This window comes from Antennarius striatus, chromosome 14 (genome assembly GCF_040054535.1).
Source record: "Antennarius striatus isolate MH-2024 chromosome 14, ASM4005453v1, whole genome shotgun sequence".
NCBI classification, from domain to species: Eukaryota; Metazoa; Chordata; class Actinopteri; order Lophiiformes; family Antennariidae; genus Antennarius; species Antennarius striatus.
Window position 1 is genome coordinate 9,221,179 of NC_090789.1, and position 266,754 is coordinate 9,487,932.

Here is a 266,754-nt window from a genome sequence, read left to right on the forward strand (position 1 = left end):
AGGCCTTCTCCGTTGGCCTAACATAACCAGAAATCCTTATATTTATGATAAAAATTCATTATATTTTAATGCATTTTCCTTGATATATATACAGCATACAGCATCAAAGCTCGCGACTAACCTCATAGCGGATTTTTGGTAGGCGGTCAAGTGAAACCGTACGCGCATTCTATTGGCTGACGGCATCCGGAAGTGCACTATGTTCTGTGAGTCTCGGACTTACGTGAGACACAAAAGTACTTTAAACAGTCGATAAAGAGAGTGGGAAAAGGTAATACAGGTAGAAGGTGATTTAATATTAGTATGGGGAGGGTTCATGAACGTTTAAATTAGCGTAAATAATAAGATAATAGTTCATCGCTCTGTCGCGGAATTCGTTAATTGGATGTGGTTCCTGTAACGAATTAACTGCGAGGAACAACGGCGCGTTGTATACCTTTTGCGGTATAATCACAAAACAAAAAGCAACATTTTCAGGAAGCCAGAGCCACAAAAATGTGTAGATCAGGGTAAAATGTTGAATTCAGGGGTGTCGCGGGATGTTAGTCTGCCTTGTTTGTTGCTGGAATTAAAACACACACATGTACAACCAATTGTACAACCAAGTCATCAAAGTGTTCTTGAGGAAAGAAAGGAGAATGTATTTTGTGTTTAAATAAGCCATTTGAACAGCTGTTTTGGTGAGTATAGTACAAGCATTTTATTTAAGTTTTCATATTTAAAAGAGACTTGTAACGCTGTCACTGCTGGAAAATAGCCCATTTTATACACGACAGAGGTGATGCAACATCTGTGTTAGTGTATTTCTGTATTTTGTTTCTCTAGCTGTGGTGTCATAAATGATGGTCCTTTCAGACGGTTTTGTTCTGTGACGTAGTTGTGTGACGTCAATAAAAGGTGTGGCAGCAGGGTTCTTCTATGCTAGTGACAGTAAAGAGTAGGGCTGACGCCTCTTCAGAAGCGATAGTTTTTGTCCTGTCTGAGAGACGTTATAAACAACTCAGTCCTGAATGATATATTGCTGGCAGCGGTGGGAGCCGCTTACAGTATTATGAAATGGATTTATGCAAGTTTGACTAAGTAGAACATCACTGAAGGCATAAGTGTGAATGCACAGCCCGCCACTGAAATGTACTGAATGAAACACAAGAGCTGGGGACACTCCTTCCACAACATGGAAAACGTATGCACATTTGACACTTAGCAAATTTAGTTTTGTCTGCTGTGTACATTAGTGAAATTAAGGGAATAATTTATTCCCAGCAAAAGAGAAGCCAAAAGTTGTTGGTGCTGAACTGGTGCAGTGATTTGACTTTAACTTGTGGAAAATTGTATAATTTGTGATTAAAGTCTGACTGAAGCACAAGTCATGTGACACACGTCCACACCTCTGTAATATAGAATTAGTTTTAGAATATTTTGCTGCCTGATAGAAAAACATGTCAATCTTGAGCATTTGCAACAGCTCAGATTGACATTGCCAATTACCTGTATCCTCTCCAAGCCAATCAGACTGGATTTCCATAATAGAGGATCCTGCAAATCCTAAACTTTCATCCATTCGACCATCTCCTGTGCTGCTACCTAGTCCTTGATTAAAGCGCTGCCCCACTCTCTCCCCCAGTGGACTGGGGCCTTCACTTCTAGCCAACATCTCCATCAGCTGCCTGGCATTAAAAGAAGAGCTGTACCCCAACGGAGAGCGTTCATTAGAGGGGGAAGAACTCGGAAGAAGTAGTCTGTTATGAGAAGGGTTGTGGAGAGAGGACCCAGCATACAAGGTCAGCTCTTTAGTATCAGGGGATTCCAGAAGTTCTTCATCTGGGTCATACTCTATCTTGGGGTTGACTAATTCTGGTGTCAAAGCAGATGACGACGATGATGAAAGGTTGGTTGGATCCACGTGTGCCTTCTGTCCTTCATTGTGAGATTCAAATGTTTCTCTGGAATGAAAATTGCTGTTCATGTCCCTGTTGGTGCCTGGAGTCGTGGTGACAGCAGTAGACGAGGGAGTTCTAGCCAAGGCCACGGTCTCTGTGCACGATGACCCTCTATCTGCTTCTGCAACCTGCGAATGAGGTTCCAGGGATGCAGCCTCTGTATCACTGGAGATAGTCGCAACAGAAGTGCCGCTGTCTGCAGGACCCATCCCTCCATCCTGGATCTTGCTATTCTCTGCTGTGCTTCTCTCCTTCTCCTTGTTGCATATTTCCAAAGATGAACGGATGTATCCCTTACAGAAGTTTACCAGATCAGTCATCTGCAGGTAGCTGCCTGCCGACATCACCTCAATGACATTGCTTCTGTTCAGGGCCAAGCGACCAGAATACAGGAAGTCCAGGATAATCGAGAAGGCGTCAGCTGTCACAATGTCCAGTGATGCTGTGCTGTAGCGCTGTCCACTATCCTGAAAAAATGAATAGAATCTGAATATAATTCATGTAATACATTTGACTGCTTCTGAATAATATTATTATTGCCTGTGTTTAACTATTTCACCTGAAACCCCAAAGGAGTCACTCATAAAATAAAGGTAAAATGATTTAAGAGAAGTGTCATTCATATTTTACATGGAAACAGGTGCTGTATTTTTGTCAATTTCTGGTCTAGGGTTTCATTATAACCACACAAAGGTTTTGCCAAAAAAAAAAAAAAAACGTGTTTCCCTCTAGACAGAACAATTCCAAATCTAAATCCAAGCATTAGGCTTGGGAACGTCTAGTAATGATGTCTTTACAGAAAATGCATTTTAGAATTTGTTTTAATGAGATAGGGTTAGCCTGCTTTAGAGGTTATGTGTGCCCTAAAAATGACCTAGAGCTACCTCTCAAATCACAAACCCTGCTTCATCAAGCAGACCTAAAATCTCGAAACCAGTTTATTTCCCTATTCATTACTCTCATAGAAAGTTAATTGCTTGGTTCCATTCCTTTATCGTTATATTTTATATATCACCCCATCAAAAATATGGTATTAACTGCCCAAATCTGGATTATGATCAAGGTCTGAATCTGACAGCCAGTACTGGTGTAACATTCTAATGTTTTTGACTGGTCTTTTAAAAAGTTTCATGATATTATTGCTGAAAGGAGTTATCCTACAATTAAGGAGAGTGTAAAGCCATACCTGGATCAACTTTTAAGTTTAATTACTTACTCCTTGAACGAAGATCCATCACAAGTATACTTTAATCAAAATCATTCACGATTGTTCGAGACATCATGCAAACAAACAAACAAACAAACAAACAAACAAACAAACAAACATGTCAGCTGCTCTCACCTGCAGATAGTGAACGAGAAGAGCTCGGAAATAGCCGCTACCCGCAAACAACACGTTCCGATGTGCTTTGAAAACACGGCCCTCAACAAGGATGCTGCAGTCGCAGAAGAAATCCCGTTTACGCTGCTCATTTAGTTCAAACAAGAGTTTTGGCAGGTAGCAGGGAACTTCCATGTCTGCACTTCAGTGACACCTGCCAGACAAAGGAACAAAGACCTTATTTAATAATGGGTCGATATTTTTTTTTACCGTAGTGTCTGCTTTGGAATTGTTCTTTACAGATGGATGGGTAGAGTGTTGAGTACATAAAATGAGATAGCTTAGGTAATTCAAATGATGTTTGTGCTGTTTTGTTCATGAAGGTCACGGTTTGAACCCCAAACACATGAAGGTATAAATGTAATGCTAAACCAACCATTCAAACATTGGGAAAATTAAGTAAAGCAAATACTAATTGAATATATCTATTAGCATTTAGCTACTTGTGATTTCCAATACCAAATCGCTAATTAGTGAAGAAAACAGCACATGAACATGGCTGACCGCAGTCTACTAAACAATCCGACACACACTGACACACACAATAAGACTGTCTCACCGGTATAATCACACAGGTCGGGACAGGTCCCTGATGCACAAAAATCTACAATACCCCAACACTTCCGGATTTTCTTCTTCTATTCCTTTTTTAGAGTGTAATCTCAACATTCATGTGCATACTACCACCTACCGGATGGAGGCCGTAAACACGTCAATCGGAGTCGGTTTTCATTTTATCCAACTATTAGCTGTTTTATGGGTTTAGGGACCTCCTATTTATAAAATCCGGGAGCTATTAGGATAATTTATAACCACAGAAATCCATGAAAACATTCAACAATCATTTGCTTTTCAATCAGACAGAGATATTTATCAGACTAAATATAATTTGGTTTGCAGATGTTGTTTGGCAAAGGTTCCTTGGCAATAACTGAAGGGGCATAATCACAAAAAAGGATTATTGGTTTTGCTACTAACAGCTTTACATTCCTTGTGCTACTAAGAGAGATGCAGGTTTACATAAAAAGGTAAGATTAAGATAGACCAGACAGTTTTGGGGGGAGATTTTTTTGTTTCATCTGAATTTATGTTAAAATTACACTGTTAGAGTGAAATATTAATTTCTTTAAAAAGGTAATGGTTGAATAAACATACTTTAACATTAAAACACACTGTGCCATATTTCTTTTCATGCAGAACTGCACACTGAATATGTGGAGAAGAACTGTGGCATAGATTATCACTTTGATGCATGACATTACGGAAACAGGTTTATTAAGTAACCTACCAGGATTGCATCACTTTATTAATGGGAGGTTGTTGTTTTTTTAATTCTCTTCAGAGTAACAAAGTTACACTTTTGCAGTTAAATGTTTACAGTTGAAATTTTAAAGGTGAACCTCCTGGATCTCTGAGAGTATCTAACACTTAATTTCTTTGATTGTACTGAATTTTATGCTCCCTGTTTCTGCATTCTGAGCTTCAATTTATGTAACCACTCAAAATATATTAATGGTGGTTTGTCAAATATCATCTGCCACTCTAATGCTTCGATTGATTGATCCAAGTTTTAAAGACCTAAGTGGACATGTCCGACGTATGTCTCAGACCCCAAAAACCCATGCCTATACAAGTTTAATTCCACAAGACCCATGTTTAAAATAGTAATGTTTTCTTCACTGTAACTTCTAGAAATCTGACTTAATTCTGCCATTATCCACTGTAGGAATCTTAGTGATGGTTGCCATGATGTTGACAGTAATATTGATGGCAATAACCTGACAATGTCACCTTCTTTTTCACATCTAATCCAACACGCTGCGGTACAACCGCAGGCAGCCTGCTCCTTCCCACTTTGTCTGAAAGTCAACTTTGTCATTTGTCTTTGATTTAAGAGAGAATATAGTTCCTTTTTTATTCTTGGACATGGCAAGAATAAACAAGTATTTTGTTCAGCACTGCTCCACGCCCTCTCAGCACAAGCCTTTGCTCTCAGAAGTATTTTTACTCTGAAGCAACTTATTTGTTTCAGATATTTTCCCATGGCAAACAGGGCAAACACAAAGGCTTCGTGGTGGCCTAGGGAAACCACAGGGTAGGCATACATGAACCTCCATACTCACTCTCTTTTGAAAATAAAATTTATAGCACCTCATAAAAACTCTATTCATGCTTATAAGCACTAAATATAAACTAGTATAAACCATCAGGGTTTGACTCAGTCCTTGTAAACTTGACCTGATGGTGCGTTGTGTCCAGCCGGCGGCAGGCCAACCGTCCGCTGACCCAGCTGGCCACCAGGAATAAACTAAAGTAACGTTGGGACTGGTTGAACTCTGAGGTCGCTCTGCCTGCTGACCTTTTTCTAAACAGATTCACGGAAACACAAGGCCTTTGTTTTGGTCTTTTGTTGTCAAATTGACAGGAAACTCCTTCTCTTCAGACTTTTTATTTGATTTTGTGCAACACTGCTGCCTGTTTGGTGGTTCAATCCCAGTCCACACCAGCTTCCACATGATATTTTTGATTTTTCAGTAGAGTTTGGCTAATGTGAGTAGGATGTGGTCTGATTTACTGATGAAAGCCCAGTCTAAAAAGAAAATAGATGCTGCAGTGACTTTTATTGGCTGCATCCAGCTTAAGACCTCACTCATTGTGTGTGTTAGCCGCTGTGAGACCAACGACTGGCACAGAGGTCTCTAGCAGCACCCCTCTGGGTCCCTGTGGTCTGTGCCTCTGCACAAAACAGCCACTTAGGTCGGCATTTTCCCAGGCTGAGACAACACACCACGGTGGCAACACGAGCCACAGAGAAGGTCTGATTAAAGAGTAGGGACAATGGAGGGAGAGAGACCGTGGTGGCATTTTCCATCCCCGCCGCTGTCTCCTGAGGGGACCAAGTATGTGCCGTGAAACGTTTGAATTATCGCAGAATCTCTGGAATTCAGACAGAGGCACCACGGAGAGGACCCTCGACCGGGGATCAAAGAACTTTGAGAGGAGTGCGGTGGACTGGTGGTGAAGTCGAGTGCATAGAGTGTGAGTGTGTGTGTGTGTGTGTGTGTGTGTGTGTGTGTGTGCATGCTTGAGCAACTTGAAACAGATAAAGCTGGGATTTGAATTTTAATCATATTTTCTTTTATGGCACATGATTAAAAATAGTTTTAAAAAGCCGTGTTTGACTTTTTCAATGAATAATGAAATGTGTGTGTGTGTGTGTGTGTGTGTGTGTGTGTGTGTGTGTGCGTGCGTGCGTGCGTGCGTGCGTGCGTGCTTGCGTGTGTGTCACTGTCCTTTTTATCTTTTATGGGGTCAGTTAATGCAATCATAGCCAATCAATGGCAGTCTAATAGAGCAGGCGCCCGTCTTTAATTTGGAGACAACACTCGATGGTGACAAAGGAAAAGAAAAAGAAAAGCCAGAATGGGAAACCTCATCCCTCTCTTTCCCTCTATCTCACTCTGTAATTATCACTTAATGCGCCTCAATAATCTGGCGACGTCTGTCTCTTGCTATCCTTTCTTCCCTTGCTGGAAAGGAAATGTAACACAGTCTGAAATAAAGCTGCCAGCCTTTTTATTATTGTATATTTAGCACCAGAACTGAGTAGTGAATGGAGCCTTCCCAGACCACAAACTTCCGGTAGTGCAGGGCCTCAGCGCTGGCTGGCTGTCTTGCCACAGCCACGTCCAAAGATCAAAGTGTCCTGTACTATAAACAGTTAACTAGTCATCCTCAAGCAGCTTCATGTCTGAGAAGGACAGCATGTGTTTGTGCATGAGCCGCATGCACAGTGTATAGAATTAGTTCACATAAATATGCCTTTTAGCAAGACAGCTTTGCATGAATTTCAGTTGGGCGTTGCTAGACCGGTTTTACTAGAGCACATGACCCAGTACTGATGTGCTGAGCCCCCGTAAAAACTCACATTGAATTTTAACAAGGCCGTATATTTGGCTGTGGATTCGTTTAGATTGATAACTGGAAAAGAATGTTTTCTCTTTTAGATCCACAATGACAGAGCAGTTTAATGCTCGCAAAATGAACGCACATTGGAAGTGTGTTATACATGAGAAGCCCAGCCACAGATTACCTCATTTTATATATTACATTTTATATATGAAATGTTTGTTTATTTGAAATGTTCTTTGGTTTTATTGGACACTTCGGGTAGCAGGTTCAAGAGGAGGTTATGTCTTTAGTGCTGTTTGCGTGTGCGTGTATCTGTGCGTGATACAGTAATCAGGACAATGAAAATTCTTTGTAGGGATGTATTTAACTCTGCCAAAACTGACAGGACTGAATGTATACTGAAATTAAATAACAAAATAAGTATATTTAGTCCCACACTGCAGGTTTTGTACCTAAATTTTTCTAACTTGTTAACAAGGTAGACAGAAAGCACTGATAGATCAACATTTGAAACAGCTCAAAATTATTTCCATTTTATCTTAAAATAAATGTGGTGCAACAGATCCACTTTGCAGCAAAATAATTCCTTAAATCTTGTAAGAATGTAAGAACTGATACTGTTAAATAGAATCTAGTTTATTCATTAGCGAAAAAGGTTGACCATCACCAGTGTGGTGTGTGTTCATCTAATGAGGAAGTGGGTTCACATACTGTAGGACCAAGAGGAGGAGAGATCTTTTCAAGATGCTGTTTTTAGTACACAGTGCAGAATATGGACATTTATAAACTCGCTGACCTCATGCGACCTATTAGTGTTTATGGGTGACACAGAAAGAGTTTGGCGGTACTAAAAAACAAAATAGAGCAAACAGATCCTTGTTCAGTGATCCAGGCATCTGTTGTCTGTGTAGGCTCTCAGTTATCCAGGTCATGGTCATCCAAAGCTGTTTAAATCAATCCACTGGACTTTAGGAAAGTTTCTTGAAAATATTTCGCCTCTCATCCAAAGTCCAGTGGATTGATTTAAACAGCTTTGGAAAAGGCATCCGTTATTAATATGAGTAATTTTTGGTTATTAAAGCATCTGTCAAGACATTATAAGCATATACATGTAAAATATAGAGACATCTTTTCTCCTTCAGTATCTTCCCTGTCTTTCCCTGCACACTCACTCTAATCCCCCATCACTGGCAGCAAGTTTTTGTGCTGGTTTTATGGGCTTATGGCTGCTCCTCTGAGCTGCCGTTGGAACGAGGTGTCCCCTGGATGTCTCTATGATAAGGCTGCAATCTGAGGTGTAAAGTTATAAGAGGGATTTAGCAAAGCGAGAGGCTTTAAGAGGGCGGCAGCCCAGGATGTGTGGGGTGGGGAAGCATAAAACATGGAGCCTCATCTTGGAATTATGAGGCCTGCTAAATCAACACAGGCCTTCGTAATGTCGTAATTTGACTGAAACGGATGCAGTTTTCTCGCTGCACACTGAAGTGGAAAGTTGATATAGAGGTCTGAAGCATTGCATGACCCCATGTAATAATAATTACCGTCAGCTTACCAGTTGAAACTTGTTAACATTAACGCTGGCTAATATTAACTTGATCTAGCACCGCCACCCCACCACCCCCGCCAAGTCTTCAAGTCATGCTCAGTCACACGCATGGTTGGGGGGAACAAAGCGGGTGAGTCCTGAAGTCTTTCATTTTCACTTTCCTCTTTTTCTCCTCTTCTTTCAATGTGGCTATAAAAGGTTTTGTCCTGCTTGTGATGTGGCGGACGAGCTCAGTCAGAATGAACTGATTACGGATGAGGGCCGGCGTGCCTTTGAGTCATGGCATTGAACGACATTCTTCAAGCGCTTAAAAATAGTAACAGTTGTCTTTTTTTAAGGATTGTTTCTTTCTTTCTTCACTGAAGGCCTTTGGGGCATCTTCTTTTTTTTACGAGATTGGAATCATAACCAGACCCCTCCTCCCCCCTTCTCTTTCTCTTTCATTTTGTGATTAGGAGTTTGTTTAATCTCTGGAAGAAAATTGTCTTAGTGTGTGAAAGGCAAAATTCTTTTGGGAATATGTCTTGTTGTTTTAGGGGTGTGCGCTTTGTTTGTTTGTATTTTCAGAGCTGGACAAAAAAAGTGTCAGTTTGTGCCAAAACCTCATGAAGTATAGATAAAAAGGAGCTGAGTGAGAGGGAGGCCACAACATCCTTACAAAGATATGGTCTGCACAAGCAAAGAGCTTTACAAATGATGATCTCCAGGGGGAAGAGGGGGTGACAAAACAGGGGAGGAAGGAGTCAAAGAGGAGGAGGGACGAAAAGAGGAGAAACAAATGTGGATGGATCTGTGGGAGGAGGAGGAAGGTGGGTATCGGGGGGGAAATAACGCAGAGCGGTGGGGAGGGAGGGGAGGAGATGAGAGGGGAAACATTCCCCTTTGCCCACATTAAAGACATAAAAAAGAAAACAAACAGAAAAACATGTCTGACATAAAGAGGCTGGTTTCCGCGGCGACAGCACAATGGCTGCCTGTGGCTCGCGGGGCCCTCGCCGTCCTGTCTGGGGCCCGGCACCAGCGAAAGTCACCGCAGTCACAGGGCCCATCAGTATGTGTGTATGTGTGTGAAACATGGAGAATGTCATCAAGAACCTAGTACTGTGGGAACCGCCATGAAAGGGACCCCACTCAGAAGCCACAAGAGTTCCTTTCTGCTCCTTCTCTTCAGTTTTTAGCCTCTTTATTTATTTGTTTGTTGGGGAGCCAGAGGAGGAGGAAGGACCCCCACTCGCTCTCTCTCCTCTCTCTATGTCTCTCGTTCTCTGACAGACAGCATGACCCATCACTGCAGCCCTCCTGCCCTCCTGACATCTCACATCACAGTGCTGACTACATAAAAACATACATATTGACTGCGTCTGACTCCATCTCTGTGGAGCTTTCTTCACACCTCATATCGACCCAATCAGTCTTTGGAAGCAGAAACAAACCTGGCGTTCCTAGGAATGATAAATCGTACATTAAGCTTATGCCGAGTGAATCATGGCGATGGTCAGACAGCCAATGCCACGGGTTCCAGACATTCCTTGTGTGTCTGAAGGGCAGATTATTCCCTCATGGGCACACTCCAGACCTTGCCAAGTTAGTACAGCGCCAATTCCCATGCCAATCGAATCCTGACCCAAGTGACTGAATGATGAATATAAAGGCCTTGTTCCATTGGGACATCAACTGATTTTGGGGAATGCCGATGAGACAAACATGTACCAGGGATGCATGCAGAGCTCTCCTCAAGAGCTCTTAACAATGTGTATGACGCTGTCTGAAATCATCTGAACAGTTGTTTTTGAGTGCCTAACCTTAATTTTTTTTTTAATCATTTAATACTCACAGTTACAAACATAAATATTTAAAATTTATTGCCATTGATTTCAGCTGTAGTTTTTTTCCTTTCTTAAAAAAAATAATGTAAAAGTTCTAAAATACTAATTAACTATTTTCTCCCTGGCCTTTCAAAAAAATTGTGGTGAACTGATATATTATTTTGTACTTTTTGTGTTTCAACACATCAGTAAATGCAAAACCCCAGCCAAACTTAAAATCAAACTAAATGTTCTTGTATGTAAAGAAACTCTTTCAATTAAGTGATAAGGTGTATAATTAAATAAACTTCAAATTAGTGCTAATAAAATTAAAAGGAACAATTTTGCATCATGGTCCTATTGGTCTACTTGTGTAAATTGTCAAAGAATGAACATATAGCATGTGTCCCTAAATCCATTGTCATTCATTTTAAAAATACAAAAACTATTAAACAAAATGTGAAGTTTCTAAACAACAAAACTCACCACTGCAGCATTTGATTTGATTTTCCACATATTAAAATAAAATTAAACAGGTACATGTGCCCTTCACCTGGAGAGTGAAAGTAAAAACTTTTTTTTAATATCATGTATTTTTTATAAAATGTTCATGAAAAAATTGCTATGAATTTCATCCTTTACAAACACTGAATGAGGAAGGTAATGCTCAATCCTTGATATAATCATGATGAATATACGTACATGGAATGTTTGTTTACAAAATAATTCCACAAAGTTCCTTTAATCCTCAATATGGTGACAATTAAAAAGCTTTTGTCTCAGCTCAGCTTCTTTCTGACTAGCCTCTTGCATGTGGCACATTTTATTTGTTTTCACATTGATTTTTATGTCTAGAAGAAGGATTACACAGGGGCATTGCTAATTACCAATATATTTGTATTTACAGGTGTATCCTTACATGTAAAACTTTAAAAATAACTGCTTGATCTATTTTCTATATTTACTGATTTTGTATTTGTACAACTCCAGCGGAAAATGTAAAAAAAAAAAAAAAAAACATTACAAGAGATTATTTAGATGGAAAAATTTTATTCTGTTTTCATTCAAATCACAATTAAGCCCCTGAATAACTAAATTGTTACATATTAAGTCTGATGTATTTTATTGCCTGTAGACATAAACGTTACATTTCAGTTGTTTTTCCCTGCTTGCCTCTGCGTCACATATAAATTACCCTTACTAGAAAGAAAACACCATCGGTGAATTCACAAATCTGGTGGTGATATTGATGCCACAACTGTTAGCAATTCAGAAATGTGAGACGTATGAATGTTTTCTTGTTTTTGACTGTTTCTACTTCTTTTTCAAGTGTCGAGTGCATTTTTACACTGCGGTATCTACACGAGAAGAAAAAAATGTTGCTTGAATTTGGTTTTCTGCTGCTTTAAAACACAGTAGAAATAATCAAAGTCAGCCATCCAGTGAGATCTGATCAGTTATTCAATCTGACATGAATGCAGAGGAAAAAAAGTCAGTAACCAAATATCCAGCTGAGCTGGTACTATTTCACAAAGTTTCAAACAATAGTAATAGTCATGCATTAGAAAAAAAATAATTGCAACGGAGTGTTTATGCATTATAAATTGTGGGTCTGTATTGTCCACATTCGTGTGAAGGACTGGCATACGTCTGTGCGCTTGCATGAATCACTTCATGACACAAGTGTGTAAAAGCACACAAATTGTAAAAGCATGCGCTTCTTAATTTCAATAAGGGACATTGTCTTGTTGTGGTTTGGGGAGATGGGAGGGAGACAACTTCAAGTGGCCAAACCAGATCGGTAGAAATCTCCCAGAATTCCTTCTCACCATTTGGTGCCAGCTCACTCTCTTTTTGTACACCTCCTCCGTGCTCCCTCACTCAGTCACCATGAAGCCATTCACATAAAAAATGTATTTATTTATTCATGAATCTCTTCAATTACTTTACAATTTCTGCACATATTTGGCTTTGTTAGGTTAAAACTGATGATTGAATACAGAATTGATTTTTTTTTAAAATTGTGCTACAAAGAAGAAAGCCATAATATGAAAGACAAGGGTTGGTGATAAAAACGACAACAGAGGGGTACAAACCCTGACTTCATGGATCTATCATTTCTTTCAGACTCTTTCTTCCCCATTTTTGATGTCAAAATTACATCCAGATCTGAATTAAGGAATGATTGGTAATGAAAAGGAGGGTGGTGGGTGAGGGGTGGGGGAACGGAGAGGGATTTCTCTTCTCTATTAGTCCTAACTCATACTCACCACAACAAAATCCCTCTTGTGATGGTCACACTGATTACTGACTTGGGTATTACAAACACACTCCCATGCACATGTTTTAAGTTACTTTACACAATATGATATGATAAATTGAGGCGAGCAGGCCTTTTTTTTTTTTTTTACATCTAATGCAAGTGAGACAAACAGAAAAGCAAGCCTATTTGAGAAGATTGCTTGTTTAATAAACTTCAACTATTTAAACGAAATAATCTGGGCGAAGAGACTTAAATTCAATAAATTACATAACGTCCATTTTTCTTTAGAATTTGAATATTGCAACCTAGAGAACAAAACTAAGTAGCCAGTGGGAAAAAATAGACACTTGCTCAAACACAGTGATCTTACACTATTGCACAGAATGATGTTGAATCACCCCCCCCCACCCTCGCCCATTCTATCAGGCAGGAAGAGATACACTCATCTGGGCATTGTGTGGAAGCGGGGCATGTGTCTTGGCCCCTCTCCATCTTTCACACACATCTAACAAGGGATGCATAGGCTTTGTGTTTCCATGGCAATCTGTAATAGCAAACTTCCCACGGTGGCAGCGGAATAGGACTCTAAGTTCTGCAAGGACCTATGTGCATAAACATGTGATCATAGAGTAGCTATCAAGTCCAGTGAAGAGCCCAGACGTTCAGATTCATTGGGCCCATTCCTCTCTTGACCCCTCAGTACCTGCCCTTGTTTATGCACACACATTCTGAAATTTTCAGATGGTTAATTTGTTGCGCTCTGATCTCAATTTTCTCAGATTTTCTTCCCTTTTTTTGGCCACAATTCCAATGATGAAGCACATTTTCTAAAAACAGTTCATCAGCTGCATATTTAGTAAATCCACATTATTAATTCTGCTAATAACAACCACATGTACTTTTAAGTAACAGCAATTAAATTAGCTTAACGTTGTTGATGCACTTTAATCTAGCTTGAAGTAGTTAATGCATTTGTATGTATAACAGTTGAAATTTGTTAAAAGTGAGGGATGAATAGTGTAACGTACTATAAAATCTTGTAGCTAATGTCAAACATTATATTTTTAGGAGTTTTAGTGTATTACATAGTCGTTAAAGGGTTTCACTAAAGCAGGTTTCACAAACAGAAAATATTTAAAAACATGCACACACACACGCACACACACACACACACACACACACACACACACACACACACACACACACACACACATCTCTTTTCCATTTATGACTCACTGACTGTAAATCACTGATATAAAAATATTTAATTTTAAAGATATTAAGTGGTCCACTGTATGTGAATGAAAGGAAAGAATATAGGAAATAATATAGTTAATTCACTTCATAACTGATTTGTTTCTGTACCTCTCTCGCATTGTCACCCAAATATACTGTATATATTCCATCCTCCCAGTCACCAGTTTGATGGTGGAAGAGTCAAGTTATATGCACCGTCACAAAAACCCCTGCTGATGACGCAATGTTTTCACAGATGATCATCTGAATACTCCTTATGTTGATCCTCGCTTCCCTTCAGCTGCCACTTTTTTCCACAAAGCAATGTAATTAAAGGAGCCTCAAGAGAGTGAAATATAGATAGAAAGAAGGAAGGAAGGAGAGCAGGATGAGATTGGAGACTAATTGACAGAGGATGACTGAGCAAAGGGGTGGAAAGATCGGGCGGGGTGAGAGGGGAGGAGGGTGACAAGATGGGGAAGGCCAGATTAAGGGGAGGGAGGAGGGACAGAGAGAAGAGGCGGGGGAGGCAAAACTGGCAACCCCACTGCCAAAGTCGTATTTTGTCACTGGGAGTCTGTGACAGAGAGGGAGCCAAGAGAGAAATAACAGAGAGAGACAGAAAGTGTGAGACTGTGATTGGATACCAGTAATAAAGTAGAGGACTTGAGCAGCTTGTGAATTTTCTTAGTTGCCATGGACTCTAGGGGGTCGATCGATTGGCACTGCTGACTCACAGAGGACAGGACAGAAGACACATGAAGAATCAACAAAAACAAACACAAGTGACAAGAAGCAAGGACCAGAAGGTTTTATAAGAAACAGCGCAAGAGAGACTGGGTGAGTGCTTCGTTTAGTGGGAAGATCACCTTCAGAGCATTGCCTACACATAGGCCAGAGACTGACCAACTGGATCACACAAATCCAAATCAGCCCACCGTCCATCCACATATCCATCAACTTAGTCACCACAGGGCAGAGACATGAAGAGACCCCACGACTACAGCTCCCCAGACTCGGACACGGACGAGTTTATAGACGTGGGACAAGAAGACGGCTTCTGGTGAGCATCTGCTAACTACACCTGAGGTTGCCCTCCGGTCACGCTTTATCAGGACAGTCAACTATCGTCAGGATGTTTCTGTATTTACGTTTCAGAAGACGATCAAAAAAATATTGAAAATCAGTGATTCATACTGAGTTTATGTCTTTCAAATGCAATTAAACAATTTTTTGACATTAATAGAAAGCAATATTAGAGAGAGGTAATCATAATTGTAAAAAGTTTGAACAATCCTGAAATAGACTCATCAGTTAGAATCAAATTTAACTTTAACCATCTGGCAGCAACTTTCCTGTATATTAAAACTGTTTTATTTTAATATCTTATAAATCATAGAAATTACAGTTTTAATAGCCAGATTATGCATGACAATCATATAGGAAAGGGTTGAATTACAGAGCAGTTTTCTTTTAGTATATTTTTTCAGTGCATTTAATAAAAATTATAATGAATACATTTTTAAAAATCTTGTCGTTATTTATAATGTAATGAGAAACTTTGTCTGATGTCTGATTACACAAAAAGGATTGTGATGTACGAACATAAGGTTTATAATCCTTTCCAGACCAGGACATCAAAAAGTTTCAAATTTACAGTAAGGGGACTTACAGGAAAAATAATAAAGCAAGCATCCTGAGGACAGAACACTGCTTTAAAGATTTCGCTGTCTGTGAGTGATGACAGTACAGTGCATACAATAAATTATTACAATACATTTATTTGAGCACGTTTCAGTTTTTAACTTCACTATTTTTGCTTCATTGTGGATATTTAATTCATTGGATTAATTTACTTTCTAAAGCACTTACTATTAATCTGTTTGTTTTTATAATAAAACAAAGTGTTGGTTTATAAAAGTTAAGTCATATTATGCTCTTGATTCTGACATAGATTAAAAAACTATGCACCCAAAGAAGGAAAGAGTTGTCAAAAGCAAACTAGCAAGCTGCAAATTAACATTCTTTTTACTTTAAGTATACTTTTGCATCTAAGATAAATTGGAGGAAAAAAACCTCGGCTGGTATCACTGTAAAGTAGATTAAAGGGAATATTTATTACATTTGTCTTGCATGCATCATTCAAAAACACATTCACAGCAACACTGGTTACATCACCAGCAAAGAGCAAACCAGGCACACTAAGAACGGCTTGGATGAATCAAATTGCCATGTGACATGCAAACAGAAGACAGTGCTGCTTTCTTTTCTTCAGCCCCATCAAACATAAAACTAAACAAAAACACACAGCTAAATTGGCAGCCTTCATGTTAAAATCTAATAGAAAAGTCTCTGGTGGGGAATATTGAAGGGAACTCCAAGCTGTCGGTCTCTTTCAGTCCAGTAAGATGAGAGTTGGCATACAAACACAATCCATATTGAGTGACTGTACTTGGAGTGAGCTGAGATCCTATGTTGCATGCTGGAGCCCCATGCGAGTGAAAGCATAGCCCTGAGGCTGTATAATCATCTTTATAAAAAAATGCTTTCGTTCAGATGGAAAGGAGAACAGCATGTCATTTCGCTGAAGCTAATGTCCAGAAAGAAATTAAACTAAAAACAATCTCACTTTCCCTCCTCTGCCGGGCACTCCCCTGCCATTCTGTGCCCAACAAACAAATTAGATTGAATGGAGCTGATGTGCCATCCCTCCTCTGTGTCATATTAAGGAGGGTAATAACAACAATATGCTGTAGAATCAAAGTCACCATGTCTCTATGCTCCAATGCCACCCCCATCCCCCATCTTCTGTCTTACTCTGTCTCTGTGTTTCAGCCCAGTCACAGGGTCCATGTCTCCTGGCAGCACCTCTCAGATTCTGGCCCGAAAGAAGAGAAGAGGGGTGAGAGGATTCTGGCCTTGGGTCTTAAGCTTTTTCATCCTGTCCTTGTTTTGGTTGGCTCAGACTGACTGTCCTATCATTTTGCCATGTAGATCATAGAGAAGAGGCGCAGAGACCGGATAAATCACAGCTTGTCGGAGCTCAGGAGGCTGGTGCCCAGCGCATTTGAAAAGCAGGTAATGTCCCATTACTTTTATTTTTAATATTAGATAGAATACACTTTTACTGACAGAAGTAACAAAAAAGGAATCACTAGATGTGTATTTCTGCCAATGGCCAACGGTTACGACACGCTTCTTACAATTTAGAAATGTTTGTGTGTCTGTTTAGGGGGGGGGGGGGGGGGCATGGACCCCTTTATCTGGATTTACCCACTAAAATTCAGCCATTCTTTTTTTCTTTTTTGAGAAAATGCTCTCTCTTCCAGCCAGTGTCATGGTGATCCATCAATCAGTTTAATTGCTATTGACAAAAACCAACAAAAAAAATCTTCCCTTGCAATGTTCCTGAGAATGGAAAAATTCCTGAATATACCACTTTATTCAAATTTACTCCAAAATATAATAGGTTCTTGCTTGCAATATGCCAAACCCTTCAACCGACTTTCATGAAAATATGTCCAGTAGTTCAATCCTGCTCACAGTCAGACAACAAAACAAATACACTGACAAACAAACAAACAAACAAGCAAACAAACAGCAAATTGAAAAGATCGCTTAAGCTCTTGGGTGAAGTTAATAAACTATGCTCATAAAATCTGATGCAGCTGAGTCAGACGTTGCTCATTTTCCCTGCAGGGTTCATCTAAGCTGGAGAAAGCAGAGATCTTGCAGATGACTGTCGACCACCTCAAACTTCTGCATGCCATGGGAGGAAAGGGTGAGATGTCTGAGTTTGTTACTGAACATCGACACAGTTCATGAAAAGAAGGGAAATGCAATAATTTATTTACTGTCTTTTATGTATTTTTCTTACATTTAACCTACTTTTTTCTGTTTCTCTCAGGTTACTTTGATGTGAGGGCCCTAGCAGTTGACTACAGGACCTTGGGCTTTAGGGAGTGTGTTGGGGAGGTGGTGCGGTACCTCAGCTCCCATGATGGGGAGTCCCCAGACCCTTTAGGAGCGCGCCTGGTGTCGCACCTTTCACACTGTGCAAGTGAGCTAGACCCTCTTCTCTTACAGTCTCCTCCAGCCTCTGCCCTGCCGTTTCCTCCATGGCCATGGTCATCTTTCCCTCAGATATCTCCCACCTCACAGGCCTCCTCTTCACCTCCCTTTCCCAGTGGACGAAGGGATTTGGCGCTTCTGGGAAGCTACCCATCCCCTTCCTCCCTCAGCCTTGCCCCCCTAGCGGGATGCCAGCAGGGTGCACCGCCACTCCTCTCGCCTACTGCCTTGGCCACCGTCCACAGGGTTCCCTCCCTTCCAGCCTCTCCAGCCATCGTCCCCTCCAGACCAACAATGCCGTCCCCTCACAGCGCCACCAGGGCCTCGCCTCTCCCTCTGCTCACCTCCTCCTCACCTTCTGCCTCCTCCTCCTCTTCCACTTTATCATCTTGTGTCCCACTGCAAATCTCTTTTCGGCCTTTTGCTCCTCTGGGGTCTCCCACAGCCCAGCACAGGGGCATGAGCGGATCAGCCAAGTCGGCCCAGGAATGGGGAACTGAGATCGGAGCTTTCTAAGGGTCGACTGGTTTTGTTTTCCAAATGAGTTCTGTGCAGTGGACATGAAGCTCCCATTGTAGCAAACATGATAACTTTGGAAAATGCAGTATTGAACCCGTCATTGTCTATTTTTGTAGGACCTTAAAAGCCATACCAGAGAGTGGAGGTTTCAGATTATCAAAAGCAATCATATAATTGAATAATGAAGGAATGTGAATGTATAGGAGATATGAATAAAGTCATGATCTTGCTTTCTTGGTGAATAAACACATTCTCCATGTCCAACAGAGCCATATTTGAAAAAAAAAACTTGACGGAGTACGTTGGATTTTACTGACTTTTTACTGTGATTCCTTTTGTTGTTAAACATACAGTTTTACAATTTTTATGAATGTTTGACGAACACCTCCATAAAGACTAAGTGCCTTTACCTTCTCCTTGTTTGTGTGCATTATTTCTGACTATATGACCAAATGAAAATGTGTGGTTAGAACACTACATTACCTTCTGGCAAAGGAGTCACTCAAAGTGACATGTTAGTCCCTGATCCTCATTAGCCATGTCTGCAAGTACCACTTGCATGCTCTCCAACTATAACCCCCTCAGTCTGTAAGCTGTCTCCGGTGGTGGCTGATGGGAACTGTGGTCTAGTGGTTGCAGAGGATAAACATGGCGAGAGCTGGTGATGTTTTTGGGATGCCGCGGCGATGCAAACAGTCCCGTCACTTTGCCTTCTAATCGGCAGTTCCCTATAATTATCGTTGCCCTCGTATCAATCTATGTATCTTTCTCTCCTCTGCTGTCTCTCTGCCATTCTTTCTCTACAATCTTGCGGTACACCAGCGGATATCTTCTCTCCCCGTTTGTCTGCACCACTGTCTCCTCAACAATGGATAGACAGTACAGAAGAGGGCAAGAGGGAGAATAAAGAGGCAGAGAGAGGGGAAAACAAAGAAAAAGATCTGAAGCGCTGTGGTTGAATGACTGATTTGGCATAGACTTTCAATAACAGAGTGGGAGCAGGGCAGGCAATGGGGTCAAGAGAAGATGAGAAGAACTGCAAAGGTTTAAACAGACATGAAGAGAAGTAGTGTGAACCAACGAGCCTCATCCAGCACGTACAGGGTGCACAAGAAAGCCCCCACAGAATGATGAATGACAGTTGCAACGAGTTGTTTCTCAAGAACATGAGCTGAACTGTGCCGTGTTTCACCCAAATGGCGCTGTGGGGATGAGAGAGCAGAGAAGAGCGTTTGTGTGTGTTTACTGCTGGAGAATGCTTTGATTGACTTCAGGATGCAATGTCTGTGGTCTGTGGCCCAAAAGTGTGTGTGTTCTGCAGAGTGCATATTGTTTATTTGAGTGAGTATGCTAGTGTGTGTTTAAGCCTGTCTCATGTGCTTTCCACCCTGTGTGTGTTTGTGCCTCACTGAGTGTTTTTGTTTTTGGGGTGTTGTGAGCCCACATCTTTTGTGTGTGTGTGTGTGTGTGTGTGTGTGTGTGTGTGTGTGTGTGTGTGTGTGTGTGTGTGTGTGTGTGTGTGTGTGTGTGTGTGTGTAATGCGAGTCTTCTGGGCTGGCGTCAGGACTGAACCGCGGTGGCGGCGTGGCTCTCGTGCGAGGCCGGACAGCAGTCGGACGGACGGTATGGTGGTGGAATGTTTGTGGAGGGTGCATGCATACACACACAGGCACTCAACCAACATACATACACACACACACACACACACACACACACACACACACACACACACACACACACACACACATACACACACGAACGCACACAGAAACTGGCTGGCACTATTCTAGCCTCTGAGTGGAGCAACCAGAGTCACTACTGTAGCTCCAAGGAAGGACGACCACAGTCACACTGCACTGGGTTTCCCACGGGGGAGGGGAGGCTGGGGAGCCAAGAGAGAGAAAGGAGAGAAGGAAATGATGGAGAAAGAAGGAAAGCGCGTGCATGCACGTGTTTGAGAGTGTGTATGTGGGACAAGTGTGGATGGAATAGTCCACTGTTGTGGTTCTAGCTGAATGAGGAGTAAAGGAGGGTTCAATTAAATAAGGAGGAGGCAGAAACAAGAGGGAAGGAGGTTGGAAATCGAGTTGTGAGAGTTCTTTTCTGACGTGTAAATGAAGTCATCCATGTATTAGTGAAATATGATCTTTTTGTTCGTTTTGGGGTTTTTTTCGTATAAAATGAACTCCCCTTAAGTATACAGAGTACAGGTAGACCCAAAATGACTAGTCAATTTGTCATTCAGCCAACTGAAATACAAATAATTGTTGACTATTTTAACTAGTTAGACACGTTTTCCTGCAGAGAACTTTTAAACTTGTTTTTCAACCACTGCATACAGTTAGATAAAAGATTTTAAGCAAAACATTTTGCAGTAAGTCTGTGTCTCAGACAGCCTTCATTAAAGTAAGAAACATTGCTAAAATTAGATATTTCTTATCCTTTAAAGAAACAAAAAAATCATTCATATCTGGTATTTCTAGATTAGACTACTGTAATTCCTAACTATCAGGGTGTTTCAAGCTCCTCCATTAGAAATGTATAATAAGCTCAAAATGCAGCTGTACTAACTCAAACTGGGAGAAGTGAGCACATTTCTCTCAGGTTGGCTTCCAATAAAATCTAGAATAAAATTCAAAATCCTCATGATTACACACAAAGCTCTTGACTGTGAGGCTCCGTCTTACATTGAAGATGTCTTACAACTACATCACCCTCCCAGGGTTCTTCGGTCTGAGGATGCAGGACTCAGAGCAAAGACCTGTCAGGTCTGTAAGAGTAGAACAGCAGGCAGATGTTTCAGCTCTCTGGTTCCTTTACTCTGGAATGATTTCCCAGCCTCAGTCTGGGGGGCAGACACCCTGACCTTATTTAAGGGTGACCTTCCTCTTGTCAAATCCTATAATTAGGAGCAACATAGATTCTTTTAGATAAGCTGCTAAAGCCTTAGTAGCTTCTGCAATTTCTTTGTCTTACTCATAACATTGAACCTTCACATACTTTCAAGATACTTCTATGTGCTTCTCCTGGACAAGCGGGAAACAAGTAAACAAATGTACAAAAGTGTTCATGTTTGCGTGCATCATTGCGTGTTTGTCGCACGCTGTCTGACCATCGTGCTTCCCTGGGACACAAGCTTGTAATGCACTTCCATTCAACATTCACAATTTTTCCATCCCTCCACTTAAATTTCGAACCTGGAAATCGCCGTTATGTTTGGTTACCATTGCAAGTCTCTTGTCACGAGACTCCCCTGCATGATTCTACCTTTGTCACAATGAGCAGGGTTTGGACCCAAATGCAGAACACTGGTACAGAAGTCTTTAATCATATTTTAATCAATAACACAAAAATCCGGGGAACACAAGAAAACTCACAAATTGAGGAAAAAAAACTGGAGCTGGGATTCCAGTGTAAGCCGAAATCCATGCCATGGCAGCTATCCCCTGCTGCCTCCTCTCAGCAGCCAGTTCTGGAACCCAGAGCTGGCTGCTGGTTAAGGCAGCAAAACCAAGGAGAAAACCGAGGTCCACTGGGTCCAGTGTTGGCCAGATTGTTCTGTCACGGCAGGCAGGGTTAGGACCCAAATGCAGGACACTCATTGAGAAGTTTTCATTCATATTTTAATCAATAATGCAAAAATCCAGGAAACACAAGAAAACTCACAAAGTGCAGCAAACTAAGCATGCAGGCAAGGGTACAAAAGCAAGCTGGCAAAGAACCAAGAGCGCTTTAAAATGTCTGCTGATGTGATTAAGTGCTATACAAACAAAGGTTGATGGATTGATTGATGGGCGGCACGGTGGCACAGTGTGTAGCGCTGTTGCCACAAAGCAAGGCGGTTCCGGGTTCGAGTCCCGCCCTGTGCAGAGTTTACATGTTCTCCCCGTGTCTATGTGGGTTCTCTATGGGTTCTCCGGCTTTCTCCCACCTCCAAAAACATGCACTTCAGGTTAATAGGCCATTCCAAATTGCCTGTAGTGTGTGAGTGTGTGCGTGCATTTTTGTCTGTCTTTGTGTGGCTCCACGCACACTGGTGTCACGCACGGCATTTGCCCCGTATCATGTCCTAGGACGGCTGGGATAGATTCCAGTTCCCCGTTTCCCGCTACGGCGGATAAAGCAGTTCGGAAGATGAATGAATGATTGATTGATTATCACCATGCCTCCAAAAAAGATGCAAAAGTTGGAGGAAAAGCAAGTGACAATGAGTGCTTTCTTGCATAAAAAATAACCAAAAGTTAATGAAGAAAAAGAGACAGATATTACTGACAGATATTATTGAGATTTGTGTGGAGAAGGTTCTTTGAGCTTGGTGTGATGTCCACAGGAGAATTAAGTACAGTAGATGAATCAAAGGCAAAGAAAACTATTGCGTGAAGATCAAAAGTGAAAAAAACAACAACTGTATTACATCTTTCTTTATTTCTAAAACTGTTTGTATGACTACCAGGCTTTAACAATTTGATAAAACTAATATATAATTTTACTATCCAAAGCTGTTTAAATCAATCCACTGGACTTTAGGAAAGTTTCTTGGAAACATTTCGCCTCTCATCCAAGACGCTGTAATGTAAGCAAATGATGTGCGTTCTTAATTTCCCTTCGTGGATTATAGCAGTGTATTAAAATAAATTACATTAATTATCTCCTATATTGATATATACGAAGTCAAACCAATGCAATGCAGATGGGTTCTATGTGTTGGACGGATGTGAATTCTGTTCATTGTCTCATTCTGCCATCTTCTGGTATAACTACAGCTCTGCAAAGTGCAGCTCAACCTCAGATGTGTGCATGTGTCTGTAGTTTTCTGTTAAGAGTCATCATGCTTTTAAAATGCATTTGCTCATCAATGCAACTGTATTTTCTACACTATAAGGCGCACTGGATTATAAGGCGCACCTTTAACGAATTGTTTATTTTAGCATTTATTTCCTATATGAGGCACACCGGATTATAAAGCGCATATAATAAAAAATATTAAAATAGATTTAAAAAACTAGTGGCTGTAGTTGCGCTATCCATCCACTAGCTAGAGCATTCATGACTGTGAGTACCTTTAGTCAGCTGTGAATGGCCCTATTGTTATTTTAGTGAAGCCATTCTGAGCCTCATCAAGGAAACCTGATCACTTGATCACTTTGCCATCTTAGAAAGAAGTCAACACGCAAGTTCAGCTTTGAGGGTCTTTCATTCACCTTTATGCCAGTTTCTCCGTGTGTTTCGACAGACTAATAGAATGGACCGTCACGAGATTCCAGATGACAGCACAATGGCATTTTTTAGACCAATTAAGTTTAAAGTGGGTTATTTCCAGCGTCACAGTGGTTGGGAAATACTGAGATCAGTCAGTCAGTCAAACTTTATTAACAGAGTTTGAACAAAATTCCCTATGTTTTGCTACTTATTGTAGCCAGGCACCAGGGGGAAGTCCATGTATAGTTGTTTATTCTCCTAACATAGCAGATGCCTTACGCCATATTGTTCATGTGATTCCTTCTGGCACATTCGCCGTGATTGGTTGGACGCTTGATTGGTTGGGCACTTGATTGACAGGTAGTGGGTGACAGAGTGACAGCATGAGACTTTTCAAGTGAGCTTATTCAAATATATAGGTGGGGATGTATATACACCCCTCTCACCTCACATATTTGTATATCTCTATCTATATATATATCTTATCATTCACTGTCGTCAAATAACATCTAATAAAGGTTATCTAGTATTTTACCATGAATATGAATATTCACATTTGACTCATGATTGCACTCCACAATCTGTGGGGATCTTGATGATGCTGAGTGACAAATAGAGATGTTCACCTGAGAAAAGTGTGTGTTGTTCCTGTCCGACATCAACTGAACTAAAGTGAACCCAGAAATACATTACAAAAAAGGTTTTTTTCCCCCTTTGTTCTGATGAAATGAATCATATGTGTGGGTTTTAGGATTCTAACAGTTTACAAATAACTATATAGAAATGAATTAAGTTTGTTGAACTGATTCAAATTTGATATCAGAACTAAAGGACAAAATAATGCTAGCTTTAAATCTTTCATCATCATGACATTCATCTGGACAGATCCTCTCCACGTGCAAAACAGGACAAATATCTCACTATCATACACAGAAGGGCAACAGGGTAATAAGCAAACACTCAGTCTCTTATCTTAATGGGTTTTAGCTCCTTCCTTTAAGCTCAATCTCCTTCTTCTGACTGTACATGAATCAAATGACCTAACCAGCTCAAGGCACCCCACATTACAGTACATTAGAGGTAGGTGGTAGTGATGAAGAACTCCTAAGGCAGAACAAAACTTTAGGCATAAATTAGAGGAAGAGCCACTGAGTAGAAAGAAGGTAAAATAGAAGTGGTAATGTGTTAGAGAGCCACAACAGGGAAGGTGAACCTGTGTTGTTGTTAGATTCCTGCATGTACTGTAAATGTGTATGCTTAGCTGTCAGGTATCATAACAGGTGTAAACACACATTGGTGAGGCAAAACCACTTAGAGCCCACAACATTCAAAGGTGTTTTTCTTTTCTGTTTTCTCCAGGAACCCCTTGTTTCTCATTTAGCAGCCAGGTGATCCATAAAATGATGTCATACAATGAAAACAGATTTGGTCACTTTTCTTTTATTAGTCCCAGATGGCAAAATTTATGATTACAGTACTTCACTTCACTGCTGTTGGTGAGCCAAGCCGGAGCCAACATGCCCTACAGCATCAGAACAATATTTCTCCTCCTTTGTTTGTTTGGGTGTTGGAACATATTCAAATATATGCACATGTGTTCATGAATGTCTAAAAGGAATTCCTCATCTGTTATCTTTCATCCGAAACCCAATTCTAAACTTACTAATGCATAATGAATCACTAGACAAATACATTGGATCACTGATTACACCAATGAATGATGCATGCTTTTGACCACACTGTTAGCGAGTGATTGTGCACAATCGTAAGTTAACTGTGTTCAAACATATTAACATAGATAGAAGATTAATTTCATTGAGAAGAACTCGAGGCACTGAATCAGGAAGATTAATCACGACATGACATATGAGGCTGCAGTTAAGCTTCACAGCTCATACTAAACTATGCTCTCAGGTCAAAGTCTTCAGCAGTTGCACACCAAAAATGAATCCCAGATTTCACATGGAATGTTATCAGGAAATGTGATTTAAATCCACTGCACGCATTTGTAAATCTTATTTCTTTTTTGGATTCTTGTGAGCATTCTATTCTCATACAAAATTAGAAAAAAAGGTGTGCCACTATCGTGTCCTTGGTGCATGAGAACACGTTGGCCTCAGTGTCAGCACCCAGCAGATAACAGAACATCATCATGAGCAGGAAAAACATTGTATCAGTTGGAACAAAAATTTATTTAGCAAAAAAAGTGTCAATTTCACTTTGGATTTCAATTTCGCCAGACCTGCTTCACTTTTATCTCTTACTCTCAAGAGTTTCCTTAAACCTCTATGTACCTAATTTCTGTTGACTGTATATACTGTATTTTGCTTTTGAAGCAGCATCTTAATTCACACATACCTCATTCCTCTTTTGGTCTCTGGCTCTCATAAAATGAAAGACTGCAACAGCGTTGCCCAGGTGTTGTCATCATTGTAGGCCAACAAAAGGCACTGTAGAGATGGTCTTTTCTAAATGATCTCTATGTAACTATGGCTGGGAAAAGCAGATGGTGGACGGGCGGGCGGGCAGGCAGGTGCAAAACTAGTTAGGTGTTCAACTATCTTTTTCAAATGTGAAATATTGTAACTTTTCCCAAGGGGATCCTATCATTAGGTAAAGGGATACTTTGTTATTCCCAGGAAACCCAATACACCATTTTGCTCCCACAGAGGGAGGGACAACCCCATCAATAATTTAAAACAATATCATGTAATGCGAACGTTTGCAAACTTCCACACTGAACAGTCTGTGTTTTGTCGCTGTTAAGGGGCCAGACGTGTTTGCTCCCTGCTCAGAAGTTCACAGAGATGTGGATAAAATTCCAACAGTAAAACTAAAAGGCCACAAGAAGTCCGAGAGTGACAGTAGTGCTTTTAAGTCTATATGTAATGTGTCATTATCTGTAACAGAAGACATTTGAGAAGCACTGCATTAGCTTAAAAAAAAAAAAGAGAAAAAAATTAGGCCTGTTGATTGCTTAGTTTTTTTCATGATAAAAAAAATCCCCTCCTTCATCTCCCTTCATATACATATACAGTATATGCACAGTGTTTGTGTGTGTGTGTGTGTGTGTGTGTGTGTGTGTGTGTGTGTGTGTGTGTGTGTGTGTGTGTGTGTGTGTGTGTGTGTGTGTGTGTGGTTTCTGTTTTTTTATTTTGTTCCTTTTTTGTGGGGGGGGGGTGAAGTCTCAGGGTTAATGTTACTGCAACACTTACAGGAGGTTTATGATCTTTAAGCGGTGGCATAGCCTGGTTCTCATTGTGACATCTGAAAAGTTCCACCAGACCATATCAGATGCTGGGGTTAATATTCTATTCCAATTGGCAAAAATCCATCTATTTCACTGTGATCTGTAATGGAGGTCGGGAGAAGAGAGGCAATATCAGGAGTATCTGCTTTTGGCGGTGGAAGGTCTGGGTTTAGAAAAAAGGATTTAATTTAATGTCATTGCTCTCATGATAAATAAATATGCACTTTATATTATAAAGTGTTTCAGTATGAAATCTGACATTGGAAGAGTGAGACAAACCCCTAAATGTTTTTATTAGAGACAGAAATTTATGAAATCTGCAGTTAAAACCAACAAGTATTAAAGATACACCTCCAGGTGGAAAGAATGTATATAAAGTGTAAATCAAGAAATTAAATACAGTTCTTCACACAGATCGCTCTTTGTTGATTCTTAGGAATTTTTCAGCACAGTGTTCAAATTTAGAGCTCTTTACACACAGTTCCTCTGGGAGAAGCCAGACACGACGTTGACCAGTTTGGCGACTTTTGGAGGAGCAGGTATGATGATGCTGCTCTTGAGGAAACAGCGGCGCCTACAACACACAAAAATAACATCTTTGATTTTGTACCATAATGAAAGCTTACATTAAAAAAAAACATTCTGCTACAATTAATGGCAACTGTGTTTCCTGAATTACTCCTGCGGCTTCATTACTATAACTGAGTAGATAATGCATATTGTACCAGTAATCTTGTTTAAAGAAGTTTTCATTGACATAGGTGTAGAACTGGCAGGTAGCATCCTGAGTGCAGGTCCTCTGACAGGTTTCTGGATCATCCAGCAGCACATAGCGAATGTCTGAACCTCTAAAATCCACTCCTTCTTTAGCCTCTGTAACCCAGTCTGTAGGCAGAAAGCATCAAGGTTAGACTTTTTCTACAGAAAAGCAAATAAACTGGTTGAATAAATATTTGCAAATTCACACTTCCTCAGTTCTACTTTTTATAATACTAAATTACATAACATGAAATTGTAAAACCATCCATTGAGTAATATAAAATTGAGTTTTGGAGAGAATAAGTTTTTAATCATTAATTTTACTATTTCGTTGAACTGCAGAGCTAGAAAACTGAAACACATAGGGTCCACCAACAGGGTGCAAACTACTCTTGACTGTAATGGAATTATACTTGTTATTAAGTTTTTTATGCTCTGGTGAAGACTTATTAATTGAAATTTGCTTTAGAAGTAATTTTGTGAAAATCAATTTAGTCCTAAACTGACCATTTTAATACACATTTTAATGCACATTGAAGTGAAGTAAAGTAAATAGCAGGATTTTTTCCACAGAAGGCCTGGAATATAGGACGGATAATAGTCAGTTGCAATGACTAAACACTAACAGTAACGAGCTCTAGCCTGCTGTTGTCAGTACGTGATGGCAGTAATGTAGTCATTTCTACATAGGTTGCATGACTAAAAATATTGAGTACCTGAAAGCCTGAATAGTTCTGATAGTCACCAAAGTAATAAAAAATATGACCTTTCAGACTTTTTAGTGTTGCCTTGTAATACGTACTAGTATCCAGTTGACAGAAGTGTGCTGCTAGGCCAGATATGACTCCGTCTTGAGCATTCATCACCAATTTATCTGGATTATTCTTCAGTTGGCAACTGAAGCCATTGCTGCAAATTCAAAAATAAAATCAAACCAACAGTGAAAGTGTGTTTGGATAACAACTTAATGGCAGATTATTACAAGACTTGATATGAAACTCTCATAGTCGTTGCTGCAAAAAGCAGGATAATATAACCAAGCTTTTTCAAATCACTCAGTGTATTGTCTTATGGACAGTCTTTTCCAACGACAACAGCAAAGTCTTTCAATGCACTTGCCTTTTGATGTTTGTAGAGGTTGTACTCAACATACAAAAACAATTGGTTCTGAGAGGTTGCTCGTAAGTTGAATTGTTTGTAAGTCGTTATTATTAATTACAGGGCAAAAAAAAAGACACATAATAAAATATAATAAAGGTACTTGCTGTTTTGAGTCCAGTCATTTTACATTACATGTCAGTTTTGAAACAAATACACATAAAAATAAAAATCAGGTCTATGTCATTTCACTCGAATTTGTGTCTGTCCACCATAAATATTTGAATCATAAAATAACTATTTCCTGTTTGATGAGAAGTAAGACCACATTTTCATTTCAGTTTTCAAAGTCATGTTTTAGAAAGTTTTGTCAAACAATACCTGTTAAAAGAGAAGTAGGTACATTTAGGATGATTAGAGCACAATGCCTGACAGTGCTGAGGAGAAGAGCTGGGAAGTTCCTCAATGTTATTTCCTGGGATATTAGTACCTGGAAACAGCTTACCCTCACAGGCTGCATAAAACATGGATGAAAAAAAGTTTTAAAAAATCTACAAAACCCAACCTTAATTCGGACTTGACTTTATTTGTTGACTATGAATGTTTGTGTACCTGTGTTAAAACTTTGAGTCATTTGTGCTTTGTGGGAAAATCCAGATACAACCCCAACCTTTGCCTCCACAACAGAAGTTCTTGGTATTGTCCAGCTGAACTTGAGGTGACATTTGTACCTTAAACAGAACATGAACTTAGGAAATTATAGACTCTACTGTGCCACTACCTTACTAAAAACAATTTTGTGTAATTCAGTTTTACCTGATATATACTGGTGTGAAGACATCATTTACAAAAGTAAAGAACTGGCAGTGAGGGTCCTGTGTACAGACTCTCTGACAATCCTCATAAGTTGCTGTGAACAAAGTTCGATAGTCTGCCCCATAGAAGTCCACATTGTAGTATACCTGAGACAGACAAGGTTCTAAAAGAAAGGCAGAGAGCAAAGGAAAACGTCACCATGCATCACTAGTTAGATAATGATTTCATAAAGCTTCAAATGTTTATACACCTACGTGATTCTCGGTTACAGGGCTTCAAAGAGTATCCAGAGGTGACGCCCAGAAGAGGAGTCTGAACATTGGGCTTCCCAGAAGCAGTTTTCTTAAGGTAACAGTAAAAATGTCTGCAAAGAGAATTTTTAATGTTTAGATTTATGTTTTTATAGATATAAGCAGATTACCATAAGTACAAAAACAGAACAAATTACAGTGATTTTCAGACAAATAGTAAGCACTTGCAACAAAATACAAAAACAATCTAAAGGGTTTAAATAATGGCGAAAGGTATGTTGGGACTTTCTTTTATTGCATGTATCACTTTTCTTGGCTTCTGACAGCTCTGGAGTGATGCAAATTATATTTATTTTTCTTGCTTTCAGAAAAAAGTATAACTTCAATTTTTCTTTGTTTTTTGTTTTAGTATACAGACGCTCCTCAACTTCCATTTTAGTGACGTTCCGAACGGCCGAACATCATGTGAAAATGAAGGTAAGTTGTTACTGTACATTCCAGTAATGAGTGACCGTTCATACTGTATGTACATCCATAAATTTTATTACCATATCTTATAAAACACCCCTAACATAACATTGTAAAATGGTAACATTAATTTCAAATTAATACGACGTTTTAACATAAGGGTAACACGCGATGAACTGGGAAGAAGCAAGTCACATTCAGTCTGTCGTTTGCGCCATGTAAATAATGAAGGCAGTGTCAAACGTAAGATTGTTTGAACGTCTGATACTACGGGGAGTGCGCTAAACTCAAAAATTCACTCACAATTTTTTTTTCAATATTATTTTACGAACGTAAAATCGAAAAAACGTAAAACGAATGAATGTAAGTAGAGGAGCATCTGTACTTTAGAAATCCCCGTAGGGAAATTAAGAGCACACTCTAGTTTGAACAAACACATGCATATTAATGTTAGTATGTACAGGCCCCTGTAACGCACACAAATACACACAAGGGGGCCTGTAGGCATGCAGGGGGAGGTAGAGTGGTGGGAAGCTCATACATGGTGTGCCCCAAATGAGCAACTTTGTAAAGTGGGACGGCACCTTGCTCAAGGCCACCTCGGCAGTGCTCCGGTGGTGAGCTGACACCTCCCACTGTCAGCTCATGCTCCAGGCGGCTGGGCAGGAGCGGACATTGAACCGCTGATCTTTGGAACATTAAACGACCCGCTCTAGCACTCTGTCGCTTTACCAGCTAGCCACTGCTGCCCCTGGTTCCATCCATCCTTCCATCTTCAACCGCCTGTCCGGGCCCGGGTCGTGGGGGCAACAGTCTCAGGAGGAATGCCCATACTTCCCTCTCCCCAGACACCTCTTCCAGCTCCTCCGGGGGGATCCCGAGGCATTCCCAGGCCAACCAAGAGACATAGTCCCTCCTGTGTGTCCTAGGTCTTTCCCAAGGTCTCCTCCCGGTAGGACATGCCCGGAACACTTAACCAGGAAAGCCTCCAGGAGGCATCCACAACAGATGCCCAAGCCTCCACAGCTGGCTCCGCTCAAGGTGGAGGAGCAGTGGCTCTACTCCAAGCTCCTCGCTGGTGACTAAGCTCCTCACCTTAAAGGTAAAGGTGCGCCCAGCCACTCTACAGAGGAAACTCATTACAGCTGCTTGTATCCGGGATCTTGTCCTTTCGGTCATGACCCAAAGCTCATGACTATAGGTAAGAGTAGGAATGTAGATTGACCAGTACATAGAAAGCTTCGTCTGAAGACTGTAATGGAAATTTGTATTGTGTGTGTGTCCTTATTTGACTTTCATCATGTCACTACTGAGAACATGCTTCAAAACCTCTCCATGCAACTGCTGGGCTACGTCACATCTTAGTTTGTTCGGACACAGAGAGGTCGCAGCAGGTCACAGCCCATTAAACCATATAGGGAGCTGAGATACTGCAGACCCAGTACCCCTCTCTAAGGTGAGGAGATGGAGAGGAGATGGAGACCTATTTGCAGCCAACCCGCTGTTTTAGTGCATTCCAATGTGTAGTAAAGATATTTTAGTTTTGGTGCATTCCAATGTGTAAGGTCGCCTAATAAAGATGTTTTACGGGTGCGTGAAAGCCTCCTACACTACATTCCCAGGGGTAACGAAAAGATAGTGATGTTTTTCCTCAGCTGGGGGTACCACCGAAGGGAGGGTTGCCTGCAAGCTGGAACTGGCCATTCCTGCTCGCATGCAGGCCTTGCTTCTTCAAAGGCATAAAAGGTGAGGAGTTTCAAACTCCAGTCAGAGTCAGCTGCGGGTCACGTACGGACGCCCAGCCTGGTTGATGCTACTCTGCCTGGGTTGTGGGCTCTCCTTCCCATTGTGTCAAGGTAAGAGGAGAAACATATTTGGAATGCCACCATACAGTATATTGCCTTAGCTCAACCAAATATTTGTTTGTTTATTTGTTTATTGCTATGCTCTGTGGGGAATGAAACTATAAGTTTATTCAAGCATCATAGAATTGTTTGTTTGCATTGCTATGCGCTGTGGGGACTAAATGACACATTTAGTCTAGCATCATAGAGGTATTTTGACTTATTGTTTGTTTATTTGTATTGCTATGCTCTGCGTGGAATAAATCGCACATTATATTCTAGCATCATAGGAGTCTCGTTGATTAATGATGTGGTTTTCTGTGTACCCACCTCCGCGGACCTGTATGAAAATGTTTCACAAAACAACGACCCAGATCTTTCTTCAACACGACAGACCTATACGACTGCATCACTGCAGACAGTGCACCGATCTGTCTGTCAATCTCACGTTCCATCCTTCCTTCACTTGTGAACAAGACCCGAAGATACTTAAACTCCTCCACTTGGGACAAAGACTCTCCATCAAACTGAGGAGGGCATGCCAACCCTTTTCCTATCGAGAACCATGGCCGCGGATTTAGAGGTGCTGATCCCCATCCCACTCGCGTCACACTCTGCTGCAAACCGTCCCAGTGCACACTGAAGGTCCAGATTTGGTGAGGCCAACAGGACAACATCGTCCGCAAACTACTCGCGCTGCATGGTTGATGATACAACAATGAAGTCGATCATTAACCTCCGGCCTAGGGTGTCCTGGTACCATGTGCACTTATGGGTATCCCTGTGGTTGAACAAGGTGTTCATTATGGACATGGTTCATTAGCACAGAAGTCCAATAACAGAAATCCACTCCTGTTCAGATCGGGAAGGCCATTCATCCCAATCACCCCTTTCCAGGTCTCACTGTCATTGTCCACATGAGCATTAAAGTCCCCAAGAAGAACAAGGGAGTCCTCAGTTTGCAGCACTATTTAGTACCCCTCCCAGGGACTCCACGAAGGCACTATTCCGCACTGCTGTTGGCCTGTAGGCCAAAACAGCAGTGAGACACCTTTCCCCAACCTGAAGGCGCAGGGACACAACCCTCTCATTCACCAGGGTGAACTCCAACATATGATGGCTGAACTATGGGGCTATAAGCAAACCCACACCAACTCGCCACCTCTCAACAACACCAGAAAAGAGGAGAGTCCAGAGCCTCTCAAGGTTATGGATTTCAGAGCCCAAGCTTTGGGTGGAGGTTAGCCCAACTATAGTTGGTACCTCTCAACTTCCTCCAAAAGATGTGGCTCCCTTCCCCCCAGCGGGGTGACATTCCATGGACATGGAATGTCTCTAGCTCTAGAGACATTCCATGTCTTGGTCTGGGGATTGAGTCGTCGAGCCCCATGCTGACTGCCACCCAATCCACACTGTACCCGTCCCCTATGGTTTCCTCGACCGTTGGTGAGTCCACCACGGGTTGGGCCCTGAGCTGAGTCCTGAGGTGAGCTACATTGACAAAAAGTATAACTTATTTTCAAATAAAAATCTGTCGCCTGTTTTATACCTGTCATCTTTGGTCCAGTCAGCCCGAATAAAGGTAAAGAAAAGACATCCATGGTACTGAGTACAAAGCATCTGGCAGTGCTGAGCATCAGGGGAGTAAACTCTGGTTATATCTGTCCCTGGAAAATCGATATTCTCCAAAAGTTCCTGTATACATTCTGCAGAAAAAAAGGAAACACATTTACATGTGCAAATACTTTTGGTCATAGTATATCCAGTAATTCCATTTTGGCTGTTCATGCGTTACCTTCACCAAAGGAGAGGCTGCAGATGGACATCAGACCAACCAAAATCAAAAATCCTCCCATCTTTTCCGTGTTGAGGATTCTCTGCAGAGGCCAGTACATTTGCAATAATAGGTGCTTCTGCAACTGCAAATTGGACTGGTTTGAGTATCTCATCTCCCCTTTTTGTACATCTGATCTGTTTGCACAGCTTATTATTGACAAACTAAATGATTGGCTCCCCATACCCACTTGCCAAATACCCTGAAGTGCAGTAACCCTGTCCAGTTTTAAGGTTCAGACAAACTATGAACCATCAAATTGATGGGCTGTTTCAAAGTCCAGATTAAAATCAGTAAGTTAAGCTCTAGCACAAACAAATTGGAAAAAGTATTTGGAACTGTTTATTTTTTGTAGCTGTCAGCATAAGCCCCAGTTGTTTTATTCATCAGAGTTCATGAGAGGATAACAAATGTAATGCCGGACCACAGATCACTTTAGGTAAAAATATTTGGAATACAGTCTAGTTGGACATCTGGCAGCTGAATGACATTAAGTTAAAAATACATAATATGGGACCTTTATTAGGAAACCGGTTGCTTTGTTAGGTAATTTAAGGTCAGTGTTGTACTTTAATCAGTTTGTCCTGATGTCCTTTATGTAATAGATCATTGGAGTTCATGTAATGTTTGTTCAGAGTTTTGGATCCAAACCACGTAGCTGGCCAAACAAGAAATGATAAGAAAACAGCAGACTCATTCAGCTGCCAGATGTCTAACTACACTGTATTCCAAATATTTTGACCTAAAGTAATCTGTGGTCCTAAATATCAGCTTTTCAAAATCGCTCATCTGAGCTACTCACAAAGTACTTTGTTTCAGGCCTCCGGCTGTAGTATGTTAATGAGCTCCGATGGTCAACGCCTCCTTCACCTGGGTCACGACCCTCTGAAGGAGAGCGTTAGGCTAACGGGACACCGACCGGCATTACATTTGTTATCACTATGGCGTTTGGAGGACCCATCGTGTTGCCGTACATTTATGACCCTGAGTCGGACCCAGAAGCGGGGGCTCCTGAAGAAACACCGACTGTGTGGCTGCAGCAGGACGTCTCTGAATGGTTAGTACGTGTGAACGTTACTTAGTTGGTTCTGTGTTTTGTTTTGTTGTGTAACCTATGTCATCACAGGACCGGAGCATCGTCTGGTAGCTTTTTTTTCTACTCCCGCCTCTTATCGCACAGTAATAATGTCCTATCTGTCTTATGTATTTTGTACATATAAGGACTTGTTGACTGCTAAAATGTTCCTGTACTTCTATAAGTGACAGTCAATTTTGATGGTGGTTCTGATAGTTATTACCATGTGGCTAATGCTAGCTTTTGCTCACGACTAAGTTACTTTATTTTTATATCACATTGATTAAACCCCTTACTAAGCTGCAAAATATTTGAGGCAGTCCTCTGTGACAAGACACACGGAGATAACACCTGCCACCATCACACCAGGTTAATGGTGAAATGATATTGCAGTGATGTCTTTATGTACTCTATTTTGAGATGTCTTCACCTTCTGTTTAATGTAGAAATGTTCCTGTGGACACTGAACTGATGCCAACAGAAGCAAAAAACATCTGCTGTTTGGAGATACCACAAGTAGCAAGCTCACAGCTAAACCACATTGTGTCTATTTGGCTACTTTTACAATTATAATTTCAAATGACCTTTACCATGTTTTTCACTGAAGGTTAGGAGCCGTCTGCAGGAGGTTGATGAGGTTCCGTGCATGACTCAACATCCTGGGTTCCAGCCTGTGTGCCTAAACGTGTACACCCTACAAATGGCCGGTCATGTACTGAGGGCTGAGTATGGCCCTTCAAGTCTGAGACGAATACATCGGTAAGTCGTCAACCAATCCATATTGTCCAATATTCTGTCCAATAGCACAAATTGTCCAGTCTGATGTCAAGAATGGCTATTCTAGCGCAATATGATCGATTTGAGTTGTTCAGAGCCATGACTTCCTAAAACTCCAAATATCTATTGATGCAGGGAGCGTTTGTTTACCAGATTCTAGGAGTTGGTCAGGTTAGGGAGGACCACTATGTACAGTACATGTAGAGACCTGAAAAAGTGTGATTTTCATAATAGGGCCCCTTTAAAGCAGCAGAGCTCAACTTGCTCTCAAAAAATTCTAATCTAAAAATACAATTTTTGATGCCAAGAGACATTGGCTGTAGAAACACGCAGCAAAATCTATTCCATTAAAACCCGGTTTAAAGAGGGCTCTGTGGATACTCAACTGAAAATGAATGAAGTATTCAAAGCTCAAAGTGTTTTTATTGTTTTTGTTTAGAACACAAAATACAAAGTCAATTTGAAGTTGTACAAGAAAGTGAACCACTAATGTAAATCTAATTGACAGCTCTTGTAAAGGTCGCAAACAAGAACATAGTGCAATGCAAGGAGTGGTTAAACAACAGGAATAATTCTGATGAGCCAGGATCTCAGATGTCTTTCAATGCATCTCCTCCCTGAGGGTTCTCCAACCAGTTACGAGGCCAGGTGGCCTTGATACTGGGTCTGTCCTTATGGCTTTTATAGTAATTTGCCAGTTTGGGATATTTCTTCTCACACAACCTAGAAAATGAAAAGATGAACAGTGAAATTAAAAATACAAATGTACCACTCCCTTGCATTTGTTTTTTCAGGCTTCCTAGTCATTTATCTACATACCCCAAACGGAAGAGATAGCAGATGCTTGGATAAACGATCACATCAGCCAGTGAGAATTTTTTTCCTGCCAGGAAACAACCTTGCGCCTTAAAGATAGAACAAAATATTAAGCTACCGTATTATGCTGGTGAGTTACCATTTTCATGTTAGCTAATGAAAAGAACATTGTTGGCTTTTTATCTGTAAAGCGCTTTGAAATGTCTTCAGATGTGATTAAGCGCTATATAAATAAAAGTTGGACAAGTTGATGATCTATTTGTTACTTTCCCAATAACATCTACAATTGGCTTGAATATTATCCATTATGGATGGTAGTAGTATTGTTCCTTAAAAAAATGTCTCTTCAAAACTCAACTCACATTCTTCCTGATAATTTAAAGGGAATATGAAACCATTTAAATGTATCTATCTGTTAAATATGAACTAAAACACAGCAAATAGTTAACCTATAAACTGGGAGCCTGACTCATTTTAACATTTTGTCTCTTTTGTCTTGTCAATCTCGGAATATAGAATTTCAATATCTTTACCTTCTCCAGGTACCCTTCCCACAGTTTGACCTCAGCAGTCAGATTTTCTTTGTTTCTCTTCAAAGCGGAGTCGTGTCTTTCCTCCTTTGGGACTTTCCATTCATAGTAGATCACATCCCCTGAAAATGTTACAGTTGTTACAGAAATCTTCCCGCATGTTGTAAAGTACTGGCTTTCACATCGTGCTGACTAGCTGCTTTCATTTCCACCACAGTCAGGAACATATTGCGTAACATCTGTTAAGAACATAAAAATGGCTCAAAGTGTATAAAATATGCTATGTAAAAACAATTCATACACTGTTAGGGATAATAGCAAATGCACTTCATTTGTGTTTGCAGCTTTCCTCAAATGCTGACGCCTCCAGTCTCAAGAGCTGAGCTTTGCAAGAAACATGTGACCTTGTGGGATTAATATATGAACAAAGACAGGGGCCATGTCTTAATTATGTGAAGGTACAGCTCAGTGGGGAATGGAATTTGTTGTGAACAACCAGGGTCTCCTGGACAAGAGGGGGTGGTGTATGCATATGCAGTTCCCCCTTAGGAGATGTACTGAAGACATCACGTCTCAAAGGTGTGACAGTGGCAGCGTGGTGTTGCCAAGAGCATTGCTGTTCAACAGCCAAACAATGTCAGCAAAGTCATGATAGTGTCAGGGAGCAAATAAACACATCCACCCATCCATAACACAAACTGTTGGTTTTGCTTTATCAGTATACACTGCCCAGCCAAAAAAAAGTCACACACTCTAATATTTCGTGGGACTGCCTGTAGCTTTGATTGTGGTGCGCATTTGCCACGGCATTGTTTCGACAACCTCGTACAACGTCACAGAATTTACTTCTGTCCAGAATTGGATTAACCTTTGGCCGAGTTCTTGTATTGACGACAGGAGTCAAACCACTCTGCAAGGTCTTCTCCAGCACATCCCATAGACTTGGAATCGGGCTAAGCTCAGAACTGTGGGGGCCAATTGATGTGTCAAAATGATTCCTCACGCTCCCTGGGCCACTCTTTCACAATTAGAGTCTGATAAATTTCGGCATTGTTGTCCTGGAATATGATTGTGCCATCCGGGAGAAAAAATCCATTGCCTGGTCATTCAGTACATTCAGATACTCAGCTGACTTAATTTTTTTGCTGAATAATATTGCTGAGCCTAGACTTGACCAACCAAAGCAACCCCTGATCATAACACTGCAATTTGCTTATTGAAACCCAAATGGTCACTTTTTTTTTGGCCGGTCAGTCTATAATCCATTAAATTACTAAATGTCTGGCCTTTCTGTGGACCATTTTTTTTCCCCTTGCAGGGCAAAAGAATAATCCTATTTACTTATGTTCTCTGATTAGTTTCAGGTTCAAAGAGTAAGGGTTACACTTGTCCGTCCGTCCGCCGGAACATATCACCTGAAAGGTTCATTTCTGCCGCTGCATCCGTCGTAGCGAGTCACGGGAAGCTGGAACCTATCTCAGCTGGCATAGGGCGTGAGGCGGGAGACACTCCGGGCACGACGCTAGTGCACCGCAGAGCCACACACAAAGACATACAACCACGCACACACACTCACTCACTCACTCCTACGGGCAATTTGGGACCTGTCAATCAACCTGAAGCGCATGCTTTTGGAGGTGAGAGGAGAACCTGGAGAGAACCCACGCAGAGAGCATGCACTCCGCACAGAGTGCGACTCGAACCCAGAACTGCCGTGTTGTGAGGCAACAGCGCTACCCACTGCGCCACCGTGCATCAAATTTTAGTCACATTTAATTATCATGTTATGTCCACATTCTATTGTCCTGGTCATTCCACATCAGCACAAACTGTGTTTGACATATGTGTGCTTGAACACAAATTTTCTCCCCATATTAAGTAAGAATATTCCAGGACATGAATCAGTGGCAGTCCTAGGCTGTCCTAAGAAAATAATTCACACACACATTTCCAAAGTGGGATGAGCCTGTCCACTATTATCTGGTGGAAAGATGAATCTAGGCTTATTGTGGACTTGCTTTTCTATTATGTGTTATACAGTCATTTAAATGTAGCCTTAACATCCATCTATTCAATGTGTTCGATAATTATATACGCATCTTTAATCTGTTATAGTTTTTCCTCACAATGTGGTGCAATGGGTAATGTCGCAGCAAGAAGGTTCCACGTTTGGATTCTTTTCTGTGTGAAGTTTCTATGTTCTCCCCGTTTCTGTGTGGGTTCTCTCTGGGTCCTTCGGCTTCCTTCCACCTCCAAAAAACATGTAGCATAGGTGAAAGTGATCACTTCAAATTGTCCATAGGTGTGAGTGTGTGCGACCCATCTTGGGTGTACCCCACCTCTCGCCCAAAGCAAGCTGGAATAGTTTCCAGCATAGGCGGATCAGCGACTGAAGACAAAAGGTCTATGGTCGTCTTGACTACAAGAACATGGATGGATGGAAAAAATGTATGCAGTGAAATCCATTTCTTTGCACATGAGGGCTGACGTACCGCTTTTCTGGTTGAGACTGATGCCCTCCATCATGCGTTGGTACATCATTGCCAGCTCACTGTCATCATCCGGGGTCAGGTTGGTTCCCTGGTTCTTGAACTGGTTCTGTTGTTGGAGACAGTGGAAATCAGCTGATGAGAAAAAGCCTGTAAAGAGCTCTAGTTTATGATCCTCTGCAACAAAGGGTGTCTGTTCAGCAATGGTCAAAGATCGATCTTACTTATTACCTCACTTGCTTAATAAATTTTTAACCAAGGCTGACTTTTTACCTCCAGATACATGCAGGCAGCAAAGGACTCGTTCAGGATCCTGTCGCCATGTTTGAAAGTAGGCAGCTTTGAGACAGGACAAAAAGTTTCATTAGCAGAATAAATATACTTCACATTTATTTGTGCAGAAAAAGTTATACACCGAAGGTAAAAGATGTTTTATATCAATGAGCGGATTGATAACTTACCTGTCCTCTGGGATTCGAAGCCATGACTTCGGCCGATTTGTGCTCCATCTTTTCAAAAGAGAGCAGCTTCTGGTTGTAGCCCTGCAGCCCTTTCTCCTCCAGAGCGATCATCACCCTCCAGCAGGGTGGGGAGCCAGCCCCCCACAGAAGAGTCATATCCTTGGCCATGATTCCACGGGGAACAGTTACACGACAAATGACAGCGTTTCCCTTCGAACGGAACCAGAGTGTGACCGAGGACCTTTGTTTAATAACAGGTGTCCGCCTCCTGTAACCGGATTGGTTGAATTTAGCCTCGTCCCATTTTTCCGTCAGCATCCAAGATTTGTGACTCAGGAGAGTTGAGATAGTTCACACCAGTACCACATGTCATTCGGTTCTAGGCTGAATCGTGTTGAAAACCTGTGTACGCTCACAACCTAGAGATTATAATCGCATCATTGATTTACAAAACAAATTTGCTTTTTGTTGGATTTTTTAAAATTCTTGTTCCTTTTTACTTTTCATTGGGCTTTAAGTGACATCATTCTCCGGTTCTATCATCTGGTCTCTGTTGCTTCTCGGGTGCAGTAGGCACACATGCTGCTCCACTATGTAATTCTTTTTCACCTTCTTTTATCCGCAACCGTCTGTGTTTTTATTTGTTAGGATGTGAAACTTGAACAATAAATAGAAAAGAATCAATCAGTCAAGACCAATCCTTGTACAGCTGACAAAACCTGCCAGACTGCATCTAAACAGGATTTCTTGTGCCTACAAGCATGTGTGACATTAGTAAGTTATTTATCTTGCTTTGAGTCAGTAGTCTTTGGTTGATCCCAGATGAAATGTGAGCTAAGAAAAGTTTGTGACCCACAATTATGCGCTGTCACATTTAACAAGGACTAACAAATAAAGTTTTAAGGTGAAAACTATGATAAAAGCAACACGAGGCAAAGATAATCTCATGAAAACAGTTGCCACCTGTTGTGCTCCTGCAAGCTGAATTTATTTTGTGCTCCAACAATACATAGTAATTTTAAAAAACACGGTGTCTTAGGCCCTTAGGGGACATGGAGAGAAAAAAAAAATAAAGGTCCAGCTTTGCAGGATCTCGCTAAACTTTTGCGAGATCCTGCTAAACTTTTGCGAGATCCTGCTAAACTTTTGCGAGATCATGCAATACTTTTGCAAGTTTTCTTGTAGATGGACCTTTATTTTATTTTTTTCTCTCCATGTCCCCTACGTGGCTCCGTATGAATCTGTTGTCTGTTGTGTTGTTTTAGTTCTATTCCCTGCAGGCAGCACTCATTGAGCTGAACCTGATCAACTGAAGACTCACAGTGACTAAGCATTTTCCACCACCCCCCCCACACACACACCTATCCACCCAGACATAAAAGCTATCCTATCTACTAATCAAATCTCTACTAAATGTAAAATACACATACACCACCACCATTGCAACAGCAAAACCAGTTCTCATTCTTAGTCTGCAGCTACACCAAAAAGACACCTGACTGAAATAAAGTAGCAGAAGTCACATGACAAGCATGTTTGGTGGAAAATCCTATTCCCTCCAGCAAAACGGCTTGTTGACAAAGATCCGTTGTAGTTAGAGGCAAATATTTTTAGTGGTACGATATTTAGTTCCTCCGGAGTGTCATATATTTTTCACCAATATTCTTCGTGCTGAGGATGGCAATCAGGTTGCTGTGTGAAATCATTCATTTTAATCAGGCACTTGACCTCAGACACCATACCACCAGAGGCGACCCCAGATCAGAACACTGCCACCACAGGTCGGTACAGCAGGCACTGGGCATGATGAGTTCACTTTACCAGCTGTTTTATTTTTATGGTGCACCCACCGCTCTGGAAGGTGGTAAATATGGTCTTATCAGTCCACATTAACTTTTTACATTACTCCATTATTTTCGTAATCTTTATGTTTCTTACCAAATTGTCTTTTTCCCCTCAATGTAGAACAATTTAGTCCCAGTTCCTTGAATTCTCTTTCTTGTAGAAATGTTGTCAGATCCTTACTTATCCCTATCCTTCCCTGTAGCAGCTTTGGTTTGGTTAGAAACCCATTCCCAATATTTTCCAAACCAGGTTAATACATGACGTTCTGGATACTTAGCACAAAATAAATGAAGCATCAACGCTCAAAGTGTTTTTATTGCTTTTGTTTAGATCACAAAATATAAAGTCAATTTGAAGTTGAACAAGAAAGTGAACCACCGATGAAAATCTAATTGACAACTCTTGTAACAGCAGCAAGCAAGAATATAGTGCAATACAAGGAGTGGTTAAACAACAGGAACCATTCCATTGAGCTAGGATCTCAGATGTCCTTCAAAATGTCTCCTCCCTTTGAGTTCTCCAACCAGTTAGGAGGCCAGGTGGCCTTGATACTGGGTCTCTCTCTTAGTCTATTATAGTAACACGCCAGTTTGGGGTATTTCTTCTCACATAACCTGAACAATGAAGAAAAGTTAAACAGTGAATTTTAAAATACAAATACACCACTCCCTTGTAAACCTTTGCATTCATTTTTTCAGGCATCTTAGTTATTTATCTACATACCCAAAATAGAAGAGATAGCAGATGCTTGGATAAACGATCACATCAGCCAGTGAGAAGGTTTTTCCTGCCAGGTAACCACCTTGTACCTTAAAGATAGAACAAAATATTAATCGACCATATTATGCTGGTTTATTACCAAGCTTTAATTTTCATGTTAGCTAATGAAAAGAGCTGCATCTATTTATTACTTCCCCAATAACATCTACAGTTGACTTAAATATTATCCATAATGAAACTGGGAGCCTTACTTCTTTTAACATTTTGTCTCTTTTGTCTAGTCTATCTCAGGGTAAAGCATTTCAATATCTTTCCCAATAACATCTACACCTGACTCAAATGTTATCCATTATGGATGCTTGTAGCATCGTAAATTCAATACAGATGCATTTTCCTTAAAGAACTAATTCAATATATTTACCTTCTTCAGGTACCCTTCCCATAGCTTGACCTCAGTAGTCAGATTTTCTTTGTTTCTCTTTACAGCGGAGTCGTGTCTCTCCCCTTCTGGGACTTTCCAGTCATAGTAGATCACGTCCCCTGAAAATATCAGTATTTCAATCATGATGTGATTTTATGTTCTCATTTTTTTATTGTGCTAAATTTTGTTTTCATCATACTTTTTTGCTTCTCAATGGTGTTCATCAAAATATGTTTTAACTTTTGCATTATCACTCATTAAATTCTTTCTTTCATTTTGAATTCAAAAGTTGCTGTTTGTTGAGCTTTCTAGGCTACCATTCCATCAAGCTATTACTTTAATGATCCGGAAATAGTTTGTACATTCTATTTTTTCAAACAATGGTGGAATTCATTAGCTTTGCACTTGAGGGCTGACATACCACTTTTCTGGGTGAGATTGATACCCTCCATCATGCGTTGGTACATCAGTGCAACCTCATTCTCATCATCCGGGATCAGTTTGTTTCCCTGGGACTTGAAATGGTTCTGTTGTTGGAGACAATGGAAATCAGCTGATGTGAAAGACTGTAAGGAGCTCTTGTTTATTTCTCCTCTGCAACAAAGGGTGTCAGAGATATCTCATCATTATTATCTCATTGGCAGAATTGTGATTACATAAAATAAAACTTTTTACCTCCAGGTACATGCAGGCAGCATAGGACTCATTCAGGCATTTATCACCAAATTTAAAAGTAGGCAACTTTAAGATAGAAAGAATAAATATCATATATCATATAATGTATACTGAAGATAAAACATGCTTATTATAATTATTATCATTATTATTATTATTATCTATGTACAGAGTGATAATTTACCTGTCCTCTTGGATTCCAATCCAGTACTTTTTGAGACTTTTGCTCCATTTTTTCAAAGTAGAGACGTTCTTCCTTGTAGCCCTGCAGCCCTTTCTCCTCCAAAACGATCATCACCCTCCAGCAGGGTGGGGAGCCAGCGCCCCACAGAAGAGTCATGTCCTTGGCCATGATTTGACAGTGAACTGTTGCACCTGACTGACAGTGTTAAAAATGGAGTGAGGCAATGCAAAAATGGGCTTGCTTTATAACAGGCTCCAACCCTTCGCAAACATTGGTGGAATTTAGTCCCATCCCCTTTTTTTTGTGTTATCATCCAAGATTTGTGACTCAAGATATGTGAGATAGTTCACACCGAAGTGCGCTTCTTGCTGTCATTGTACCATCAGGTTATGTTCCTCCTCCCATAGCATTTTTGCAGCTGTTATTTTACCCTTCATTGTCTATCTTTATTGTTTGGAAGGGTGTGTTATATTACAAACGACATGGCCAGCCCCACAATAAGATTGCATCTTATCCGGGGTGTCTTCCGCCTTTTTCGCCCGTAGCCAGCTGGATAGGCTCCAGCAAATCCTTGTCCCACAAGTCGGACAAGTGTCTCTACAATTGCATTATTCTCATCTACAAAAAATGGATAGATGAAGCAGCTACTTGAGATTAGTTGGGTAAAGGTCAAGATTTCTCACATCAATCAGTCAAGCCTGACCAATTGTACAGTATGTAGAGAACTGGCAAACCAATCCCACATTTAGACATACAGCAATTTCAAACCATCAATTTTACTAAATTACACCAACATATTAGTGAGTTGTTTTTGAAACAATTAAGTGCATTCATCACTCTTCTATGAATGCACGTTTGACACCCCCAAAGTGAGACGTGAGTAAGAGTGACTTCTCTTGCTTTACCTCATTACTCTTTGATCTCAGATACAAAAAGAGGAAATACTGGAATCCTAAGTTAATATACAAAGATCAAAATTTAAAACACTGTAATAGAAGCTGAGAAAAAAATGAACCCAAAAAAACCCCACCATGTTTCAAACTAACACAGGACAATATCTGCTAATGAAAATTTTAACTGCATGTTCATGCATTGACTAACAACTGACTTTACCAACTCTTTCGTGGCCTAATTCTAGAATTGCATGTTAACATCACTTGGATGATATGTATCTGTTTAAATCTATTATCTTACCCCATTTCCCTGCAGGAACTGACTGTTTTAGGTTACAATTTCCTGAACACCAATGACAGAAACCACATGATGACTCAGCAGTTTTCACTCACCCTTGCACACAGAAACCAGTTCCACCTTACAAGATAGACAAGAACCAATGCAGTCAGAGACTGCGACATCGCACGACACCCCTGAAATCAAAATTTTACCCTGACCTACTTGCATAGGTCAAGGATCAAACCTAGTGCTTTGATCTATGGTCTAACTCACACTCCTCTTCTCCATCTTTCTATCTTATCTAATTCCTGAGTGCACAAAAGTTAAAATTTGACCTTGATCTAGTTTTCTCAAGGTCAAGGTCATAATCTCATTTTTATCCCCTTTGCTGCCTGAGTAATCTGCTTTTTGTTTTATCTTTCTATCTGCAACTGTTGCAAAGATATTTGGTAGACTAACGCACGTCCGGACGAATGAACACAAAAACGCTAACAGTTACAATATATCACCGCTTTGAAGCGGGTTGTAATATCTCAAACTGAATATAGAAGACACCAACGACATTGCCAGAATAATCTACTGGAAACACTCCATAATTATCTTGTGTATGTGGTAGTTTTCCGTCACAGTGTATAATGGGATATTCTGCAGCTACATTGAGAAAACAACTTCTGGTTTGGTTTGCTGGGTTTTGCTGCACCTTGCACCATTGCACACTTACACTATTCCACTCATGCACTCACATTTATACATTCATTCGCTTGTTCGTTCATTTATCCGTATAGTAAGGTTTAGCAACCCTCCATAGTCAGCGGATCTCAGCATTCAGAGCCGCTGTCTTTCCTAGAGCATTTTCCAACCTCAAGCTCTGAAGCAACCCGTGTCATGACAAGAACTTTGCACACCAGAGATCATGTGATTGTTCGTGGGATCATCATATGAACTAAGGGATATTCAATTATGGGGGGAAAAAAAGCTTGTTGGTTCATGATGTTTTGAGCGATTCTTGGGAAGGAAGGGCAGTTAGAGCTTGTCTCCAGTAAATGCCAGTTAAGAGGCATGGTACTGGGCTACAAGAAAATACTGGGTTCCCATAACACCCTTATGGAGTCTGTTGCCAATAGTTTGGGCAGAAAAACATGCAAACATGTAGCTTGCTGGAGGTCTTTTTTTTTCCTGGCATTGTTTCGGTAAATATCAGTCATGCTGTTGGGTTGATGCCCTTCTACAGACCTGTCCAACTCACCTCATGTAAAAGCTGTTCTGGCATCTTCTTTATACTCATAAGACTGTGCTGAGAGACAGCAAACCGTCTTGCTGTTACATGTATTGACTTGCCATTCTAGAAGAACTGCACTACCCGTGAAACCTCACCTTGATACTGGTACTATGTCATGCTACCAGTAGTGAAGTGCACCAAAGCAAAACACAAACAGAGAGAAGAATCAGTCAGCAGCCACAGGGTCATGACCTTAAAGACATCATGCGCTTTATTCAGTGTGACTGAACCAGCGTGAGACTCAAATGTCTTTCAGCGTATTCTGTCCTTTGGGGTTCTCCAGCCAGTGAGGAGGCCAGGTTGCTTTGATGCTGGGGCGCTCCGTCAGCATAGCATAATATTTTCCCAGGTTGGGGTAACGCTCAGCAGACAACCTACGCAAAAGTGAGCAGGAAACATGAGAACTGCAAAGGAATGTTAGTTATCTACAAATCAATCTTATCCTCTGTGCAACTTTCAAGATAAAGGACACAGCCTCCTCCCACTGACCCGAATCTGAAGAGAGTTGCGACGGTTGGAAACACAGTCACATCTGCCAATGAAAAGGAAGGTCCTGCCAGGTGAGAGTTTGTACCAAGCTAAAAGAAATGGGTGGAAAATACAGAGTATTTGAACATTTGGTAAAATGTAGACATTGATTGTGTGTATTTGTTGTGAATAAGATACCTTCTGTAGGTAACCCTCCCACAACTTCAATTCAGTGACCAACACTTCCCTGTTTCTCTTTAGAGCTGAGTCATGCCTCTCTTCTTCAGGGACAAACCAGTTGTAGTAGATGAATGCATCTGGAATAAGAGAACAAACACACACAATTATACAGCAAGCATGTGGTAGTAGTTTTATTAGGTGTCATGTTTTATTTACTTTGGATGTGTGAGGCAGATTTAAGTATCAGTATTCTCTTCTTAAGGAAAAAGCTGTAAAATTCTAGATATTTTATGATGGTCCTGTTTTTATCATATGAAACGTGGGTAAGAAATATAGAGTTTTTGCTCCATATATGTAGAACCTAGTTAGGTAATTATTTCCTATATCATAATCATCTACCTTAACTCCAGCAATGACGTAATGAAACCTACTAATGGAATAACTACTTGTGACAAAATGTCTTTTTAAAAACGTATCTTTTTTCCCTACGGTTAGGCCTATAATCCACACCACAACGACTATATCCAGGACAAAAAAGGTTTTTGAAAACACCGGGTCTGCGTTTTTGTGTGGATGGCCGTAACCGAAGCTTTTTCGGTTTGGATATGTCTTGCCTGCGATGAAAACTGCTGTGATGTCATGTGAGTGTGACCCGTGTCTACGTGTACAAACAGAACAGATGTAGTTAAAACTGTAAAAATTATACTGCAGGCATTTTTAGCCATTTTGTTGTTGAAACTCAAGTGCTGCTTCACATTGAATACAGACGGAGGTCAGCTATTTTCTGACGTGCAACCGTTTCACGTTGGAGACATGTCAACAAACACATTTAACACTTGAATATTTGTCTGTTTTTTCTTAATGAGTCATAAATTTTATATATTTATTAATTGCCCTGTATCTTTTGTGTTAGTTGTTTTCTTTAGCTACAAAATGCTCATCATGTTGTTGTCCATGGAACCCAGTTTTTATGTACAATGACACTATAAAATGTATTAGTTCATTCACGTTCCTCGCCTTAAAGACGCCAACGCCAGTTCTGGGTCAGACCGGGACGTGTTGCCAGCTGATAAGAGGACTTTGAGATGGAAGTCGTCCTCCAGGACATGTCCCGGTCCTCTCTCCTGTCGTTGTCGGAGTTGCTCTACTTATAAACGTGTTGATCAACGCACTTACGTTGGGACAGAGAGTTTTTTGAAAACGATGGTGTGTGGACGTGAAAATGCGCTTTCAAAAAGACCCAGCTACATTTGGACATGGCGTGATAAATTATTCCAGCAGTGAGAAGTTTTCAGGAGGGAGCATGTTAGTTGTACTCAAAACAATTATGTAGGTCACCTTAGGCCTTCCTCTACAGAGAACAAACAATGACTGATTAAACAAGAGTCCATCTACAGTATGTCACTCTCTCTTTTGTTATCAGTGTGTCTTTGTTGACACTGGACACACCACTCCTGACATGAAAACACTGGTTCGGTTTGTAAGTGGACAGAACGAGTCTGTCCTGTCTTACTGAGTTTGTCGTAGAAGCTCGTCCCCTCAAACATGCGCTGGTACATCAGTGCTTGATCTGCAGGATCATCTGGAGTCAGTTTGCTGCCCTGGACCTTAAATTTACTCTATAATTAAGAATAAAATTGTGTCATGGTTCATGTTAACGTTCACAATGCAGGTTTTTTTTCTTTTTTTTTTGTCAGCTAAAGTAAAGTGATTAGCCTCACTCACCTCCAGGTAGAAGCAGGCAGCGTAGGACTCATTCACTACGACGTGTCCATGTTTGAAAGATGGAAGCTTAAAAATCAATCAGGTTATCAATGATGTGACCGTTCAAAGGTGAACACGTCCGTCTGAATGCTAACAAGCTTCTCAGGTCAACCGACTTCGCTGAATTACGGACACACAGAATATACTTTTTTTTTAAATTTTGACACTTAAGTGGTCATGACGTGTTATTAAATAAATAAACTTTCTATTTGGGGTTGTTGTTTTTTTGTTTTTTTTAATGGCAGCTATTGATATAAAGTTACCTGCCCTCTTGGATTTATATCTAACACTTCTTCGGACTTGTGCTCCTTTTTATCAAAGGAGAGCAGCTTCTGGTTGTAGCCCTGCAGCCCTTTCTCCTCCAGAGCGATCATCACCCTCCAGCAGGGACAGGAGCCGGAGCCCCAGAGCAGAGTCATGTCCTGGGCCATGGTTCCTCCGTGAGCGTTGATGGAAAGGCTGCTTGTGAAACAGTCGAGCTGCGCTGAGTTTCTGAGACTCATGCTACAACCACAGACCACACTGCCCCCTGCTGGAGGCCACACTGCCCCCTGCTGGTGAGGAGGAAGTACCACAGCCAGTGTCTCTTAGGACGCATTCAAGAACGTTTCCATTTTCAAATTTAATTTTTTTCACCAGTTTGGGAGATCATACCTTTCTACTCTTCCATTTATCTATATACAAGACATTTTTTTCAAATGAGTCATTAATTCTAGTTTAATCCTGATAGAAAATCCTGAGGATGGTGTGCAAAAATATGAACATCCCACACAGTTTTGGGTCAGCATCCCAAAGGATGACAGAATCTGGAGGCACACGATTTTTCCATGAGGAGTTTGCATATTATCTGTACTGCTGAAAATGAGATAGTTATTCACACAGTAAACCAAACCCACAGATTTTCAGAGGGGTTTTGGTCAGAGCTAATAATTCTAAACTCAAGAATTATGATTATGAATTACAATGTAATTTTCCTGAAGAAACCAAACACACACACACTCTCTGTGTGAATTGCACAAGTATTGTGTCCAGCAATTGTGTAGGTCATGGCACAACAATGATTCACCGGTTGTGCTTTCAAAATATGTAATGTATGTTTATATGCAGAAGTATAAGCAGTGACAAAGAAAGAAATGCACAGGCTTGCACTTTTCTGACTCAAAGTTTTTTTAATTGCAGAGTGTGTAAACACAGCATTTCAAGTGACCATGGCTTCATAAATCACATGGCGTTTATGCAGTGGCATTTCCCAGTTAACGTTGTACTGGGAGAGGAGCAGGCATTTCAACTGGGACTTTAAAATATGTACAATATCACCTCAGATTTTGAAGCAAATATCCAAATACTATTCTCCTCTCTTAAAACTTTATAAACAAAACAGATATTATTGGTTCATTTCCTTTATCTTTTAATATTTTAAAATTCAAAGACAAGGATCTTTGTGTCCTCTATCTCAGAGTATATTACAAGTCTACAGAAATTACAAAATAATACACAACAAGAACCGCACCAACTTGTAGCATTACAGTATTTAGTACCTGGCAGCTGAAAAGGGCAATTACACATTTTGTGCAGAATTTTCTCTATGTCCTTCAAAATAGATTATTAAAATAAAAAAAGAATGATTTATCCTTTTTTGTCTTTGTACACTTTACAAAATGTTTCTCTGAAATGAAAACTTTTTCCTGTTCTGTATCATTTGTTCATTTCATAATAAGAAATATTAATGTTGAGTAAGGTGCGAGATGTCAGAGTTTTGCATGTAAATACTAAGAACAAGTTTTACTATTCAAGTGAAGAAAAACAATCCATTGTAATTGACACACGTACTCAATGCAGTTATGCCTGAGGATGTGACTCGTGAATATCTGTGAAGGTAAATAAAAAAGAAAAGATGGTGTGATAGTAAAATGTCTCTTTAAAATGAAAGGCACACAGACTGAAAACCTTTCACGTTCCTACAACACTATACGTAACTGGTAACAGTAACTATTAAAACACGTAGCTGCAGAAGCAAACCTTCAACTTTAGTGAGCCTCCTTGTTATGAGTCTATCCAATTGATCAATCATAACAACTGAAATTCACAGCTTAAATAAATAAAATAATAGCGAGGCTTCCTTTGCAGAACCTCACAAGCAAAAATAAACCATTTGGACTAAAGCAATATTTCTACTAGATAAACAACAGCTCAGAAGCTGAATTGAATTATTGCTTTCTTTGACAGGGGTCCTGAATTTCACACAATCTCTTTCATCAACGTCACTTTTTTTTCTTTGTCGCATTTAATAAGAAATATCATGGTGTCATCACTCAGACACTTCAGGCAAGAACAGTAAAGTAAGTGGTTTTTGAGAGATGGAAAAGAACTCTGTAAGGTGCGGTGAAGGCAGGGGACCAACAGTGTTATCTAAAACCATATTTATGTATCTGGTGAATCGGTTAGTCCTAAAGCAAGAGCTTCTTCTGGGGTCAGCCCGCTCTTCAGAGTCCGCCTCACTGTCAGAAAAGAAGGGGAAAATGTCGAGTTACCTTCTTATCCAAGAAACAATAGAACATTACACATCACGTCTTGTTAAGTTATTGGCATTCGTTGAAATGCAATTCTAAATGTTATTGCCAGATATAATTTCTCCATACACCTGAGTGGCTGATAACGCTATGTTCGAGTTTCACACCTTCAATATCAGTTATTTCAGTGTGTCTTTTCCTGCCAAAACCTGACAGGAACTTGTATTGGCTTTTAATATTATGTATGACACTTTTTGAGGACTTGCGGTTGACAATAAAACAAAAACATGAAACTCAATGAGTTGACTCTACAAGTAAAACTGCAAACATGTTAGCTACTACATTCCCTGAAATCCAACTGTTTTTATGTTTCATTGGGCCTTTTTGTTTACCTTAAAGATGCCAAGACGCATTTAAGATCATCCTGATGACATCATCAGGATTGTTTGAAAGGCATGTAAGCATCTTCTCCATTTATGGGAAGAATATTACATTATTTATAGAAAATATTCAATACATTCAGCCAGGATAAGTTAATTGAAACAATTCCCCAAAACTAAACTTTTGTTGTAGTTGTGCAGAATCCCTTTAACAACATTACTATCAGCAGCCTATAAAACAATAAGGGGTTAACACTAAGAAATGCATAATGACAATTTGAAATCACTTCATCTTTTCCAGTGTGAACAAACAGCATAAAAACATTATTGTCTGTCCATTAATATGGAAGGAGTAGCTGATTATTCAGGTCATACATGACTTGCGGTTGGCCCTGGACCTCCTCCTTTCTCTGGGCTGAGCTCTTGTCCCTGGACCTTGAGTGGCCGACCTCACTATGCGCTCCATGATCTCATCTGCAGCATCATCTCCACAGATTTGAGCATCCTCCACGGCTGGCGTCCATGCCTGCATACTGCGACCTGAACAAATAAGGATTTATACATCAACAATGTAATATTTAAGTGTTGTCCGTATAACCATTTGCTTTTCTGAGTGACTCTGAAAGACACGTCTTGCAGCCCTCACCTCCCCGTCCGGGCCGGGACCTTGTTCGCGTCCGAAGTCCTGGTACTCCACCGGCTTCTCGATCACCACCAGTGAGACTGGTTCTCAGAACAGCCTTCATATGCTCATGCTCTGCAGCATCCTCAGAGTGGCCCAGACCCGGAGGCTGCTCACTGTCCTGGACGCCACTAGGGGCGCTGCAGTTGCTCCTGGATCCATAGCGACCAGACTGAAGACAAGTGACAGAATAAAGAGAATAAGAGTATGATAGCTTGTATTTCAAAATGCATTTGTGTTTATCAAATGAGCCACTCAAATTTTAAAGTCAGTGAAAAAGAAATTGTTAGTGGTAAAGGGATGCAGCCAGGATGAATTGCCTCATGCACACAAACACACACACATGCAGACATTCTGCACACATTTCAATACCTCACTCTCCTCTTCATCATCAGACTATAGGGTACAAAGAGTTTGAATGTTAAGGACCATCAGAAAGAAAAGAAAAAGAAAAAATAGATTTGGATAGAGAAGAACAAGAAAACAGACGTTCAAGTCTGAGATTTTGTTTTTCAGATTCTCACAGCAGCGTTGACGTCCATGATCATCTTTCCTCGGGTCTTGTTGCGTTCGCGGTGGTCAGCTCGTTTCTGTTTCTGCTGCAGCACACGGTCTCGGGTGGTTCTGTACTCCAGAGCAAACTCACTGATGATTTTGCTGAATCTGTGGACGCTGATCTCTCTTACACTGTAGGCAGGATGACCGAGGAACAACAGGAACGAATGGAACCTGGGAAACAAATAGGAATAAATTGTTTACCTACAATCTCTTGTAGGATGGTAATTTCTCCGACATACAGACTAAACATGCTGATGAGACAATCTTTCAGTAACTAATGCTCAGGTGTGTAGAACAGTTTTTCTGTCACATGGTCAAGAATAGATTGTTGTGAGGTGAAGCTACCTGTTGATGATCCTGCGGTGAACAATCTTGAGGATGATAATCCTCTCAGCGCAATCTTTGAGGAAGTCAGACATCTTCTGCTTCAGCTGAGCCTTCATCTCATGCTTGGCAATCACTTTCAGGTGGTCCCATGAGGCCTTGCAGCGGCGCTCCATCTGGCACAGGTTCTCCTGCAGCTGGTCAAAATCCACCTGATTGAATAGAAGTTGGTATAAATGAAAGGCATGTGAAGTCCCGCTCACTGCAAAAAACCAAACCTCCCTGCAGACACTATTAAAGAACTAAGTGGGAATCAAACCGCAGATCTCTGATCATAGGACTTCCGCTCTACCGCTGAGCCACTGCCACCCCATGTTAGCTGGGTGAGTTAAAAATGACAAACAGAATAGCAATGCAAAATAGTACGTAAGTGAGTTTGCCTTGACAGAGTGTGACACCCACTTTTGCAGACCGGGTGATGGCTCCAATCTCAGAATACAGGTCGGTGCTCTGGGGGAAGTTCTCCACCACCACAGAACAAGCGTGATGCAGTAAGGACTGCTTATGAACTGTGTCCTTGACCTCTGGAACCTTCTCCAAATACATCATCTCAAAGCCTTTAGCCTGGACGTGTGCACAAACAGATGAGACAGAAAAATGCTTTTACTTATGTGAAATTTTTTTAAGTAAAGTTGATAACAAAGTTTGTAAGGAAGAGTTCTGTATGGTATATCTAATGTGTGACAGAATTTTTATACATAGAAAGAATCTACACCGAAGATGTCTACTGTGTCTCCAAAGAAAATAAGCAATTGTTGAAATATGAGGCTTTACTGGCCCTGACTTACATTGGTGTTGTTCAGGAAGTTTCCAATAGAGAGCAGCGTAGACAGGATGTAGCGAAGAGTTTTGTTCTTCTCTAGCTGCTCCATGCCTTCTTTCAGATCCTGCAATGGTTCTGCTACTTCCTAGGAGTAGGAAAATATGCACAGAAGCTCAAATCATTAGCTAAGGCAATTAGCACTCCAAACAAATATGGGAGACAGCAGTTACATATGTGGACAAGAGGTGCAAAGCAACTCCCAACGTAAGCCGTGTGCACTCTGCAGAGATCATAAGAAGTTGTATGGTGATCACTGCCACTGCTTGCTGTCGGTCTGTGCTATCAAAAGTGCACCTGATTACATGAAGGTGTTGTTTTTGTGCAGCAGGTTTCTCCGGTGCACATCTGTTTGTGTGCTTCCACGGTATGCCGCCCTCCATTAAGTCTCCCATCAACAAACCGTCAAGCAGAGCCGAATTGGAAACACCACTCTGGTGAATGTGTGGTCAGGAATCGTACTTTTTGTGGAGAATTTAAAGACCAAAGCATCCTGTGTAAAAGTTACAGGGCAAGTGAGGAGGATGTCGTGTGTCTCATTCTGCTTGTTTTGTCTTTGAACTTCTCTTCCTGCATGCATTCTTTACTCGAGTAAAACATGGCGTGCCAGAAGAATACCTGACCGGCTAATAAGGGTAGATATTTGGTTATGATGTTACCGAGTAGCTATGTTGATGTTTTGGGAGTATGTTTGTAATAGGAGGATGTTGATACTTACTGACACACACAAGACACACACACATGCTGTGCACATTTGCTCAGACCTTTATGGACTTCCTTTGGTTGTTTTTTGTCTGAGAATGTCATTAGCTGTCTGTTTCTGCTTTACTAAAATCACATTCACTCATAAAGCATAGGTTTAAACCTGAATTTGATGATCAAATTGATTTATCCATCCATTCTATAAATTTTCAACATTTGTAACTGTAATCCAATCACAAGGGAACTGCCTCAACCTTTTCTGTGGCCTCGTAATCCATCTTGAAGGCCCAGAGCTGGAGTCTGGCAGAGAGCTCACTGATGGAAGACAGGGTGAGGAGAAACTGCTCTGCTGACCCCAACGGGACATCAGGGTTGGCTAGCTGGGCCTCCTGGATCTTCTGTTTCTCCTCCTCAGTCGGGATCATTGTCAGAATTTTCTGCAGGTGAGAACAAGCCAGGGGTCATCGTCACGCTGAAGGATTGAGGAATGGCTGTCAGTCATGATATGACCTGTATGTCTCACCTCTATGCCCTCTTTGTTAAGGGCATATTCATCAAAGTTGACAATGGCCGTCTTGATTGTGCGAGGTGGAGGTAACACTGTCAGACCGATGTTGATGGCATTACTCCTCTTGGAATCTAAAACGATGATCTCCTGACGCTTACCATCTGCTGCTGTTTTCTGGGACACAAAAATACAAAGAGGGTCAGTGCTGGGTCGCTCTACGTCTCCCTCTCCTTCTGTTTCTTGTTTCTCTGTGTGGTCTGCTTCATGGGCTTCTAACGCTTAGAGAGATCATCACTCAGGCTACGTTGAATGCAGCTGTGAGAACTATATGGTTGGTGGTAGCAGGAAATACCATCACTTTATAAGTCTGAAACTTTTGTGTGTTTATACGGATTCTTGCATACTTTCTGAATATTTGATGTAATTGGTGCTAGAAGCTATAAAAGGAGGGACATCTTCATATTTCGCCACATAAAAGGTGTAACAGACAATGTACTAAGACCTGGCTACTGCTGAGGTTATGTACATACCATCGATATGTATTCTGGAAGACACAGTTCTTCCAATGTAATGCCAGCAACATGTCTGGACTGAAGAAGTAGAAGGCTAAAAAACACCTGACTGGACAGTTTAACAAGCCAAAGAGGTGCATTTCTCAATAAAATATTAGAAGGAATTTGAGGACGTTACCATCACCATAATAATGTTTGAAACTAAAACTCATACTTTACATTCTGTTGAATATGGTAAGAAAACTATACAATCTAAGGATTGGAACAAAGGAGAGTGTGCTAAAGCAAAATCAAACCAATACCAGTTAAGTACACTCTCATCTTTGAAAGATTAATTTTCTGGTGGTCTTTTAAAGTTTGGATTTTCTTGTTAAGTGGAAGCTTTGCACAAGCTGTTTTGATACTGCAGCAGCAGCAGACCACCATCATACTGTCATATTATGTGTGGACAAGAATCCCAGGTGACTTTGAAGCAGTGGCTCAGGAGGTCAAAGTATGAGAGGCCCCATCGTGGGAGACCAAACATCTCTTATTTAGAGACTTTTATACAAATTTCGAACGTCTCAAAAAGCTCTACTGTTATCAGTTTCAGACCAAAGATTACCTCGATTACCCTTTAAAAAATTTCCAGTGAGGAAATGGATGCATTTACCGTCAAGCCGTATAGTTAGCACAGGAAAGATGGATGAAACTAAGCCATCACATAACATCTACGCAGTAAGTAGACCAGTCCTATCAAAACACAAGGAACTGAGTGCCTCACAGGCAAAAAAAAAAAAAAAGTTTAAAAAAGTAGCAGTAGTTGTGTCACTATTCCAAACCAAGAATTTCCAAGATTGTATGAACCACATTCAGACATTTACCTTTGTAACCGGTATTTCCTTTGATTTTGACTCAAACAGGTGTTCCAGTTTGGCTGTATCCAACTTCACTGGTTCCAGTTTGGACCAGAATGATTCCCCGCTAAGCTTGTAGTCCCTGTACTGAGACTCTGTTGGACGTACCTGAAAACAAACAGAACAGAAATGAACAGGTTGAAGATTTATTATACTTGGTCAACGTTAGAACCTGAAATCGACATAAATCCTCTAGAGACAAAGAGAAACTGATTCACTCTGGCCGACGCAACACTGTCTCACAGTTGACAATGTAGGACTACTGTAGTTATTATAATCAAAAAATGTAATCATGGCAAATAGAAGTTTTCCTTAAAGTTTTCATCATCTCAACTGTTAGTCTAACACAGTTTAAAACAATAGTGTAACTATTTATTTTGTCCCAACAGGATGGATCTTAGCTTGGCTAATTGCTGGAAGTGCTTTCTTGGCTCACCTCGCTCCAGAAGAGCCTGATTGTCTTCTTCTTCTTGTTGAAGAGCAGCAGCTCAGGAGGAGGAGGCACTGGAATTGGAGCACTAAAGCAAGGAGGAGGAGGAGGTCTCATGATGCCAATCAAAGGAGGAGGAGGTGGACAGCTGCCAAGCATGGGAGGGGGTGGAGGGAAACGTGGGATGAAGAATGGAGGAGGTGGTGGGGGTGGGAGGTCACCACATCCTCCCATCAAAACAGCATCCAGAATGTCCTTGTCATCTTCCTCAGTCAGGTCTGTGAAGTTGATGTCCCTGATTCGCAGCTCTCGAGGGTTTGCTAAAAGCTGGTCCCAAATTGTGTCTGATTCTTTTTTTGGTGGGGGAGGAGGGGGCTCACTGACTGGACATTCCTGATGAGGGTGGGGTGAAACAAGGTCCTTGATCAAGTCTCCGAACCGCTCGGCTAATGGTCGGATGGTCCCACGGTGCTCTGATTTGTCAGCCTTGTTGTCACTCTCTAGGTCACTGCCCAGTTGCCCTTCAGTAACCTCTTGGGTGTCTTTGTCCTCTCCTTGTTCTTGTTCTTTCTCCCTCTCCTTCTCTACATCATCTTCTTCCTCCTCCTCCTCCTCATCACCGGGTTTCTTGTTCTGAGAGTATAGCATGTCTAACATGAACCGCTTGCTGTTGAGGAGTTCGTTACACTGCTCGCTCATCTCTTCCTCCTTAAAGGCTGAGAAAAGAAACAGACATGCCGTTAGCCATCATCATATGGTCACATGAGAGTAGCAACTGAATTAAAATCCAATGAGTTGGTGGGAATTTAGTTAATTGACCATTGTGGCTCGATAGTATTAAATCACACTGGTTCATAAACCCTTCTGTTCGGTCCATTAAACTCAAAAGGGTTTGGTTGAAAATTTGTGCCGAGCTAATTGAAGATTGAGGTGGATCCTGGTAAGGATTCTGAACCAATTATCACTTTGTTCATCATTTTGAGACAGTGCTCTAGTGTGACATCTAGTGGCAATTAATGTCATTTCTCCAGAAGTATTCAGGAAAATAAAGTGCAGCAACAACAACACTAGATCTTTCATTTAACTTTATTGGGCTCACAGAAATGTCACTTGTGTGAAATAAGAATGAGAATATGGACTGAACCCAAATCAAACAGGAGGAATCACGTTATTTTTTTGTGTCTTCAAAGGTTAGTGAGCTAGATCCTGAATAGAAACCTCTATTACTGACGTAATGATGAATTAAGAGAACAATGTGATTCCACCCAGTGACATAACAGCGAACCTGAGGGTCATTGAACCATTTTGGTTTTCTCTAGCATTAAATTATAGTGAACCTCGAAACGACCCACCATTGTCACTCCTCCCCTTCTCCTCTCTCTCCAAAGTGCTGCTGGCAGAGGAGATGCTGGAGGCTGAGCAGTTGTCCTTCTCATTCACCTCCTCATTCTGACGTTCCTTATCGCTCAATATGCCACTGTCTTCCTCTGCTTCTTCTTTGTCCTTCTCCGATTCCTGCTCACACTCCTCACCTTCGTCCTCTTTTTCTGCTGCCACTTCAACCTGTCCTTCCTCTCCTTCCTCCTCTTCTTCTTCTTCCTCCTCTTTATCTTCTTTCTCTTCTTCACCAGTGGTGTCCTTTTCCTCTGTCTCTACACTGGTACTGGAGTCATCAGCTTCTCCTGTCATGAAAAAATATGTTTCTTTTAAAATTGCCACCATACTTTCTCATGACTTGATTAGAGTTCCTCACAGAGAAACATAGAAGGTTTGTGATGTGAGATGAAAAACCATTTGAAATGTGACACAGCTGCCTTTGATTTTAAAGATATCTATGTTTAGACTGCTGGAGGGACGGCCTCGCTCTCACTAACAAGAAAAACAAAAACACGGGTCCATAAACTAATGTACACAATGTGGCAGGTACAGAAAACTGGGTGACTGCAGGACTGGGCAAGGAACAGGAAATGAAGAATTAAGTTCCTGTTTACGTCAAAGCATACTCATGTACGCGGTGCAAACATGTACCTCAACAGTACAGTCCATGCAGTGAGGCAGGCAGAGTTAGAATAACACGCCGCTGTGAGGCCTCATACACTCGCCTATTTGAGATGAAAGAGCTCAGCTCACGTCAGGGCAGCATTCAGCTCCAAAAAAAGGCTGGTGTTTCTTATGCAAGATGTTTGGGCATCATGCTTTCAAAAAAGGTCTTTGAAAAACCTATATGACCCTTTCACCTATATCCTCTCTCTGTTTCCTTTTCTTTTTCCACACCCCTCCAATGGCATCCGCCTCCCATCCCTCCATGTTTTCCACAACCTGCCTCACTCCATTTATTTTTATTTTTTTTCCTGCATGGTAATTTCACAGCAATCTGACAATTTAAAACAGTTTAAGTTTCGGAATGATTGCTCCACGGTGCTTGTTGATCAGTTGCTAAAACACCGAATACAAATACTAAAGCAGGCGTCAGACCCCAGCTCTTCAGAAAGGTGTACGGTGCCGTTTCACTGCCCGTCCCTAAACATATTTAAGATGACCTTCTTTGTACACAACAATAACTTTTTTTTGCCATTGCAATAAACAGATGCATCGTTCAGTCTTACCATGGAAACCACAGGAGTCATTGTATTAGTCAGGATTAACATCATAAGATTACAGTATTACTTACTTGCTAAACTGTGTTAAAAGAAATCTTTTTTCCCCATTTTTATTAATATAACAGTGCGTTTCCTCTTTGCTACAGCAATAGTTAGTAGTTTTAGTTGTTTTTATAGTATTGGTGTAGCAACAGTACTAACAAGGGAAACAGTAATAATACTACAAAGGGCAAAAATCATACCCCTGGGTGCTGTTACAAGTCCTGGTAAGTAAAATGTAAATCCTATGACAGACAGGCGAGATGTAAAAATGTTTAATTTACAATAGTCTTATATTTCAGTCTTACGTGCTGACATCTATACAGCCGAACTGCCCTACCAGTCTCAGAGGGTGTGCAGGGGGTGGTGGGGGTCGTGGCTTCGATGTCAGCCTCTGTCTCTTCCTGGGAGGCGAAGGACGACGGCGTGCTGCTGCGTGAGGACGAAGGCCAGGCCTCCGTGGGTTCCAAGGTCAGGTTGAGGTCAGGGCGAGTCCTTGACACTCGAACACGGTCTCTCTCAAACTCCTCCGCTGCCAGACGCTCCACGTTCTTATACCTGAGGGAGAGGAGGTGAGAGGGAGCAGTCCTGCAAGTTAACTAAATTAAATACCACTCTTTACCTGTTTACTGACATTTATTGAAAATTTTGTCCCTATTTCTACCTTAAAAAATTAACACCATTATGGAATTATTTTCTCCTTTCCAGCCACCATCCCAACTCTTCAGACAAACATCTACACACCCCGCTTCACTCATTTGTATCACCAACTTTTTAAAGCCCGCAAAACCTTCAGTACACACACAACATTGCTTTCCTCTGTCCAAATGCTCACCTATTCTCAGTAATCCAAATATGAAACCAGAAAAGGATTAGTAAATGTTTCTTTGGCCGCTGAAAGGTCAAACAAAAAGTTTGACATAGGTCAAACAAAAAGTGGATCAGAGTAAATCTGTTGCTGCCATCAGCTCTCGTCCCTCGCCCCTGTTCTGGTTCTCGTCCTCACTTTCTCCCACTACTAAACTTTACAACTCAACCCACTGCATAGAACAGAGAATTGGGCACTGAATCAACCCTCTTTGCCTCTCTTTCTTCCTCAAACCCCTCCTCTTCTTTCCCACGTACCATGAATAAGTGTAGCTTCTGTTCAGAGTTCTTCAACATTAGGCCAGGGGTCTAAAGAAACTGAAAACCAATATGTGTGTGTGTTTGTCTGTGTGTTTGTGTGTACTGTATATGCATGTGATTAAGACTGAAAGAGAGTGGGTGAGCCAACTTGAAACAAACCCACGTGAAATATACTGAAATATACACTTAGAAATTAATGGCATTGGTTTGTCTCCATAAATCACTCTTTGATAAGCTACACTCAACCATTGTGTTAATATAGCAGAGATGTGCAGTCAGGGGAGGCAATCATGATGTGCGGTCATGATGGCAGGTGAGGCACTGGAAATATTGGAAATATGCTTTAAATACAGCGTGAGAGTTCAGAAGAATAGTTCAGAGGCTACCAACAGAAGAAAAAGAAGAAAGAGCTTTGTAATGATCAGTAGTCTGAATTTCAGTTGTCAGGTGTCATAAATACAACATAAAATGAGGTTATATCAAGGATGATCAGACCTAAATGTGTCCTCATATATTCTTAAGAGTAAACCTCTTGCTTCCTGTGATGGCTTGTTTGCACACAGACATTCATCTATCATGAAAACCCTTGTTGAGTGTGGTTTTAAATGTGCATGTGCTGGAGTACAAAGTGTCACATTCAAATCCTACGACCTGATTTTCCTCCACCATCCATCTAAAACAGTCCAGCCCTTGGCAGAGTCATAATTCTGCTACACAAAGGGTAAGAAAACAGACAGATAGAGCAAAGCAAATTGTTTCAGCATCCCCCCGATCTTTGGCAGCTAAGGCCAGCTTTTTAACCTGAAAACAATTACACCATTACTGAGCTTTCCTAACCACAGGCTGTAAATATTCCCTACAGGCTCAGCTGGGTTGTGTGCTGTTTTGATTTAGTACACACACTTACCTCTCCTCTCGTGCGAGCCTGGCCTCTTCCATTTTATCCACATAGTCACGACTGTGAGGGACACACAAACAAAATCGTCAAACCTGACCACCAACAAACCATGCAGACAAACAAATATTGGTCTGAACCTAAATTCCATACCATTACTGATCTGTTTTCTGCTTACTTACTTTACATCTTCATCTACAAAAGTAAGCTTAGTCCTTCTTTGATTTGCATTAATGTTGCTTGTGTGCTGTTTATCTGCCTTGTGGGTCAGGGGTCTGCTGGAGACTATCCCAGCCAGCTATGGGCGAAAGGTGGGGTACACCTCGGATAAGAAAACAGCTCATCGTGGGGCCACGCAAAAAACATACACACACCCACACTCATACCTAAGGATAATTTAGTGTGACCAATTCACCTAAGCTGCGTGTTTTCTAAAGGTGGGAGGAAGCCGTACCACCCACATCACAGTATCTGAAGTATTATTCTTTTTATTTATCATAATTTTTTTACTGTATTATCACCAATATGTATTTTACAGCTTAATCCCTTGTAGAAATAGTTAGATGTATTGAATAGTTAAATGTGTATCTGCACTTTCTTGAGTATAAGACCATTCCTAGTGTTTGGTATGGACAATAGCCAGTTAGCCTAGCTTGGCTTAAAGCCCAGAAGCAAAGGAAAATAGTACCTTTGCTGGTTCTCTACAAGCATAAAAGTAAAACAGCCAGTCAGAACTTGTAATAATTTAAATCAAACAATCTTTGAAATCTGTGCCAAATCAAAATCTAAAACTGTTTTTTTGCTCAAATCTCTTTGCTGGGAGTGGTGACCTCCACAAGTCTTTTGCTAGTTGCCCTGAAACATTTAGTGATTAAAAAAAAAAAGTCCAGGAAACAAACTGTTGCCAGCGTTAACTTTAAAATTGATGACTTGGTTAAAAGCTTATTTAACAAACATTATTGTTCACATGAAGGACTTGAGCTGTGGTTTGTTCAATGTCTGTATCATGTTAGTTCTCCGTCTTTATGGAAGTTAACTACCGCATTGTTGGAACTTTTTTATTTTTATATGATCTTTTCTCTAGTTTCAATCTGCTTTAATAGTCTGATGAATGCTATAACCTGTGCTTGTTTCTCTCCTCTCTCTCTATCTTCTGCAGCCTTTCCTCTCTCTCTACACGACGACGCTCTCGCTCGGCGGCCAGAGACTCCTGGTGTTGTCGGTACGAGGAGGACAGAAGTCCTCCTAAAGCTGGCCTGGACAAACGAAAAGATTTGATGACATAAAGTCAGTGAGATGCTGTGAAGTATGACAAACATTCAAGTCAGATGTGAGTACATATTTCTTCCAAGGCATTTCTCTTCTTTATTAATTATTGATTACCATACGATGTAAAGATTTATGAATTAATATATCAGTATTGGCTTTCCTAGCTCATGTTAATGCTGACCCCTCTCACCTGGAATTGGTGGGCGTACTTGGACTGCCAAGAGGGGAGCAGGACATGACACCTCCATTCCTAGTGGTGAGGAAATAAGACAGTGAGTGACCTGCACAGTTACACGACACCCTATTGACTAACTGATTGGTGCGAAACTGCTGGCAAGAAACAAATTTGACACCTTGTTATATAACAGGAATGCTGTTAGAACAACATTAGAGTTACCCTGGTTAGCAAGTTTAGTCACATGTTTGTGGAAAATCCCAGGCAGGATGTTCCTACTTACTTTATGGCCATTGTAAAATTGCAAAGTTAATTTACCTTAATGGGCTTATTATAAGCATATTCTTATTAATTATGATCACATGGTGATCCAGGTCTGTTCTACTCTAATCAACTATTCAAATAAATGGTTTTAAATTGTAGCTTCCTGAAATTACTCAGCAAGAGTAACAGTGGTCATTAAATACTACATTAATATATATATATATATATATATATATATATATATATATATATATATATATATATATATATATATATATATATATATATATATATATATATATATATATATATATATATATATATAAAATAGTGTAAACAGTGAGAGGTGATGATGCTAAGAAGCACGAGGTGATGCTACAGGTGTGCAAGAGAAGAGCCATGAAAAGTAACCTGTAGAACAAGGTGAGGATTGCAAAGAAATGTAGTCTATTCATTTACTGACAGAACTACAGAACTAAGAAGAGACATGAAGGAACAACAAGTGATTATAACAGTGGTGACAGGCTTAAGACTAGGCCTAAACCAAAGAGGCAAAGATGTGACAGAAGTGGTGAAAGGGGACAAAAGTGATGCAGAGATCCGAGTGTTTGGGAGGGGCACAAGCAGAAATTGAAGTGAAAACTGAAAGGTAAGATGTGCATAATCGGAAAGATACAAGGGAAGGATCCTGCGATTAGTTTCTGCTGTCCATCTGACCTGGGACACTCGTCACTGGGTTTCTCTTGAGCTGAGGGCGATGGTTCCTCATCGAAGTCATAGGAGAAGAGGTGGAAGGGTGAATGGGGTAGGTAGGGTAGGCGATCAGGGGAGAGATTGGAGGTGCCACGCAATGGCGGGCTGACCTCCTTTGTCGCTGGCACAGTGACAATGGACTTCTTTCTAGCCAGCAAGGAGGCCAGGAGAGAGGGCTGGGCTGGGGGGCTGAGGGGGGAGGATATGGGTAAAGAGGATGTGAAGGTGGAGGTAGAAGAAGAATGGAGGGTAGGTGCTGGAGGTGGTTCTGTCCGATTCTTCTGCTCTTCCTGTTTTATATTCTCCTTTCTGGAAGTGATGGTGATGGACTGGAGGGTTGTTTGATGAACTATGGATGGAGGAGGTCTGGCAGGGCTAAAACAAATGAATTCATTGAGAGAAATAAATGGAAGAAAACAAGACTGTGTACATACGAAAAGGATCAAACCAAACAGATAAGCTACAGTAAACAGTGACAGACGAGACATTTACTAGCACTGTGGCTCTAAGTATGTGTATCTACAAAATACACCCTTGACGTCCATTTCCTACAATACCTGGGGGTGGTCTTTTCAGACACTGTATCATCCCCCTCTTGCTCATCCGATTCAGACTCAGTCAATGGAGTCTCCTCTTCCTCCTCTTCCTTTATCACATCCTCACATTCCTCCTCTTTGCTGTTTTTTTTTTTTTGGGGGGGGGGTATAGTTTGGACATTCATGGGAGGGTTTGAGGAAGACATGATGCAACAGCATGCAAATGGAAATCATCACAACAAAAACGAATAGATAGAACAGAGGAAGGGGACAGATGTAGAGTTTACAGCTGCACAACCACACAACATTTATGATGCTACACAAAAACAAACAGGGATGTGACATTTATTCTTCTTCTTCTCCCTTCAGGGGTCACCACAGTGAATCAGTTGCCTCCATCTAACCCTGTCTTCTGCATCCTCTTCTCTCACACCAACTACCTTCATGTCCTCTTTCACTACATCCATAAACCTCCTCTTTGGTCTTCCTCTAAACCTCCTGTGTGGAAGTTCAAAACTCAACATCCTTCTACCAATATACCACTGTCTCTCCTCTGGACATGTCCAAACCATCTCAGTCTGGCCTCTCTAACTTTATCTCCAAAACCTCTAACATGTGCTGTCCCTCTGATGTACTCATTCCTGATCCTATCCTTCCTGGTCACTCCCAGAGAGAACCTCAGCATCTTCATCTCTGCTACCTCCAGCTCTGTCTCCTGTACTTTCCTCAGTGACACTGTCTCTAGACCAAACAACATCGCTGGTCTCACTACGGTTTTGTACACCTTTCCCTTCATTTTAGCTGAAACTCTTCTATTACACATCACGCCTGGCACTTTCCTCCACCCGTTCCATCCTGCCTGGACACGCTTCTTCACCTCTTTTCCACACTCTCCATTGCTCTGGACTGTTGACCCTACGTACTTAAAATCCTCCACCTTCTTGATCTCTTCTCCCTCTAACCTCACTCTTCCACTTGGGTTCCTCTCATTCACACACATATACTTTGTCTTACTGCGGCTAACCTTCATTCCTCTCCTTTCCAGGACAAACCTCCACCTCTCTAGCTTCTCCTCCACCTGTTCCCTGCTCTCACTGCAGATCACAATGTCATCTGCAAACATCATAGTCCATGGTGATTCCTGTCTAACCTCATCTGTCAGCCTGTCCATCACCATAGCGAACAAGAAGGGGCTCAGAGCTGATCCCTGATGCAGTCCCACCTCCACCTTGAACTCCTCTGTCACACCTACAGCACACCTCACCACTGTCTTACAGTCCTCATACATGTCCTGCAACGCTCTAACATTCTTCTCTGCCACTCCAGATTTCCTCATACAATACCACAGTTCCTCTCTGGGCACCCTGTCATAAGCTTTCTCCAGATCTACAAAAACACAATGCAGCTCCCTCTGACGTTTATCCAATAGTGATAAAATAATAGAAGAATGAAAAGTAAGAGTAGGACAAGAGAAAACATTCTGAGATGGTGGGAGTGACTGTTCTTAATTAATAATGCCCTAAAGATGTGTTTACATGCACATGAAGGCAAAATATGATGAACAGGAAAAGGGAATGGATAAACCTGGTGAAGGGAGGAGGCAGGTAAAGGAAGGACTACAGTAGATGAGGAGACACACAGGGGACATATTTACCTCGGGTGGCTTCAAATTCCCTTTCTTTTCTTTTGTACATACACAAACAGCACTGAAAAAGCTGGTGCTGGTTTAACAATGTATTAGAAATGCAAGCAAACCTTGAAGGCTTGAGCTGGTGTTGAGAACTTTTCTATTTCTTTGAGTGGAGCACAAGTCTGCACTTGTATTTCATTGGAAAGATTAACAACTCAGGAGTGATTTATTTAACAAGAGACACACTAGTAGCTGTTAAAGCATGTAGGTGAAGAGCAGGGCAAACAACAGATGACCTTTACTTGGGGAAGTTTTGAACTTACATGGTTGGAAGGTAACCTGACAAAGCACTAGAGCAGAAAGTGTTGGTACAAGACAGTCAAAACTTCCCTTTTAAGCTATTTTTTTACACATCTCAAGTATGATGTCTGTTAAGTTCCATCATCTGTCTTTATAACCACTGAAACTCCTCTGCTAAGTTATGACATTTATTAAATAACCCCGTCTCTCACCTCTCACTAACATCCTCGGCTCTTTGGCCACTGAATGGCTGGAAGCCAGCTCTCTGAGGAGATGCAAGGCTGCAGGGGGAGGCATGGCCAGTCCGCCCAAGTGAGGCCCTGCGGCTCCGCCTCCTCTCCAGACCATGCTTTTTGTCCCCGCCTCCGAGGCTGGCTCGCCGTCGGTCCCGGCGTCCCGTCGCTGGGGCCCGGGTGTCATCGTCACCGTCCTCATGCCGTAGAGTTGTCTGTGGAGTACAGTGATAGTGGGAGTGGATACAGGTGTTGATTGTTTTAAGCACAAGTGTTATAAATGGTGCATTAAAATGAACAGCATCTATCAACTGAAATCTGACTTCACATCAACTGTGAATGAAATATCAGTTTTCATTTGTGATTTTATGAATATCCATGTCTCAAACCTCATAGATGTTGAGCTGCTCGACTAAGTCCAGATCAGTTCCTTTCCGCCCCAGATGTCTTTGGGACACTGTCTCCATGCCCTGCTCCTCCAAACCATCCACCAAATCATAGAATGTATCCTGGTCAGGCAGTGCTGCAAGCATCTGCATGAAGAGAAGGAGACAGTTCATTCTGTCATTTCATTTTGGTTTGTTCCAGTCCCCGCGCCCATACTGGAACAGGCTGTGGTTATATCAGAGTTGTATCCAGTCCCCAATAAATACGAATTAAAAAAAGAAGGTACATATGCATTCAGGACACAAACCTTGTTGATGAGTGTCATGGCGTAAACCAGCAGCTCGGTGTCGACTCCGTCCTTCTCGTGTAAGATCTCCATAATATTGGACCATGGTTTGCTGCCTGCAAATCATACAAACAAAACATAGATATGTTTTAAACCTTCCACCCAGCCACTTCTCTTAACACATTAACCTGAGCAAGAAACAAATGCAGAAAAAGCACAGGCTACAACAGTATGAATGAACACGTGGTGATGTGTTAAGTCATTCTTACCTCTCTTAGCGTCCACAGAGGCGACAGATTCTATCAACAGTGGGGTGTTGGTTTCGGAGTACTCCACAAACACCAGCAAGAGCTTCAGAGCCGTTTTCACCACCAGACGGAACTGAAGGGTGGGTAAGGTGTTAGGGTTAAACAAGAAGGTTAATGTAGAATATCAATGTGCAATTTGGATATGCAACAGTATCAATACTTATATGAAAATTTCCCCACTGTTGTGCGAATAAAGGATTATCTTAGAAGAAGACAAGAAGATCCACCTTATTAATCCCCTAACAGGGAAATTACTTTTTACACTCTTAGGGGGCGGCAGTGGCTCAATGGTAGAGCAGGCAGTAGAGCAGGTCGTCCAATGTTCTTAAGATCGGTGGTTCGATTCCCACTTCCGTCCAAAAAACACCGGAGTGTGCTCGTTTGGAGCACTCCACAAAGGAGCTGCCCGCCACTCTTCCTCCCCCTGCATGCCTACAGGCCCCCTTGTGTGTGTGTGTGTGTGTGTGTGTGTGTGTTTGTGCTACAGGGGCCTGTACAAACTAACATGTATAGTCAACTCTTGGTTTTCGAATAATCTGTTCCAGAAGGCTGTTCGAAAAGCGAGTTGTTCGTAATCCGAAACTATTTTCCCATTATAATTAATGTAAATAATTTTAATCCGTCTAAAAGTCAAAAAAACAACTTTTTCTACGTTTTTTTTTTTTTTTTTACTATTTTACACAATAAACTGCACTGTATACTGTTTACCATGAATAAAAAGGGGTAGAAATAGACACTGTTTTTTATTTTAATAAAATATATCCTATCAAACTTTGAACACGAATGCGCTACGGAGGAAGCATCCTGGGCATTCGGGTTCGCTCGGCTCCCAAGTGAGTCATGTTCAGGTACGCTCAGCTTCTTTCGGTTTGGTCGAGAGCCGAATTTTGGTCGAGTTCAGAGACGTAAAATTCTCGAATTTTCTGGTCGAAAACTGATTTGGTCGAGAACAGTAGCGTTCGAAAACCGAGATTTGACTGTAAGCATGTGTTTGATGTATTACTAACTACAGTGTGCTCTTAATTTCCCTTCAGGGATTAGACCAGTATATAAAATATAAATTAAAATACATGTCTTGTGTTAGATACAGACATGTTGTTATTTTCTTTATTCTTATTTAGAATTAAGAAAATAACAACCAACAATAAACCAAGTAAAGGTCCCAGTAGAACAAATGTGATTAAAATGAACACTGCGAGTATTGAAACAACTGATATTAAAGACATTTCAAATCTAAAACCAACAATAAGAAACAGTGCAATATTGGATTTAACAGAATGGTATGAAGACTGTTGGCACACAGCTGAGCTATACAGTGTGTTTGGAACAAAATCAGGATGCTACAAAACCATTGAAGGTGTTACATATAAAAATACAGTAATCCTCAACAAATGATGACTGATTACCTCAGGGCTCATGATAACCTTCCATGTTGCATTTGTGTGTGTGTGTGTGTGTGTGTGTGTGTGTGTGTGTGTGTGTGTGTGTGTGTGTGTGTGTGTGTGTGTGTGTGTGTGTGTGTGTGTGTGTGTGTGTGTGTGTGTGTGTGTGTGTGTGTGTGTGTGTGTGTGTGTGTGTGTGTGTGTGTGTGTGTGTGTGTGTGTGTGTGTGAGTGTGTGTGTGTGTGTGTGTGCGTGTGTGTGTCTGTTGTACCTTTGAGCCGACCAATGTGTACAACCACTGAATTGCCTCAGAGTGTCTGATGACACCGTTCATCCCATCCACGTACAGCATGATCTGCCCCAGAGCTGAGAGAGGGTATAACAACTAAATGTCAGAAACGGAGACATTACATAGAAACATTTCAACTCTTACAGTACACAAACCATAACCCAACACAAGACAGCTGTTTGTCGCACAGGGTTCATCTGCAGTAGCTATAAATAACTGGGAAAGCCTGAAGGATTAAGGGTTTCCTTCCTTATGCTCTGGGATTTTATGACAGATGGAACCACTAAAGACATGCCTACCAGAAAATAGAAATGGCTGTAGGCTTAGTGTTATTGTTTTTGAAGCACTTCCCATCCTAGAAAGAGGCATGTAATTACTTTTATATGTAGAGTAGTTGAAATGTGTTGTTGCTTTACCAATTTACACGACACAAGATCACAAAACGCTTTAAAAACTTACACATTATACACATTCACACATTATATTTTCATAGTAGCATGCAGAAGTACAGTTTCTTAGGATAAATTACATGGGAAATTCCTAATCTTCAATTATCTTTTTGAATATTTTTAACTGTTTCAAAGAATAAATGTTTATTCCACGTCTGCTTGTCGGTTTTCAGCAGCATCTTCGCAAAAAACACTAGATAAAATTTAACTTAACAGTTAGCTGATGGATGGGTCTCAGGGGCAGATCAGACCCAATTAAATGTATAGGAGGAGATCCAAAGTTTTATTTTAAAAAGGTTTTCCGATACTTTATTTAAGTTCACAGGGAATGGCACATGGATCTTAATGCAAAAATTGGCCACAAAAATACACTATATTGAAATGGTCTGCTGTTATAAATGTAGAAACCTTAAGTTATGGCTGTGGGGTTACAAGTTGCACTATGTCAAAGAAAGAAAAAAATAAAATAAATTCTGGAATATTTTGTGTAAACCCAAAGATGAACCAGAAATATGATTGGGATACTGACACAAGTATTTGAGTTAAATGTTTGTATATCTGCATCTGATTTATTTGATGATGTACTAATCCATAAAGAACTACTTTCTCACACTTTTGCGTGTTGTGCTTTTTAAGTTATATTTAGACCAAAGGCAGTAAAGCAACACAGCAGTAGTCACCTGTTGCTGTACATCAAAGTATGGATTGTATTACAAGCAAACCATGAGTCTTGGTGATAGTATATTCCCATATCTGATTTCAGCACATGTTAAATCCATGTTTCTGTGACAGCATTAAAATAAGAAGATAATCTTTGCTCCCATCCTCCTCAAAGTTACTTCTGGACACAAATGTGAAACACATACATTTGACACAGTGGACTGAGGAGATTCTACACCTGATGTAAAAGTTACTGATATGGAAACAAACAAATAGAAATGATTGAATGTCAATGTAGAAGATTCCACCACGGTATCACTGACATCAATTCATTTAATAATCTCTGTTTTAAACACCTTTCATAAAAAAACACTTTCTGTTGGTTAAATGCTTAGGAACTTTCATAAGCTGTCTGTGGTAAACTGATATTTCAGGTGGTAAACTGATATTTAATGGCATATTCCATTTAGAACAGAATTATAGTATGATAATAATAATGTGCACCACACAGCAAATTTGAGGTTTGAAGTTATATCTTTGCTTCTTGGACAAAATATTAAACTTAATATGCTGACATTGCGTTGCTGATGTCAGTAGTGATGATGATGATGATGATGATGATGATGATGCTGATGATGATGATGATGATGATGATGATGATGGACGCACCAGTAATGATGACAATCAAAATAACGACTATGGCAGCATAAATCGCAACAATTTTGATAGCAGCTGTGATGACGTTGTCAATAACGACGATGACTTCGGCTGAAGTACAACAACTCTGAAGTAGGAGTCTGAAGATAGACACAATTCAAGAGCCGATGATGGTACTATCACTGACATTTACAATGATGATGATGGCAATGCCAGCGTCACAGGCAGGCTGTGACAGTTTTCTTACAGGTAGCCTATAGTCTGCATTGCTGACACAGTCACACCCTGTGTGTAGGATTACTCAGAGGTAATTAACTTTAGTTACGTTATTGTATGCGTTTTGTGTCATATATTTTAATCTGTTGTCTGTCTTAACCTCCTCAATATTCTAAATATGTAGAGCATTAATGTGAGATTTTCTGCTTGAGCTACTATGTGAGTATAGAGTGACTGTACCTCTTAATATATAGTTCTGGTAGTTCTGGTCTGCTTCTTCTCCCACCTTGATGAGACATGTCAGACCTTCAGCCATCACAAACTCGTGAACCAGATCTTTGTCATCCTGAAGTAACCCAGAGAGAATAAAAATATATATTTTGACATTCATTGGCTGCACAACCACAAAAAATTCCTCCGACAGCTCGACTTTATTCAAGTTGCACTCTTTTTATTACCATATGGTGTCAGTAATGTGCTGAAAAAGCATTAAAGCTGAGAGGATATAAAGTTTGAACCCCCACCATCAACAACACACGCACGCACGCACGCACACACACACACACGCACGCACGCACGCACGCACGCGCACACACACACACACACACGCACACACAGGATTACACCATCTGTTACATACCACATTTCAGCAAACACAATTTCACAATTTGTTGCTGGACATATCATCTCTTATTACATAAACAAACTGAAAGGAAGATGAAAACACTTCCATCTTGCCAAACGCTGTGGAGCCCTTCACGAATGCTACCTTCACATACACAGAAGGCTCTGACATCTTACATTCGTCTGAGTGGTTTCTATCCAAAATAAGCATAAGAACAGAATTGAAGTCATGTAATCAGCAGGAGTTGTATTTTATCCAGACGTCATGCAGCACAAGACTTCTGCAGGATCAACCACATGATGAGGAGACATGGAATGAATCCGATTTGCTGCTGCTTACTCGGATTCTGGTACAACATACATGTTTACATGTGTGTGGAAATTACACAGTACGTCTTACATGAGAAAGTTGTTTAAAGTTCTCACCATACTGTTGTACATCCTGAAACATGTGTTATCATGTCTGTATATTCTTGTGTGTGTGCTTGTTATTTTATTTTAGACTCCTGTCATCTTAAAATAAAGTTTCACGCAAACAAAGAACCCACAAAAGACCTACACAGACACACACACACAGGGTGATAAATGCCACGTTCATGGTGATCCCTGTAATTGAAGAATAAACAGGATGACCACAATAACCAGTAGTGTTCTGCAAAAACAAACTGGCAGTAATTGCTTGCAAAATATGTGTGTTACCTGAAAAATCTGCTTCAGAGAGAACAGAGACCTCCTCAAGTCACGTCCATTGGAGTTATACAGTCTTTCTGGAGAAAGAAAAACAGAAGGAAATAAATTATTTTTCTTTTTTTTCAGTGACATCAATGCACCGATTGTTTCCACCTGACTTGAGATGAACTTTTACATTGTTTATTCCCCTGTGCGCCTTTTACCTCTAACCAATCTTAATTTCTTCCATGACCGAGTCAATAAAATTTGAGAAAAAGGAGCCTCAGTTGGGCCAAACCTACACAATACTTTTATGAGCGAGAGGAACTCAATGGAACAAATCACACCACTCGGCTCTGATCACATGTGGCAGGCACTCCATCACAAACTTTCACCGCGTCCTCAGTCGCAGAGCAACACGTGCATGGTCTCTATTTCTCTCTCTCTCTCTGTCTCTCTCTCTCTCTTCACACACACACACACACACATACACACACACACACACACACACACACACACGCACGCACACACACACGAATACTCATGTTGCAGTGGTGATTAGAGCTGTATTGGAATGTTAATGAGCTGCTGGCAGGGCTTCATCTGTGAGGTATTCAGGTCACGACACAAAAAGCGCTCACAACAAATGACCACAAACTTCAAATTTGAAGATGATATTTAGACATTTTATTTCTGTCCATTGATACAAAGAGATCAATAATTAATTTTATTCTTAAGGCCTTACAGTAGTCATGGTGAACCTGTAAAATACTCTCTTTTTTATTGCTGATCATTGTTTTATTTTTTTGTAGTGATATTTTAAACATTTGATTCACAAATTACAAGCCCTTCTACCTTCAATATACAGAGTGCAGTAGCAAATCTGCGTTTTAGGGTTTTTTTCCCATTATCTTTCTTGTATTGTCTATTTCTGTGTATATAAATTACAATTAGCAGGCACATATAATTGTGGCGGTAAGAAAATAGAAATATTGTTCTTAAACACTCTGGCTAAGCTCAAAGTCTATTTACAGTAGCTGACTGTCCTGCTGTTCATTTGCGAACAATTGTGCATTCCACTGTGTCAGCAGGGGGTTCTGGAAGCTGTGAGTGTATATCCCAAGTTTGCATTATGATGACAAATCCTTCGGTCCATCAGAGGAGGGGTGTTGTAAAGAAGGATGTGAAGGTAAGGGGTCTGCTATCTGGAGGCCATTGATTACCATCGCTAATCTAGACAAGGCTAACCCGAGGCCAGATTCCAAATCATTATCATTCTGCACACAAAGAATTTGAACAGTATACAGTGCGAACTCGCACATTCATGCATTAACTCTCACGACTTCACCTCATCACGGATATTTGGTAGGCAGTCACGTGATACGGTACGCGCATTCTATTGGCTGACAGCATCTGGAAGTGCACACGGTTCCGTGAGTCTCGGACTAACGTGTGAGACAAAGGTGCTTTAAACAGTCGATAAGAGTGTGGGAAAATGTAATACATATAGAAGGTGGTTTAATATCAGTATGAGGAGGGTCATGAACGTTTAAATTACCGTAAATAATAAGATAAATAGTTCGTCGTTCGATCGCGGAATTCATTAATCGTGTGTGATTCCTGGAACGCATCAATATACAGTCCAATTACCACTTTCGTCCAATTACTGTGTCCAATTACCACTTTAAATATTTCTTGCTGCATCTATTTAATTGAGATTATTTTATTATTAATATTGGTCTCATCAGGATAATTTTTATGATTTCTTGTAAAGTTATTTTCAAATTTGTCTACAAAATTCTGTTTAATTACAAAAGATAGCAAAGAAAACAGGCTCTTAGTTGGAGATCATCATGGCACATACACAGTCTTCACATCTTAGTTTATCTGAACAGCGGTGAGACAGGTGCTCTTCAGCGGCCTTCCTTTTAAATAGCCTATCCAACTTCCTGGTTCCCATTTCTCTAGGTTTCCCTGGAAATCAAGTGGCCACTTATTGTTGCAGAGAACACTTCATTTGGCCCTCGAGGGTCGATGGTTCATTCAGGCGGTCATGTGTAATCTTCATGGTCTTCATCAGGCTGTGAGTGGGAATGTCACGGGTAACCTTTACTAAAACATCTGCTGTCCGTCTGGAGCATGTCAGCAGCAGTGATAAGCAATTAGACATGGTCTGATTCATTAAGCCAGGTCTGAAGAAGAAGTCCACAAGAAGAAATACAGCCATGATAATAAGTTTCTACAATTAACTCAGACATAAATTCAAAATTATTATGTTTACATTTCTCTTCATACATCTCTCATCATACTCTTTATGTCACAAGCAAGGTAAACTTATCAACATGTGAGAAAACATTTCTTGACTTGTTTGCCCCTCCCTTGAAAACATAACCATTAACTATGTAACAAAATCTCTATTTTAATTATACTAAATATAACAGATGAATACAGGAGATTGCATCAGATCAAACAGGCTGCCTTTCAACATGCTGATGTTCCAATCCACCAGCACTCAGTCAATATTAATACCTGAGGACTCATAATCATAAGACAGGAATACCTTGGCTGGTTTCTCAGCTACATACTTTTACAATTTCCCAAGGGCATCCTGCACAAATGAAACCAGTTTCTCCAACACAGACAGACTCACATGGTGGAAAAGCTATCAGAGGAGTGTGACAAAACAAAAGAATTTTGGACACAGCAATCTATGTCACAAAAAATGCGGGAGACAGCTGTGGCTGCTTGTTGATTCAGTCACAGTACGTGTTTAATGAAGTCATTGGTCATCTCGCTGTCATCTTTGTCTAAGTCTTGGATGTCCATAAACCATAAACATTTTTTAGCACTGCTTTCCCTTGAGGTAACATTGCTAATGTGTAAATATAATGTTAAGATGAGATTGCCAGGTAAAATAATCAATGTGACGCTTTTCCTTTGGCACACACGGAGCCAGCTGTCACAACATTGCATGCCTATAGTGATGGTATATTTATGCTAGAAATGATCCAAACAAATCACTCTCATCTCCAACCTCCCGGCCAAACATTTTAACTTTACGACGCTACCTCAGCACCTGTATCTCTTGAGAGGGAGACAGAAATCCCAGCAACATATAAAAAAGGGTGATAGAGTAGAATAAATTTGGTAGTTTCAAAGATAGCAGTACACATGTGGTTAAGTTGAAATGAAGGAACAAAAAAAATGATGGTTTGCGATGGAGGATTTACCAATCCACACATCTTTGCTGGTCTTTCTCTTTTGTTCTTAACCCTTAGCTTTATTACTGTCTCAAGAACAGTTGAAAAACTCTTTGGGATGTGTCTTTGTGGCTTGTCTTGTGTTAAGTGTGTGTGTGTGTGTGTGTGTGTGTGTGTGCGTGCGTGCGTGCGTGCGTTCGTGCGTGTGTGTGTGCGTGTGTGTGTGTGTCTTTAATTGTAGGCTTCTGCTTGTGTTTGTTGAGTGCAGACAGATGAAGTAAAGACACAGAGGCACATTTCATTTATAGCTTTGCTCACAGTTTAACTGTTTTGTTTTGGTCGACTTTTGCCATGACCTCACGTGTAGTCTCAATCGTAACAAGTCCCACAATCCATCTTAAGGTTTGAATTTTCTTAAGCAAGGGAAGAAAATCAACCAGGGGAGTGTTTTCTTTTAATGTTACATGATTAAAGGAACACAGTAATCGTACACCATAACTTAAGAGCTTTACCCGACGTGAATGGCTAGTTCTATAATTAGAATTTATCAAAGCAGTGGCATGGACACTGGAGTTGGGTTACCCTTGCAAGTTATTTTACACTCATATGGGGTTTATCACATCCTCAACACCAGACGTGCAAACCCAGCAGAGCTGAGAACATATTGTCATCTCTGCTATGTGTCCATATAGATATAAATCCTTTAATGTCTGTTGAATTAAACTCTTCACTTTACACAGCTTCAGTTAGAAAGCTAACACCTGTATGTGCATTAACACATGTGCATGGGGACTGAGTGTTCTCTGCAGTCAAACAGGGATCCTTCCAATGCTGAGTCCATCTGACAGGTCGCTGCGGAGCACCTTCACCTCCTACTATAATAAGATTACTGCTTTGACCAGTCAGCTTTGACTAATCCCCCAACATTTACAGCAATATCTACACATGACATCAAACAGAAAATTTGGCAAAATCCACAATAATTATAATCGAGCCGCTGCAATGGATCAGATGTAAAGACAGACAGTTCCCAGTTGATTGAAATCTAATTTGGTCGGCAGTAGATCAACCTGGTCGTGTCATGCATGATATTCAATAATTAGTTTCTCTAAGTGTCTTTTCAAGGCAATTAAAAAATAAAGTAGTTTGTGAATATATGGTGCATTTAGCATCTTAAGAGCCATATTCGTCTCAGGGGTTAGTGAAGACTTTTGAATGATGGCATCATATGAATAACTTCTCTAAATCACCTTCTCCTAATCACCAAGGCCAATCCTAAAAATGTGCTTATGCGGTTGAAAGAACGTTGGTGCCTACAAAAAAATAAGTCTATTAATTTTAGGAAGGGCGAATTAAAAACAGACTTTTTAATCATATGACATGCTTACTGTTTCTGCAGAAAACTTAAAATTCAATGTAAAAATCCACACAAAGTTTGGATCTTGGCAGTAAGGCACTTTGTGGAGCACAGATATTATTTTCCCCTTGAGAAGATTTATGACGACTTGATTGGGAATGCTGCTTGCTTTACCAATGACAGTTAAATCTATCCTAAACCTTCTAGACAAAACACTGACATAGCACTGGTCAATGGTAAACCAACTGTTTACATAAATCTATGTCTTATACACTCTTTTTAGAACTTTAAGGACAGCAGATGCTTTGCCTTAAATACTGATCATACTTGTAAAAACACAAGTCTGAAAAAAACAAGTCTGAAAACATACAGCCTTCCACACAGCTTATGGATCGTCAATAGATGTATGTCTCCCCTGTTCTTTTGGAGAGACAAATGATGAATGTACTGTTTTGTTGTGGAGAAGTCTCAAAATAAAATAAAAAATCTTTCAAAGAAATTAAAAGAAAAGAGGTTATTTTTGTAAATAAATTATTTATTATTGGGTGGCTGAGAGATCAGGTGAGGAGCTTGGGGGTTGACCCAGAAGTTGCTGGAAGGATTATATATCTCTTCAGGACATAGGAATAACTTTGGACCCTCTCCCCCCCCAGGATGAGTGCTGTAAATTGGAATATCCCGCTCAGTCTGATAGACGGGCTTATGTATGGATGGGCAAACCCCAAGTCAATCACCACACGTAATGTGTAAAGTATGTAAACCTGTTCTATGTTCTAGATAGCATTATTTGGTGGGACATATCTCTATGAGGACACAAGATATTTATAGATAAGCAGACACTGAGGTCAACCAAGGTCAATATTTCTCATGATTTTGCAACTGTCTAAGGTTTAGGCGAGGCAGAGGTGGGTCACAGTTGGTGGTCCCACATTTAAACCCAGTTTGAAATGCTGACTCTTGTTTCTGGAGGCTTTCGTTGCACCCCTCAGATAAAGCCCCCACACGGCTGTCTGGGCCAGTCAGTTAGTTGGCTCTCAAAACAGACCCTGGGATCTAAAATAAAGAAGCAAGAGGAGCATGAAGTTTAATGTCACGCTGGAGAGCCTGATTTAATCCCAGGAAGTCGTTCCCTCTCTGTGCGAGTGTCACGCTAAATATAGGTGGGTTGGGTGTCTGTAAAAAATACAATAACATGCCCAGATAGCAGGTTTTGTCCAGATCATGCAGCAGACTGTGATTGCTGCCCTGTGGCTCTTAAGCAAAGGAAAATGAAGTCAGCTGAATGAGACAACTCCAGTTATTTCCAATGCAGTTTCACATGTGTCAGGAATTTCTTTTATTTCCAGCTGATCACTAAAGAGAAAGACTTTGAAACCACTAGCGGATTTGTTTTTTTTATCTTTTAAAAGGGACAGTTATGTTATATTAATTCTATGTTTTTATTCTAAACTAAATCTCATTTATGATCATTATATGAGGAAGTGGGGCTGTACCACTAGGGGCAGTGTAGCTGTAATTCAAGAAGGAAACTGCAAAAGTCACATTGTATTTATTGGCCTCAAAAGAGCAGTGATGAGTACAAATGCCTCCACTTTCGCTGCTTTTCATATAGTAGGAGTGTTATCACAACACCCGCTGACCAGATTATAAATCTGCTTTATAGTTAACACATACTACCACAACAGTTAGCTTTGTAAAGCAAAACTATACTGTCATCGGCAGCTCTGAAAATACACTCCTTACAAACATTTAGGTAAAGTATATAGGGAGTGTTGCATCCCTGTACTGTATCTGCATGCTATACAGTAACAGACAAACAGATGATGATTAGCTGACAACAAAATTTTTGATGAAGTACAACTACACACATAAAATGTAAGTAATAAGACATGGAAACATTTGATTCATGACAAAAAAAAGAAATATATCAGTTTCCCTTCAAGAAAACCCAATTAAATTTAAATGTAACCTAAATAAGACCATTTCTGAGCTTGTGTCAGTGCCCACGTACCCATGGGAAGACAAAAGTAACATTTCAATATCTGCATGCAAGGGCACAGCTTGGTGGTCATTACTCTCTTGAGCACATATGGCAGGGTCATCCACTAATGTCCATTAATCTGTAGTTAAAAGACTAAATACGCCGTCAATCTGTCATAATGGAATATAGTTTGGACGATAATGCATGATTTCAGTCTAGTGTCGAGTGAAGTAAAAGGGAAAAGTTGGCGAGCAGCAGAGGCCAGACTCCAGAGGACAACTCAGTTATTTTGTGACGGTCTATTTTATTTTGTCTGTTGCTCTTGGCCTGGACTACGTGCACTGGAGGCTGCTGATGGCACAGATGACGAAGGAAGCCTCAGGAGCTCAGTTTGTGTGTATGTGTGCATTTGTGTGCGTGCATGGGTTTTAGTGTGTGTGTGTGTGTGTGTGTGTGTGTGTGTGTGTGTGTGTGTGTGTGTGTGTGTGTGCGTGTGTGTGTGTGTGTGTGTGTGTGTGTGTGTGTGTGAGAGTGAGAAAGGAAAAAGAGAGAGTGAGACCTCCAAGGTTTTAGTGTGGGATTTATGAAATTTAAAGAATGGATGTGGCAATGACATAGACAGACATTGCAGTCAGCCAGCAATGGCACATACCCACACAAGCATGTACACATTTGTTCAGGCAGAGACTGTACAACAACAAAGATGTCTAAATGCAAAGCATACTGTGAATGGAAACACTTGAAGGTAAATGAAAACACTCTTTTATATGAATGCAATAAATCCACACCTGTGGAAACAAATGGCTGCTGTATTTCAGTTTATACACTGATTTACAGGAGAACGTCACATCTATGGACGGAAGCCTTGACCTAGTCATGGAGGACATCAGCTGTGAACGAAACTCAAAGCAGATGTCCTCAGGAAGGAAACTCACCCCGATACAAACATGTAAAAAGTCCTAAAAATACACCCTAACACACACATTTAAAAATACAGTATGTCCAAACACATTCCATACGCAAAGGGTTCTTTGTGCCCTTCAAATGACCCCTGTGAATCACTGAATTAGCCTCTTAAACCACACACACACACACACAGGAATACACCGGAATAGCTACCTACAACACAAACACAAATGTACCCTGGCATCCTGTGTTACCACTGTGATGACAGGCGTGAGCTCAACAGACAGACGCACACGGTAAGATTTAGAGTTAAATCTCAACTGTATTCTGCTCTATTAATACAACACAGGGTCATACCGTGAATTATAAAGCAATCGGGGAGAAATAATTATGGCAGCACTTTAAGAACAATGTGAACTTATGTGTAAACAGCAGGGCATCATGGGAAAGTGAAAGGAAACATGTGGGAACTAAAAAAATTGTAAATGACTCATCGTTAGTGTATTGGTTTTCAAAGGTGCTGTGGCTCAGGAAGGAGAATGAGCCTCCACCTGTTGTACAGTCAGTGGTGTTCTCCATATCAGCAACATGTGAGTACTTGTTGGTCCTTGTTGCAGGTAGGTAACATCTGTGAACAGATCGTCCTGAAATTCAGGAATGATGGATCAACCAACAACTGACCAACTTTCGCGTCCAGTTCTGAGCGATGACATTGCGACACGCTGCTATCTCACCGCTTCACCTCGAGGTTGAACGCCCCCGAGAGTGAAGTGTTCTCAATCAAATGGGGGCCAGGCTATGCAAATCACTCCTTTCGTTACGTCACAAAAAAAGATGATTCTGATCGGTGTGTTTGAACACACTGTGAGTTGTGCAGTCAATGCAGGACCGTTTGTTTTCCACATTCTAGGAGCTGGAAGGCTCAGGTACTAACTATATGTAGAGACCAGGAAAAAAATGTTTTCCATAATATGACCCCTTAATCATTATTAAATGTTAGAGCACATACTGTATCAAGTTAGTCACAATACTGTAACCAGTAGTGTGTTATAAAAACATTAATCTACAACAGCAATACCAATATACTAGCAATATACTGTACCTAAGGTACAATATGAAACTACAAAAAAAACTTTCAGTTAAAAATTTGGAGTGAAAACTTTTAGAGTGCATTTACCACACTGTTTTCAAAGGGAGCAAGAAATAAAAAAAATATGGCTGTTGCTGTCTAAGAGTTAAATAAGAGACTGGATATCCGTCTGTCAGAGCGCATGTGAAGCAGTCAGCAACTGGTTTTGTCAGCTTTGATCAGGACTATATGAGCTTGCTTGAGATAAATTGAATGAATGTCTTGTCTTGCATGCAAAAGTTTGAGTGGGGTTGATGTTCTCATCTAATTTCTTCATGAACTATGTAGGTCTACATTTTTTGAGGTCCCTATATTTTCTTGACATATTATCCCTGTTACCTGATTTTTTCTGTGTTACCTGTTTTTCTGCAGTCTTAATCAAGATACAAAAGCTGATTGTGGGAAGTGTTCTGGTGTTTGATCTCACATACATGTGTGTTTGTGTGAAACAAAAGTCCAGTGTTTTCCTTCACTCACCCTTTGTCACCCAACCTCACTCAGTTGTCCCTCTCTGTTCCTCTGTGATTTCACACCCTTGTATCATGCCATCATTAGCTGACTGGATTCACAGAAAGTGTTTAAGCCTTTTTTCTGTCAAACACTGAATGATCACGTTAAGCAATGTAACGACACGGCGAAGCAAAATTATCATTTGTCTAGACTGTCCTTTATCGGCTTTGAAACTGCCATTTAACAATGTGTTTGACAAACAGTTTATCAGATAATTTTGTGGATATTTTGAGAGTTTGACAAAGAGTAAAAGAATGAAAATGCTGGCGTTGGGAGACTGAGAAAGGCAAACACGGTATCAACACCAAAACCAGAGCAGCAGCAGCCTTAGTGGGTAAACACAAAGGATTCTGGAGGATACGAGCTGCTTGTTGAGTGGATTAGCTGAGGGAAACTTTGCTCTGACTCATATCACACCTGCCTGTTAAATTACACTCCTTGCTCCTGCTGTACTGTGTGTGTGACCCACATACAGAGAGCATGATGACATACGACATATGAGTGCTGCATAAAAGAGGAACCATATACATTTTCTTAAGACTGGGAAATACTTATGATCAGCTATCATCCAATAATGAATTTATACCTCAAGCTATATTCTGTGTTTTTTGGCTCTCAGCATATATGGTAAAAATGATGTTCAGTATTTGTGCATGTGTGGGAACACAAAACAGTACGCACCCCTGCAAATAAACTAAACGGAGTCAAGATATTTTATGTAACGCAGCAGAAAGTGTTTTCTTTGGTTATGTATGGAATGAGTTTAAAGTCTGTCCAGCCAAATTGTTCCCAAAATGAAGCTGCCAAAGCAATATTCCCTAGCATTTTAAGTTTGGGAACACCAAAATAGAAGCTCATTATAGTAAACACAAACCACAGAGTGTGCTAAACTTGACTGTGAACTTAACTTTGTCACTTTGGTAAAAATGTATGTCTTTCTCTTTCTCTCTTCTCACCTGGAAGACAGCAAGTCACAAGTCCATGACATAACTCATGAAGCTGCTGGCCAATGGCTGAGGCTCTGTTTGGCAGGTGCATTTCCTCCTTGCTTAGTTTTCCCCTTGTGATTCCTTTCCTAAGTGATTTACCAATTCCTGGAAGTCGTCCCTCTCCCTGTCTTTTTCCACACATCCCCTAAAACTATCATCTCTGGCTGAATGTGGCAGATGTGTTCTGGTTGCTTAGCTTGTGGTAACTGTAATGTTTTATTACATTATGTAATAGTTTCAAAATGATCAAAACAGACTGGCCAAAGGATATGTGCAGACACACTCGGATGCATACAGCATATGAACAAGCTCAGCCATTGCCTAACACTCAGATGCACACACACACACACACACACACACACACACACACACACACACACACACACACACACACACACACACACATGGTGATGTATTTCTGACTTTCTTCCCTTAGGTGCATAGAGCAAACCTGACACAGTAGCGTGTTGTGCTGCAGCACAGCAGAAGGGCTGTTCATGTTTGACAGCATTACTGGAGCCCAGGGAAAACCCCACCACATCCACAGAAAACACAACACTCAGACCAATGTAGAGGTCTCACCACCATAACAACCAAACAACTCTATATAGTACACATCTGCATTACAGTATACAGCTGGATCACACAACAAAACAATTAAATTCATGGGTGATCACATTATATTTGTAGCGATGAAACACAAATTAGAACATGACTGTTTATCCTGGGGGGGGGCATTCTCCAATGCAATTTAGAGAATGCGTTATTTACAGTGTTAATCTGAACAATAATGATGTTGTCCTGGGATTGCAAAACAGCTGCCAGACAGATGCGTATTACAGGCGTTTCAGCAGCAGCTACTACTGTTAAACTAGTCGACTACTTCCACTACTCCATACTTCCATCCCTAACGCCCCATCAGCCCTTCTCTGTGTTTCCTACAGCAGCAACGAAGGCATGACTCATATAGGGGCAATGTTCTCAGTTTCTCCTCATGGTCTCAGCTGCTGGTGAGGCAAGAGGGGAAACTATTTGAGCGATTTCTCATTCCTTCTTTGTAAAACAATATGCTTCACAACGAATCTGAAGTAATGGTGAGAAAGTGAAAAAATAATATGGACACAAAGATAAACACACTTTCATAGAAGATATGGAAGCACACAGATAAAGAAAAGGCTGAGTGACAGGATTTAACTTGTCATACCCGCTATTGGTAAGCATAGCAAAATATCTTTGTTGACTCATACATGCACAGAGATCATGAGGCACAACTCTCTCAGATTAAAAGTCACAGGTGTCTTTCAGAACAAAGAGCCACAGGCAGTGTCTGAAGTCAAGAAGAGTAAATATACTGTAGTTTAAAGGAACAAAGCAGGCTGGGAAGAGAAAGAAGTGCATTCATTTAACAACAGCAGTGAGATGATTGAACGAAACCGGTCAGGTGATGTTGACAATGCAGCAAAAAGTTGATAAGAAATGAAAGAAAATTTATGCCAGACTGAAAAGTAAAAGTAATGTTGGCTCAGGTTAGCACATATATTAGAACACAGCATGTTGGGAAAACCATAAAACCTGTCTGGAGTTTTATTACGGCACAGCCGCAGATGTCTTACACCATCGCCCCTTCTCAGCTCACCCATTACCAAGCATTATCTCCCTGCCACACCACACGCTATTACCAAGCCTTATCTCCAACAGCGAAGGGACACCGGCACAGTAAATTACTGTTTAAACCCGCTGCAGTCATCTCTTAACATCCCGAGGCCAGGCGCCTGTCACCCCCCCGTCAGTGAAGCTATTGACTGTTTCATCTATCAACCAACAATGACCACATATTTTCTGTACATATATGCACATACTGAAATATTGATATATGCAACTCAATGATGTCATCCAGGCATCAGATCCACTCATTAAATGGTACAAATGCAGGCACAAAGCATATATTTGTTCATTATGGTTAATTATTGGGGAAGGCTAATATTTTGAGGGAAATAGAGAATTTTGCTCTGAAAAGGGAAAATAATGATAGCACAATGTTCCACATTAAAAAAGCTACAAATTATGTAACAGCCCAACCAAACAAAGTCAAAGCGTGTCAACCTTCACTCCATCTCTAACTTCAGCCTACTGGCTCTGCTTCACAATACTGCAAGGGGTGATTAGAGACAGATAATTGGAGTGCAGAAATCCAGAAGCTAGATTTTTTAAAAAAGGGGCAAAATTCCAGACTTGAGTGCCAAGAGATTGAAAAGGCTCCAAAACACATGCTATGTCTTTTGTTCTGCACCCAGTTCTTTTGTTTGACCTCCAGCAAAACCCATTACAGGGAGTTCTACCTGTCAGATAACATACAATCTCTATGTTTGATCACATAAACTGTACTCAATTACTGCATCCATTTTCTTCAGGAGGAGCTGGGAAATGAGGCCACATGGGAAATAAAGTTTTGGAATTCTGACAACCTTCTGGGAAGTAATGTGGAGATTAACGTACAGTATAACAATAAATACAGTTTATACCCAGCTTGTTTATATGGCATTGATATGTAAGTTTATCATTAAGATTTCATGTTTTTCTAATTGTGCCTTGCTTTTACTAATTTTATGTCATTGTCAAAAAACAAACCAACAACTACAACAATAAAACATATATAATATTATTCCTTAACCAGCTTTATTCTGTATTTCTATTTTACCAAATACTTGTGCAATAACAGAACTGAGCAAGTAAACAGAAAGAAACCCCTCATACTTTACAACAATATTAATTCATTCATTTTCTCAAAGATGAGACAATCAGTAATCGTCTCGTCTTCAGCCGCTTATCTGAATTCAGGTCATGGGTTTTAAGTCGGGGCCTATCCAAGCTGACTACGAGTGGAGGTGGGGTGCAACCTGGACAAGTTGCCAGTTTGTCGCAGGGCAACATCGAAAGACGGACACCCACTTACGTTCACAGCCAAACTTACAGTCAATTTACATTTATCACTTCACCTAAATTTGTATGTTTTTGGTGGTGGGATGAAGTCAAAGAACCTGGAGAGAACCCCCGCAGACACCAAACACCTCACCGAGAGGCACCAAGTGGAATTGAACCTAGGACCTTTTTGCAGTGAGGCAACAGCACTACCCACTGCACCACTAAGCTGCCCTCACAGCAGCATGGTGGTTCATCTTGGAAAACTTTGAATAGCATTGTAGAGTACTGTGTCAGTACAGATGGAGTGAAAGATTAATGCAGGCACAGGTTTTTAAATCACAGTAATTGATTTTGGTGGATGTTAATGATTTAAACATGACAGCATAGATTGATGAACTCATAGTCAATCAGCATAAATGAAAACCCATATGCTCAAGACAAGGAGCATATTCACATTTGAAATGTGGAATGTTATGAACATGGTAATCTTTTGGGATGTGATGGTTGTCTTGTTTCCACAGATCTTGCTTCATGTAATTTTTAGGGGGAAAAAAAGTTACGCCTGTATCACTTATTGCACAACCTCAACATTATTGCTTACAGTTCTAATGTACTTTGCCATTTATTCACCCTTCTGCCTTTCCTTAAGTTTAAAATTTCAGGAGTACATGCTCACTGTGAGGCTTTCCTTGCATTTTTCTGCGCTGTACACACTGTCTAAAGATAACACCTCCACTTCACCCCCAGCCCTGAGCCACCTCTATCTACCCAACGGCTCTACTGCAATAGAGAGAGCTAAAATTAACATCTAAACAAGGGTTGTGATGAAAGGGCAAACCACAAGATCACGAGAGAAAAGAAATGGAGGAAGTACAGGAGAAAGGACAGACAAGTACGAATTGACAAACAAAAGAACAAATAAAGATATAAAAGTAGATTATGAAGGTTTATAGGGTTTAGGCCAAAATAAATCAAATTCGCAGGCACTCAGGTTACTGCCCTCAAAACAAAACAAAAAAATCCTCTAAAATACGCCTTTATTGCACAATGGGAATCATACAGTGATTGCAACAAAGAGCTGGACCATCAACGTGCCACGACGGCCTCTTGATTGCAGACACATTGACTGCAGAGTAGATCTTGCACCAACAGTAAGACCAGAGGCTTAGCTGATCATGTCGATGTGCCTCATCTCATGCACAAAAGAAAAACTCATTAACTCGCACACATGCATCACACAGCATCCTTAATCCCAAACTGACAAGTCTGAATGTAACTTGATCTTTCCTTGCACAGGGGTGCCCAGAAATGCCAAGGAGAGCCTTATCTCTTAGACTCACTTTGACAATCTTATTAGCTTTGAAAGATTGAAAAACAAATGAAGGAGTTGCAAATTTTTAAATCTCCTCAAAATTTCACCTTAATACAATCAAATTATGATCCCTGACAATGGAAGGATTACTACACTGTCTAGGAAACCAGTGTTTTCCTAAACCAAGTAATTATCAGCATTGTGCTCAGTCAGCAGTCTTGAGTGAATTTGAGTCATAGATATTTGATTCCACAAGCGATTTGTATCCTTGACCATTACAGACTTTTCATTTAGTGGATAGAGTAGAACACTACTCAGCTGATTTGAAGGTCAAGGCCCTGGAGGATTAGAAAGCGTTTAACGGGCAGATGAGTAGAAAGCCGATGCAACACTGAGAGGGGGTAGATGTCTAAAGTGAATGGATCACTCTAACTTACTCAAGCAATGTGATTAAATGTGGGTTTAATGCAGCAACAATTCAAAGTGCTACAGTCTGGCTGCCAATCATACAGTATGTGTCCCTGTAAAACTGAAACACAGAATGAACATCAACCCAAGTTGATGGGTAAAATGTATTTACACCATTCAAAAGGTAATCCAGAAAGGTTCTGTTATAGTTTGATGTTGTTTTCCAAATCAAAATGGGCCTCAAAAGCCAGATATTGCTTTTCCCTTCCCTTTCTCACACAGGGTATCAATAAAAACTCATCTTATTTTGGAGGTAAATTTTGGAACTCATTTGTAACAGGCAGCATGTCTAGGCTGAGTTACTATTATGGTTGACTTGGCTAAGACATTTTTATTCAAAGTGAATATGTGAGCAGATTAAACTTTGTGCTTCATATCTCAGAATTAGCAATGTCCTATCATCGGTCGATGATGTTCATGTTACTATATTGCCAAAATAGCCCTTTTGGTCTTGGCAGATTGTTTTTTCTAGATCAGAAACATTACATGATAAATCAATCTGCATATTTAGCATATCAACATGCTAATATATATTAACTGGAACTCATAAATGATGTATTTTGAAAACTGAAAGGACAAAAACAACAACAAATCATTAGTTTTCAAGACAATTTACACAAAATGACAAATATTAACGTCATGATGGTACTGGAGGAAAGGTCATGGGGACAACGTCACTGAGATGCATTATCTGGAGATCAAGAAAAATTATGTGTATGTAATGGCAATCTACCCAGTACTTCCTTCTCCTTTAGAACCTTCCCTTTCTTAGATCATATACTGTATGTCCTTTTTAATTCAGCCTTGTTTTTCTTTGATGCTATAAATCCACTTCTTTCGCAGTGCCTCTTCCCCCTCATATTTCATCACTATTGACTGACAAAATTCGCTGGCAGCACACTGTGAAGACCTGCAATCACTGAAAAGAAAAACTATTCCATGATGTGCTGTATACAGGTCAAGTGTTTATTATAATCACTGATATGATCACAGTACCATGAGATTTAAATACCATACCAACTCTGAGTCTGAGTGTAATGCATTCTTCTACATGTCATCCAACACTCACCAATGCAGGAGTGTACGCGGACGGTTAACTGGGTCCGTAGGATAATACTGTGTTTCTTTCCTCTGGCCCTAACAAAAAAAGAAGAAGAAGAGAAGCAAATTGAATGATTATCGTTTTAAACAATCCTTTTCACACAGAGGTATCACCTTAAGCAAACAATGAATAGTTCCATTCTATTTATTGTCATTTTCCTGGTACAAACAGAGTGCTCTTCTATTATGATTATTCCTACCAATATTAAAGAATATCTTGCAAGATCATTGGAAAAGGAAAGATATTTATCTCGCCGCTCATTCCAGTTCTTCCTGGGAAATAATTTTTATACATGTTTAATTTAAAAAAACAGTTTTTAAATAGATTTTCAAACAGGGACTTGTTTTTATAATCCAGAAGACATTGGTATGATGGGAATGGTGCATACTAACAGCAGCCAGCATCGGATTTCAGCCCATATACTGATACACATCTGAGCCTTGAGGACAGACAGCAGAAATGCAGGAGCAGACACAACACAATAACACCTCCACAAATAATTGTGCCATCAGGGGCGTCCATTCATATACTGCATTTTTCCTGAGGGAAAGCAAAATAAGCACGCACAAACATAGCAGTAAATTATGGTGGTATTTTGAGAAATCTCTCTATTAAACGTAGTTGTTATTTTCCAATTTGTGGGAGCTAATCGTCAACTTCTATCAATAACATGATGATACCATCAATCCATGTAGGGAAAGCGCTGCTCTGATAACACACACCACTGCAATACGCCCTTAATACATAACATGGCACTAAGGATAACAAACACCAAAAAAAGAGACCAGCTGGCCTCTTATCAATCTGTTAAGCAGAGTTATCAGCTTTGCTCCGAAATAGAGCAAAATGTTAGAGTGATGAGTTGAGATGTTTATAAGCCATTCTTGATAATGTATTTATTGTACTTCATTATACTCAGGGAGAGGCAAGCCATCCAAAATGTGAGAAGCAGGCTCTTTCTAATTTAAGTTATGAGAATAAAACTGGTTTTTACATTCAACAATACTAAACAGGCTGATGCTGGTTTCAGATGTCTTGTTTAAACAAACCTGTTCCTGTGCACCTATTAACACAAGGGAATAACTTACATCTGTTCACTCTGAATACTATATCCTTTTATGATGAAATCGTAACCATGGGAACATATCGCAAAGAAATCCTCATAAATCATTTACCTTATGCATTAAAACATTTTTCCACAGGGAACCTGTGTGGCGAAGCTGCATTACCTAATGAATTTCAGCACAAGAAAATTAATGTGGTGTGAGACTAAAATATTGAGTCTAAGTAGTTTACTCTTTTTTGACACTATATAAACAATGGGGGATAGGACAGATCTATTCAGAAATATCCATCCTTAACCTTTGTGAGGTTTTGTCAGCCCAATGCGTATGACCTTGGTAAAAGCCAAAAGACGAATAGAATGACAGAGATACATCTGCTACAAGTACTTCCACAAGATCCTAACCTATGCAAAAAGCATGTACTGTACTGTACTTGTTTTTATTCAACTGTCCATCTTCATGCACACAGAGACACGCAGACACACACACGCACACACACACACACACACATACGCACAGTGCGTCTGGCCATGTCAGTCTATTTCTTGTCCTTCGTGTATTTTTATATGACAGCACATGACAACAAGTTATGTGAGCAAATTTATAAGCACATTTCTGAAGTTGTGCCACAGTACAATGTATTTAATGTTAGGAATTCACTTATTCACTTTTTCATAATAATGTTGCTGTATATCAGCGTTTCTCAAATAGTGGGGCGCACCCCCAGAAGCGCGGTGCGATGCCAGGGGGTGAGCAAGTGACCATGGGGAACATGCTCTTTTTTGCCGTACTAGAATAAAGTGTGATTGTACGTCCACTACAGTAGTTGGCAGTGGTGCTCTCATTGTCAGGTTTTTGACATTATTGAATATACCAAGACTTGAATTTATACAGAGTTGATGTCAGACAGCTGGCCACGCTGAGGTAATTTCACAATAAGAAATACCAAATACTTCACATGTGCCTATGAAGCCAAGACCTACTCACTAAACTGATCACAATATAAAGTGTATCAGGATCTTGGTCTCGATTTTCCACTATTCTCAAAAGGAGACTGAAAAACCAAAGCTGAAAGATTTGACATACTGTCAATACTTTATGACAGCGCTGTTACATAGTGATCATGCTATTTCCTGTGGGGCTTACAGGTTTGCAAAATGTCAAATTTATGTCTCAAATAGAAAGGAGAAATAGCTCTGGAAGGGAGGGCAAATTTATCCTGCTTTCCAGAGAACTTCTTACTTTCCATGAACTTTTGCTTCCAAGAAATCTACATCCAGCGAACGAGACATCTAAAAAGAAAGTTATGTGTACATATCTTACAAAAACGGAAAAAAGATATAAAGGACAGGGGAGGCTCATTACTCTGTCTCAAAGGATCAGAGAAGTTTTGACAGTAGAGGTTGAGAGAGAATATGTATGTTAATCAGTCTCACCCTGTGTCATCCTGCTGGAAGCCCTCCAGCTCATCCCTTTGCTCAGCCAGAGACGACTCCAGATCCAGGTAGGTGCCATTGTGCGAGAGCTGTAGCGTACAGTCATCAAGCTATGGAAGAGAATGACAGAAAACCTTTAATATTTTTAATAACAAATTTTAAGGACAAGTTCTAAGATAAAAGTGGTTAACAATTTTAAATTTATGTTATATTCTAATAAACCCCTATTAATAAAAGTAAATCAAGAACTGTGACGTCCTTCATTTACTTTGCACTTGTGGTACAACTGGGGCTCTGGAGCCTCAAGTCATATCATTTGTATGTCCTGCAGCATATCCTCAATGTATATCCTCAATGACAACTAACCTACTACACTGTGTACAGGTAAATCTTGCACAGCAATGTATCTGCACATCCCTGTCATTGACGTTCAACAGTCTAGTCACTGGCAGGTTCAAGCAGCCACAACTCATGGAAAGTAACATGCATAATTTCATTATTGTTCCATGGTGACGTATAAGCTTTGAGATAATTATTGAAGCTGCTGAGGTTAACAATAGGTAACTGAGATCAGAGTCATGGGTCTCACTTAGCTTTGCGTGATCGTATTGATAGGCCTAACCTAGCTTGGCCGCTGGTGCGCCGCCAAACTAGCCATCTAGTTGGGCCACATGACGACGCACTCTGACCGACAAGGAGGGCAGATCACAAGGCCTGCTGCTGCCCTCCGTCTGTCCCTCCCTCCCACTCGGAAACAGAGAGACGGACTGTCGGATGGACTCACAGCATAAATATATCCTTGCTAAATTTAATCTGCTCTGAGGCACCATGCACAAAGGAGCTCGAGGGTGGGTGTGTCCAGTGAAGGCGGGGAGTGAGAAAAGTGGGGGCACAATCAAAGTCAAAGTGTTTCAAAGGGGTTGATAGCTGCCTTCTATGTTGGATGGCATTTTACAGGACAAGACTAATGAATGGTTAAGTCACAAGGCAAAGGAAATGAAGCATTGTGTGAAAATTGGGTGACCCTGGGTTCAACTTATGCTATCCCTAACAACAACATGCATCCAATCAAACAGCAAACCTGTGAGAGAAAAGAGAAATGTGGGACACTCCAAATTCACATGGAGATCCAATAATATTAACAATGAGATTCCTAATTTCTCTATGATGAGTGGTTTGACAGGAAAAATTCAAGATTTTGTTAGCTTGGCTGTTTAGGCCCTGTAGTTTTACCATTATTTTTGGCAGTGCATCAAAAAATTTCACTCATACCCAAAGACATCAACCTTGTGATGATCGCAAAAGTCGAGGAGATTCATCACATTGGAATCTTGAATGTCAATGTGAAATTGTTGTGCCAATTCACCCAAGCGGTGAGATATTTCAGTTGAGATTAAACGGGTGAGCGAAGAGTCAAGGGGTAAACCAGCATTGCCATTCCTTAAAAATAAAATACAGTAATAAATAAATGTGATGGGAATATTTTATAGCCTGACACGAATTTCAGTGGTGATTGTTCCACATGGTTCACGCCAATGCAACATGTGAGATTTAGTGAATCTCAGACTGGGATTGAACAAAGGGGGGTGGGGGATTAATCACGCCTTGTCCCACTGCCCTGAATTTTAGGTAGTATTAATACAAGCATTTGTTCTGCCCAGTCTGTTCATCTTTTTTTTTTATCTACATTCCATTTATACCATGCATGTCATCCTTGCCTGTCTTTATATTAAAATTCCCCCTGCCAATCCAACACAAGTTCCAAGACAGACCATGCTGCATTACCACCTTTGCTTCTAGCTCCTGCTTTCTTTTGCTTCTCCATTTTATCTGCAGTCATTAGTCAATTATCAAAATACCGCCAAAACAGTGAAAAGTGAGTCCATGGACATCTCCGTAACACCACATGTTAACAAATCACCCCCCTAAAACACTCCTTTTGGACAATATTAGCAAAAACATAACAAATTACATCATACTGACGGAGCCGGCAGAGAAGTGGCTCCAAAAAGAACCGCAAGGTCTTCACACTCAAAGCTCTGGGATAGGCCAAGGAAACACTTAGTGGCTAGTATACTTTACACTCATTTAATCAAATTCTCCCAGAAGAGTGAAGCTGAGGGGGGAAATTGGGGGTAGGGGAGTAATTACTTCCATGTTAAAACAACACCAAGCCTGCTGGCGATCACACCGGGTTGACAGTTAACAATGCCCTTACGTAAGTTAGTTGACGAGTTTTAAAGAACTTTTTTGTGTTAAAGTCAGCCGCAGAGGAGAGGGCTCTTTGAGGAGGGTGGAGGAGGGAATTTTCTTCAAGGCTATTAAATCTCCCAGCATTGCTCTAATGGGAACCCTTTGGTAAGGAAATAAAAGTTGAGCTGTGAACTATTGTCGTCGTTGTTTTGGGGGTAAAGGTGGTTTTTCTCCTGCAAAACTGCGGCTTTTTGATGGATGTTGAGGCCTCTGCATTGAGTTGCGTGTCTATGTTGTTGTTTTTTTTGTGTACAGTAATTTAATGGGACTCGCTGGTCTTTCTTTTGCCATTAGAAAGAAGAGCTTCATTTATTGTTTTTGGTAAAATTTCTTAAACCTAAAAGAAGAGAGAAACGTCTTTACTGCACCTCACATTCATTAGGATCATATTGACTTCCATGTAACAAAAAGGAAATTTATCATTTTTGATTTATTGTGTTGTTTACAATGCAAATATGGTATACATATACAGTACATCATACCCATTGTGTTTGCAGAACACCTGTATCACACTGGAGTGATGATAAGTCAACACAGGTTGTTTCACCGTAAAACAGTGAAGTTGAAGAGAAGAGTCTTTGGTTTGGCTTTTTTTGTACAATCTCAATATAAAATGGCTAAAAAGAAGGAAAAGAAAACTTAATTTTAAGCAGATTTAATTTAAAAAATGTGCATTTCTTGAACATTAACTAGTGACACGCTGATCTAGCCCCAATAAGTTAGGCTGTGTGCGTTTGTGTTTGAGCATATGGTCAGTGAAGTAGTGCAGCAGCTTGAGGAAGAGGTCAGGAAAACCACAGCAGTCAAAGTGTCACAGGGATCCAGCTCTGGGCCACAGGAATTCTGGGACAAGTGACCTATACTTTACATATAGGTCCAGCCAGACATGCATGGAAATCTGCCATCACACTGTAATAACACAGTCGGCTTTTTTTCAAGTAGAAAACAGAAAGTTAAGAAAAAAAAGTGACTAACAAAGAAATTCAGAAAAAAAATGTCTCTCTAATATTTTCCAATAACATAATTACATTTAAGCCTTAAAAAAACCAATGTTTATATCTGGACAGTCTGACGGACAAATTTGCAACAGTTCAGTTTCATCCCTATAATCTAAGTCCAATATCCAGTTGCCATTGCTCACCGTCTTCTTCCTGATGTGAACAAAATTGCAAACACCAATGCAGGCTATGCCATCTGTCCATGTGTAGGTTGTAATCATAAGCTTTTCTGTGCTGTGGGCCATTTTTCATTTGTTTTGTGGCTTTTAAAGATGGGGCAGCAAAAGATCTATTTGGTCTGGAAAACCACACTGCTGCTGAACGCCAGTCTGCTATCAGGGTTCAGCGCCAACAGCAGAAGTCTCCCTTTCTCACTGTATTTCATTTTTATTTTCATCCATATCTACTAGAACTCCACTGCACTTGCATTACCTTGTGTGTTTGGTGACTGAACATTGTCAGGATGTACTGTATAGCTGTGCGTTTTTCTGGTTCACTTTAAGAGGGGGCACTTTCTCTTGTTCACCGCTGTAATCTGAGTCTTGACATCTGACCCGCGATCCAGGCTCTTTGCCAGGCACCAGAGGTTCATGACTTATAGATGCATGAGGCAACTCCCAGACATGTCAAGTTGCACTTATTGCCTGTGAGTACACCGGTTGATGTGAGTTGTGAAACAGATGGCAAAATATATTCAGTAGGAAGAAATTACGATTGCTTTTGAGAAGTGGGTGCAAGGCTTATCCTTACTCATCAGTCCTTTCAGTAGAGAGGTCAAAGGTTAGAATCCCATTCAATATCCTACAGAAGGTTCTCAGTGACAATTCACACAGTATGCCATCACGGGATTGAAACAAATTATCCAGTCGGACATGAACGTAGCCTGTGTTTAATGTGGGCTTTTGAGGCAAGCTTCTTTACAACCCTGTGTCACTCCATGCTGGGAAGCCAATCAGTTTTGTGTGCATGTGTGCTCTAAATAGCCTCTGAATGGTGGGTATGTACATGTATTTGCAGTAGACTTAAAGTGAAAACAAGCAGGTCGCAAAACAGCCTCGACACTCCTGATTTAAAGCTGTTTTTTTGTTTTTTTAAACAATAATGAGTTTTATTTTTAATATAAATAATATTAATAACATTCGCAATTTAGGGATCTTACATTGATAAATGCTAGAATTTAAATCCATTTATGAATCCAAAAAGCAGCAAACAGGTGTTGGCCCCTACCTTGTGGGGAGCCTTGAGGAGCCGGTGGATGCCTGCGAGCTGGTTGATGAGGGGGAGATCCTCCCTGAAGGTGTACAGCGGTGGCCTCGTCGGCTCTGGGAAGTTGGTGCTGTTGAAAGGATCGGTATCATCTAAAAACTGAACCCTGCAGATAAAGGTGGCCATGGTGCATCCATACAAGTGGCTACCCTATGTGAACAGCCCGGTTTGATGAGAGCCGTAGCCGCTGAGGCTCTGGTCGCTGAGCTCTCCTAAGCCGGTAACGACAACAAACCCGGGTCGCCAAGTGCGCCCTGCGCGCAGCCTGTCCTCCCGCAGGACAGGGGCAGACAGAGCAGGGGAGGGTTTCTGGAAAAGTTAGCAAACAAGAGGCGGATAACTCTTCCTAAGTTCGGATGTGCTCCCTCTGAGATGCCGCTGTGTTATTCTCGGAGAGGCAGGTGGCCAGAGTTAAAGGGGAGGCGGCAGGCGGACTCCAGTTCGCTGCTGGAGGGGATCAGCGCAGCTTGGGACAGCGGCTCTGCTGTCTGTCTGCGTCCCAGTAAATCCAACCCCCTCCCACCCCGTCTCCGCTCCGTGTCTATTTTCCTCTCTGTCATCGCTGCCACCCGTCAGGACACTGTCCCCATTGGCTACCGAAAGAATAATAATAATAATAATAATAATAATAATAATAATAATAATAATAATAATAATAATAATAATAATTTATTAAAGCTATGTAAAAAGTATACGTTTAGTATAAGATCCTTACAGAGTAAAGTACAGGTACTCCAAACAGTAGAACAATTGTAAAGAATTTTACTGCGAGTAAAGTGTAACTCGCAGTAAACCAACTAATGGCGATATCTAGTGGTCAGAAGGTGCCCAAGTATATATGTCAGTTCTACCAATCCCATTTTGAACCGCCCGCTGTGTGCACTCGGGGGCTGTAAAAAACTGGAATTTACTGAGTTTCGAACAGGTCCTACAATCAGTAATCAGTGTCCCCCATCACAGCGGTAATCCTCCTCCTCGTGGACCGTTACAACCTTTATCATCCTGTGGACGACATTTATTTGTTACCACTGGAGGGCAGAAAAGTAGTTCTTATAACGTTGTCTGGGTTCTCTCTGGGTTCCACAACTTCCTCCCACCAAGAAAAAATGTGCAGTTCAGGTGGATTGGTCGCTGTATAATTGTAGATAGTAAGCACATACTGTGCTGGCTACGTGTGTGGTTTGAATGTAAAAATAGACAAACAAAATCACAGCATACTGTAAATGACCTCTCCAACAAAAGATCTAGATATGGATAAACCATATTTATAAAGAAGATTGTAAATAAATACATATTTATTTATAATATTTCTGTACATATACTATTATGATGTATAATACTATAATATATAATATTATATATTACCATAATATTAATATTCTTGTCCTTTTGGCTTTTCCCTTCAGGGGTCGCCACAGTGAATCAATTGCCTCCATCTAACCCTGTCTTGTGCATCCTCTTCTCTCACACCAACTACCTTCATGTCCTCTTTCACTACATCCATGAACCTCCTCTTTGGTCTTCCTCTAGGCCTCCTGCCTGGCAGTTCAAAACTCAGCATCCTTCTACCAATATATTATATATATAATATATTCACTATCTCTCATCTGGGCATGTCCAAACATCTCAGTCTGGCCTCTCTGACTTTATCTCCAAGACCTCTAACATGTGCTGTCCCTCTGATGTATTCATTCCTGATCCTATCCATCCTGGTCACTCCCAGAGAGAACCTCAGCATCTTCATCTCTGCTACCTCCAGCTCTGTCTCCTGTCTTTTCCTCAGTGACACTGTCTCTAGACCAAACAACATCGCTGGTCTCACCACAGTTTTGTACACCTTTCCTTTCATTTTAGCTGAAACTCTTCTATCACACATCACACCTGACAATTTCCTCCACCCGTTCCATCCTGCCTGGACACGCTTCTTCACCTCTTTTCCACACTCTCCATTGCTCTGGACTGTTGACCCTAAGTACTTAAAATCCTCCACCTTCTTGATCTCTTCTCCCTGTAACCTCACTCTTCCACTTGGGTCCCTCTCATTCACACACATGTACTCTGTCTTACTGCGGCTAACCTTCATTCCTCTCCTTTCCAGGACAAACCTCCACCTCTCTAGCTTCTCCTCCACCTGTTCCCTGCTCTCACTACAGATCACAATGTCATCTGAAAACATCATAGTCCATGGAGATTCCTGTCTAACCTCGTCTGTCAAGCTGTCCATCACCATAGCAAAATATCACCACAGTATACAGTAGACTTCAAGGTATTACCCACATCTGTGGACAGATGTTTTCTTGTTGAAGTTCAGGTAAAGCAAATAAAACTTTCAAATATAATTGACTACAAATTATAATTGAATACTATTTACACTTGAAGTATCAGTTTTTATGTTTTTCAAAAAAGTCCAACAGAACTACAAATACTGTTATTGAGAATGAATATGGCTAAAACTGATGATGCAGCTAATGTACAGTGTAGATTGTACAGATATATTGGGTCTGTTACCTTGAACTTACTGCAGACTTTCAATAAATTACTAGATAAGCTGAAAACCTTTCAGTGGTGGAATTTCAATTTCCTAACTACTGAGCTGCTGTTGACCAGAGTCTCCAAATAGGTCCTTAGTGGTTAACATTTAACTCATGTCAGTCCTGCACTGCTAGAAAACTAATGGTGACTTGATCATTAACTGTTCTACCGTACAGAAAATAAAATTCAAAAATTGGATTCCGAATTCAAAATGTTTTCAAGTGATTGTCCACAATGGTCAAAATCTGATGATTGTTTGTTTGTTGTATTTTTTACATTGTTTCAAGCCTCTTGTATGAAAAAAGTGTGTCACACATGCAGCAAATATTAATGAACTTCTTTCCATACTCACCTGCCTTACCTCCCAAGTTTTTCTTTAATCAAACTTTTGGCTTCATGTTTGATCCTCAACCCTCTAAAACTAACATTGGGGATCACCGAGTTTTCACAATTGTGTAATTATAAATTCTGTTTCTGTAAATTGAAATAATTCAATGCAGAAGAGAGAGAGAGAGAGAGAGAGAGAGAGAGAGAGAGAGAGAGAGAGAGAGGGAGAGAGAGAGAGAGAGAGAGAGAGTCCTTTAAAATGGCTGGCATAATATAATGCAATGCAGACAGCAATGATTCACTGATAACATACAGTTTAAGTGCCACAGGTTAGAGAAAATATCTCATTGTCTCCTTCAAGGACGTGTAAGGGGAGTAAAGGAGAGAGAGTGACAGAGTCCACGGAGGAGATTCAAAGACCACAGTCCAGTAAATGCTAGCAGAAGAGTAGCAAAACCCATATCTGGTGACCGAAGGGAGACTCAACAGCAACAGTTTCCAGTTTCTGTGACCAGTGAAGTTCACAAGAAGCCGCCATGAAGTTAAAGTTACCAAACCCAGGACTGGACAACCGAATCCCGTCTCATGCAGACTTGGAGAGGATGGAGAAGGAGGAGGCCGGGGAGAGGCCCCAATGGGACAACAAAGCCCAGTACCTGCTCACTTGTGTGGGCTTTTGTGTAGGACTTGGTAACGTGTGGAGGTTCCCTTACCTGTGTCAGAGCCATGGAGGAGGTAGGCTAGGATGCTGCTGCTTTTTGTGATGTTTGACATGAGTTTCTAAAAAAAAAGACACGTGTCTCAATTATTAAGACGATACTTTACCATTTTCTAGACGGGTTTCCTAAAAATCAGGATAACTCAAACTAAATTCTTGAGTACAGCATCCTGAGTATTTTACTGTGACTCATAGACCGAAAAATGTTAATGGACTTAAATCAAAACAGATATTCATGAAGTTTTAAGTTTTTTTAACACCAGTCGTTAAGCAGATGTTTAAATGTACTGTAAGATACACCACTGCAGTATTTACAGTGTAATATATATATATATATATATATATATATATATATATATATATATATATATGTGTGTGTGTGTGTGTGTGTGTGTGTGTGTGTGTGTGTGTGTGTGTGTGTGTGTGTGTGTGTGTGTGTGTGTGTGTGTGTGTGTGTGTGTATATATATATATATATATATATATATATATATATATATATATATATATAAGACTTTATATCCTGTGTAAAAGTAAATGTGAGAGTCTTGCAACAGTATCTGTTGAGCAAAATCTGGGCAATAAAGCATTTACACAATTTTTATAGCTCTTGGGGGCATTTATGTGAAGTGTTTTGTGAATAAAGTACACTGCTGGAGATTAACTCTTCAATAAATTGCTGATTAAAGCAAATCACTCCCTACATTGTTAACTACCTGATAATGTGAATGCTGCACCTCTAGGAGCATTTATGATACCATTCCTAATCCTACTGGTGCTGGAGGGAATACCGTTGCTACACCTGGAGTTCGCCATTGGTCAACGCCTGAGGAAAGGCAGTGTGGGAGTGTGGAGATCCATCAATCCATACCTGACAGGAGTTGGTAGGTTCCAAAGAAAATGCACTGGTCCTTTTTAGGCCATGCTTATTGCATTCAGGTTCATAATGTTGGCCTTAACATCAAATTTCCTTCAAGATATCAGAAGATGAATTTTACTGAATGTGAGATGTTTCAAAAACTGTTGCATTCATTGACCTGAAACCAACATTCCTTCCCGTTCTTTTGAAAAATAAAGTTTTGGGTTTTTTTAGGTGTTGCATCCTTGCTTGTCTCTCTTTTGGTGGGCATGTACTACAACACCATTATGGCCTGGATCATGTGGTATCTCTTCAACTCCTTTCAGAGTCCTCTGCCTTGGAGCCAGTGTCCACTAAATGCAAACAGGACAAGTATGCCATTAAGTTTGACATAGAGATACCTTCCTTTATAGCATCCATTACAATTTCTTTCTGTGTTGTCTGTTGCCACCTCTTTGCAGGTGTTGTGGAGGAGTGTGCTCGGAGCAGTACCGTTGACTACTTCTGGTACAGGGAGACTCTGAACACTTCAGCCGCAATTGATGATGCTGGTGGTCTCCAGTGGTGGATGGTGCTCTCCCTGATAGCTGCCTGGACCCTGCTCTACGTTTGCTGCATCAGGGGCATCGAGACGACCGGAAAGGTCTGAAAGTCCTTCATCGACTGATGTGCCTAACCAGAGCGTTACTCTTTGCTCAAATCTATTTATCATTCTGTTGTTAGGCTGTGTACATCACCTCCACCCTGCCGTACCTGGTCCTCACTATCTTCCTCATCAGAGGCTTGACACTGAAGGGATCTGTGGAGGGAATCAAATATCTCTTCACACCAGATGTCAGTATGGACACATCAGCCATCATGCACCAGTGCCATTAATGATTGTAGAGGCTTTTCAAAACAGCACACACACCTTGGCCCAGTAAGGGCCCAAACATACAACACAATAGCAAATCAAACATGAGCAATATTACAACAATTTAAGACTTTAAAACAGTTTGGAGGATGCATAATGGATGGATAATCACCTTATGTTTTTTTCATTCGTAACGTCCATGTTTTGTTGTGTGATCAGCACCTAAAAAAAATGAAAAACAAACAATAACCTAAATACATGTCATAATTTGGCACTCTTTTAGGTGGATGAGTTACTTAACCCAGAGACATGGTTAGATGCAGGGGCTCAAGTGTTCTATTCCTTTTCCTTGGCTTTTGGAGGTCTCATCTCCTTCTCCAGTTACAACTCTGTTCAGTGAGTAGCTGCCTAAGCTTTAACAGTACACACCAAACCTTCCTCTGAAACGTTCTCATCACACGAGCATCTTTTTCTCACAGCAATAACTGTGAGCTGGATGCTGTTCTTATCTCCATCATAAATGGTTGCACGTCAGTGTACTCCGCAACGGTCATCTACTCCATCATTGGATTCAGAGCGACAGAAAAATTTGATGACTGCATAGAAAAGTGAGTTTCCTTTTGCGCAAAAGTTGTAAAAACAGTTTTACTCAATTACGCCAGACTAAGCACACATTTTATGTCTAACAGCAACATCTTGAAGCTGATGAATGCCTTCAACTATCCTGAAACCGCAATCACACCGAGCAACTACGATGAAGCTCTGGCCTTTCTTAGCCAGACAAACCCAGAAACCATTCAAGGACTGCAGCTACAGAACTGTGACATGCAGTTTTTCCTCAGTCAGGTAAATATTTCATTTCTGTGTATTTCACTAGTACTGTTAATTGATTGGTTATTAACATTCGGGGTTCATAGTGTAGTCATGTATTTGTGCCATCAGGGTGTGGAGGGAACGGGTCTGGCCTTCATCGTGTTCACGGAGGCCATCATCAAGATGCCTGTTTCTCCTCTTTGGGCGGTCCTGTTCTTCATCATGCTCTTCTGCCTCGGTCTTTCGACTATGTTTGGCAACATCGAGGGAGTGGTGGTGCCTTTGCAAGATCTCAAAGTGTTGCCTCGAACTTGGCCCAAAGAAATTTTCACTGGTATTTTCCAGAATTTCTTACAAAATACCTTTTTTTATGAGGAAATTATAGAATTTGTTTCAAAAACTTTTAACCAATGTGTTTTAATGAGTGCAAATAATCATTTGCTTTTTTTCAGGTGTGACTTGCGTTGTTTCTTGTGCATTTGGACTCATATTCGCATTGCGGTCTGGAAACTACTGGCTAGCTCTTTTTGACAACTTTGCTGGATCTATCCCTCTTTTGATCATTGGATTTTGTGAAATGTTTGCCGTTATCTACATCTATGGAATAGATAGGTGCGTACAAGTTTGTGTGTTTTGTGTGTTTCATATTTAAGTTTTCAGAAATGCTAACAAAATTGCATGGCAATCAGCATGTCAACTTCAGCATTTTAGGTAATGACAGTAGCATTTAGCTCAAAGAACAGATGCTAACTTACCTCTGGACTGTGATATATGGCTAAGGCAGTGACAGCAGAGGATATTTGAAATATTTTGACCCTAGAACAGAGATAACATGTCAGGTGTCAGAGCACTAACAACAAGGTTCCGAGTATCTTGTTGAGTCAAGTGGAAGATATTTATTCTCAGTTTCAAATAAAAAGAACCACAACATTTTGAAGCTGATAAATGCCTTCCTACTCTTAATATGTAAAAGAACAAGGTATTCAAGGATAAGTAACAAGATAAGGGTTTTATGCAGAAACATGCTGAACACACACAGAGTACACCTTATTTACTGTACCTAATAAATGCTCACAGTCATGTTTTATGAATGCTTGTACACTCTGCTGACCTTCAACTTCTTATTGCTTCTGGACAGGTTTAACAAAGATATCGAGTTTATGGTCGGCCACAAGCCCAATATTTTCTGGCAGGTGACATGGAGGGTGGTTAGTCCACTCATTATGGTCTTCATTTTAGTTTTCTACTTTATGACCCAAGTCACCAAGAGTCTTACCTATCTGGTCTGGGACCAAGAGTCGGTAAGTGCTCTCATTACAATAAATTTAATGCCTACTAAAACTGCCAATGCTTCTAAAGAGAAATCCTTCACTGAATGACATGTTTCTCACTAAAGGTTGACATTCTGTATATTGTACATTGGTGTCAGTTGTAAAATCTTACTTTATTCTGGCCGCAGGAGGGCTTTCCCACCCTTGACCCGCGCCCATATCCTTCCTGGATCTATGTCATCATCTTCATCCTGGCTGGATTTCCCAGTTTGGCCATCCCAGTATTCGCCCTTTTCAAACTCATTCAGAATAAATGCTTCAAAAAGGAAATCAGGGCGAACACAGTGAACACTGTCTCTGCCAAGATACAAATGAATGACAAAATTAAGTTTTAGTTTATGTAACTTTGAGTATTTAATAACTAAAATGCAGAGAACATCCTAGTGACTACTACTAAACTGAGTAAAGTTAACTAACTCCTAGCCAGACTGAGGTGAGAGCAGTTTCACAGTCATGTCTTTTTGTGAAATATGAAGTTTCAGCATGCAGTTTATTACCTTAGTTTATCATGGAGATGGCAGATGAAGTAATACAACTATAAACTAGTTAAATCCACCTACTAGCACCTCCTAAACCTCACTTTGTAACAGCTCATTTATTTCATCCTGTATGCCTAAATCTGTGTGCAGTTGCCCCATTTCCCCTTTTCCCTAAGTTATAAACTAACCATCTGTGTTATATGAGTTCTATTCATTAAAACACAAACATGAGAGTTGTAACAGCCTCCTCTCTGTTCTTTGAATATTCTACGATTAGTATATTTACATGTGTCAAATATACAAACAATATTTTATTTGAATATTTTGTGGACAATCTTCAGTAGAGGACAAAATTACTTTTGAAGTGCTTCACATACTGTAAGACTAGCTATTTCTGTGCAAAATATGAAGATATTCATGTTTTCAGTGTTTTTTTTTCTTTTTGCCCATGTTTTGTTGTTTTAATTATTTTTAGTATTTTGTGGAGGAGTACTGTAAAGCTCAGTTAATAAATAATGTGAAATACTTTGTTATCATATTAATTAAATTTTATTGTGTTTAGTAACAGCTGCTGCAAGACGCACTTTTTTTTTTTTTTTAACTAAATCGCTGAAATGTCAGCTTTGATATCCGGTCTTTAAAAACAGCCCTTCAAAATAAACTACATTCATAAAAACATTTGATGTTTAATAATTAACTTCAATGGACTAAATGCGCAACAAAGAAAAGTACAGTCCGTGATTCCTAATCTATAGAGTACTACAGATAAAGTTTAGGCTCATAAACACGTTTCATAGCTGAAAAAGGCACTTTTCCAGCTCAGACGCACACACGTTTCTCAGGTTCAGTCACAGGCGGAAAACCATGAAACTTGTATTTCCGAACCCGGGACTTGATCTCCGAATCCCAAACCATGCAGATCTGGATAGGATGGAGAAAGAGCAGGTTGAGGGCAGGTCCCAGTGGGACAACAAGGCCCAGTACATCCTAACCTGCGTGGGCTTCTGCATTGGGCTTGGTAACGTGTGGCGATTTCCTTACCTGTGTCAAAGTCATGGAGGAGGTAAGCTCTAATAAAAAGAGGTCCCAGGCTTCTGGGGCCAATTCTTGTGTGGAGAAGGTATTTTTAAAAAATGGCTTTATTTATTTATTGTTTGGTTTACTTACATTTTACTCATCATTTTGTGTATGGTATTCTATTTTTCAGTGACATGACAAACTTAACCAAATAACTTTTAAATGTATCACTCTGTCATCGTTTAGTGGAATCACCCGGTCATAGCAATCATTACCCTGGTGATGTCATTAGACCTAATGGATCATCTGTGGCATGACACATGAGCTACAGACGTGGATCTCATTGGATTAACTGTATATTGGATAAGTGGAAATAAATGATAAGAATGCTAGTAGTCATTGTTTTCATATTAAGTGTGTTTTTTTGTTCCAAATTAGCAAGTAGGTGAGTGATGTTATTTTGGAATGCTTCTGATTAAACACAAACTGATAAAGTGGATTTCAAGAAGAGGCATATTCTAATTTTTTTTTTTTTAATTTCTGTAACTTTTGAACAGGTGTTTTTTAGACCTATGCAGTTCAAACACTGCACATGTCATCAGCCACCGTGGTCTAACTCACTTGTGTAAACAAAGCCCTCAGGTCATTGTACAAGGAATCAATATTTAAGCTACGTATAAGTAAATACAGTATAAGTAAATACATTTGGTACCAAACAGACTGGCAATGATCTTTTTTTTGTTTCTGCCCATGTTCATCTTCTTTTTGGAGTGCCAATTTGCAACATCATAGTAATTCAACATTATTATTCCCAAAATGTACTCGGTGCTTTATAAAACATTTATGTCGGAATTTTTGGGGCTTGGAACGGATTACGGCATTTCCATGGAAAACGCGTTTCTACTTACGTAATTTTCTACTTACTTAATTTCTTCCGGAACCAATTAATTACATAAGTAGAGGTACCACTGTACTTCTAAAATGCTGAACTACATGAAGAGATTTTCAGTACTACTATGCCAAATGGACTTGGACATATCCTTACACTGAGGAATGACCAAAGAGGAACAGGGTATATGATTAACTCATTTATCTGTATAGGGTCTATATTAGGATAATCCTAAACTGCCACTGAAACTGGAGATTGGTAAAATTCATATCTATCACATAATCAACGCTGATATTTATCATAAAACTGTAGTAGGGCAATTGATTGGAAGAGCTGACATTGGTGTGTGTTTCTGCTATTCTTCATACATTTCCCAGGTGCCTTCTTGATTCCCTACTTGATCCTGCTGGTGCTGGAAGGACTTCCCCTCCTGCTTCTGGAGTTTGCCATTGGCCAACGTCTCAGGAAAGGCAGTATAGGGGTGTGGACCACAATTAGCCCTTATCTGACTGGTGTCGGTATGTGACCTGAGCACGAGCAAGTATAATAAAAAAATTAAAGACTCCCGGTAACAAAATATGCTGTAGTTTGCTGATTGCAATGTCACCTTTCCTGACAACTCAGGTATAGCTTCCATGCTGGTTTCCTTATTGATTGGACTGTACTACAACACTTTAATAGCCTGGATCATTTGGTATCTCTTTAATTCCTTTCAAAGCCCTCTGCCTTGGACCCAATGTCCTCTCAATGACAACGGAACAGGTATCCGAGCACACACATCTTCAACCCCTGTTTACACTTGAACACCAAACTGCTCTAATTACATCACTGCTGTGTTACACCTTCAGGGTTTGTACCAGAGTGTCAGGAGAGCTCCACTGTGGATTACTTCTTTTACAGGGTGACCCTGAATAGTTCAGCCTCTATTGCTGACTCAGGAGGAATCCACTGGCCCGTAGTTGCCTGTCTGTTTGCTGCCTGGACCACCATTGCTGTTTGCTGTATGAGAGGCATTAGCACCTCAGGCAAGGTTTGTTGGACCGTTACTCAACTGACATTCACGTGTTCAGTATTAGTACCAACAAGAATCAGAAGGGGCTATAGGGTCACTCATTTGTGTTTGTTTATCTGGAAGAAGTCTCAAAAATTGGTCAACAAAGTTTGATGATGTTTTGGGGGATCCAAATACAGATATACAGTGGTACCTCTACTTACAAATGTCTGTACATACAAAATTCTCTACTTCTTAAACGCCTCAACAGGAAAATATTGCCTCTAGTTACGAAAGAAATTTCGAGTTACGAAAGGTAAAAATACAGTATGGGCTGATACTTGCAGCTCCCACAGGTTCCTGAACGCAACATTCTTATAGCTGCTCTGCCATTGACTATTATCTAGCATCCTGGCATCCCATTGGCTAAGAGGGACCTCTGTGTGTAACTACATAGGTGTCCTCGTCATTCGGCCCTCAACCCATGACATGTTCTGATAGTTTTACGCAAGCATATTAACTTTTTGAGTATTCACCCCAAGAAAGTGACGGAGAAAAGAGGAAAGAAAAGACAAAAAAAAGTTGGGTTTTTTGTCCGTACAAACAAAGCAAGAGATAATAGAAAAGCATGACAAAGGGATGCGTTTGGTTGATCTCGTCAAAGAATATGGCTGTAGTGCATCTACAATCACCACGTTATTAAAACAAAAGGAAGTTTAAGGAGTTTAAGGCATTGCGTGGGTGGTTGGAGAATTTCAAAAGGAGGACTGGAATTCATTCTGTTGTTTGGCACGGTGAGGCAGGAGCGCATGAACCAAAGAGGGCAAAAAACAATGAGGACAACAGTTAAAAGGTAAATGATCATCATTTTTATTCTTTACTCTGTTCTTTGTTTTTTTACGTCATGCACAACTCTCATTTATTGTGTAATAATGAATGAATAAATGAAAGAAGTTTATTTTGGTTGATCATATTTCATATTTAAAAAGCAAACAAAAATAAAACATATTTCAAAAAACAAAACATATGTCAATTGTATCAATAGTAATCAAAAAAGGACTGGGCTGAAGCAAAATGCTTATATAAGCCCACCCAGGTTAACACATCTTACTGTAATCACAACAGCAAAATCAACATTCTTTTGGTTTTTAACAACATTGCATAAATTGAATTATTCACCACTAAACATTGACTTCACCTCAGAAAATTTACATTTGTAACTATCAATTAAGTCATATTTAATTTTTTTCTTGAATTTAGATTTAGAATTTTTATCAATTTAATTTCAACTTCCAAATTATTCCAGAGTTTCACTCCTTGTACAGATACGCATCTTTGCCTGACATTTGTTCTTGCTTTAACAGATTCAAATTGTAATAGACCTTGGAGGTTATATGTGCTTTTCCCTAGTTTGTAAAAGAATTGAATGGTGATAGGAATGTCTTTATTTACAATACGAAATACAATTTTTAACATATTTAACTTTATAATATCTACAAATTTCAGCAGATTTGATTTTATGAAAAGTTCTTTTGTGTGATCATGAAACCCTACTTTATTAATTAGTCTTATTGACCTTTTTTGCAATTTAATGAGAGGATCTATATGTGTTTTATATGGGTTTTCCCAGATTTCACAGTAGTATGAAAGAAATGGAAGCAAAAGTGACAAGTACAATGTGTGTAGACATTGCTTATTCAATATGTGTTTAGTTTTATACAATATACTGTACCTATTGTCTTTGATAATTTTTTCCTGATATAGTGTATATTTGTTATTTGTTTTAAGGGATGTTTCGGGTTGTGTTGATCAATCACTTCCTTAATGACTGACCAAGTTGTCTTAATATTTGTTTTAAACCTTTGGAGTTGCAGACTGTAGTAATTCTGTCTCTGTTCTCTGATAATTGATGTCAGTTTGTTTCTATATTATTTGTACTTTCTTTCATTTTCTGCTGTTGGAAAATGAATTAATTTTTATATAGCTTTTTTTTTTCTTTCTGCATGATTTTTCCAGTCCACTTGTCATCCATTTATTCTGTCTGCTTTTGTGTTTCACTTTAATTTTCTTAATTTGAATTTAATATTTATAAATTGACATAAATGTATCAAGACATACTGTATGTTATATGAGTCATTTGGGGCTTCCACATAAACCTCACTCCAGTCATGGTCACTGAGTGCTGCTTTAAAAACGTCCATTGCATTGGGATGTCTTATTCTCTGTAATTTATAAACTTCTTAAACTCTTTAAATTAAATTCAAACATGACAAAAACCTGCAAATTATCACTTATATCTGTCAGCAATAATCCACTCTTAAATCTTTGGTCAGTTAGATTAACAAAGATGTTATCAATCAAAGTTGCACTGCTGCTTGTTATTCTACTTGGTTTCGATATTAAAGGGTAAATTTCCATACTGAATATATTATTAAGAAAATCTGTTGTTTTTACATGTTCAGAGGATAAGCAAATCAATGTTAAAATCTCCACATACCAGAAGATTTCTGTTTTTTTATTTTAGAATACAACTCTAAATTTTTTTGTTGAATCCATCAATGCATGATCCAGGAGTCGTATAAATACAACTAATCAATATAATTTTTTTTACCTTTTCATCTCTTATTTCAACTGTTACACATTCCATTAGGTCATCAACCAAAAAAGTCCTTGTTTCCATGACTTTACACTGTATACCCTGTTTCACAAATAGAGCAACTCCTTCCCCAATTTTGTTACTGTATTCCTATTTTGCTTAAATAATTCATAATCTTCTATACTATCATTCAAATCTTTACTTTCACAAAGCCAAGTCTCTGATACGGCTACAACACTGAATTTAAACTCAAAATTATTTAGGTAATCCTTCCTTTTGTCCATATTTTTATAGAGGCTCCAGCTGTTGAAGTGAATCAAAGAAAATTGCTCAGTCAGTGTATTAACTTCATCTTCGGAGTAATATTTGCAATTAATATTTAAGTTATTTGACAGAAGAGTCAGGATCAATGTCAGTTTCCAGATCATAGGATTTGTAGTCTTGGAATGAAAATGGTTTAAAGTCTGTTTGGTCCTCCATTTTATTAGACTAGGTACTTCTTTTTTGCAAGGCTACCAGGTTTTTTCCTTAAACAAGCAGGTCAATTTTACTTTCTATATTGGTTTTACTTGAATTTCTCCAAGTCTTCCATATATTTTATAGTCAGGATTTTTGCCTGCTCCGGGGTTCCATTTAGTTTGATCATTACTTTACAGTTTCTTGTCCACGTGTCCTGGATCTTCTTTTGTTTCTTCAGCATTATTGCCTGCCATGCCAGCTCTTTATTTTTCCTTGTTAGATGTTTGTTCACATATACTCCAGAGCCTTTGAGATTTTTAGTTAACTTTAGCACTTCAACTTTATGTATTCGGTTAACAAATCTCACTATTATCTTAGGGCTGTTTCCCTGCTTCTGAGGAAGAGTGTGGCATGCAGAGATGTTCTTACTTTCAAGAGGGATGTCTTTACTCTGGAAGAAGTGTATGACCTGTTGTTCAAGAGTGTGTAGTTCACCTGTTGGAGCATTCTCACCATCTTTTTCTTGCTGTAGTCCTGGCATAGCTGTGATTTCTTGTCACCAAACCAGTTATCAGCAAGTCGTCCATCCGTGTATACTGCTCCATGTCATCCACTCTTTTTTGTTGTTCATCAATCTTCTTATCCTTCTCCTTGATTGTATTCCTCAGTTGTCAGCACTTCCTCAATTAACTTCACCAAGTCTTTTTGCTTCACCAAAGAACTCAACTCCTGTGACATAAACTTATTTTTTTCACTTCCTCCATATCCTCTGCCATCTTCTTTGCCATCTTTAACTTAGATCAGGCTTTTTTGTTGAGATATTGTTGATTAGTCTCACTTTTGATCGTCTTGACTCGCGTCTGAATGTCTTAGCATCGGAGTTGCGGAAACCATTCGGTGTTCCCGTCCCGTCGGTACCAGGATGGGAACACTGATTGTAACATGTATTTGTTACGTTTTGATGCATTTTTATTCTTTATAAAACATTTATGTCTGAATTTTGGGGGGCTTGGAACGGATTAGGACATTTGCATGGAAAACGCCTCTCTACCAACAAAATATTCTACTTACAAAATTTCTTCCAGAACCAATTAATTTTGTAAGTATAGGTACCACTGTAGATTATTTTTTTGACAATGCAAGATTGAATTTTTAAAAAACACTTCGAAAATACCACTAAAAAACAAGGCAACACCCAAAGCAAACAAAAAGACAAACAACAAAACAGAAAAACCACCAAAAACATGCAACATAGGTGAATTGTAGTTTCTAAATTGTCCGTAGGTGTAAATTCATGTTAGTGGTTGTACCTCCCCCAGGCCATCATTGCAAATGAGAATTGGTTCTCAACTGACTTGCCTGGTTAAATAAAGGTTAAATTTAAAAAAAATTTAAAAATTCCCACAAAAAAAGGCATGGACAACACAAGTATGTGCAAGTGGATCGTGATACTGTCATAATCCAGATTTGGGCAATTTAAATATGCCATATACTTGTTATTGACAAAATAAATATGTTGTGAGTCACGATTCAGTCATAGAGAAGGGTCCAGATATGGCACAGTAGCTGAGATAATACCAATTGAAAGTCATTCAATTGGATTTCATGTATCTTTTTTTTTCAAGATCTTGTTGAAAAAATCTTGTTGAAATTAAAACCACGGTAGATAATCAAAGCCTCATCAGCTGTTTTGAAATGTCCAACTAACGTTTGATGCTTTTTCATACATTTTATTTGTCACACAATTTATTTGTCATTCTTAATGATACAAGAGATACAGATTATAGGGTGAGCATCAACTTACATGTTTGATTCACACAATGCAACACTGATTGATGATTTTGGGTTGGGTGTCTGGAGTCTATAGTAAATCTAATGGAGTCTAGACAGCTGCACTAATATCGTAACCACAAATAGAATCCACACAACAGGAATAATCCATGCGTATTCAGCAGATCTCTGTTACAGTGTAGAATACTAGTCAGCCCTATGTGCTCATGTTTTTGCTTTGTGTTAGAGCTGGTAGGTTGAGGGTAATTTTTGGTGTTGGAGATAGTAAAAACAACACCTTTCAAACTCTGAAGATATAGAGTATCAACCACTGATTCTTCAACACTGATCGGACTGTTACTTAGAAAATGTTCGATTACTATACTTTACACAAAAGCTTTTAATCTTATTGCTATTATAAATAATTTCATTTTTGTTCTTTTAATGACCTCAGGCAGTGTATGTCACAGCCATTCTGCCTTACATCGTGCTTGCCATCTTCCTGATCAGAGGACTGACTCTTAAAGGCGCGTTAAGTGGAATTACATTTCTCTTCACACCAGATGTATGTTTACATCACTATCAGAAAAATAAAAACCTCTTACTACACATGTACCTCAAAACCACCTCACAGTGAAAGTCTCACTCTTCCAGGTCAACGAGTTGATTAAACCAAATACGTGGCTGGATGCAGGCGCTCAGGTCTTCTATGCTTTTGGTTTGGCATGGGGGGGGCTCATCTCCTTCTCTAGCTACAACCCTGTTCAGTGAGAGACAACTACACACACAATTCTTTTTTTTTTTAAATTCAAATTCACTAATCCAGTGTCAATGTATGTTCTTTCCCTAGTAACAACTGCATGCAGGATGCTGTGATCCTGACTGTTGTAACTGGCCTCACCTCAGTCTATGGCGCTGCGGTTACCTACACCATCATTGGCTTCAGGGCCACAGAGAAATACGACAACTGTATCAGCAAGTGCGTAAAACGAGAGGATGAAATCCTCCTCCTCATTGCCATGGTTCTCAGTGACCTATAGGATACCAACGTACCCATGTGTTACTGTCCTGTATGTCTATTCTTTCCTTGCTACCATACAGCCTCACTTTATGCTGCATGATGTTTAACAGATATACGATACATAAACTTCCACATACAAGAAAATTGTGATACTGATGCAAATATTGCATTGCAAGTATTGACAAAGTAGAGAGTTACTAATATTTGGATGCTTTTCTCAACCACAAACTTTTTAGCCTAATATTGATTATACTCCCGAAAAGGTTCAGAAAAGACTTTTTAAAAAATAATTAAAACTTTTAATGTATCATGATATGATGTGACTTTTTTTCAAATGTTTTCTTAAATCCATTTTCAACCTTTCCTATCCTGCTTGGTTTGGCAATACAGTATTAATTCAGTGAAAAAGAAGAAATCTGTTTTTAAAAAAAACTAGCTGCTATATTTTAGTCTTAGAGTCTATAATGGATTGCTCCAGTCAATCACTTCAGAGTGAATAAAACCTTCTGACCTCAGGCCACTATGGCCTGGAGCCCTATGGGGAAGAACAAGAGATTTCAGCTCTCCATTTTTCGCTCTGCCATCCATTTCCTAAACAGCAGTTAAGCTTAATTCACTTTGATTCACTTGTGATTTTTGATTTTCATTCAGCTCTCTTTATTGTGCTGTTGTCTTATGTTTTGTCGTTGTCCATTCTCTGCAAATGAATTTCAAGTAAAAAGTGAAAGTAAAATATTTTACTAGACGTGAAAATTTTGAAATCTTTTCAAATAAACACCAACAGTCCTGGGTTATTAACATGTGACACATTCCCTCCCTAGGAACATTGTGGCATTATTAAATGAATTTGAGCTTCCTGAAGACAGCATCACTGTGGACAACTATGACATGGTATTAAGTCACCTCAACAGATCCCATGCTGATGCTGTTCTTGGATTAGACATCCAAACCTGTGACATGCACGCACTTCTTAGTGAGGTAACTGTAAGGATGAACTTGGATCAGGTACCTGTTGTTATTGCTGTTTTTAGTCTCGTCCTCACTGTGGGTAATGTTTGTGTAGGGTGTGGAGGGAACAGGTCTGGCCTTTATTGTGTTCACAGAAGCCATCACCAAAATGCCTGGTTCTCCAGCTTGGTCCGTCCTCTTTTTTGTCATGCTTCTCTGTTTGGGACTATCTACGCTGTTCGGAAACATTGAGGGTGTGGTAGTTCCACTGAAAGATCTAAATGTATTCCCCAAAAAATGGCCCCACGAAGCACAAACTGGTAACTTAGTCATTATGTTCCGCAGCTTTTTACTCCCAAAAGAAAAGTCTCTGGGTTTTGTCTCTGTTCTACTATAAGGTCCCGTTTCTCATGTTTCAGGTGTGACATGTCTTGTTGGTTTTATCATCACGCTCCTGTTTGCACAGCATTCAGGTATTTATTGGGTAACTCTCTTTGATAACTTTGCTGGTTCCATTCCTCTTCTGATCATTGGATTGATTGAGATGATAGCAGTGGTTTACATCTATGGGATAGACAGGTTAGTAATTACTCAAACTCTATGTCTACACTTTAATATTTACTTGGGATGGTGGAGCCATTTTAGCCATGTGTGTAACAGGATTGTCTATATGACACAGTTTATAAATTTTCAAAAATGATCATAACAGTTTTATTGCAGGTTCAATGAAGACTTGGAGTTCATGGTTGGACATAAGCCATCCATCTTCTGGCAGGTTTCATGGAGGTTCACCAGTCCTTTAATTGTTCTGGTTATTTTGTTTTTCTACCTGGTTACACAAGCCCAAGAAGAGCTCACCTATTTAGTCTGGGATCAAGACTCTGTAAGTACTCAGACTGTCTATAATTCCGAGCATGTCTACTTTATACATAGCCCTTTATGTATGGCCCTTTTCCCTCATGTTCTTTTTTTGTCTTGGTAAATGATAGTTATCTGTACGCCCCCATAAGAGCTACTCATTATTCTACTGAATCATACCAGAGTACAATTTGGGCAACCGTGCTAATGAGTTATGGAGTGGCTGATGAACATATGCAGTTTCGACAAATGTCTGAATAGATGAAGTATCACCTCTTCTGACATTTCTATGGTTAATTTTTGTTCATTTTGTATTAATATATCACTGTACCTTAATCCAAAGTAATATATTGTACATGCATGTAAGAAATAAGTTATCCAAACAAGCACAACACACAAAGTTTGACCATAAAATATGATAGAGCTTCCATCCTTTTCCAATTCTCCAAAAACAAATACACTTTCAAAACCAGGCAGTATAGAATTATAGCCTTAACCATAGCGTGCGATCATTGCTCTCAGTTTTTATATTTGTCACTTGTCCATTATTGAACAGAGGGTCCCATCTTTATGGAAGCAGTCAATTGTGGTACATGTTGCCAAGGCACCTCATCTTAAGGTCCTCAATGACTTCAGGTTTGTGGCCTTACCCCTTTGGTTATGAAGTCATTTGAGAAACTTGTTAAGGAAGAGCTCTTAGCCAAGAAAGGGGTGTCTGATGCTACCAAATATTCTTTAGAAACATTTTGAGGTCAGCAAAAAACATGCTAGGCTGCTACTCATTGACTTCTCATCATTCATTGACTTCTTATCATTGACGCTATTCAGCCTCACACACTAGTTGAAAATCTAATTAACAACTTTGGTTTAGATTCAACTATTATTGCTTGGGTTCTTGATTTTCTCACAAAAAAGGACGCAGAAGGTCGGGGTAAACGGGAAATTCTCTGGAGAAATAACATCATCCACAGGGTCATTCCAAGACTGTGTCCATTCTCCACTATTGTACATCCTGTACGCCAATGACTGCAGAAACCGACATGCCCACCGACACATTATCAAATTTGCTGATGGTTGTGTTATTGTACGTCTTCTCAGTGACGGTAAGGTCAGCCATGGACCAGTATTAGATGACTTTGTTTGTGAAGAAGCGTTTCTACAACTTAATGTCATACAGACCAAAGACGTTTGCATTGATTTCGAGTGATTTCCACCTCTTCCTCAGAGTAGTCTCATAAATGGTCAGACAGTAGAATTGGCTACCATGTATAAATATCTTGGTACCATTATTGACAGTAGACTGAAATTTGATAGTAATACTGAAACGTTGTGTAAGAAAGGCCAGCAGCGCTAGCTAAATTTCAGAAGGATAAATCTGATGATGATTTTTTTGTACAAGGCTTTCATAGAGTTTGTCAATTCCTTTGCTGTCATCTGTTGGTATGTCGTTAACATTGGGGGGCAGCAATGGCACAGCAGTAGAGCAGACGGTACAGGAGGTCGTCCATTGTTCCCAAGATCAGTGGTTCAGTTTCCGCTCCCACCCAGCCACCTCTGATTGTGAGCTGAAAGTGGGAGGCATCAGCTCACCTTCGGAGCACTGCCAAGCCACCCTTGAGCAAGGCGCCATTCCCTTTTCCAACTTGCTCATTTGGGGCACACCAGGAAGGAGTTGCTCACCACCCTACTTCCCATTGCATCCCTACAGGCCTCTGTGTGTGTGTGCTACAGGGGCCTGTACACACTAATATTTATGCATGAAAAATGACTAAATAGAGGGTGCTCTTAATTTCCCAGTGGGGATCAGACTAGAATACAAAACAAAAACAAAACATAAACAACGGTATTGTGAAGGGGGCAAGAAGGCAGCAAGATTGTGGGGAAAAAAAATAGATGTCTGACTGATATACAGTATATGATGAGCAGGTGCTCAAGAAGTCAACCTCCATTATAGTAGACAGCTACCACCCCCTAAATTTGGAATAAGAACTCTTGCCCTCCGGCCAGAGGTTCTGGGCCCCTGGAGCTAAAAAAAACAACAGCTGTAAATTTTAGGTTTGTTTTAGGTTCAGAGGACAGCTGTTAGTGACATGTTTGTGTGGGGGTGGGGGATTGTGCTGCCCTTTATTTTTTATTCTATTTAAATACTGTATTTTTTTACCTGCTATGTTAAGAATTGCCCAGTTTGGGACATCTAAATAAATAATCTTGAACTTGAACTATAAGGATAACTACGGTGTTATCAATTATTAGTTAGAGAGCATAGGTTCCGTATATATATATATCTATATATATAAATAACAGGATAACTACAATATATGTTTTCTCACTAAGGCATTGAAATTAAAAGAAATCTCACATGGTGCCTCAAAATGAATAAAAATCTTTTGTCCAGCACATCACCAGCCCAGGCCCCACATTTGGGCATGCCCTGGATATCAAATGCCCTAACATTACTGTTTTTGCTTACAGGTGAAGTTTCCATCGCTAACATCACAGCCATACCCTTCATGGATCAACGTGATCATCTTTATTATAGCAGGAATTCCCAGTCTTACAGTGCCACTATATGCTTTATATAGACTGGTCTCTGTCCTTTGCAAGAAAAAAAAAATATCCAAGCAAACAACTGTTTAACAGTGTATACATATACAAAATTATGGTTTGAATAAAGAGTTTTTTGTCACTGATGTATTAAGTTTTTACATATCATACTAAGTACCATATCAATATAGTTTGTTGTTGTAACAAACCTCTAAATTTAGAGAGTAGTTTGTCATTTGTCCAGATTTTATAGCCGGTTATCCTTAAAAACAAATACTGTAATTTGTGTTTGAATTTTGAAAAAAAAAAGCAGCATCTTTGTTTTTTTGGTGGGGTTTAAATGTACTTTGCGTTCAAAATATTGCATTATATACACCATTTTATTTAAAATCCCTTTAATGTACGGGCGGCACGGTGGCGCAGTGGTTAGCGCTGCTGCCTCACAACACGGCGGACCCGGGTCCGAGTTCGCATGCTCTCCCCGTGTCTGCGTGGGTTCTCTCTTGGTTCTCCGGCTTCCTCCCACCTCCAAAAGCATGCGCTTCAGGTTGATTGGCCGGTCCCAAATTGACCGTAGGAGTGAGTGTGTGTGTGAATGATTGTTTCTATGTGGCTCCGCGGTACACTGGCGTCGTGCCCGGAGTGTCCCCCGCCTCACGCCCTGAGACTGCCAGCATAGGCACCGGCTCCCCGTGACCCGCGTTAGTGGATTAAGTGGGTTACAAGATGACTAATTACTAATTGTGTACTGTATTGTACAATGAGATGAAATGAGGATCAAAAAAAAGATCAACACATCTTCCCCAATCACTAAATTTGAACATGTTGAGACTGATACACAAATTTAGTGACTACTATAAAGCCTACAACTCTTTCAATAATACTGTCTTGATTTGTGTCTGTGACACACATCCAGTAATTATTAACCACTCCTTTCCACACACCCCTGCCTGACCTCCCAAGTCTTACTTTAATTAAAGTTGTTCATTCATGTTTGATCGTCAGTCCTCTTAAACTAACAGTGGGGATGACCCAGCTTTCGGTTATGTAACAGTACAAAACAGGTGCACTAGAAATTAAGAAGATTCAATGGAAGAACAACCTCCCTTTAGACAGCCTCGCATTGAACCAAGGATTAATTTTTGATTATTGACTACAGCTATTTTATTTCCTGGAGAAAACATCTATGAGAAGAACACAACACATATCGCTGTTTATACATCCTTTAGTGCACAGCACATCAGGAATATTATGCACCTGATAGAAAGACCATTCTCTCAAACTGGAAAGAGAGAAATAAATAATACTCATCAAACACTGGAAAAATAATTTAATACATCACATATCCATGGAGAAAACCACCTCCTCACCTAATAGTACACACAGTGACTTCAATAAAACGTGGTTAACAAGTAATTTCCAAATTAACCTCTGTAGTTGCCTGACCTTTTTTTTCATGTGCTCATATTAACTGTTCCTTTCTTCTAAGTATTTCTGTTTGTTTTTACACGGGAAGGGAAAGATGAGACGCTTAAATACTGATTGTATCTCAATCAGCATAAAAATATTTCAATAGTAAAATTATGAATGTACAGTATGTATTCATACAGTTTATCCAGCATATAAAGTACATAGCATGTATACATTGAGTATACTGAGTGTGTTATTTGCATTATTACAGTATAGTGTATACAGCATTCATAAATTATTGACAACAGATAGAGCTTGGCTCTAACACGAAACTTGTCACGTAATATATTATTAGCGTAACAGCTAATAACAAAGGACAGAACTATATCTCCCCACCTATATATTTCAATAAGCTCACTTGAAAACCACACTGTCACGCTTTTTAACTCCACCCACTACCTGTGAATCAAGCACTCAACCAATCACAACGCCCAGTCAGTTAAAGCGCATCTGCCCGAAGGAATCACATGAACAAGAGCTCCTGAGAGTGACGTGGAATTAAATAAACAGCTGTCACCATTTTATATTTCATATCCATTGACTTATAATGAAAACACACTGTACACAAGAAAACGTTTTCTTCTGTACAGTTGGCCGACGTTTGGCTGACGTCTACTTGGAAGTTCGGGCCACTAGCCGAGTTAGCTACTGTCTTCACATTTGTCCATATCTTTCACGGACCCGTTTGGGCTTCGTCAAACATAGCAGTTTACATTCTTTGATTGTGACGGACCTCACGTTGTCGTGTGGGGAACCCCATTGCTCTTTTCACCGGGACCGAACTCAAGAAGTCGGTGTCTACCCGGATGGCCGCACCGTAACGCTGAAGCGGCTTTCGTCTTCTAGTTCATCTGTCCCACACGCACGAAGCCCTTTACAGCTTTGTCTGACACAGCGGTTTGTTTCCCTGTGACGGCAAAGAAAAAAGAAGACAAAAAACAAAAGTCTTATATTATTCTCTTATCGTGGAATTTCCACAGGTTCCCGCTGTCGTTGTTTATATTTTAATAGTAAAGAACAACTTATAATAAAGAATATATGCTCTTACAAGAATTAGGCCATATTAAATAATATAAACCTTGCGCAGTGTATTAAAATCAGGGAAAGGCAGACCGTAAATCGGTCTGGAAAGTGGCATAAGAGTGACGGAAGTTATTCCTTAAAATAGCATACAATACTCTCAGATATCAAATCATCTTTCAAACAATGACACATTTCTGCTACTCTGCCTTTTAACCTGCTCCTTCATGCTGTCAGACTTTTATTAATACAAGTGTAACTGATTTGATTGATATGAGTTGTAAATGCTGAAATATCTTGTCATATTCTTATATGTATTGCTAACATTCTGCATAGCATATGAATTGTCTGACACGCAGCTTTGATACCCTTGGCAATCATGTACAGGTCTTATAATGAACCTATGCCTGTTACTCACGTTTACACCTATTTCTTCACCATTACTTCAGTTGTGAAGGTGGATGGCTTTATATATCCTGTCACAGGAAACAATATAAATCCTTACCACAGAATAGGGAAATCCAACCCAAACTAGCCATCAAATCTGAAAAAAATTGAAAAATACTAATGCATAGCTACACTATATAAATTTGAATTAGACCTTCTGTTACACATTTCAATAGATTCATCAAAAAGTGTAACAACTATTTTAGTATGTGAACACCCCTACAGTAATTACGCTATGGTATCTTCCAGAGGCTTTTAATTGGTGCTCTGTCACCTCAGGGTATCTTTCTGACCAAAGCAGTTGGAAGGAGCCTAGCCAAGGTGAGTTACCTGAACACTAATACTACACTTCGTCATTTCAATTGAACAATCTGTTAAGTTTTATTGAACCTTCAAGTTTGTGTCTTACTTTTTAAAAATACTGTAAATAATGTGCTAAAATGATAGAAATGTAAAAGCCTGTCACTGATTATGGTGAGGTTAACATGTTAAATGTCCGTATAAAAGATTAAAAAGTGGATGCACAACATCACACAACATACTGTAAGAAAAGATATGTACAAGAAGAGATAGCCAGAAATGTTCAGCACCTCAACAGCTAAATTTTTAACTAGTCACCTTTACTGGGAAAATAAATCCCTCATTCAAGCATTTATTCATCAATGGTGTGATCATCTGTATCACAGTTAATTCAACTTAATTATAGTATTTTTAACTGTTATAGAAATAAAAGCACAACAAGCCATGCTGTGAATGCAGTATGCAAAAATTATGATAATCAAGTTACAAGTAACTTGTCTAATAATTACAAAGTGTAGCTGACGTCAGTTAAACTGGACTTTGACTCTTGATCATCAGTGGTGCATTTGATTAACTACCAGTTTAATTTATGACTGACAAAAAATAATTATTGAAGAGGAGTGTCTTGTGTAATCACTTTTTTCCTGGAAACTTCATAACGTATGATCATTTTAGACTTTCTATGGTGGTTTCACAAGCGGAGGATAAAAATGAGTCAGGCTGTCAAATGTATGAAAAGTTGGAGGTTTCACTCTAACAAAAAAAACACCAGAATAAAACATATGTTGACTATGTGAAATGTAAGAAGTAACAACTGGCCTGAAAGGTTTCAGATAGTTTCAGTGCAATAACATGAACAATGCTTGTCCAATTCTGAACTGAATTAATAAAATGTATAATTGTTCTTTTTCGCTCTTGAATAAAATATCTGACCTCATGTTTCCCTGCTTGTCATTCACTCAATGCGTGATGAGAGAGGAGAGAAGACATAGTATCAGAAGTCAAGGGACTCTCGATCATACTGTATTCATAACAGGGAAACTCTGCAGTCTGTCAATCTTAAAAAATTTTGATTTAGACATTAACTCATTGTCTGCCAGCTATTTTCAGAGTTAAGTTACCTGTACTGCCAGCACTTTGTGACAATTAATCTCTTTTGATGGACTTCCTGCAACGCTGCGGACATTTATCTGTGTTCTCTTTCTGTTCTCAACTGATTAGAAGATGCTTCGTTCAGAGCGACACTGTGTTCGCTCCCCGGTGAACTCGGACATAGGCAAATCTTGTGGCATCATAAGCTGCTGCAACTTCTCTGTCTTCATCTGATTCCACATCCTCTGCTTCATAACTGATCAGTGCTGTTGTCCTGTTTACTGTAGGGACATATTTACAGTATATAAACGAATTTCCAATTTAAAAGTCTTAAAGCTACCTACCTATTTATATTTACAAGAAACGTTATTGACCGGTTCAGGAACATCAATTTTTGGGTGGAACGTAAAACCGGAAAAATTATAATAGTGTTTCTGTTCGGAAGGAATCAATTGGCAAAAAATTCTGTTTCAAAGCCCAGCTTTTTGGACTCATGGCCCCCACATGTTGAAAAATAGAAATTGATTATTCAATAATAAGGTAACTGGTATAATGGTTATGTTAATAGACTATCACCAAAATGAACCAAGCTTGGAGTGTTTTTGCTTTGAACCTAAGCATTTTTCCATGTACAGTGCGCCCTTGCGCATTTGCGCATCAAAGCTCGCAACTTCACGTCGTTGCATATTTTTGGTAGGCATTCTATTCACGTGCATTCTATTAGCTAACGGCATCCAAAAGTGCGCTCCGTTCCGTGAGTCTCGGACTTGCGTGAGACACAAGTGCTTTACACAGTTTGTCAGAGTGTGGGATAAGGTAACACAGATAGAAGTTAGTTTAATATCAGTATGGTGAGGGTTCATAAAACGTTTAAATTACCGTAAATAATATGATAAATATATCGTCAACCTATCACGGAATTCATGAATTGCGTGTGGTTCCTGGAACGCATTAACCATGATGAACGAGGGCGTGCTGTATGACGAAATTGCTACCAATATTGAATAGTGTTAATTACATTTCAAATATGGCATTTTTATCATCAGTAAATACTGTATTTCATATGTAAATATTCAAGTTATTTGAAATTGTATGACAGTGTACCAGACTGACTAATTGGCTAACAAACTAACCCTTTTCCCTGTTGTGTGGCTTCTTGTAATTCAAAGCATATGAGCTCAATAGCTGTCATCAAATTTGTCCAAGGACACTTTTGTACACACACTGCTAAAAAAAATGTGGTTGTATGCAAACCAGACTACCTCTGAATCTGGTCTGATTGATCAGATATCTAATGGTTCCACAATCTATTGTTCCTGTTCCAGGCTTTGCATGAGTTAGGCTTCAGAGAAATGTGCCAACAACATTCCGGCACATAAAGTGTAACTCACTGCACTATTTAATCATGCTCATTTGTTAAAAGAAAGCCAGGGCCAATCTCTGGGTTCATAAAAAGTTCTACTTAAAAAGACTAGGCAAAAATCATAAACCAATGGGTAGAAAAGAAGTTCTGGTGTGTTTATTTAATTAATTTGGAAGTAGACACAGACAAAATAGCACAATATTAAAACTCAATAAAGCTACAAATTGTTTAGATTTTATATAGTTTTATTTGTATTTCAAATTTATAAGCTGTTTTAGGATCCTTTGTTTCTTAGTAGTCTTTTTTCTTATTAGGTCTTTTTAAATTTATATCTGTTCTCTCTTTCAGTTTGAAGGACTAAAGTACTCATCAGATACTGTAGAAATATACCATTAGCAAAACTAAACATACACAATCACACTGGCATATAATCGTCAAGTGCAATGGCAGATCCGTAAGTCAACTTCTATATGTAAAAATAAATAAATTGAAAAAAAGTAATCAGTCCTGTATCAGATTTTCTCTGGGCAATGAGTTCCAATGCATGTTGCATTCAAACTGAAAGGGATTTAGTCTTACTGAGATCCTGGTGCTTGCATCTTGTATGCTTTTGGTTCAAAGGCTTATTTCATTGAACAATTCGGATCTTGTGGATACTGACAAGCTTGAGGACCAGTGTCTTTCTTCCCAAAACCAGAAGAAGCATCTTCAGTGGTCGACTTTGTTGCTCTGGTTTGTTGGCCTGAATGCTGCTCTCTTTCTCTGTCTCTTCTTCATCTATCTCACTGCTCTCTCATATATTGCAGACTTTTCTGTCTCTCCTTGTATTGTGGAAAGAAATTAATAATATATAGTATTTCAATTTTAGAGACAAATAGCATATTGTGTTTTTATGTCATCTTAAGAAACATAGCCAAATAGCCGGAATGTTCATCCCCAGGCCAGCATATCCTCGGACTTCAGTACACGCTGAAGGTCCAGGTTTGATGAGGCCAACAGGACAACATCATCTGCAAAAAATAGGCGGGTGCTGGTTTGTGGTTCCCAAAACAGACCCTCTGCAGCCCACAGCTGCACCCCAAAAATTCTGTCTGTAATGATTATGAACATAACCGATGGTAAAGGACGGCCCTCCTTAAGTCCAACATGCACCTGGAACAGGTCTGACTTACTGCAGACAATGTGAACAAAGCCCCTGCTTCAGTTATACAGGGACCGGACAGCCCTTAGCAAAGGTCCCCTGACCCCATACTCCCGAAGCACTCCCCACAAGATACCACAATCAAGGGATGAGGTCAAACACCTTCTACAGATCCACAAAACACATGCGGACTGTTTGGACAACCTTCCATGAACCCTCAAGCACTCGATGGAGAGTGTAGAGCTGGTCCAGTGTCCGACAACCAGGTGAAAAACAACATTGTTCCTCTTGAATCTGAGGTTTTGGTCTTTAGACTTTTGGTCTAATCTTGGGATAAACTTTCCCCAGAAGGAGTGTGATCCCCCTGTAGTTGGAGCACACCCTCCGATCCCCTTTCTCGCAAAGGGGGACCACAACCCTTGTCTGCAAATCCAGAGCCACCATCCCCGAAGGCCATGCAATGTTGCAGAGATGCATCACCCAAAACAATCCATACACATCCAGAGCCTTAAGGCACTCAAGACAAATTTTATCCAGCCCTGGTGCCCTGCCCCTGAGGAGTCAAAGACCACTTCTGTGATTTCAGGTTGGGCGATGGACCTCAGTCTCTGCTTCCTCCATGGAATCTTTTGATCTGCTCTTATTCTGGCCCGACACCCAAGACCTGTCATGGGAGACCCTACCAGTTGTATACAGCCTCTGATAACATAGCTCTTAGGATCATTTGGACACTCAAACTCCCCCACACAGTAAGGTGGCAGCACAAGGAGGAGTCAACTAGTCATTCCTACAAAATTTAAATTTTCAACTGGAGCAGACTAAGGTAACGGGTTTGTGTAGGTCTTAATTTTGAGCATCAGCGGCAGATGATACTTTTATGTTTAGAGCCAAAAGCTATCACATACCAGTGAACACTTTCATAACTAAATACACCAGGAGTCTCAGTCATTGTGACTACTTTAATAATAATACTTATCACTGCACCAGCCACACAAAACGAGAAACCAATGCATCACACTTGAAACATTAACACAAAATCACTAATTTGATAGTTTTTAACTTTTACATTAAAAGTCTGCTTTGCACTCCTTGCTCAGAACTGTCCCCAATGAGAACCATTCACACACACACTTATGAAATGTTTTGCCTGCACCCGTGTTTGCAATCCAAACAAGAGCCAGTATTTTATGTCACTGTAGGCTGATGTGTGGGCCAGTTTGTTTTGTCTGTTTGAGTAGCGCTGCACATTTTTACTGCATCTTAGAAAATATCTCTGTTTTGAGACCCCCAAAAAAGGGTCTAAAACTATCTATTACCTGTTTTTAGAGCTGACCCGATCATTTAGAGTGGCCGTACATAATAGGTTTGAACAAGGCCTTCATTAAAATTACACTGTACCTTTCATTATGGCAATTTTTATTAGACTTCAAAAAATTTGATTTTATCTCAATGAACTACATGACAGTTATCTACTCCATTATCAGCCTCAGTGTCACATGATAATATGATTATCTCAGGTCTTCAAAGGGCAAGGTGGGTTTTCAAACAGTTTCAGGCGAGGTTCTGGAAAAGAAAGGAGAAAAAGAAACCGAATTAGATAACTAATGTTTATGTTTCGATTTTGTGTGTGAAACAACGCTGCACACGTTCAAAGCTTCTGACGTATGTCTTATTGTATATGTATATCCTTGACTATTGGAGTTTAACTGAAAAAGGTCATGAAACCGATGATCAAAATATGACCTTGTAAATCTGAACTGTAGCAGTAAAATAGAGCATCATAAACTTGTTTCACAATCACTGATTACAAACACTAAAGCCTCATTTTATGATCCAAGAACGACAGTGTGACACTTCAGTGGGGTCGCCATGAGACTGCTACTTCCTAACCCAGGACTGGAGGACAGGATCCCTTCTTATGAGGATCTGGAGAGGATGGAGATGGAGAAAGCAGAAAGCAGGCCTAAATGGGACAACAAATCCCAGTACATCCTGACTTGTGTGGGCTTCTGCATCGGAATTGGAGCTGTATGGAGATTTCCTTACTTGTGTCAATCTCATGGAGGAGGTAAGCTCAGATGAAAATGATAACCTATTGATACTTTCATCTTGTGAACCTGCACATGAATTCCCAATTCTTGACTGCAAAGAAAAAGGTTAAGGCAAAGGCATGGAGTTATATGAAGGAGAGAGGGATGTAGGACGGTTAGCTAGACAAATGGACATGGTTGAGAGTGGATTGAGAAGGAGGAAAGTACTATAAGTACTATATAACTGATGAAAGGGGAAAATGACAGAGAAGAGCAGAGGATGTCAGAGTTGTAGATCAGAGAGTGAAGTAGATTAGTAAGTATGAAGTGAGACTGGAACTGAAGAAGATGACGAGTGGAACAGCTGTTGGACCAGAAGACATACCTGTGGACTTAGGGGAATGTTTAAACGAGATGGCAGTCAAGTTTTTGACTTGGTTGTCCTGGAAAGTGAGAAGTTTCCAGGGGAGTGGAGGAGAATCAGGAGAAGTAAGTTTGACTGAGAAGAGAGGAATGACAGTGAGCAGGAGTCAAACATGGGAACGAGGACAGTGAACAAGTGAGGAAGCAAGGAGTGGAGATAACAAAGAGGCAGGAGTTCAAGTACTTGGGTTTAACTGTCAAAAGAAGGAGAGAATGTGAAAGGGAAGTAAAGAAGAGTGGACATGCATGGAAAAGTTTGGTTATCATAAAACAAGAGCAGGGCTATCAATAGGAAGAGCTGACATCAGTGTGTAACTGTGCTACTCTTCATTCATTTCCCAGGTGCCTTCTTGATTCCCTACTTAATCCTGTTGGTGCTGGAAGGACTTCCCCTCCTGCTTCTGGAGTTTGCCATTGGCCAGCGTCTCAGGAAAGGCAGTGTAGGGGTTTGGACAGCAATTAGCCCTTATCTGACTGGTGTCGGTACGTAAAACACTTTAAAAGAACTTGACCAAAGCAGAGGCTGAAATAAACCTTGACATCTGGAGACAGCCACCACATAAAGATGTTAATGGGTACCAGTTAATAATTCTGTTCTTCTCAGGCATAGCCTCCATGCTGGTTTCCTTAATGATTGGACTGTACTACAACACCTTAATAGCCTGGATCATTTGGTATCTCTTCAATTCCTTTGAAAGCCCTCTGCCTTGGACCCAATGTCCTCTTAATGACAATAGGACAGGTATTTGAATAAATGGAAAAATCCTCAAACACATTTGTACAAACTCTGATAAAGCACTTGCAAACCTCTATATTTTTTGCCAACCAGGGTTTGTAGCAGAGTGTCAGGAGAGCTCCACTGTGGATTACTTCTTTTACAGAGTCACTCTGAATAGTTCAGCCTCTATTGCCAACTCTGGAGGAATCCACTGGCCCATAGTTGCCTGTCTGTTTGCTGCCTGGTTTGTAATCGGCCTCTGTTACATACGGGGAATCAGCACATCAGGAAAGGTTTGTTGAACTTTTTTCTTAAAATTTATGGATAACTTGCATAACATATTAAAAAAGAGCCTTTAGCATTTTCTCTATGTAACTTATAGCGACAACTGGAAACATGCCAGGGGAAATGCCAAGACAGAACTTTTATTTAACAAAACCTTTCTTTAAAAAAGAAGGTTAAATTTTTTTCGCACAATTTTTGTTTCTTCATTAGAAAAGAAAAAACTGTTAAATACTATTTATTAGCTAATATGCATTTGTGAATCATCAAATATATGTTGTTTTCCTCGTCTTGATGTCAGGCCGTGTACGTCACGGCTATTCTACCTTACATTGTGTTGGCCATCTTCCTGGTTAGAGGACTGACTCTTAAAGGCTCCCTTGATGGAATAAAGTATCTCTTCACACCACAGGTACACTTTGTTGTCATTAAACTATATGATACGATTTATGACACGTATAACAATTCGTCTTGCTCTTGCAGGTGAGTGAGCTAATTGAACCAACTACTTGGCTGGATGCAGGTGCCCATGTCTTTTATGCCTTTAGCATAGCATGGGGAGGCCTCATTTCCTTCTCAAGCTACAACCCTATTCAGTAAGAAACAGATTTATTGATGATCTATATGTTTGTATAGGCTCTCAGTTTTCCAGGAAATTGTTATCCAAAGCTGTTTAAATCAATCCACTGGATTTTAAGAAAGTTTCTTGAAGACGTTTTGCCTCTCATCCTAGAGCTTTCTTCAGTTCTCGAGAATTGAAGAAGCGAAATGAGAGGCGAAACGTCTTCAAGAAACTTTCTTAAAGTCCAATGTATTGATTAAAACAGCTTTGGATATTGAAAATCTATTGTAGGTTTCTCTCATAAGACAATAGCCTGACTTCCCATGGCTTGTATGTCTGAAACATCCATTTCTTTTTAAAGCAACAACTGCATGCAAGATGCTGTGTTCCTGACGATTGTAACTGGCCTCACTTCAATCTACACTGCGACAGTCACCTACTCCATCATTGGCTTCAGGGCCACAGAGAAATATGACAACTGTAACAGTATGTGAGTAGGAACAAGTTTTACACGTCAAACATTAGCTTCAAAGAAAAGTGCAACCTCAATCACAAAAGTTATGCAAGAAAAATCAATCATGCTTTCAAGAAGGAAACTGTGTTTTCAAATATTTCTAATTCTAATGACTTAAAATAGATAATGTTGGTTTTCAGTGTAGTACTCAAATTCTTGAACTACGTGGATCAAATTTCAATCTTAAGCCCTATTGTGATTCACAATATTTACTAAATTGTGCCACATTTCCCCCCAGGAACATCATGGCATTGTCAAATGCATTTGAGCTTCCAGAAGGCAGCATCACTATAAGCAACTATGACGAAGCCCTTCAACATTTCAACAGCTCATATCCAGATATTGTTCTTCAGTTAGGCATCAAAACATGTGACGTACAAACATTTCTCAGTGAGGTGATTGCATGGATTATTTTTTTATTTCTCAAGTATTCAATGTGTTTTACCTGAGTTGTATTGTAATGGATGTGTTTTTTCAGGGTGTGGAGGGAACAGGTCTGGCCTTCATTGTGTTCACTGAAGCCATCACTAAACTGCCTGGTTCTATAGCTTGGTCTATCCTTTTCTTCGTCATGCTTCTCTGCTTGGGAATCTCAACTTTGTTTGGCAATATTGAAGGAGTGGTGGTTCCACTAAAAGACCTGAAAATATTACCAAATCATTGGCCCCAGGAAGCACTAACTGGTAATATGTTGTAAATGTCAAACTGTTTACACATATTTAGAATTAAACATTAAATGCTTGTCTGATTTGTTTTTGTGCATGTGTTTCAGGTGTGACATGTCTTGTTGCTTTTATCATCTCCCTCCTGTTTGCACAGCATTCAGGAATTTATTGGGTAACTCTCTTTGACAACTTTGGCGGATCAGTTCCACTTCTTACCATCGGATTGATGGAGATGATTGCTGTTGTTTACATTTATGGCATAGACAGGTTAGTGCATGAAGGTAAAAGGAATGAAATAAAAGCTGTACTTATTGAGCTAAAACTATGTGTACATGGTTTGGATTTCATTTACAATGAATCAAAAATCCGCTCAATAACCATTTCATCTGTTACAGTTAGAATGTTTTTAGAATGGCAACTCGAGCAGCAATAAATAATGTTTCCATCAACATTCTTCTGTGCTTTTCAAAGCATCACTACAGAAAATTACAGGAAATGGCAAAATTTAAATAAACTCCTAGTTTTCTTTTTTCACACATTTTATGGGAAATGAGAACATCCTAATAACTTATCCTAATAATCCTAATAACTTGTAACATAGCCAACATTTAACTCTCATAACTGTTTCTACCTAAAGTTGTTTTGCGCTTGTTGACACCCATTAACAACTATGCCATTTGTAGTTTCTTTGTTGTCAAACTGGTGATGTTCGCAATTAACTTTTATTTGTGGAACATTTAAATATTCCAATTCACTTAAAAATTGAAAAACATCAGTTTAAAGTTGATATTCAATAAAGGTGTGATGGCAAACGTGTTCCTTCTCGAGACAACTCCACAGGTAACTGTCAGACTTTGCAGTTCTCCCTCTAATTTATGGACTATTTACTGACATTCAGCTCATTGTCTTGGTTTTGATAAAGTCTTTCACTGTCAAATACAACTGTATTTACAGAAGGCTTGATAGCAAAAGGCTGCACCAAATATTATTACAGTATGAGTTCTGAACTGCAGGTTTAAATACATGCACACAGTCTATGAAAATCTAATGGAATTATTTTGTATGGTAGGTTCAATAAGGACATAGAATTCATGATTGGACACAAGCCCTCCATCTTGTGGCAGATTTCGTGGAGGTTCCTCAGTCCTTTCCTTGTTCTGATTATATTGATTTTCTACCTGGTGACACAAACCCAAATAGAGCTCACCTATTTAGTCTGGGATCCCGAATCTGTAAGTTCATAAGCTTGTTTCATTTTTTCTAAAAATACATCAATGCAAATTAGGCAAATAAATGATGTGGTGTAAACTTGTATTCTAAATATTGCTATTGTTACATGATGTTGAACTAACAAATCAGTGTTTTGTGGTTTCCAGGAGCATTTCCCATCCATGGCATCAGTGCCGTACCCTTCCTGGGTCTATGTGGTCATCTTTCTTTTGGCAGGGGTACCCACTCTCATAATACCTCTATATGCCTTATGCAGGCTGATCTATGTTTCCTACAAGAAGAAAATGTTATCCAGACAAAAAGATAGCCTTTTGTCCTAACTATTATAAAGGTTATTAAGTTCATAATAAACCAATATCAAGTTGTTGTTAAATATATAAAAATTGCAGTATTTAAATTACTACTGAAGAGAGTATTTATATTCATGTATATCTAGTTCTTCAGCTGTATTAACTTAAAGAAAAATACTTGTTTTCATAGAAGAGTATGCTTGAAACAAGTCTGTTTATAATAACATTGCGTAAATTTAATTTTACAGCATGTTTTTTACCAAATGACATGACAGTGACCTCTTGTGTCAGCAAGAAACAGATGCTTTGAAAAATGTATCACTCATGTTTTTCAATGTGCCATGCAAGAATGTACAGTATAACTGTTTTGCATAAATCTCCATACAAACAATTTCACCAATCTGTGAATTTTCCAGTTTGGGATTATTAATGTATGATTAAAGTATGTATATCTACCTATCTGTCTCTCTGTCTCTCTGTTAAAACTTTTCGGCTCCTCTATGCAACTACACCTGTCCCTTGAAAGAAGATGTTTTCAGTGACCTCATAGCATATTTTAAATATACAAAATCACTAGGTTTGCTATTCATACACTCTAGATTAAGATGTTCACAAAGCATCTTTGTTGCTATGATTCATATCAATGAGGTACATTTTGTGTTACGCAACATAATGTCAATGGCCAGCCTTAATAAAACACTTAAAAACTTAATTGAGAAGACTTTTGTGATGTGTAGACACTTTCAATGTTGGGATGATTTTTTTCTCACTTTAAAATATTTTCAGCATTGTCTTGTAAAGTTAAAAAAAGATACTTGTTTCTGGGAAATCACACTTGATATAGAGAATGTTATCAAGCGCTGTATAAATCATTAAGACAGGACTACGTCCAGGCCTTTTTTCCTTTCCATGTTTAAAACTGTCTTCCTCCAGGTGGAGCAGTCAGGGGGAGAGTAATGTGTGTGTTGAGATTCTTTGAATATTTATTTTATGAAACATGCATCAGAACAAAAACCACGTCACACGTTGCTTTGACTTTTGCAATCAGTACTAAAACTTACAATGAGATTTCATGTACGCTCCGGAAGCAGAGGAAGAAAGGAAGCAGAGAAAAGCTGCTGACTCATCTGGAGCATCATCTGTAAGAAACACAAGCACAAGTCATGTACAGATATTCAGGAGAAGAAATAGCTGCTCTTCTGACTATGTAAACCTAGACTCAGGAAGACCTGAATTTTTCTATGCACATCACCGATAACGTTTTTGTAGAAAATGTTTAATAAAGATACTTTCATTGATTTCGTGTTGTTTCAGGGCTACAATTTAAGGGATTAGACTAAGCTGGAGATTGTGATGATGTAATACTACCAGTAGGTGGCAGAAGCGGCTAATTGAAACTCATTGTTCTTAAAACAAGTATTATTTTGTCAAATGTATAGATTTAGGGGAAAATTTAATTGCGTTTTCAATTTATATCACAATCATTACTCACTGATTATTTTGGTCTTACTTTCAGATTGTACATCCAGTAATTATGTACTGATAATAACTTATTGATCATAGCATGATCATCTCGTTTATGTAATCTCCAGTGGGGAAATTCTTTTTACCCTCAATAGCGTCTTAACTGGCCTGAAACCCTCCCCAAAGGCACCACCCTTCATCACATTTTGTATGCGAGGGTGTGTGTGTGTGTGTGTGTGTGTGTGTGTGTGTGTGTGTGTGTGTGTGTGTATGTACAAATAATGGAGATAGGTGTGTTGAAGTAAATGTTTTTAGGTTTTAGCATCTTGCTAAAACACATTGACAGTTTTCAGGAGGTGAACTGGCAACCCTCCAGCTCCAGATCACACTCGACTTTGGTTCACACTGGACTTGATCCGGCCTCACTCTGTTCTCCAGACCAGGTCTGTGTGGACTGAACTGCTGATCACAAAGGTGTGGACACAAGATTTTGATTTTGTTTTGGTAACAAGGGACAAAATCCACAGTCACACAGTTGTTCAACACCATAAAACTTTATTATCCTCGGCCACAAACAGCGGGGAGGGAAATGTAGGAAAGTTCCATTTTTCACTGTCTGTCATTTTTCTTTTAACAAATATACTGTTTAATATGTTTCAAGATGAGTTTCTGTTCAGATAAGTTAATATTGTTGTATATTGTTTGGGATTAGTCTTGGCCAAGGGTTTCCAAACCATTACCAAATGTTTCACAAAACTTGATATACACATGGGTGCATGGTGGTGCAGCAGATGGTGTTGTTGTCTCATATCAAAGAGTTTCTGGATTCGATTTTTCTTTGCAGTTTGTTTGTGTGGGTTCTCTCAGTGTTCTCCAGGTTCTCTCACCTCCAAAAGCATGCAGCTTCTGTGAATTGGTAAAACACCAAATGGTCTGTATATGTGAGCTTAACAATGACATGGCATCTCATCTATTCCGCCTTTTGCCCAGGTGGGATAGGCTCCAAGGGAAAAGTGATAAGCAACTGTAGATGTTTCATAATGGGAAATTCATGGTTAAGTGCTTCTTTCAGAGCATCTCTGGCTCATTCAACACCAATAAAGGAGCTGAGTTACATTATCATCCTACTAGATTAAACAGTACTGTCACAATGTAGGATTTGTATGGTTGATGTACCTGTCAAAGTCATATTATGTATGGATGCTTTTTGTTAAGCAGCCATATCATTAATGCAAGAAAAGAAAATCTAAATCTGTTGTAATGTGTACAGTACTTAATTTAAGGTTGGAATTCATTCAGAAAGAAATGTACTGCCTCACTAGTAGTCATCTTACCAGGTTGAACACGTGGTGAAATAATGTCTTTTTTAGGGCTCTGATATTAGATATTCAACATATACTGTTCTGTACATCCGTGCATCCTAACCCTAAGTCTAACCCTAACCTAACCCTAACCCTATGAAATAAGTTGGTTGGCAAAAAAATAAGTTGGAAAAATGACATCACATTTTTAGCACAATGTGCTGTGATCCATGGCAGGGCTCAGCTTGAATAATCACCCTTCATCTCACCCAAATGAGCTTTTTTTTGTCTTTTGTACACATGCTTAACTTTCACTAAGATTCATCAAAAAGCTCTGTACAAGATGGTGTAACCTTGCTAAAATTTAAGTATTTCTGATCTCTTAAAATCAATAAAGATACTATATTACCTGGTCATATCAGTAGCCAGTCATGGTTATGAAAATATACTTCCATATACGTACATATAAATATAAATATAAATATATATATATATGTATGTATATATATGTGTGTGTGTATGTGTGTGTATGTATATATACACATACACACACACACACACACACACACACACACACACACACACACACACACACACACACACACACACACACACACACACACACAGTTATTAAGTTATTAAGGCAAGTGAGAAAACTCATCTGAATCATTCTTGAAAGGTCCCTTCATCCCTGCCAACATGCAAAAGTCATTAGCCTAGTTTCTATCTTATCCAGCAGACCAGCAACAAACCAATGAACAAACACATTACATTTTAACAGAGATAGCTACTGATAGTAACTGCGTAAGACATAAAACCTCACTCAAAGAAAACATGCTTACGCATGGGTTTGTTTTTGGAGGAAAATGAAGCCATTCTGAGCCAACTAGCAGAAATGCAAACTTATCTCCTTTTTTTTCTACTCATTGATCGTTTGAAGCTGCAGATAAGAAGTACAGCAAAAGTCATTTTCTGCCACAGCACCACAAGTTCAGCTTTGTTCTTCCTCCCCTTCAGAAAAGCAATGTGCATGCATCTGAAAACAATGCAGACTTGAGTAATGAAACATGCTGAGCCTAAGTGTGCCCAAAAACTTAATTAAAAAAACAGAACAACATGTACTTGTACTTGATAAACGATGCCAGAGGACACTCAGCGATACTTTTGAGTATTTGTGTAGAGATGATGCCAGAATGTGACCGCATTATAACACCCTGATTTTCTGAAGCTCTACTTTTACCAAAGGTGCCATGTTTATTTTGCATGTAATTATATTTCTAGTTTGTCCAAACTTTTCCTAAAACTTTCCATACCATTGTTTTGTATGTTCCTTTTTCCACTCCTGTTGAAACGCCCAAATGTGAGTTCAGTGTTCAAACCTTGGTATATGAACAAAATGCGGAAAAACTGAATAAAAAGTGTCTTAATCATTTGTCACCATCTTTTTTATAGCCATTGAAAGGTATGCTTCAGGTCATTGTAACATTGAAAAAAATCACCAGGTTACTCATTATACAAGGCATCGCACACTCCCATTGCAAACGAGGAAGGAGGACCACTAAACCCTAATAGCTGATGCTCTCACTCCGTTCCTGGTAGCCTGATGCCTTATAAAAAAAAGAAAAACCAATAGAAACCAATGTCCCCTACGCTATGCTGCACCTGATAGGGTATTAAAAGACAGCCTACTGAAGAGAGTCAGACAGAGAAGAGCACTGGGCATCACTTTAATCTGACCTACACTGAGGCCAAATCAGTGGGAGAACTCTGGATTTACTAAGAAGAAATATTTAAAGTGTATACTAAAACTTTGAGCCTTGTAACATATCTGGAATTGTGATAACATTTTTTGTGAACTGATCATGGAAAAAAAGTCTTCTGAGGTGGAGGAGCGACCCAAATGGGATAACAAAGTCCAGTACCTATTAACATGTATTGGCTTTGCAGTGGGACTCGGAAACGTCTGGCGTTTTCCTTACCTATGCCAAACTTATGGAGGAGGTGAGATACCATTATATAAATCTTTTTAATTCATTGCATATTCCCCTGATAATTCTCATCATCAGACAAAATTAAGACTTTTGTTGAAGATTTAAGTATTTTAGGTCACATTTCATAGACTTTTCCAAATGTATGGATTGAATTGTCTGGTTGTAACTAGTCATTAATTAAAGAGCAGTGAGTCATTGTCACAGCATTCCAGGAATGAAACTTTATCTTTGTTGGATCAATTTTGGTGAACATCAGGGATGGTTTCTGCTCAGCTGCCCCATTTCTCATGTCCTCTTTGTCTATAAGCTTCACAAATTACCTCTGAGTCCTGATTCCTATCATCTGTGCTACAGTGTTCATCTGAGCCTGTTTTATCTCGCGTAGATTTAGCTTTAAATCTCAGTCGATCTGCGCTTTTGCCTACTTGAAAAATGTAAAAAAAACTCAGTTCTTTTTATTTTCGAAGAGGTCATATAGTCTTGTAGCACACATATTAGAGCTTATAGAGCTTATTTTGACTTGATTAACAAAAAGTGAGTTAGGTATCTAATTTTAAAAGCCACAGTCTTATTTGAATAATCTTTGGGCACTTCAGGTGACTAAAGCATCCTCACCTGTCTAATATGATCTGTTTGTAAGGTCAATGTGTCCTTCGTGTCTTTAGGAGCATTCCTCATCCCCTACCTGATAGCACTGGTGTTTGAAGGCCTCCCTCTGCTCTACCTGGAGCTGGCTATAGGACAGAGGCTTCGCATGGGCAGCATCGGTGTCTGGAACTCCATCTCACCACTCCTGGGTGGAGTCGGTGTGTGACCTAGCATGATTATTAAAATTTTTCTGGAATTTGTCATTATGTCAGCAGGTGAAATCTGTTTTGAGGAATGAAAAATGTTTAATTTTTTTTCCACCTGAATATAGGAATTGCTTCCATGTTTGTCTCATTCCTGGTGAGCCTTTTCTACAATACCATCCTGGCCTGGGTTCTCTGGTACTTCTTTCATTCGTTTCAAAACCCACTGCCTTGGAGTGAGTGTCCACTCACTGAAAACCAGACAGGTAACAACCCACCAGCCATTAACAAAAATATTTAGTTTAATAAGTAGCTCAATGAAATGGAAAAATCCTACTCTTTTATTTAAGAATTCATATGCTTGCAAAACAGACTTCAGACTATAAACGGGAGAAGTTAACTACCACAAAATGAGTCATCGTGGTGTGGTTTTATTTCAAAGTTTTATTTCACAATAGTACTCAGGGACAGATAGCGGAATTCCGAGATGTTGAAATACCTTTCATGGTGATTGTTGTTTTGAAATACAAGCTTCCATTTCTTTGTGGAATGTAGAAAAGCATATTCAAATGGTTTACGCCTTTTATTCTTTATTTGTTAATACACACATGTGGTTTGACCATTTTGATAGGTTTGTGTGTACGCTAAGCCCGAATATGCAAATTTTGCAGTCATGATGCTTTCATCTACCTAATCTCAAATAACCACTCCCTTCTTAAACCAATCCACTCTTGTAAAAATTCATGAGTTAGAAGAAAATGTCACGTACAGGAATGCCACGGCTAGGGCAACATGACCGGTATTGTGCCATTGGCAAGTTGGAGGCAGGAGACTCCACCAGATTCTCACCGTTACACACAAGTGGAATAATGTAGAAAGATGAACCAGTGACTGCCATATTCAATGTGTGGGCAAATGTCACAGCATGAACAGCTTCAAAATTAATTCCCATGACATCATCCAGAGCTTGTTTCAGTCCATGAGGAGGAATCACGGCTGGTACCACTGCCAATGGAAGACAGACTGATTTATGGAAGCTTTTGTCACCATTTTGGTCAATGATTATTTTATGGTCCTTGTATTCCTACGGTTACTTGTGTTAAGTCTTAGGTAGTGAAAGTTAATCAGGAACGAAATAAAGGTTGTGTTCGTACTCACAAACTACAGCACAAAACAAATTTGAAAGTAAACACTGTGTTGCGTTTCAAATCCCTTGAGTGTACAAGAGTTAAAACTCATCCTATAAAATATGGAATAAAGACTGAGTCCTTCCAGGTTTAAATACCAGTGAGAAAATGTTTGTATGGGAGACAGTGTGTCTATAGAAAATGATAAGGCATTTACAACCTGTGCTAGAAGGTTATTCATACAATGTCAGGTCTCTGACCCTAAAAGGGCTATTTCCAGGAGATGCTCACGATTGATAACTCAAGGAAGCCAGGTGGTGGAACATTTGAGTGTTGTAAAATGTAATCTGTTGTTGGGTTTCACTTGGATTCATGGAGTCACATGATCAAAGTGCTGTCTCCCTGTCAATGTTTGTAAGAGATCTGATTAATGACATGTAGTTTGGTGAATTCTTCAGAGAATTAGTAACTCATGAACCAGAAGAATTTCCCTGACTATGCAGCACCTGCATGTTGACATTAATATTCTGATTCAAATGCATCCACATAGGCTACAATGTGGAGTGTGAGAAGAGCACTCCAGTAAATTATTTTTGGTACCGTACGACCCTGAACATCTCAGAAGACATCGACACAAGTGGCTCCTTGCAGTGGTGGATGGTCACCTGCATCGCCAGCGCCTGGTGCGTGGTCTACATCTGCTTCATCAAAGGCATCGACTCCATGGGAAAGGTGTGTTTACCTGCTGAAAAACAGTCCTGTTTCAAACCTTAGTCTCTGAATTCATCCCACTTTTATACATTGGTATGTTGCAGGCTGTGTATGTAACAGCCACATTTCCTTACCTGGTGCTTACCATTTTCCTCGTCCGTGGCATCACCTTGCCTGGAGCTACTGATGGACTGATGTACCTGTTCACTCCTGATGTAAGCTTGATTGTTTGTTGCCCTCACAGTTTGATCATATCTTATGTCTCGGATAACATGCTCTCATGTGTTGTTTTTACGACTGCTGTAGTGGACCAAACTGCAGAACCCTCAGGTGTGGCTGGATGCTGCCACCCAGATCTTCTTCTCTCTGTCTGTGGCCTTTGGAGGTCTCATAGCTTTCTCCAGCTACAACTCAGAGAAGTAGGGGCCAGACCGCCTGAACATACCACCAATTAAACCGAGATGATTTGCTTGATGATTTACAAAGCTGGCTTTTGTTTTCTTAGAAACAACTGTGAAAGGGATGCAGTTTTAGTAGGAGTAATAAATAGTGCCACATCTCTCTACGCCTCCATTCCCATTTTCTCCATCCTGGGATTTAAAGCTACCAATGCCTACAACGCCTGCCGAGAACGGTATGTCTGCTCATATTCTTTGTAATTTCAAATCTTCTCACTAGTACCACTGAGTATTTTTTCTCTCATCTGCAGTAACATTGTGGCTCTGATCAACCACTTTGAAATATCAGACCGGAACCTGACACTGGACACTTATGAAGAATGGTTTGACCATCTAAATAATTCCTATCCAGACATTGTGGGTAACCTAACGACAATCTGTAACCTCCAAGATTTCCTTGACCAGGTAATATTGACACTCATCTTTTTTCCCCCCTCCTCTCAAAAATATGGGTTACTACTTTGCTCTTTTTTTCCTGCATGCAGCACATTATGTTCCGGTCAAGGATGTACAGGGATTAATCCTTCATCATCACTGTCTTCTCTTTCTTCCTCCCCCAGAGTGCATCAGGTACCGGTCTGGCATTTATAGCATTCACTGAAGCAGTGATAGCAATGCCAGGGTCGCAGATTTGGGCCATACTGTTCTTCATCATGCTCTTCAGTTTGGGCCTCTCTTCTATGTTCGGCAACATCGAAGGAATCATCACACCCATCAATGATCTCAAAATACTCCCTAAGTGGATTCCCCACGAGGTTGTAACAGGTACCTGAAAATACTCTTACTCTGCAAAGAAAATGACTGATGTTACTTTGGAACCCCTGAATGAAAAACCTTTTGGTTACTTCCTTAGCGATGATCTGCCTGGTGTCCTTCTTGTTTGCGCTCATCTTCACTATGAGATCAGGAAACTACTGGGTGGAAGTCTTTAATGGTTACGTGGGATCTGTTCCTCTGCTCATCATTGCTGTGTTTGAGATTATTGCAGTCATTTATGTCTACGGAATGAAAAAGTAACTATCCTCCTCTCCATCAGTAGACCATAACCATTTAAAATTTGATCTGTGCCCTTTAGCATCTTCTGTATTCCTCTTTTCTTAACAGTTTCAGCGATGACATATTTTTTATGACTGGGTCAAGACCAAATATTTACTGGAAGACATGTTGGATGGTCATCAGTCCATTAATGCTTATGGTAGTGCTTGTTGCCTATGTGGTCATCCAAGCACAGAAACAACCCATGTATCCTGCATGGAACCCAGCATTTGTAAGCAAATCTCTATCATTTATTTATAGTTTCTATTTTAGTGGTGCAATTAACAGCTAGAGACAGAAAAAGGAATTATTGGATTTTCTATGTGATCTAAAACACAAGACTAAATGTGGTACAATGTGCAAAAACACATATATCGTATTTTGCCCAACCCCACATGAAGATGCTCCATGTCTATAATATTCATATATATAATATTCATAAATAAACATTATAAAGTTGTATCAGTGTGTCTGAATATTCATGCAGTTCTGAGTGTTAAATATTTTTAATACTCTCATATCTGCACATCACACAACTGGGGAAGTGGGGAGGATGTAGCGGCTTGACATGGACTAAAGAGAAAATACTGTATATTCTGGGTCGCTAATCTTTCTCTTGTAACTCCGTTGTTTAATCAAAATACAAAAAGTAAAAACTTCTCTTAACAGAGAATGAAAAAAGATGTCAAAAAACATTTATATTTTCACTCTAACTTCAATTTTAATGTTTAATGCACATAACGTTTCACATCTGTCTTTTCCTTAGGACTCCTTCCCCAAATATGACGTACAGCCATACCCTGACTGGGTGTTTGCCATCATCATCCTCCTCTGTGTACTGCCTGTGATCTCCATCCCCCTGGTGGGGATCTACAAATATATCCACATCAGGAAAAAGAAGGCTATCCGCAATAATCCTAGTATGTACTGCAATGACGGATTTGAAATTGAAATATATGGAGAGTACAAGCACAAAGCTTGAGACATACTGGAACTCCTTAAAACTCACAAATCATAAAACACAGGACAGTGATTGCACGTTTACAAATTCTTACATTTGACCTTTTTTGGTTTTACATTCCTAAGTATACAACCACAATTGCTTCAAATTTCTTTTGAACAAATTCCAAGGGTTTTGTCAAAGTTCTTCTTCAAACATGGAAGAACGTGATGTACAAAAACCACTTCACCTGTTCATGTTAGGATGAAGTATAAAGTCTATATCTATATTTTCACGTGATGCTGTGATCCATATCCATTTATTGACAATTTTATCTCCGAGTAGGATTATGCATAAATGACTAAACTGATTTTAATGAATCCTAGTGAATGGGCTGAGAAAGTGTTTAGCGGAGGAATGAGCTTCAACAACTGTCATTCCATTTTATATATACTGTAAATTGTTTTTCAACAGTCATCATTTCTTTGTTGTGGATAACCACAAATGTAAATCAAGGTCCAAAGAGACAACCAGCTGTAGAATAAGATGGTAACAGATGGTTATACAGCTTTATAGATCTGATTTTCATTGTTTTGCAATTGATGTTTATCACTGAAGTGTTTTATATCTGATGACTACAGACTGTTTCCTGCAGTCTCTGCAGCTAACTTATCCAACACACTCTGACTGCATATATAAAATGTTTTGGGGTTTTTTGCACATTGACAGATCAATCCAAATCTTGTATGTCACCTCACTCCTCAAAGCCTGAGGAAGAAACAAGAAAAACAAAAAGCCATTTCACATCTTGATTTTAAAGTCAGACAAAAATGTGATTAATTTTGTCATTGGAGTGTGGAAATGCATATCTTAAATACAGTGGTACCTCTACTTACGAAATTAATTGGTTCCGGAAGAAATTACGTAAGTAGAAAATTTCGTAAGTAGAGACGCGTTTTCCATGCCCTAATCCGTTCCAAGCCCCCCAAAATTCAGACATAAATGTTTTATAAAGCATAAAAATGCATCAAAACATGTAACAAAAACATGTTACGATTAGATTAATACACAATAAATGAGAGTTGTGCATAACGTAAAAAACAAAGAATAGAGTCAATAAAAATGACGGTCATTCACCTTTTAACAGCTGTCCCCATTGTTTTTTGCCCTGTTTGGTTCATGCGCTCCTATCTCACGATGCCAAAAAACAGAGTGAATTCCAGTCCTCCTTTTGAACTTCTCCAACCACCCACGCAACGCCTTAAACTCCTTAAACTTCCTTTTGTTTTAATAACGTGGCGATTGTAGATGCATTACGGACATATTCTTTGGCGAGATCAACCAAACGCATCCTTTTTTCACGCTTTTCTATTATCTCTTGCTTTGTTTGTATGGACAAAAAAACTTTTCTTCGTCTTTTCTTTTCCTCTTTTCTCTGTCACTTTCTTGGGGTCCATAACAAATACTCAAAAAGTTTATACATTATATTTGCGCAAAACTATCAGAACACCCCACGGGTCGAGAGCCGAATGACAAGGGCCCTGCATAAACACCAATCTAGCTCCACACAGATGTCCCTCTTAGCCAATGGGATGCCAGGAAGATACTAGGTAATAGCCAATGGCAGAGCAGCTATGAGAATGGTGCGTTCAGGAACCTGTGGGAGCTGCGAATATCAGCCAATACTGTATTTTTACCGTACGTAAGTCAAAATTTATTTTTTAACTAGAGGCAATATTTTTCTGCTGAGAAATTTTGTGAGTAGAAAATTTCGTAAGTAGAGGTACCACTGTATATATCTGCCTCGAGAATGTGTCAGGAGTTGTAACTGGGCCTACCTGGTGCTTTACTTCAACTTGGCCAAGAACTCAACAGCTTTCCTGGGGTTAGTGGCCTTTCGGACCATAGTGAGCCTCAGATCCCCCAGACACCACTCTAACCGGCGCTTGCCTGTAAGGAGGATGACAGGAGTAGACAGAAAGTTGTTAGTTCCTTTAGCAACTTTTTCTAATAGTTTGACTAAATTCAAAACAATGTGGTAATTAATTTAGTTATGTACAGGAAGGACATTTCTTTAGTTGGATGAAGCGTTAATTTGAAAAGAACCTTCAAAACCAGATGCAGAGGGTGCTTTGTTATTTATTATTAATTTTACTGCTTATTTTGACATTAAATTGTACTTCCATCTTTGTTGCCTGCTCATAACCTCTTATTGCAACAGTAAGGTCTTGAAAACTTTCTGTTGCTTTTGGATTGGCAAAAAGTTTCATATCTGGTGCAGATTCATTTCTGCAATAAAGACCAGACTCAGCAACTGGTAGAAGAGTCAAATGAATAACATCATACATGTGCTAATGTGAGTAATCCAGCTATCTATCATTCTGCAGTGACACCATTTGGTTTGTTTGGGAGTTGAACACTGTTGGAAGTTTTCCAAGCAGGCGGTTTGTGGCAATCACACAGCAGGAAGAGCTGCATTTAGAGCGGTTCACCTGTTAAATGCACAAAGGGCACAGTCTCTTTCGATTACAGATAGGCTCTCTTTTAACATCATGGAACACCAGACTTTTTTTATGACTAAGCATGCTGAAGACAGCAGTCAAGTCTCGTGATCTTGTGCATCCATGGGACAGTTAATGCATATGAGTGTTTGCTGGGGATACATACGCTTCTGCAGGCTTTGGAGCAGATCTTTATAGAAAAGACGGTGCTTTGACAACACTAGCCAGAAGGCAAGACAGAACAGCAGCTCCACTGCTTCGTACTGCATAATCCCCGTCACAGGTTTATTTCCTAAAATGTGTCCTGAACAAAAGGAAGAGATTTTAAATTTAATTAAATTGATGTAATACATTTGTTTATATAATGGTTCTTTCCTTTCTAGATGTGGCAAAAGGGAAATTTTTTGCCTTTATTGCTGATCCTGAGAAGATGATTGGTGTACCCAGCCATTTGCCAAATTATTTGCAGGAAGTACACAGGGTTCTTAGCAACCGTCTGACCAAAGGGCAAACTCTGAGCACACACGTGGAACCTAAACAGGAATGCAAAAAACAAAACTAAAGATGCAGAACAGAATTCAGTAATGAGCTCTGCCTGTTCTGACATTTAGCATGAGATTAAAAAAAGGCAATTAAACCTTCCCGTAGACATATTTATCAAGTTAGGACTACCTAACACATAGGAAAAGGAAGAGGAATGGGCTGAAGTTCCTGGTATGTTTTCGACCAAACATTATTGCAATACTACAGCTACATAAAGGAAAAAATATCTGCAGCACCCAGTGTACAGTGTGTGACAGCATCTGCAATTTTCGTGCTAGGATTGCTTTGGGAACAAAAGGAAATCATGGTGATTGTCTTTACCTGTGTGCATGAAGCAGCAGCAGCTCGTAGATGTTCTTGTAGACCGCTTCGGGAGAATTGGTCTGAGAAGGAATTGGTATAGATGATTAAAAACATAAAGCCAATCTGAATAAGGAGACTTTACACAATATGTGTAACGTACTTGATTAATCTTGAGTCTAAAAACTGTCTTTAATATTTATACATGATATATGACCAAAAGCGATATTTAGCTATCATATCATTTGTTTCTTGGCTTGTTTACTGCTTATATTATTATCTGCTCCACTGTTTCCTTATAATTTCTAAATTGTCGTGTCATAATTGATTAACTAATGATGTTATCATGGGACCTGACACATTTACAACGGTTATTTACCAATTTGCTCCTTCTTGACGGAAACATCTGTTTGAAGTGTTTGAATTCACATTACATTTCTAGGCTGTCCTTCAAAGGCGGCTGCCTCTTAACTTGGACACAGTTTACGTGTGTTTGTTTAGCAGTTAACCTGAAAACAATGGAAGAGTCACATCTTCATTTTGCTTATGAAGTTACTGCATGTTTAAGATAGCAAGGTAATGAGTTTATAGGTGCACTGTGACACTAAAGATCACCATGGCAACATGCTTGCTACTAAATATAGTGAAGTTTATCAGGTATTATCTTTAAAAAGTTCATGACTCTTTTAGCATGCTAATTTTTGCTATTGGAACTAAGCAGAGTTATAACTAAGCCTGAAAAAACTTTAGTTATTAGTTCTTCAGACATTTGTTATAATGACATCAAATAAATCTACTACTCAGCCTCGGCCAAAGTGGTGAACAGAAAGACTGACAGCAAACTGATTTCTCGAGCCACACCATTCCAACATCTGGACGTTTAGTGTGTTTACAGATGAACTACATTGCTTGATGTCACTCCCTTTCAAAAAAGATGTGCAAAATCAAATGGATTGCTGTATTAAACCAACCAAAATTTCTCATTATTATTATTATTTAAAAAAAACAACAACAACAACAAAAAAACTCTTGACACTCTTACATGTACGTAAGTCAGCAGACCTCATTGTCTTGGTCACATTCACTGTAGTTTGGGATTTTTCAGAATTAAAAAAATCTGCAAATTCAGATCATGATTTTCTTACTTTGCTTCTTGATAAGTAAAATTTTATATCTACATCATGATTTTCTGAAGTATTTACCGTTTATATTGGTCTTCCCTAAGGAAAAGGTTAACTGCTTTTGATGACCATTCACAATTTTTTCAAATCACCATTTCCCTGACCTTCATATTCATGAATAAGGCATGGCATTTCAATCTGAGGATAGCCATCAGTTTCCTCTTCATTTGTTGTCCGGCTGAGAGGGAAGAGCACAAAGTAAGGCTGTAGCGCAAAGACAGGCCAGCATAGCTGCAAAAGATGATGTAGAGGTAAGAGGTAAACAAAATAAAACAGTAACAAGAAAATTTGCTGTGAAAACAAGAAATGTCTTGAAAACTTTAAATGCATTCTTTATAACATTACACTTTATTGCTATGGGGAAGGGAAGTCGTCTATGAGAAGTTTTATGAGTGAGTGCAAAGTTCAGGGAGGGGTAATGTTCAATCAGTCCAAAAAGAACTCGTAAAATGTCCAGACGCCCAATAACTTCAGTCAATAACTCTGCAGTCCAGGACTTTCTGTATAATTCTGTATAGGACTTTCACCTGGAATAGTCTTTGTAGACGTTGAGTGAGTAGGTGTCCAGCAGCAGCCCACACCAAGGGAAGAGACAGCAAGAAGGTAGCACCTGAATGCTGGGACAAAACCTGGAACGACTCAATACAGGAAAGTTGACTGCCATCTTCTGTGGGTTGACTGCAAGACCATACTCTGGTACTCCGTCCAGCAGGGTGCTAGGAAACACACGCAAGAAAAAACATTTAAAATCACCATCATTTTAGATTAAACTTGCTGCTGATCTCTAGAGATAATGTTCCAGAAGATCAATTTCAAAAGATTCAACACGTCAGGAATTGAATGTTCATCAACTTACTATTTCATGGTCAATGCATTTCCATACTGCTACAAGAAATCTAGAGCAGTGGTTCTTAACCTGGGTTCAATCGAACCCTAGGGGTTCGGTGAGTCGGTTTCAGGGGTTCGGTGGAGACGGAGGTCAAGACAAAACACCCGACACATCGTGTTGGGTGTTTTTGCCGAACATACACAAATCACTGTGTATGTTTGACATTTTGCGTCCATTCGTGATGACACGCCCCCCCCTTAGCCATCACTGGCAGCAGGTGATCACGCTACATCCATTAGCCTACCTGTGCTACATGGGATTTTCTGCACTCAGTAGTCAATTTTATTCCTGTCATAATGGTACATCATCTGATTGCTTTCTTAATATTTTAATTCATAGTAACTATATTGAGTAAAAAAAGAAAGTGGTCGGACAAATATGTGCAACATGAATTTACATGTACTGTATAACGGAACATGATGGGAGTCAGCGTTCTACATGATTTACAATGTCAAGTTGAGCAACTCTAGTCTCGCACTGGCAAAAATAAAGGAACACTTCCTTAAGCTGCATGGAAAACAACAGAAACAGACTTTGCTGTGAAAATAACATAAGAGTAGCACTTGCCAAGGTAAAGCCACACATATCTGAACTGGTCTCTCAATAACAACAGCAGAAGTCACACCGATTTGCAGGTAGGTCATTTCATGTGAGTTCATGCACTTTCTTGGTTTTGTTCTTTGAAAAAGGTGACATTAATGCACAATTCATTAAATACACCAACAAAACATATACTTATGTCTTAAATTTGAAAAAAATATTTATTTTTTTTACTAAAGAAGGGTTCGGTGACAGAGTATATGAAACTGGCAGGGTTCGGTACCTCCAATAAGGTTAAGAACTACTGATCTAGATTAGTGGTTCTTAGATATTCAATAATTTATTATTTATTAGATATTCAATAATTAAAAACAAATTTAGTTGATACGTTTATATTTAAGCTTTCAGCAGAATGTCATATATTTGCTCCTTTTTTTGGCACACTGACAAATTGCTGGAAAAAGGTTTGGTTAAAACTTGACTTTGATTTAAGTTGCTTAAATATTTGAAATGATTAACTTAGATTAGAATAGTACTTTAAAATTAAATACTGTATGGCTATTGTTATTTACTTTAATCTTGCAGACATTTAAACACAATTTATATATCTGACAATAATTTAAATATTTTTAAGTGAACCTTATCAAGTAGTGCATGAGTACTGGCAACGGCAGGAACTGTCACAGTAATGACGATGTTTGAAAAATGCAGAACAAAAATTTCATTTATGACAAACTTATGTGACGGTTGAGAGCCCTCGTTGCATGTCAGCAGTGATACAAGTGTAAAATTCATGTGCGTCTTACTCGAGAAACCATTCTGCTTCATGTAAGTCTGGGGTGATCAGAAGGAAGTCGTCCACCAGTCTCATCAGACATCTATGGACACAAAGAGTAGAAACCCCAAGGTTGGACAGAGACATACTGTATGCTGCAACAGAGGAAGCCTGGCCCCTGCTGCTGGAAATTAGTTATTACATCTGTGGAAGTCAACCAAAATACCCTCTCTTTCCCATCATGTCTTTGAACAGAACGTTCTCCATGTGACCATAACAAAGACAGCAGAGAAGACTGGAAATGACTGATCCCTGAGGGATCCCTCTGCACTGACGGTATGTTCTGCAACAGAAAAATAAGACTGTAGGCCTGTCACCAAATGAAAAATGAAGAACAGTTATAACTGTATAAAAATATATGAATCATTTTCAAAAACCACATGGACAATAAGTCCTTAAAGAACACAGCAGAAATAAAAACAGAGACGTGTGAGTACAATAAAAGCATAAAAGTAATAATAAGGGGATGAAAACCAATTTAAAACAAACCTTCCTCTTGTGATATTAAGTACAGAATTGATTTTAGTGTAAAGTTGGATGCTTACTTCTTTCCAAACTGGATGACACTACCAGTTAGCATTTGGATAAAGAACTGCTTTGACTCTTTGCCACGAAGTTCTGAACAGAAACGCTAAGAGGAAGAAAATAAATAATCAATTTGAAAAATAAAGTATGAAATATCCTTATCTAAATAAATATCCAAGGATGTGATTCTCACCTGCTCAACCAGTACAGCGTCATGACACTGTCCGCTCCTCTGCAAAGACATCACAAACCCCTTCATGCCACAGGGCTCCAGTAGATACGCCTGCATGAACAGAAATAAAAAACTCAAACTTGGGTCAAATATTCTGTGTTTACATCTACATAGACACATAAACATTAGGTGCACGGTTTGTGTATGTAAGACAGTACCTGTCTGACAAACGTCTTTTTCAGCCCTTCATAGGAATCAGCCCATATCTTGGCGTAACAGCGAATGGTAAAGCATTTATCTTCAACTAGTGATAGAGCCTGGTCAATCACTTCAATGAGTTTTTTATGAGGCAGACTTTCATACGCTCCACTCACATCCGCCTGCAATGAATAAAAACAAAAACAAAGAATAGATCAAAAAAAAGGGCAACAATTAAAGAAGGATAATTCAGTTTTATAGTTTTAAGTTTACGTAAGTTACATTTAAATACTATTTGAAGAGGTACTATCCCAACACACATAGAGCATATCACTAATATTACGTCAGTCAGGGCCTTTAAAACAGGATATTGACCAACTTTAACAAAGTAGAGGGGTTGTGGCATCTCTTTCTGGTTTGGAGCGATGGATTGAAGCATTTTGTGGATATCTGCCATCCCCCATACTGTAGAGCCCAGGAGCGTTGGGTTGGTGTTCACGCAGGCCCGCAGCACACAAAACAAGTCCCTGACACGGCTTGGATTCTGGTTCAAGAGAAAAGATGGATCCTAAAGATGTGCACACACATTCAAAACATGCCGACACACACAGGCCATGGGCGTGAATAATGGATGTACCCTTGTTTTAGCATCTGCTCCTATGACTCGTGTGATAGGCCTCATGCTGTCAGTCTTGGGAATGAAGCGGAGCCGGGAGATGATGGTAGATTTAGGAAGGGAAGCCACCTGGGCTGGAGTCAACTCCTCTAGCTGACCCTTGGAGAGGTGGTCTCTACGTTACAAAAAGAGATCGCAAGCTTTGTGAACTTGTGTCCTTAACTGTATGAGTAAGATCCCTGCAGGGATTTACGCAAATCTACCTGAAGGCCAGATCCTGCAGTTTTTCCCAAACATCATGTTTGTAAAACCTGAGGGCATTCTTCTGGCCCAGACTCTCAGTGGCATAGAAACACGCTCGAACCAGGCCCGCAACATAGCCATCAAGAAGCCAAGCCAGGAACTGACCCAGGATCTGCGTCCGGTAGGAGAGCTCACTCGGTGGGACCCGGCCTGTGAGATGAAAGTGGTTTGCAGAATTCAGCCAAAATACTGTACATGTTGAAGGGAAAAAGAAAATTCACCACCTATGACAAACTTACCTGTCTTGCTGATCTTCAACCAATCACAGTCATTGACCTTCATCTTCCACATCAGTTCAGCCACAGAGAGCCTCTCAAACTTCCCACTGTGTAAGAAGACCCTGACCCTCACAAAGAAATTAAGCCGATTTTGTTCGGAACCCCACAGCTCCTCAGGAATCACAGTGGACAGGCATTCTTTGATGAAAAGGTAGACCCGGTGAGGTGCAGAGTGCTGAGACAAAAGGGAGCTTAATTCCCCTTCACCTGGACCATTCCTACTCAACAGTGGGCACATCCTCTGGAGGATTTTAGTGTAAGGACATCTCCGGTGTTGACGCAACAGTCGACTGAACAAAGTGACCATGCTAAAAAAGCGTCGGGGGAGTTTTTTTGACTTCTTTTGAAGCCCATTTAGATAAGGCAGTCCCTCAAAGAAGACTATTCGTATCAGATCTTGCCCTTGTAGCCTCCTGCACCCATCTGCACACTTTATCTTCCGATTTAGAAGGAAGCCACGCATGCCCTTTCCCCCATACAGGAATCCAAGGGTACGGACAAATGATTGTGAGGGAGGCAGAGGGGGGAACATCCCCGACCTCCAACTGGCTGCCCCCTCCCGGGCTTGCAATTCAACGGGGTGTTTAGACGCAGGAGCGTCACCTTTCAAAAGTTTTATGGATTGTGTAGGTTCCACAGACATGCTTTGTCCTCCCTCCACTGGTTCACAGAAAACCTGTCGGATTTCTTCTGTCGCTTCCTGTAGACCTACCCGTCTCCTCTTTGTTGAGTGAGTTACAGTCTCCCCTTCATCCGTCTGAGCAGCATCTTTCATTCTTTTCCTCTTCTTCACTTTTACATCTGTTTTGCTCTTCTTCTTTCTGGCAATATGATGCTCAATCCCCCACTTTCGTTTCACAGTTCCTGCATGTCGATAACTTGTACAAGGGGCACCGTTACGAGTTCTGGATTGATGCTGGAGATAAAAACCAGGAGAGGCAGAAGTCACAGATACCCTGTCATAGACTGGAACACCACACACCTGGAAAACACATGATGGAGGCACCGCCACAAACATAGAGCAGCTCTCCAACAGGTAACGTGTGATATCTGTACCAAGTCTCGTTGCGGCTTTCCTCCATAAATCACTGCCATGGATATAACAAGCACTTTGAGTTACACTTCCTTGGTATTGGAATTGGTCTGCATTCCGCATCTCCTGAGGCAGAGCCTGGACATTATAGCCATTTACCAAGATGTTTCTTTTTTTCCTTCTCTTCATACTGTTTAGAATAAAGGCCATCAGTTCAGGCAGAGTGCAGATCTGTGTAAAAAAAAAAAAATACATCACACATCAGTATAAGAAATACAATAACTCGGATTTGAGTCAACTCAAGAGAATTTACCCGCTTTAATTTTTCTTTTTGAGGAATTACCTGGTTGCAGCTTGGCACTTGCTTGAGCTCCTTGTCTCGACATACGTAAATTCCCCGAACGAAGGTTTTGAAGAGGTCTGTGTCGGATTCCTCAATGACCACTGCTCTCTGCCCTTCCCTGAATACAATACCGTCCGCAAACTTATCCAGTGTCTCGACGTGCTGATATAGAGACCGGAGAACACCGGCTGCCCGGGACATGTCAGCGGCAGACATCACCACAGCATCAGCTCGCTGTGAAGTTTGCGGTAAACAGTCACTGTCCTGCTAAACCTGCGTTATTTGTAGTTTAATGGCCCGCGATATCAACAGCCAATGAAATACGATATCCGCTTTGCACAATTGCCCAATCAAATAACCTCATACTGCAACCAACCATAGACAACTGGCTTGTGTCCTCTTGTGGCTACATTAAGCAACCATAGACAACCGATTAACAAAAAGAACAGGATGTTGTCCTTTATTGTGAATAAATGAGCGGTTTTAGGTTAGTATTTAAGAAAATGTTATCCGTAGTATTTACTTTTTTTTTTCTAATATGAAAAAGTTATAATTATCAAGCAATTTAAAAAAAAAACATTGAAAAAATACAAGAAAAAATATTTTAAAAAAAATAATTTTATAAGAGACGTATTATCTTGGACTAGTGACTTCGCGTCTGAAGGCTGTGCCACGACCCTCCCTCTGCTCCTCAGCGCGACTTCCGCTGTGATTGGTCGAAGTGTGCCCCCCTCCTTTGTTCTGAGCGCGCGAATGCAGCTACCTCTCTCCGCTCGGCTACTCCGTTAGCTGTTAGCTTAACGTGGTTCGCTGGTTGCTGTCCGTAATAGAGCATACAGGAGGGCCTCAGTGAAGGACCTTTGTCTACGTATCTCCGTTAATCTGAACTCTTTGCGGTCTGCACCTACCATGGCGGACAAGGAAGGTAACAGGAATGCTTTAATTGCTGCCAGCAAAGAAATAATGCGGTTATCCGACATGTCTTTTGCTCGTTTAGGTAGCAGCTAACTTAGCTGCTGTGGCTCCGGAGGTGGCCTCTTTAAACAAAAGCCGGGAAAACTTTCGTTGTCCTGGTTCTAAATCCGTAGCTAGTTTTGTGTTTCCAGTTGGTGCTTACTCATGATTGATGTTTGCTGCTATATACCATAGTTATAAGCGATGCAGCAGCAATGTCATTCTATTCAGTTGTATTTAGTGTTGGTGAAATGCAGCCTGTTAAACATGAGCCAGGCCGGGACTTCATTTACGAGATATTGTGGTATTCATAAAACAAACGCTGAAAACTGTAATGGGTTGTATTGTAAAGTTTACCCGTAATTGAAGCTTCGAGCAAAACATAGACGGTGGCAGTGTGCACATAATATGTTAGTGAACTCAATGCATGTAAATTAATTGCGTCTTACACATGTTTGACATGCATTCAGTTGTTGTGGAGCGGCTTTCATTGCTCTGTGTTCTCTTAGCAGGCGCATTTGATGATGCTGTTGAGGAGAGGGTAATAAATGAGGAATACAAGATCTGGAAGAAGAACACCCCCTTCCTTTATGACCTGGTTATGACCCATGCTTTGGAGTGGCCCAGCCTTACCGCGCAGTGGCTGCCTGATGTTTCCAGGTACACTTTTACACACTGCACTAGTAGTAATTCAACATACTAACATGCACTCTATCAATGAATGTGATTGGCACTGATGTTGTGTTTATAATCCTTACCAGACCAGAAGGAAAGGATTACAGTGTCCATCGGCTGGTGCTGGGCACCCACACGTCTGATGAGCAGAATCACCTGGTTATTGCGAGTGTCCAGTTACCCAACGATGATGCCCAGTTTGATGCCTCACATTATGACAGTGAAAAAGGAGGTTGGACAATAACTAATGTGTAGCCAAAGCAGATGTATAGCACGTATTATATGAAGTCCATGACAGTTATAGAGGTCATGCACAATATGAATTTATTTCATAGCAAAAGATCTTTACATTAATCAGGATTGATTTTTGTGTTCATTTGCCAAATAGAAGTTAGGCTACTGCATATTGTGTCTGAGTGAAATGACTTTATTTCCCTTTATTTCTCTGCAGAGTTTGGAGGCTTCGGTTCAGTCAGTGGCAAGATTGAGATTGAAATTAAGATCAGCCATGAAGGAGAGGTAAACCGTGCCCGCTACATGCCACAAAACCCTTGCATCATTGCAACCAAGACTCCAACTTCAGATGTACTAGTGTTTGACTACACTAAGCACCCTTCTAAACCAGGTACATAGATCATGTAGATCACAAAAAACTATACTCTGACCTTTTTATTTCTTACAACAATAATGTATCCAGATTATTTAATCTGTTATTCATGTATGCTGTGAAAGAAATACAAATAATTGTGCATTGATATTTTTGTCCGTAGATGCTTCAGGCGAGTGTCGCCCTGATTTGCGCCTCAGAGGCCATCAGAAAGAAGGTTATGGTCTCTCCTGGAACCCAAATCTGTCTGGTTCACTGCTCAGTGCATCAGATGACCATGTAAGAGGAATGTCAGGGATCAACACAGCTTCATAATCAAACATATTTCCATATTTAGGAAGTTTTACTATGCCATCACTCTAGACATACTCACCAAAATGAAGTCATGCTGCATTTCCTGAGATTATGTGAATATGTTTGGTGTTTTCAATAATATCCTTCCTTATCATAGACCGTTTGTCTTTGGGACATAAGTGCTGTGCCAAAGGAAGGGAAAATTGTAGATGCGAAGACCATCTTCACTGGTCACACTGCTGTGGTTGAGGATGTCTCTTGGCATTTGCTTCACGAGTCACTCTTTGGATCTGTTGCAGATGACCAGAAGCTCATGATGTAAGAAGCTTGACAATAAATAACTGTCCAGCAGCTGAAACATTTTACCTGAAATGTTATTTGGCTTTTTTAATGTCCATTGAATGTTGTATAATTTTATACCTCAGTTGGGACACTCGATCAAACAACACCTCCAAACCCAGCCATGCAGTAGATGCCCACACAGCAGAGGTCAACTGTTTGTCATTTAACCCTTACAGTGAGTTCATCCTGGCCTCTGGCTCTGCAGACAAGGTAATGAAACATGCTATCTATCTTTACTGTTACTGCTTAGTTTGATTTATAGAGTGTAACACTGTTATATCACACAAGAATTTAATTTGATAGCATGGATGTGATTTTAGCATTATTTTGATTTCTTATTGTACTACATTCTGCTGTTAGTCCTTTGTCTTTTTGTCATCATTTAAAAAAGTTTGTCTATAATCAAGTGTTCTTACATTTATTGGAGAGATTATCTTTATACTCAATTTATCAGATAAATGAAAGTCATGCAAAAGCAAATACAATCCTTCGTTACTCAAGGTTAATGCGTTCGAGGATCACCTGTGAAAAACAAAATTCCGCAATATAGTGACAAACTATTTAATTTTTTACAGTAATTTAAATGCGTATGAACCTGTACTATTAGAAAACCACCTTATATCTGTATTGCCTTTTCCCACGCTCTTCTAGATTGTTTAATGCACTTTTTTTTTTAAAGAAAATTGTTTCATTAATACACGGAAGTGCCCTGTGTTCCGTGAGTCTCGGAACCCAGCGCACTTCCAGATGCTGTCAGCCAATAGCATGCACGCACAGTATCACATGACTCCCAACAAAAAATCTGGGATGTAGTGAAGCCGTGTACCTTGACGCGCATATAAGAGAGGGATTACTGCATATGAAACAATATAAGAACAAAGTAGGAACAGAAACCATCTGTTTTGTGTTTTCTGTCACTTTACCGGAATGAAATGAAATAAGAGGAACTTTGTGTGAACAGACCCTAAATGAATAATTGCTATTGAGTGTGACATTTCTCCTGCTCACAGACAGTCGCTCTCTGGGACTTGAGAAACTTGAAACTGAAGCTACATTCATTCGAGTCACACAAGGATGAGATTTTCCAGGTAAGAGATTTATTTTAAGAGGCTGTGATTTACATACTGGTTTGTACTTTCTGGTAGAATCTATGCAGCCAGTTAAACAACGTTAAGAGAAATTGGATCATGCTGAGGCAATTATTGACTGAAATTTCTAGTTCTCAGACAAAATGATTTCCCACTGCTTTTAAGAATTTCAGATTTATAAGTCAAAGGCCTCAACACATGAGAACCACAGTCTGAGATCAGTGTTTCAGTATTGTTTTGTTTGTGTTCCTAGTCAGGGTGACATAACTTGATTTCTGTGACTGACTCTTTCAGGTTCAGTGGTCACCTCATAATGAGACCATACTGGCCTCCAGTGGAACCGACCGTCGCCTCAATGTCTGGGACCTCAGGTAAACAGAATACCACCATCTCTTCATTAGATACTGAATGCAGATGTCTCATATTCCAGCTAAAGTACACAAAGTTGTCCTATAACTTGGATGTTCTGTCTGGTACCACCAGCTTTTTAGTATTATTCTGAAATACAAACATCAAAATATTTACAGTCCTCAACTTCTTGCATTAAATGTACTTGCTATTGTGTAAGCTTGGGGAGCCCTTAATGTATGCATGCAGCATTGCAGTGATTCATTGTGAAGAATAAAAATAAAGGGCACTAACAGGTCTGCTGTGTCTCCATTATCACATCAAATAAACCAGATGTTGGTTTATCACTATTGGTCATAGTGTTAAGCTGGATGTCTTTCCATATGGTTGTTCTCCTTTACTGTTTCCCTTTTTACACTTTTGAATTTAGATTAAATATTAAGGAGAGCCGACAAGATGGTGGATGACAGTGTCTTGTCTTTCAATCACAGAATAAGGCGATAACCTATAAAAAAAACACTGGGATGTTTACTGTCAAAGAAGAAACTACTCATCAAATGAACAGCTGCAACATCCAGCATCCATGTTGGCTTAATCATTAAAATACTGCATTTGTTTTGCAGTAAAATTGGAGAAGAACAATCACCAGAAGATGCAGAGGATGGCCCGCCTGAGCTACTGGTAAGGTCCATTGAAACCTCAACTGAAAAAGAGATTTCCCACTGATGGTCACATCACCTCAATCATAATGTAAATGGTGGCTTTTCTTTTACCTAGTTCATTCATGGGGGTCACACAGCAAAGATCTCTGACTTCTCCTGGAACCCCAACGAACCGTGGGTCATCTGCTCTGTGTCTGAAGATAATATTATGCAAGTCTGGCAAATGGTAAGACGTAATAACAAAGTGACACTATAGATACATTCCTGAAAACCGCACATTGAAACACACCTTTGTTGTCTTGGTAAATCTGAGTTCTTATACTTTGTAAATTTTTTGTGGTCGTGCTGGAATTGAGTCAACAGTAGGTGGCTGAGTGACTGACACACCCATTCTACTTTTAGGCTGAGAACATCTACAACGATGAGGATCCAGAGGGTACGACAGACCCTGAAGCCACAGCTTAGCGCCAGCAGCAGATTTGTGTTTAACCTACAACCTCATCACAAACTGCCACATCAGTAATTCCATGCAGCTACTTGTTCTCATCCTTCTTTTACTGGTGGTACATGCCGTAAATCACTGTAAATACTATGGGGCTGTAATCATGTGTAGCTCTAGCCCTCTTGGAATACTCAAAGCGGTGAACTCTCCTCTAACTGAGTAATTTATTGCCTGAAGAATTTCACATGTTATTCACAGTGCATATAAAGAAGTATTTTTGTAGCCAGACTGGCTCTACATCTACACTGAAATATTTTAGTCAAAGCCTTTTCAGTGATTAAAAATGTTTCGAGAACATAAGGTGTTGATCAGACTGTCACTTTCCAAAAAGGAAGTGTATCACAATAACCAGCTGTTAGATTGTAGGAAATGTTGCAGCAGAAATGTTTTGACTTTGATAGACGTTGTTTAAAGATAGATAGACGTTATTTAAAGATAATCTTTTCTGTCTCACCATTTCATACTTCAACAGCTACAGTTTGATCATTATGTTTTTGTTCTCGGAACTTAATTTTACACCAGCTACTTCTAAGTCAAGTTACAGTTTTGGAGTGATTCTACATTTTAAGTCCTGTTGTGGTCCCATCTCCCATCACCTTCATTTAAATGTTTTTGTGATATAGATTAGTAGTTGAACTTTTTCTATATGTTCAATATTTGTACAGTGAGTGCATTCTTAATAAAATGTGTTTCATTAGCATTTAAGTTTCTTGTATGAATGTGTTACTTAAATAGTTTCATAGGATCAGCATCTTACTAAGTTTTGAAGTATTTCTAAACAACTTTAAATCTGTCTAGTGGAAAAGTCGGTTATGCCAGACGACACTTTTATGTGTCTGATGTGACGTCTAAGTGCTTTCCTGCCTGCCTTGTGTTCTTTCACTCTATTACTCTGAGTCTCACTGTTTATTACTTCAGCCATATTGCCCTTATAAGTACATGAACCCGTCTCCAGTCTTCATGCAGAGACATTAGTGTTGCACTCAGGTTACAACAAACACAAAGCTTTTTATTCATAACAAAAATCTAAGCTACAATCTAGTTCATCTTTACAGACAAAAAAAAGTGTTTTACTTGCAGCATGTCAATGTGGGTAAAGTGCATTGAAAGTTCAGTTTATTGCAGATTTTTAAAAAAACATCAAGAACATGCAATCATTGTTCCATTTCGTCACACGTGTGATGCCCAATGGCAGCCCTGCAACAAAAATGTTTTGATTACAACATTTACTTAAAGGTTTTGGTTACTTTGTTACAGAACAGATCAACAAGTCTTACTGGTAGAACAGCAGTTGTTTGGTTAGGCTGTCTCTCAGCTCCTTTATCTCGTTGGTTTTTCTCTTCTGAATCTTCAACTCAGTTTTCAGCTCTCTGCTGCTTTCCTCCAGCCAGTGTATCGCTTCCTGTAAGAACAATAGTGTTGCTTTGTGTACCAGGTGATTGTAATTCATTGACCAGAACAGAAGCAAAACATAATAAACTTGCCTTTTTTTTTCTCTTCATACTTTGCTCATTTAGCCACGAAAATTCACAATTTCATCTTATCTTTCCCTGCTGTTTTGCATACCTTATACTGCCCCACATCCTCTCTCCTCTGTATATGAATTATTCTGAGTTTTTGTTCCAGACAGGACTTCTGGAGGTTCAGCTTTTGGATTTCTTCCTTTAGGGGTTTCAGCTGATCCCTCAGCTCCTGTGCCTGTTCTCTGGCTTTTACTTCGGCTCCAGCTGCCACCTCCCTCCTCTTCAGCAATGCTAGCAAAATGGGTTCATACCTGGGCATGATAAAAAATGTTATCCAGGACCAACACTGAAAGAAAAATGTACTATCAAGGGTTTCCATCTAACAAAAGAAATACTAGCAACCTGTCCTCCAATGCTTTCAGCCCACCCTGCAGATACTGCTGGATATCCCCACAGGAGTGTCTCTTGTACTGGGTCAACTCCTCCTGGATGTTGGAGGGCTGACTGATGCTCTGGGTATGAAGCTGTGCTCGTAGGTCTAAGATCTGTTGCTGTTGGATTGTCCTTAGTTGGGAGCTCTCCTCTGTCAGCTGGAGCACCAGCGACTGCAACTTCTCCTGGAGGGAGGGAAGAATTAGGTTATTATGTTAAATCTTAAGAAATGTAATGACCGGATGATTTTTCTTACCTCCTCCCTCCTCTGCACCTCCACCTCATTATGCTGGGAGTTCAGGGTGAACTGGTTTTGGGCACAGTTTCTAGCCATGGCGAACAAACTCCTCTTCACATTTCTTACTTCATCCTGCAGCCCTTGTCTCTCCAGATGCACTCTCCACATCCTTCTCTCCTCCTCTGCTCTCTGCTCCTTGAGGCTCTGAATCTCCCTTTTCCTCTCCTCTCTCCTTCCCTCTTCCTCCTTCCTCAGTGAACTCATTAGCTCTATCACTTGATTAACTATTGGCTTCTCTGTCTCTGTTTTATTGCTCTCCTCTGTTACCTCTTTTTGGCTCTTCCCTCTCAATTCTAGCACCTCTGCCAACAGTTCACTCCTCCTCTTCTCCAGCTGTTGTATCTCCTCAATGCACTCCTCTATCTGAGACCCTAATGCATTCAGCGCTGTCATGCCAGATCCCAAATCGAGATCATCCAACCTGGACTCTTGCTCCTCTTCAGCTGTCTGCTCTGTTTCATCTACTTCAATCCCAGTTACATCGTGCTTTGTGTGCTGGCTTTCAGTAGTGGAAATATCTTCTGTTTTTAGCCCTTCGTGTTGTATTGGATGTTTTTCTGTGCTATATAATGGCATTGATGGCATTGGCAAGCTGTAATGACTATTTATTTTCAAATCTGTTTGGCTCTCCAGTTGTTTGTTTGAGAATGCCCCCTTGTCACCGCTAAGCACGGGACTCTGCTGGCTTCCATTCGAAACGGAACCAACTGTCACCTCATTTCTGCTTTCCTTCACCACTCCATCTTCCAACCCTTCTTGATCAGACCAGGATTCTATTTGCATCTGCTGGTTCTCCAGGTGGATTGGGTTTTCTTGCTGAATAGAGACCAGTGTTGTACCCCTACAAATCTTTGAACTCTGGCTAATGTGCACATACTCCTGGCTTGCATCTGTACCCCAGTCTTGGGGCTCAAAGTCCATCCCAGCCTCCTCCATACTGTTGTCCAGCATGGCCAACATCCCCATCAGCTTGCCCTCGTATTCGAGCATGGTGTCACTGAGTTTGTGACCCGCTGAAGTAAGAGGCATTTCCCTCTGGCAGCAAACATCTGTGATCACTCCACGCCTTTCAGTGTTCGGGTCCAAGCATTTCAATTGACCTTGCGATGGCTCGTCTTCAGTTTCAACACCATCCATGTGTGTGTCAATGTAGCTTGTGACAAGATATGCATTGGGAGAAATGCATTTTTCATCATGGCTATCAGTGGAGTCTTCCTCTTTGCTGTAGATGTGAGAGGATTTAGTCAGGGTTGTTTCATTGTAACTTGAATTGAAGTGAGAGCTAAAAGGGATACCAGTGAACCCCTCACAGCTTTTCAGCAAGCCATCTATTTCCTGTAAGTATGGCTTAATGAAGGCCGATTGAGTGAGCTGTGTTTCTGCGAAGGTGAGTCCAGATTGTGCCGTGTTGCACTCTCTTTGTTCCATCCTGCTTCTGTTTGGATCTGCTTCCTCTTCTTTAATGAAGAGAGACTTGGTCCCAGTGGAAGACATTCTGTCGTCCAGGTCCTCCATCCCTATTTTCGTTACCAGTCACGACGAAGTCTCCGTTGGAACTGTATCATCCCTTGACTAAAGCAGATTCACAGGTTAGACAGCTGAAGCATATTAAGCATGATAGCTGCAGTTGTTTTCATATCACAGACACTAGCCCTGACCTGCACTGATGGAATGTAGGGTAATATATTTTTCACACGTCATACATTGTCGCTCATTAGCACATGCCAGTGCGCTTAGCTGGGCAAGGGGGCTGTTCAGCAGAGGGTATGCTACCAGCAGCTGTCCCACTAATCTGGGTGCCTTGGGCACCAAGTTACTGCTTGGCAACAAGCAGACACACACCCCAAACAAGTCTACTCTTGCATTCATCTGACCACTGCAACAGTAAACACACTAATGCAAACACATTAAATCTAATTTCATCTGATGCTCCACTTTGTGACAGTAGAAGGATTACATTACAGAATAGATTATCATAATATGTCATTGTGCCGATGGATGGGTATTTGCACTCTCCCCTGGTGAATAATGTAGATGTAATTTCATCCTCTAAAGTGTTTGCCAAGACTGTCCAGAATCCCAGAGAGTGAATTGAACAAACTGACCCAATAATGTCATCAGCAGAAATTAGCCAGACAGATCGAGCATGAATAGAATTCAAAAGTCAACAGAGTTTGTGCTAAACTGGGTCAGAGACAAAGACGTCTGTACCTCAAACAAGTCCCATCTGTGTGACCCCAGTGCTCAGGGTCTGAATAATGTTGAGCTATGCATGCTTGACCAAAGCCCTGCTCAGTCACCAGCTGTTCTGTTGCAAGACGGACATGGACACAAGTGACATTCCATATGGTCCCAACCACTCTCAGACAGCACTGGCCAGTCTATTTGCTGAGCCTGGTGAACATTTTCCCTCCTTATTTTGTGCATAAAAAACTAGTAATGACTTAAGCTTCACATTTATTTCTTTTCTTTACTAGTTAAATTACTTCACAAAGCTAGAGTTCGTTTTCATTTGGAAATACTCTTGAGCTGAATGAATGGCTGATCCTTTCTTCAGGGGTTCCAATTGAATTGGATTAACATGTATCACACAGTCTTTCGTAGATAGACATAAGCTGTAATTGTACTTACTTCTTTGTAAATGTTTGTCCCTTACATGTTGTCCTCAGGCGAAATCCATCAGAAATGAGCTGTGATTCAAACGACAAAGCGTAGTGAGCGACACATAAAGGGTGGGAGCAGTGATGACCACTGAGAGGGGGCGGGGGTAAAGGCAGTTTGTAAGGCAGCCTCTCTCTCAACCAGTGTGCTGCTATGCGAGACCACGGCTGCCTTACATATGTTTAGGTTTATTAATAAACACTAAGACCAAGGGGCCTCAGCAGGCTTTTACACCCCATGAGAAATACTGGATTTTACCAAAATAGACCTCAAAGGCTTCTACAGAACACCTGGTGGTCTGTGATGTGTGAATTTTACATTTTTACTGTCAGAAAACCTATGATTTTATGAATTTCAAATGAAACAACACTGTCTTGATAGAAAAGGAGTATCTGTTTTGTTTAAAAGTACAGTGCTAAACTTACAGAAAGTTGCAGGTAGAATATATCATCAGTTCAAACAAATAAAACTTTTACCCTCAGATCATTCAGGTGAACATTGTTGCAACCGATAATGGATGCTTTTCAGTTTTCCTCAAGCAGTAGTCAAATACAGTATATCACCAGTCAGCCTTCAGTTCCTGGGAGATTTAATGCATGGTTGGAGACAGATGAAAACAATAAACCTTGGATTTACAAGGAAAGCCTTTAAATGCTGATAGTACTGTTATTTTAGAGAAATCAATATTTAATTTTCTTGAATGAATTGAAGCACAAAACTTGATAACTGCTAATGTTGGTTGAATCATCATTTTCAGCAGAATTTATTGTGCACTATCATCTTGTTTTTACATCTTTATCTCCATATTTAAATTAAATGCATGTATCATGACTGTTGTTAGGTTTATGACTGGGGAGAATTTATGTTGCGTGTTTCAAGATGAAAAATAACAAGACTTCTCATCATCAAGAAGCCTTTAAATAGCCTTCAGTGTTATTCTGGCTGCTTCTCATGGGAGGATTGGTTTTCTCCTAAACTTCTGACCCCGACAATGGAACACAAGTGATCCTCTGTAGTCTGAAGAGAAAGCAAAGAAATTGAAGTCACACAAGAATTAGCAGGTGTAACAGAAAGCCAAAGTGTTCCTGGGTTGCTGGAGAAGAAGAGAAGGGTAAAAGTAGAGCTGTAAATCTGTTTATATAACATTTTATTACTTTTACTCCCAAAAATTACATCTTACATTTTGTGAAATTTAAGTAACATTAATATATTTATTTAACAATATGCATCTCTTTTATCTCACTTTCCATGTTCCATAGTTTTTAGAAAAATGAAAACATTTTAACAGTTGGACACTAGATGGCCTCACTGTCTAATTTAATCTCATTAAAACAGTCCAGTGGATTTTATAAGTCATTCTCTGCCAAATTAATACAGAAGCTATGTCAGTAGTCATGGTAAAGTTATGAATACAAGATGAACAGCTGTAGTATGATGTACTTTGCAATTAGATCAGATAGACATGTGGATTTGTTCTGATGTTGATAACTCTTCTTGTCTGGTTACTCTTTCACTGAAGGCTCATTCCTGCTTTAATGTAGGAACAGACACCTGGTTATCCCTAGGTGCCATTAAATGTACAGAAACACCCAAGATTAACTTACCGTAAGTACCACTTCAGAATATCTTCCCTTTCCCTTTCTACTACATGTGCTTTTATTTTCAGTCATCACCCTCTAAATTATCTATGCCCATGCCTTGACACTCTGATTCAAAGTTTCCATGATAAGATTACATCACTTGTGCTCAAGATGTCATGTTTATATACAGTAATTCACTTCTGTTGATCACTGCTAGTCTGTGTTTTGGCAACTATAAGCTTTAGTCACATCAACTGTGAAATGTCCAGGGATGATCTAGTTTTAGACAGACACAGTTTCTGACGATGTAAACCCAAACATCCAATGGGATATGGGAAGAGACTGTAAGACCCTCCGTAATTCACCTGCCATGAAATCATATCTTTTCAATCCTTTCCTTGATATGGACTGCGGAGCTCATCTGTGTGTGTGTGTGTGTGTGTGTGTGTGTGTGTGTGTGTGTGTGTGCGTGCGTGCGTGCGTGCGTGCGTGCGTGCGTGCGTGTGCGTGTGTGTGGAGGTGTGGAGTAACACAGTTTAATATTGTAAGGGATGCTGTGTTTGAGGACTAAATGTCCCGCTGAGTTGAAGCATATGCTGAGCATTAACTCACTGTCCAAAATCACCAGAGCATCCGGTCAGTGAGTTGTCCTCTTCTTCCTGCCTCCCTTTTCTTTCCAACTCTTGGTTTCATAAAATATGTTGGAAAGCCTCACACTACAGTGAACTGGGAATTCTTTTTGTTTTTATTGACACAAATGAATAAATCCGTATTATTACATTCCTGCACAACATGTTTTGCAGTCTTATTTATATTCTGACATCAGACACATGATTTGAGGATTTATTATAAATTATTTGCAATTAAAAACATTTCCCAGAAATATTTTGGAGAAATGAGCTCATGATCTTTATCTGAAAACATTCCATATAGTTAACTGAGTTCTTGTTGGACTTCTGGTTTTATTCACATTTGGACTAACATGGATTTGAAACAGTGATGATCTTTCTTTGAATAGTAATAATAATTAAAAAAAATAATAGTAATAATAATAAAAATACTGGATGGAATAGCAGAAATCTGTTACTCTAGGTGTTTTATTTAAAAAATATTTTAGAAGACAATTATAACATTACTTATTTTTGAGGAAAAATAATTATTGTTTTGTCTAAAGCATGATCCATCACCCATTGCCAGTTAATCATGACTGCTTCTCAATACAACCAGTCCTCAACTCCTGGCAGAAGAGATAAAGAGAATTGCTCAGGGGAACTTTGGCAGCTCTTTACTTTTGTTGATGAGAACATTGCTTTTTTTTTTTTTTTTGCAGTTGTCTTGGGGTTGTGAGTGTTTCCTTTGTTCTCTGTTATCTGTCATGCTGTGGATTATAAAACAGTGTTACACTATGGCTAAGTGTGGTTTAATGACTTAGATGTCCTCAGATGTTTATTTTAAAGAGAGAGCCTCTGTTTAAAATTTGACAGCCACCATCTTCTTACCATCACCAACCACCCAGTGTTGGCACCAGCTGGCTTCCCAAAGTCCAATGGGATCACTTAATCTAATAAAGAATTGACCTTGTGTCCCTTCTTCAATGTGTTTTTCCACTCCTATGAATTAAGTACGTGTTGTCTGTTTAAAGATGACGTCCATGTTTTCCTTTAGAAAAAAGACAGAGCAGCTATGTTCCCACATTGGTTTGGTTCTGAAAATCATTTTTGTTTTGAGAATGACCTTCATCTCAGCCCTGGCCGTGTTTCATTGCATCACCTTTGCAATGTTGTGCGATCGCCACCAGTTTTCATGTTGGCCCTCACAGAAGTAAGCAACTGAGACAGAGAGATGAGATGAGTTGTCAGAGATGAGATCAGATATTCATCCTCAAGGATCACAGAGAAAACTGGGCCTATGATGAGGCCAGCTGGACATGTTTAGTAGCCTTATAGGGATTTTACATTTAAATAGAGACTTCATGTGAGAGAAAGATCTAGACTAACTTGTTTATGGTTGTATATTCTTATTTATTCCTCTTATAAAGATCTGAAAGATTTATAATAATTTTTTCTCATCCCACAAATGCAGTGAGATGCTGACTTGGTAGATGATCGGTTGAGTGCTTCCTTTTTGACTTCAACTAAATTTCTCATGCTGACAACTGGATTATCATGAAATTCCATATTTTTGTTTCCAATTCTGAGGATAAAGCCTTCTGAGTGATGCTTTCCTGATGTTTCCTTTAGCACCAACATGTCACTGTCATTTTTATCCCCACTGACGAAGTTTGGAGCATATCCAGCAAAAAATTCATTCTTACTTTGTCAAACAGTCTACATGAATTAATAGTTGTGTCTTTTATTGATTTTATTGATTTCTTTTATTCCTATTTGTTAGATTTTTTTATTTGTGCTCTGGAAGGTTGTTCGTCTTCTCCATGACATAAACCAACACCACTCTGGGCTCACCAAAGGAATGAAGGATGTCAGAGACTTAGAGGGAATATGTCTTTATATAGAACTTGTTTAAGAAAAACTTTTGACATGTTTTGAAGTACTTGATTGATTGCCTGCACCCATGGTTGTGATATTCATCATAAGACTAATTTTAATGCTGCAGTGAACAATGAAGAAACACATCCATGTACTCAAAATACTCCTTATCTAACCCCATCAACATGTTACTAAACATTTCTAAATATTTTGCATTGTTCAAACACATAGAAAACAAATTGTATTCAAAGTATCTTTTCATGTGATTTGTCTTTATGCTAATTACACTTTCAAATGTTAGCACGTATATACAACAAAGTAATCTGTGCTTACATTTCACTGAATCCTGTCATGTCTGAGTGCAGTCTCAAGGATGCCAGCATGTCTACAGAAAGGTCACCAATATATTACTCACCACACCAGATATAAATATGAATGATATCATTCCTGTAGTCATACCTGTGTCTCAGCAGCAGAGGATCATCCACACAACCACATGTCATAAAGGACAAAGCTTGACCTCAATCCAAATGGAAAAGTTTGCATCAAGTTGTTGCTGTTACACAAGACAATGTGTGTTTGTGTTGTTTGTGTTTGTGTGTGTGTGTGTGTGTGTGTGTGCGTGCGTGCGTGCGTGCGTGTGTGTGTGTGTGTGTGTGTGTGTGTGTGTGTGTGTGTGTGTGTCGGCAATATATGTGCAGATGCTTCTGTGTGCATGCTTTTTAGTGTTCTGTTGTAGGTGTCAGTGTGAGGGACTATTGTAAATCTTAAAACAACTTTGGTTCAATAAAATAAATTTCATGACAAAGACAAAAAAATTGTCCCCTGTCCTGAAGCTTTGGACTAAAACTGCACAAACATGCTCTGAATAGCTGTTGTTTCAGAAAATGGAGATTCACCACTCTGTTTTCAACTGTCATAACTACATGTTGTGTGAGTGCCAATCCCGTTATTTCACGAATAGAGGTCACCTCGGGTTTCCTGGCTGTGACGTCAGCGCCTCATTTAACCAGCCCCCGTGAGAGAATGAAAACAGGCAGTTAGTTGCTCTGCAAATGGAGGGAGGGACAGACAAAGGATGAAAAAGAGAGATAGTTGGATTCATAGATGGAAAGTTGTGGCCTGTTTTTGTCCAGACCCAAACAGGCCACACCACACCCTGCTACAGAAATATTTCATGTAATTTTTTAAAGGAGCAGTTCACTCTTATAGCGTGTGCAGCGTTTTCTTACTCGAAGCTTCAGTACCATAAAAAGAGGCAAAAGATTATTTCACTTATTATACTTGCAAATATTATTTTTGAAGTAGTAAGCATGGATTTGATGCACTAATGTTCTTTATTAAGTGATGTAAATGCACATTTCAATGGATTGAAAGTAATAGAGATCCATGTTATGGAGGTTAGAGATATGAAGTAACCAACCCGTTTAACAACCAGCACTAAACACAACATGAACCTTCTGCAGTGTGTGTGTGTGTGTGTGTGTGTGTGTGTGTGTGTGTGTGTGTGTGTGTGTGTGTGTGTGTGTGTGTGTGTGTGTGTGTGTGTGTGTGTGTGTGTGTGTGTGTGTGTGTGTGTGTGTGTGTGTACATACTGGACTCATACACAGTGTGTTCTGACTTGTTGTGGCTTTGGCTCTTGGATTCTGAGGAATGCTGGACTGTCCACGTTACAGACAGAATTAGTCTAAACATTGGACATTGGGGTTTTCTATCGCTCTGTGTTATTTTGAATTTAATCTTTGAGTAAAAGCTCCAATGTGGCTGTCATTGGCCCTTTATAAAACGTAGTATTCCCTTGATTTACCTAAAATATGTATATATATCAAGAGGGCGTCGAACCCTCAGCAGACCAGCGTCAACTTGTCCGGGATGAAGCAAACACTGATTGGCTAATAAATTTTGATTCATGTAATAACAGTCAGAAAGCTGATGTATGGCAGGTTTACACACACATGGGTATCCCACCGAGCTTACTCCTCTAGATAGTATCAGACAAATAGAAACAATGATCTGAGGTCAGTTTATCCGGTTCCTCTGTGACATCACAGTGTTTAAGTTCAAAGCTCTACAGCTTATAAAAATATTCGTTTAAAAGGAGTGTTAGAGCAACATTTTGATCAAGAAGTCACGAGTGACTGACGTAAACATGGCAATGTTGTTATATAGCCCATTGTTGGTGGATTATAAAGAAATGAAATAAAACCTTCTTCCAGAATGCTTTGTTTTAAGAATATTAGTTTGTTAAAGGTCAGAAACAAACAGCTGGTAACACGACGGCCCTTTGGGCTTCGTGACTCTGTCATTTGACTCTTGGACACAATTTTTCTCAGAGGCACCATAAAACTGACAAGACAGCAAAGTGCTCCAGTTCCATATTCACCCCGTATTTTCTTCTTTCTATAGGTTTCATCTCTCTTCAGAAACATGTCACTTAACCTGATTGGAGAAAAGTGACTGGGAAAACTGGACTGAAGTGTGATAAGGTTGATGTAGTTTAACCTCCCCTTTTCATTCTTTTAGTCCTGTGGTATATATATTTGTTCATTCTTCCTCCCGTAGTCATTTTTCTGGAAGGACGCAGTGCCAACACAGACTGTAGCATTTACTGTCAGGCTGGTGAGACAAAGCTGTCTCTGTTGTAGGGAGGAATCCCCTTTGTGGTTCACAGAGTATCAACCTGGAATATCTCCCTCTTCTTCTAAAACCACAGGCCACTCTTCATTCTGTGTTCCCCTTTCTGTTTCTCCTCCACCTCTCATTCAACCACTCACAATTTCACAGTTTGCTGATTTTAGAAGGAGGTGGACATGGAAAGGCATGTGGAATGGAATTTTAGAGACTTTTGTTCAGCTTTTGATCAGTGACTGGTTCTTCAAAAAAGTATTTCTTGTCACTGAACATGAATACAAGACATAACAGAAGTGACAAAAAGTGTATTTGAGACCTGTTTTGGAATTTTGTAATGTAATTTCAGAGTTGTGTGTTTCTGTCTGCGCAGACAAAATGCATCTGTGACAGGACAAAAGCAGGTCGGGAATTATAATGCTGGCCAGAGAGAGCTGGGCTTATCCAGCCGGCAGCATGGATTTCCTGCTTGCAGCCTCCTTTCAGTCACATCTGACACACATGCATACACACAGGACACAGACAAAGTTTGTGTTACTCTGGTAGTCCCTCCGATTATGGTGTGAGTGGAGAGTCCTGAAGCCTCAATAGTCCTAAATTATGGAAAACAAAAAGTCCTGCACCCCCAAAGTCCTTTTACAGAAAACACTGTAAATGTATTCTAAAACATGCCCAGAAATCCTGTTACCATTTTTATCTAATTTGCCAATTAAGTATAAAGTTGTTTTCTTTGTCAATTTGTCATCCAAATAAAGATTTTACAAAATGCATGCAAAAAGTAAAAAAGACATGCACATGCATGCAAACTGCGAAAAACAGTCAAGCTTGAGGAGAAGGTGGAGGGAAAGCAGGAGGCCTGTAGGCTCGTGTTGTTCTGGTGGTTAATGATTTTGCACCTTTACTGTAAAGACACATGCAGAGACTGTAACAGCTCCATCCCAGACTCACAGAGCATGGCTGTTTTCTATTGTATCGCCATGGAAACATTAAAACATTTCAATCTGTTAGTCATGAGTGAGCTAAACTATGACTCACATAACCCCTCCCCGACACACACATTAAGTGCAGGTTCCCCTAATCCACGCATGCACATACCCCCCCAAAAAAACCCACTGTACAGAGAAGTCATGAATCAACACTCAGTCAAAAATGTGAAACAGGTTAGATTTTGAGGTCGATGCACTCTTTTAGGAAAATCAACTCCAAATGTATAAATTCTTTAGTACTTAGGAGTGTGTAGTACTCCTCTTTGTGCTTGCTATGAGGTAGAGAAATATGTGACCACATCATCTACTTCAGGTAAAGACACCATTAAATCTGGACCATGTGCGTCACATGCTGGCCGTCATGTCTTCGGGTCACGCACCAGAGTTAACCGAGAAATCCCAGCAGACAGGTAACGTGGCTGCCTCATCTCAGGAGGCAGTGACGAAAACGATGAAGCAGACCTTGTGACCGTGTCTGCGAGGATGACGTGATTATAACAGTTTTTTTCATTACATCAACTACTGTCGCCCAGATGGAAAATATATGGAATGAAATTGTTTGAACAAATTTATTTCTTTTCTTATGTTTTTGTTTTAGCTATACATTCAATGCAGGTATTACAGCTACGATTACGCAAGCAGAGGATAAACCAGAAGGCTAGATTTTTATCACAGGTGTTCCTCAGTCTGTTCCCTCAAGGCAGCTACACCTCCTCCGCCTTACTTCTTCTTGCTCCCACTTTCTTACCCTCCATGTTCAAACCAGATGAACCAGCCACCCCCCCCACATACACACACACACACACACACACACACACACACACACACACACACACACACACACACACACACACACACACACACACACACACACACACACACACACACACACACACAGAGAGCCTGTATGATGGTGTTTAGCACAACTGGACATGACTTAAAGGAAACACATGGAAGATAATTTTGTGTTTTCTACAACAGCGTCATGTTTAACAAGGTGTATCAAGTTTCCAGCAGGCTGCATAGTGACAGGAAAAGAGCCACTCCCTCATATCTTCACAAAAGACAGTTGAATGTCTTCACGGTTTCACAGCCACCTTAACAGCACTGGATTTCTCAGGACTTACTTGGGGATCTTTCTAATTTGTTATTTTAATTTTCTATTTTTTTTATTTTCTTTGTTATAACCTGAGAAAGTATTACAAGACTTGTACCAGGCTTTAATCTTCTATTCCGATGTCCATGGTGATCTGTGTTTCAATACGTGGTGTACATTATTCATTCCAAACTTCCATGATGTTGTGTGGCCTAGAGGGCTCCCCGCTTTGGGAGATTCGAGTGACTGCACCTGATCCCCGGAAAGGAGGCTAGTAGAAAGAAGAAAAGGAAAAGCAAGCAGCAGGAGAAGGAACTACTATTGAACCACGCAGGTCCGGTGAAGAAAAGTGTGAAGTCAGTGCTCCAGATAAAATGGTGAATGCCTTCTGTCTGGAAGAAGAAGAGAAGAACCAGCGCTGGAATGGTGTGGCTAACTCCTGACACCGCTGTGAGAGGTGGGAGGAGAGGCTGGCTCTCGGACAGAGGGCGGGACCAAGAGAGCATGGACCTTCATTCACTCTGCTAAACACACACATATACACACACACACACACACACACTCACACACACACACACACACATGGTCTGCCAAGCTGTTCTCAGACTGAGAGAGAAAAGAGGGGAGCGGAGGAGAGAACAGCACGCTCGAGGGTAAGTTGCATTCAGTTATGTTCTGTCTGATCATTTTATAGCAAATGTTTTACATCATTCACTAATCTGATACGATAAAGGCAGAGTAGACATTCTGGCTGATCTCTAAATGTGTCTTTTATGAAGTAGAAAGTACTCATTTTGAACTATTTTCTGCGTGTCATATTAAACTGAACCTTTTTCTCTTCTTTAACTCACCCATATACACTTTCTTGCTGATGTGAACCACATGTCACATATGCATACGTTTGCACACATATAGACGCTGCAATAATCCAGCTCTCCTCCCTGGGGCTTCTCCCCTACATATACAAAAATGAGAGAATAGAAAAAAAAAAGGGGTAGAGCTGCATGGGCAGAGGAGTAGAGGGGGAAAGAGTGAGTAGAACAATATGGGAATGTTCATATGTTGTTAACAGTTAGGCTTCAATGTGACCTTGTAGTCTCGGGTCTTTTCCTCTTCAGTCTGTAATAATCCTGTAACTGCATTTACTTCCCTAATTAAATGGATTTTGCCACTTTCTTTGTACGGTTGTCCCTTTTATTTTTCACTCTGTCCTCCCTCTGGCCTTCATTTGTGCCCTATTTTATTGTCTTTCCCTCTCATCCTCTCTCTCACTCATCCTGCCAATCTCATTGTTATCCCAGGTGGTGACAGACAGTGAAAACAGAGACACCAAGCGAGGCCAAAGAGGGACGGAAGGGTTCATCAACCCCTGCACAGCAGGGCAATTTCAAAACCCGTGACTTGTTCCAAACAGAGAGAGAGAGAGACATTGATCCACTTGGAGGCCTTTAGTTCACAGGACCTCTAGGATGTCCCGGAGGAGGTCTACAGGTGACCTGGTGCCCAGGGACATCACTGAGATCTTAGCACGGGAGGCGAGGGCTCAGCGTGGGCAGAAAAAGCCGGGAAGCTCCTTCGGTCAGGCCTTCAGTTGGCTGAAAGGAAGTCGGAAGAAAAAGATTACCAGCAATGGGCTGACTCAAACTCGTAGTGGTGTGACGGATGGAAGAAGTGGGCTTCACAACCATGATGCTCCAAAGGGTGAGTGGGATGACAGTGCTCTAGCGTGTCAGAAGAACTGTTGGTATGACAATAGAAGAATTCTACAAAATGCAAAGATTGAAACTACAATTATATCAGTGGTCTGTCCTGAAATGTGAAAACTATTCCTTGTATTATCAAATCCACAGAGAATATTCACCCAATGGTTCCCAATTGGTCTAAGGAGCGCTTCAGCATCTATCAGCTCATGTTTTAGTTTTATGGTTGTATCTCACTATTCACTCTTGTAAACTAAATTTTTAGCATTTAATACAAAGGCAGCATTTTTCAACAAAAACTCTACAGATAGAATTTATATTTAAAAGTATTGTATAGACAAACTCAGTCTGAATCAACAGGAACGGTTCCTGTCAGATCGGTTGAACAACTCCTCTGTTTTAGTCTGTCTTGTTTTGTCTGTCGGGTTGTTTTGGAGAAACTTGTTGACTTTTGGATTAAGATGGAAAGTTAAGAGTTATTTTGTTATTGTCTGGGGTTCAAGCTGCACATTTTAGTTTAGTAAAAGTGACACACTCACAGTCCTCATTTCCTGTTTTTTTGTTTTGTTTGTTTTTTACTGCTGAAGCTATCCCATTCTCTTCTGTCATCGTGTCTGTGTGTGTGTGTGTGTGTGTGTGTGTGTGTGTGTGTGTGTGTGTGTGTGTGTGTGTGTGTGTGTGTGTGTGTGTGTGTGTGTGTGTGTGTGTGTGTGTGTGTGTGTGTGTGTGTGTGTGTGTGTGTGTGTGTGTGTGTGTGTGTTACTGTAGTAACTATCCACCAACTGTCTTTCGGACCTTTTTTGGTCCATTGGGTTCTGAACTCTTCTTCCTGTTAAGACATCCACAATTCCTTTTTGACCATATGTTGTGATTTCACAGAGCCAACTGAGACCTACTACTACTGGGTGATTAACAGACAGTGACACTGTTTGAAACCCAAGATTAACTAGCAGTGGGGCTAATAATTCCAGAGTAGAGGATTTGTGGGAACCATGTACCATGAATTTTCTACTTCATGGTACATTTTAAATAGGTCTTAGCTCTATATTGCACTCCTGTGATAAATCAAGAGTTCTATTGTTACTTACTGTTGTCATTCTTAGAGATGTATTTATCCGTTAAAAATTGGATTTATGAGTGAACACATGAAAACACTCTACTATTTGACTTAATGCTCACAATGTCCCAAAGTGCAGCTGTGAATCACTGACTGGATGTTGTCCAGTTTTCCTCCTGTCAACACAAACAGTTGATTTTTGGTGGTAGTCTGGGAAACAAACCACCTCCTACCATAACAAAAGCAATAATCACTGCAGACTAATTTGTGCCCTATTTAACCATCATGCCTGTCCAGTGTTTTCTGTCCCACCTGTGTGTGAACAAGCTGTATGGATTGTCTATTCTTTGGTCCTTTATGTCCTCCCCAGAAAGTGAGGGAAGCCTGTTTTTCTACCAATAACTATTATTACGGTTGTCCTGTTCCTATGACTAATCCTTCCTGGGTGTCTTGACATAACAAAGCACAGGCGTTTATTAAGACACATAAATATGACACACACACACTGCAGATCTCACAAACATGCACACTGCCATTGTCTCTTTCTCTGGTTTATATGACTATTAATATTTTAAAGTTAACAACGGATCAAATGCAATAAAATGTGAAAGCTGGAGGTGGAAATATGGCTCAGATATCATAGGAGCATCCGTAAACTGTGTTCACTTGTGTAATTTGGCAACCTAGCCAGGCTAGGCTAACTACTGCAGCAGACACAATGACTGCGGACAACCTGGAACATAAATTAACTGCCCTGACAATAATTATTTTTAGTGATCGGATGCTCTGAACCAATGAAATCCTGAACCAGTCATTCTGCAACATTTCATCATCATGCCACCAATCCTCCAATGAGCCACCACACTTTGTTCAAACATGTCAAATATGATGTTCGTGCATTAATATCAACTGTGTTACCCCTGCATGACAGATTCAAATGTGTCATGGAGAGGGAACGCAGTGATCCACGACTCCAGTCCTGAAGGTGTTTTGTAATTGACAGATTTCTGTTGTGTAACAATAAAAATGGTGTTACTATTCAGAATTCCTGAGTGCTATGTACTGTGTGTGTGTGTGTGTGTGTGTGTGTGTGTGTGTGTGTGTGTGTGTGTGTGTGTGCGTGCGTGCGTGCGTGCGTGCGTGTGTGTGTGTGTGTGTTTTTGTGTGTGTGTGTGTGTGTGTGTGTGTGTGTGTGTGTGTGTGTGTGTGTGGCAGCCTGGATGCCAGATTGGGCCTAGAGTTATGCGATGGAGAGGAGAGATTACAGCGAATGACAAAGCTCCATTCAGCTTTGAGGAGACTCTTAAGAAACACTCTCTCAATGCTTTTTTAATTAGAGTAACTTCTTAGCACAAACACACGCCCAGCTCTCGCTGGTTCTCCGTTTCTTTGCCCATTCATTACCACATATTACTGTTTTTGATCTGCATCTCAAATTGCTTAATACCCTCTTTGGAGCTCCTTGGTGGGATTGTTGGTCTCCTCTACTTATTATTGGGTAATCAGCATGTGTTTAAGGTTGTTTGTGGGCGTCTGCAACACTGTATGAGGGTGTGTGTCCAAGTGTTACCCTGAATCAGAAGGTATCTCTGTGTGTGTCAGCAGCATATTGCCGGGCTTAGGGCGGCGCCAACCAATCCCCAGCGCTCATGACATCACTTTTGACACACATACACACAGACAAATGGGCTTTAGAGCCCCCGCAACTACCTGCTTTGTCCAGCAGAGCCCATCTTCCCCTGCTGGCTGTTTGAGCAGTGAGGTCATTCACACAGTCCCTGAGATTCCACATGTGCTTCCATGTGTGTACTTGTTGTTTTCTACATCTGTGAAGTCATTATGTGGACACGTCTCTTTCAAAATAGTTTATTGTGTTACAAATGTAACCCTTACTTGTGTTCGCGTTCAGGGGTTTCTCTACAAAAAGCTAGTCTGGAAACATCATGCAGAGCTTTTCAGAGAAAGAAGACTTGTCTTCTATTTTCATGAAGGGCCTGAAAATAGAAGACATATTGTTGACAGGCAAAGTTTGATATTTTTTATAGGACATGTTTTATAATTACGTAATGTATAACATTCAAGCTAAATCAGCATTTTGGTAAGAGAGCAAGTTCCAAAAGTACAAATGTGCGAATACTCTTCTTAATTGGATTGTTAAACCCCTGGTGTGTGTGTGTGTGTGTGTGTGTGTGTGTGTGTGTGTGTGTGTGTGTGCGTGCGTGCGTGCGTGCGTGCGTGCGTGCGTGCGTGTGTGCGTGTTCTGTGGCTGCCACATCACAAACCGTTCAGGGTGTGTAGATTCACAAACTCTGATGTTGATTACAGAGTGATGGGAGTAAATGAAGAGCAAACATCTCATTACAGAGGGAATGCACACAGCGTCAGCTCTATTACAGGCCACAACTCAGGGCCACCTTAATACAGTTAGACAGGACGGACACACGGAGTGCAGAGCAAACATGCAGCACAGAGGGTGCAGTCTGAAACTTTAATGTCATCACACAATGTACCCGAAAACATCATTCACCGCTCCAAAGTACACAAAGACATACTTTAATGAACAGGGTAATTTTACCTGGGGAGGCAGATAGAGTATCTCCAGCCCCCATTCATAACTGTAGGTCTAAAACCACACTTGTAAACAAAAGCGTGAAGAACACATTGCTGTGGAAACTACTCTCAGAGCTCACACACATGAAAATGTTTGTGAGCCCTTAAGAGCATCGTCTTTACTGTAACGACGACTGGAATAAGAAACGTACACGTCTGTCGCTGCATCTGTTCCTTCATTCATCTGTCTGAAAACATTTCTGATCTTAAAAACTAAATGAACTTTGGCTAATCCAGGGGATTTGTATATGTATATATTTCTAGTTTTTAGATAAAATATCTATTTTGGGGGTTTGTTTTTTTTAAGTGTTGTGGTTGGAAGTTGAAAAGTTGGACGTGGTCTCAAAATATCATTCGATCATATCAGAACTCATCAAATGTTTGGACAAATATGACTTATTCATGGGATTTCTGATCATTTGATTGACTACATGTCAGACAATAAATGCATGTCAGACAGAATAACTGATTAGATTGCTTGACTATTTCTATCCTATAGGAATTCACATTTCGTGTATTTTGCATGGGAACATGTTGGAAAGTATTCCAAGTATGTTTTATAAAATGTGTATGTTCATGATGGATGACAGCTGGGGGAGATATGCCGTATCTGGAAGCCTCTAAATGTTTTTCACTGTCATATTATTTACAGAATAACTTTTTTGGAAGATAAAAATATAACCTAGATAGTAGATACTCTCCCTGCTCATAGTTTACTAAAAATACTTGTGATCTACATCCAAAGTTTTTATCTAGAGGCCTTGTTTATGGAATAAACTAATGGGTTGTTTTATAGGACATGGAGTGTATTTGTTACTACAGAGAAGCAGCTGGAAGACATCAGTGTGGGCTTGAGGGAGCGAGTCTGTATACAGATTGATATACAACTGATTTCCCCTGGAGGCCGTGTGAGAGGCTCCTGTTACATAACTTGTTGTAACAGATACACCTGTCCAACGCGGTTCGGCTGATCCAGCTGTGGGCTCCCGTGGACTTTTCGTGTGAAGAGTAACGACGAGACGATGCCAAAGCAGTTGAGGAATTCAGTCAGTCCTATATCAAAGTGAAATGTGTGATCATACAGTATGTTCTGATGAGATGGGAACTTAAATATCCATTTATTATGTTTATGATTTAACTTGCGAATTACTGCGTTTAGAATGTAGCGGATTATTGCTGCAGTTCTGTACTAAGTTGCTTTTTAAATCTGCGTAGGTTTTTACCTCAGCATCATTTGAAGAACTGGAGCATCATCCTTTAACAGTAATGTCTCACTGATTTCAGTAACATTGGTTTTTCTTCCATCTTCTTTGACATGTCTTCAACCATATGGTCATCACACTAATGCCTAAGTTATGCACAATGCAGTAGTCTATGCTATGTGTTGTCCTTTTTGGAAGGAAGAAGCCTTTGCACGTGACTTTGAACACCCACGCAAAATGAAGGCTTAGAAAGCTGGAAGTCACAGGAGCAAGATGTTGTAGTTTGTTAAGTATTTGGATCATGGCACACAATTTCCATCACCAGGAAGAAGTCTGTATTGTTTCATTTGGTTATGAGCAAAATAACACAAATAGTAGCCAAACAGAGGCATTCAAACCCTGCTTCCAAACCGGTTCATAGCAGTCTATTAATCTGTTGTTCCCTGGAGAAATACGCTTGAACACTTGGATGTACTGTTCTGGACCAGATGCAGTCATCTTGGCAACGCGCCACAGTCATGGTTTATGATATGTTACAGCCCCTGTTTCTGCACAGAGCCTGATCTACACTTTGTTATATGTTCATCATTAATATGCAGTTTGTTGGACATCCAAATCACACTAAATTTTACTGCACTGCTTTTGGCTGTAAGCATCTCATATGGCAAGTTTGAAGAAGATCAATTTTTGAGATCAACAATCAATCACATACACACACACACACACACACACACACACACACACACGCTTTCTTTACCTGTAGCTAGCTCATATAACATCTCTTCATGTGCATATGCTTCCTGTGCCAGTAGGTTACACTCATTAAACTGGAGGTGCACGTCCACTTTTATTTTCCACTACAGACTGTATGTCACTCAACTCAATTGTATCTACTCAATTTTTTTTTCCATATTCAAAAGTTCTAAATCATATTTTGAATCTGTACCTTTTGTTTTTGCATCCTGTCAGTTGAGGTTTCAAATTAGCTGAGCTGAAACTAAACTGTGGAATGAAAACACTGCTAAGTGCTGATTGGTTGGAGAGAATCCTGTGGCACAGATTTCCTGCACACCAACCTCAAAATGCAATGTGTTGTATAAATTCACTGGCAGCCCACAAAACCCGAATGTGGTTGATTGAAAGGCCGACAATCCTCGGTGTGTTTGCCAGTGAGTGAGTCTCAGGAGGACGGGATATCCCCCAGTGAGTTTGTGTTACATTCAGTCAAAATTAAGAAAACAACAGGAAACTAAAGGTGGATCAGATTGAAAACTCCTTGTCTACAAGAAATCTAGGTTGGGACTATTTTACATACAGTATAGCTCAGTGATACCGGTGCCTTGCCACAAGATGGAAGTACTGGACCGGTGCAGGTTTGGTTGATGTTTATCCTGAGAAAAGAAATGCCGATAATGAAGGTGTACGCCAGCTTGACCTATTCAGATCACGTAACACCAATTATCGGGTACACACTTAACTGTCAGAGCGCACACAGCAGCATTTAGAGAGGGAGATTCCTTCATCCTCTCTGGAAGATTGGTGATGAACACCCTGAAGACCACTTCCCCTCACAGCACTCTTCTCCATGAATGTCGTCCACACATGTACACACACAATGACACACACATGTGCACACAAAGACACACACGTACACATAAACCCAGTCTCTCTCTCTCTCTCTCTCTCTCTCTCTCTCTCTCTCTCTCTCTCTCTCTCTCTCTCTCTCTCTCTCTCTCTCTCTCTCTCTCTCTCTCTGTGTCTCTCTCTTTCTCTTCCCCTTTTACTCTCTCTCGACAATGACACCTACTATAAACACACTTATTTAAATGTATCTAGGGCATGTTTGGCACGTTATCCAACACACAAGCACACCCTCACAGCACCATGCCAGATGAGAGGAACCTAGGAGTACTCCACCAGCTCAAATGGAATGGGTGTGGTTCTGGTAGAGCTGCATTAACAGGCAGCATATCTTTGTGAGCAGTTTATCGCGTATCATTTTACACTCGATAGGAATCATGAGCCATATCCAACTCTGTGCATTTGTATTTGTATTTTAAATTCCCATTAACTCATCCTGCTCTTCACACGCCAGATCGATTCCTCCCCTACAAAGAAAGATTGTAAATGGTCTCTGGTACTCACACAGAATGTGGATCTGCTGTTTTATTGGAGGCTTTTTATCCTCCCTCAGTTCCCTTCACATGAGAGAGGAAGTGGGAGCCATGAAAGAAAAAAGATCAGGGTGACCATGACGATGAATGTGTGTGTGTCTGTGTGTGTGTGTGTGTGTGTGTGTGTGTGTGTGTGTGTGTGTGTGTGTGTGTGTGTGTGTGTGTGTGTGTGTGTGTGTGTGTGTGTGTGTGTGTGTGTGTGTGTGTGTGTGTGGTTTCATTTTCTTGCTTGTCATCATTTCACTTGCTTCATCTTCCTACATTTAGTTGTTAACAAAAAGGAGTCTCAGTTTTCTGCGTTCGTCAAGCTGATGGTTTTTATCCGTTTTCTTTTTCCTCTACGTGTTTGTGTGACCTAGTTCTGGATGCTATTGATCCACATCTTCTGGGAGTGGCATGTCCAGCATTTAGTGACGCCATTCTCCCTGTAAAAAATACTCCAATGAGATGTCACAGTAATCAGGGGGGCATTCAAGACTCACAATGTGTTACAGAATGAAATGACAGAAAACAAGAAATAGAACACAAGGAGTGAGAAAGATTATAATCACAATGAAAACTAGTATATATAAATATTTGCTTCTTCACATTTACCGAAACCCCCCCAGTATCCTTATCCTGTAACTCACCCCTCCAACTCCAACATGTGTGTTTCTTTGAAGCGCAGCCGGAGTGATGTCATCACTAACCAGGCGTTGATTTGTCCAAACTTGGGGTAAAATAGCTGTTCCCTCTCCTTGGGGTGGTTCTGATCTGACTTCCATTACTGTCTTTAGCAGCTGTGTGATTGCAGAAAAATGTGATCTTCTTCTGAAAAAGGCTTTCCTTTGCTTCGGATGGGATGTCTCTTCTGTATTAAATGTTACTTAAGGCCATCTGTTGGTCTGTATGAAGATGATAACTTTTTTGGAATAAATATGGCAGTTTAGTGAACATATACATACAATGTTTATTGGAATTAATCTGATACTGTTTCAGATAAAAACCAATATGAAGGATGATTGCATGTTGTGAAATGGCATAATGTATTATAAGGACAAAAACCTCTGATGCGTTTCCTCCATTACCTTTCATGGATTTTGTCATCTGGAGTTACTCTGGTTTGGAATAAAGACAACAGATCACTGCTTGTTTACAGAGGTTATTAACAGAATCGTGTGTGTGTGTGTGTGTGTGTGTGTGTGTGTGTGTGTGTGTGTGTGTGTGTGTGTGTGTGTGTGTGTGTGTGTGTGTGTGTGTGTTCAGCCATCTCTAGTACTCCATGCTCTCATCTGTGTGAAAGGGAGGCTCTGGAGCTCTGCTATCACATAGGCAGAGAGTGGGAGGGGCACTTGCACGCACACACACACACACACACACACACACACCATCACATCCGTAGACACACTCGCTTGGTAGTGAGCTTGTCATCATTGGATGCTAACGGTGCTACAGCAGCTGGATGCAGAGGGCTGTGTGTTGGAGACTTGATCTGGGTTGTATTTCTGGTGTGTTTGTGTTTGTGTTTGGTTGTTTGTAAGAACAGTGTTAGTGGGTAGTGGGTCTGTAGACATCTTACACTAGACTGTCGTGTGTGTGTGTGTGTGTGTGTGTGTGTGTGTGTGTGTGTGTGTGTGTGTGTGTGTGTGTGTGTGTGTGTGTGTGTGTGTGTGTGTGTGTGTGTGTGTGTGTGTGTTATCAGCTCTGAATCAGCAGGATTGACATCACAGACTCAGGAGTGTGTCTGACTTTGACTCAGGGTGTGTTTTCATGCTGGGGAGTGAGAAGGACTTAAAGAAAAGTAGACTTTAGAAGATGACAAGATGATGGACCCACTCTAGGGGCCTCAGGACAGCCCTGAAATGGGTAACAGTGTCCAGACGAGGAAGAAGGTGCACACAGAGAGAAGCTTCTCTGCTCTTTCATCGCCGAGCTCCAACCGGGAAAAACCTAAAGGCTTCTGGCCATTTGGACGTCAGGAGAAATTTCAGACAGGTGAGAGGAATAAATCAGGGTAATCGTGAAGAGGACAGACTGTTATGAAAGCAAAATTCTATTACCTCACCAGAAGGGGTCGTCTGTTTGTTGGCATCACTTTTTTTTTTTTTTAGCAGTCTTACACCAAACCATTTTGCATGAAACTTGTTGGGTTTTCACCCAAAGGACCCTCGGAATTTTGGATTTTGATGTGACATGATAGAAATGTTGGGCATGCAATGAGGAAGAGGGTCAATTTGAATTTAGTCGACTCATAAATTGATTCTCTACATTTTTGGACATTATAGAAGTGTATTGGGACAGTTTCTGTCAGGTTAACTACATGTTGGAATACCATGATCCATAAACAAAGATAAGGTTAAACCCTGATAAAGTGATTTTTATTTTTCATTTTTACCAATGAATGCATGAATTAACTGGCAAAAGAGTGGAGACAGTTATACTCAGAAGCAGAGTCAGATAAAGAGATGGATCCATTACTCTCTTTTACGTGTTCTGGTGATGCACATGTCTTGTAAGAATTTGCATCAGGGTTTAATTTAATTTTAAGGGACTGCTGGCTGTTTACTGAGGCATTCCCCTCTGTTTATGTTTGTGACTTGGAATTGAATATGATCAACTTCAGAAGCTAAAAGATTTATATTCCCACAAAGGATAAGCTTTTTTAGATGTAGAGTGACTATATTCCCATTCTATTTGTCCCTGAGTCAGCTTAAAGACATCCTGTTTATTGCACAAGTGTGCAGATGAGGGTTGAATGTGGGTGAAAGTGTTTCTGTTGTTTTCCCGTGACTTGTTTTCCACTTAGAAATGAATAAGATAAACTGAATACACTTTTTCTGCCAGTTTTCCTCTGTGCCAGAGTGTATTTGTGTCCGTGTGTGTGTGTCATCCTGTGGATGTTTTTACATGGCTCTGTGAGTTGTTATTGTCAGTCCGCTATACCTGCAGTGGAAAACAACTTGGCCTGTCCCACAGTGCTCACTGTCTCTGGGAACAGCTCCTAGAACAACACCAACCACCAAACAGGTTTCACACGGCTTCACAATGATGTTCACAGATTGTAGATAATATTCCCCCACTGAAAACAACTGAACATTCTTTTTCTTGTGTGATTCTTTGTTTTTTCTGTCCTTTCCCAGTATTTTTATTGTTGTATTATTAAGTAAATTCCATGTTGTACCTCATTATCACTGGTTTTTAATGGTAGAGTTCTGATCCTTTAGATTGTGGAAACAGGTTCACTGACAGTTATCAACTTTAGCCTGTTTTTTATGATAATTGTGGATACATTCACTGCATGTATGGAAGAGGTCAGCAAAGAATTATCACTCGACTTTTTCCCTCCCTCTCTACAGAGATTGTTATTCATCTTTCAATTCATTGCTTCTTCTTTTTTATCCACAGCATTGAATTTTAGTGAAGTCTGAATTCAACAATCATTTTCAGCTGAAGCGGAAGCTGTTCTCAGTAAACACTGTATTCAAGAAGCAACAAACACCAGATAGACAAATGTAATAATTAGATGGTGAACATTGTTGGTGAGACATTTCACTCACAAGTTGGAACAGACCAAAATAAAGCAAAGTGATGTAGGACAACCAGCACCAGGATGGCGACGATGGCATATTTATCATCTTCTCACCGTCTTTGTATTTTGCTCACATAAACAGTTGAGGATCAAGCATTCAATGCACCTCTCTTTCTCACTTTTATTGTTGGCTTGGTTTATTCACCATTAGCTTGACTGACAGTCTACAGCTTAGTACATAAAAATTCAGGACTGCATCCAAAGTCCAAAAAATGGTTAACATTTGCAACATATTGACTTTAAGTTGTGGTCTTTTTACAGAAATGTGCATAAACTGTTGCATGCTACATCAGCGTTAAACATGAATGCGACACAAATGTTACAAGCTCCATCAGCATCTGATGAAGAGATACTGATGGAACCCTTTCATTATGCCATGGTTAATGGCCATTAGTTGGAGTTGGTGCATTAGAATATTACCAGATGCATTTGTCTACTTGTGACATGAGACAGACATGAATATGGCCAACATCAGCAGGAACCAAACAACAGCCAGACCGTGACTTTTCAATTCTTAATAGACGTCTGTGCTTAAGTTCTGTTGCATTTACTTTCAAGTGGCGAATTGCAGCTATTTTTCACAAATTATCACTTATAATTTGCTCCACGGTTCAGTTCTGTCTCTCCTGTTTTCCTGGCTGAGGTTTGTCTTGATTCTGCTGGTTTTCATCCCAGTGAACCAAGTATTTGAATGGTATTGCTGCACTTGGTGAACCAGACCGGGCAGTCAAACAACCTCTCTTATCAAAGCATCAGACGTCTCTGTGCATTGACTGCTACATTCTTGGCTGGTTTATTCAGGTGATTGCAGTTTTGAATGTATTTCTATACTCCGGGCTGTTTCCTCATACCCTAGCCAGCTTTGATGAAATGAGGCTCAACTGCTGTTTTTTTTTTTTTTAAATGATTCTAATTATTTTGTGTCACACAATGCTGTATGGACTAAACGAAAAAAACAAGTAAAGAGTACGGGGTGTATCTGTGCTGTAGTAATGCAGATTATACGTGTGGAAGCTTCATCCTGTGGATGAACTCAGTGACTAAATCGTCACTCTGCTCATGAATTGTGTGTCATGTCTGTGGTTATAGCCGTGTTACAAACCAGAAAACCTGCTTGTGTCCTTGATGAGGCTGTTTATGATGAGAACCGACAGAGAGTTTCACAAGGACTGCTGTGTTTTGTCCAGATTTTTGGTCGAGGTCATTGTGGCTGTGTTCATGTTTCTCCAGCTTTACATTTACTCTTATCACAGAGAGGATGTTAATGTATCCAGATATGTGATATAAAGCCATTTCTTTAAGTCCAAGGTAATGTTTACTGATTGTGTAATTTGTTCAGTTTAAAATTCAGATATAAATTTACTACAATGTGAAAGATAAGCAGAGAACTACAGAGAATTTTAAAACTCATTTAACCTTGTGCATTTTGAATGCGCATTTTTGATGTCAGGGTTCAAAGTGACACAAATGCTTATCCGTCTGGTCACGTGATCACTGGGACGGAGGCTGCGGTGGATTAGCTCTCTATGAACTGGCTTTGCTGCGTCCACAGGTGGTCAGACATGCAGAGGGAATCAAGCACACACAAACCGAACACACACCCTCTCTCTATATTTGCACCATCATCCTTTCATTCTAGAATCCTTTAGAGGTTTAATGAAGTCATGGAGTACAGCTGGTGCAGATGTTTCAGATTACCTTCTTATGAGCAGGGAGAATGAACACACTGGCTCATTGTCTTATTGTTTTTGGATGTCAGGGTGACCTGGAGTCCAAACAACATGGGGGGGAAGGGTGTCATTGTGAGATATTCATGCACCGTCGAGCAAATTGTAACGTGAAAAAATGAAAGACTTCTCACCAGAATGTTATCCATGGATAATCACCAGTATTTTGAAACCCCGACCCCCCCCACCACACACACACACACACACACACACACACACATCATTTTCTGCTACAGTTGGTATGGTCCTCTGCCACCCCTCCACTCTTATGTTCATATATGTAACCGTCTAAAGAGAGAACAGATGGAGAGGTATTTTGGAAAGTACAGCACATTTGATAATAAACTTTGCATGTTGAGCAATGTGACTGTGGATGTTCCACAGGCTTTCAGTTTAGGGTATGTTGCAATGTTGATGCTGAAACGATGTATTTTGCATCCCTAAATCACACCTAATCTTCCTTTTACTCTGTTTCATCCCCTCAAATGTTCTGCTTCATCTCTTCAATGCGTTTATCTCTTGACCTTGGATTGCTGGCTGGTTATTTATCTCCCTGCATTCCAGCTGAGAGATTTTTGCATGTGCTGTACATGCTTTAAGATCTACTTGGACTGCTTGCCTTTGAGTGTGGAAAGTAGATTTAGGTGAAGTTAAAAGGTGAAGTTTAAAGTGATAACAGATTCAGGGAAGCAGAGCAAAAAGGTGACTTTAGTATCTGGTATAAAGGTGGAGAGAAAGGGAGGAACACATTGTTCAGGGCTCCATATAATTCCATGACAGGGCTGCAACCATATTTCCCTGCTATTTTCCAATACAGGGTGTGACATTCCATATTCCATTATCCCTCTGGCAAGGCTCGTCTGAACCATTTGACTTCTGTTGGGTTAGGCACTCTCTTTTCATGTCAGCAAGCATGGCTGGGTTTTAATTTGTCTCTGCTTCAGATTCAAACCCTGTGTCCATATGAAGACAATCATCATTGCTCGCCCACTTCTTGACATCAGGCTATGAATACTTTCAAAGCAGAGCTGTTTGCCTTAACTTGGCCTATTTACGTTGTGATCGCGTCGCCCCGCAAGGCGTCCGGGGTGTACCGAGAAACCCATAGCAAGTAGAGATTGACTCCAGCAATAACCGTGACCTGTGAGGTGTAAAAGCAGCCGTAGACAAGACGCTTACAAGTGTCTCGTCTACAAGAAAATGGATGGATGGATCAATTTTCCACCTGTAGAATCGTGTTCTGACCTGTTGCACTAGCGTTACGGGGGACGGGGGCGTGACCTCCTTCCTCTATCCTGTCCTCTAATGCCCTTTAGCAGCATGAACGTCTGTTGTCTCACTCTAAATGACAGGATGTTTCTGACAGCATGTAATTTTGGTTAGTCGGCATAGCACTCTGGTCCTAAATAAAGCATGAGAGTTTTTTTTTGCCGTTCATTTTCGTGTCGAGTGTTGACTTAGGACAACTAATTTAAATGAATCACAACTCATTTGCGATTGCAAGCATGCAAAAAGAAAGAAAACATAGAGTGTTTGTAAGTTTGTGATGTGATCACCAAACGTCAGATACCACTAGGAATGAAATGTTATTTGACTCGTGGGTGAGGGATTCAGGACACACAAAGACCAAAACCCATCACACCACTTATTAGATTCATTTCAGTTTCTGAAATAGTAAATTAACTGCACTAGCCAAATGTTTTTTTGTTTTGTTCTTATTTGTACTATTGATGAAATGATGTGTGTAATTTGTAACCACATTTTTCAGTTCTCCTCTGACATTTTATTATCTTTCAGCTCAAACTTTTAGTTATGTGATGAACATGAAGTGTTTGGCAGATCGAGGCCTTGGTGACTCCCTCTGAAGCAGATTTCCACAAACACACTTGTTTCTTTTTCATGCAGATTTATAAGTGTTTCAAAATGATTAGTCAAAATGCGTTGGACCTGTTTACTAAAGGGAGGCTTAATTCATTCACTGTGCATAACGGGATTTCACTGAAGGAGGGCAATACTGAAAGTGTTTCATGAGCAGAACGAAGTGCTATTTTCCGTGGGCATGAGATACTTCCACAGGAAAACACACACACCTCTCATTCTCTACATGTCTCTGACTCACATACACACATTGTGTCCCTTTCTCATCAGTAATGAACAAGCTAGTAATCTCACTGTCTGTGCGCTCATGTGCATGTTACATACGTGTTGTCTTAAAAACAGGGCGCATTTGTTCAAGCCTAATGCGTTTGGTGTGATTCAGATGACATGCAGTCAAATAAACTTAAAGCTGTTCTCCTCACTGGTACCTCACTACTCAGCATTAACAATGTCTACATGTGAGTTTTATGTACACACTTATCCTCACTTTTTATGAGCACACTAGATATTAAGTGAAAGCATATGTTCCTGGTGACAGAGGGGCCACTTCATCCTGAAAGCATAATTTAGTATTTCCCATTGTTAAACAGCTCCCATATCTGTCTCCTGTTTCTGAATCACAAGTTTAATCCAATCAATGGCGTCTATGTACAGAAAAGAACACGGCATGATTGTCTGAGATGTGTGTCTGGAAACTTTCACAATCTCTACCACTTTCAGGGGAGGATGAACTCATGACATTTTGGTTAAAAGGAAATTCAGATGCAGATATACATTCTGGTTCAGCGAGACGAGTCGGGCTGTGGCTCAGTGTCATTGTAGTGGCCAAAAGATGTCAAACTGGTTGGGAGTTTCTGCTGAATGAGAAACACAGATTTCCTTATCTCAGCGGTTGTTTAATGGCGATAGTCTGCTGGTGGAGAGATAAACAGTGTTTTAGTTTGTCTTCTGGCATTAAAATACAGTTTAAGGAAGAAAGGCCATGGTACCTGGATTTTTGCTTCTATGGACAAAGTCAGGATGGCTGTGTCTCAGTTTCCAGCCTTAAGCTAAACTAAGCTAAGGAAGTCAAATTGCTTGCTCTGTCTGTCATAATTATGGACATATATCAGAAATTAGAATCTCTTAAAATAAGTCAAACTCTTAATTTCAATAAGCATGTTTCCCCAAATGCCAGACTATTACACTTTCACTGATGATTTCTGTTAACCCAAATTTGTAAAGCTATATACGGTGAGACTCTCCAGTTTTTGAGTTCCTGCCAGTTCAAACTCTGAATATTCGGGATTTCCCACAAAGTGATTAGTTGTCTGTCCTCTCCTGGTCTAATACAGTGGACAACGACTCAATAGATTTCTCATTACATCAATAATCATATAAAATGAGACCATTTCGGAATTGTGTTCTTAATTAAGTTACTGCATTAGTGACTTTTTCTATTTCTACCTCTTACCATTATTTTGGGGGAAAGTTATGTTACTAATTGACTACATTTAACAAAAAAACACCTTTGAAAGGATCTTTGTCTAAAGTAAATGCATCTACATATAAGTACTTGTGCAATTTTTGTCTTTGAATCTCTGAATTGGAACCAGAATGACATTTTGACAGATTTGGGGTATTTTCTATATCTGTCTTCTTTCAGACTAGTTGTGCTTGGAGGCCTGTATGTTTCTTTATAATCTCATTTACCAGGATAATTCGGGGGACTCCCATCCTTCTATCGCATGCCAACTGAAAAAAATTTAGATTTACTGTCTTGTTCTGACTGTAGATGAATGTAACAAACAGCCCAGTCTCTGCTGGGAAACGTCTGAATCTGAACTCACAGGGTTTTTATTTAGGGTTGCAGACATATTTGAATTTGGAACAACAGGGAGCAAAAAACAGTTCATGCCCCTTGAGGAAAAAAAATATGCACAATTCCCAAATCAGATAGAGAGAGTGAAAACTGTAAGGAGCAAGAGAGAAAATTACAAAAGAAGGACTATGACTATTTTTTAGCACCTTAAATGCTGCAGCTGCTTAGCCTAGCTTTGGGCTAAGCAGCTGCAGCAAACACGCAGGCAGTACTTGAGCAGCACTGGGTTAATTCTGTTTTTCCTGGATCCCACAGCTTAACAGCATTAATATTTCTAAAGGAAGTCAGATGAAATTCACGTATGTATGTGTTAAAGACTGGTTTTACCAAATCTGTATTCACCATAAATGTTTGCAATTAAAACTGAACTTCCCAGTATGTACCTGCCGCATAAATGTGGGTTCAAAATGTTTGCAGATTTTATGAAATGAAGTAATATAACTTGCTTAGTTTGTATTTTCTCCTTTGCCCCTTCATCCTTTTCACCCCACTCTCCTCCCTTCTTATTCTTTTTATCTCTTGGTCAAGCCACCCAGAGGAAATCAGAAATTCATGTGTTTCATTGGAAGTGATATGTGCTGCAGTCAGTGATTTATATCCTTCCCTTAACCTGCACCCTTCTCCCTCTGTCTCACTACTTTCAAACTGGCCTTCCCGTCTCCACTGAGGTTTTTATTCTCTCATTAGCAAAAGATTCCGATAGAACCAGTTTTATATTTTACATGCAATGTGCTTATTCTCCTGGCACAACTATTCACTCAAATAGATCAAAAGATGAAGTCTAACCTCACAGCTCATATTTCATTCTGTTCAGACCACCTGGACAGAAGGTGCAGTGCCTGATATTAAAGCAAGATACATGAAATATTCCCATAGATATGTGCAAAAGGCCCCCACCCCCTCCTACCCCCCAAAACATACACACACACACACACACACACACACACGCACGCACGCACACACACACACACACACACACACACACACACACACACACACACACACACACACACACGTACAACTGAGTTAATACAACACCACTCTGTGTAGGGAGACTCATAACTCAAGTCCACCGCAGCAGCCATAGAATACAAATCAGGGAAGTAGAAACGAGCTGAATAACGACGTTTACGTGCATGCGTGTGTGCGTGTCTGTGTGTGTGTGTGTGTGTGTGTGTGTGTGTGTGTGTGTGTGTGTGTGTGCGTGCGTGCGTGCGTGCGTGCGTGCGTGTGTGTGTGTGAGTGAGTGTGTGGTTGTGTGTGTGGTTGTGTCCTGGGGGATTGGAGATATATTTCTGGTCACAATTTAACCCTCTCTTCCTGTGCTCTGGCAGTTTCATTACCTCCGCTTATCGGGATGGAGAGAGAAACGTGGATGTATGCTGGTCATCAAACGGTTTCAGTAAAGACGTTCTCTAGGATCATCTTTAAGTATAAGGTTTTCAGTTTTACCACAAGCAGTGATGACTGATTCCCGTGTCATCTGTGTATAGGAGGAATCTGTGACGTGATGCTTCATTGCTGTCCAAAACAGTCGAAAACACACCCATGAGTCACGCTGTTGCACTGCGTGACATTTTCCACCAGTAGGATGGGCAGGGTCATGTATTTTCACAAATCCTCCCTGTATTGTTCTCCTCCTGCATCTATTCACTATGGCATCAAATGTGCAACAATCTAGAAATGAAAATTGTCCCTCATCAAGGAACTGATAAAACCCCTACTGCTTATCTGGTGTGAAAAAAAACCCCTAACGGCTAACTGTCTTTTCATTGGATTTGCTAGCACCTCAGCTCTTTTCTAAACAAATCTGTAATGGAGCTCACCTCATGCGCAGTGGCCTTCTTCAAGCTCGCCAGAGACTGAGCAAAGGAGGGTTTAGATGGGGACATTTAAATGGGGACATATATATATATATATATATATATATATATATATATATATATATATATATATATATATATATATATATATATATATATATATGAGTGTTAGAAGTTTGTACTTGGACTGTCATCTGGGAGTCGTATTGGTTTTAACTGCTTTTAAATCTGACGTCAGCTCTGTGTTTCTACGGTAAATGTCTTCATCAGATGAGCCTCGTATTAGCTCAAGTTAATGCAGCATCTGTGGAGCAAAGATTTAAATGTCTTTGTAAATGCAACAATTACCTCTATGATCCTTCCTCAGAGACGCGAGTTCTGTGTGTGATCAGGTTCAACTGATTCACTGGCCTTTCATTAAAAAATAAAGGTTGGTTGTTGTCTATTAATCTGAAACAAATAATAAAAATGAATGCTGTAAAACAGCTTCTGAACTACCAGAAAAAGTACAGAATCCTAAATAGAATAAAATTATTATGTACCACTCTAACATTTAATATAGGTGGTTCCCACCTTCTTACAATCACTATGTGACCCTTTTAGAACTCAACATTAGCATTAACAACAACGTTTCCTCTATTATAGCACACTGATTTTGCTTATGTAGAGGAATGGCACATTATACGTGCTGAATCAAAGGTATTTGAAGCCCTTCTCTCCCTTCTGCCCTCTCCCCCAAGACCAGATGGTGTCTCTTTGGGCCTTCTAATGAATATTGATATGAGGGATCTTAGATCACAGCAGGGGAGAGTATGCAGGCTGGGTTTCACAACCCCAACATTGGCTCTTAGTGCAGGTCTGTACTGAAGGGACTGGGTGTGGAAGTAATTTATTTGTGAGTAACGGATGGGAGTGTTTTGCAACTTAAAGCATCATATCAGTAGAAAACAAGTGTTTTTCATTTGCATTTAAGCTCACATACATCCCAGACTGGCATACAGAAAGTTAGGGTAGACATTCATTTGCTTGAGGGACACTTGAGGCTGACATGAGAAGGGATGAAAGAGGGAAAAAATATCAGGAGACAAGCTGTGTCAGGTAAAAAGTGTGACAGGTTAAGCCACCAGCATAGTTAATCCTTTGGCATGAGTCCCGTGTTTAAAGCTGCTCTCCTGAAGGCCTCGTTTGATTCCAGCTTCTGCTTGACCTGAAGCTGAAGCAGCAGCAGCACCACCAGAAAGGCAGTCTAACCCGGAACAGGTTCCTTCACTGGAGCGTTTTGGTGTTCCCACCCCAACTTTAAGCACCTGGACTTCTGTCCTGTTGCTGTATGAGGAGGGATGGTGGGTGTTTACGGATGAAGTTAATTGTCTTACCACCCTCCAGTTGGTCGGAGTGAACGAGCCAGCTGTAGCCCCCTGCTGTGCCACTTTATTGGGACTTATCACCCATTCAGAGTGAAAGTGGAGAAAAATGCTGATTGTCTAGAAGGGAAACAATGTGGGAAGGTGACATTTGTTGCTTTTTTGGATTGGAATCAGCCTTTATTTTAGTCTCTCATTGAGGCATTGTATTTCATACCCTTCGCAGTTTGTCAGGAAACATTAGTAGGCACATAGGTCTCTTTCCCAACACACACACACAAACAGTGCCATTGGCGCTGCAGTGAAGACGTGAGGCTGTGCCAGCTATTTATAACTCTTACCAGACCTCTGTGACTTTCAGGCAAAGGGGCAGACAGAAGGAGAAAGGCAAAGACAAAGGAAGATGTGAGGGAGGAGAAATTGTCTGAGGCAGGGGGAAGGAAGCTACCAGTGATGCAGGGATTTAGAATAGACATCATAGTTTGTGGTTGTTTAGACTTTCACAAAGAGGACACAACCTCTACTGTCGAAATGTGGCCCCAGGAGCTCTTTGATAATGAGACAGACTGTCAGACAGATGTGTGATGCTGAAGGCTGTTATTAAGGACAACAACATAACTACATGTATAATTTATGAACGGGTAAAATACATATCAGATGTTTGGAATAAACAGATTATACACAACACAATACCCAATACAAGCTCAGCTCAATGCACCAGTTATTACAAGTGTTTTTCACAAATATATCATAGCTAGTTTCTATTGCTATCTGTCCCTAAATCACCAAGTAGCCTCTAGTAGTTGGTAGAGACCCTTTACCTTTGACGGCCTAAATCATTCACAGCCAGACACCAGCTTCTGGCAGCATTCCTGAAGAATTGCGGCCTGTTCCTCATGGACAAATCCTCCACTTCAGGAATATAAGCTGGTTTATGTACTGCAGCAATCGCATTCAAACCCCACAAGAGATTTTTTACATGATTTATGTCAGGCACTGTGACAGCCACTTTAAAATGATCCAGGTCTTCTTCTGAAATCAAGGAATTGTTGTGTTTTTGAACATGAAGTGATGTCCAAGCTTCAGCTTCCTCACAGATGGTGATATGTTTTCTTCTGGAATTTCCTGATACCTGATGGAATCCATCTTGTTCTCTATTCGTTGCAGTTTTTATAGTGGCTGAGGAAGCAAAAACCTTTGTTTTACTGTAGGTGAGATTTTTCCCCAATTATTACTTCTCTATATGGTTTTATCTCTGCAGGCCCTAAAATGTGCTCATTCTTTGTTTTTACTTGGGGCAGACGTGTGTGGTGTAAGCGCATACACACAATCACACGTGTCAGTCTATATTGAGTGGAGTGGGGGTGGATGGTTCCTAAAAGCTAAACTTTGACAGCAGTTTTGCTGATGGGGGGTTCTTAATTTGACAATGAAGAGAGCCAGTTAGAGTGGGGAGAGAGAGCAGAGGGGGAAGGGATGAGTGTATTAGACTCCTGGATAAGGCAGCTGGGACAGGCTGCTTGCTTGGAGGGAGATCTTATTGTGGACTTGTTTTTCTAGAGTCATTCCAGTCTGCAGATGGAGGAGTCTCCTCACTCACAGGAAATGTAGTTACACTTTTTCGTGTTTTAAAGCTCATTTGAATCTTTTTTGTACACTAGATTTTTTTTTCACCACGATTGGAAAGAGGAAATGTTGGAATGCTGCTTTGCTTTTCCCATACTATTTTGATTTATTACCTGCCATTGCACTAGCATAGACATGGTGGTCTACCTGAGGAAGAACATCCACCTTCTGCTGTCTGTCTTCAAGAAGGGTGAGTGCTGACTCATATGGACGAATACGACAAGCTTTGACTTCAGGATGCAGACTGAATGAAAGCTGGTTAATGGGAAAATAATACTTTTTTAAGTCCCTTTGATTGACATGCCATCAAGCTTATCATTTTCTATTATGTAACATATCCTAAAATGTTTGCATTGTGGTTAAAATCATAGATATTTTGTCAATGATTTTCTTGTTTTCTGCTGGATAATTGCTGGACACTCGATGGCACAAGTATAGACACATACAAGAATTAGTGCTCAGGGCAATTTGGACCTCCTCTCTCTTGAGATAAAGGGCTTAATTGACTTATAATGGTGATCATTACCCAAAACCCCTAAATCTCCTGCAGGGATCAGCAGAATCTACTCTTCTGCTGCTATTTATCTACCACTTGAATCATAAGTGGTAGATAAAAGTGAACAATATGTACTTGCCTCTGTGCGACTGTAAGGTTCTGGGCATTAGGTTCTGGGCTTACTTATATGTGTGAATGTGGCAGTAGAAGAGTAAAGTGTCTTATTTTACACCCACAAGCCTGTTGAGTGTGTACTTCAGTTATCTGACCAGGTGAGACTGAGCCCCACAACTGGAAGATGTCAAAAGAGAAGCCTGATTTCAACAAGCCTGATTTCATGTTTCTGTGCACATACTAAATCAATAGATTTAACATAGTCATCCCTTAAAGCTCCAACATGAGAACAAAATTTAAAAATGCATTTGATCAGACTCACACTTCTACTAAATCCAACACTCTAAGATCCTAAAGTTGACTAGACCACAGTGCCCACCCAGTATTCACTAATAACCAATTAGTGCTTGAGTTTATCGTCAAATTTTGAAATTTTGTGTCAGTACCCAGACTTTGTGGCAGTCTGCTGACAGTAAGGTCCAGTACCGGTCCAGTACCAACACAGGAGAACCCCCAGTAGGAGGACTGGTGGCATTTTTGAAATCAGACAATCCAGGTTATCTAATCCCCCATCAGCCAGTGAAGGAGATTATCTAGGCAATAATTCACTGCTCAATCTGATCAGGCTGGAACGTCTGCTCAACAAACTGCCTGGCTGAGGAGATTTGATGAGTTTGCGACATCAGAGTCGCAGATAATGCAGATACCATATCTGGTAATTGAGTGTTTAGGCATTTATTTTAGTATCATGAGTATCATGGTATAAATCTCATAAGTATCATGAGTATTAGTATCATTTATAAATTGTAAATTTCCCAGTTTGGGATTAATAAAGTCTATCTATCTACATTAGCTACAGTATCTGCCTACCTATCTATCTATCTAGAAATAATATATAAATATCCTGGAAAATACTAATGTAATTCAGAATCAAGTGTGATGAGTCTTCCAACTTGAGTAAGGATCTATAAGAGTTTTTGCCTGTGAAAGTCAGTTTTTCCTCACTATCTTTGTCATCCAGTGTTTGCGTACAAGAGATTTTGGTATCCAAATAAAGAATACAGTCAAGATCTGATATTTTCGGAAAAAGTACCTTAACTTTTGCTGTGATTTTGCACATAAAAAAACTGACTTGACTTTTTGATCCAAAGAATAAAAATGGACAAAACTTTGAAAAAGAACATAAATGAGAAGGGAAGCATGGAAGACACTGAATGTCAAACGTTAACCTGGTATCCATTGGTAAATATTTTTTACTTATCATTTAAGTCAATTGTGTTTTTCTTACTGTGTCCCCCCCCCCCCCCCCCCCATTATCCCAACAGGTGGCCTGAAGGGGACTGAGGACCAGAAAAGGTTGGCTGTCCATTACACAACCTCTGAGCACTACCAGGAGAATGTTTTCATTGAAGGCAGCAGACCACAGTACCTGGAGGACCTGCACACTGAGGCACAGGAGGGGCTCAAAATACTACAGCAGGAGGGTCAGTCGTGTCACTGTGAATATTACAGAATATCAGTTCATAGTGCAGACACTTATTAGCAGGGCTGCCCATTTTATATTGATCAAATTTGTTATTGCACAATGCAGGAAATATAACGTCAGAAAAGGGAAAAAAAATTCACACTTAAACAAATTGAAAACTGGAATTGTCTTAATTTTTTGTGTTACTGAGAAAACTATATATCAAGCCTTTAACTTCCACCACATATATTAAATAGACATTAAATGTCAATGGTGGTAGAAGTGAGAGAAAGAGGATATACTTTTAATGTATGCAAAATGGTAAAGGATTAAGGATTAACCATGTCTTTGAAAATCAAGAACACTGCAGAATTTCCTGTATTTTATAGTACAGTACTATAGATAGATAATCTATAGATAGAAAAAGAGACGTAGCAATATACACATTTTCTAATGTTCTGAAGTTTGGATTACACATATTTATGATTTATGGTATAACAAAAATATTAATAACCTCAAAAGGTCACAAACACTATTTAATGAAACATCATGCTATCAGAATGATTCATGGCATTTATGTATAGGTATATTCATTCATTCATGTACATACAGTGTATGATTACGAGTGGAGTTTCAGTGGATTTAAATTCTAATCCTTATCTGTTTGGTTCACACAGAACACAAGAACGGAGTGAACTTTCCTGAAGATGAGAGTGTTGCTGTAAGTGTCCCAAAGGCTTTGTGGATATCATTTTCCTTCATTTCCTACACACAGAATATCACTAAACTAAGTCCTGCTGTGTGTGTGTTTGTCGGCTCTATGTACCCATTGCAGTCCACTGGCACTCTACGTCCGGAGCAGGATAGCATCTCCAAGGACAGAGGCGGCTCTCTGGAGTCGAGATCCACCACTGGGAGTAGTGATACATTAATATCACCTGTATCGACTAGACCTGTGCTGACACGTCAAGGTAACTGGTGATGCAGTTAGTGTGTGAATGGTTGTGTTTGTGTTTAAAAAACAAGCTTGGAATGGAAGCATCCATATTTTATCGTTCTTTGGAAACAGGAATTAATTATATTGTTTGTTTGCGTGCAGTGTTGAGTTGACTGCTTTAAGATGAGTTGGTGTTCTGATTATTTAGCGTGCCTGTCTTATTCCCAGCTGCATGGTGCCTCTGCAGTCATGACTGAAATCAAAGGAAGATGAACTCGGCACACACACACACACACACACACACACACACACACACACACACACACACACACACACACTCAGTTGAAGGGGTTTTTTTTTTGGTAACTCAAAAGTTCTCAAGCATCTGATGAAAGCACTGCGGCTGACTCTGCATGTCACAGCTGGAAGGCAAAGTATGTCTTTCTATATGTCTGTGCAAAGAAAAATTGATTAATATTCTGGTCCATAATCCAGGCAACCTGAGTCTTCTCATATACTTTATTTGGGTTCGTTGCGTTTTGATGCTTTGCTCCCATTCTTTCACATTTTCTCTCTTGTAACAAATAGTCTTCCATTGCAAGGCAAACATGAAACACTTAGAATTCCCATTGCTGGTGCGCGTCATTGAACGACTCATATTATCTATATGAGTTGTGCCTGTTAATTATATATCTTTGCAATCTGCTCAGGAAAGAAAATTCATTTTTGTAAGTCCAACTTTAAACTGTTGGAAAAACAAAAAATATTGAAGAACCCAAAAAGCAAAAAAAAAAAAAAATTTCATGATCAATGTGTGCACAAACTTTTGTGAAAAAGAAAATAGTGGCCATCTGGAGATAAAAACAAATCAGGCAAGACCTCTCATTTGCCTTTATCCATGATGAGGGGAATATAACCCTCGTCAAATTGAATTACTATAAAATACAATAAAAGCCCATCCTCTCTCTCCCAGGTTCTACATTCAAGCCTCTAAATCCAGTAAAAAGATTAGATAAGAGCAGGAGGAGGAACAGGAGAACAACTATCATGGGTATCCCCAACCAGGTCCAGAAAGAGCTTGGTATGTTAGCACAATCCTTCTTAATAAACCCATCATGCATCTTGGTAATAGATCTAGTAATGAAAAAGGTTTGCTGTCTCTCCAGCGTTGCACCGAAATTCAACCTTTCAGCAACTTGTTCCCGCCCAGCACTCTAATGGAGATGAAAAGCTCAAAAACCTCCAAGCAGGTGTTGTTATTATTCCAACTGTTGATGGAGGATTTCCAGTAGAGAATCAGGAGGGAGCAAGGATTCATCTTTCAGAGCTGGAGGTAAACAGTTTTCCAGAATTAATTAATTCATCCAGAATACTTCTAACATTCTTAAAGCCTGAAGTGATTCTCTACTTCTAAGCACACATCCAGAGATGAGCAGCTGCTGAGGAAGCATCTCCGGGCAATGTATCAAGACGAACATATCCTCCACCAACATAATTTTGGTTCCGATCTCTGTTCTTCATCGCTGAGACCAAAATCACTTGCTGTCCCTGGCATGACCTCCTCTTCCTCCTCTCCTTCTACATTGTTGGGCTTCCTACAGGAACTTCAGGTAAGAGGCTTACTTCCACTTAATAATGTATATCCAACATTTTTCTAAGTAGTGCTCTTCTTTTTGTTCATCTGTATGTTTGTTTTTTTCGTTATTTTCATCATTTGAAACATTGTACAGGCAAAATCCCATTTCTATTTATTTTCTAGGGTCCAGTAATGTCCATGTCACCTCAAGCTACCTACCTATCTACAATCATCCCTAATGCCATCTTGCCAGCCTCAGTTGAGGTCATAGAAATTGACCGCAGTAGCAGCCGGACACGTGGCAGCAGTATAAGTTATGGAGAGAGTGTCCGTGCTATAAGCAAAAGCAGCCTGGAATCTGGGGACTCATCAATCAGTCCTTTACTGTCCAGAAGATCAGATGGTGATGGTTCCCAGACTGACAACTCCCATGACTCCACACTGATGCCAACATCAATACCAACATCAAAGCGGAGCAAGTCTCAGTCTTCAAAGTCTGCTATTTTAAACCCCTCTCCTGTATCCTCCAAGCATAGCATATGTAGTGGTAATTCACAGAGAGAATGTCTTAATGGGAAAGAAAACCAGTCAGTGCAGCCTAGTGAGGACAATTACCTTCCCAATCGCAATACCTCACTGAGCATGATTGGTAGCACGAACTCTACAAGTGACATATTTGTTACAGGGCAAAGAACTGAGACTACCCTGTCAGAGGCAGTGGATGCTGGGGAGGAGACCAAATCAACTAAACAGAATTGCCCTCGTAGTTTATCAGTTATGAAGACCAAACAACCTCCGGCACCACCAAGGAGAACTAACTCCCTGCACAGTCATAGGATCAAGACCAACACCCTTGGTCTGGTGGAGAGCAAAGATCTCAATAACTCAGCCTCTGGAGGGGCATCAAATACCACAGATAATAATGTAGGAAAGGATGAGACAAAATCATTTACTACATATACCAATAAAGTCACTGTATTGAATTCCACTGGATCCAGCTCTGTAGATGCTTCCTCTAATTCTGCAAGCTCCATGCAGACCTCATTCAGCGAAGCACAAAGAACAACAGAATCTAGCACCTCCTCCCCGCAGAAAACACCTTCAGAAGGATGTAAATTTGAAAGGACCATGTCCCCTTCTAGTGGCTATTCTAGTCAGAGTGGTACACCAACATTTTCCCCAAAGGGGATCTCACCAACCTCCCCTGACAAACAGAAAAAGAAACCAGTCAAACCAGAGAGATCAGTGTCTCGGACCTCTTCCTCAGCAGCTTCACCTTCTTCTTCTCTTACCTCTCTGTCATCTGGTACATCAGAGTCTGTAAATCCAGATATGTCCACGTGTAGCCCCAGTCTGCCTTCACAGGAGCTTCCCTCTACTGCTGCCATAGTTCTCACTCCAAATAACAATTCTTCAACTTTGAGTGCTGAAATAATAGAACTATTGAAGATCCCACCACCTCCCAAGGTAAGAGCACCATGTCCTCCTCCTCCAGAGACATGGGCTTACAATAGACAATCCCTTGAATTACTGTGTAGACCTTGTCCTACTGTAAGCAAAGTAACCCTGAAACCAGTACAAACAGGGAACAGCACAGTTAAACAAGCAGTAAAAGTAGAGAATGAAGCCAGCAAGACAATACAAGTTTTGGTTGAAAACCAACCGGATACAGACAAATCCATCTCAGACTTGCCAGAAAACAAAGCAGACTGTGAAATACTGCTGGCAGCAGCACCTGAAGACTTAAAGAGTAAGGGGCATCCATTTACTGAACAAGTAAAGATGGAAGAAAATAGAGACATTCAGACACCAGAGCAGAATAGTATTCCGGTTGTGAAGTACTCTGAAAATCAAGATAGGGCTCCAAAGAAGGACCCTCCTCCTGTCATGAAGAAAATCATGACTATATTGAACAGAGAGGAATTGATGTCAAGAGATAACCTACCCAGCGCGGACAAAAAAATATCCTCACAGAACAGAATTATAGTCGTAGGATATAAGAACGATAATGACATTAAAAGTGAGGGCTCATCCATGCCAGAGGTCCCCAAAATTTCTAAGTCTTCACCCCCACCTACACCTCCCCCTGCATACCACCCTACACCTCCTCTGTCAAGGAAGACACCTTTTCCATCAGTTTTAATGCCACCAGATGAATTGGAGAAAGTACAGGAGGAGAGCCATGTTTTAGATTCCTGCTGGCCACCACCTCCACCTCCAATGGAAGGGGACTCTGTTTTTGAAGGAGATGAGATTGACTTTCCTCCACCTCCTCCACTCCTTGAAACAGAAAGTGTGTCGAATGCAATGGACAGTCCTGTGATCCCAGACCTGGATGTCTCAAAACGAACAACAGAAGTTGACAGCATAGATGAGAACTCAAGTGATGCTGGAATATTTGAGCCTGAACAAATGCTAGATTTAACCCCTGTTATTCCACAAACAATAACAGATAATAAGTTAGAGGATATCCTGCAAGATTCAAAAGCTGAAATCAGCAAAGAGATTTCTTGCACCACAAAACAAAATACATCCGTTTCTGACAGTGTTCTAACACCACCAGTAAAGAGGTCTCCTTTACCACCAATGACAACAGAGTGTCCCCTATCAGCCTCTGCTTTACCTTCCCCCAGTAACTTCCTTTTGCAAGACTCTGTAATGACTGAAGAACAGTCACCCTCAGAGTCTCTTGTTAGTACCCAGCCCCCAATTAATGTCCCAGTATCACCTCCTTTGCCGGGTGAGAATTCAACCCATGGGGTTTATTTCCGAAGGCAGCCAAGTGTAGCAAATAGAGATAATGGAAGTAAGGAGCTTGTTTCGCGCAACAAGATTGCACTCTCTCCCAAAGAAGATGCTAACATACCTCTAGTCACCCCCTCCTTGCTTCAGATGGTTCGTCTCAGATCAGTGAACATGTCTGAAGATCAGATTAAAGATCCAGCAGAGGATACGTCAACAGACCAGGGCACTTCAAATCTAGAGAACTGCCCTGTCTTAATCCAAGGACCTCAAAATATTCCACAGAAACCCATCCGCAAGTCTCTGTCCCTAAAATCCTCCCCTCAGACAGGAAAAGTATCCTCTGTGACACTAAACACCCCATCCATGCGATTACAGGAAGCCATACGTATGAAAACTGCAGCCATGTCTTCAAGGGATGGTCTTCCATCCCGACTGGGCGTGAGATCATCAACTTACAGCTCTAACAGCGAACATGGTTCTCTGTTTCTGAAGTCACCTGACAGATGTGACATGTACAAATCCCCAGCTTCTACTGCCAGCTTTATCTTTTCCAGGAGCACAAAAAAGATTGTCATAGAGACTTCAGCTGCCTCTTCGCCTGAAGCTCAGGCAAGTCTGAAACAAAGCTTAGCGGCCGAGCTCATGCAAGTGTCTGACCAATCAAAGGCCACTTCTTACTCCAGTGGTGGAATGAAGTCTGACAAAGTTCCTCCACCAGTAGCTAAGAAACCAGCCCACTGCAGCCTAAGTCTTTCACAGAATCAACCTGCCTATTCGGAAAAGAAGGACTTGAGTGTTGAAGGAAACAGGGAAATCGGAGTACAAGAGATGGGTGGAACAACACTTCATGAGACAAGGGGTAAGAGCAACAACTTTGTGATTTGCAATCACTACAACCAGCCACAGACAAGTCAGAATCGTAATTCTATAACAATCTTGGAGATTAAAGTATGTAGTTGGACGAGGGGCAATACATAATCAGTCACAGTCGTCTTTATGTAAGTAAAGATTGACTGCCACCACCTTCCCCAGTGTTTCAGTGTACTGCTGCTGAGTGAGTAATTTAATTAAAGCTGATTCAGTACCAGCATTAATCAATGACTCACGTGCCACTTACTCGTCGTGAAGAACCAGAATGCCGATTCTTGTGACACCATGACATCTGACAGCTAAGCAGTTTAACAAAACCTTAAATAGAATGTTCTGTTGTCAGGACAGAAGTGCAAACAGAGGCCTCCTTCCACAGGCCCTTTCCAGTCAAATACACAAGCATGCATTTCATTCAGTCATAACCTGAAACTCATGATCATGTCCCAGTACGTATAAGTAAATGAGATTAGGACAGAATGCTCATTATGTGAGCTTCTGTAACTGTATTACATCGGTGCTATAATGTTTAACTTCCTCTTATCTTTTCTTTTTAGCCACAAGAGTGACAGCAGACACAATTGAAACACTGTTTTGAGAGAGCCTTTGGTTACTAACCAAAAAGGGAGGAATAAAGGCTACCACTAAAAGGACAACTCACAGCCAGGTCTGAAGAGGCCCAGAGGCGCTACAATCAGTGTTTCAGGTCTCCTCCAAACGCCTTAGCCTGTAACGGCCTTCCTACTAATTTATGTATAACTGTGTCACTCCCATTTTTTTTATGATAGCTTTATTTTGAGTATTTTTCTAAACTATAGCTTATTTCTTATGTAAACTTCCCTGTTTGGCATTGTGTACATTGGATTAAATGTAAATACTTGGCTTGTGTGAGATTGCCTCCCAGAGGCAGAAAAAGGTGGAGGTCAGTGCAGCTCAGAGGAAAGAGATTGTCACAACAAAATGTTTCTGTATAAAGTTTGTTTGTTCTCTGTTGTAGTACTATGTACATTCCTCACAGGGATTTAAGCAGTTGTCATTAAACTCTGATAATAACATGCGCTACAGGGCAAATTAGTATTTTAATGCTGACATTTCTTCTGGCTAACATCAAATTGTCACAACCAGTTTCAAATCAGTTTTTCAGTGTTAATGCAACCTACAGACAATAATGGTTTATAAAATTTGACTGAGGCACTTTTGTAAAGCAGCAGATATCAAACCTTTAAGCATCTCATTAGAGCAACTGCCAATAGATACTTCAGTCTAGTCTGAACTGTCACTTACTTGACTTTAATAAAGCTCAGACCAGGAAATTCAGAGAATGTTTTAGGGAAACAAGTAAAAGGTATCTTATTTATTTTTGTGTTTTTTTTCAGTTGCACTGTCAGTCACTTTTACCCAAAATTTCTGAAACATTTAATAATTCAGTTCATCTGCACACCACCGCAGGATTATAGATGTGACTGGTCCTGGATGATTGTTGCATTGGAGTTAACTTGGTGTGAATTCAGTGTTTTTATTAAATGTTTTCTCTCAAAAACTTTGGCCTAAAAAGTCTTTTTAGTGGAAATTCCAGCTCATCACAAATCATTTTGCCCTTGGAACATCATTGATGGGTGAATTATTTTGAATCATCGGAATAGGTCAAAAAACATCTCGATAATTATAAAGGATTCTGTACAGTTATTATCTCTATAAATAAAATAAGTGAATTAAATGTGGTTGTCTAATTTGTCTTACACAGACACTTCATGAGGTTCAGTATCACAGCCATCACAAGTGTTTCAGTTCTGAAGACAGGACTCAGCATTTTTTCAGATCAAAGATGAATAAATTTTTTTGACAGTTGTTCATAGACTTATTTCTTAGCAACTCTACAGCATCCTTTGTCTTACATTACATATGCATTTTATAGGTACAACTGCATATTTGTTTTTGATGTTATTGTATAGTGCAATGTAGGAAAAATTCACGTATTTTCACTAGACACTTTGAAAAGCTCTATGAGAAACGAATTAATCATTCTTGAACTTTAAATCTTCTAAATATGGATGGTTTCTAGACAGAGTACCCGTAAACCAGCCTACCTTCAACCGGCAAGGAAAGAACAAACACATGAAACACATGAGTTTCAGGCAGTGTATTAGATCAACAGTATTATTTCGTCTGGAGCAAAAAGTAGTTGTAGCATGATATATTGTGCATAATCTAATATTAAATCCATTCCTTTTAATATTGATAAGATTTAACATGATTTTAAGGAACAGTTCACTTTTTTAAATGGAAAACTACTGAAACATCAAGTCCCTTTTCAAAAATCTACCATTCCTTATCAGCAAGGAACAACTACTGCTGCAACACTGAAGACAATAATTTGCAATGCATTGATAATGTCATCATTATCAGTAATGAATCAATTAATCAAGACACATTTTCCAATAAATCAAAATAAATGTGAATAAACCAATCCAGAGAGAGATGTCTGGCCTTAATGTCCCATCAGTCTCTAAGAAAACATCCAGATGAGATTTGACTTTTGGTTGCCATGGTGATTCGCAGATGAGTATATTGCAGTAACGTAGCTGGCACTGATGGATGTCAGGGGCGTCTAACTGATGTTCCCTCCTTTGAGTGTCTTACATGTAATCTGTCCCAGTTTTGTCATTAAATATTTGTCTTTCCACTGAGCCACACAGTCATCAGATATCTTCAGGTCAACCTGGAGAGACAATAATATAATCATTTATCAGTGCAGTCTAATTTTATCGTAATATGTAATTAATCCATTTCACACTCTACTTTTCCTGAACAGTAAAATCTAAATGACACACACCTGCAGTTTCTCCCACACCTTCTTCTTGGGGTTGAGTTTGTCATCAGGTTTACCCGTCTCATAACCTTTGACAAAGACCTGCTCTCCTGGCGATGACCCCTCTGGAGGGTCAAGAGGCTCCACCCTCCTGGGTTCCCCTTCACTAAACATCAACCAATAAGAGTCAACAACATTCATCATGAGTTAAATTGAAGGATGAGCCATGTTTGCAAAACAGAAGTTCCACTCACACAGACGCGCAGAGCAGCATGGCTTGAGACTCGATCCCTCGCATCTTCTGGGGTTTCAGATTGCACAGGAGCAGCACCATTCTGTCCTGCAAGTCCTCCTTTGAAACATAGGCCACCAGCCCGCTGACTACTGTCCTCGGCTCTTGCTCTCCAACATCTATTTTCTCCAGGTACAGTGAATCAGCATCCGGATGCTGCACAATGATTGATAAAGAGACAAATATGAACACAGGCAGACACACAGATGTGTCCTCTGGTCAGCTGATGAGGTTTCAGATGACAAGATTACCTTTTCCACACTGATGATCTTTCCCACCCTAATGTCCAGTCTGGAGGGGGCCAGTTCCTCTTCCTCTTCTCCTCCTGCTTTGGTGCCCTTCCCTGCTCCTTCTGATCACACACAGATAAAACACGACTGCTCATTAAACTAGCTGACACATTTTATGTAGCTGCCTCTGCATGAACATTAAAATACTAACTCATTTTTGGGGCCTTTGGGTAAGCAGCGTCGGTGAGTTTGCGGAGCTCAGGAGACTCAAACTTCTTTCTGATTGGTGCCAGCAGCTGGTTTAGTGCTACCTCCACTGAGGCCTTCAGATCACCAGGATGGATAGTCTAATATCAAAGATTACAGTCAGACCAAGACGACAAGTGGAGAATTAAAATGCATTTAAATAATTTCATGTGTTTATTCTTCACCTCCTCAGCGAAGTCCTTTTCCACCTCTTCAAACACACTGTAACTTTTGTCTCCACCCCACTTTTGGTCTCTTTTGATGCAGAACTCTGAAACACAAAAATCCCCAAATCAATCAATTTTATATCGTTTACATGAGGGGAGGAAACATCTTAAGCCCAAGCAACAGACACACATTCAAACAGGAAGATTTTACCTCCACATAGGGGGAAGACGACGTATTTGACAAAGGAGAGGACTCCGTTGTTCTCGATGTTTCCAGGCTCACAGAAAGCCTTCTTCAGCTTTTTCTTTACATCTTCTTTGGAGTCTAATAGATCAATCTTTGACTCCTGAAAACAAGAGGGACAATAACCACTAGCAAAAGAAAAAATCCTTCCAAATTTTGACTCATATGTTTTACAACATACTTCTTCTGAGGAGCTCATTTTGGCTCCCGTCAATCCTGGTACCATTGGGTTCATCAGATGGGCGCGTTTGGCATAGCCAAGTGAGGGCAGGTACTGGAGGCAAAAGAACAACCAGAGTTACATTTCATAGAGTTTTCTTTAGATTACCCTTCTGTCCTTTTTTTTTTAATACCCAGATGTGAAATTTTATGAATATGGGGTCACAATACAGAAACTTGATCACCTGACATCCTGTGTTATCTCAGTTTTGAATGACATTTTGAATTTTTGGTTTCACAGAATCATGTTTAACTCCGTATTTAATAAGTATTTTTTCTTCAGGGAAGAATTCAGCCATTAGAAAACTGTCCCAACCGGGTTTCTCTATCAGAAACATTAAGTTGATTCTAGAGAGGACAAAATTAACGTCCCCTGCTATATGATGCTTGTTTTTTATGCTTGCATGCATACTAATATTGTATTATTTATATTTCTGTTTATTCTTTATTTTTTTTAGACCCCTTGTTTTTTGCACTAAGGTTGTTACTAAAACTTTGGTTCTGTACCTGTCCTCTGCTGCTCCAGAAACAAGCAAATGCATATGGGATTGATAAAGTCCTATCTTGTCTTTCCAATCTACATAATGTGTATTGAGAAAATCAAGGGCACATCTCATGCAAAAAAACATTTTTGGCCATTTGGGCAGTAGTTTTCAAACGTAGCTCTGCAACAATAAAACTACAATAAAACTCTTCTCAAAACTTGAATTGATCTATCAACAGCAGGTCAAGAGCAACAACATCAGAATTTTTTTTAAAAAATCCCCAACTAAAACATTTCCAAACTCAACTACAGTACATAAAGAAACTGTCCACAAATGTAGCTCAAATATGACATAAGCTATTACCTTTTCTGCAAGAGTGAAAATCTTCCTCTGATCAACTCCTCCAAACTGGGCGTCCACCTTGAGGTACTCTTCATCCAACGCCTGTGGACGAAAATCAAAACAGAACAAAACTAGAATTTAAAAAATTTATGTTGCTAATGCTTTTGGTTTCTATTTGCTTTGATATCATTGATGGTTTGCAAAGAACACAATACAGATTATATCTGTACAACTATTTCTAACAAATCTGCGAGTAAGCACTGTGGTGCAATCTTAAATCTTTGAGTGTAGTTTAGGACTGATTACATTTATGTATATCACCCCATGTGAACATTTTGTTAGAAATGCAAAAGAACAACCATTCCTAATTTTAATAATCTGTCTGCAATCTGTCTGTAATATAATTAAAACTACTTCTGAATAAGAGTGACGACATTAGCAGTTATCGCTCCATATAGAGCAGTGTTATTACCTGCAGGCCAGGGTAGAGCAGGCCACTCAGCAGGGGGTGCTCCACCTGTTTCACCACCTCAGCTCCAGCCTTCTTGGCATCATGTTCGGTCATCACAGATGACAGACGGTACACATCCAGAGTGTACTCTCTGATAAACATGACAATACCAAACTAAAACGTTCATTTAAGTACAGTCTGTGGTTATAATCTGTTTTGGAGAATGTCAAGTCAGAAAGACAACTGCATGCTACCATTCTGTACTATCAACACAACTGACCTGCTCAGCTGGTACTCAGTTCCTTTAACAAACTTGAGTTTCTCCAGAGGCACACCAATGCTCTCCAGCATGGCCTTGATGACCTGTTCATAGTACTTCACCCTGAGTTCCAGCAGCTCCCAGGGGGCCTTCATGTTGTCAAGATAGGCATGTAAGTCTGCAAAAAGAATGGTGACCTGAGGAAACAAAAAGCATGAAAAATTTTAAAAATAAAAATCAACATCACAAAACTCCTTCAAGATTACATTTTAAATAAAGAGCACATTCCTCTACCAACATCAGTGACACTAAAACATGAATTGAAAAAAATTTTTTTTTCTACAGTAGGCGAGTACTTTGAGTGCCCAATAAAACATGGTTTCCACTATGGTGGGTCCATTTGTTGGTATCAATGAAATTTCAACATTTCACAGATACATGAAATCATCTAAATCTCTAAACTACTTATTGGTGTCAGTTTCATGTCTCTAATCTTTTATACCCAGATTCACCTCAAAATTTCTACCTTAGTAAAAAATTCAATCCTACTTAAAATTTCCAATATTCGTCAACAACTTTCCAGCTTAAATAAATAGCAGTACATCATATAATGTCCTTCAATGCTCACCAGCAGCAGTGAACAGCATTCCCTGACAACAGACATGAGATCTACCTACCTCACATCCAGCTTTTAGAAAATCTGCTATCTTGGACATGGGTACAAAGTAAGCAACGTGAGGTTTGCCAGTGGTGGCTGTGCCCCAGTACACCCTCAGTTCTCTCTCTTGAAGAACCTGCTTCACCTTCTCCTCCCCAAGGACCTCCTGCAATGCAAATATTCCAGATATTAATGAGAACAAACTGCTGAAGGACTTATCTTACTGTGAATGGTTGTTTGTGTGTCCAACCTGGAGGTTCCTGGTGATGAGGTGGAACTTTTCATCTGGACTTAGCTGATCTGTCATGATGGAAGACCTTCTGGCTAGGAAGATAAGAAAATAAGCATTACAAAATTTCACAAAAATGACTTCATTTTGTTTTAATTTTACCCAACATTTGACACGCTTATGATTTTTCCTAAATCCAAGTAAAACAATCAAATACCTAAATTAATAAAATACTGGCACAGGAATTTACTTCTGGATGTTGTACCTGTGGTAACAATAGTGTGATGACAGTCCATCAGCATACTGCAGTGTGACTTTGCTTACATAACATGTACTTTTTCTAAATGGCAATTCCAGAAAATGGGCCACAACATTTTAATTATTTTACTCATGTATGACTCACAAATTTACAGGACATTGCATTCAGATCTGGATTACTGTACTTTAAATTACAGTAATCCAGCTCTAAATTAAATATGTATTTGACGTCTACAAAAGTGAAAGCAGTGCTTTTCTAACAAGGAAATATGGTGAAAAAAAATCAAATACTGAGGACCGTAAATGTTCACCACACCTGTTATCCCAGCAAAGCACGTAGAAAATCAAGAATTGCAACAATATGTCACTGATTCTGATGATGAGCTAGCAGATAAAATATACTGTATTCTCCTGGCGTGCTGATGTGAGAAATGGGTCATGTGGGTTCATTGTACAGATCTGTGGACAATGATGTGAGAAATGAGTCATGTACAAAGCTGAATATGAACAGTCAAGCCAAAAAGATCAGAACTGCGTCAGTTTCAAATCATTGCAGCAGTGATAATGGGCCATTGCAAGCAGCAGTGACCCATATTTATTTAAAACGTGTAATGGAAAAACAATCAACAAATAGGCTACGATAGAAAAACACAAATTCAACAATACGACAAAGTGCTTTTCATAACATTTTAGGCACATATTAGTGCTGGCTAAGAAGAAAGACGAAGTTGAATGTGGACCTGCCTTGTATATTATAATCTAATGTTAGCTACGTCTGATTCAAAGTAGTTCACCAGGTTTCCCGATGTGTAATGTAAAGATCATTTATTGAAATTCTACCTAAAATATTAGCTACTTCATTTTAAACCCCATGCCTTAAATGAATGAATCAGGCTAGTGCTGTTCAACGAGCTAGCAACACAGCCATGTGCAGCTATGTTAACTTTTTATGGCGATTTTCGACTTACAGCTGCGACAAATGCACTACATAACGCTATATGCTTCACATTGTAATAGTAATACCAATCCACAGTAAATATATGATGAACAACCTGCTTACTCACCTCAACGCCTGGCTTTTTGTAACGTGACGTGTGTGACTGTCGCGACCAAGATCTGTCAGAGTATTGCATCAGTGATCGCAGCATCTCTGCTATCGATTCATTTTGGCCTTCAGGGGAAAGCAGTCGAGTGGAGATTACAATGCCTGAGCGCCTAGACTTTTCTGATATGATTTTATATTAGTATTATCTCCCTATCGTAAAGGTTATGTCAGCTCTATGTCATTTAAATCACACTGTTATCTACTCTTTCATTTCTTGTTATTTTGCAACTGTTAATTCCATTTGTCACAGTACAAGATTACGCATGTTTTACGCACCACAATATACAATCTAGTGGTCCTGAGAAAGTTTATGATGGTCATTCATAAATTGAAATTGACGTTTAGAGTCTGATATACACAGTTCTTTTAAAAATATCTAATGACTTTGTAAGCTGATAACAATTTGTATGTTTTTGCTCTTTCTTGTTAATGGAGTATACACTTACCCATGCCCTGGGATTTATATCTAGAAATGATTTCATCTTATAACTCATATTTTTCTAAGGAGAGCAGTTTAAGGTTATAGCAACGTAAGTTCTTCTCCTCCATAATTCGCTCAGAAACTTTGAGTGTCACATCCCATTTATCTGTGGGAGCTGTGGGGCAGCATAATAATATAATTCAAAGTTAATTTTGCACATATTTGTTTTAATATGATCTCAACCAAACTCAGCTCTTGGAAGTTACACGAATATTTAGTATTTTTTGAAAACAACTAAGTCTGTGCAGACTATCAGGTACTGCAGTGACCTGAAGTGGCTCTTCTATTTGTGCAGTATTTTCACATGTTCCCTGACATTACTACAGCATTCAGACTAACAAACGCCATATAATTAATTTAATCCTTTTATTTCTTCTTTGCATTGCGACCTACAATGTATAAACTTTGTTATTTTAGCATTACACTTTCTTTGTTGTGTGCTTTTTCAGTTTTCAAAAACACACATTGATTGGAGGTAAACACCTTTCATGAATATTGCAGCTATCAGTAACGTGATTCTTTATTTAGAGCATATTCCTCTTTCATCTCACGTGACCACATTTGCTTTTTCATAGCACATTGCTCTATCACTCATGCCATCACCAAAAACTGCACATTATCAGTGTTTTATGTATTTGCGCAAGTAATGTAAGAATTGAAAAGACCAACACAAATTGTCTGATCTGTGTTTTAGTACATTTTAAAGTACGGGGGAATATATGTAGATCTGAAACTTAAATAAGGTGGGCAGAAATGGCATTGAGCAACCAATTTAAGATGATTGATCTTCTATGGACTTCCAGGAAGAGGTCTGATGGTGATCAAAGAAGCTTCTGAAACTCATGTGTCACTGAACAACTGTGAAGCAGGGCAACCAACACAGGAAGGGTTTAGCAGCACCAACATTTCACAGAGTAACCCCATCAAACTAAACATAGCTGTACATGTTTTTAAGTAAGCCACAGACATTAAAATTAAATTAATATTTTTTTAATTGTTTTTGTTATGCAGCACAAAAAAGAATAACCTGCAGTGAAAGTCACAAACACATTCTAATGAGAAAGTGACAACTGCAGTAAAAGCAAATGCATATTTCTTAGAATACGATCATCTAAGCAGAGCGATGCAGGAAGATGGACACAAGAAGGGTTCCAGTGTGTCAGGACCTCAGATATTTTTCAGAGCCTCGTATCCTTTTGGGGCCTTTGGCCAGATAGAAGGCCAGGATTTGACAATGGTAGCTCTGCCCTTATGGGTTTTATAGTAATCTGCAATCCAAGGGTATTTTTGTTGAGACAACCTAAAAGAAAGACAAATGTAAGTGTGAATTACTAATTTATAATACATCATGCATTCTTTTTATTAGCTTTGTTCAGTGTTTGAATCCACATACCCATACTGGATGAGAGCAGCAATGCATGGAAAAGCACACACATCAGCCAGAGTAAAGGACCCTCCTGCCAGGTAAGGACCGGTTCTCTAGAAGACAGAAAAAAACATTACAACCACCATCATGCCCTGGTGGGCAGATAGAAACCACAACTTTTCTATTATAGTTAGGAGGTTTTAGGTAACATTTATTAAACACAACAACCATTCGACTTGCTGTCCAAGCCTTGTATCTACATTACTTATAACAAAGAAATAACAGGTCGTCTTCAAAGCTTTGGGGGATTTGCCACACAAAAAGTCTATGAAAGCTCAGGATAAATGATGCTGGAATGTTTGATTTGAACCAACCGAATAAGATGATTTCCCTCCTGACCAGAGACGGCCAGCTGACATCTCCTGGTGCTTTCTGTAGCTACTCTTTCTTGCCACTGTTGTTTTACATCTGCTGCTGTTTTTATTTGCTATTGTTCAGCTACTGTATGTAGTTGCTGCAGTTAAAGCTGCCACTGTTTTGAACCTCTGCTCCAGTGGTGCTTCAACAAAATGCAGATGTGGAATAACCTGCTAACCTGCTGTTAGCCTGACTACTTCAGGGAGATTAATTTAGGCAGGAGGCATATCACACCAGTCACACCAGGATTTCAGACAAATCTTAAATTAATGACTTGTTGAGCTTGGTGGGTTAGGAGGTACAGTTTGTTTCCTTGCTATTGAGCCTGGCCGTCGTTCCTTAGTATAGCCAGTGTGTGACGTGTGTGAGTGTGTGTGTGTGTGTGTGTGTGTGTGTGTGTGTGTGTGTATTTCTAACCCACTGCTAGTTCTCGTATCAGTTCTATCATGGAGACATGACAGTGTATTCTTGTCTCAGAGTATTCATAATCTTCAGGTTTACCTTTTGCATGTACATCTCCCAGAGCTGGACCTCAGCAGTCAGAATCGAGCTCAGGTTTTTCTCAGCGTATTCTGTTCTCTCCTCTGCCGGGGTCCTCAGTTCATAGAAGAGAACATCCCCTGAAAAAAGTCAAAACGGGTCAAATATGTAGAATTAAAATTTTCTGTTCAGTTAAATCCGTCAATCTGTTCCAGTACTACAAGTTTGACATTGGGTTTCCTAACTGCTATCATCACGGTGTCATCACTTAATTATGGTCACAGCTTATTGGAGGATGGCCTACACATTAATCAACCTTGTTCTATAGATGTGCAGATCCTTCTCAAGAGATGGACTGCAGACATGATGTGTTCAAGTGTGAATGTGATAGTTTTTGTAAAATAATTCAAAAGCAACGCAGTCCCAACCGGTAGCAATCTAAAACACCGTCAGCTAATTCTACAGCTTTAGCTGTATGATGAGGGTAAATATGTAAGAAATAAATAAAAGTGGCTCAAATACAATGATTATCATTATACAGAATTTAAAGGGTCAACAGCTGTGTGTTCTCTTGTAAAACAGAAGTGAAATATTCAAGCATTGCATGTCAACGTGAACTTACCAATTTTCTGCCTGAGAATGTCAGCCTCTTGAAAGCGCTGGTACATTGTTGCTTGATCAGCAAAGCTGTCAGGGATCAACTGGTTTCCACTGTTCTTAAATGCGCTCTGTTGAAGATATGAGGAGAAACGCTGAGAACACTCACATGAATGTCTGGTTGATTTTCCTCTGTGGCGTCGGTTGTCTCTGTCCACAAAATACAACTGAACCCGGTTTATCTTTATCTCATCAAAATTATTACAGCAGCAAAGAAACAAGCTCTGCTGTTTGGACCAGGTCTTACCTCCAGGTACAGACAAATAGCCAAGGCCTCATTCACAATGTTGTCTCCATGTTTGAAGGCAGGAAGCTTTTAAAACGAGAACAGAATGAAAGAAAATTAGCCTTTGTTGTTTTTATAACTATAGAGTGAATAGAAGATAAGCTTATCACAACGATGTAATCTGATCCTTGATTAATTCTTGATGACTCATAGTTGAGCTATTTTTTGATCATAAAGTATAAACTTACTGCTCCCCTGGGATTGACATCCAGTACTTGCTGCGATCTGTGATCTCCTTTCTCATAGGAGAGGATGGTATGTGTGAAGTTCTTCTGCTTCTCCTTCAGAGCAAGCTCCACCATCCAGCAAGGTGCACAGCCTGTGGCGCACATCAGAGTGATGTCTGTGGCCATGGTTTCAGAGTGATCTGTTTCACCAGGAGTCAAGAGCACTTGTGATGGAGCAGGTGGAGGTTGATGCTGAAACAAGACCAATGCTTGCTTTTATAACATATTCCAACCCTTTGATCGAAGATCATTTTACTGTTGGGGCAGCCATATTCAAAGTTTGAATATGCTAAAGAACATTTGGCAAAAGTCAGTGGAAAGGAGTGACGTCTCATGATTTGTATTTTACTCTCTCTGATCCAAGACCTGCAAGAAACAGAAATGTAAAACCCAACTAAAAATAATATAATTTTCAGCATTTTTGGATCTAATACTATTTTGGTCTGAATGAGTTGAATCTAGACATAAATATTACATTAAATTTTGTGTATTTATGCTGTGGCCCAACATTAATAAGTGGATCGTGCCACCTGTGCAATGTTCTCTCACGTGCTCTAATATTACGATAGACTTCCTACAAAAATATTATAGGTATAGTTCATCATTGCCATATTAAAGCAGTTCTGTCGACATGCACTCTTTTTGTTGCATGATGATACCATTCTTCGTATTCCCTTTTGGAAAGTTATTTTCTATGCGACAGAAGACCAATTTTTTCCAATAATATAACTTTGAAGGCTCTTCTAACCTTTTAGTTTTGTTTAGCAGACCTAACCTCTAAAATCTATTCATAATTCATTTCAAAAAAATGCTTTTAATTGAAGAAAACCTCAGTATTCTATATGGATTTCCTGGGCAAAGCTACACCCCACAGAGACTCTCACAAGCCCTGGAAAGATTTAAACACTCATCAAACAACAGTGGTAGTTGTAGCAATCATGGTCAGAACAATAACTTATTTTGCTTTATCGCCACCTAGTAACCAAGTAGCCCAACTCTAAAGACTGGGTCCTTCTGGTGCAAAATACAGAAAGTGCCTAAGCAACGGGAAAAAAATATCAGTGCAGATAAGCAATGCTGCACTCTGTCCAATGTTTAATGTTACTGCAGCAAAGTTGTATTTTGATTCAAACTGCAATGTGAAATGCAAGTTTTGTTTTCTCTGAATTTATTATTTTCAGGATGGTGCAAAAACTGCTCAACTGATTTTCCACAAAACCTTGTCAAGGCATAGGTCAGACAAGACTCAGTATCCTCTTTAATAAAAATATAACTGCTGCACTAATGTCCACAAAACTATTCGGAGGGGTGTGTCAGGTACGCACATGAATAAGTGTTGTTCTGGTTGTGAATTTTAAGCTTGATATCATTCCTCTCTTTGAGTTGTGTTTAGGACAGTGGCTGATATCGAAAAATGTATCAGGAAACTGGTTTCACCTCAGCCATTTGGGTAGGACACAGCCCAGGAGCAACCAGTTGTCAAAGTTCTTTCATAATTGAATGCATAATGAGGTGAATAGTGCTTGCAGCTACTGTCTATTATACCTTAATTTAACATATTCCTGTTTTGCACTTGATCAAATTTTGTACAATGCCAAAAGTAGTCTGATACTTTGTTGAGTTGGTAATTTAACATTGCTTTCCGGGCTTATGCAGGTGTCAAATTAACTAGATATACAAAGGGAAACGTTTAGTGATTTTCATGTGATTTTAAAATTAATGGCATGCACATTACTTCAGAATTGGAGGTGCAGCAGCATTTACATTTCCCTGTGTTCAAAAATTAGCAAGAAGATTTCAGACAAGACAAAAAGTATATACTGTACAGGTAAATATTGCAAGAGTTTGCTGACCTACAAAAAGTAATATAACAAACATCTTCTTAAAGATAAGAGAAAAATGTACATTGTACATAATTACATATACTGGGGCAGCCTCACAACAAGAAGGTCCTTGGTTCAATTCCACCTGGGGCTTTGCATGTACGTACTCCTCATGTTCATCACTTACAATTCATTCATCCACACACCACATTTATTACTGACCTAACATTAGTGCTCTGTTTTAATTGATATTCAGACGTACAAATAGGTTAAAGCTGAACGTTTCATAGTTCATATTCATTCATTTTTGTGGACTACGCCATGGAGAACAAAAAGTCAAACCAATTGAGCTAATTGTCTGGTGAATTTCTTTCTTTTTCTTAAGACTTAAAGTTCAAAGGGCTTCAAGTTAAGTCCTTGTTAGCCCAAAGCCTTTTAAATATTGCTGATTTCATTAAAAAATAATCCACTGATTTTTATAAGTGCTTTTTCTGTAAGGTGTTCCAGGATAACTGGAGCGTAAAAAATAAAAAAATAATTTGGATCATGAGGCACATGTTCATCCCCGAGGTCTTCCATATACGATGGTTTTGTTGTGGCTGAGGCATCCTTACCAGAGATGAATTTTGTTGTGATGCTCCTGGGGGAAAATAAGGGTAGTGGGTGAGAGGGACCGGGGGACAACGCTGGGACTGCCCTTCCTTGATGACCTCACCAAGATATTTTATCATGGCCATGTCATGTTTGTGCTGTGCGGTCTGCATCTCCAGAAGAAGATGATTGTCTCTTTCCAGCATCTCATCCATTTTTTTTGCAAAAAAGTCAAAAGTTGAGTCCATTTTGGTTTTCCGTTTACGGCTTGTGGTCCCTGAAAAAGATAGAAATGTTATTGACGTAATTTTTCAGATTTTTTTCCTACCCCTTGTTTCGTCACCGACCCTTCTATTGTATAAACAGTATATTCACCAGGTGTGTCTCTTGATCTGTCAATCCGCCATGGCTGTGAAACTGTTGTGCTGTAACTACTAAGCATGCTGTACGTTAAGATAATGAACTTTCGTGTGTGTGCAGCATATTTGAAAGTGATTGTAACCCACAAACAACCCAAGTATGAATGTCACACGCTGCTTCAGCAATTATTTCATTTATCACTCAAAATCAAAACTGTAAACTTGATATTGAACTAATATGTTGTAATTTGTGTAACATGTTTATGAGTATGATTTACCACGTTCTGGACCAGATCCAGACAATTCTCCATGTCCAGATGTGGAGGGAGCACCGGAGCGGGGTGAGAGGAGTGCAGGAGTTTCCCTCCCAGAGGAAGCTGGACTTGGGCTTCTGATGCTGGACTCAGCAGACTCTGAATGCGTGTCATCTAGGAAATTATGGGCAGATAACAAGATTAAGGTCAAGTAAAGAAAAAAATCGTTAGGGAACAGCATCGTTAGGGAACTCTATATGAGGTGTCTGGGGAGGTTACCAGCGTGTCCCTACACGTTAGCAGTGCCGTACTGTATACCTAGATAAGATTACCGATACTCACCCGCATGACCGCTGTTCAACATCTCCTCGCCTTCTTCATGGGATGCAGAGCTATGGAACAGAAGCAGTGGGCGAACATTGGGTTTGTCCCCAATGATTTTGTCCAGCATTTCATAAAGGGGCCAAGTGTTTGGTCCTGCCCCGCTTTTGTTATTGCCATCTTTAATTTCTTTAAACTTGGTTTTAAGACCTTTTATCTTCCGCTGGCATTGCAGCCACGTCCGCCTGTAGCCCATTTTTTTCATTGCAAGCGCGATATTCTCGAAAACAGCTTTATTCCTGTACATACCCTTGAGCTTTTTTTGAGTCGAACTGTCTCCCCACAGACTTATGAGGACTCGGGTTTCCTCGTCAGTCCAGGGGCTGCTGTTCTCAAACTTAGCCATTTTCTTTTACCGCTCCGTCCGTAACGCGCGCCGCTCTTCCTTCCGGCGCATCGCTCTCGCGTCGCGTCGCGTACGGTGACGTCACGGACCGCCATACCCGACCGGAGCTGCTCACACTGGTCACACTCACCGCTGTTCATACCGATGTAAAACCACCTCCCAATGCGGTTTCAATCCGTCCCGCAAATACCGGATATCATGTAGTATGGGACTGTTCAGACTACAAACGAGATGGGCTAATCTGGATTGAACAGATTAACATTGTTGAGGAAAACAGAGGATTTGGACATTTTTAAAAGTAAACTGAAGAACCATCTTTTAAAGTTGGCTTTCAACTAAAAATGTATTTATTAAAAAAAATATTATTACTTTTAACCTTTTAGTCTGGCTCTTAATTGAATCATTTTTATTTCATTGACTGGGGACAGCAGTGGCTCAGTGGCAGAGCAGCTGCCTTATGATCAGACATCGGAGGTTCGATTCCTGCTCACGCCAGCCATCCTCAGTGTGTGGGGTGACAGTGGGAGGCGTCAGCTCACCTCCCAGTCACTGCCGAGGTGCTCCTGAGCAAGGCGGCGTCCCCCTTACAAGCTGCTCATTTGGGGCACACCCCGAAGTCACGACCTGTCACTCTGCCTCGTCGTACTGTTTGATGCTCTACTAACGGCATGCCTTTAGGCCCCTGTTGTGTTTGTTTCAGGGGCCTGTACACAACATTGCATGGTCTGTCTATATATATATATATATATATATATATATATATATATATATATGCATGTACAAGAGACTGTGAAGATAATTTCCCCACTGGGGATAATAAGAGTGGACTTTAATCTTTAATTACGGATTTATTCATTTTACCTTTTTAGACAGTTTTTCATTTCATTTCATTTACAGAATTTGATTAGTTTTACTTTTTTAGTCCGGCCTCTAACCTCATTTTACTTATCTACCTTATCTTTTATCTCCATATTGATACAGTACCTTGCGGAAGTATTGGTCCCCCCAAGAACTTTTTGACATTTTGCCACATTTCAGGCTTCAAACATAAAGATAACAAACTGAAAATATTTTTCAAGAATCAACAACATGTGAGACACAATGGTGAAGTGGAACCAAATTTATTCAACATTTTATATTGTGTTACAAATAAAAAACTGAAAAGTAGGATGTGCAAATGTGAGACACACAGATGCACTCTGTTTGTCAGTGTTAGTCATTTAGGTCAACATTGGATCATTCAGAGGTCATCAGGGAACTTCTGGAGTCGGTTAGTTGAGCTGAGAGAACAGGGGGCCAATACTTTTTGCACATCCTACTTTTTTATTTGTAAACACAATATAAAATGTTGAATAAATTTGGTTCCACTTCACAATTGTATCTCACATATTGTTGATTCGTGAAAAATATTTTCAGTTTGTTATCTTTAAGTTTGATGCCTGAAATGTGGCAAAATGTCAAAAAGGCTTGAGGGGGCCAGTACTTTCACAAGGCACTGTAACTTCTACTGGTGTTTCCTAACTTCAAAGTGGCGAGTGTAGGATAGTGTTTCCTTTATGTTCTGAACTCTGATTTTGTATGAAAAGCGGATGATCGATTGACTGAGAAATTACATGTAGGCGACGAGTCTGAGCAAGACCTAATTCACACATTCACATAAATTGAATGTCTTTAGTTGTGAGAAATGTTACAGTGCCTGAAAGGAACTCATGCAGACATGCAAAACCCCAGTACATGCTTGCTGTACAATACCCACTGTGGCATTGTAACGGCTCTTTATTCAAAATTCTTTCATGATTTGATTATCTGTCTGGATCTTGATCGGTGGTACTTCCAAATAATGAAATAATGTGCAAACTACTTCACAAGCAGTGGAATTGGAGCTTAAGTCTTTGTCAAAGGTGTAATTTGGAAAAAGTTGCTGTCTGACTACTAGTGTGCTATGAATTCTGTCCGTTGTGCCTCAATGGAAGATGCCCCCGAAATATTTATCGTTTACTTTGTTAATGATGTTGATTTGCTGTGCCTGCTTATTATATGAAGAAGAAATCTAAAAGTTAAAGTAATAATGAAGCAGTAATAAAGGCTCCCCATGTCCCAACATACTGTCAACAATTGGTACCAGATAATCCAGTATCCAGGATGTGAGGTGTATATGTATATGTATCTTCTTCAGCTTGTTCATCACAGCCCAGACCACGTCATGCTGAAAGTGCTGAGAGTTGGAAGATGATGACTGCTCCACTATCTTCATCAGAAGGGATTGAAGAACCACTAGCCTGTGGTTGCAGGGGTCCTGTGGGTGCATTGATAGCCGTGACTCTTTCCCCACCCTGAGGCTGAGCATTTGTTCTGTTTCAAATAGATGGTCTAAGCATGGCTTCAGGCATCTGTACTCAGACTTTGATAGAATGGTATAATCATGCAATAAAAAGAGTGCATTTTGACAGAACTGCTTTAAAATGGCAATGATGAACTATATAATATGTTTGTAGGAAGTCTATCGTAATATTAGAGCACATGAAAGAACATTGCACAGGTGGCACGATCCACTTATTACTTTTGGGCCACAGCGTGTATAAAAAAAAATGTACATGACATTTATGTCTAGCTTCAACTCATTCAGACCAAAATAGTATTACATCCATTTTTAGTTGGGTTTTACATTTCTGTTTCTTGCAGGTCTTTGATCAAAGAGAGTAAAATGCAAATCATGAGACGTCACTCCTTTCCACTGACTTTTGCCAAATGTTCTTTAGCATATTCAAACTTTGAATATGGCTGCCCCGACAGTAAAATGATCTTCGATCAAAGGGTTGGAATATGTTATAAAAGCAAGCATTGGTCTTGTTTCAGCATCAACCTCCACCTGTTCCATCACAAGTGCTCTTGACTCCTGGTGAAACAGATCACTCTGAAACCATGGCCACAGACATCACTCTGATGTGCGCCACAGGCTGTGCACCTTGCTGGATGGTGGAGCTTGCTCTGAAGGAGAAGCAGAAGAACTTCACACATACCATCCTCTCCTATGAGAAAGGAGATCACAGATCGCAGCAAGTACTGGATGTCAATCCCAGGGGAGCAGTAAGTTTATACTTTATGATCAAAAAATAGCTCAACTATGAGTCATCAAGAATTAATCAAGGATCAGATTACATCGTTGTGATAAGCTTATCTTCTATTCACTCTATAGTTATAAAAACAACAAAGGCTAATTTTCTTTCATTCTGTTCTCGTTTTAAAAGCTTCCTGCCTTCAAACATGGAGACAACATTGTGAATGAGGCCTTGGCTATTTGTCTGTACCTGGAGGTAAGACCTGGTCCAAACAGCAGAGCTTGTTTCTTTGCTGCTGTAATAATTTTGATGAGATAAAGATAAACCGGGTTCAGTTGTATTTTGTGGACAGAGACAACCGACGCCACAGAGGAAAATCAACCAGACATTCATGTGAGTGTTCTCAGCGTTTCTCCTCATATCTTCAACAGAGCGCATTTAAGAACAGTGGAAACCAGTTGATCCCTGACAGCTTTGCTGATCAAGCAACAATGTACCAGCGCTTTCAAGAGACTGACATTCTCAGGCAGAAAATTGGTAAGTTCACGTTGACATGCAATGCTTGAATATTTCACTTCTGTTTTACAAGAGAACACACAGCTGTTGACCCTTTAAATTCTGTATAATGATAATCATTGTATTTGAGCCACTTTTATTTATTTCTTACACATTTTCCCTCATCATACAGCTAAAGCTGTAGAATTAGCTGACGGTGTTTTAGATTGCTACTGGTTGGGACTGCGTTGCTTTTGAATTATTGTACACCGTGATGATAGCAGTTAGGAAACCCAATGTCAAACTTGTAGTACTGGAACAGATTGACGGATTTAACTGAACAGAAAACTTAATTCTACATATTTGACCTGTTTTGACTTTTTTCAGGGGATGTTCTCTTCTATGAACTGAGGACCCCGGCAGAGGAGAGAACAGAATACGCTGAGAAAAACCTCAGCTCGATTCTGACTGCTGAGGTCCAGCTCTGGGAGACATACATGCAAAAGGTAAACCTGAAGATTATGAATACTCTGAGACAAGAATAATTCTGTGAGAAAAGTTTTACTGTTGAACTAATGTTGAACCTATTTTATGTATGTATTGAATGCTGTCCTATATTCCTTTCGTAACAGCAGCAGTTGTGAAATACCCCTAGTCTTTTACTTTCTGGTTGTTTTAGATTATTTATACACTGTCATGTCTCCGTGATAAAACTGATACGAGAACTAGCAGTGGGTTAGAAATACACACACACACACACACACACACACACACACACACACACACACACGTCACACACTGGCTATACTAAGGAACGACGGCCAGGCTCAATAGCAAGGAAACAAACTGTACCTCCTAACCCACCAAGCTCAACAAGTCATTAATTTAAGATTTGTCTGAAATCCTGGTGTGACTGGTGTGATATGCCTCCTGCCAAAATTAATCTCCCTGAAGTAGTCAGGCTAACAGAAGGTTAGCAGGTTATTCCACATCTGCATTTTGTTGAAGCACCACTGGAGCAGAGGTTCAAAACAGAGGCAGCTTTAACTGCAGCAACTACATGCAGTAGCTGAACAATAGCAAATAAAAACAGCAGCAGATGTAAAAGTGGCAAGAAAGAGTAGCTACAGAAAGCACCAGGAGATGTCAGCTGGCCGTCTCTGGTCAGGAGGGAAATCATCTTATTCGGTTGGTTCAAATCAAACATTCCAGCATCATTTATCCTGAGCTTTCATAGACTTGTTGTGTGGCAAATCCCCCAAAACTTTGAAGACGACCTGTTATTTCTTTGTTATAAGTAATGCAGATACAAGGCTTGGACAGCAAGTCGAATGGTTGTTGTGTTTAATAAATGTTACCTAAAACCTCCTAACTATAATAGAAAAGTTGTGGTTTCTATCTGCCCACCAGGGCATGATGGTGGTTGTAAGGTTTTTTTCTGTCTTCTAGAAAACTGGTCCTTACCTGGCAGGAGGGTCCTTTACTCTGGCTGATGTGTGTGCTTTTCCATGCATTGCTGCTCTCATCCAGTATGGGTATGTGGATTCAAACACTGAACAAAGCTAATAAAAACAATGCATGATGTATCATTAATTAGTAATTCACACTTACATTTGTCTTTCTTTTAGGTTGTCTCAACAAAAATACCCTTGGATTGCAGATTACTATAAAACCCATAAGGGCAGAGCTACCATTGTCAAATCCTGGCCTTCTATCTGGCCAAAGGCCCCAAAAGGATACGAGGCTCTGAAAAATATCTGAGGTCCTGACACACTGGAACCCTTCTTGTGTCCATCTTCCTGCATTGCTCTGCTTAGATGATCGTATTCTAAGAAATATGCATTTGCTTTTACTGCAGTTGTCACTTTCTCATTAGAATGTGTTTGTGACTTTCACTGCAGGTTATTCTTTTTTGTGCTGCATAAAAAAAACAATTAAAAAATTTTAAAATTTCATTTTAATGTCTTTGGCTTACTTAAAAACATGTACAGCTATGTTTAGTTTGATGGGGGTTACTCTGAAATGTTGGTGCTGCTTAACAGCTCAGCATGTTCAGACACTTTCTTGATCACCATAAATCCTCTTCCTGGAAATCAATTGACGATCAATCATGTTAAACTATCTGCTCAATATCTCGAGACAGATCCACATTGATGATCCTGTATGGTTAAGATCTACAGAACTTTCCTTTAAATTAATATGATAAGGGATACACATACCAAAAACAAGTTCATCGGCATAATATTGTTGGTTTCTCCTCCTACTTAGAGCACTTCAGCAAATACATGAAATACCAATAATGTGTAGTTTTTGTATGTTTTCATGTCAGTGATAGAGCAAGGTGACATGATATGGTTAATGTGGTTGCACCAGATGAAAGTGGAATGAAAAGAGCTCAACGTGGACTAAATAAATGATGGCATCTATCAAATTTATACCAATTAATACTACACCAAGAACAGACTCCCCAGCAGTTTGGGAACCCTCTATAACCAACATCATCTAGTATTTTCAATCAATGCTGTCAACCTTAGAATTAGATGGAGGATGATAATCGACCATCTCCGTGGAGATGGCACTCAGACCTGTGAAGGGACTGATGCTGAAGCAGAATTAAAGCAGTTCCAGGTGTTCACTAACCTCCTGTTTCATAGTGTAAACTTAAATCAGCCACAACTTTTCTGGTTTGTGTGGCTGATTTTCATTTGATTAAATTCTTTAAAATCACAATAATGTAGTTTAATCTCATTCTCTCTGGGAACTGGGCTGGAACAGGTTAACCACGTGTTTGAGAATCAGTCGCTGTTAAACTGGAAACACTAACCGGAGCGAAGAGGTCATTTTACCACTGATAATATATTTTACAATTTTAAGTACATTTTACGATTTTAGTTAACAGTACAATCAGGGTCTTTAAAAATAAAATTTACAAAAAATCATTAAAAATATGATAAATGATTGTTAATATTCAGCAATAATACTGTAATTAACAACTAATACTCAATAAAACGCTATTTTCCATCCAACATCGGTGGTGCTTATTAAACTGTAATAATCGCATTCCAATATATTTTATTCTGTCAATTAGTCCGTCGCCGTAATCCAAATTACAGGGCAAAGAAAAAGAAACAGAAAATGTCATTTGGACGGAGTCACCGCTCAGTGATGCTTTGTTTGTCCGGTTCAGAGTTCAGAAGTCCGGCTCCAGGCGGGGGAGCACCGGGAGGATGAGGTTCCCAAAAGACGAGTCCTGAGTGATGAAGCAGCCCGACGAGTGGACGTGAGCGTGTTGGAGGGCGGCCTTCTGCTGGGCGGCGATGTGCTGCTGCTCCGCGCTGTCCCGCGCTTCCCTGGCGCTGGGTCTGTTCGACAGGGGGATGCTGGCTCCGGGGCTGCTCGCGGACTGACCCTGGATCAGCCGCCGCGTCTCCTTGTCCAGCTCCGCCAGGATGTACACGCGCGTCTTGTTCTGAAATCCTGATCCCGCCATATCCCGTTAGCTGGAGTTCGCGGATAAAATGAAGGATTCAAAAGTTCATGAAGCCTAAAATATGTTTACGATGTTCACTCGTCAAGTGAAAGTCGATGTACTTTGATTTCTATTTTTGCTATATAGAAAGAAAAAAAATCGCCTGAGACGCTGAAGCGATGCAGACTAGCCGCTGAGGCTAACAGGAAGTTAATATTTCTGGCTAAAGTACGGAACTTCCAAAATAAAAGCGCGTAATTTACGAGAGATTTTACACGGTAAAATAGTCAAAATAAAAATAAAACTTTACGTCGTGTTTTATGGTAGTGAAAAAAGACCACAGTTCATACTCTCAAGGGATTTAAAGGGTCATACCAATTTCTCACTTAAGACAATTGGAAGGCATGTCAACATTTTAACTGGGATTGTACATATAGACACAGTGTGATTTGTGATGATTCGGAGTAAAATAGAGTAATATTTTGACTTGTACTTGTACCATAAATTCATTCATTTTCTGCTTTCCATTATTTTTTGTAGTGACAACTCCTGACACTAGATGGCAGTAATACAGCGCAAATAATCCCCATGACGTCACAGAATTAGGTGTGTGGATGTAGAGAAGACCGAAGAGAAGGTGGATGGATAAATTGAATAAACTGACTTGTGCTAGAGAAATATTAAGTCAAGAAATGTTGAAAACACATTCACAGTATAATTTTTTAGTATTTATTAACATTACCCTTGGCATTCTTTCTTAAATAACTGCGGCACAGTGTACATTGATTCATCTTGCTTGCAGCCACAAATACCAAATATATTTACAGGTTTAAATACATTATATACATATGTAGAGGAGGCATGTATACAAGGCGTCTCTGTGTCCCTGTGGGATTAAAGCTCACAGATTTGGCTACAGCCTCCTGAGGAAAGTTCACTGAAAGATCCATAAGAAACTAACACCAACACAAAGAAACAGGATGTGATCAGCAAGATGTACAATTATTACAGGCTTAGCCAGAAGAAAGTACAGTAAATGAAGAAAAATTAAATATGAACATTTTCACATTGGCAACCCAGTTGTCAAACAACATGTCAAGGATGTAACACTATGTATAACATATTGAACTGTATGTACACATTTTCATATCAATGATATGACACATGTCAACCCACACTGTTTGAAAGGACTAGGATGATCACAGAGCATTATGGTTGTTCCTTCAATATACATATATACAAAAAATACATATTCAAAAAACACCCAAGGGAGAAAATAATCTGTATCCAATCTACATGTGTCCCTTTTTGAATGCATTACAACCAAATATAGAAGTGTTGGCCACATTGCATTGAAAGGTGTGTGAATGTTTTTATCATTTATGAAAGCATTCTGTCATCACACTTTCTTCTTGATGAAACTAATTCAGGTGGAGCATTTTAGGCCTTTAACGCCATATGACGTTCCAGCAAAAGAATTCAACAAGTCAAATAAAAACTAATAAATATTTAAATAATGATCTCACTAAATTTATCCTGGCTGTAGCCACAGCTACACTCAGTGTCAAGAAAATCAAAAGAATTTAGAGGAAAGAAAGCATTTCCTCTCTTCAGTAGCTGTCTTTAAAAAAAAGAGAAAAAGCTGGATAAATAATGCAGTTGCTTTATGTTTGTCAGAGACGTGAATGCTTTTAATGTTGTAGTGGTTTAAGTATTGCGACGGGAAAAAAAGAAAAGCCCTTGAGAGGACTGCCGTTACTGACTGGTCACTAGCACCTAAATCACATTAATACCGGTTCTTTACAAGTAAAACACACAAAACCAAAATGGTGGGAATGAGATAGAAACGAGCCGAAGCATACTGCCTGACTGATACGAAGTAAACTATATCAGTGTAAAAATACAAAACATTTAAAAATGTTGAAAACACTTGCAGAGTCAATGACTCAAGAGAACGTAACTGACACAAGTATCAAGTTTCTTTTCGAATGGAACCCCAGATGGGATTGAAATTAAGACAGTTGAACCACTTGTGTAAGTTTCTCTTGGTGTTTACATCTCAAAATCATCAAGCTGTTGTTTAATGCTCGAGTTCATAAATGTTCTACGTGTTATTTACGAGGATGGACGCATTTCAGCTCCAGTAAGTAGCACCCACAATGGCAACACTGACCAAATATGCTTCTATAACATATCCTAGTTCTGTGAAATTTCCATTGAGAACACTATCACACCATAATGTGAATTTTGCACAGTACAAAAGTAGCATGTTTTACAAAAAGTAAGGCTTTTTGAGATCTAATTTAAAGTAAAAAGTGGATTTTATGCCGGAAAAAAGTTTCGCAGTCTTTAAACAGTAGTAGTCCGATGACACGAGGCAGCACCCGTGTGATCTGACAGGCCCAGGTTTGTTGGTCCCGCCCAGTGCAAAATACCATGAGATCACCCGAATGGTTTCTGGATCTAGAGTGACCTAGATCATATTTGCCATTTCTGTGGAGTCTGTCTCTGAGTCGGCCTCGTTTTCCCTGCAAGAGAAAATAAATTATTCACTCTGTGTTTTGCTTCACTCGTGTACACAAGAGTCAACTCCTGAATCGACAGTGTTACCTCTGTTCCTGCAACAGTTTGCGGTTGCCTTGCCTCCTCTCCTCATTAATCGGGTACGAGTACAATATGCCCAGGCCGATGATGATGAGAGCCACAGGGGCGGCAGAAACCAACAGTTTTAATGTTAAATGAACTTCCTTTGGTTGTGAGCAGCCTCTACTGATGTAACCTGCAAAACTGAAGAGGAATGTAATTACGAGACCGAAACCACAAATACTTCATATAGATTTGCATTGCAGGGGAGTGATGCTGAGGAATGTTATCAACTATTGTTGATACTTTTTTAAAAAAAATTTCTTAGATCAAGGTCTTGATGAGAGAGCATTAGATCACTTCTCAAAGGCCACAACTGCTGTAAAGTCACTCATGTGATTCTACAGCCTTACTGTACTTAATCGAATGGAAGGATTTCTTGGCTTTGATGTGGGATTTGCATTCTGCAAGATTTGGCTTAGCCTTAATTTTCTTTTTAAAAAAATCAAAGAACTCCAAGACAATAAGATACCTTACAATACAATGTCAATGTACAAAACCCATCGGTATAGAAGTCTTAGAGATTTTCTGCATTTCAACATACCTGGAATTTTGAATACAAACATCGTCCACTTTAATTGAAAACAATTATAAGTCTTTTTTAGTAATGTAAGTAGTCACATCACACAGGATCACCTTCTGGTTAAAACCCAGGTGACCAGAGGTCAAATCCTCCCATGATGTCTTTGACTTACAAAAGAATGAATATTTGCTACTCTTAAAGTTAATTAAATATTTTATGTGCATCTTATTTTGTTCTCATGGATTTGGGTAAAATGTTAATAACATTAAAGTCGAATTTTAGAGGTATGCATCCTATGAGGTCAACATGCATGGTCATGTGTGTTTAAGAGAAAACTTACTCTAAACTGAGAGTGGAAATGCCGAGGGAGACTCCAGAGGCGAACTTGGTGAAGAAAACATAGAAGGAATAGAATAGAGCTTCGTGGCCGATGGAGTTGGGGTTCTGCACTTTGAAATCGTCGACAACATCTGGCAGCATAGACCTGCAAAACACAAAAATTTTGAGTTAAATTGTGCGCATATTTCCAATAAGGAAACAAAGAGAAAAACAAAAGGATAGTGGAGGTTTTACCATGGCAGCAGGAAGGCTGCAGCCACTCCAACTCCAGAGGCAAAAGAGGCGATGTAGGTGACAATGAGGCTGCTCTTCACACACACCACCATGATCATGAAGGGAACCACAGACTGGAAAGAAGAGAGACAAAAGATTATCCATCATTTACAGGTTGACATCCAGAATATAATCTCTTAACAACACCTAAAAATGACTTTATCTCCACTGGAAATAAACATGGACGAGGTTGTGGGCCTTACCACGGTGCCAGTGTAGACTGCAGTCTTTTTCCCAAATCGAGTCAAAAACCACTGCCAGAAGGGAATGGCCAGAGTAGCAGAGACCTGAAAAGAGTAGATGTAGTTAACCAGCTGTCTCGTTGTCTGTTAACATACTAAAAAAATTCTCGGAAAATTTTTTAAATTCCAAAAAAAGGCCCCTCATTGCATGTCAACATGAGAGGGGGGTCCTGTGTGTTGTGTTACATAACGGTTCAGACACGTAAGATTAGATACATTTGTTCCCTCACATCTGCCAAGCATAACAGCGTCAGTGGAAGACAATATAGTCTCTGTGGCTTTTCCCTACACATCGTTGACCTCAGTGTGATGCAAACATCACTGCAGGTCGTCCTGCTCCTGTACGGGTCGCCCAGATCCGTTTGGCCACTGAACCTGAATGTTTGACTAAAGTAAAGATAACAAAAAGCTGCCTCTCAACAGTACTCTCCCACCTTCTCTCATGATATGAATGAAATACTAAGCTGAGAGATAAAAAAACCCACGCATCATGTCCGCCTGGCTTCAGTCGTGTGTGTTACAAAAATTACAAAAAAACCCCATTATTGCTTAAAAAAAAGTTTTGTGACGCTTGTCACAATAAGGTTCCTTGTTTCTTCCATATTTAGGTCATTTTTGTGTTGCGTTAGCAAAATGCGTCACTACTAGGAACCCACAGCGAGCCTTACCGACCTTCCTTCAGTCATCAAACATGACTGTCAGTTGATAAAGACAAAAAGTTTCTCTTGGCTTTTTTCACATTTAGTTTCTTAAATCCTTTAGATGACACCCCATATGAATGGCAAATCCATAAATGTCTCTTAGTTTGATTTATTTAACAAATCTCTGTTCAAATATGATTTGACTTTTCATCAAATTCCTGAAGGTGAGGATTAGGACCTCTTAGCACCGATTCTGGGTAACTGTAATTCCGGGTTTCTGTCAAAGCTGCACTATTGAAGTCATTTCATTAAATAAATGGACTTGAACAAAAAGTATGCTGCCTTGACTCTATAATCCTTTCCATAAAGTACAAGATCAAACTGTAATCTTTTCAACCTGACTAACACGGACGTTCTCACCCTGAGCATTTGTTCTGTTTGAATGACAGAAGGCATATCTATGGATTGATTAAGTTTCACACCAGTCAGAATGTTGGATGTATAAATAAGCATCGTGTGGAAGAAGTTGGGTTTTTTTTCCCAGAGAGAGACAGTCAGACAGACAGACAGACAGACAGACAGGGAATGAGACGGAGACAGAGAGATAGAAATAGTTGAATGGACAACAAAACATGTCTGCTTTGCTCTCTGTGGGAATGGGATGGCATTCAGGCAAAGCAGACATGGATGATGGAAGTGGGCAGCCAGGAGACACTGTTTCTCCCCAGGCAGAGACTGGGCCTGTAAGTGAAGACAGTTTATGTGATCGCCCTGGGAGGGAAGCTTTTGTCTGGGGCTAATGGCTTAGCTTATTCCACACAAAGTGTCTGCTCAAGGTTTGATACGCCAGGGGGGGAAATGTGGTCATTACTATGGAAACAGTGCACCCATTTGTTTGTCTGAAAATGCCACCTGTAAATGTGTATGTATGTGTGTTTGTACTCACCATGATCACCAGCAGAATATTCTGGAAGTCATTCCTGAAGCCGAGTGTGGAGCTGCAGAACAGGGCAAAGTTTCCCTCCAGGAGCTGCGGGACAAATCACAGAGTCTCAGTCATATTCTGCGGCCTGAAAACACATGCATCGGCCAACATCGCAGGCGCTAAGTAAACTGTGGCCGGGCACGCAGACCAACAAGACACTGCCAACATGCAACATAAGATCGGTCTCCAAAAAGCAAACAGAAGGTGGTCAACAACCGAACAGGTGAGGCTGACATGCTGTGCATTCATTAACTACACTCACAGTTAAATGGTTTACGTCTTTATACGCACCATGAAAGCCAGAGAGGTGAAGAGGAAAACTGTGACTAGTTTGGCATAGGGTCCATGCCCCATCACCAGCTTAATCCCCTGGAAGAAAGACATGGGCTCCGACCTGGGACGCGTGGGCTCTGGAAACGTGAAACAAATGAAACAATGACCAAAAATAAGCGAAACGTTGCATCTGCTCAAGTAGGTTTTCCTGTTGTTTTTTATTTTAAATTTCATTTTACATGAGGAGCTGAACCCAAGCCACCAACATTTTCAGGGGTTTTTATTATTAGAGACACACAATGACTTGCAGTTCTCTTTATATCCTCATTTTAGCTTGGAAGAAGAAGAAGAAAAGGAAGGGAAGACTGGCATCTGAATAACAAATAAATGTCTTACCTTTTTGTTCTCTCACACCAAAGAAGAGAACAACAGCGCAGAGGACGTAGATCAGGCAGATAACACCGGAGGCAATCATGTAAGCCACTCTCTAAAGAAGAGGACAAGGAAGATCTTTAGCAGATAGCATCGGTGTTTCTCACTGGTTCATCTTTGAACTGTAACATTATTAGTGTTTAACGTCAAACATGTGACGAGTGAGTAAATGTGTTTACAGTGTGTTCCAGGGAGATGACCGGCTCTGTGGCATTCAGTTCGTCAGGCTTTGAGGAGTTGATCAAGTCCAACACAGGGTCATCCGGTCCAGGAAGGCAAGGAGCGTTCGCCATACCGACGATCTGGCCCTGGATGGCCGTACCCAGGAGGGTGCCGAGCACCTCGACCGTCATCCCTGGTTGGAGGGAAATATGGGAGACGTGTATTATTAAAGGAGCGACCTGTCGGAAGAGTTCATGACAAACAGTTTTACATGCTGACCGTGACACTCACTGTAAGCCGTGGCCGAGTCCCTTTCTTTCTGCTCGGAGCTGATGAACATGGTGAGGGCAGAGTATGGCACATGGAAACACTGTTCAACCAAAGACAAAAAAGGGGAAGAAGGTGAAAAAAAGAACTCTTAATCTTGTCACACAGGGACGTACAAAATGTAATTGTTCAACATGATGGGGAAGTTTGTTTCCTTCTCATTCTGGAAATAGTTAGGCAAACCTCCTGGCTCTGACCATGTTTAAGAATATCAACCTACCATTACTTGTAATAATTCATTGATTACAGTATTTTTCGCACTATAAAGCGCACCTAAAAGCCTTTAATTTTCTCAAAACCTCATAAGTGCGCCTTATATTTGAAAAAAGTGTTGAAAGTAGGCCATTCATTGAAGGTACACCTCATCAAATGTGCCTTATAATCCAGTGTGTTTTATAATCCAGTGCACTTTATATGTTTGTTTTGGTTTTTTTTAGATAGACCATTCATTGAAGGTGTGCCTTATAATCCAGTGTGCCTTATAGTGAGAAAAATACTGTTAAGAATTTACAAACAAAATATTACAGTAAGATTCTTTGTTATTCCTTGTGTTGATCAACTGCAATATATAATTTAATCACTTCTTTTTGACCCCAAAATAATAAGTAATGTATTATTAATAATACAAGTGCAGAAACTATGTGCAATAGAGAGTCATGGGTTATTGTCCAACAGCAGGAAACATCAAATCAACACGGAGTGAGAGTGTGTATAGATGTCGTGCTCACAGTCTGGAGGGTCTGGAAGGCGCAGTAGCAGAACAGGTACCAGATGACTTTGTTGTTCTCAAAGGGGGGGACGTACCAAATGAGGAAATATGTAAGCACAGCAAAAGGGGTCGACAGCAAAATCCTTCAGATGGACAAAAGAGGGAAAAAGAAGGAGAAGAGACGACAGCATTAGTGGATGAAAACACGACCACTGAAGCGTGAAACAAAATTGTGAACAAATTGTGGATATTAAACATTCTGTCAATGCCAACACGTCTTCACAAGGATTCTCACTATCAGAAAGGGAGTTTCTGATGTTCACATGCATGACAGATTGAGTTTCCGGTACGGCTGGAGACGACAGTGATGTGAGGGAACCTGCCAGACAAGGCAACATTTGAGCCTGACTTTCACACACACACATCTTCCCATGACTAAGAATGAATTCGTTCTGTGCTGCAAATAAAAGTGTGTCATTCTTTATACATGTGTCAAATATCTTAAAAATTATGAGATCATGATCAGGAAAATAAAATAATTAATAAAAAACTGGAGCAGAATTTCATAAGTTCCTCCCTTATTCCTGTGATCTGATCTTTACTGTGCAAATATAGAATTGTTGAGATGGACCACGCCTCAGAAAAGAAGTAGAACAAAAAAAAAAAAAGAAGTCCGGCTTGTGAAACAGGAAACAGCATTAGCATCAATCGTATCACTCCTTCACCTCAGGTGACACATCCTTATCGGACATGAGGGGGAAGTCATTAAGATACGATTCAACTACCAAAAGTGTGCGATTGTGAAAACCTTCGTCAACAAAGCAGTGACTCATACTTAATAAAAAAAAAATTCTAACTACTTTTCACTTGTAAATATTTCTATCAAACAATATTTGCTTCGTACAGGGAAGTGTAGAGAAAATAACGCTTGTCCTACAAGCGGCGGAGTTAACGACACAGATGTAAAGACTGACTGGGAGTGGTGCAGGCGTGGTGATCAAGTCAAAGCAAGTGTTTTCTAGACAACGTGAGATGGAATTCTTTTTTTTTTATAGTAAATTACAAACTGTACTTGATTGAACTCGTTTTTCTCATGCACATGGAGTTTGTAACCAACTCGCAAACTGCAGTGACAAAGAAGTCCATATAAGCCCCTCTGTGAGTCACTGAAATAGCTGTGCTGACTAAAGGGGGATGGAGAAGGGTTCACCTCGTAGGTGACACCCTGATGCCCATCAATCTCAACCAAGAACTAGATTTACACAGCAGTCACTACATTCTTTATTTCGGGCTGGGTGAGCAAAATTAAAAAAAAATGAAGTTAGGCCTTGAATGAGGGTTTCATTTGTTGGCCCTTCAATAAAACTAACTGCTTCATGTGATGTTTATGTGGGGGGGGGGAAAGTGCAATACTGAGGTACAACGCCCACATCCATAATTACAAGACACTAGATTTGGCTTTGAGATCCTAAAAAGGCAGTCAGATTTTAAATAGTAATTTCAACCTTAAATACAAAAGACATTATTTTAAGTGACCATTATTTTGGAAATAAACCTGTAATCTGTTAGCCAACCACAATAGTAAAACCAATTCAACAGTTGAACTTTTGTAACCTCCCGGATTCCACGGCCAGCCTTAAAAACCCTAAGGGCATGTCGGATATGATATCTGACACACCATTGGCTCATTTTTGTGGTGTGTTGTGGGCTGGACCAATGAGAGGCCAGCATGACTTGATCTACCCTCCCCCACTTCCTAAACACGGAAATGGAGCAGCGATTCCTCCCTACGCTCAGACAAGCTCACTCATATCCTCACATCTTTTATGACTTAACCGCACACAATGTTACTGAGCATGCCAATCATTCCTCCATCCTTTCTGCACCTACGCCCACATCCACTCCACAGTTCTTCAGAATACACTGGTGAGACACACCTCACTTTGCAAGAGTGGCTCGTTTTAACAGATAACATCAGCATCTTGATATTGACTGATAATTACAATAATCTGCTTTTTTTTCTACTCATAATAAACACGCAAATCTACTGTAAAACGTGACACAAGTTTTGATTGCTAGCATTGTAAATCTGTGAAAATGCTTAAATCTAGAAATGTATAGTGTTCATATTATACATATTAACTTACAATTTATCAGTGCAACTATTATTGTCTATTATTGTAATTACAAATCCTCCATGGCGTACAGGGAAGTTATTTCAACACATTTTGCAAATCTGTAACTACAAAAGCTTGATTTCATTCACAATGACACACATCTCACATAAAGGGGAACTCATCTGCATTCTAAATTTGTGTTTTGTACATGTTTTCATGCACACAACACACACACACACACACTGCACTCAATATCAACATAAGACACTGAAGATGAAACCATAAGGGGCATTCAAGACTGAATTCATTTCCATATTGTGTTTATTCTTTTACACACTGAAAAAGCAACATGGGATATATTACTTTTAATTAAGCAGACACCAGATGGAGATATAGGGAGTTTGTCCTGCATATCCCCATGGTGTCATTCTATTCACATCCAAGACCCTCTGGGACAAGGTGCCTTATCAAAGTGTCAATTTCTCCCTAGTAATTCACTTCGTGTTCCCAAAAGACTAACATGACAGCAGTTCAAAAATAACCCTAGCATGGAGTGGAGACTACTTATAACCTGCACCATACCTCTCGCATAGCAGTGTAAATTTCCAAGAAGGTCTGTACAGTATATCTTTTTAGACTATGCAAGGGCCAAAGTCTAACAGTCATGCAATATTCAAGAAAGTCCAATAACTCAGAAGTGATAAAAACAAGTAGCCTGCTTATAGGTTAGGGCGGAGATGTAGGGGAGGTGAAGCTGAAAAGAATAGCTTTACTTTGAAAGATCTCTGATCCCAGGCCTCCCACTCCCTTACCCCAAAAGTGTAAAAGTTAGACTATTTGTTCTGGGGAATCACTCAACTCAGAGAACAGAAGAAAAAAACCTGAAACCTGAAGTCCGTTGCATTTATTTGTTCCACACTTTTGTCATGCTTTTCAGTGGATTTCATCAAGGTCTGTAGGCAGAGCAGTGTGTGTGTCTATGTGTGTGCTTATTTGTATGTGTTTATGTGGCAGGCGTTGGTGGTAACCATGTGTTTGCGGCATGACAAAGTAATGCAGTAGTAATTGCATCATCATGAATTACTGTACTGTACAACCAAATGGGAATATTCCTCTTACAAAGTCCTACCTCTGTAGTAACTACATTCAACAAAATGTATATGTAATCAATCATATTAATCAATATTCAATGCAGCTCACAGTTCCTAGCAGGAAATTCAACATACCAGGGCATCATGCGTCCGAAACGTGTCCATCGGCTTCTGGAGACCAGGAAGCCGACCGTGGGGTCCGTGATGGCGTCCCACGCTCGGCCAACAAACAGGATGATGGACGCGTAGAATGGATCCAGCTGGTGACGGAGAGGACACAAAGATTAGTACTGATGTGGTTGTAAAAGGGCGATTCATGTTAGACAGCACAAAAACATCACACATACACAAATTCCTAACATAAAAATATCATTCAGGGCACAATACAGTATCATTCCTAGAATGACGGACTGGCGTGAGCAATCTGACATATCATGCATGGCCTGAAGTTGTGTCATTGAACTGTTGAGCAATTTGCTGACGCTTTGAAACAGATTAAACTGGCCTTTATGGTGAGTAGTTATCAGCTTGTTGTAAGGTGATAGTCAAAATACAGTACTTGGCAGGAAACAAGTCAAATAGCGAACGTGCCCCTTGCCAACTCTGCCCGTCTGTTGGTTATCGAGCGCTGAGCTGAGGTGACAAGTGAAAGCGAGGAGGGATGAAGGCTCCACTCCCGTCAGTTTGCACCACGCTGCGTCATCCAATCAACTCTTCATCAACAATCTGCAGCCGGACAAAACTGAACCCTGAGAAACAATTGACTTACACACTGTTTTGAAATTGACCGTCAAATTAGTGTCAGAATCCATTAAAGTCCGTCGGCTTCACACCATGCTGCCCCTCCTTCTCTTTTTACAGGACAAGCTTGTGTAAGCCTTTTACTATCGAGCAGCTCCATCCTGGAGTCAATAATGGAAACTATAGAGAAAGTTTTTCCACCTCTTCGTTTTTCCAAGATAATCACCTCCTTTGTTGGTGAGACTTGGCAGGCACAGTGTCACTATGTCCCATGTGTGCCCTCATGGGAGAGGTGCCTTGAGGGCACACATGTAAAACTCCTTGTCCTCAAGTCTGTAAATGCCACAATATACAGTATACTGTGGCAGAACACAGAGTACTAGATGGACAGCAGGGGGGGAGCAGTAGGATCCAATTCCCGCTAAGGTGGTCCTTTGGCGGCAGCGGGGCATTTATATTTAACCCTGTGTTATAAAAGTTACACAAAACATCTGGACACATATGACAACTTCAGCCAACTCACCTGAGCAACATCCAGTAGGTAAATCTGCAGAAAAAACCCAAGAGCACTTCCTGTCATCTGGTAGGGCGCTCCACCGATGGCATAGCACAGCTTGTTGCAGATTGACAACCTGTTGCCATGTTCATGCTGAGGACGAACAATAAAAAAAAAAAAATCATCAGGTTAAGTTATGCACTCCATTAATCATAAAGTAGAACCAATGATGAGAGAAATTTATACATTGGCAGACATAATTCTGATTACTGTGATGATTCCTATCATATAACCAATCAAATTTATATTCATAAGTATATTACAAACTGAAATTTGTCTACAAACATTTTCAGTCCTGACCAGGCCCAAGCCCTTACAAGTATAGGGGAGGTTTATTCTGCAGCAATGACGACAGCACATTCATTGTAATATGGTGAATGCAAGTCCACATTATACAGTTCCATACCTGGCAAAAAGATAACCATCATGTGGCTAATTTGGCAGAAGTTAGGGACAACCACATGAAAACAAGAAGCCCGTGGTCATTAACAAGTACTCATTCTTCTCCACTGACTTCACTGTGGATGTAACAATTTCCTAAGCAGACGATGCCTCCAATAGGAACACAAATCTCTGTTGTGTAGTGCCAGGTCATGACAACACCATGCTGTCAGACACACCTAAAGTCAGGGTGACAGCGTCTTGGCAACAGACTGAACTGGCTTCAGATCCAAACAGACGCCTGCCAGTTTAACCAGGGTTCTGACCACAGCTGGCCACAGAGGGATGAAAACACACCCTCCTCCCAGGCCAATCAAAAGTTCATGTTTGATGCAGCATAACGGAATCTAATTTTAAGCTTTAGACATGACAAAAGATGGCATCATGAGTGTGTAAATCACAGACACGTTTCAGTGCTCCTCATTCACCTCATTGGCATGTGATGAAAGCAGAACCTGTTTCATCCATCACGCCACAGCACAGAATGTCACTACGACTATTTTGATGAACCAACCTGCTGGTACATCCAACCAAGCCTTTTGTTAAGGTAACAAAAAGCGCGCTGAAATACTAACCTACTACAGTCAAAAGAATTAAAGCGGTTACTCGGATTAATAGATGGTATTACGAAAGTTGCTGATTTAATCTCATCAGAATGAATAGAGTCACCACAAGAAAGTTGTCTCTTCCAAAGACGTGTACCATTCATCTCTTGCCAGTTGTGTTGTTATTTTCTACATAGGTGTGTGATATATGCACCTGCAGTAGAAAAATGTGTGGTGGCAGTGTTACTTCACATCCTCTGCTTTACACATTTATACCAGAGAAGGAACATGCCTGCTGATATTTCACGTTTGTTTTATGTAATTTAATGATGTTTCCTGAACGTGGCATGATACCTGACTACCTGTTACTATTACTACTAATGAATCTACTTGTTAGCACCAGTGCGAGCAGCAATGACATGTTATCACCGATATGCAACACACACTTGGGAAGACACACACACCCTTGTGTGTAGATAATGAATAGGAGTCAATACTGACTGAAGAAAGGGGGCATGTCTGATCGTCCGGCTGACACGTCGCCTCGCTGGGTGCTCCCTGCTACATCCACACGGGAATTACCCGCGAACGAGGGCTCCAAATACCACATTTTCTATATTTACCGATAACCAAAGATGGACTTTTAAATTAAAAAAAAAAAAGATTTAGATTTTGTTCAAATGGTCGTAATTTCGTGTGGCCAGAGGTTTCGGTTTAACTGAGCCCCTGAACGCAGCACCAGAACACCGTGTTGTGGTGAGTCTCAACCCCGAGCCTGAACCTCACAATTCCCGATTAACTGCAGTGAAAATGGCCGTAAAACTGGAAACGGCGACTTCAGACATTGGAGAAACAATTATGAAATTGTAATTCTAACGAAAATTTAATATAAAAGAGGATATTATCGGATCTAATGTTAAAGCAGTATAATTTTACTGACAATCTAAAAACTGCGACTCACATCTATAAGGTCTGTTTCATTTAAACCATTTGAAGAGTCTGTCGTGAGGACGGAATAAAGGCTGGAATAACGTTAATTTGACATCTTAAATTAATTTATGTATTCAATTTCATTTTTTTACCAACGATTTCATTCATTCAACAATGAATTTAGCCACCATTAAGGCGTATTTCGGTCAACTCCAGTGAAGATTTACGACAATGAGCACCCCGCGTCTCAGACGACGTGAACGAACGTGACTCACGGCCTGGAAATGTCAGACATGAGCTCCATTCATTCAAATCCTCAAACCAGCATGTTTCTACGTCTTGTGGAGCCTGATGTGGTGATCGATGAATGAAAAAAAAAGAAAAGAATTATTATATTTTGAATTTGAATGAATTTACCTTCCTGGCCAGCTTGATGGCATCCGAGCTGGGCGGTTTATTCAATAAGCTGGCATTGGAGTATTGTTCGCCTCCTTCTCCTTTCGCCATAGTAGAATATCTTCTGTCTTGGTTTGGTCACAGAATTGTTAGAAATATCAAAAACGGTCAGATCTGTCGTGCTCTACTATCTGTTAGAAAACTGAGAAGACGCCGTGACAGAAAGGCTGGCTGTAGTAATATTCAGAGTTCCCCGCCCATTGCAACGTGCAATTCACCCCATGTTTGGCCCCGCCCCCCTGATGGGCGGGGCACTGCGTGGCAGCCGCGCGTGCGTACCCGGACGTCCATATCATCAAGTCGCACCCGCCAAACTGGAAAGATGCAGCCTGGACGGAAGGGGTTTCGCAAGAAATTGTGCGTTATCAGCTTCTCTTCACGTTTTGATGATTCAAAGAGAAGGAAGCTGGGCCGTCGCTGCACGTGAATGTACCTATATATCTATCTATCTATCTATCTATCTATCTATCTATCTATCTATCTATCTATCTATCTATCTATCTATCTATCTATCTATCTATCTATCTATCTATCTATCTATCTATCTATCTATCTATCTATCTATCTATCTATCTAATTACGCTTATCCTTGCATAAAATTTATAACACAAGTGAAATTGTTAAACCACAGTTCTACTGTACTTGCGTTGCTCTGACTTAAAGTCATAAGGCTTTTTAGGGCTAATCCAATATTTACTTGATGGTTAAGTTAAAAGCAACCCAATGTGGTTGTTTTTGACTTGGAGTTTATGGACAAATTCATGAAATCTATAGAGCTTTTACATGTACAAATAGGTTAGCTATTCCAGTTGGTTGTGTCTTCACAAACATAAGAAGAGCAGTATAACTTCATCGCTGTCTTTTATCCTCTCATTTTACTGTACCTGGACCCTGATTGTTGTTTTGTGTTGACACATTTCTGCTGAGTTCCATCATTATGACAGCCCATCATTATGACGGCTGACCCTGATCTACGGTCAGGGTCCGCTCTGATTGGACCACAACAACAAGCTGCCAATCTCAGAGCTTGTATTTTTGGTGAAGCAATGTTACTTTGATATTGTGGATTAGAAAAATATATTACAATCTAAATGGATCCTCTGTAAAATATAGGAGGTCGATAAGAGGGAAGTTTTTGGTATGGTACAGTAGGTAGATACACGCACATGTCCCAGGAAAATGAATCAGGTGACCACCCTGAGAAGGAGCATGTGTCGCTTCACTATCTTCAGAGAAAGTGTCACATGTTGTATATCTATAAACAAACAGGATGCCTGCTGCTCCTGTAGCACCAACATGTCCGTCCTGTAGCCGTCACGTGTGGTTCTGCTTTTTAATTTTACAGTCCTTGAATTTCAAAACAAATACTTTTTGGTCCAATTCAGAAATATACTTTTCTCTATTTTAACATTGATTTTACATTTATATACACAGAGGTCAGGTATTTGACATAAAAATTGCATTAATGCAATTTACATTTAACACTGTGCCAAAAAAAAAAGACATGCTTGAGTTCTTAGAGGAATGTGGGTGAAGTGGTTCAGTATTATGACCTCAGTACCAGAAGAATTTAAGCTATTGTCAACTCAAATTCAACTCAACTCAAATAAAAAATTTTTTTTTAAATTCCACTAGTCATCTCCTAGTTTAGTTGAATTTTCCCCCATTTTCTATAACCCAATATGTAATATATTTTACCAGCTCTTAACTTGTGTTTTTTGTTTGTGAATTTGTTTGGACGTGTATTTGGGTTGGTGTTTGTGATCCAGCTCTTTCAAGGATGATCACATGACCTTTAGTTCTCTTTGGCAAAAGTAAAAAGTGGCTCCAACTTGTTTGTTTGTGTGGTTCTGCTATCTCTGGTCAGGTTTTCATTTGAACCTTGGCAAGTCCCGCACCCTGCTGCCAGCTCAAAGAGACCACCTTCCTCCGGGCTGACCATCTCTGAAGACGGTTCAAAATGACCATTTTACATATTTTAATATGGGCAAGCATGTAGTCTGGGTTTAAAATAGAAAGTTATACAAAATCCCTCATGTGGTGGAAGTAACAGCTAATTTTCTCATGTGGACAGTCAACAGTGCTACATGTCTGCCTGGGTCAGATTCTGACTGAGGTATTTATTTGCTAAGTGTGTTCTGCACTGACCAGAATCTGTATATGTATGTGTTCCTGTTTTAGCTGAGCACACATACCATTAATGATGAGTTTGAATAGTCATCTGTGTGCTGCCAGGAGCTTATGGATCAGACCAGACCTATAGATATTTACAATGTTTATCCTTGCCATGCAGTCGCAGTCATTTCCATCCTCACAGAGGCCTCCCCTTGCTCACACACACACACACACACACACACACACACACACACACACACACACACACACACACACACACACACACACACACACACACACACACACACACACACACACACACACACACACACACACACACACACACACATACAGTGTATCTCTGAACTTAAATACTGTACAGACATTTGTTTGCACACACCGAAAGCACATACTACTCGATGAGGAGTTTTCCCAGCTACAATATTAAACATCTCACAGTGAAATTATGATCTTGGCAGTGGTGACTCAGGTTCTGATCAGAAGTACATATAATGTGTGTCAGTAATGGTGCAGACAAATCAATGTGTGTCAACATACTGTAGATAAGATAAGGCATTATGGCCTACCGAAGCTGTGTTGGTAAATATGGGTGACGGTCTTACTGTGGAGAAAAAAGAGCGTCTTTTCAGTTGTACACTCCATAGCAATATGTATACAGTAGGTCAGGTGTTATACATGACTAAATGTCCCTGTTGTCGGCCTACATTTCATCTCATTTCAATAGAATGAAAGGATTTGTTGTAACAGTGTAATTTTAGACCAGAGCTTCCCTCTTGATTCCCATGGTGAAAGGTTAGCTCAGTCTTGGTTGTTGTTTTTTTCACCTGAGAGCCTTCAATCAGATGTTTGTTGTTATTGATCGTCAGACAGTGATTTGTGTCATTATGAGTCCCAGTCTGCATTATTATATTATGCAGCGTTTACATGCATAAACTAGAGCATGTTTGTGTGGCGTCATGGTGTTCAAAAGGCTGCTGTTTGACTTTTATTAAATTATAAACCATAATATGTGACCTCAATAATCATAGGTTATAATTCCATTTCAGAAATTATTCTTAAGTATTACTCTTGATTTCAATACATCTCAATCATAATACGGTACTGTTAGTTTTATGTGTGATTTTTTTTTTTATCAGATGATGTCACATTGACATTATGTGTTGTCCTTGTCAGGGTGTTTTTATTTAGACTTTGACTTATTTCCACATTACTGTGCTTTGGGTGTGATCCCATAACCACCTCCACATCACATGGGTGGAGGTACATAATATTAGCCTTTTATCTGTAGAATTACTGCCTGATTCTATGCTTTGTTTTTCACAAGAACATAAGATTTAAGAAAAATGATTGTAATAATGTTCACATTACAATATTACAAAAAAACAAATAAACAAGAGGGAAACACAGCTAACATTTTGCATCACCAGTCTCACAGTGTAATGTGCACTAAATACAAGAACAGGAACTTCTCGATTTTCCTAATATTAACAGTCAATCTGAATTCTCACAAATGAGGAATTGATTTAGCAGACACCAGATTGCTTGACCATATTTTAATGGATTTACAGTTTTACAGTTAACAACTAACAATTTCCCATTAATAAAGGGCATTTATAAAGTATATTACATTACGTTAAAATGTTGCTGTATAACTAACATTTCTGACTCATTTAACTGATTTCAATGAACTTTCCTTCTTGTGCTTTAGTATTTCTGCGTATGCTACGAGTGTCAGCCACAGTGTTCTAAAGTTGTAAACATTTCTTTGAAAACCTCCGTTAAACACAATCTTTTCATTGCTCATCAGGAAATAAACAGAATACATTCTTTATCTCGAAGGTCATCTAAACCAAGTGGAACTAGTCTCACCTGATTGGAAACCAGACAGTTGGATTTTATGGCAACAAGATAAAGAGTGTACACTTCGCCCTGCATCCTAAGAGACCTGACCCTGATGCAGCTTTCCCATGGATCACTTTACCTGTCCTATTTCTTTTAGTTAGGCTCCTGTAAACACATTGGTGTGCTGCCTCAAAGGAACTGAAGTTACTTCGGGGTAATTTCTTGAAAACCTGATTATGAAGCAGGTTGAGGCTACCCCATGGGGAGAATGATCTGTGGTGAAAGAGTTAAATGAAGGCAAACAGGCATGCAGTCCCACTGGAAAACCTTCATCAGGCAGGGATCAGCAAAGTATAACTCCTTTGAAATTTGTGTGTGGATGAGTGCGTGACACCCGTGATGTTGAAGTCATGTCACTTGATAACAGACATCACACGCACTTGTGACAACTGCACCGTGTACTACTGGATACCCTGTATTTGGTATGTGTGTATGTGTGTGTGTGCGTGCGTCCGTGCGTGCGTGTGTGTGTGTTTCTGTGAGTTGAGCTATGTGTTTATCCGCCACCAAACAGAGCATGTGCACAAGTCAGATGGAACATCGAAATGCAGTGAATGCTGAGGCTGTCCAATAGGTCACACTTTCTGTGCGTCACTTCAGTCTTGCAGTGGTTACAGGTGGAGTGGAAACTTGTGTGTGGGGGGGGGGGTTGTCATGTGTCAAATGTTTGCATGAAGCAGGTTCCAAAGCAGTCATTACAACAGTTGTTCCCTGTCTTCCCCATGAGGTGACAAAGCTTTTTCCCATTTCATAAAAGGGTGTATTTGTGTTTTGCTGTGTAAGACCTCCGAGCTGTGGAATGTCATGTATCACAGACTTCAACCAGCTCAGCATGAAATCTTTTAATGGCTGACCACAGTTAACGCTGCAGGCGTATGAGATCATACCCGTGAAAGAAATGTAGCGTTTACTTGTATTCTACCTGTAGTGACTTGAATCAAAACCTGTTCCATTGTTCTTGCGACAAACCCTTGCATGTTTTTTTTAACTGATGGAATTATAATTATATGACTTGCAATTTCTGAACTAGACTTCTGCGCAGAGATGTTCAACCTTTCTAGATGTTCAACACAAGCATAGGTAACAAAGTTTTTAGATTATGTATGGTCATTTCCATTTTTACTCGTGCACAGTTTCTGCAGAGGAATTTTATGATTTGATGCTTTTGAATTTCTATCGGTTGATAAAGCTCCCAGCATGCATTAAAATGAGGTCGTTTTATTGGAGATCTAGTCAAATATCTATATTTTGAGTTATGGAAATAAAAAAAAGTTGTTATAATAATTTATAGGGACACTTTTAGTGTATTTGTACTGGTTGGCCAACACAGCCCCACAGATCCTTCCTCACTTACAACCACCTTGTTGTCATCTTTAACTTGTTGTTTTTGTATATTTATGGCTTTATGTGAAATGTTTTTAAATTTTTGTCCTACTGAGGAATCCCACGGAGAAGAAGATGCTCTGAGGTCCACAGCTCCCCCCGTGTTTGTTGAATGAGCGCAGTGTTGAAAAGATGAATGACTGTAACACACTGTACGAAATTGATGAGATATGTACACATGAATATCGTTTGTATATATAATGACTCACTTGTGCCGCAGGCAATGTAATGTAAATACACACCGCCAGGTAGGCAACCATGTGGAGGAAACTGAGGTGATGTTTCAAAGTCCATATCATCTGACACTGTGGCTGGCAGTGAAAGAACATTGAGCTGTGTTATCATGGTGGACTGACCTCATAGATATCAAGACATCTAACCCAGACTGGTGATGTCACCATGTTTATGTGGGCATCAGGTGAGGTTGGGCTCAATGTAATGGAGTTCTAGAGTGGGGGTGTCAAACTCGATCACACAAGGGGACGAAAATTCAAGACACAGCACATGTTGCAGATCAAATAGTCATTACATTTATTGTTCCAGCAATATTTTGACCTGAAAAGGTCCATTTGAAAAGATTATAACAGTTTTTTTTCTCAATAAAATAGTTGGGTGATTCAGCTGGGCCATGAGTTTGACACAGGAGCTCTAGAGACTTCCTTCTTAATGATGCTTGCCTTCTGTTTAGGGGTTGAAATGCTCCACCGCTCATCTAAGAGGGTCCATCACTTCTACTGGACTGATGTGCTCCTCCGGGTATTGAACCTCATGTGAGATCATTAAGGTCACATGTTTATTGCTGACCTCCCAGCACCATTGTGTGCACTTAGGCTCATTTGGGTCACAAGTGGTTCATTTACTCACCTGACCGTCACGCGAATCATCAACGTCACACGATTCCTGTTGCTATTCAGCAAAGGTCCTTGACTCCTCCTTTCTCAAACCGTCCATTGTCTTAGATGAGAATGTGTTCATGGGTGTCTTCAGAGGAGTGTTCATTCTCCTTTAGATGCAGGTGGACTGCTAACACCTGACCTGAAGAGATGCCTTCCTTTGTTGTGACGCATGGTTGTAGAATATTTTCCCCCCTGTACAGACCAGAACACTCCTCTCTGCACCGGGCTGAATACACAACATAGAAAAGAGGTTAAAAAAAAGACAAAAGGTTATCCCACTCCCCTAGGTGAACAGTATGCTCTCTCAACAGCAAGGTAGAGGATGGGAAAAGAAGAGGAGATCAAGATGTCATTAAAAACTATAAAATAATAATAAACAGGCCTATGACGTGTTGGATCAACAGTTACTTGTAATTTCAGCAGTATCGATATCAGAGAAACAGCAGGGTTTTTGTGGTACCTGATGGGAACAAGAAGAGATTTGTGAGAAAGAGGACAAAGCTGATATGCACAAAGCAAAAAACCCCACCAAAAACAAAGAACCCACATTGCTTCGTAAGCGATGACATCTGCAAAACAAGTATGCCAGTAAAGACATGTGTGAAGAATGTGTATACTCATATGGTAGTCTAATAAGTGTTTTCACTTAGATTCTTTGCTGCTGCGCCTCACCCCAAAGTTCACCACAGTTTGGTTAACAACTAAACCAGGTAGCTGACGAGACTTTTGAACAGTTTTACATTAAATATATGTGGTTCATTTTGGGAATAATTGTGTGACGCTTAATAATATAGTTTGTTAGTGTTTAATTGATTTTATATGAGCGATAGTACTGCAGATGCTCAGCTCAAGGAGTGTTGTTGCAAACTACCAATAGTATGATCCTACAAAACAATCAGCTGGCAATGCAGAAAATGTTTCTCCTGATTGCTTCAGGTAACGTTAACATTTTTATGTTTGCATTATTACAGTCAACTCCTTTTGAGTGAAGATAAATGTCAAAACTCCCTGTTTTTGGAAAACTTTCACAGAACCTGGTGGAGAAAACCAAACCATTATACTTAAAATCTCTGACTCATTTAGATATCAGTTAAGCTCATGCACAGAAATATTAGCTAATATCTAACTTGAGGGTTCAAATCAATAAAGTACTGAATGTTCTTATATGTAGGACAGCTTGCCTGAACCGCACAAACAACATTTGACATGTCCATGTATATAAAGAATAACTGACATAAATCCATGCAAGTTTTAATTCTTTAATCAGTGTTTTTTAGGCCACCAATATGAAGTCAGCTGAACTCACTCTACATATGGATTTAATGTCAGAAACCAATAAGACTCATTTTAACAAAGGCAAAATTCAACACTGCTAAATAGCTTATGAGCCTTCTATTATTACTATTTTCATTATTGCTACTTCATTTCTCTCAAAAACCTCCTATGGACAAGTGTGGAGAGTGAGAGTGTCTTAAAACACTAAATCAATACATGTCAATGCAATTATGATGTCTATGTCAAATAATGGTTATCTAACTTCCAAAACCATTATCTCTTCGCCTTTTGTGATAGTTGATAAATGCAGCTTGAGAACATCTATAAAGCACTAGCTGATAATTATACCACACTGCAGCAACTAAGTGACACTTTAGACCAAGTTTTCTGCTTTGTTTTGGCTGTCCTGACTTCAAAGTGCAGCATGTGATCGCTGCCAGGTGGACGGTCATAATATCAGACCGGAGGTGGCATAGGACCACTGAAGGTGACTTTGAAGTATTTCTGAATTGAATTGAAACATCGTTGTGTTGGCCAGCGTATTTCAGGACCCTGTTTCATTTGTGAACACAAAGCATGTTTGACTGTGTCCTTTATACGCTGATATCAGCTACTGTAGAAAAAGTCACTATTTTCCTAGTGTGACAACATGTGGACAGGAGCAGCTGGGGTGTCATAAAAGACGGTGTGTGTGTGTGTGTGTGTGTGTGTGTGTGTGTGTGTGTGTGTGTGTGTGTGTGTGTGTGTGTGTGTGTGTGTGTGTGTGTGTGTTGGCTGTGTATGGTTGTGCTGTTGAGATACTTTATTTATGCTTAGAATGGAAACTGTGACGCGTGTTTGTTGTTGGGTGTGTGTGTGGTGTAGCCTCCCATTGGCTTGTCTGTCCAGTGGGAGGGAAATAGACCAGTTCAGTCAAAGACAATCAGGGTTCACATGTTCCCTGCCGGCATACTGACTCAATGAACCCATTTAATTTCCATGTTGTTAATTATATAAGTGTTTGATTTGCATTCTTTATCTCATTTGTAATTTGATTTTAATTTTTCAGTTTTTGTATTTCCTTATAGTTTAGTACAGTATATTCAAGTAGTTTTTTTTAAAAAGTGCAAATCCACTCTTTGGTTTAGGAAGCTGGTTTATTAGGCACTGAATGTTTTAGGCCTGAGTATGCTTGTGATTTACAGCCCTGTTATGAACTAAACATGATGCAGCAGATAGTTTTGACTCTACATTTTCCTGGAAGGAACCCCAGAGAGCCGCTTGTCTGCGACAACTTTCATTTAGTTGAAATCAAAATTAAAGACCTGTCTGTTTGACACCTTTTTTGCACTTTGTTGTCATTTTTATTCTCTGCTTTCTTTTACTTTTCTATTTATTTTCCTTTTCTATTTGCAAGTGCTTTTATTTTTCTCTTTAAAATAAGACTGTAAAAGCTCCCATCTGCTTCTTAAAGTGAAGTTTGAAATTCTACGTCAGAGCCCTTGCCAGATGTTTTTTGTGACTCTGCTGCCACCTACAGGGATATTTGTGTAATTGAAGAATATTTTCAAGAGAAGCGGTCAAAGCAGAGCCAGTCTCCATTCAACCTGTTCACTCCGTTGTACCTGAAGAGGGCGCTACAGAGGCAGAAAACAGTTTGTTGCTTCAAATTTAAACTGAGACAAATAAAGAACTTTGATTGTTTTAGAATAAAACCTTCCTTATTATTTTTACAATTCGAGTCTATAACTTTTATTTCTATTGGATGAACTTATTTCTGAAATGAAACTGACACCCGATCCATTGAGGTTGCAAGTATTTATAAAATTAGAATGTGGTCTGAAACTGAGCAGGGACGAAGAGAACAATTAAATCAACTATAAACAGGACTGAAGTCAAAATTCAGTGGAACTATATAAATAGCAGCACGTGATCTGGTGTACAGATCGGTGGGTTTCCCAGCATGCCTTGTATGTGAGCTCATGGTCATGTTCACCAATGGTCCCTGTTGTACAGTTCTTGCTTATTTACAGATGTAGTGACATAAAATGGTTGCTGTGAAGACACTCTGCACCGTTGGTTGAATCTGTGACAGGGCTGGTCATGCTCTACTTGGGCAAAGTTACTGTTCAGTCTTCTCAAGCCTATGGTTATAGTTATCTTCTATATGACAGCTGTGTATCTTCCATTTGAACACCTCTCCAACGGATACAACAGAAATGTCACACAGTTGCAGACAGTATGGGGTCTCATTCCATCGTTTATCCAGATGTGTGTATGTGTCATTGGTTATTATTTTCTAAATGACAGTGCTTGGTGAAGCAAAAACTGACTGTAAACTGTTGCCTAAACTGACTCAATCCATTTTGATGGAGATAGGATCACTGCTGCTTCAGGTTGAGAGAGTTGATCCTCAGATGTGTAGGGCTCGACTGATGATTGTATTGCATTGTGGGTAGGGAAATCAACTCAGCATTTGTGTAACAAATTGCCAACGGACACACATTCGTTTATCCCAGTAATCTGTAGTGGTGCAAAACAAGAGGAATACTGTATGTGGGTAAAGATATAAAGACTGGGAAGAGGTGTTTTCATGTGTTGTAACAGAATATGTCCAGCAGACGGCAGTACAAGGCAATCTTCCTGCCCTGGTGACCCCCAGAACAGGGAGAATAGATGGTCTATTCAACAGTTAATGATTAGTCTTCTTGCAGCATCCACACTTTTTTGCAAATAGGATCTTTTCCTTCATATGTGGAAGGCCTTAAATGAAAGCAGTAGGTGGAAGGTCATCACTATTACACGGAAAACAATTAATATCCCAAACATGAACTAATTCAATCATAATGTTCACCTTGTCTCTCTTAGTGATTGAACAGGGAGTTCTTGTGTGGATTGACTGCATCAGCAGACGTCCCCTTGTCTAAAGCGCTTGGCTTTTCAAACAATGTTCAGGGTCACTGGTGAAAGAAGAAGCTGTACTTACAATGCTGTCGTTGAGGTGGAGAGAGAAAGTAACTCACCAAGGCTGTGAGATACTTGTGTTCACAAATTCCCACAAGTCAAGGTTCATTATCCAGCTTTTCTAATGTGTGGTCTGAAACACGATTGTTTCTTAATATGTGAGAATAGAAATGTAAAGTAATGCTTTCAGTCAATCACCACAGTGGATTATGGGTATTTATTGTTTTATATTTTCTGAACATTGTTGAAAAAATAAACTATTGCTTACTTATATAGGCTGTATGTATCTTATATAGCTCAATTACGTCTGCAACTAGACATGGTGGAGGTTATGTGTGTTTTTTGTCTGTGAATAATCGGCTAAAGCTGTCGACAGAGTTTGAAGAAATGTTGTATATGTGTGGATCTTGGGCAGCGGAAGTGTTTGTAGAATTTTGAGGCTTATCCAGGCACAGATGCAGAATCTTGATTTCTTCTTCACTTTTCTCAGTGGTGTGAGATAGTCCCATCCATCTGTTCTCTATAACTGCTAATCATCCGACCTATCCAAGCTGACACTGAGCAAGAGGAGGGGAACACCCTGGACAAATCACCAGTTCATCACACAGCCAACACAAAGACAGACAAACACCATTTCACATTCGCATTTACACCAGTGCACAATTTATAGACACCAATTCCCTGGGACACCTAGAAGGAACCCACCCAGATACAGAGAGAACATGCAGACTCCACACAGAAAGGTCAGGATTCAAACCCACAACTTTCTTGCCTTGAGACTTTCAGAACAGGCCAATAAAATACAGATGCAGTTGATGATTTATGCTGTTGCACCACTTTTCACTATTGAATCTATTTTTCCAGATTAGAGAATAAACTGTGACTCCAGAGTTTGATCCTCATGGTGACATCACACAGTCTGTGACATGACACAAAGTTAATACAGGTATGATTACTTCAGGGACCGTCGGGAACACAGAGGATCTGCTGTCATCATTTAGCTAACCACTGGTTCTCAGTGTGTCTCTTTTAATGGGGTTGGGGGTGGAGGTGTCTGATGATGTAATTGTTACCCCTCTGATTGACTGAGTGATTAATCACCAGAGGTGCTCGGACCCGGAGGAGATGGTCATGGGGAGGGTGGGGGGGGGGTGGATTGGAATGAGGGAGGGAGGAGCAGAAGACCGATCAATCACAATGATTGACAGGCTGTGTGACATGAGCATCATCATCATCTCTCCAAGACCAGAGTTAGATACAGACACACAAGCGTGGAACGGAAAGCCGAATATAGAAATACATGCAGCACAATGACAAACACACGTGCATACAAGGGAACAAGCACATGTTGAAAGTGAGGCAGGAGTATGCAAATTACTGTTACAGCACACCACCCACGCACAGAGGAAGAATGTGTCAGCATGGAGGGAGAGACACACCCAGGTTAAGGTTGGATAATGACTGATAACAGATGCCTTTGATAGCAGCTATTGACATCCATTTTTTAAATAAATGGATAGAAAGAAGATAGCAAAGCCATATCAAAGTCGTACACAGAAAAAGCACTGCATCACAGGTTTTCATGGTAAGTAAATGAATACTCAGTCTCATCTCCCACCCTCTCTTCTCCTGGGTCACAGCATCATCTGCTGATTAGAGGGGAATTATTGCTTCTTCAGAGAGAGAAAGAGATTCACCACATGGAGGGGAAGAGGCATCCGCCGGAGAGACCACAGCCCACTCTCAAGTCCTCTCCCTGGGGACCAATCACTTCTCCCCTGTCCCCACCTGCACCATCTCTTTCATCACACTCAACACCATCTTTCACCAGTTAAAAGTCTCCCTCCCTGTGTTTTCCTCATCTCTTTGTTGAGTCTTTTCTCCCTATTTGCTGTGTTTCACTGGAACAATGAGTCGAGTTTGTAGAAACATTTGCATTTCTCTACGTCCATCTCACCCTGGCTTTTTATTCCCCATCCCTTCCCCCAAGGCAGTAAGATGACAATAGGAGTAGTGTTAGAGGTTCCCTCCTTGCCTATAGTTAAGTAACAAGATGATCCTCATTGATATCTGCTCCTGATAACATCTGCCTCTCCCCACTGTGTGTGTGTGTGTGTGTGTGCGTGCGTGCGTGCGTGTGTGTGTGGTGTAAAGTTACAAACAATAGCCAGTTCAATAAATACCACAAGAGAGTTCAATCCAAAAGCTGTTGAGTCGATCCACTGGACCTTAAGAAAGTTCTTGAAGAAACAACAAAAATAGTTCTTGCAAAAACACTTTAATCACATTCAAACATTTTACAATTTTACATTAGATGAAAGCACTAAAGTACTTCAGAAGAAAAGATTTTTTTGCAAAAAACTTCAATCACATTCAGAACATTTTACAATTTTTCATTACATGAAAGACCTAAGGTGCTTCAAAAACACTAAAAACCAATAAATTAAAGGAAATACAATTTAAAAATCAGTGCATTATATCAGGAAGTTTGCAAAAGTGAGTTGATCATCAACTAAAGTGCATAGGACATTTTTGTAACACCAGATGTTCCTAAAGTTATTTAGGTCTTTTGTCATTTTATAGAAACCAAATTCTAGTTTTAAGCGACATCTGATGTTACAGCAGAAAACAGTAGCTGCTTCTTGAACAGTATTGTTTTCAGTTCTCCTCTTCCTGGTCACATACTCTCCAGAGATAAAATTTAAAAGCTGCCACTTTCTCTGATTCGATCTATTGTACCCAGCACCATAGATGAATTTCCTGATACTAAAATTTTCACTGAACAGATTAAAAACATTTGTTTAGAAGAGTGAAGAGCACTGCAAGTCTCCCACACTCACTAAAAGCATGAAATACTGTCTCACCAAGGGGACAGAAGGGACACTGGCTGGACACAGCAGGGTTAAAAACAGAGATAAAAGCATTGGAACCGATGGCACCATGTAAAAGTCTCCACTGGAGGTCGGCTGTTTTTTTCTTGAGGGGAGGTTTGTACAGAAGTCTCCACTGTGGGTCAGGTCCATTTCCCATCATCCTGTTGGCCCAGGTAGTGGGTGCTCTGTCACACAGGCTTTTCTTGTTGATCACTTTTACACATTGTTTGTACAGTATTTTTTGTTAGCGTGTGCAGGTTGATCTCTCGTTCATCTCCGAGGAGAGGACCCTCCAGTTCTCCAAACAGGGGACTGATGTGTACTTCAGGGAAAGGATCTTTGCTGTCCGGCACAGTCCCTGTACTATAGTCCAGGAGGAGGCTTCTCTCCTTCCCGGAGAGTCTTTGCCTCCACAGTTGTAGCACCCTCTAAAAGAAGAAGAAGAACTGAAGAAGTCTCTTGGATGAGAGACAAAACGTCTTCAAGAACTTTCTTAACGTCCAGTGGATCGACTCAACAGCTTTTGGATAACAATGACCTGGATGACTGAGAACCTAGTTTATCTTATTTTTATACACAGTGGGTTAGATTTTATTTGAAATTATCAGCATATGAGTAAATTTTCCTTCTAATTCTGAAATTCATTGAATACCACTAAGAACTAAATAACTATGCAAACAGAAAAAGATATCTCGCTGGGAGAAAATTGCTAAATGCAAGTAAAATTTTCTGTTCATAAGTAAGCTCACTTTAGTTGTTTAAAAATGTTTTTTGTTAAATCTAGCAATTAGAAAACTGTGATAAAAAAAACCTTTTAAAACAAGATAAATCATCTCACCATTATTTAAATGTGTTCACTAAGATTTGAATTTGTTTCGAGTATGGTATTTTATAAACAGTCCTTTTTTTTGAAAAAAAAGAAAAGAAAAGAAAAGAAGACTTTATTAACTTATTAAAAATGTCACAATGATGAATGTGTCAACCGCATTCTCAATACGGTGCCTGTTAAAACTTTTGTATTAGAATTAAATTTAATAATACAGAAATATCATCTGCAAACTGTAGGTACTGGTGACATGCTTTAAGTCATTTCATAGTGTTGGATCAAAATTAATTAAAATTCCAATCAACAACATACTTGGAATAAATTCAGTGCAGTAAACAATGGGGGCGTGCTCAAAGTGTAGCAACTCAATAGGCAGATATTTCCCTTGGGAATGGTGAAGACCATGAACAACGGGTAAAATAGTTAACTTAAATTCACAATGTGACTCGAAAAATGATTCCAAATGAACACAATAAAACATTTACCTCTAGATTTACAGTAAATAAATGACAGCTTTGCGCATTATTACATTTTAAAATTACAGCCTAATAATAGAAATAAACATGCTTTCTGTCTTGTATGTTTAATGTGTAATAGCAAGTAGAGATGAATCAGTAAGTTGCTGCTTATTACCTTTCTGTAAATCATAGCCTTCCCTCAATATGCTTTAATTGTATTTTATTCCTCTGACCCACATCAGGATCACCCTGGTGATCCTGATGTGGGTCAAAAGGACATATGCTCCACAGACAATAGGGAGAAGACACACACATTAACACACAGTGACACATGAAGAGGATCTAGGGGAGGGATTGTTAAAAGTTAACCACTGTGTATTCCTCAGCAGGGATGGTGTGGTGGTGGTGGTGGTGGTGGAGGGGGGTTGCTGGCAGTTTCTCATCGGGCAGGAGGGGAGTAAGGAGTTTGAGATAGCTGGACAACGAGTCTTTGTAGGGAAGTGAGGATGCAAAGTGACCCAATGAATATGTGGCCCTCAGCAGCAGATTGTGTGTGTGCACTGAGCAATCACCATGTGTCATTTGGACGTCACTTTAAGTCAAATGCTGGACAATCATGAGAAACTCCCACAGCTGACAGTTCAGTCAGGGCAGACCCAGTGTGGGAGTTTCTATGATGAACAGCTTCAACACCACAGCTCATCTCATCCTGACCATAGGAGAGTTATTAAACTGAAAGCTCTGAAACACAGACCCCGGCTGGGATCACAGGAAGATTTTATTGTAATTCCACCAACGCAAGAGTGGCTTTGGGATTAGAGGTGGGAAAACGTGCCCTGCTGTATAAAAACTAACTTTACCTAATTACTCTTCATTTATATAGATTAAATCATAAATATACTTCATAAAAGAGGCTTGCTGTCCATAAAAAAGCAGTGAGCATGTATGGTCTAGAGTTTTCAAGCACTTGACCTTTATCAGAGACTCTGAATCAGCATATCTGGACCTCTCCTGCTCAAATTCAACCATCAGTTGTTAATGTGTCTTTGAGCACCTCAGATATATTAGCCTAGCACTGTAATCTCTAAGGACTGTAATCTTTGATTCGTCTAGACTAATTGGTACAAAAGGTACAAAAAGTCTTGATATTGTCCCGTGGCAGTTTGTTCACTAAAAAAAATGCTTATTTTGCTTCCAACATGCTCAGATTGTTGTAAATGTCTGACAGCGTCACAGAGAGAAGCCTACAGAGGCAGCAGTTGTCATAGTGAACAAACTGTTGTAGATTCCTAGTAAAGCCACTGGGATCATATTCCAATGAAGCCACCGGGAAACTGGTCCAATTTTTGCTTCATAGAAAATTTTAAAACATGCTTCCATGAAACAAAAATCAAATAACTCAAACTGTCTAGGTCTCTCTGGTTTGCGTGAAATCAATGCTGTGTTTTGATGTTACGTATTCTGACTCGGTCCACCTGCTGGTGTGACTTCCATATTTGAACCATTTTGGTTGTATCATATCAAATCCGTGCAGGATGAGAAGTCAAAGCCATACACATCAACAGAACATGTGAGGCAAGTTTATTTATACAGAACACTTCAAGAAATGTACTTTAGCTTTATAGAATATATGTATACTGCGTGTTTTTGTCTTTATGTGGAAAGTTTATGCAGAAAACTCTTTTCATACACATTTACAGAAGCAACAATATTAGCTGTCCTTTGGACTATTGTCTTTGACCATCTGGTAAAGTCAAATCAGTCTTCACTTCCCTTCGCTTTGTTTTTGGTCTGTTTTTAGAGACAACATCAGATGGTGTTTGAATCACTCATCAAATAGAACTACAGCTGATGGGATTGATAAGCGGGAACCACATTAAATTTTTTAAATTGTAATCCAAGTTAAACACACACACAGACACACACACACACACGATTATTTGTGAACAATAAAAATATTTATTGCAGGAAATGTCGGCATTTTTCCTGCCATTTATTTCAACTCAAATATTAGTAATGTTTAAGTGACCACACACCATATTAGTAATGTTTAAGTGAATCAAAGCTCTCTCTAGTCTTTCCCTGTTGCATTCAGTGAGATTACTGTAATGCACCAGTGTACTGAAATAAATTAGGCTCTGTACTATGAGACCGGACACTGAGGTGATCTGTCTTGACAGTCTTGTTGTGTTTTAAATCATTGCGTGGGAAATCACACCCATATGACCAATAATTACCGTAGCTCTCCAAAAAGCAATTAATCTTAATTATGACTAATTATGAGGCGACGTGATCTCTCTTGGTTCTTTTCATGTTCGCTCATCATCTTCTGGTGTGTGGTCAGCTATGATTATAGCTTGTAGATTTCTGCCAACAGTCTACGGAGAAAGAAAACAGACATGGTTTTTAACGCCCCATCTGCACTGACAGGGTTTGTTCATTTGAATTACAAATAGCATGTCTCAATGCTGTCACCATGGAAATTAGATTGAGTTTAGTCAAGCCTCTACGATCACTTACAGCTACTTTTTCATATAATACCACACAACCCTGACAGTTTGTCTTATGTGACTTGTACATTTTAACAAATTTAAATTAATGGGTGGGTCACTTCAAATTTTCTAACGCATCCAGACATTGTTTTTTTTAATTTATTGGAAAATGTTGGTATGATGAAGATGAGGCAGAGATCCTTCTTCCTCTGAGCTAAAATCAACCCAGATGCCTCCATCTATCAGTCTTCACCGTTGACAAGCCAAAGCCACGGCCCTCCTTTAGATCTCTTAGCAGGGTCCTTTGTGTGTGTGTGTGTGTGTGTGTGTGTGTGTGTGTGTGTGTGTGTGTGTGTGTGTGTGTGTGTGTGTGTGTGTGTGTGTGTGTGTGTGTGTGTGTGTGTGTGTGTGTGTGTGTGTGTGTGTGTGTGTGTGTGTGGGTTGTCACACATCCCTGTCTTTCCTGCCCTCAGGCCACAGGACCAGCTCTGCCCCAGCATTCTGAAGCCACCACACACAACATCTCCCTCTTTCTTCCTCTAACTTGAGGTTTTTGTTCAAAAATGAGAGAGAAGGAAATAAGATGCCACAAATATGCCCTAACTGACTTACACATTATCATTTTTTTCTTTTCACATGCTGTAAATCCTAAAACTCGTTGACAAAGACTTTACGTGTGTTATTGTTTTGATTTTATGTATTCCTTGATTTGCCCTTGGGGGAAATTCTTTCTTCACAGTTGGAGATCATACCTCCGGCCTTCTGATGAGAAAACAACCACTCTTACTATCTTACACCCCTAGCTGCACACACCAGGAGCTAAGATGCATTAACAATAGATGGATGGATGGATGGATGGATGGATGGATGGATGGATGGATGGATGGATGGATGGATGGATGGATGGATGGATGGATGGATGGATGGATGGATGGATGGATGGATGGATGGATGGATGGATGGATGGATGGATGGATGGATGGATAGATAGATAGATAGATAGATAGATAGATAGATAGATAGATAGATAGATAGATAGATAGATAGATAGATAGATAGATAGATAGATAGATAGATAGATAGATAGATAGATAGATAGATAGATAGATAGATAGATAGATAGATAGGCTGACATCTCATCCCCTCCATTCAACCGTGTGCTGACCTCGCCACCTCCCCCCCCGCTCCTCCTGAGAGAGTCATTGTACCCCCTGATGGCACGGGGCACGAAGGAGGACCTCAGCCTCTCTGTGGAGGCGCTGTGTGACAGCAGTCTGACGCTGAAGGTGCTTCTCTGCTAGGAGAAGGTGGTGTGCAGGGGGTGGCTGGTGTTGTTCATGGTAGCCTTAAAAATTTGCACCAAAAATAGCCAGTGATCATGATATTTTGACCCTTCAGATATTGTATGACTATTTGACAATGAACTACACAAGCATCTCTATGAAAATTTTTTTTTTTGACAAATCCACTTAAAAATGTAAGGATTTCGAGTGAAATGCTTTCACTAGATTTCATGGTTATTCGTCTAATAGTTTACTTATAAGTAAAAAGAACACTCCACAAAAACTTTATTGAAAAGAGCAAAGGTTTCACAACAATATAACAAGTAGTTTTTGTGTAATCCACCTACTAAACTAGAACCAAGGCAGTCATAGACTGCAACATCCCGCGACACCCCTGAATTCAAAATTTTACCCTGACCTTCTTGCATAGGTCAAACATCAAAGCCAGTGCTCTGACCTTCTTTCAAAGATCAAAGCAGTAGCTTTGATCTTTGGACTTACTCACACTGGCCTTCTCCCTCGTCTTTCTATCTTATCCAGTTCCTGAGTGTACAAAACCTGAAATTTGACCTTGACCAAGATTTCTCTCAACGTCAAGATCATCATCTCATTTTCATCCCCTTTATCGCCCGAGTAATGTGCTTTTTGTTTCATCTTTCTATCTGCAACAGTTGTGAAGATACTGTACTTGGTGGACAAACGAACGGAAGAACTAACACACAAACATTGACAATTACAATACATTACCGCTTTGAAGCGGGATGTAATAAACTTAAAAGCTTGACCTCCTTGGCTCAGGTAATAAAAGATTTTCTAAATTATTCATATTTAAAAATCACAGGACTGCAGCTTTGTGGGATGATGTAAGGTTTCCAACATATAGAACAAATCTAGAAGCAGTCAGGGCAGTCAGTTTAGCAGAAGGTTTCATCGGAGATTTATTCACTGAAGAGATTCCATCTGAGAACAATAGCCAATGCAGTCACAGACTGCAACATCCCGCGACACCCTTGAATTAAAAATGTTACCCTGACCTACTTTCATAGGTCAAAGATCTAAGCTGGATAACCCGGAGAGAAACAACGCAGACTCTGCATACAGTGGCATTCGAACCTGCAACCGCCTTGCTGTGTGGCGACATCGCACAGCAAGGCGGTTCCGCCTCCCAGAAAGAAAAAATGCAAAAATGCTATATAGAGCTAATGTGAAAAATTGAGTGTGAAATTAAGTGGTAATTTGATATTTTTCCATCAATTATTCCACATATATGTTGAAATTTGATTTTTCTTCATATTCAAAACAATTAAACAACAAAAGAGAACTAAGTAGCCCATGAATGCTAGTATGAGTAACAGGGCCTTGTGCCGGGCTTCTGAATATTATGGACTCATTAGTTTCTCTGATTCCGCTGCATGCCATCCTGAAATTGTTAACACGTGTTAGGAGGTGTTGACAGAACCTGAGATACGTTTGTTCTGCGTAAGCATCTTAAAGCTGCTGCGCAAAAAGAATCCCAGTACCAGAATCTCAAAAAAGGAGTGTGAACAGCAAACAGATACTGTCAGTATCACAACTTGAATTATAGTATTTTATGCTGATTTTATAGCATGTTGTCATTTTTTTTAGATGGAATATTTTGCATTGCTTTGACATCTGTTCCGCATCAAAGTGTTTGTCCATATTTTAGTTGTGTGATCATGCATGGCCCACTCAGTATCAGCTTGTCAAGGTCACATACCCAGCATGTTCAAAAGCCTTGGTGCCCTGTATTCAGTCTTGTCAGTGTGCACAGAGCAGGTTCAAGGCTGCAGCTGCAGTCTGATGTGTCTTCTCTATCCTCTTGGCTAAATTAGTTCAGTATTCTCACTCAATGCACACAGAAGAATATTATTGTTTAGATGTTGCTGGATTCACAGCTGTGTCTCCCCTTGTGGGTGCCGTCACACAAGCCCCATTTTGTGCAACCAAGAACTTTGAATGTGACCGATTTTGCTGGTCATGAGTCAAACAGGGAAAGGTACAGACAAAACAGAAAGACTGTTTCTGGGCATTGTCAGTTTCAAGGCTAGAACGTGTTTTCAGTCAGGAATATAAAATGAATTCTCACCACTAGATGTCTCACTGCAGAACAGTATGTTCTGATCAGCTTTTAAGGACACTGTGGGGTGAAAGAATCATGCCACGTTCAAGAAAACTGCAGAGCTGCAGTTTGCAAATTGCCCTCCTTCATGAGTTAAACCCAGCTGAATCCATTCCTGATCAAATTACAAGACTTATTGTCAAAAGGGTTGCACGAATACATAGAATTATCAGATGATTCTAAATTCATCCTTAAATAGTTTGTCTGTCAGGACCTACAGTACATATTTCAGTACATCCTTGACAGTAGATAGATTTGACATCAATGAATGGAGCCGGTCAGATAAGGTGAGGATTATACACGTAAGTAAATACAAAGCAGTGGTAAAAATGTAAGTGGGATCTGTGAGGTCATTTCATGCTGCAAGACATGAGGACATAGAGTTTTTTTCACATTCCCTTTTTTCTTTTTACATCCCGCTTCAAAGCGGTGATGTACTGTAATTATCAGCGTTCCAATCAATCAATCAATCAATCAATCAATCAATCAAACTTTCATTATAAAGCACTTTTCATACAAAGTGAGTAGCTCAAAGTACTTTACATGAAAAACAATACAAAAACAGTTTACACAAGAAATATCCCCCCTCATCCCCAACACACACACACACACACACACACACACACACACACACACACACACACACACACACACACACACACACACACACACACACACACACACACACACACACACACACACACACACACACACACACACACTCACTAATTTAAAAACACTGAGACGGTCAAAACATAGAGGAAACGCTGTCCTACACTTGTCACCTTGAAGTGAGGAAACACCACAGAGAAGTTAACCAATACGGAGATAAATGATGACTGCATTGATTAAAGTTCAATTATTAAAAGTAATAAAACAAATCAAATAGGGTTAGAGGCCGGACTAAAGAGGTAAAAATAATCAAATGAATAAAAATCCATTTAAAAAAAAACAGTCTGAAAAAGGAAAATAAATCCGTGAAAAATAAGATTCAATTAAAAGCTAGACTAAAAGAACTGTGGTGAGACCAGCGATGTTGTTTGGTCTAGAGACAATGTCACTGAGAAAAAGTCAGGAGGCAGAGCTGGACCTTGAGACCACTAAATCAAGGTCAAATTTCAACTGTTGTACGCCACGTCTGTATACGTCCTCAATTATCCAGGTCATGGTTATCCAAAGCTGTTTAAGTCAATCCACTGGACATTAAGAAGTTCTTGACGTTTCATCTCTCATCCAAGAGACTTCTTCAGTTCTGAAGGTGGCTGGTCTTGTTCCAGCTTATTAACCCTGTGGGGTGTGGTCAGTGCTATTCACATTCCAACAACCGTTGTTGAAACCTGTCTGGCTCCTCAACGATTGTTGATGGGGGTGTCAAAGAGGGTCGTTGAAATGTGAGTTTCACCTTTGTATGCTAATGAGGGTCATTAGCATGAGACACATCACCTGGGTTAATCTGTTGAGACAATCTTTTTGGGAGTTTTGAAAGGACGTGATTGTAAATGGGAGAAAGGTGATGTCACAGACCATCTACTTTGACGTGGGTGGCTTCATTCACTCCTCTCTCAAACCAGTCATCTTAACGTCCAGTGGATTGACTTAAACAGCTTTGGATAACTCTTGTACACTCAGGAACTGGATAAGATAGAAAGACGAGGGAGGCCAGTGTAAGACCATAGATCAAAGCATTACTGTGATCACAACATGCACTGTACCTGCCAAACATCACAGGGTCTTAGCCTGCTTTCGAAATTTATGATTGCATCATCAGTAGTGATCATTGATGTATGTTTTGAGTCCTAATGACCAAAAGGAAAAATTATTCTCAGCTTTAATTAGACAAAGACTTTGTGCAGAAGGCTAGAACTGTTCTATATTACTAGTACACAAAAGGACAATGGCGATGGCCTCCAGCGCAGAAGATGATTCTTTTTCTGCAGCTACAAAGCAGTCATCAATCACAGGCATTAGTACACACACACACACACACACACACACACACACACACACACACACACACACACACACACACACACACACACACGTATGTGTACTCTGACTGAGTGCGCGTGAGAGTTTGTGTACATATCGGTGTACTGTCGGTGTTTGTCCGTCGTTGCGCAATGCTTTAAGAATTCTCTGAACATTCCCTCCCAAATATCAGTTATGCAATTGCATCCTTTTGTTCAAGTCTGTTCCTGTGAACTGTTGCTTCTTCACCTCCCTTTTATGCCCTTTCTTTTCCACTACTCCCTCTATCTCATCCTCTTCTTTTTCACTGCCTGAGTATCTAATGCCTATTCCTCTCACTTCCCCATTTGCCTTTATAGTCTCTACACCTTCTGCTAATTCATTTTGCACAGCATCTTTGTCCTCCATTTCGCCGTGCTTCTCACCTTCTGCAGACACTTGTTATTCGCTTGCTTTCTGACACACACACCCCTCTCTCTCTCTCTCCCCCACACTATCTCTCTCTGTCTGTCTCTCTCTCTCCGGGGTACAGTCCGTACCAACAGTCTGTGCCTCCAAAATTGATTCAAGTCCAGAACGCAATAAGAGTCCCTGAAGAACGAAGAGGAGCCAATGAATGACAGAAGTCTGTCAGTCGTGTGTGTGTGTGTGTGTGTGTGTGTGTGTGTGTGTGTGTGTGTGTGTGTGTGTGTGTGTGTGTGTGTGTGTGTGTGTGTGTGTGTGTGTGTGTGTATTTGGCGCATGCTGTTCTACGTACTGATACAGTTGTACAGAAATGCAATTCCTAAAGTTTACATGCCAAGAAATTGTGGCATGTTTTGTGTGATGACCGTGAGGCTCCGTCACTCTTGGTGTTAAATTGTATTCATCAAGATGAATGGATTTCTTTCCAGTTTCATGTTGTCTATAACCACTACACATTATAGGTGCTGCTGTTTGATAAAATCAATTTCTCATTACACGTGGCGATTACACATGGTGCTTGTTACTACACACATATGGTTATACAATGATGATAATTATGGATACATGGCACTGAGCAGCTTCTTTCAAACAGGAACCATGCTCTCGCGACCCATTCCCCCCGAAGCCACCTCGGTGGGTGTGTTCAACTCTGTTAAGAGTTGTGACCTACAACATAACAGTGAGCATAAAAGATGGAAGATTTCACTACCTCCCCAACATAGTGGTAATCTTCTGTTCATGTTCTATAAATAATGAACCTCCTGGTGCTAACACATATATTGTACACCTGAACACTTTATTCGAACATTACACTCATTTTATCGTGCTATCATTACCTCTGCAGATGTCACAGAGATGGACAGACAGACAGACAGACAGACAGACAGACAGACAGACAGACAGACAGACAGACAGACAGACAGACAGACAGACAGACAGACAGACAGACAGACAGACAGACAGACAGACAGACAGACAGACAGACAGACAGACAGACAGACAGACAGACAGACAGACAGACAGACAGACAGACAGATCAGACCAGATCTTAAAGGTTTGAACCCAGTTTCATTTTAATGTTTGCTCTGTTACTCAGTTACTTGATGCGGTTTAAACACTGATCTATCCATGCAGCCACAATGGAGTGATGACAGTGGCTGACTTGTCTTTTTGGATCCCATTCCGTAAGACATGACAAAATCATTTACCAGAAGCACCAATTTAAAATCCCCACCTACATGTGTTAAATTCAACAGTCAGGTGGAGTCGGGGCAGCTGGAACGCTGAAATGAAGGGTGACCCAGAGAGAGGTGGGGGTTGATTCATGTCACCTCTTTTCTCCACTTACACACCAGCTATCCATCCTCCCCCTTATTCCATCCACTCTTTGCACCCTACAACCATTCTGTCTCACTACATCAACATTAACACACACCTGTTCCGCAACACGTTCTTCTTTATTCAACTCCATTCAGCCGACTGGTGTGAACAAAGAATCTGCAGTTAGGGTGCATGTTTCTGCTCCCTGTCTTTTCAATCTGAAGGACATGACACACCTCATTTTAGATGTGTGTATACTCAGCTATTAAGTCCTGTATATACGCTACACGCTGATGATGCTGTTTCATGCAGATCATTAATGCCTCATTTCATCTAATGTAGTCTAATGGTCACAAGTGCTCATACCTCCACCAACGCTTTTCTCATTAGTTGCATCGTTGTACCCCGGGCATTGAACACAATATGCTGTTGCCATGATGATGATATTTCTTTAACCAGATCTGTCTCATACTGAATTCAACAATATCACATAACTTCCTGATCAATATGTCATTATATCTCTGAGCTCCAGATAATGACCAATTTGTGCAAAAGGGATCCAAGAATATTATTGTTGGGTGGTGGAAAGAATACTTCAAGGATCTCCTCAATCCCGCTGCCATGTCTTAGACAGAGGAAGCAGAGGCTGAGGTCTCAGAGGTGGACTCGTCCATCACCCAAGCTGAAGTCACCGAGGTACTTGCCAAACTCCTTGGTGGCAAAGCACCGGGGGTGGATGAGGTTTGCCTGAGTACCTCAAGTCTCTGGCTGTGCAGGGACTGTCGTGGTTGACACGTCTCTGTAACAACGCATGGCAGTCGGGGACTGTACCTTTGGATTGGCAGACCGGGGCGGTGGTCCCTACTTTCAAAATGGGGGACTGGAAGGTGTGTTCCAACTATAGGGTTATCACACTCCTCAGCCACCTGGGGACAGTCTACTCCAGGGTACTGGAGAGGAGGATTAGACTGATAGTCAAACCGTGGATTCAGGAGACACAATGGGGTTTTAGTCCCTGTCATGGCACACTGGACCAGCTCTACACTCTGCATCGAGTGCTGGAGGGTTCAAGGGAGTTTGACCAACCAGTCCACATGTGGTTCGTGGATCTGGAGAAGGCATTCGATCATGTCCCTCGTGGTATCTTATGGGAGTACGGGCCCTTTGCTGAGGGCTGTCCGGTCCCTGTATGACCAAAGCCAGAGCTTGGCTCGCATTTCTGGCAGTAAATCAGACCTGTTCCAGGTGCATGTTGGACTCCGGCAGGGCCGCCTTCTATCACCGGTTCTATTCACAATCTTTATGGAAAGAATTTCTAGGCGCAGCCTCATCAAACCTGGACCTTCAGCATGTACTAGGACAGTTTGCAGCTGAGTGAGATGCAAGTGGGATGGGGATCAGCACCTCTAAATCTGAGGCCATGGTTCACGACAGGAAAAGGGTGGTGTATCATCTTCATGGCTGGTAGAGGGTCTTTGCCCCAAGTGAAGGAGTATCTTGGGGTCTTGTTCACGAGTGAGGGAAAGATGGAACGTGAGATTGACAGACAGATCGATGCAGCTTCCGGAGTTATGCAGTTGTTGTATAGGTCTGTATTGGTGAAGAAGGAGCTGAGTTGCAAGACAAAGCTCTCGATATACCGGCCAATCTACGTTCCTACTCTAACCGATGGTCATGAGCTTTGGGTCATAACCGAGATCCCTGAGGACCTGGAAGAGGTGTCTGGGGAGAGGGAAGTATTGGCATCCCTCCTGAGACTGTTTCCCCCGCTAAGTGGTTGAAGATGGATGGATGGATGGATGGATGGATGGATGGATGGATGGATGGATGATGGATGGATGGATGGATCCAAGAATTGTGTATACCTGTTTTGTTTGTTCGTTTGTTTGCTTTTGATTGGTTGATTATTTTTCCAGTCAGTGGCTCTACGTTACAATAATGATGACAGAGAAAAAGTGATTCAGAGTCTGTCTTCATCTCTGGATCTTCCTCAAAGTCTAACATTTCCTCTGAACAGTAAAACCCCAAAGAAAAATCATCATCAAAACCTGTTGGCGACTTTTTCATCTATTGGACAAAGAAACAGTCAAGCAACACTTTGGGTGAAATAACCTCCTCTACTAATCAAGTCCACCAAGTTGTGTGCAATGGTAAAAAATAATTCTATGCACATGACCTGGATGGAAGATTGTAGCTCTTATAAGTGACAGGTTGTAGTTTTGGGAAAAATATTCAGATTTTACTATAGAAACTGAGGCCCTTTTACAATTTCCATGAGATAATGTGAAACACGATGGAGAGGTTTATGAATTGCGACTCAGGTACAAACAGGATACTGAGCTCAGTTTTATTATAGCTACAGTTCTTCAGAATAATGGTTTGCAATATATTCATACACTTTATTTCAAAAAAATTATTTATGATCTGTGAATTTAAAGACTTGACAAAACAGCAAACAATGGATTTGCAATATTATAAGAACCTGTGTTTTTATAAACTGCATTCTTTTTTGTCTATTTCGCAACAGTTGTGAGGTTCAAATTAAAGGTAGGATTGTGTTTTTTCCAGACAGCACTAAGGTTCACAGAAGTAGTTCAATATCACTCACATGTCTGTACAGCAACTTCAGCCAACAGCTGCTCCTCTCAGCTGACATAAATAATATAAACAGGAAGAGATAGTCTCTTTCGTCCCAGACTGTTTCTTGACTGGGTGCAGTGACCTTGTTTTGACTCTTCCATCTTAATGTGGTTTGTTGAGGCTTTCATTTTTATATGTTGTCACTTCAAAGGACCGGCACGAGGGTTTAAGAGGCATCAAGCAGTTAGGTTAAAAATGGCAACCGACTTTATTCCCCTCCCATCACTCTCTTGGTCCAGGCCACAAAGAACCTATAGCGTCTCACCTTCACCCTGCATCTTGTTTGTCCACTCTGGTGCACTTTGTCATAGAGATCAGGCAGTAGCTTCACGAAGAAGTCCCTTCTCAACCTTGCATTTGTTTATTCACACAACAAACCAACATTGTCATTCTAGTGCGTCTTTGAATAGAATGCCAGCATGATACATTAAACCATGATGATATATCAACAAAACAGCATTTGCATTCTATTCGTGCATCCATCAACTCATTGTGTGCTTATTTATTTAAGTTTTTTTCAGATACATGAATATAAATTCAATGCTGTGTGTTTTATAAGGTGCTGTATGGATAAAGCTTTGCTTTATCACTACTGTATGTAGCTATGATAGGCTCACTTAAGGTAGTGTAAACACATTGATTCTTAATTAAGCTGATAATATACTCACTAAAACATAATTATGAATATTATACTGTATTTCTTCCAAAAAATCTTAAATTTCACACATTGGATCTTGAAGTTTTAACACACCTACAGTTTTTTAATATTAATACGTATGGTATTCATCAACACTAGGCTTCTACATCTCAGGAGCAGATTCCACTTAATTATTACATCACCAGTGATGATATCAGTCTTATGAGACCTTCATGCATGTTTGTACATTATTTTTGTATATTGTGGATATGCATAATATTTTTTTAATATTTTTTTCATTGGTTTGCAGAACTACACAAGTTATACCGCCCACTATTTTTATGCTAACAATGCTCACTAATCCATTGGAGAATTACTGTATATTGACAATTTCCCTCTAAGCCTCGCCACAAACCATCCATGTAAGAATCTGCATGGAAATAACATTTCCAGAGTCGCTCGCGCATCAATAATGCTTTTAACAAGAAAAAGTATATTTTTGTGCACTTTAAAGGTTAAGGAGCTGAGGAAGTGTGGTCAACTGCACTTAATCTATTTTATCTGCTGTTAAAAGAGATTTCTTTTTATTTTATAGAGCTTGGGTTTTTTTTCCATTCACTTTTAATGATTTATTCAAAGCAAGAAGGCAGATTAGCCATCTCAAAGTATGTAACAAGGTAGAAGACAGACAGTGACAAGATAAAAGCGAGAAAAAGAGAAAGAGGGATCAAGAACAGGACGAGGTGAGAGAGCGAATGTGATACAGTCAGTGAAATTGAAAGGTTCTGTTTCTCCAGTCGGTGAGTTATGTGTCTTTGAGGGCTCTCTCCTGGGAAATAGAGGATATAATCCTCCAAAATCTCCCTGTTTCATCTGGAGTCAAGATCTTTTTGATCAGGGTGACTGAGGATAAAAGTGTAGGAGGGGGTGGCTGGGAGAAAAGAAGGCAAGAGTAAAACAGAGGAGAGAAGAATAGAAGATGAGTGGCAGAGGATGAGATTTGGTAGAAAGGGGTAAGTGGGGGTGAAGATGAGGTGGATAGACAAGGATTTTATGTTGTCTGCTTCGCCAGCATGAAGGAGGGGGAACGCCAAAGTGTATAAGGGGTATAATGTCATGGCTTTAAAAAACGTAAGATTGAGGTGGTTTCATGTGGCAAGAATCCCGAAGTCAACAGTTAGAGAATGTCACACATGACATAGCATTAATTCCATATTCACTCCCTCAGAGGGAAGCCTGAACATCGTAAGCTTGATATTGATTCCAAGGAATGAGATTCATTGATGACTAGAGATACTGTTGCCATATATCTATATAAAACTCACATGTTTGTCACAGACAATAGTTATTCAGCTCATAATTAGTTGTTTTCTTAAGTACTATGATTACAATAAACATGTCCTCCCCTTATTTGT

General features: G+C 40.0%; 19 protein-coding genes, 1 long non-coding RNA gene and 1 pseudogene across 30 annotated transcripts in view; 9 read left to right on the forward strand and 12 right to left on the reverse strand.

The window, feature by feature from the left end:
- Positions 1-3,949, reverse strand: part of zbtb8b (zinc finger and BTB domain containing 8B) — a 6,539-nt gene extending 2,590 nt beyond the window's left edge. Inside the window, exons 1-3 of the mRNA XM_068333441.1 lie at positions 3,881-3,949; positions 3,283-3,475; positions 1,489-2,407 (exon numbers count right to left, since the gene is read on the reverse strand). Coding sequence (XP_068189542.1) covers positions 1,489-2,407; positions 3,283-3,456 — 1,093 coding nt within the window. The 5' untranslated portion in view covers positions 3,457-3,475; positions 3,881-3,949. The remainder of the gene's footprint in view (positions 1-1,488; positions 2,408-3,282; positions 3,476-3,880) is intronic.
- A 10,701-nt stretch (positions 3,950-14,650) lies between these two features.
- Positions 14,651-19,072, forward strand: heyl (hes related family bHLH transcription factor with YRPW motif like). Its single transcript, XM_068333404.1, has 5 exons — positions 14,651-15,146; positions 16,919-16,985; positions 17,078-17,161; positions 17,783-17,864; positions 17,991-19,072. The coding sequence occupies exons 1-5, from the start codon at positions 15,067-15,069 to the stop codon at positions 18,668-18,670; spliced, it is 993 nt and encodes a 330-aa protein (XP_068189505.1). The 5' UTR covers positions 14,651-15,066; the 3' UTR covers positions 18,671-19,072.
- Positions 19,073-27,382: 8,310 nt separating this feature from the next.
- LOC137607462 (coagulation factor XI-like) lies at positions 27,383-34,280 on the reverse strand. Its single transcript, XM_068333258.1, has 9 exons — positions 34,154-34,280; positions 33,908-34,064; positions 30,050-30,159; positions 29,796-29,958; positions 29,592-29,710; positions 29,361-29,493; positions 28,684-28,790; positions 27,848-28,007; positions 27,383-27,696 (listed from the first exon to the last, which is right to left on the reverse strand). The coding sequence occupies exons 1-9, from the start codon at positions 34,251-34,253 to the stop codon at positions 27,594-27,596; spliced, it is 1,152 nt and encodes a 383-aa protein (XP_068189359.1). The 5' UTR covers positions 34,254-34,280; the 3' UTR covers positions 27,383-27,593.
- An 847-nt stretch (positions 34,281-35,127) lies between these two features.
- Positions 35,128-36,947, forward strand: LOC137607149 (uncharacterized). The gene is made up of 4 exons (XR_011037962.1): positions 35,128-35,249; positions 35,714-35,783; positions 35,875-36,026; positions 36,839-36,947. It is a non-coding gene; the product is annotated as an uncharacterized lncRNA (long non-coding RNA).
- On the reverse strand, positions 36,448-40,584 carry LOC137607148 (glutathione S-transferase A-like). Its single transcript, XM_068332674.1, has 6 exons — positions 40,341-40,584; positions 40,153-40,218; positions 39,883-39,988; positions 37,394-37,512; positions 36,864-36,949; positions 36,448-36,767 (listed from the first exon to the last, which is right to left on the reverse strand). Exons 1-6 carry the CDS (start codon positions 40,506-40,508, stop codon positions 36,635-36,637), a joined length of 678 nt encoding a protein of 225 aa, XP_068188775.1. The 5' UTR covers positions 40,509-40,584; the 3' UTR covers positions 36,448-36,634.
- A 1,898-nt stretch (positions 40,585-42,482) lies between these two features.
- LOC137607147 (glutathione S-transferase A-like) lies at positions 42,483-44,419 on the reverse strand. Its single transcript, XM_068332672.1, has 6 exons — positions 44,186-44,419; positions 44,002-44,067; positions 43,748-43,853; positions 43,327-43,445; positions 42,909-42,994; positions 42,483-42,799 (listed from the first exon to the last, which is right to left on the reverse strand). The coding sequence occupies exons 1-6, from the start codon at positions 44,351-44,353 to the stop codon at positions 42,667-42,669; spliced, it is 678 nt and encodes a 225-aa protein (XP_068188773.1). The 5' UTR covers positions 44,354-44,419; the 3' UTR covers positions 42,483-42,666.
- A 2,398-nt stretch (positions 44,420-46,817) lies between these two features.
- On the reverse strand, positions 46,818-49,634 carry LOC137607146 (glutathione S-transferase A-like). The gene is made up of 6 exons (XM_068332671.1): positions 49,313-49,634; positions 49,011-49,076; positions 48,799-48,904; positions 47,304-47,422; positions 47,127-47,215; positions 46,818-47,011 (listed from the first exon to the last, which is right to left on the reverse strand). The coding sequence occupies exons 1-6, from the start codon at positions 49,550-49,552 to the stop codon at positions 46,879-46,881; spliced, it is 753 nt and encodes a 250-aa protein (XP_068188772.1). The 5' UTR covers positions 49,553-49,634; the 3' UTR covers positions 46,818-46,878.
- fhod3a (formin homology 2 domain containing 3a) lies at positions 49,630-96,558 on the reverse strand. Of its 5 annotated transcripts, XM_068332666.1 has the most exons (30): positions 96,035-96,558; positions 91,557-91,666; positions 89,024-89,091; positions 73,211-73,278; positions 72,128-72,233; positions 69,888-69,982; positions 68,196-68,307; positions 67,948-68,042; positions 67,643-67,786; positions 67,233-67,468; positions 67,044-67,070; positions 65,112-65,231; positions 64,519-64,929; positions 63,553-63,612; positions 63,215-63,349; positions 62,106-62,156; positions 60,411-60,628; positions 58,784-59,113; positions 57,438-58,147; positions 56,969-57,109; positions 55,609-55,767; positions 55,340-55,522; positions 54,352-54,471; positions 53,966-54,127; positions 53,525-53,715; positions 53,146-53,350; positions 52,994-53,017; positions 52,586-52,793; positions 52,315-52,479; positions 49,630-51,547 (listed from the first exon to the last, which is right to left on the reverse strand). In XM_068332666.1, the coding sequence occupies exons 1-30, from the start codon at positions 96,197-96,199 to the stop codon at positions 51,471-51,473; spliced, it is 4,896 nt and encodes a 1,631-aa protein (XP_068188767.1). In that variant the 5' UTR covers positions 96,200-96,558; the 3' UTR covers positions 49,630-51,470. The 5 variants fall into 5 exon arrangements, with proteins under 5 accessions (XP_068188767.1, XP_068188769.1, XP_068188768.1 ...); XM_068332668.1 differs by lacking the exon at positions 67,044-67,070; XM_068332667.1 differs by lacking the exon at positions 52,994-53,017 and having other exon boundaries at positions 49,631-51,547.
- Positions 96,559-99,337: 2,779 nt separating this feature from the next.
- On the forward strand, positions 99,338-103,840 carry slc6a19a.2 (solute carrier family 6 member 19a, tandem duplicate 2). Its single transcript, XM_068332920.1, has 12 exons — positions 99,338-99,667; positions 100,393-100,533; positions 100,743-100,880; positions 100,970-101,151; positions 101,232-101,342; positions 101,645-101,757; positions 101,841-101,969; positions 102,051-102,207; positions 102,304-102,508; positions 102,627-102,786; positions 103,313-103,475; positions 103,634-103,840. The coding sequence occupies exons 1-12, from the start codon at positions 99,469-99,471 to the stop codon at positions 103,838-103,840; spliced, it is 1,905 nt and encodes a 634-aa protein (XP_068189021.1). The 5' UTR covers positions 99,338-99,468.
- A 1,008-nt stretch (positions 103,841-104,848) lies between these two features.
- LOC137607761 (sodium-dependent neutral amino acid transporter B(0)AT1-like) lies at positions 104,849-117,170 on the forward strand. The gene is made up of 12 exons (XM_068333715.1): positions 104,849-105,047; positions 106,268-106,408; positions 106,515-106,652; positions 106,739-106,920; positions 112,161-112,271; positions 112,361-112,473; positions 112,557-112,685; positions 113,549-113,705; positions 113,791-113,995; positions 114,095-114,254; positions 114,396-114,558; positions 117,006-117,170. The coding sequence occupies exons 1-12, from the start codon at positions 104,849-104,851 to the stop codon at positions 117,168-117,170; spliced, it is 1,863 nt and encodes a 620-aa protein (XP_068189816.1).
- Positions 117,171-120,308: 3,138 nt separating this feature from the next.
- Positions 120,309-131,071, forward strand: LOC137607250 (sodium-dependent neutral amino acid transporter B(0)AT1-like). Its single transcript, XM_068332879.1, has 13 exons — positions 120,309-120,335; positions 125,749-125,978; positions 126,706-126,846; positions 126,968-127,105; positions 127,193-127,374; positions 127,665-127,775; positions 127,847-127,959; positions 128,287-128,415; positions 128,678-128,834; positions 128,918-129,122; positions 129,212-129,371; positions 130,174-130,336; positions 130,481-131,071. Exons 2-13 carry the CDS (start codon positions 125,780-125,782, stop codon positions 130,652-130,654), a joined length of 1,872 nt encoding a protein of 623 aa, XP_068188980.1. The 5' UTR covers positions 120,309-120,335; positions 125,749-125,779; the 3' UTR covers positions 130,655-131,071.
- Positions 131,072-135,136: 4,065 nt separating this feature from the next.
- LOC137606936 (sodium-dependent neutral amino acid transporter B(0)AT3-like) lies at positions 135,137-140,497 on the forward strand. Its single transcript, XM_068332283.1, has 12 exons — positions 135,137-135,390; positions 136,046-136,186; positions 136,300-136,437; positions 137,849-138,030; positions 138,114-138,224; positions 138,316-138,428; positions 138,515-138,643; positions 138,719-138,872; positions 139,028-139,232; positions 139,321-139,480; positions 139,572-139,734; positions 140,269-140,497. The coding sequence occupies exons 1-12, from the start codon at positions 135,252-135,254 to the stop codon at positions 140,482-140,484; spliced, it is 1,851 nt and encodes a 616-aa protein (XP_068188384.1). The 5' UTR covers positions 135,137-135,251; the 3' UTR covers positions 140,485-140,497.
- Positions 140,498-142,271: 1,774 nt separating this feature from the next.
- tert (telomerase reverse transcriptase) lies at positions 142,272-150,941 on the reverse strand. Its single transcript, XM_068332281.1, has 16 exons — positions 150,700-150,941; positions 149,285-150,587; positions 149,006-149,195; positions 148,764-148,917; positions 148,506-148,670; positions 148,147-148,308; positions 147,950-148,039; positions 147,777-147,862; positions 147,398-147,514; positions 147,203-147,274; positions 145,495-145,683; positions 145,072-145,198; positions 143,808-143,869; positions 143,352-143,476; positions 143,110-143,247; positions 142,272-142,392 (listed from the first exon to the last, which is right to left on the reverse strand). Exons 1-16 carry the CDS (start codon positions 150,913-150,915, stop codon positions 142,289-142,291), a joined length of 3,300 nt encoding a protein of 1,099 aa, XP_068188382.1. The 5' UTR covers positions 150,916-150,941; the 3' UTR covers positions 142,272-142,288.
- A 492-nt stretch (positions 150,942-151,433) lies between these two features.
- rbbp4 (retinoblastoma binding protein 4) lies at positions 151,434-156,871 on the forward strand. Of its 2 annotated transcripts, none has more exons than XM_068332284.1 (12): positions 151,434-151,624; positions 152,163-152,313; positions 152,415-152,560; positions 152,780-152,953; positions 153,099-153,214; positions 153,387-153,547; positions 153,655-153,781; positions 154,582-154,659; positions 154,954-155,030; positions 155,631-155,688; positions 155,785-155,895; positions 156,072-156,871. In XM_068332284.1, the coding sequence occupies exons 1-12, from the start codon at positions 151,609-151,611 to the stop codon at positions 156,132-156,134; spliced, it is 1,278 nt and encodes a 425-aa protein (XP_068188385.1). In that variant the 5' UTR covers positions 151,434-151,608; the 3' UTR covers positions 156,135-156,871. The 2 variants fall into 2 exon arrangements, with proteins under 2 accessions (XP_068188385.1, XP_068188386.1); XM_068332285.1 differs by having other exon boundaries at positions 152,166-152,313.
- Positions 156,872-157,159: 288 nt separating this feature from the next.
- On the reverse strand, positions 157,160-161,132 carry sync (syncoilin, intermediate filament protein). The gene is made up of 6 exons (XM_068332282.1): positions 160,996-161,132; positions 158,323-159,936; positions 158,037-158,251; positions 157,738-157,945; positions 157,449-157,573; positions 157,160-157,368 (listed from the first exon to the last, which is right to left on the reverse strand). Exons 2-6 carry the CDS (start codon positions 159,877-159,879, stop codon positions 157,326-157,328), a joined length of 2,148 nt encoding a protein of 715 aa, XP_068188383.1. The 5' UTR covers positions 159,880-159,936; positions 160,996-161,132; the 3' UTR covers positions 157,160-157,325.
- An 8,756-nt stretch (positions 161,133-169,888) lies between these two features.
- nhsl3 (NHS like 3) lies at positions 169,889-202,300 on the forward strand. Of its 2 annotated transcripts, XM_068332395.1 has the most exons (10): positions 169,889-170,454; positions 171,103-171,502; positions 194,327-194,485; positions 195,144-195,187; positions 195,302-195,437; positions 196,377-196,484; positions 196,570-196,736; positions 196,819-197,013; positions 197,163-200,583; positions 201,149-202,300. In XM_068332395.1, exons 2-10 carry the CDS (start codon positions 171,271-171,273, stop codon positions 201,187-201,189), a joined length of 4,503 nt encoding a protein of 1,500 aa, XP_068188496.1. In that variant the 5' UTR covers positions 169,889-170,454; positions 171,103-171,270; the 3' UTR covers positions 201,190-202,300. The 2 variants fall into 2 exon arrangements, with proteins under 2 accessions (XP_068188496.1, XP_068188497.1); XM_068332396.1 differs by lacking the exons at positions 169,889-170,454; positions 171,103-171,502 and adding an exon at positions 180,215-180,518.
- Positions 202,301-202,728: 428 nt separating this feature from the next.
- Positions 202,729-208,610, reverse strand: yars1 (tyrosyl-tRNA synthetase 1). Of its 4 annotated transcripts, none has more exons than XM_068332400.1 (15): positions 208,545-208,599; positions 207,797-207,939; positions 207,244-207,313; positions 207,013-207,159; positions 206,357-206,532; positions 206,098-206,227; positions 205,647-205,727; positions 204,761-204,853; positions 204,547-204,682; positions 204,354-204,439; positions 204,134-204,269; positions 203,944-204,044; positions 203,655-203,848; positions 203,425-203,566; positions 202,729-203,310 (listed from the first exon to the last, which is right to left on the reverse strand). In XM_068332400.1, exons 3-15 carry the CDS (start codon positions 207,298-207,300, stop codon positions 203,200-203,202), a joined length of 1,590 nt encoding a protein of 529 aa, XP_068188501.1. In that variant the 5' UTR covers positions 207,301-207,313; positions 207,797-207,939; positions 208,545-208,599; the 3' UTR covers positions 202,729-203,199. The 4 variants fall into 4 exon arrangements, with proteins under 4 accessions (XP_068188501.1, XP_068188500.1, XP_068188498.1 ...); XM_068332399.1 differs by having other exon boundaries at positions 207,244-207,317; XM_068332397.1 differs by lacking the exon at positions 207,797-207,939 and having other exon boundaries at positions 207,244-207,317; positions 208,545-208,610.
- Positions 208,611-209,766: 1,156 nt separating this feature from the next.
- On the reverse strand, positions 209,767-216,309 carry LOC137607255 (glutathione S-transferase A-like). 2 transcript variants are annotated; one of them, XM_068332888.1, is made up of 10 exons: positions 216,157-216,273; positions 215,869-215,918; positions 215,551-215,700; positions 214,937-215,190; positions 212,461-212,691; positions 212,234-212,299; positions 211,952-212,057; positions 211,351-211,469; positions 210,460-210,545; positions 209,771-210,366 (listed from the first exon to the last, which is right to left on the reverse strand). In XM_068332888.1, exons 2-10 carry the CDS (start codon positions 215,888-215,890, stop codon positions 210,234-210,236), a joined length of 1,167 nt encoding a protein of 388 aa, XP_068188989.1. In that variant the 5' UTR covers positions 215,891-215,918; positions 216,157-216,273; the 3' UTR covers positions 209,771-210,233. The 2 variants fall into 2 exon arrangements, with proteins under 2 accessions (XP_068188988.1, XP_068188989.1); XM_068332887.1 differs by having other exon boundaries at positions 209,767-210,366; positions 215,869-216,309.
- Positions 216,310-219,037: 2,728 nt separating this feature from the next.
- On the forward strand, positions 219,038-221,760 carry LOC137607458 (glutathione S-transferase A-like). The gene is made up of 6 exons (XM_068333254.1): positions 219,038-219,340; positions 219,502-219,567; positions 219,744-219,849; positions 220,195-220,313; positions 221,257-221,342; positions 221,436-221,760. Exons 1-6 carry the CDS (start codon positions 219,176-219,178, stop codon positions 221,566-221,568), a joined length of 675 nt encoding a protein of 224 aa, XP_068189355.1. The 5' UTR covers positions 219,038-219,175; the 3' UTR covers positions 221,569-221,760.
- Positions 221,308-223,469, reverse strand: LOC137607459 (SOSS complex subunit C pseudogene; annotated as a pseudogene).
- A 522-nt stretch (positions 223,470-223,991) lies between these two features.
- Positions 223,992-237,861, reverse strand: mfsd2ab (MFSD2 lysolipid transporter A, lysophospholipid b). The gene is made up of 14 exons (XM_068333615.1): positions 237,664-237,861; positions 235,298-235,423; positions 234,169-234,293; positions 230,845-230,968; positions 230,081-230,159; positions 229,807-229,982; positions 229,592-229,682; positions 229,214-229,332; positions 228,884-228,967; positions 227,258-227,341; positions 227,016-227,128; positions 226,783-226,926; positions 225,887-226,063; positions 223,992-225,804 (listed from the first exon to the last, which is right to left on the reverse strand). The coding sequence occupies exons 1-14, from the start codon at positions 237,751-237,753 to the stop codon at positions 225,750-225,752; spliced, it is 1,587 nt and encodes a 528-aa protein (XP_068189716.1). The 5' UTR covers positions 237,754-237,861; the 3' UTR covers positions 223,992-225,749.
- Between the last annotated feature and the right edge of the window lie 28,893 nt (positions 237,862-266,754).

What these genes read in the sequence shown, in the direction of transcription:
- heyl (XM_068333404.1), top strand. Translation starts at nt 15,067, where the DNA reads ATGAAGAGACCCCACGACTACAGCTCCCCAGACTCGGACACGGACGAG. An exon ending in GGACAAGAAGACGGCTTCTG is followed by an intron (nt 15,147 to 16,918) that starts GTGAGCATCTGC and finishes TCTGTGTTTCAG; the next exon opens with CCCAGTCACAGGGTCCATGT. An exon ending in CCAGCGCATTTGAAAAGCAG is followed by an intron (nt 17,162 to 17,782) that starts GTAATGTCCCAT and finishes TTTTCCCTGCAG; the next exon opens with GGTTCATCTAAGCTGGAGAA.
- LOC137607462 (XM_068333258.1), bottom strand. Translation starts at nt 34,253, where the DNA reads ATGTACTGGCCTCTGCAGAGAATCCTCAACACGGAAAAGATGGGAGGA. An exon ending in CAGCCTCTCCTTTGGTGAAG is followed by an intron (nt 34,065 to 34,153) that starts GTAACGCATGAA and finishes TTTTTTCTGCAG; the next exon opens with AATGTATACAGGAACTTTTG. An exon ending in GCCCTGTAACCGAGAATCAC is followed by an intron (nt 29,959 to 30,049) that starts GTAGGTGTATAA and finishes CCTTTCTTTTAG; the next exon opens with AACCTTGTCTGTCTCAGGTA.
- LOC137607148 (XM_068332674.1), bottom strand. Translation starts at nt 40,508, where the DNA reads ATGGCCAAGGATATGACTCTTCTGTGGGGGGCTGGCTCCCCACCCTGC. An exon ending in CTTCGAATCCCAGAGGACAG is followed by an intron (nt 40,219 to 40,340) that starts GTAAGTTATCAA and finishes CCTGTCTCAAAG; the next exon opens with CTGCCTACTTTCAAACATGG. An exon ending in CTGCCTGCATGTATCTGGAG is followed by an intron (nt 39,989 to 40,152) that starts GTAAAAAGTCAG and finishes CTCCAACAACAG; the next exon opens with AACCAGTTCAAGAACCAGGG.
- LOC137607147 (XM_068332672.1), bottom strand. Translation starts at nt 44,353, where the DNA reads ATGGCCAAGGACATGACTCTTCTGTGGGGCGCTGGCTCCCCACCCTGC. An exon ending in ATTGGAATCCAAGAGGACAG is followed by an intron (nt 44,068 to 44,185) that starts GTAAATTATCAC and finishes TCTATCTTAAAG; the next exon opens with TTGCCTACTTTTAAATTTGG. An exon ending in GGGAAGGGTACCTGAAGAAG is followed by an intron (nt 42,995 to 43,326) that starts GTAAATATATTG and finishes TCTATCTTTAAG; the next exon opens with GTACAAGGTGGTTACCTGGC.
- LOC137607146 (XM_068332671.1), bottom strand. Translation starts at nt 49,552, where the DNA reads ATGAGTCTCAGAAACTCAGCGCAGCTCGACTGTTTCACAAGCAGCCTT. An exon ending in GGGAGGGTTACCTACAGAAG is followed by an intron (nt 47,216 to 47,303) that starts GTATCTTATTCA and finishes CATTTCTTTTAG; the next exon opens with CTTGGTACAAACTCTCACCT. An exon ending in GCAACTCTCTTCAGATTCGG is followed by an intron (nt 47,012 to 47,126) that starts GTCAGTGGGAGG and finishes ACTTTTGCGTAG; the next exon opens with GTTGTCTGCTGAGCGTTACC.
- fhod3a (XM_068332666.1), bottom strand. Translation starts at nt 96,199, where the DNA reads ATGGCCACCTTTATCTGCAGGGTTCAGTTTTTAGATGATACCGATCCT. An exon ending in TCCTCAAGGCTCCCCACAAG is followed by an intron (nt 91,667 to 96,034) that starts GTAGGGGCCAAC and finishes TCTCTTCCATAG; the next exon opens with CTTGATGACTGTACGCTACA. An exon ending in TCTGAAAAGACCACCCCCAG is followed by an intron (nt 64,930 to 65,111) that starts GTATTGTAGGAA and finishes CATTTGTTTTAG; the next exon opens with CCCTGCCAGACCTCCTCCAT.
- slc6a19a.2 (XM_068332920.1), top strand. Translation starts at nt 99,469, where the DNA reads ATGAAGTTAAAGTTACCAAACCCAGGACTGGACAACCGAATCCCGTCT. An exon ending in ACTAAATGCAAACAGGACAA is followed by an intron (nt 100,881 to 100,969) that starts GTATGCCATTAA and finishes ACCTCTTTGCAG; the next exon opens with GTGTTGTGGAGGAGTGTGCT. An exon ending in TGGTCTGGGACCAAGAGTCG is followed by an intron (nt 103,476 to 103,633) that starts GTAAGTGCTCTC and finishes TTCTGGCCGCAG; the next exon opens with GAGGGCTTTCCCACCCTTGA.
- LOC137607761 (XM_068333715.1), top strand. Translation starts at nt 104,849, where the DNA reads ATGAAACTTGTATTTCCGAACCCGGGACTTGATCTCCGAATCCCAAAC. An exon ending in TGCACGCACTTCTTAGTGAG is followed by an intron (nt 113,706 to 113,790) that starts GTAACTGTAAGG and finishes ATGTTTGTGTAG; the next exon opens with GGTGTGGAGGGAACAGGTCT. An exon ending in TACATCTATGGGATAGACAG is followed by an intron (nt 114,255 to 114,395) that starts GTTAGTAATTAC and finishes GTTTTATTGCAG; the next exon opens with GTTCAATGAAGACTTGGAGT.
- LOC137607250 (XM_068332879.1), top strand. Translation starts at nt 125,780, where the DNA reads ATGAGACTGCTACTTCCTAACCCAGGACTGGAGGACAGGATCCCTTCT. An exon ending in GAATCAGCACATCAGGAAAG is followed by an intron (nt 127,375 to 127,664) that starts GTTTGTTGAACT and finishes TCTTGATGTCAG; the next exon opens with GCCGTGTACGTCACGGCTAT. An exon ending in AGTATCTCTTCACACCACAG is followed by an intron (nt 127,776 to 127,846) that starts GTACACTTTGTT and finishes TTGCTCTTGCAG; the next exon opens with GTGAGTGAGCTAATTGAACC.
- LOC137606936 (XM_068332283.1), top strand. Translation starts at nt 135,252, where the DNA reads ATGGAAAAAAAGTCTTCTGAGGTGGAGGAGCGACCCAAATGGGATAAC. An exon ending in ATGCCAAACTTATGGAGGAG is followed by an intron (nt 135,391 to 136,045) that starts GTGAGATACCAT and finishes TCGTGTCTTTAG; the next exon opens with GAGCATTCCTCATCCCCTAC. An exon ending in TATGTCTACGGAATGAAAAA is followed by an intron (nt 139,481 to 139,571) that starts GTAACTATCCTC and finishes TTTTCTTAACAG; the next exon opens with TTTCAGCGATGACATATTTT.
- tert (XM_068332281.1), bottom strand. Translation starts at nt 150,915, where the DNA reads ATGTCTGCCGCTGACATGTCCCGGGCAGCCGGTGTTCTCCGGTCTCTA. An exon ending in GAGCAGATGCTAAAACAAGG is followed by an intron (nt 148,671 to 148,763) that starts GTACATCCATTA and finishes CTCTTGAACCAG; the next exon opens with AATCCAAGCCGTGTCAGGGA. An exon ending in AACCCCTCTACTTTGTTAAA is followed by an intron (nt 148,309 to 148,505) that starts GTTGGTCAATAT and finishes TATTCATTGCAG; the next exon opens with GCGGATGTGAGTGGAGCGTA.
- rbbp4 (XM_068332284.1), top strand. An exon ending in ACAAGGATGAGATTTTCCAG is followed by an intron (nt 154,660 to 154,953) that starts GTAAGAGATTTA and finishes TGACTCTTTCAG; the next exon opens with GTTCAGTGGTCACCTCATAA. An exon ending in ATGGCCCGCCTGAGCTACTG is followed by an intron (nt 155,689 to 155,784) that starts GTAAGGTCCATT and finishes TCTTTTACCTAG; the next exon opens with TTCATTCATGGGGGTCACAC.
- sync (XM_068332282.1), bottom strand. Translation starts at nt 159,879, where the DNA reads ATGGAGGACCTGGACGACAGAATGTCTTCCACTGGGACCAAGTCTCTC. An exon ending in CTGAAAGCATTGGAGGACAG is followed by an intron (nt 157,946 to 158,036) that starts GTTGCTAGTATT and finishes TATCATGCCCAG; the next exon opens with GTATGAACCCATTTTGCTAG. An exon ending in AAACAACTGCTGTTCTACCA is followed by an intron (nt 157,369 to 157,448) that starts GTAAGACTTGTT and finishes TTTTTGTTGCAG; the next exon opens with GGCTGCCATTGGGCATCACA.
- nhsl3 (XM_068332395.1), top strand. Translation starts at nt 171,271, where the DNA reads ATGTCCCGGAGGAGGTCTACAGGTGACCTGGTGCCCAGGGACATCACT. An exon ending in CTGAAGATGAGAGTGTTGCT is followed by an intron (nt 195,188 to 195,301) that starts GTAAGTGTCCCA and finishes TACCCATTGCAG; the next exon opens with TCCACTGGCACTCTACGTCC. An exon ending in TTCATCTTTCAGAGCTGGAG is followed by an intron (nt 196,737 to 196,818) that starts GTAAACAGTTTT and finishes TCTACTTCTAAG; the next exon opens with CACACATCCAGAGATGAGCA.
- yars1 (XM_068332397.1), bottom strand. Translation starts at nt 207,300, where the DNA reads ATGACAGATCAGCTAAGTCCAGATGAAAAGTTCCACCTCATCACCAGG. An exon ending in TCATCACCAGGAACCTCCAG is followed by an intron (nt 207,160 to 207,243) that starts GTTGGACACACA and finishes TTTGCATTGCAG; the next exon opens with GAGGTCCTTGGGGAGGAGAA. An exon ending in AAAAGGACTTCGCTGAGGAG is followed by an intron (nt 204,270 to 204,353) that starts GTGAAGAATAAA and finishes CTTTGATATTAG; the next exon opens with ACTATCCATCCTGGTGATCT.
- LOC137607255 (XM_068332887.1), bottom strand. Translation starts at nt 216,253, where the DNA reads ATGGCTAAGTTTGAGAACAGCAGCCCCTGGACTGACGAGGAAACCCGA. An exon ending in GTTGAACAGCGGTCATGCGG is followed by an intron (nt 215,701 to 215,868) that starts GTGAGTATCGGT and finishes ATAATTTCCTAG; the next exon opens with ATGACACGCATTCAGAGTCT. An exon ending in CTATTTGTCTGTACCTGGAG is followed by an intron (nt 212,058 to 212,233) that starts GTAAGACCTGGT and finishes TATCTTCAACAG; the next exon opens with AGCGCATTTAAGAACAGTGG.
- LOC137607458 (XM_068333254.1), top strand. Translation starts at nt 219,176, where the DNA reads ATGGCCACAGACATCACTCTGATGTGCGCCACAGGCTGTGCACCTTGC. An exon ending in CTATTTGTCTGTACCTGGAG is followed by an intron (nt 219,568 to 219,743) that starts GTAAGACCTGGT and finishes TATCTTCAACAG; the next exon opens with AGCGCATTTAAGAACAGTGG. An exon ending in GGGAGACATACATGCAAAAG is followed by an intron (nt 220,314 to 221,256) that starts GTAAACCTGAAG and finishes TCTGTCTTCTAG; the next exon opens with AAAACTGGTCCTTACCTGGC.
- mfsd2ab (XM_068333615.1), bottom strand. Translation starts at nt 237,753, where the DNA reads ATGGCGAAAGGAGAAGGAGGCGAACAATACTCCAATGCCAGCTTATTG. An exon ending in GGACTCGGCCACGGCTTACA is followed by an intron (nt 229,983 to 230,080) that starts GTGAGTGTCACG and finishes CCCTCCAACCAG; the next exon opens with GGATGACGGTCGAGGTGCTC. An exon ending in ATATTCTGCTGGTGATCATG is followed by an intron (nt 227,342 to 228,883) that starts GTGAGTACAAAC and finishes TACTCTTTTCAG; the next exon opens with GTCTCTGCTACTCTGGCCAT.